Source organism: Balaenoptera ricei, chromosome 4 (genome assembly GCF_028023285.1).
Source record: "Balaenoptera ricei isolate mBalRic1 chromosome 4, mBalRic1.hap2, whole genome shotgun sequence".
Taxonomy (NCBI): Eukaryota; Metazoa; Chordata; class Mammalia; order Artiodactyla; family Balaenopteridae; genus Balaenoptera; species Balaenoptera ricei.
Genome location: NC_082642.1, coordinates 150,949,757 through 151,238,114, shown reverse-complemented (window position 1 = coordinate 151,238,114; position 288,358 = coordinate 150,949,757). Strand labels below are relative to the sequence as shown.

Here is a 288,358-nt window from a genome sequence, read left to right as displayed (position 1 = left end):
TGCCAATGCCTCGATTCAGATTTAAGCCTCCAGAACTGTGAGGGGATGAATTTCTGTTGTTTTCAGCCATCTCATCTGTGGCACTGTGGCACTGTAGTCTTAGCAAACTAGGGCAGCTGGTGACTGATTTGTCCCAGACTCCCCAAATTCAGACATGGGCCCTGGGGGAAATGCTGGGGTGGGTGTGGGTGCAGCCTGAGGTAGAGTGCAGGGAGCAGTGAGCCCTCAACGTGTCCCCTATGAAAGCCTCAGGGATGTAGCAGGTGGCAAGGCAACCTTGGGAATGAACCTAGCACTGGATGTTCTCTCTGGGGAACAAGCCAGCAGGGTAGGCTCTTTGGGTTTTTCCCTGAGCTACTTCCAGCATCCAACAGATCCAGCTGATGGTGACTCAGAGCTGGGCAAGGACCACCAGCCTGGGTTCGAATTCTTACTGTACCAACTCTGCTGTATCTCTGGGACAAGTCCTTTCTGGTTTCTTCCTCTGTAAGACGAGGATTCACATAGAGCCACCTCCATGGGTGTGGAGAGGACTAGAGGAGAGAAGACATGTGACTTGCAGAAGATGCTGGGTGAGCAGAAGTGTCCACAAGGTGCTCCCGTGTGTCAGTTCCAAGGGCTCGTCCCGGGCTGCGACGTGGGGCGGTGGCCTGATTGTCTTCTAGGCAAGGACCTAGGGAGGCGGAACCCTGGAATCCACTTTCACTGTGGGCTCCCTTTCATAGAGAGTTGCCCCTAACAACAGTCCACAGTCATAAAAATAATGAATGTGCGTAAGACTCTCAATAAATCACTTTCACAGAAACGACTTCCTGTAGTCGACATAACTACCCTGTGAAGTCCGTGTGATTGTGACCTTCACTTTTCGAATTAGAAAACTGAGTCTCTTGGAGAGAAAGTGACTTGCCGAGGTTTCGTAACAGATAATGACACCAGTAATCACCATGTTTTTGGAGGCTGGAGGATTGAGAGGGGAGACGATGGGGGAGCAGGGCAGCTGTATATGTCTCCAGGCTCCTGCAAGTGGGGATCGGGGCTCTAGGGTCGGCCAAGAGTCTGCTGCTCTGCCTGGCTCCCAACCCCATTCCTAAGTAAGGGGTGCAGTCCAGAACCTCCCCTGGGTCCGTGGGCTCATGCTGGGGCACACCCACTGCTGGAAAAAGCCACTGACACAAGAATGTTGGCGAGAGCCAGGACCTTGCTTGGCATCTGTCCACTGCAAATGTGCCAGAGGGCACAGCGTCTCTTTACAAGAGGGGTTGGGAGGAAGCGGTCGGGAGATGATGGGCAACATCATCTTGGCGTCTGCCTGTCCTGGTGGCCATGCTTTACAGCTATAGAGGAAACCTCGCGCACTCAGATGCTGTAGGAGTTGTCCTCAGAGCACACGATGGATGTTACCTGGTGATCAGCAGGTTTGCTGAAAGTGGAGAAAGCTGGGTCCCAGGCAGAGGAAGGCTCTTGCCTGAGCTCATGCAGCAGATCAAGGGCAAAGCTGGGGGGTGGGCCCAGCCCTCTCAACTCTCACCCCGGTTCCAACACATCCCCCCCACCCCACCCTGCAACATCCTGCCCCCAACCGAATGGCAGAAGAGAGTGATGATTATTTTAAGAGAAGCAGATTGACTGCCTGCTCCTCCTCTGGGACCCAGAGTTCCTACCCAGGACCTTTGCCTACTTTATCATTATCTTCAGCTCAGATATAAACATTCTGAGTCATGGATTCCAGGGAAAGAACTAGATTCCTCCCACCTGGGGGCTGGGGGAGCTGTGTGCACGCGTTGGTAATAAAGAAAGCAGTGAAAGATGGTGAACTCAAGCCACGTAGCCACGTTGTCTCTGTTTGCCCTCCATGCACAGCTGGAGCTGGGCCATAGTCAGCAAACACGCAAGGGCTCACCTTGATCTCTCTTCTCTGTTCCAAGCAAAATCAAGCAAAATTCACGGCTGCCACCAGCTCAGGGTCCCAAGATTTTTTCACCTTTCAACCACAGACTGGGACCTCTACAGACCTGAAATCAGAGGTGGCCCCAAAGTCCTGAAAGGTCTGGACCCCACAGCTTAGGGCAGGCAGGACCCTGAGGCACCAGCTCAACTTAGGGGCCGAATCTCACATGAACCACCCTGGGAAGTTTCCATGGCTGCTCATTCCTGCCTCTAAGGCAGAGCTTCTTAACCTGCGTCCTTGGTGACACTTTCAGGAGTCCATGTGTGCTTGAGTGCGTGTGCATATTTTTGAGGAGAAACTTTCACGGGGGTTGAAACCTGCAGAGGGGCTAAGCGTCACTGTTCTGGAAGCAGCTCATCCCCCAAAGACCATCACAACCAGGGAAGTACCGACTATATTCTGGCACGTGTGGGTGGTGGTGTTTGTGGCTGTGTGAGAACACGCCAAGTGGTGCCCCATGCCACCTTTACTGGTGATACCCATAACAAGTCTCCCTGTGTCCTACAGTACCCCTACACTGGGATGGCACAGGAATTGTTATTGATCCCTATTTTGCAGGTGAAATTCCTGACATTCAGAGATTTTTGTGACCTGTTCAAGACTGCTCAGCTGGTAACCTGGAGGCCAATTACTCAGAACCTGGCCTCGCCTCCAGATGACACTAGGATCATGAGCATGGGGAGGGGCTGCTGTGTGACAAGTCACTCTGCTGCTGGAGGTGGCAGAGGCGAGTCCTTGTCAAGTTGCTGCAGCCTCCCTCCACCACCCCGGCTGGGGGAGTACCTGGCCTCTTTCAGATGCTTCACTCTTTACTCTCTCTCTTGCCCTTCTCTTAGGCAAGATGCTGGCATCAGTGGCCTGTTTAAAAGCTGTTCTTTTTGAATGGACATTCCGGATCCCTGGCCAGAAGGCAGGCAGTGCAAGCTTGGTAAAGGCTCAAGTGCTTGCCATCCTCCCCCATTCCTGAGCCCCCCACACGACACATCAGAGCCTCTTCTTTACAAGCAGTGGTAACAGAAGGTAATGAATTTGCGCAAAGAAAGAAAGGGTCTCTGACATGAAGGGCAATGAGACAGGCAGGACCATAAAAGGAATCCATCTCTGGGTGGCCCCAAAGCTAATGTGCTTGAGGGGAGCAGGCTGGAGACAGGTGGGTTATCAGGACAATGTAGGGGAAGACAGAGAAGGGAGAAGAGTGGAGAGAAGCAGAGGTTTGAGAGTGCCCACTTTTTGAGAGAATGGGAGAGTCTGCCAAGTCTAGGGCTCCCTGCCCCCCGGATCCTGGACACAGGAGTGCCTTCCTCTAGAAGCAATGGGCAGGTGTGTATCGCTGACCTTGCTCTTCATGACCTGCATACCTACAACCAAAGTGTTGCTGATGAAATTTGAAAGGCTTCCACTGCAAGAGGCTAAATGATGGATGACACAGTAGGGCTATTTTAGAGACAAGGTTGAATTGAGGCCTTTTAAGAAACGAAATCTAGGGGGTGTTGGACTTAGTGAGTAGAGACAACATCTTAACCTTCTTTGTATTCTCAGGGCCTAGCCTTGATATGTGGGCGCGTGGATGGATGGATGGATGGATGGATGGATGGATGGATGGATGGGTGGGTGGGTGGATGGATGGATGGATGGATGGATGGATGGATGGATTAGCAGATGGATCAGTGGACTGACGGATGAATGGATAAATGGATGAATGGATGGACTGGTATGTGGATGGATGGGTGGATGGATGGATTGTTGGAAGTCAAGGGTGTATTCACTCCTTCTGTACCCCAGACCTTTTCCCTCACCTGTCAAATGATGTGGGTCAATTTAATGTTCTCTAAGTCCCTCCATGCTCTGTCATTCTATGTTTTTATGGTCTCATGACTCTGAGCTGCCCAGGACCCCTGTGCTGACTTGCAGGGGAAAAGGAATAAGTGTTAGAGGCTCCATCACCAGTATGGGCACCAAGGAGCTAAGATGCGTAGAAAAATCAAATGGAGCCAAGTCAGATAGAGGAAAGGAGTCCTGCCTGCTGAGACCACAGGAAGACTGGAGTCCCTCTGTGCACACAGCTGGAGGTCCTCCCATCCATCCCCTCTAACCCTCCTGGTGGGGAAAGACACTGATTTGGAGAGCACAGCACTTGCAGAGGTGGTAACACTGTTCTCTTATCCTCATGTAGGAAAAAGACACATTTTGCAATGCCTAGCCCTGACCAACAAGGGAAGATCCTGAGACTTTTGTCTGTATTAGAAGCAGCTCCCCCAAAATGTTGATGCTCCAAGAAGTCCCAGGATTCACAGTCTCAGAGGTACTTAAGGAATCTTCACAAGGTTGAGATAAAATAATGTAAAAATAAGTAACAAATCATTATTCCTTTAAATGATTTCTAGATTAGAAATACTTATACATAGCTTTTGGATGATGTATGTAGCAAAGAGGGAACTAAAATGCGTTGAGTGCTGTGTTGGTTTGGGGTCTCCAAGAAGCAGACAGAGGCCTTCCTTGGTGGCGCAGTGGCTGGGAATCCGCCTGCCAATGCAGGGGACATGGGTTTGAGCCCTGGCCCGGGGAAGATCCCACATGCCACGGAGCAACTAAGCCTGTGTGCCACAACTACTGAGCCTGCACTCTAGAGCCCATGAGCCACAACTACTGAGCCCTCGCGCCACAACTGCTGAAGCCCCTGCGCCTAGAGCCCGTGCTCCACAACAAGAGAGGCCACTGCAGTGAGAAGCCCGCGCACCGCAACGAAGACCCAATGCAGCCAAAAATAAAAAATAAAAAAATTTATTAAACAACAAAAAAAAAGAAGCAGACAGCAAGGTGGGATTAGACGCGTAAGAGATTTGCAGGGGGCACACCTGTGAGGGAGAAAGGGAAGGAGCCAGAGAGGGTGGGAGAGCCGTCAGACCATGTGCAGTTCTGACGCTGTGAGCGGGGAGGGCAGGACACTGCAGAGGCAAAGTCTCTCCCTTAGCACGGTTCGGAGAAAGTTGCAGCCATGCCCACAGGGAGTCCTGGAGCCAAAGCTGTCTGTCAGAGGAACCCACATCTCTCAGGACCCACCTGTCTTAGTGTCCCTGTCACGCTCGGTCACTGGGGAGTGTGGCTCTGTGCAGACTCACTGGTGGATGCCAAGTGCAGCCCTGTGGTCACTGTCAACCTTGAGGGACCCGTTTTCATGGCTGCCACCATGCTTCCTATGGGGCCAGGCACTTTCTAAATGCCTCTTTCAATGTTCAGCCATTGCTGTTGGACAGCAGTATTGTCAGCCCATTTTACAGATGAAAACACGATTTTGGAAACATTAAGGTACTGCCGGACTGTCAGTGACCAAGCCAGGACTTGACCCTCTGTTGTTCCCAAGGCCTCCCTGCCCTGAGAACCAGAGGCTGGGGTTAGCTTGGGGAGGATGGGGGAGAGAGGTTGGGGTATTGTATTTGGGGGAGAAGAGGCTGACGGAGTGAGGGGAAATGGGGCTCAGGGGACCGAGTTGACACACTTACCAGCAGATGCAGGGAGCCGAGGGCTCCACGCCTCACAGCCTTTTGGGGTAAAGCCTCCAGTCGGCTCCTGATTCAACACTTACGTAAGGAGCATCCAGCATCATGAGAAACGTGGCAGGGAGAAGTGCTCCCGGGCGGGGTATGTGGTGGGAAGGAATGCAGGCTCCACCAGAGAACGTGGCCTCGGTGAGGAGTCGCCCTTTGCTTGGGCCGAATTTATCTCCCTGCATTTGGAACGAAGGATGGAAGCAAACCGCCCCGCAGCTGTCCCCGCCCCCCGCGATGGGATGTAAACATGGTTGCAAGTCAGGGTCAGCGCGCCCTCCCAGACTTCGAGGAGGAAACGGGAAACACGCGCAGTAGGGAGTGAACGCTGTCAGCTTCCCCCATCCAAGCGGAGAGGCGTCCACCTGGAGGCCAGCAACTGTGCCAGCCATGCGTTCTCCGTGGACTCTCTGACTCCCAGTTCCGGAGAAATGACATTCTTCAGAGACTGAAACAACTTGAAAGTCCCCAGATACCTTTAAAATAATTTTAAGGAGCAATCAAAGGGTATGAGTGCAGTGATTCTTGCCATTCACTGTCACGTGGCCCCCAAGGGTTGAACTTGTGGCCTCCAGCCACCTCTCCCCACTCTACTGGGATGGAAAAGAGCCAAGAAGCGGCCCTTTCTTTCTTTTTTTTATTTTAATTAATTTTTATTGGAGTATTGTTGCTTTACAATGTTGTGTTCGTTTCAGGTGTACAGCAAAACGAATCAGCTATATATGTATACATATATCCCCTCTTGTTTGCATTTCCTTCCCATTTAGGTCGCCACAGTGCGTTAAGTAGAGTTCCCTGTGCCATACACTATGTTCTCATTAGTTATCTATTTTATGCATAGCATCGATAGTGTATATGTGTCTGTGCCAATCTCCCAGTTCATCCCCTCCCCACCCCCCCAAGAAGGGGGCTTTTCAACAGACCCCGGCTCTGCATCCCACACGGGCTCTGCATCCCACATGGCTTCCATCTCCATAATGAGCGTTCTCACCACGCCTTTAAATAAACTCCTGGAGCCCTGGCCTGGCCCTCAGAGAGCAGCTGACGTGCGGGGAGCACTCAGTAGTGAGAGGAGAGTGATGGCACAGGCTGGACCTCCCCCCGCAGCCTGTGGGCAGCACACTCAGCTGGAAATGGGAGCGATCTGTACTGAAAATACCCAATCACTTTGTAACAAAGATGGGCTCAGATGACCCATGGCCCAGGGAAGCAGAGACCTTCCCCAGGGCGGTTCTTTCCAGGTAGGGGAGGGGTCCGCAGGCTTGGGCTAGACGCTGCTTTGGTGGATCTAACTGGCGATGACAAACAGGCAACCAGGGAGGTGCCAAGTATATTATTTTCCTTTAAGAAGACAAAAACAGAATAATTGTTCTTTAAATCCTATTTCTTTTCTTTTTAATTGAAGTTTGCTTGATTTATGATATGATATTAGCTTTAGGTGTACAACATAGTAATTCAATATTTTGATAGATTTTACTCCATTTAAAGTGATTACAAGTTCATTGCAGCTCTATTTACACTAGCCAGGACATGGCAGCAACCTAAGTGTCCATCAACAGATGAATGGATAAAGAAGATGTGGCACATATATAAAATGGGATATTACTCAGCCATAAAAAGGAACGAAACTGAGTTATTTGTAGTGAGGTGGATGGACCTAGAGGCTGTCATACAGAGTTAAGTAGGTCAGAAAGAGGAAAATAAATACCATATGTTAACACATATATATGGAATCTAAAAAAAAAAAAAAATGGTTCTGAAGAACCTAGGGGCAGGACAGGAATAAAGACACAGATGTAGAGAATGGACTTGAGGACATGCGGAGGGGGAAGGGTAAGCTGGGACGAAGTGAGAGAGTGGCATGGACATGTATACACTACCAAATGTAAAATAGATAGCTAGTGGGAAGCAGCCGCATAGCACAGGGAGGTCAGCTCGGTGCTTTGTGACCACCTAGAGGGGTGGGATAGGGAGGGTGGGAGGGAGACGCAAGAGGGAGGAGATATGGAGATATATGAATATGTATAGCTGATTCACTTTGTTGTAAAGCAGAAACCAACACACCATTTTAAAGCAATTATACTCCAATGAAGATGTTAAGAAAACTAATAAAGTGATTACAAAATAATGGCTATATTTCCCTGTCCTGTACAATATATCATTGTTGCTTATTTCTTTTATACATAGTAGTTTGTATCTCTTAATACCATACCCTTATCTTGCCCTTCCTCTCTTCCCTCTTCCCACTGGTAACTGCTAGTTTGTTCTCTGTATCTGTGAATCTGCCTATGTTTTGTCATATACATTTGTTTCATTTTTTAGATTCCACATATAAGGGATAACAGAGTATTTGTTTTTCTCTGTCTGACTTATTTCACTAAGCATAATACTAGGTCCATCCACTTTGTTGCAAATGGCAGAATTCCATTCTTTTTTACGGCTGAGTAATATTCCATTTTATATATATATATATATATATATATATATATATATATATATACACACACGCAAACACAGATATACATATATATTCCATTGTGTATATATATATTCATTGTTATATATATATGTATATGTATATATGTGTGTGTGTGTGTGTATATATATATATATATATATATATATATATATATCACATCTTCTTTTATCCATTCATCTGTTGATGGATATTTGGGTTGCTTCTATATCTTGGCTCTTATAAATAGTGCTGCCATGAACATTGGGGTGCATGTATCTTTTCTAATTAGTGTTTTCACTTTCTTTGGATATATAGCCCGCAGTGGAATTGCTAGATTGTATGGTAGTTCTACTTTTAGTTTTTTGAGGAATAAACCCTATTTCTTATACATATGAATAGATACTCAAATGAAAATTTGACTGAGAATGAGAACATATAGAGGTCTGGTGACATTCAGTGGCGGGGGCTATGGAGCTCTCCTGTGTTGCCAGGGAGAGTGTAAATGGCACAACCCTACAGAAGGCAACTGGCTGATAGTGAACAGAAGTATAAATCGACATGCCCTTTCACCCAGCCTCACATCTTCTGAGAATTTGTGCTACAGAGACACTTTAGAGATGACATGTGTTCAAGATGATTCACTGCAGCTTCATGGGTGATGATAAACAACCAGAAACAAATCCAGAAGCCATCAGGAAAGGATTAGTTAAATAAAGTGTGGAACCTCAGAACAACAAACTATGCAGCTATGAAAAGGAACAAGGAAGCTCTCTGTGGACTGATATGGACCAAGTTCCAGGACGTTTTGTTAAGTGACTAAAAAACAAGGTACAGAATGTTACCTTTTGTGTGATAAAGCGTGAGGATAAAATATTGGCTTGTATAGGGATACACGTATTCCAGAAGAATAGATAAGAATCTACAAAGACGTAGAAGAGGGGCAGGGAGAGACGAGGGCTCCTGGGGGATGAGACACAAAAAAGGAAGATATTTTAGACTTCTATATTTTGAGTGTGAACGTATAGTATGTTAAAATTTTTTAATTAACAAACTCATCAGTCTTATATGAAAATATCCAAAATGGACATATCCCTAGGCATAGAAAGCAGGTTAGTGGTTCCCAGGGGCTGGGGGAGGGAGAAATGGATATGTCTGTTTAATGGGTACTGGGTCTCCTTTTGGGGTGATGAAAATGTTCTGGAATAAATAGAGGTGATGGTCGCACAACATTATGCATGTACTTAATGCCGTGGTAAATTTTATGTGATGTCTATTTTACCACAATTTTAAAAAAACCCTATCTATCATAACAGCTACCTTTCCAATTTCACAGGCCTTCATTTGGAGATCATACTTTACTTCAAGAAATATTTCCAAAGTACCACTCATTCTAGAAAGATGGAGTGCTGATATTTGTTTCTGTTCCAGGCATAAAGCTTTTTCATGAGCGCTTGAGAGACATGAGCTCACAAGAACATGTGTTTCACTAATTCATCAAAAGCTAAAATCCCGTGAGTGAAGAGCAGCAGTAGGTGAGAGGGAGGTCTGGGGTGGGTTGGGGGGAAGGTTAGTTAGCAGGTTCCTGAGGTACCGGGCAAGGGATAGAGTAGGGATGTAAAGGTCTATGTGCCACCGGGGGCTGCTGGGTGAAGCAAAGGAAAATGTGACTTCCCCAGAGTGGAAGAGTGCCTAGGCAACCGAACACACAGACCCGCAGACAAGACATCTTTATTTTTAGGGATGCCACCATCCATGCCATCCATCTGCCAGAGCGCTGAGCAGGTCCAAGTCTGTGTCAGCATCCCTGGCTCGCCAAAAAGCTCCGTGTTCAACCGGTGGTTAATTGACTCCTTAACAGGTCACCTGGCCAGACAGATGATTATGATGAACTAAACTGACTGACAGGTTAGGAACAGAATCAGCCCATTTGAGTTGAGATAAGGGAGTTGGATCAGGGCATCCTAAGGCTGCATCTACATCCATGACCTACCAGAGAAACCTAATTTGTGGACATGGTTGGCAAGGGAAAGGGGGAGGTAGTTTATAGAGCAGAACTTTTCCACGTATTTTCTCATTTTTTCCTCGCAACCAACCTGTGAGGAAGGGATTCTTTCCGTTATTGAATAGACAACCAACACTCTGAGTTTACAAGTGGCTTTCCCAAGGTTCTCCGCCTGTCAAAACTCAATTACCAGACCTTAGCTTGAAATCCTTACTTCTTTCCAAGATGCAATACCCTCTCCCACCAGGATTTGAATGGTGTGGGGCAGGGGCGTGTGTGATGCAGATTTCACAACTTGCTGCAGGATGCTAAAGATATCATATCCTCTCTGTGACTTAGTTTGCCCACTTGTAAGATGGAGACAGTAATGATGCTTACTTCATAGGATAATTGTGTGTATGAGACAAAGTAATGAATTTAAAGCAGCAGTCCAATGCCTGAGTCTACTAAATTAATGCTAGCTAGTGTTATTTTCAAAAATATCAGTAGTTTAAACTGCAATAAATAAATTTGGTTGATAACGATGTTTTCTGATTAATAAATTCTAAAAATAAAATAAAATAAAATAAAAATAAATAAATAAATACATTCTGATAACTAGATTTATCATTTAGATGACAAATGGATGATTAGGTTTCAAAAATTATAGCACAGGGACTTCCCTGGCGGTCCAGTGGTTTGGACTCTGCACTTCCACTGCAGGGGGCAAACGTTCAATCCCTGGTTGGGGAACTAAGTTTCCACATGCTGCACGGTGCGGCCAAAAAAAATTAAAAGTTAAAGCACAATAAAATTCCCTGAAGCTGGATACTCAACTAGATATTTTTCTTGGACAATCTAGCAGGTCTTTGGGAATCTAGTGGCACCTCATTATGAATACCAATTTTATTTTCATGCAGATATGCAGATATACAGGTATATAGAGTGATCCAGGTAAGAGAAATCACTCACAGAGAATTTACATTTACAATTTGAAAATGCAAATGATGGAAGAAGCCAATCCCACTTCAATCCCACTTCATGCTCAGAAGAAAAGACAGGCCTTGATGAAGTATGAACTCATGACTCAACCTTTTGTGTCCACTTGCTGTTTGCTGGACTCTCTTCCAAGTTCAGATTCAGCCAAAGGCTCTTTCTTTAAAAAATAAAAAAAGCAGCTCAGCCCAACGAGGCTGCTCAAGAGGCATGTGAGGCTACACAGCTGTTTCCCAATCACCTGAGTGATGCCAAATTGCTTAAGGCTTGTACTGTAGTGAAGTCTGAAAATATTTCTCCTTATACTCCCAGACAGAAGGTTGCAGAGTCCGTCACTGAGCCATGGACCTAAGGCCAACCACCCACTGCCCTCTGTTGTGGAGGCCAGCATCTCTAGGGTACTCAAAGGAATGGAGAAATTCAATCTTGAAACTTCCCAGAACAAGCAGTCTCCCCTAGCCTGACTGGTCTCAGGTTACTGTTGCTGTTTCTAGAACTCTCCAGGCCCAATTCCACCATCTGACTGCTAATTCTCTCCTCATCGACATTCCCAACCTTACATCTGCAGCCCAAAGTGTTCCCAAACTTGTACTGCCCTTGATGTCTCTATCATTCAAGGATTTAATCATATTCTGCCTTACATCTCAATATAAAAGTTCCCTTTGTCTATGCCATGTTCCCATCAGCTAACTGAAAAAAGAATCTTTGTCCAATGTCTTTCCAATCCACGTGGTGCCTAATATGGGAATGGGTGCTCAAGAATGATTGTACAAATAAATAAAAGAAAGTGTGAGAGAAATCGCTGCTCATCACTCAACCTGTGTACAAATAATGAAAACTATTGAATTGACCCCCAAAAGGTTTGACATGCATACCATAGAATAGTGCTTCTCCAACTTTAGCAGCAAGCATCAGAATCCCCTACAGGGCTTCTTTTTTTTTTTTTTTCTTTTTAATATTTATTTATTTGGCTGCACCAGGTCTTAGTTGCAGCATGCAGGATCTTCGTTGCTGCATGCAGGATCTTTAGTTGCGGCATACGGGATCTAGTTCCCTGACCAGGGATCGAACCCAGGCCGCCTGAACTGGGAGCATGGAATCTTAACTGCTGGGCCACCAGGGAAGTCACAGGGCTTCTTAAAATACAGGCTCCAGGGCTTCTGGTTTAGTAGGTTCAGGGTAGCACCCAAGAGTGCACGTTCCTGACAAGTTCACAGTGATGTTGCTGTTGCTGGTCTGAGGACCACACTTGAGAAGCATCTTCTTGGCTCATGGTCCTCAGCTATGAATCAAGAGATTTAGATACTAGCGCCAGCTCTACCATAGGTGGCTGAGGGACCTAGGGCAATAATTTAAGTTCTCTGGGATTCCTCAAAGGAAATTTTCCTTGTATGATTGCTAATGTTACTTCTAGCTCTAATGTTATCTGAGTACAAAAGGTATCAATTACCCTTCCTTGTGTCATCTACAATGCTATAATCTTCACGAAATTTTAGGCAATAAAGGCACTAGTCAAAACAACGATTGCTTATCAAATCTTGGACCCACGAGAGTTCAACCCCAAATGCTGCTGCGTTCCATTGAAAAGCTCAAAGAGGTGGAAACTAAGACCAGGCATCATGGAGACTTATGAATTTGACAGGGGCGGAGAAAGCCCCAAAGAAGCCAGACCAGATTCTCTTAAGGAATTAGAGCCTGATCTGAGTCTGGGTGCTCTCCACGGGCTCCAGGCCCCAAAGGAAGCTGGCTTTTCTTAGGAAGCTGGAGTGGCAGGCCCCACAGAGCCCAAAGTTGGCTCAATGGCCAGTGCCCTGAGAGAGGATGACCAGCTGTCATAGTCAACTGGTTCTTCCCTGCTTTTAGGATGGATCAAAACTTTCTCAGATAGGTGGCATCTATTTCAGTTTTTGGCATCACTAATTAGGGGGTCTCTCTCAAAAATAGGATTTCTACCTGTGATTGAGTATGTGAAGAGGTATCAGTCCTTGAGTGTCTTCAAGGGGAGAGAATTACCAAGACTTGTTCCATATCCTCAAAGGGAAGGGCAAGTATAAAATACTCACTTCATGAGAGAGTGGCATGGACATATATACACTACCAAATGTAAAATAGATAGCTAGTGGGAAGCAGCTGCGTAGCACAGGGAGATCAGCTCGGTGCTTTGTGACCACCTAGAGGGGTGGGTTAGGGAGGGTGGGAGGGAGATGCAAGAGGGAGGAGATATGGGGATATATGTATATGTATAGCTGATTCACTTTGTTATAAAGCAGAAACTAACACACCATTGTAAAGCAATTATACTCCAATAAAGAGGTTAAAAAAAAATATTCACTTCACTTTTGTGTTGAGTCAGAATTTCCAGCGTTTCAGCCACTTCCTGCCTTCCGGCTCTGCCAGCCTCTGACACTGAATCTCTGCTGTTTTGGGGACATTGGCCATTGAGGAGCTCGCCAAGCTTGCTTCATAAGTAAAGTCAACATCCTTCAGGCCTGGAGCTCCTGACGCACGCTTTTTGAAAAGCACGTCTTTGCAAAAAACCATCCCTGGGAGGTGAATGTGGTATGGCTCTCAAACATCAGTGAGCAAGTTAAAAGTAGGATGCTTGATCTTTGGTCTTCAGCATTTTCTCTTAGACCCTGTTCATCTCACCTCTGGCTCTGTAAAATTTTTCTCAGTTAAAGTGATTTAAAAATCAGTGGCTAACCAGAAAACTATCAATGTAATGAACATTTGCGTTGTACCTTGCAGTTTTCAAATGCTTTTCTATCAGTTATCTCATGGAATCCTAGCTGCTCTGCGGTGACTGATTTCTCTAAAGATCTGGGGTCATGTTGAACGGTGGCTCACAATCTAGATGACAAAATGGGAGCATCTAAAAGTGGGAAGGCAGAAATGTGATTGATACTGTGCAAGGCCCTTCACATGCCTCTTTGACTACAGGAAGTGATCAGACTTGATGTGGAGGCCCTGGGCTTGGTTATGGCTTCACAGGTGACCTGGACCCAGAGGGGACTTCCTTGCAGGATCCCAGGTCAAGGGGTCTTTTGGAGGAGTTTCTTCAAGGACAAAGGGCAGCTGGAACAGAGCTAAGCAGTTCACATTAAAAATGTTTTGGAGTGATATAGCTCCCCTTAACACACTGTCTTTTAGACAAAGTCAAAACGATTTCATTTCCATTTTTTCCTGTAATCTCAAAAGGACCAGTTTGATCCTTATTGGTCTTGGGGAGAACAAGTGGCTTGTTCAGGGCCTCCGAACCAGTGGAGTGATTTGATTCCCATCCCAGCTCCCTGCCTATGAGGTTGCCCTGCCCGATGAGGCCTACTCCATTTAACCAGGAAAAAAAGCATATTAATCTTTGCTTTTCCCTAACCTTTCATGTTTTTGTGCCTTTTCCTATACTTTCTCAGAACAGTTCCAGGAGCTGGGTAGGAAAAGTCTTTCCCAGATGAGCAAACCGTGATTCAGCAAAATTAAATGACTTGCCTAAGACCAGATAGCTCTTTGCCAAGTTATCTTAAGACCAGTTAAAGAAGGTGGAGGGGCCAGCATAGAAAGAGACTACAGACTGAGGGTGTGCTGATGGGGGATGAAAAAGGTAGGTGTGAGACTGGTCTTCAAGAAACATCTACCAGTGGTTGGTAGTCTCAGTACCCGAACTGGACACATTTATGCTCCTCACCCAAGTAAACTGAGTCCCTTCTGAAAGCATTTTAGAAAGGGAGAACTCTATGTCCCTGCACAGTCTTTCTATTATCTTAAAAGTTCATCAAAATCATTAAATACCGGGGCCTACTGCTTGTGAAAATCAGTGTCCAGATTAACCCGAAACTTCTTGCATTCACTACTGGGGCAACTTAAGACCATGCCAGAGGAGACCGACATTGACCATGACACCATAATTCACCTCTGCAGGGTTAAAGCAGTCACCGAGACAAGGTTCCCCTGAAAGGGCCCTACTGATCGGTCTGTTTACTAAATCTCTACTGGCTTCTGTTTTGCATTTGTATTTTCTGCCCAACAAAGGATATGCTGTTCTTTCCTAAAATCCCTTGATTAAAAATCCAAGTGTTGGGTAATCTTGCGGCTCCCACCCATTCTAAGCCCTCTCCCTGGTCCTTGATTCTCATCCACTCCAACGTCCCCCTCCATGCCCCTTATGAAGATGTGGCTCTGAAATCCACGTCTGCGTGATCTTGCCATGTACACATGTATCTACACCGATGGTAGCCCAGAAGTCCTCAGACGGAAGAGAGGGGAGGAGAATGCAGGGTAGTTAAGAGTTGCCTTTCTCCTCATATTACTTGGTTCCACAAAAATGAGCTTCAGGCATTAACCCTTAACCAGGCTTTGGGTTCTAGATCCAAACTTCCTTTATTAGGAGGTTACACAGTGTGCAAGAAGGCCAGGACCAGCCAGCCTCCATGGAGCAAACTGGGAGGGTTTCCTGTGATCATGGTAGGTAAAGATTGAATTTCCTGGGGTGTCAAATCAATACAGTGCCACCCAACTCCCAACCACCAGGCAAACACCACAGGGTTCTCGTGGCAGTCTTCCAGGTGCTAAAAACCCCTACACTGGTGTTGTTAAGGTAGTGGTCCCTGCAAGGCAGCACTTCAAATTTTACGTGTAAGTGTCATCATATTTTAAAAACGTTTCCTCTTTAAACATGGAAATGGATCTTCAGACTTCTCAGAAACACCAAGTAGAACCCCTTTTATAGAACAGTAATATCATTGACATTTGGGGTAACTTTGATAGGAGATCTAACCGTTCTCTGCTGCCAGACTGGGCCACCTAAGATGTCTCTGAGAGGTGAAATGTTTCCTTTGTCAAGATCTCCTGGGGGAGCTGTCACACCCCCTCCATCGCAGCCACTTCCATTTCTAGAGATTATTACTCCCCGGAAGCACTTTACAGACTGGAGGTAAATCCCTCCTGTGCTTATGGAGAGCATTTCCGGGATCTGGTCCTGAGGACACGGCGGGAACATGCGTCTCCCTAAAGACCACATTCTCAGGGAAGCCCAGAGCCCTCAGACAATGTGCTTATTAATAAAGATAGAAATCATTTTGTCTGTGAAGATACATTGTGGTTGAAACTGTATATTCATTTCTTACCAGGGAAACTGCTTTTATCTCATTCAACCTGACTGAATCAGATAGCTGCTGAGAACAAAATCAGCATGCTTTGATTGTTTGTATTTAATCTTTCTCAAAAGAAAAAATAAAATCACTTTGTTCCCAGAACATGAAAATGCAAGAATAAGAATAGTAAAAAAAAAAATTATTTTTTATTTATTTTTAAAAATTGTGACATTGTGTTATTCGACATCTCTCACGAGGAGGTGATCCCCCAGGGCAAACAAACAAACTAACCCAAACTTGAGAGCTGTCACCTTCCAGCTCTTCCCTGGGTGAGATAGTCATGATTTATTTGGAAGTGGCTTCTTATGAAAGTTGGACAGTCGTGTCATAGCTACACAGATTAAATGAAGATTGTGTGCTGTACACAATCAGAGCATTTTACTGCTAAAAGCACCTGGAGATGACGGAGGCCAAATTCCTCCCTAGGCAGTAAGTCTGAAGGCTGAGGACCAGGGTTCCAGCCACATGAGCTGTGGTCCGTGACCTTCCATTGGCCAGGGAGGTCTCCTTTGATTCTTGTGTGCACTCAAGCGTAGGGTTACACTTTTGCCTCCGCTCCCCAACCCAGCGTTCCTATTTTGACAGAGATTTCACTTTCCCGTGGTTTAAAGTCCACGGGCCTATGCCTCCCCAGTGTCTTACGACACAAGTAAGAGAAAGCAAATCCATTTCCCAGACAACTCTTTTCACTGGAAAGCCTGCCTGTCTTGGAGGGATAAACCAGGAGAATCCCTGAGACAAACAGACAATAAAACCTGCACCAAGACGTGAAACCATCCAGCAGGCATTGACATGTGATACAGAATGAAACTCAAAGGGAAGAGAGAAGAATTGGGATCTTTTGTTTTGTTTTTTCAAACTCCGTGTAAGCTCTCAGGCTCTTTACTTCTTTCTAAACATAGCTTTTCCTACCACAGGAGAAACAAGGGCCTTTTTTCCCTCCTTATTTTTAATCTTTACAACTGGCTTTTGGGCTGAATTCAGGGAAGGCCGGGGTGGAGCTGGAGAGGGGACCCATCTACCTTGTACGTGGGACACTTGGTCACCTGTACACCATGGAACAGAATCATAACAAAGCCCTGCATTGACCAACTGCAAAAGAATCCTTCCCCTGCTCCACCCTGCCTCCCCACCCTTTGGCAAGAGCCTCAGTAAATAGGTACATTTGGTGCCAGGACTGAAGGTCAACAAGCTCCTGCTTTGTCAGAGGAAGCTGGGACTCAAGTCAGAGGACTTCACGGAAATGCCATACCTCCTTGCTCCCCAGGTGATGGTTGGAGCCTAACGATTAGAAGTAAAAGAGTCTCAGGGCAGCTTGCCAAGAACACAGGCAGCAGACACTTAATGCTATGGTGTGGCAATCATACCAGGCATCTCAGCTGACCTCAACCCGTGGGTTTTGTGCAGCGAGGCAGACTTCCTTTGGAACAGCCATTACAGATCCTCAAACTCATCTGGGACAGGAGAATCCAAAGACGGCCCCCAAGATCCCCAGACCTTGGTGTACCTCCCCTTTATAACCCCCCTGCCCTCTAGGGTGGGGCAGAACCCTGAATATGATGAAATATGACCTCTGGGATTGGGTTACCTTATAAGGCAGAGATGAAGGGATCTTACATATTTCATCAGAGCCCTTGGTCAGCTGATTTTAACTAGAGACTTTACCCTATGTGGGCCTGAGTTCATCAGTTGACTTTAATTCCAAAGGAGAGTATTCTGGGTGGGCCTGACCTAATCAGATGAGCCACTTAAAAGAGGGAATGGAGGTCAGGGATGGGAGATGATGTATGAGAGATTTGAAGCAGCAGAGACAGTCTTCTGTTGGCCTTGAAGAAGCACACTGGTGCCTTAAGGAGAGGGCTGTGTGACTGAAGGCCTCAATCTTACAACTGGAAGGAACCAAGTTCTGCCATCAGCCAGTGAGCTAAGACGTGGACCCTGAGCCTTAGAGGAGAATCACAGCCCCAGCTGACACCTTGATTTCGGCCTGTGAGACCCTGAGCCAAGAACCCAGCTACGCCACGCCTGGACCCCTGACCTATGGAACCAGTGAAATGATAAATGTATGTTGTGTTAAGCCCCTAAGATTGTGCAAATTTGTTAGGCAGCAGAGAAGAGTAATACAGCTGGCCCTCCATATCTGTGGGTTCAGTCCATGGTTGGTTGAATCCACAGATGCAGGACCTTCGGATACGGAGGGCCAACTCTACAACGCCATTTTATATAAGGAACTTGAGCATCCAGGATTTTGGTATCTGTGGAGGTCCTGGAACCAATCCCCACCACGGATACCAAGGGATGACTGTACCTCATCCCAGGAATTGCAGAGAGAACATGTGCCCACGTTCTCTCCATCATTTCTCCATATCCATGTTTCCCGTTCCCACTTTCCCTGTCAAGGTGAATGTTCAAAGTCAGGGCTTATTTTAGATGAGGGCAAAGCAGACTGCTGCATGATGGGGGCGGGGTGAAGACTGGGGCAGGCTCCTAAGATCTCTACGCCTGGCTGTTTGGGTTACTGAAGGCCTGGTTGACCATGTAGAACGTGTTCTGAGAAAAGGTAGTTTCTTAGACCCATAGTGGGGGATTAATCTTTCCTTCATATTACAGGAGCATATGACTAGATATTGCTAATTCAGTCAGACTGAATTGATATCCTAAATTTGGGGAGTGGATCCATCAGAAAGCAAAACATCCACCAAAAATCCCTAAAGCAAGTAACTAAACAGATCTGAACTTGAAGCGCAGACCTGGGGCAAGGGCTGTAGGGAGCGTGATGCCGGTGTGTGCCAGGGGCCTGTCCCCAAGCATTAAGACTGGCACTTAATTGCCTCATTGGCTCAGTGTTTACAACTTAATAGCTGGGAAGGACATGGAAGATTATATCATCCAGTCCCTGCATTTGACAGACAAGGAAACCGAGGCCCTGGGAGGTTAAATGTCTTTCCCAAAGCTCTCCATCCAGACACAGCAGGGGCAGGACCAAAACTCAGGGCTTTCAACAATTTCCCATCTTGTCACCCTTCCTCTAGCGAAAAAGGACCCCGATGTTGCCTGTTGGTTAAATCGCCAACTCTCTCAAACAGACCCGGCTCAGACTCCACCTGGCTGTCTTTGCTCGGCCGGAAACGTGACACCAACTCTCCTGACGAGCCGACTTGCCTCTCTCCTTAGCTGTGCCACCAGCTCGAGTCACTTATAGCTAAGCAATGACAAAGTGACTCAGCCATTCTGAGATCCAAACCTCACCGGGTAGACAAGTTTCCTGCGGCTGCAGTCACAAAGGGGATGGCTTAAAAGAACAGACAGAAATTTACTGTCTTGCTGTTCTGGAGGCCAGAAGTCTGAAGTCAAGGGGTCGGCAGAACCAAGCTTCCTCTGAAGGTTCTAGGGGAGATCGCTCCTTGCCTCTTCTAGCTTCTGGTGGTTGCCGGCAATCCTTGGCATCTCTTGGCTTGTTGCTGCAGTCTCTTCCTCCATCTTCACATGGCCTCTTCCCTCTGTGTATGACTCTGCATCTTCTCTTCTTCTTATAAAAACATTAGTCACATTGGATTTAGGGCCCTTCCTAATCCAACATGACCTCATCTTAATTTAACTAATTACATCTGCAAAGAACCTATTTCCAAGTAAGGTCACATTCTGAGACCCCAAGTGGACCAGAGTTTTGGGGGGGGTCACTATTCAACCACTGGTTGACTAGTACACTGGTTTTATATGGCTAGCTCAGCCAACTGCCCTGAGAGTAGAGATAATGTGTATGGGCAATCCCTCCATCACTCTTCCCCCTCACCCACCCCCACCAGGACTGTGTAACCCAGGACCGAGAAATTAGAGAGTTAATGCTGGAAATAACTTCAGAGAGCATCTACCCAGTGGCTGTTAATCCCAGCTGCACAAGAGAATCTCCTGGGGAGACTTTAAAAACACCAATGTCCAAGCCCAAACCCAGAGATTGTGATTCAAGTTGATCTAAGGTGTGCCTTGGGCATTGGTAGCTATTAAGGCTACTCAGATGATTCTGATACACAGTCAATTGAACACAGGGATTGGTTGAAACCCACCAATCTAGCCCACCCCTTAGTTTTCAGATGGAAGACGAGGCAAACAAACCTTCAGCCAATATTCTACCCGCTCCTCTATTTATTGCCACCTCCAAGCCTGTAAGCTGCCGATTCTCTGACTGGAATGTCTCGCTCCCTCTAGATGGTACAAGGCCCCAGAGTTGACAGAACAAAGTCCCTTTGGTGGCCAGCACACCCCACTCATGAGAGAGAAGCCAGTAAGGCCCCTGCAGGACCATGAGGCAAGATGGCGGCCACCTCGCTGCTGTCACAATGTCCTCCTCAACTTCTGACACACACCCATGACCTATGGAACCACATACTTGTTACGGGCTTTGTAAAGTGCTACCCAAATGCGCTTGGTCACTCTATTACGTCATTTGGGGTAGCATCACCTCAGCTACAGGGTAGAAGTGTGCACTTTGCCCACTCACCCATTTGGTTTCCATTATACCAAATGTTCTTCCATTATACCAAATGTTCTTGGGCATCTTTCTAGCTGCTGTTCTATTTTGTCATTATCACCACACAGTCTTTAAAAGCAAGACACATTTTTTTTACTTCTTTTTAATTTTTGTGTGTTCTACTATCATACTCAATACAACAAATTCTTCTTTCCCTTGCCTGAGCTGGAAAAAAAATGCCAAAATATGCACCAAAATGGCCTGCCCAACACCTGAACCACCACCAAATAACCCTAAGATTTTCTTTAAAACAATATTCTCTTTTGGGACCAGTGAGCTGCAAAAAAATGAAATAAAATAAAAGTTGAACAATTATGATGGAGGCAGGACACATCCTGCTACTCGGTCTCCCTTAGAATTCCAGGTGCCTCTCTAATCCATTTCTCCTTCCTCTTGGCTCCAATCTTGGGAGAACCCAAGATCATGAAGAAAGGGAACCCTGCGAATAAGCCTCTCATCCTTGTTCCAGATTTAAAAACCAAGAGGCAAAGAACCTTGTTAGAATAATCTGTGTGTTTCTTATACTTTTTTGAGTGCAGTCCACACTGTTGGAAAATCATGCGCAAGTGTTTCAGACACGCCTACACACCTTTCAAATACTTCGGCACATGATATGACCAGCAAGGGCCAGGTCGGATGACACTGCCCAGGGCCCATGGGCAGGTCTGGGCCTCTGGTCTCCCCCCAAGTCACAAACCTCAACACTGGGCAGCTTGCAGCTGCAGCTAAACTCAGTTTTTGTGTCAGTTTCATGGGCTTCCTGAAAGGCCCGTGGGCACAAGAAAGTACTTGCATACCTGTGGTGTATGCTACCGCCCTCGCCCGCCCCTTTTTTCCTTGAGTCTCTTTCCAGGAACATCCAAGATCTGTCTCCATTTTCTGCTTTTTGTGGGTTGTGAGGAGCCGCCTTCTGGTTTGATGTAAGGCGGCCAGGTTCCTTCACTAAGGAACACACTCAAGACATCAGCCCACTCGGATGCCAGAAAGAGCCAGCAAAGAGGTGGGCTTTGGTGACAAACGAAGCTGAGCTCCGCGGCATAATAATACACTCACAAACGAGCCACAAGACATTCATTACTTTTATCTTCTTCTCGCGCAGCAAAATAGCTGAGGCCCAGTTTGGACAGCAGTCTGAGAACTGTGGACTGGGCAGAAAGATCAGATTTCCAGACTGCCCGGCTGCTTTTTAATGCAGTCCTACAGGGAAATCAAATGGACGGCTTTGTCCATTGCTTGGCCACTGATTCAGGAACGACCGAGTAGGCTGTCGTCCAGCGGTAACCCCAGGGCTCCCACCGGCAGCAGGACCCTCATTCCCCATCCTCTGATCCCGCAGTGTGCTGCCCCTCCTCCCCTCGGGGGCCGGCGAGGGGCCGGGAGGACGTCTGGGGATGCGGCCACAGGATGGAGGCAGGAGAGTGCATCCTCCTACCAGCCACGCAACCACCCGTTCAGGTGTCCTCACACCTTCCTCCAGGCCCGGGGCCATGAGGGCAAGTCTGCTGGGCAGGTGTGCCGGCTCCCGGAGCCCAGGCTTGTGAGCTGAGGAGGGGGACCCTCCACCACTGTAGGCCTCTCAGGATCCTGGGACTTGGCCCTTCCTTAAGATCCTCGTGCATCTCTGAGCCATCGGAGCATTGGGCTCATGCGCTGGGAGGGGAGGAAGCCAAGGAGGGACCCCAGGGCTCTTTTCAGCCCCTGAAGTCTACAAGGCAGGGCACGCCTCCACCCGCATCTGTTTTCACCAACAGGAAATGGGTGCGGGCCCATCAAGAGGGAGTTGTGCCTGAGGGAGGGTAGCAGGGAGCTTCCGGCCCTTGAGGACATTCCAAGGCAAGGCAGAACGCCACAGGACGGAGCGGGAGCTCCTCCACGACAGCCTTCGATACATCAGAACCCACAGCCTGCCGTGGGTGTGGACCTCCTGCAAGCCGGCCGAGACCAGCAGGATCCTTCTATGCTTTGCTTTTCTGGCCCGGAAAAGCCACCCTTTGACCCGTGGGCCACCCCAGGCTGACACCGAGAAGGCTGGACCGGGTTTGGATGAAGGTCTGAGGCTGAATCTGCCTCAAGCCAGCGTGGGTATCCCAACAGGTTCCCTACGGAAGCCCCGTTCCGGGGGAAAATGGGAGGAAGCGCCCCCTAGTGGTGAGAGGGGCATCCTGCCCAGGTGGGCTTTGGGCTCTGGCTTGCAGATCGCTCCCCTGGGTGCACCTGCCTTTCCACTTCTCAGGCCCTCGAGTAAATGCCATGCGGCTGAAAACTGTCTCCAAGCCAGATGGGAGGGGTCCCCGTAGAGCCAGCCGTCCACTGTGGAGCCCACCCAGTTCGCAGGGGCCTGAGAGAGGACTGGCCCAGCCCTGGACGGCCCACAGGGACTGACCTAAGGGGACAGCTGGGCAGTAAGCCACCACCATCCCCCAGGTGGTGCTTCACTGTAGGGAACCAGGAGGTCAGGGTGTAACTGTTTTCCTCCTCTGTAAGGAAGGTTCAAGGTCCTGTAAACTTGTCATCTCGTGCTCTGTCCCTTTTGACACAACCCGTATAAGAGCAAATACCACTTGTATACAGCCAGCTGCCTGGCAGTTTTCACAGAGAACTAAACGCACCAATTTCTACACGACTGTGAGATATTGTTCCCATTTTACAGTCGAGAAGAGCGAGGCTCAGAGAGATTCAATGATCATTCAGATGTGTCAGAGGTACTGAGGGCCAGTTTAGGACCCTATGTGTCCTCTTGTTTGTTTTTTGTCTTTTCTTTTTTAACATCACCACTGCTTCAAAGTGCCTTATGGGGACGAGGCTAGAAACATGTTTAACTTGTTAGCACTTAATGTCAGAGAAAAGCAAGCAAGCAAAAACCCTTCATGCTATTTCAACACCCCCTTTCACCCGAGCAAGGATGGTTCCCCTCCTTCTGGAGTGATTCTCCTGGACCCTGAGGGGATCTGAAAGATTGACCGGCTTCCCCGGGTTCTGGTAGGTGTTAGTTAAGTGTGTAGCAGTGGTAGAAGGCCTGGCTTTCAGGAAGGGGCCTGACTCAGATTCACATCAGCCACCTGGAGAGATGGCTTTGCAGGGGACAGAGCTCGGCAGGTCAGCTGAGCCGTGGGTGACCCCTGGCCAGTCACGGATGGCCACTGTCCTAATCCACTCACCCAGGGGTACGTCAGGGAGCCCCTTACAGAAGGGAAGTGAGGAAAAGATGGGAGTGGGTGTGTCATCAAGAAAACTGGCCTTGCTTCAAGAGGGTTGTTGGGATGGCTGCCAGGTCCAGGGGCTGCGGGAGAGAGGCAGGGGCAGGACAACATGGGCGGTGGTCCCTGACAGGGGAGAGATGAACAGCAGATGGTCTAAGGTCCACTGGTGACCCAGTACCAGGCCTTACTCCCTAAATAGATGTTTCCATCCCCAAATCTGTAACTCCCTGCTTTTGAACACAGATTCCCCTGGACTGTGGCCTGACACAAAAATGGCAGCTCAGGCCTTCTCCCTGACTAAGTGGCCTGTTCAAGGCAAGGGAGACATGGCTGGAACCCTCTGCCATGGGAGGGTGACTTTGCCCGAGCACAGGCCGTATGGCCGGCAGCTGCCCCTCTGGGTCCCTGAGCCCACGGGCAGGGGGCAGGGACTCCTGGAAGGCCCACCGCCTGCAGAGGCCCCAGCGAATCACGGGGAGACACCACACGCATCTGGTCTTCTGACACCCCAAAATGCCCTCACCTGTTAAAGCTCAAATCAAACATGTGAAGGGAAACTGGTCATATGGAAAAATTCAGAATTGTAACATAAACAAACATCCCTTAATTGATCCATTTTATGTATCCAGGGTTTTGTGAATCATATGTTCTTAGAAAGATACACATCTTGGTTCTCTAAACTGTAAAAGAAAGATTGGGTTTTCTTATTTAAAAAAAGCTATTCTTTAATTTTTTTTCCCAAAGCCTAATTATGAACCACTGGAAGTTGGGGTGGAGGCGTGGGTGGAATATTGCTAAGAGTGCGTTTCTGGTCAGTGATTGAAGGAGGGGTGGAAGGGAACCCAGACCTTGCCTTGCAGGCTGTGTGTGTGTGTGTGTGTGTACATATGTAGGTACATGAGTGTATGCCAATGTGTGAGTGTGTGTGTGAGTGTACTGCATGAATGTGTATGTTTGTGTGTGTGAATGTGGATGCGTTTGTGTATATGTGTGTGAATGTATATCTACATGTTTGAACATGTGTGAAAGTGCTGTGACCGTGTGGTCAGTGTGTGTATATGTGAATGTGTGTCTCTGTGACTGTGAGTGTATGAGAGTATGTCTGTGTGTATGTATGTGAATGTGCATGTATGTAGTATGTGCATTTGTGTCTGTCTGTCCGTCTGGACAGGAGGACTTGGGCATACATTGAATTCCTGGGGATGGTCCCGTAGATCACAGGAGACCTACTGAGAACTCTGGTCTCTGAAAGTTCTTTCCTGAGCTAAATTCTATCGTTCCATCACTACTGGCTGGACCGTGTCCAGAAAGTACAACTTTGTGACACATATTCTTTTTCAGCCTACATTTGGAGATTCTATGTTCAGAAGTAAAGCTATTTTTTTCTGAATTGTCCAGCCTCTTGGGCAACTATTTAGCAAGAACAGAATCCCCTCAGCCTGAGAACCTTCCCACGATCAGCCTCAGAGGAGGGCTGCACTCACAACTTGTCTGTATTTGCATCCTGCATGGTATGTTTGGAAGAACAAATGTATGTCGTTTCAAAAAAACCACACCTAATAAAGACTTTAAGCTAGCTGAACAGCCCTGGAATATTTCTCACCTTCCCACATATGAATAGCTTTCTAGGGGCCTATGAAGGGGGTGTGCAGGACAGGGCCCCCGGGAGGGGAAGGCTGCCAGCAACCAGCCGATTTCCTACAAATACACTTAAAAATGGAACAGTCCGCGGGGCCTCTATTTCAGCCACCTGGATAAGGACAGGTCACACGTGTTTTTTCAGACCTCTTTAAGGCTCCGTTAGAATGTCTTTGTGGGTCACAATTCAAATAACAGATAATCTCGAATTCAACTACTGATAACCTCTGGTTCAAAGTTGCTCTTGCCATTTTAAAGGAAGCTCATTCCCATTCATTTTATTTCTTTAAATCTCAGTGGGGTCCCCCTTCTAAAGTTCCTGTAAGTATTAACTCCTATCCCATCCTACCTTTTTAAAAGAGAATTATAGTATAGGACTATCCCTAGGATGATGTGGATCAGGGTCATTTTAGTGATGTGTGTCCTGGGGCAAATCATATCCTGTGACTTACTCCACACTTTTTCCCATCAGGCAAGGGATCAGGTGAAACGATACACACACACACACACACACATCTCAGTGGAGAATGCAAAGTAAAAAAAAGAAAAATCAAAGATATTGGTTCCATGTAAACATTTTTATAATTCATTTAATTGTTAAGGCATCACGGAGTTTATGTAGATCACTTTAACCTCTAAAAATACAAAGTTTGCACTAGTAACATCGGGTAGTCAATTCATTTACGAAGTTTAAATGTAACATGGTAAAACTCATCTTAATAATCTGACTCCTAAACAGATGTGAAACAGGAATCATGGCGGCACATGCTAGACACAACCTCCAAAAATACATGGCTAACAAAGCAAGTGGAGGGCTGGGGTCGGCCGCCCCTGGTAAAACCGTAGCATCCAGCAAGAGGGGAGAGAAAGTGGCCACCATCTCAAAGACTTTGTTTCTCTTACTAGACATCTTTCACTAAATCCCAGAAGGGTTACTGTTAATGCATTTTCCTCTCTTCCAAATGAATCACCCGGTGAGCAGGTGTATGTATATTTTTTCTAACGAGCATTTAACATCAACCACATGCTGTCACCAACTGGACAAGCAGGTCTTCTGGAAGGTGTGTACAAATGTCAAAGGGACACAGCCTGGCAGATAACACTCAAACCCAGTGAGTCTTGATGAGTATGGAAACAGCCTCCCATTCTGTCCTCCAAGGCTTGATTAGGAGCTGGGCCCCAGCCCACAGGGAGCTGCGCCTGAGGGGCTGGCTCACGGATGGGGCAGGGGAAGTCACAGATGAACCAGAAACTCTTTTGACTCAGTAGTTTCCACTCCCTCCCTAGCATGACTATTTGCCAGAACTGCCCAAGAGGAGTCACCATGAATCTAATCTCTCTGGATTTTCCTTGCTTGACCTCGAAATGACACTAGAGAGAGCAGAGAAGCAACAAGATCCGGGCTAGCCCTACACGGCATCATGGCCGAAGAGGCGCAGTGTTATGTCTTGGAGAGAGCGGCCATCAGAAGGGATCAAGGTGTGCTTGGTCCACATTTCAACACAGGGCAGGGAGATTCTGCAACACACAGCTGATGTCAGGAGTCCTCCTGAAGGCATGGTCTCTGTGAGAGGAGGGGAGCAAGAGAAGGCCCCCGAAAGGGAGCTGGGAAGGGACACAGACAGGCACCCTCCTCCACGCCCTCCTTGGAACCAGGGGCAGTGGCATCACGGAGGCAGGAACAAGGCAGGTGGGGACCCTCCACGGCTTCCGGTCCCCGCTTGTCCCTGCAAGTCCCTGTGGGTCTGTGACCCTACAGTTCTCCATCCCTGTGAAACTTGGCCACAAGCGCCCTCTTGAGCTCTGCGTTGCTGAATCTGTTGTTTTAGGTCCTCTATGGCTGACCATCAAGGCATTACCAAGGGGTCCCCTCACCAGTCCTTGAAAATAAACTAACACAATACCACAGAGGCATGAAATTATGTGCGGTGTGAATGTGTGTGTGAGAAAGAGAGAGTCTGAGGATTTGGAAGATGTTCACCAATAAGTTATCAGCAGTTATCTAAGTGTAGTGAAAGTTTAGGTGATTTTTTTCTTTCTTCTTTATGCCCTCTGACATTGTTTTAAAGTATTAAAATAAGCGTGTAATTTGTAATTATAAAAAGAGAATTTTTGTTCCGAAAAAAATTAAACTACTATTTTAGAGCAGAAAAAAATAGGCTATGCATGATTAAAAACTATCAGAGACAGATACAATTTTTTAAATAAAGGCGGAATTGAACCGAACCTTATTTGCTTTGAAACTTAAACTGCAAAACACGTGCCCTAAATATTGTGGATTACAGATATTTAGGGCATGTGTTGCAGGTCCCAGAATGTTAAAGACATAAATGAATATAAACTGGATAATTGGTGTGTATAACAACAGATACTGGTATTATTCAGATACACAAGTGAGTTGACAAATTACAAGACTATGTATCATTTGGTGTTGAGTGGATCACGCTATGGCCTGTGCACTGTTAAAATATAGGCATTATTTTGCAAAGGATGGTTATTGGGAGGGAAACACAAAGGACACACTCTTTTCATAGTCTAGCTCATACGACTGAGATGAGACAGAAAACACCCCGACTTCACTTCATCCTTTTTGCAACATCCGAATATGCGTGTTCTATCTCCTGGTTGGCTGGACACGTGTTTATGAACTCATCCCTAGCATACGCATTGTTCAAGTATCTCCAGATGCCAGTCATTTCAGAAGGAAATTCAAAATCTCTGTATCTCTTGGCCACGATCTGAAAATGAAGAGGAAATAGTCAGAAAGGGACAACCCACTAACATAGGCAGTTAGATCAGACAATCCATTCTTCTGAGGCGTGTAATATATTCTCCTTCTCAAGTTCCCATGTCGTCCTATAGCCGTTCGGGCTGCTCTGAGTTGCATTTTGAGTTTGCATGGGGCATACTGAGCGTGGGACTCAAAACAGAGGCTCTACACAACCGTGCCCACCGATTTATCACAGACGATCCTTGTGATCCACTGGCATGAATTTGCTCCGTACTCCAGTGGATTTCTCTTTGTGTTTCTGGCAGTTTTCTCTCCCTGTGTTCTGCTGCTGTGTTATTTGGTGCCTGAGGTTCATGTTGGATCTTCAGTTTAGATTGTGCCAGGATCACTGTGAAGTGCCCTCTCTTTTTCCTATTTGCTGAGCCTCACCTCCTGAAATCCCAAATACCTGTGTATGTTACTCCTGTGGATTTCCATCATTCTGCCCCTGACAGGATCATTTCACTGTGCGTCCACCATGTGCAGAGGATAGATTCGTGAACCAAAATATCCTTATTCTTATCCTCATGGCAATAGTGGATGTACAGACAGGGTAGCTGAGAATGAACATCATGAACACACAATGATGTGAGATGTTTCCTCTGGCTGGCAGGGTACCGTTGGGGAATTCATCACAAAGGAGGGTGTATACTGTTGGAGATAGTATGAGTTTCCTGGAGCTGCCTTAACAAAGCACTACAAGCTTGGGTGGCTTGGAATAACAGAAATTTATTCTCTCACAGTCCTGGAGGCCAGAAGTCCAAGATCAAGGTGTCAGGAGATCCGGGCTCTCTCTGAAGGCTCTGGGGAAGGATCTGTTCCAGGTCCCTCCCCCAGCTTCTGGCTTGTGGGAGCACAGCTCCAACCTTCACATGGCGTTTTCCCTGTGCTGGTGTGTCTGTGTCCAAATTCCCTTTTATAAGGACATCAGTCATGTTGGCTTAGGGGATCCACCCTACTCATCCTAACTAATTATATCTGCAAAGACCCTATTTCCAAATAAGGTCACGTTCTGAGGTACAGGGAGTTGGAACTTGAACACATATATTTGGGGGGGCATGATTCATCCCATAACAAGGACCCAAGGCTACAACGGCCCGTTCTGCTTTGTTCCTTTCCACTGTATTGGCTCCTGGGACGTTTGGATGGCGTGAGCATGGAATGTATCACCAATTAGAAGATCTTCGGGACTTATTTCTCAGATTTTGGAGGCCGGGAGCTATTGATGCAGTAAAACAAGACCATAGAACTTTCAGAGAGCCTCCTAAATTAACATCTTTTGCTTGAATTCAAACTTACTGACGTTAATGTCAAGAATTCTGCTTTCCTTTTGTTTGCATTTGCCTGGTTTAGCTTTGCCCCTCTTTTTATTTTAGCATTTCTGAGTAAGTTTGTTATCTATATGCCTTTCATAGACGTAAGCTTGTATTTGTATCATATCTTATGAATGTAATACTTTGTTTTCCAACTTTCTGTGAATATTTTTGTGTTCATGTGTGTTTGTGTGTTTCCCTTTCTGGTGGTTTAGAAGGTTTATGGTCTGTTTTAACTCTTCCAGTGGTTTCTTATATAACTTTAAATAATAAGAATTCTTTATTTCTTGATTTATCAACTTTAGATGATCTCTACTTACTCTGATAATGACAAATGAGGAAATTAGTATACCTACAGTTCTTTTCATTTCTGCTCCCTTATCCTCCTTCCAATGGTGTAAAACATCCAAGTTTACTATACTCTGTTTCTTTCCAGTAGTTATAATTCCCACTGCTGTTTAGGCTTAGTTCTGGTTTTAGATTTAAATAGGTTCTATGTTTATCACCAATCCTTATATACCACACACCTTCTCTGTTCCTGGATTCTTATTTTATTATCATTTTTTATTATTTCATCATATAGCAATTTTATTTTTAAAAATAGCTCAGGAGTGCTTATTTCATTGAGACCAGAAGTCTAGGTAAAAACAACAATTTACAAGGATATAAAATTCTTACATCACACATCCTTTCCTTTAATCCTTTAACTATTAAACCACTGTTTTCTGGGTTTTAATGTGGTCCTAGAGACATATGAGACTAGTCTGAATTCCCTCCTTGTGTAGGTGGCTTTATCTTTTATTATTATTATTACTATTATTATTATCATCATCACCATTATCATCATCAGCATCATCTAGACACCCAAAGGGTTCTTTTTTATCCTCAAAGTTCAATAATTTACCAAATATGTGATAGTGTGTTGATTGTTCTGGGCAATATTTTTCTAATCATGACATGTTAAACTAAAGATTCAGGTCATCTTTAGTTCAAAATAATTTACCTTTGAGCCTTCTTTTTCTCTCTTTTTTCTTTCCTGTTCTCTTTTTTCTGATTATGGGGTCTCGCTAATTACTCTTTACCTCGTGCTTCTTCTCCATTTGATTTGGGATAATTTTCTCAGGCCCATCCTCCGATGTCTGATGAATTTCTGCAATGTCTTTTTCCACTTCTTGCTACTTCTAACATCACTTTTGTTTCTGAAATTATTTTCTTTAAGGGTGTTTTTTAGTTCTACCAGCTTAATTCTCATCTTCCTTGTGATATTATATTTTTTGGTATCTTGTGACTTGTCTTTGAGCATTTTCACCAAAGGTTCTCTTTCATTTTTTTGAGGCCACAGAGAAGTATCTGTCTGAAAAATTCTTTGGTTTACTGGAGCAATCTTTATCAGGTACGTGTTTCTCATCTGTCTTTTCCTCTTTTGTTCTTTCTTTAACCTTTCCCCCCTCCTTTTGGATCATCTCTATCCACATAGAAATCCCACTTGGATTCTTTCTGCTTATTAACCATCTTTTAATGGGCGGCTCTATTGGACCTACCATTTGCTTAAAAACAGTGTGGCGGGCAAAGGGAGTGAGGCAGGGCAGCAGGTAGACCAATATGGATTTTACCCTCAAACACCCACTCATCAAACACTGCTCTATACTCTGTCCCAGGGACACATTAGGCTTAGGGCTAGAGTCAGGGTCAAAGTCAAGGTTAGTGCATCTTCCACTCTGACGCTCACAGATTAGGAAGCGGTCATCATGGCTAAAAGTGAAGCTCAGATAATTTACAGTCTCTCCTTTGACTCGTTCAGAGCTTGTTTCTTTTCTCTGCTCAGCAGTCACAAAGCAGAATGCCACTTGTCTTCTCTCCTCCTCTTTACCTCCCCTCCCTGTTCCTTTGCATTAGAGAACGGTGGTGAAGATACAGATGGCGCCTCTGAACAGTTCCGCCTTCAACTCTGCCCCCACAGAGATCTCAGCTCTGTAGGGATGGTCCCTGCCTCTCTCGTGGCCCGCTCCATGCCCTGTCCTCAAACAAAGAAGTCTGGATTGGGCATTTCAGGGCTGTAATATTTACTTTTAGAGACATCTGAACCTTGCTGAAGATCTAGAGAAGCATGCCTAGGCTCTGTGACCCCTCACACTGGCTGAAGTTTCTAAGTCTTTGAGTGGGTGATCCATCCTTTTCTAGTTTTATAAAAGGTGGAGATAATGCTTTAGTCCTTCATAATGTTTTTGCTGGGTTTCAGGAAGGGAATAAATGATAAATTTCCTCTATTCTCTCATCTTTTTACCATCAATTCCTTTACACTGATTCTCATTTCCTTTCAGAAGTGCTCCATCCTGGAAGATTAGTAAGCTGCTTGGTATTTTGAGTGCTAACTGGCTTTGAAGATTTTGCAGTTAGGTCTTATATTGGAGCCATGGACTGCTTTATTTTACTCTGAAGTTTACCCCCTCTACTGACATTTTAAACTATCTTTTTTTATAGGGGCTAAATAAGTGGCAATTGATGTGTGTGTGTGTGTGTGTGTGTGTGTGTGTGTATGTGTCTCTTGCCTTCCCTAACCTCCATGTGCTTCTGTGATGCCACACTGGTAATAGCAATGATTAGAATACATTCAGTAAAGGGACTAAACCAAACACAACTACATAAATAACTTGTTGGAAAATGGCTCCCAAATGTCCAATTTAGAATATCCCCAATGTAGCAGGTTTGAGGGGTTGAGATGCTTTCGCTAATTTTAAATGTCAGAGGACTGGCAGAGCTACGGAAACGAACGTTCACTTACAGGATCAACAGTGTCTTCAAGGCTGGAATTTCAAGTTGGTACCCTCTGAGCACAACAGGGAAGACAGAAGAAAGAAGAAAAATGTGGCAAGGACTGGGATGGAGTACGGAAGGAAGAGAAAGGCAAGGGAATGACTTTCAGTCACCAGGGGCGGCTAGTAGCCCACAGGACATCAATCCCACAGACTGTGTGAACCTAATTCGTAAATTTCTAAGTGCTAATTAAATGTGTTATTAGAACACAGGGTCCTTGGCTTGTATTTCCCTGTGTCTTCTCTCCCATCTCCCCTATCCTTATACCAAGGACCTAGCTCTGGACCTGGTAGGATTTGAATAATAAAGATGCCCCAGAACAAGGGTTGAGTTTCTTCCTGGGGCATCTGAGGTTACTGAGGACCAAGGACATAGCAACAGTGATAATGATAATAACAACTAACACCTGTAAGTGATAGACAGGCTGGGGCACTTCTGACAGCAGCCATAACTAAGGAGTCCAAGTGTGGGCTTGTCACAAGTCCAAGTCAACCACCTGGGAAGACAGGATGCCAAACCTGGCAGAGGTCCAGCCAAGGAGTTGTCAGCTGCTCCCCAGCTGTAGGGGGTCAGTGTTAGGAACCAACCGTCTCTTGTCCCTAGACAGGGCTAGGCTTACCCTGCCCATCACCAACAATTGACTGAATTCACATTTTTTTTTTTTCCAGGTTGGCTCAGATTTTTTTTGTTTTGTTTTGTTTGTTTGTTTATTTGTTTGTTGTGTTTTGGCCACTCGGCTTGCAGGATCTTAGTTCCCCAACCAGGGACTGAACCTGGGCCACTGCAGTGAGAGCACCACGTCCTAAACACTGGACAGCCAGGGAATTCCCCAAGTTCACATTTTAATGCTAGCAGATTCCACACACCATCTCCAAGCCTGGAGCATGAAACACCAGGTATAATCAATGTATTCCCTCAAGTTGCTTTCACATAGCTTTTCTTTAGGCTCTGGGGGTGAGACTCGAAAAGAGAAGCAGTGAGGATGGAGGGATGGGAGCCAAGTTCTCAGATGCTTCTTGAGAACCTCTGAGGAACACCTGAGAATATCATCCACAGATCTGAAACTTGGGGCTTGCCTGCCTCAAACAGTAACAAGCTAGATTTTTAAATTCAAGAGTCCGCGTTTTAGATTGTTTCGATGTCCGGCAAAAACACAAGTCAAAACACAATGAAACAAAGCCCCATTCATGTATTCAGCACCTGAGGTAAGAGGAAGGACAGACCTTAATAATGTGGAGCTTGGGTAAGAGGTTACAGTCGGCTAGCGTGAGTTCATCCCCATCCAGGAACTTCCTTCCAGAAACCGTAACTTCCTCGGTGCTGTAGGCATCTATTTCATCAGGCAGAGGACTATTTAGATAATTATCCAGCTTCTTCAGGGCCTTTAAGAGGTTCCTTTCATAAACTAAAACAGAAGGGCAAAAAATGACTAAGATGAACCATGGGAGTTAGGGTCACCTCTCTCTAGATACCGAAGAAGGAGTTTGTCCCTTCCTTCCCGAGACACGGCCAGTGAGCATTGGAGACTTGGGAAAGAGAGAGGTGGATTTACGAGTTCTGAATAAAAGACTCACTTCTCCCTGGAAAGTAATTCTGCCGTCTACACAACACTGCTACTTCTAGAACTCATTCATTTGTTCAAAACTCTTTATGGAAATCACATAATGAAGTAAGCAGAAGTAGAAGCTTCATTCACACTGAGTCCCATGGTGCGGCAAGGAATCCCTGGTGGTGATTATTTTCCCCTAAAAATGTGGTTTTCTGGGCTCCCCACCTCTAGAAGAAGCACTCAATCTCTTGAAACCCACGTGTCAATGTCAGAGGTACTTTTCCTCATTTCTACGTACAGGTCCCTCCCCACTGTGAAACGAGTCAGAATTCCCAAGATCTTATAAGAAGCCGCACCAGAGGCGGAGCGGGGGTCCAAGCAGAAAGCAGAAAACAGGAAGACGGGAGGGACTCACTCTCATTTGCATCTTTCTTGGTGTTTTTTATAAATGCTGAGAACTTGGCAAACACATCATTTCCAGCAGAGTTAGATTCAGCGTGTTGGGTCCCCAGCTTAGGGTACCTTGAAAAATTCAAAATGAGAGTTTCACAGATCAGCCACGTTCGAGTTAGGAAAATACGATGTGAGGGAGGAGGAGGAAGTGACTTTCTCTGAGTGGATATAAACATGAAAACTGCCCCTTGAATGTCTGCCTACTCTTTCCAGCTTCAAAGTTGAGAGCAACGCCGTCCAGGGGAAAAGCACCGGACAGACTGTTCTCATCCTGGGATGCGGGGCCCCACCTGGCCTTACTGGTCCAGTTCCCTCCCTCCTGAAATAGAGGTAATGGACTTGAAGGTTCCCTTCCAGGTCCAGCCCGCTGTGATGCTGCATGCTAACACACCTGCTCCTTACCTTCCAGCAGAAACGACCCACCCACGTGACATCGGCCTACTTCCTCCCCACTTCCTGCCATCAACCCCTAATTGCCAAACTGCAGGTGCGGAGCAAAGAAATCCGAGCCACCTAAGCTCAGGGTTTCCAATCTCGCTGTGTTTTCTGTGGCACATCACAGGTACAACTCGGGAAGTGAGTACCATGGGCAGAGAAAACCAACACACGGAATTGTCTGTGAATGGGGAGAACTGACAAGCGAGTTGTGAACACGGGTTTTGATGAGGCCCACCTTGGGGGGGCTAACTTCTCCTCTAGGAACTCCTCGATCTTATTCACATCCGTCTTGACCTCACCATCAAAAGTCATGAAAGGCGGGTTGGTGCCGGGAGCCAGGTTCTGCAGGTCCGCGGGTTTCCTGGGTGGGAGGGAAGGGCAGCGTTGGTAGCGCCAGTGTTTGGATCATTTCCAAGGCTGAATTGTGTCCTCCCCCGTTTAAGAGAAACCACCCTTGAGAATTTCAAAGGCGATTGTGGGTTTACAAACTGTCCTACTGGCGAGGAAAGCGTGGCCCTTTATCTGGAGACGGAGGTGAAATGTTAACTCTCCCCAGTGTTATCAGCCAGGAGTGGTGCTTGGACAGGCTTTTGAGAGGTTCACAGCTGACCGATAGCTGGGAGAGCAGGCTACGCACGGCGCACCCTCAACTCCTGCTCCTTCTGGATTACGTCTGATCCCGTTCTGTAATTACTGCGTGGCCCACACTACTCCCGCTTCAATCCAGGGTCCTGACCCAGGGTGGACGTGCCTGCGATATCGCCCACGGGTCCTAGAAGTGTGTGTGTGCTTGTGTGTGTGTGTCGGTGTGTGTGTGTGCCTCTGTGTCTGTGTCTCTGTGTGTCTGCGTGTGTGTCTGTTTGTATGCCTGTGTGGGTCTGTCTCTGTATGTGTGTGTGTGTGCTGTGTGTGTGTATAGGGAATTAGGTACAGTTATTTCAATACTGCAGAAACCCTGTCTTACCTTTTCAAGTCCACCGTTGTCACATTAAATATAACGCCCTTTAGCCAGAGAATCATAAAGAGACGCTGAGAAAATGGGCAATTTCCAATACTCTCACCATCACAACCAGCCTACAAATGGAAAAAGAAATCCTTATCAGAGCCAGTCTCACAATTATCAATGCCAGACTCTCCTATGCATGCACACAAAATCATGATGAATTTTCGTTAATGGTGATGATACTGTAAATAGCCCTCTGAGGCCCCCTCCCCCAGCCTCCAGGTGGGAGCTGGGGAGGGAAAGGGCGGACACACATGATGCACTCACTGAGCATTTTCTGTTCTCCTTCCCACCACCTCACCACTTCCTGCCACGCCGGGCCTCTGAATAGCAGTACACAGAGGGAAAGAGCGGCAAGAGGGAACCCCCTTTGCTACTAAAGGCAAAAAAGAAAAACATGTTCTTTCCCTCCCTCCATCTCTCCATTCTCTTTAGAAGAAACACACCTCTCTTTCCAGGACGATCATGCGTAAAAACAGACCAGCAGGTTCTCCCACGGAGACACCTTCCCCAAGATGCTCTACTATTTTCATCTCTAGAATGAAGGCTGGATTATACGAGTTCTTAGACCCCCGGACACTGTAAAATTTTTAGGTCCCCTCATCCGTTGGGGAGCATTTGTACTTAGATGGTAGGTTGTTGCACAGTTGGCACTGAGGGTGGAAGGATAGGAAACAGTGCCTCCCTGATGACCCAAGCAGGTCACATCCACACACAAATCCCTGAGACACAGGCACAGAAAAATACTGAACAGACATCCTCCTTCCTGTGGGCTCCTGGGAGAGGAGGAAGGCAGGCATTGGAGAAGAGAGGGGAGCCGTGGGGCTTCGCCCTCCTGGGGGAGTTCCCACACTCTTCTTTCTCTTCCCATCTTTCTCCACCCCATGCGTCTCTGGCAAGGTTACAGTGATAACAAAATGCTGCCGGAAAGACCAGGAGACTCAGCCAGACTCCGATGACAGAAACACAGCCATATTTAATCCAGGAAGTCCATTTCTGCCACATGCAGTTCAAGGCAAGTTGAGAGGAAAGCAGTGAATCTATAACCTGAATAACAGAAGGACACAAGGCAGAAAGTGAGCTGTGGTTTGGGAATTGAAGAAAGGAAAATGATGCCTTAAGAAAACTGGCAACGTAAAGAGAACTTCAGAGGTGGTTCTCTGGCATTAGGTTCCTAAGTCACCTGGAGAGGTTGTTAATAGCAAGATGTCCCTATAAAAAAAAAGAGTATAAGAGACCCCAGACCCAATGTTAAAAAGACTTGATCAGCCTCTTCACAAAAGACAAAACCCAAATGGCCAATAAGCACATGAAAACACCCTTAACGTCACTAGCCAGTAGGGCAATGCACGTTACAACCACAAATAGATTCCACTACACACCTACCAGAATGGCTAAAGTGAAAAGATCAGACAATATCAAGTGTGGACAGGAATGCAGAGCAACTGAATTCCCATCCATTGCCGGTGAGAGTGCAAATTGGTACAACTACTCTGGAAAACTGTTTGGCAATTATCTACACAAGATAAACATGCATTTATGCTATGACACAGCTATTCCATTCCCAACAGAAATGAGTGCTTAGGAGCACAAAAAGCATTTATATGAATGTTCTTAGCAGCTTTAGTGTAATAGCCAAAACCTGGAAACAACTCAGACACCATGAAGAATAGAATGAATAAATAAATGATAGTACATTCATATGGTAGGACACGATACCACAGTGGAAAAAATTAGCTATTACTACAAGCCACAATGTGGATGAATCTCACATACATAATGTGGAGGGAAACAAACCAGACTCAAAAGACTCCTGCATAATTCAATGTAGGTGAAGTTCAAACACAGGCAAACTTCTCTATGCGATGGGAATCAGAAGAGCAGTTGCCTTTGGAAGCTAGGTATTGTCTGGAAAGGATGGGAGGGAGGCGTCTGGGTGGTGGAAACATTCTATAGCTTGAGCTGTGTGGTGGCTACACTGAATTGACTAAGTCTTAGTTAAGATTTGTTTCCTTTACTGCATGTTTTATTTTAATACAAAAAAGAAGCAAAAATATTAATTTAAAAAATGCAGAGTCAGTTTCAGTGGGTCTTGGGTGATGTGATGCTTGTGGTCAGTGGCCTCAGCCCCGCCTTGGACAAGAGGAAAGGCTGGCCCAGTGTTATGATCAATGCATAGGACAGAACGGTTCAAACCCCCCAGTTGGATGATCTGTGGATAAGAAGACTTGTAAGACCTCCTAGTTGATAAATACAGCTGCATAAGTGTAAAGATAAAGGGTGAACTTTATACACATGAAGAGGCACCAACAGATTCAGATAAGTGACTTCAGAGACCCCTAAGCTCTGGGTACTTGCTTCACCCCCTCCAACCCTTCCAGCTCTCCCTTCCCCCCTAGTAGAGGGAAGGGCTGAGAATTCCCCCAGCTGGAGTCTGAAGTTGCTGGAGCTTGAGGGGTGGGGGAGGTGCATAGCTAGGACCCAAGCATCCAAGTAGTCATAACAACTGCCCTGCAGACGGCCCCTTGGCCGCCTGGTCCCATAGCCTTATGGCCATTTTGAAGGCTGCCCCGTCCCCTCCTCGCTCTGTCCTGGAAAAAGAAACAGCGCAGAGCTGAGTTACATAGAGCTCCCAGCGGCTTGCTGGTGGGGATCCCTCCTAAATCATGGTGCTTTTTTAACCGCTGTAGGTTTGGGCAGAGTCATGCCAAAAAAGGGGGCGAAGGGGGGATGAAAGCACTGGGACACAAAGGCACATATTTTGGCCAGTCCTGACTTGTTCTGCAGCTTTTAAACCTCTTATTTTTATAGTAGTTACACTAAGCTCAGCAAAGTCTGAGATAAGTTCTTCAGAGTGGGGCAACTGTTTTTCTCCTTCTCCCTTGTGTCTCTGACCTTGGAAATCGTGTAATAACTCGTTCTGAAGGCAGCAAGATCCCCGCCGAGCCCAGGCGTTCTCCGCCGGGCTTCTTGTTGAAACTCACCTTGACCAAGAACCCTGTGCCTGGGACAGCAGCCTCTGGAGAATAATTACTCTGCAAGGGGCTCTCTGCCTCACTCTGTCTCTTTCATGGTCTCAAACTCAAGCCAGTGTTTTCCCTTGAAATTGCTCTCACCTTTTCCTGAATCCTGGCAGCTATTTCTTTAGGAGAAATAAAAAGGGGTTAGGAGCAATTCATATTTTAAAATATTCCAATGGCCTGTGTCATCCACTCCATCAAAACTTAGCCTGCTTAACAGGTTCCTTCCCAGAACAGCAACTGGCACTTAACATGGGTGCCAGGAAGGTGGGACAACGGTCTGCACGGCCATAGCGCCCACAGCCCAGAAGATCGTGATGAAAGCCGTGATTGTACATTTCCCCCCGTGTGGCCTTCAAACAGAATTGTTCCAAGCCAGCGCAGCTGCTGGACTGAAGCCTGTTAGGCAGCTTAGAAGAATTAGCCAGCTGCCACGACTGCCCATAAAACAGGATTTACATATCCAGTGTTGCCTCATCTTAAATTGCTCTAAAATAAATTTTTTTTCTGTCTCAGCCTGTTGTACATGAGGGGGTTACGGGAACATGGTGGGAGTGACTCGGACGCCTTGCTGCTTAATTTTATTACTTTAATGTGCTTCAGTGCTGGGGTGTGCCAGCAAAAATAAAGGCAAAGACACACCGTCTCCACCACCCATGATTGGGCAACGCTGGGAGAGTATCGCTCTGGTCACAGTCATTACCAGACAAGATGATGGGGTAAACACACAGACACGAGGGGTGAACAACTGACACCGTTTCCATGATCGGGACGTTTTATCGTACGCGGTTTTATTTTCTGATGCTAATTCTCTCAGGCTAATTACACTCTGGGCTAAGATTTCTCAGCATAGTTCTCAGCCTACGGGGAAATTTTGTAGGTATACATTTCTGATAAAATCAAATTAGGCAGTTTAAGAGATCAGAGTGTCTTTTGTTTCCAGTGAAGACCCAGGCACTTGGGTAACCTGGATTTGGAGGTCTGCCTTTCAAATGCAACTTTGCTGAGCGTCTAGCACGACGGTCATTCTCAAAAGAAAAACATTGGTGCCTCTGACGCGTTCTGAGAAAGTTCTGAGAAATTGCGTTCGCCACTGAGCCCAGCAGCGGTGTTCAAGAACGTTGGTAATTCTGCTGGGTCCCCCCTCACAGCCTGAGGTGTAAAGGTCCAAAGGTCGCTACAAAGGTCAGCAGACCCTCTTCAGATCAGAGCCTCTCCCACCTACTCTTTGCATGCTTACTCCATTTAGAATCCGTGGGGAGCATTTTTTAAAATTTCCTCTCAGTGCTTTTGGCTTCCGCCAAACGACCCTTCCAGTGCTGGTCTGGAGTTACATGGAAGGGGACCCACCCACCCCACCTTCCACTAAAATGACTCCCACTCGCCACTCCCTTTGAGGGACCCGCCCACTCCCTGCCCACCCCCCGCCAGACCTGACCAAGGAGTGATGACCCCCTCAAGATATTTCCGGTGGCTCCCTAGTACCCCTCCCTGACCTTCCCACCAGAACAGGTCATGCACCCACCACCTGATTCCCCACCTTCTGGTCCCTACCTTCTCTCTAGAAAATTCCATGAGGGCCTAAATGGTAAACACATTCTGAGAAGGAAGCATTTGTCCCTACTCTATGTAAATGTCATGAAAAAGCGATTTGGGGGGTGGAGGGAAGATAAAGGAAGAGGCAATGCATTGGAAATATTCTAAGTGTCCCCTTTCTGAGAACTGGCTTTCAACCAAGGAGGTAGGATGTCCATCCTGTGTGCGGGAGAGTGTTCCTGTCCCTGCAGAAAAGCAGGAGGGATCTGGGGGCAAACAGCTAATTTGGTTGGCTCCATCCCAGGGACCCAGAGAAAACTGGTGAGTAACGATGGGCCGTGTGTTTCCAACGTTCTGGAGGGACTTGAGGCTGAATAAAATCAGTAGCTGATCTGAGGAGGCGAGAGTCAGAAGACAGTTTGATGTGGGAGGCCACGGGCGGCCACCAGAATCAGTTCTCCCCCAAGAAGAACAACGTGGTCCGAAGGGCCGGCCAGAACGCTCCTCTGTTGGCAGCTGGTGCAGCTGAAGGCTGGACACAGCACAGCCAGAGAGAAACAGCTGCAGCCAACCAGGTGGGAGCCGACTTCTCCCTCCAAGCCCCGCCTACACATTTCCCTGAATTCCTCCCGGCTCCTCTGCAGAAAGCACGACAGCCTCGCGTGCTTTGGGACCTGGCAATCGAACCTGCCCAGCACGGCCAAGCACAAAGAGCCGGCCTCCAAGCCGGGGAGTCAGCCCTCCCGGTCCACGGAGGCCGTCCTTCCCACGCACACGCCTCTTTACAGATGACGTCAGGGTTGCACGAGCACCTCTCGTGGAATGTGTGTGCTCTAAACTCAACCCCAGGAGGACGGGAGGGGGACCACCGTGAGCTCGGGGCACTGGAGTAGCTAGTGCTTGTAAAGAGAAATGTGGGTGCAGTGTCTGCACACGTACCCCCCAGCCTGCACCCACCATGTCCGCCTGCCTTTTGGAGCAGGTCAGGACCAGGGAAACTGTCCCAACCCAGTGACAAGGCCTGTGGGACAGGTGGGGGACACTCCTCCTGGGTCTCTTCTTGCTCCCACGTGGAAGCAGACAGGAGAGCCAGGACGTCCCTAACCCTCGACACGGGTCCGGAGTCCGGGACCCATCTTCCTTCATCCGGGCGGCTCCTGCCGGCCCTGGCGGAGTTCCTGGCACACAGTAAACACTCCAAACATGACTAAGGGCCTGAATCCCGTTCTCCCATGCGCCTGGAGCCTGGTCCACTTCAGAAAGTGCCTCCCTGGGCCTCTCTCCTCTTTCTTTGCCGGGCCAATGTCCATGCACTTTTCCCTTTTAGAAGCTCACAACTTCTCGCTACTAAGAGATCACCCAAGGAGAGTGGCATCCAACTGGAGGGAAAAGAAGAGAAGGTAGGCAGGAGGGAGGGGGAGGGGAAGAGGCAGAGGGAAGGGAGGGGGAGGGGAGGGGATGGAGATGGAGAAGGAGAGGAGAGGAGAGAGGGAGGGGGGGATGGTTTTAGAGAGCCCAAAGGTCCCAAGTCATGGGCAGCAAAATCTCCCCCAAGCCTCTTGGACTAGCAGTTTGGCTTAAAATGCAGTATATAAATCAGTCAGAGACTTCCTGATTTTGAATAATCTGTAAGTTGAAAAAAACGTATAATTCTTTCCATTTGCCGGACACACTGAAGTTTCCATTTTGAGCAACATGAGGTCTCTTGGAGACACATGGTCCAGGGGAATGGGTATGGGGCCAGGGAGAGCCAGTGTGAACTTGGGCCCCACTACTTACTAAACGAGTGGCCTCGGGCAATTCATTTGTTCTCCCTGAGCCTCAGTTTCTCCATTTAAAAAATAGGGATAAAAATCCCTATGCCTCGCAAGATCTCTGTGTGATACACTTGAGTCTCCTGGGCACCCAATAAAGGCAGCTATTCCATCATCATCATTACTCTTCCAAATCTGAGAGCCCCAGAACAGACAATTATGGAACTTAGGGTACTTTTTAACAAGGCTCAATTAGTGTGATTTTCATGCCAAACCGTATAGGCCTTAAAGAAGCACTGAATTTTTTCCCCCCCAAAACCTAACACCTCCTATATCTATTCCAAGTGAAAATTAACAACTGCAGTCGTTTTCTTAATTGCAAAAGCAAACAGATCTTTAGCCAGGAGGCAAAATAGCAGGGCCCTGGCCTGGCATTCGTGTCTGGGAGTTACACCAACCTCTTGGGGAAAAGTCCAGAAGAAAGAGCGTCAGGAGAACCGGGTGCACCTGACCGATGGCAGGGTTGACAAGCCCAGGGAAGCTGCTTACTTTTCAAGAAATGACACCAAAGGCCTCTGTCTTTTGTCCGTGATCACCTGGGGGAGAGTGGGTTCCGTGTAATGAGAGAAGAAAGCAACCACTCTTCCATCAGGACTTGGCGTTCAACACGCTGGAACTGCAGATCCACGTGGAGAAACGCTATGCTAACTAACTGGGGGAGAAACAAGCCATCCCATCTCGTCCTTGTCCAATAAGAATGTTTTTGAAGAAAATGTCCTCCCATATCAGCGATTTTGAAGGTGATTTTTAAAAACTAACACCTCTTGAAGACCAACTCTGATTTCAAGTATCCTTCCAAACTATTTATGGACGTGATCAGATTCAATCCTCTCAAACTCCTGTAAGATGTCCTATTTCAACTTCCATTTTACAGATGAGGAAACTGAGGTGCAGAGAGACTAATAAATAACCTGCCCAAAAACCCAAACAGGATTAGGTGAACAAAGATCACTCGAGTTCTTGTAAACTGGATCCAGTTAATGGTCCCAGCTTCTTTCCAGGTCCTCACGATGAAAACCAGATCTCTCACCCTTTTCCTGAACTTCACTCAGACCCCAGCACAGCCTTCCTCCTTTGAAATCCTTCTTGCCGGGGTCTCCGAGCCTCCCACTCAGATTCCTGCAGCAGCCTCCTGCCGGGTCTCTCTGCCTGGGCTTTCTAGCCCCTCCGATCTTTCCCGTATCCCGGATAAGGTTAACCCAGATGCCACTGTCCTTAGCTCATTCCGCTGGAATGCTGCTCAAGTGCAAATTCCAACTACATTGCTATCAAGCAGTGTGACCAGGGCAAAGTACCTAACCTTCCAGCGCAGCTCTTTGCTCATTTACAGCATAAGCTTAATTTTACCTGCCCCCCCATGTTGGGTGAGAACGAATTAGACATTAAGCAGAAAACACACAGAACGATGCCTAACAGGCGGAAACATTCTGTTACACCCTCTCTCCTTCCTCCCTCCCACCTGCCTCCCCTTTCCCTTCCTTTCTGACTCCCTCCTTCCCTCCTCTGCCTCCCCCCCCTCCCCCTCCCCTCCTCTCCACCATCTAATATATGCCGGCCAGTCAAGCCAGTTACCCCCCTTAAATGCTGTCCTAAAATATCCCACATCACCTTCCCGAAATCCCCCTTGTCTACCTGCTACCACCTCACTCCTACTCAGATCAGGTCAGTGAGTTTTTCCAGCTCTGTATCCTTTTCTATGACTCTCTGGTCGGCATTTCTTTTTGCTTTTACTGAAGTTCACTGACAATAGAGTCAGCTCTGCCTGGTTTAGTACCAAACTGTTTGCTAATTATTTTCTGTAGGTTCCATCCCTCCAGGGAGGACCGCATCGGCCTCTGTAGGGCCGGCGATTAACTGCCTTTTCCCTGGCAGTGCCCATGACACATTCATTTTCCTCCAGCTCCCCTGGCAGCGTCACAGAGCACAGTCAGCCCCACGGAAGTCACTCCAGGAAAACTCACCTTGTGGAGCCAAGGGTCACTGTCCTCAAAAGTTCTAAGAAGCTCCTGATCATGGGGAGTTCCTTTAAACACAGAGAAGCCACGCCTCACCCCCGGGGATGATATCAGCAAGCCCAGCCTTATCGGCCCCATCTCCTCCCCAGCCTGTCCATCCTGGGGCTGCTTTCTTCACCCGCCCAAAAGGACAATCGCTGGGTGACCCGGTTTGCCTGGGACCGTGATTTTTAAAGTCGGGAATCCCTCATCCCCCCTAGTAAGTCTCAGGCAAGGTGGGACGGCTGGTCACCCTATTGTCCACTCAGATGAGAGCTTTATTTTTTGTGAGGGTCAAAAACATTATTAACGACCTCCTAGTAACCTAGAAGTGGGGCTTTGTTCCTCCTTAATCAGGAGACCATCAGCACAGATGAACGTAACCCATTGATCAGACTAGGTAGTTGATCTCTTGAATGCTGAGGAGTTGGGATTATCAGCTCCCGGGGAGGGAGAACAGATGAACAGAGGCTGAGGCTTTCTGGGGTGAGGAAAGGAGGCGGGAGTTTAAGACAAGCCTGCCAAACTCCCCAAATTGCGCAGAACCAGCTAATACAGGAACGGCATCTCCCCTCCCAGCTGTCAGGCCACCTTCGGGAAAGAGAAGCAGTTAAAATCGGTGGTACAGTTCAGGTAGCAACTGTACCCCAGAATTGCCCAGCTCTGGGTGTGACAGACCCAAAAACACTAACTCGAAAAGATATATTCACCCCCATGTTCATTGCAGCATTATCAATAATAGCCAAGATATGGAAACAACCAAGGGTCCCATGTTCATTGCAGCATTATCCATAATAGCCAAGATATGGAAACAACCAAGTGTCTACCGATGGATGAATGGATAATGAAAATGTGGTGTATGTATACACAATGGAATATAATTAAGCTATTAAAAAAATTGAAATCCTGCCATTAGTGACAAGATGGATAGACTCTGAGGGCATTTGAGGACAGAAAAAGACAAATACCATTTGATCTCATTTATATGTGGAATCTAAAACAAAACAAAGCTCAGAGTTACAGAGACTAGATTGGTGGTTGCCAGCGGGGCAGGGGGAGGTGAAATGGGTGAAGGGGGTCAACAGGTACAAACTTCCATTTATAAAATAAATAAGTCCTGGGGATGTAAGGTACAGCATGGTGACTACAGTTAATAAAAGTGTATTTTATACTTGAAAGTTGCTAAGAGAGTAGATCTTAAAAGTTCTCACCACAAGAAAGAAGAAAATGTCATAACTATGTGTGGTGAGGCATGTTAGCTACACTTCTTGGGGTGATCATTTCAAAATACATACAAATATTGAATCTTTATGTTGTATACCTAAAGCTAATATAACGTATGTCAAGTATACCTCAATTAAACATTTTAAAAATAAATAAAAATAAAAACTAATTTAAATTAAATAAAGATAAATAAAGATAAATAAAGAAACTGTCCTCCCTTGTGGACACTGTGGATGCTGGGTACCAGCCCATGTCAAACCATAGCCACTGGAAGAATCGTTTAGTATTTCAGTCAAGATCTATTCTACACTGTTAGGTTCAGCCTCTGAAGCTCTAGGTAAGAAAGAAAATAAACAAACTGAAATGAAATCAGAACACATCCACATGGGGAGGCTGAGACTCACCTTTCCACACTTTCACATATTAATATGTGTCAATTTCCTGTTTCCCTCTAGTGGCACTTGGTTCAGAAAACTGAGGGAGCCCTGAGAAACTGGACACCAGCAGAAGGAAAGACCGACTAAGTGCCTTCCCCTTCCTCTTAAGTTAGAGGATGAAAACCTTGAATTCTTTTCGGTATTCTTGCTTGATTTGGGGTTTGTTTCTGTTTTTTTTCCTTATCAGATTACCTACCTTATTTGAGTATCGTCAATAAAGAGCTGAGATTTTAAAAAACTGTAATGCGGATATACGTATATTTGCATAGTACTTTCTTAAGATTAACAATCATAACCACGAGGTGCACAAAGAGAGGGAAGAGGGCAGAGTATCACTGAGAGCTAAGAAATAAAATAATGAAAAACTTAAAAATTGGTGGTGCAATTCAGGTGGCAAAGCCACCCCAGAATAGCCCATCTCTGGGTGTGACAGACACTCCAGACCAAAGGGCACCGCACTAGTGGGCCAGAAACCATGACCTGCTCACCCTTAAATCCTTAAATTGACCTCAACAAAGGCCATGATTTCTGTTTGATCCTCCATATTACCCTTTGGGTCAAAAAGAACAGCAAGAGCTTCTGTCCCAAATAGGAAAACCTTCCAGGTATCCCCTAGGTCATCGGCTGGGAGAAACCCTGGCAGACTTGAGTGTACACCTCCTCTGGGGAATTTAGGGCTGGAAAGATCAATGTGATTAGTAAGTATCAGCTTGGAATTCAGCTCCCACCTCTCATTCTGAAAAAGAAGACACATAAGTAGATTCATCTTCTCAAAATAGTTCACCCCAAGGCCTTAAGAAGCTCACAGATTCCAGATCTGTCACTTACAAACGTCATTAGAAACAAAATGGCTATTTTATGAAATGACGATGATGATGGTGATGATGAGATAGCAACTGACGCTTACATAGCCTTTACTCTTTGCAAGTCATAGTTCTAAACACTCTGCTTTTATTAACTCAGTGAATCCTGAGAGCAACCCTATTAGATGTAGGTACCATTACTATCTCATTATGCAGGTGAGAAGGTCTCACAGTCGGATTTGAGCCCAGGAATCAGCTAGAGGCTGTCCTCTTCATCCCACTCTGGACACTGGCCCATGTCCAAATGGAGAGGCTCCAGCTCCAGCAGGGCCGCTCCTCAGCACAAAGGGCGCTGGTTGGGTAGCCTGCTTGTTTGCTTTACCCCACCTCCTTTCAGTAAGGTGACTTGGAGGCGACTTGCAGGAATCCATGATAATAAAACACACAGCAGAAGCAAGTGAAAAGTGCAAAGGACAAAGAGTGCTTGGGACATTTCACAGTCCTGGGGGACAACTTTGGTAGCCAAGTGGGCTGGGGGCGTGGAGGGAGCCTCTGGCTGTGTGCTACATATTCTGTTCCCACCCTAGGAAACCTTCTTGCTAGAAGTCAAGACGACAGTGAGCTTGTCTTGCATCCCCTAGCCCCGCACTTGGAGGCAAACAGTCTTCCTGCCGGGTTAAAAACAGAGCACCCCCTTCCCGGACACACACAGCAGTGCAGGGCTGGCATCTACCTGTGAGAACTGGGGAGTCCAGCAAAGCTGTGCAGACAGCCCACTTCTTCTTCCAGCAGGGCAGGCAGCGTCAAGGTACTCCTTGGAAGATCCTGTCAAAACTACTCTAATCCAGTCCATCACAGCCCACATAGCCTGTTCCTTGTCATGTGGCCAAAAGAGTTTGGGTCTGGGATTTTTAAGGCAGGTAGAACCAAATGCCTCATCTTGGCCATAAACAGCTTTCAATAAAAACACCAGAGTGTTGAACACAAAGCAAGACCACTGCCTGCGGTAGAAAAAGGACTTTTTGGACTTGCCCTTCTCATTTCAGAGTCCGAGAAGGCATTGGTTAAGGACCGGTGGGCAATCTCAGAAGCAGCCAGGAAAATAACCACCAATTAACTTTCCAAGTAGGTCTATGCTTGACCGCAACTCATTCTAGCCATGGCCTGGGGTGACAATGACAGAATGTGAAAGAACAAGTTCAAAGTCTATTTGCCAGTGCAGTAGGCAGAATAATGGCCCCTCAGAGGCCCACATCCCAATACTCAGCACCCGTGAATATGTTACCTTCATGGCAAAAAAGGACTTTGCAAATGCGACGGAGGTCATGGATTTGAGATGGGGAGGTTACCCTGGGTTGTCAGGTGGGCCAAGTCTGACCACATGCATCCTCAAAAGTGAGAACCTTTCCCAGCTGTGGTCAGAGAAGATTTGACTAGAGAACAATGGTCAGAGAGATGAATGTTGCTGGCTTTGAAGATGGAGAAAAGGGGGCCCCAAGCCAAGGAATGCAGGTGCCCCGTAGAAGCTGGAAAAGGCAACGACATGGATCTCCCCTAGAGCCTCCAGAAAGAAACGGAGGACCACTGGTGCCTTAGTTTTAGCCCAGTGGAACTGTCAAATAATAAATCTGAGTTGGTTTAAGCCACCAAGTGTGTGGTAATTTGTGACAGCAGCAATAGAAAACTAATATAGCTAATGATTCCACATGGGAATCCTAAACCTTTCCCTAAGACGATTCAGTGGATCAACCACACATCAGTCACACAGAAGGATGAACCCTGAAGTAGGCAGCACTTGGCCTATTTCTAGAAACTTCCTGCATGAGCCTCTCCTCATCTGCCAGGGATCTGCAATGTTGTCATTTGAAGAAGCTCTGTATTGAGCCCACCAGTAGCCAAGCCAAGACCACAGCTCCTCTGTGTGGACTTGTGAATTACAATAGCCTTTTTGATCTGAATTATGGGGAGGCCTGCTCATTCCTCCACGTCACCTATGGGGCCACAGAGTCTGGCGGACAAGCCCCTAACACAGGGGGCTTGACTACTTGACTCAGCAGGCTGTATTTTTCCCCAAATTTTTTAATTTGGTAAAACCGATCTGAGGATACATCTGGCCAAAAATCTAACAAGGCACAGTTACAGATCATCCTCTCAAGATGAGGGATCCACCGTGACATTTTGCTCTTTTTAATCTTGGTTCCTTACTATGGTTTTTAGAACCTGCCTTCTCAAAAGGACTCTGGCGTTAGGTGTGCAAGGTCTTCAAGAGGTTATTAGCGCCTCCTAGTGGTCTTGAGATGCACTTCCCGACTTATCACCTTCCCTTTAAACACACACATTCCTCATTAGGGTCTGGTGGAAAATGTCACGAATAAGTTTTTAGGCCCGGTAGGAGGCTAAACCTTCCCAATTTGCCTGGGACTCAGGTTTCCTGCTACCCATGATTGTCAGTTTTAAAACCAGGAAAGTCCTGGAAAGACTAGAGTGCCTTGGTCTCCATACCCATGACCCCCTTGAGACCCCATAGGAAAACTACCCAAAGAGGGCACTGTCTTCCTGTCCTTGGCACTGCAATAACCGGGTACCAAACACAATTGGGACCCAAACGGTAATGCCTTTACTAATGCAACTCTCTGTGAGATCAGCAGCTGACTTGAGCACACTTTGCTCATGATAGGAAAATAACAACTGAAGATTTGCAAATTATTTCTGGACTCTCATTGAGGAACCATGGGGAGAGGAGGGAGGAAGCGTGGTAGGTGGGAGAGTAGGGTCACCCCATATGCTGGGCAGAGCAGACCATGAAAAAGAAATTCTGATTTTCTCTAAAAGTGTTCAGATTCAGTTTGTTCAGAATTCTCTAGCTCTTTTGCAAAATTCTTTTTTTTTAATTAATTAATTTATTTATTTATTTATTTATTTATGGCTGTGTTGGGTCTTCGTTTCTGTGCAAGGGCTTTCTCTCTAGTTGTGGCAAGCGGGGGCCACTCTTCATCGCGGTGCGTGGGCCTCTCACTATTGTGGCCTCTCTTGTTGCGGAGCACAGGCTCCAGACGCGCAGGCTCAGTAATTGTGGCTCATGGGCCTAGTTGCTCCGCGGCATGTGGAATCTTCCCGGACCAGGGCTCGAACCCGTGTCCCCTGCATTGGCAGGCAGATTCTCAACCACTGCGCCACCAGGGAAGCCCTGCAAAATTCTTTAGAAACATGTAGTTTCCTGAAAAATAAATGAACTCCCTCTCTATTTTTCTTTGTAATGTTCATAAGTTTTAAGGAGGCCAAAGGTCTGAAACTATCTATTTACAAAGATGAATGTCTAGTGCCTTAAAGACACTCATGTTGGTTTCGATGGCCAACTTATGAAAGTTGTATAGATCTGGGTCAGGGAAGGAGGAGACTGGGAATTTTATAATATTTTTTGTTCAATCTGAAACTAGTCAGTTAATCAGAAATATCTGAAAGGTTATTGAGGGAATTCTTACTGTGGATTTTAGAATGCTTTCCTTTTAACATTGAAAGATGGCAGAAATCAGAGGCTTTGTGATTAACTTTCCAGGTAGAAGGCAGGGATCACCTGTATGGTATGATATGTGAGTGCTGGGAGAATCCACCTGTCTAAAAATGCCCACATCAGCCTTCCACAAAAGCCTGAATCTCAGAGAATTGTCTAGAAAAAAAGCCACTGTCTGTTAAGAAGTGGTGCTGGTTACTCTTGTCTTCCCCAGGACCAACCCAGGGGAGGACACCAATCCCAGAAACCTCTAACCTTCCCACAAGCTGACACTGTTTGTCCATTTCCTCATACACAGCATGAAAAGGTCCATTGTGGCAACACTTTCTACACCTTCTTACAGGTGTTTGATGAAGTGGCAAAGTCATTAAAGTTCCTTTTGTAAAGGTATGCTTGTCAGATCTCATTCCAAAAAGTTCAAGGCACTTTTAAGAAGCCATATTAATTACTACAGCTGGTCACTATAGCTATGAAAGGTATTCAAAATATAAAATTAAATCCCAAAGACCTTGAATAACCAAAGCAATCTTCAGAACGAAGGCCAAAGCTGGAAGCTCACGCTTCCTGATTTCAAACTACATTACAAATCTATAGTAATCAAAATAATACGGTATTGGCATAAAACCAGGCACATAGATTAGTGGAAACAGAATTGAGAGCCCAGAAATAAACCCACGCATGTATAGTCAATTAACTTACAACAGAGGAGCCAAGAATATACAATGGGGAAAGGACAGTCTCTTCAATAAATGGTGTTAAGAAAACTGGACAGCAACATACAAAAGAATGAAACTGGACCACTGTGTTACAACATACACAAAAATTCATTCAAAATGGATTAAAGACTTGAATGCAAGACTTGAAACCACAAAACTCCTAGAAGAAAACATACGCAGAAACCTCCCTGACGTCAGTCTTGGTGACAATTTTTTGTATTTGACACCAAAAGAAAAGGCAACAAAAGCAAAAATAAACAAGTGGGACTACATCAAACTAAAAAGCTTCTGCACAGCAAAGGAAACCATCACCAAAATGAAAAGGCAATTTACTGAATGGCAGAAGATATTTTCAAATCATATATCCGATAAGAGGCTAATATCCAAAATATATAAAGAACTTGTACAACTCAATAGCAAAAAAACCTCAAACAATCCGATTTTAAAATGAGCAGAGGATCTGAACAGACATTTTTCCAAAGACATGCAGATGGCCAACAGTCACATGAAAAAGATGCTCAACATCACTCATCATCAGGGAAATGCAAATCAAAACCACAGTGAGATAGCACCTCACACCTGTTTTAGAATAGCTATTATCAAGAAGACAAAAAATAACAAGTGTTGCAGAGGGTGTGGAGAGAACGGAACCCTCACGCACTGTTGGTGGGAATGTAAATTGGTGCAGCCACTGTGGAAAACAGTATAGAAGTTCCTCAAAAAATTAAAAATAGAACTACCATTTGATTCAGCAGTTCCATTCCTGGGTATTTATCCAAAGAAAATGAAAACACTAACTCAAAAAGATACATGCACCCCCGTGTTCATTGCAGCATTATTTACAATAGCCAAGATATGGAAACTAAGTGTCCATCAACAGATGAATGGATAAAGAAAATGTGGTATATGTGTGTATATATATATACACACACATACACACACATACGTACATATATATACACACACACACACAAAGGAATATTATTCAGCTATTAAAAAAGATTGAAATATTGCCATTAGTGACAAGATGTATGGATTTTGAGGGCATTATGTTAAGTGAAATAAGTCAGACAGAGAAAGACAAATACCATATGATCTTATTTATATGTGGAATCTTAAAAAAAAAAGCAAAACAAGCAAACAAACAAGCTTATAGATACAGAGAATGGGTTGATGCCTGCCAGAGGTGGGGATGGGGGTGAAATGGGTTAAGAGGGCCAAAAGGTGTAAGTTTCCAATTATAAAGTAAATAAGTCATGAGGACGTAACGTACAGCATGGCGACTATAATTAATAATACCATATTGCAGACTTGAAAGTTGGTAAGAAAGTAGATCTTAAAAGTTCTCCTCCCAAGAAAGAAAAAATTCTGTAACTCTGTGTGATGATGGACGTTAACTACACTTATTGTGGTGATCATTTTGCAATACATACAAATAGCAAATCATTATGTATACCTGAAACTAATATAATGGAGTATGTCAATTATACCTCAATAAAAAATAATTAATTAATTAATTAATTAAATCAACTGGTATACTGAAAAGTAGCAACCTAGGGTACTAAATAGATTTGGTTTTCTAAACTAAAGTTTGTAGTAGATCTCATGGATGACATATTCACTGAAAATTTTTGCTTCATTTTAAAGAACAAACAGAAATGTCTAGCCAATCAGGTAATCAGTTTCTCCTGCCCTTGTCTTGTTTAATGGAATAATGGAATTATCCCTAAATGGTTTTTGCAACTTCAACAAGATGAGCAAACAAATGAACAGCTCCCAGCACAAACAAAACTTCTGGTAAAGGAGAGGGGCAATTATGTAATGCACAGTGGGAGATGCCAGATCAATGGTATAGTGGGAAGGCACTTTTTAATTTCAATGCAACTTTATTCAATTCAGACCTACGTCTTCATGTTTAAGAAACCTAAGCTACATCAACTTGCTAATTTTCCCCGCTGCTCCCTTTTCTCCTGGCCACTGAGAGTTGAAGGTAAGCCTGCATTACTAACCAGCAACCTCAGGTTTCACAAGTTTAGGTTCAAACCAGTCTGTCATCTTGTATCAGAGAAAAGAGACAAAAGAATCAACCAGGAGTACATAAAATCGCATTGTGTATAAAATAGGAAAAGTTGGCTTTTTGCTTCAAAAGCAGGAAAATCAGAGTCAGAATCCCCCCAAAAAACATATGGAGTTTAGGAAAATCACAAAATTGTCCTGGAACTGTGCTCGACAGGGTAACTACTCCCATTTTAACAATCAGATTTCATTTTGTATTTCCTTGTAATCTGAGAATTCTTACAAGGTCAGGGGTTCCTAGGTCACGGATAATTAACTTGCTGAACTTGAAAGCTCTTTGTCAGTGAGCAGAGGCACACAGTACCACCTTGCAGTGGTACTACAAGGTGCTAACCTTGATGTTAACCTTGATGTTAACCTTGATGTTAGCAATTTGAACGGAGAGATTTTAGAAGACTTCAGACATTACAGAATTATCTGGAAGCTTTACCTTCCCCCGTTTCCCACTGTTAAGTTATATGACTATATTCTCTGGCCTGGCTTGACCCACACAACAGGGAAGGTCTGTGGCCTCAGACCAAAAGGGATCAGCCAAGTTCCAAATTAGGAGAAACACCTAACTGGCTGACCAAGGCCAAGGCTAGTGCCCTGGCTTTATTATACAGAAGTCTTTTCTGTGCCACAAGCTTTTTCTGGTGAACTCTCTCCCCACCCTCACCCCTGAGGAAGAAAAAGGAGGGAGTGTTATCCTGTTTCAAGATTCCCTAACCCTGACCTATTAGGTCAGAAAAAGCAGTGACCCTGAGGCCAGCTTTGCAGTGGTTCACAAACCAGCCAGTGAGCAAACCGTTCAAAGGCTCCTGTTTTCAAAAACGACATTTATGCGAAGTGGCCAGGAACTGGTGTCCCTAATTTGTTGCACATCTTACTGTGGTCCCAGCAATCCAGTTCCAGGGCAATGGATCCCTTCATCTGCCTCGTGGAGAAGGACACACCGACACCACAGAAGGGGCTGGGGATTTCTCAAGATGTTCGTTTATTATCCTAAATGCAATCTCGGCAAGGCCAGTTTCTTACGGAAGTGTCTTATTTCAGTTTTGTAAGGCTTGGAAAACTGGGATTCAGAGATGAAGCAACAAAATATTACTTTTTATGTAGAATAACTTGAAAATATTGTACACTAGGGTGGCTGTAGGTAATCAACTAAATAGGAAAAGACATGTGCTCTGTATTTCAGGAAGAAAATAGAATGTGAAGATTTTGTGAGGGTTCTCGTTTATCTGTCGCCAAAATAAAGGCATCCACACAGATATGAAAATGAGAGAGTCAAGGGGATTTACAGGGCCAGGGAAAGGGCTTATTAGGTCTTAGGTATCCTAAATGGGCTACATGCCATGCTTGTCCAGTCTACCCTCGGGCACCATGTAAACCAGACCTGCTCTGGTTCCCTGGACCCCATCTCTGTTCAAATCCACACTAACTGATAATGATCTGCAAGACCCTGGTCATAGAGACCCTCCAACGACACCAGGAGAAGAGGCAGCTGAGAGGGCTTGGTTTGGCACTATCTCGTTTGGCACGAGGGTAAAAATGGCACAAAACATTGGGTGCCCCAAACCGGGAAACAAAACCTCGTTCTGAAAGACAAAATCGTGCAAAAATAATAAAAGAAAAGATTTTCTTTTATGGAATTTGGGATGTTTAAGAATGCTTGAGAATGTTTGCTGAATCGATGAATCCATGAGTCGATCAATCAATCAATGACCCCCTCAAAACACACTGACGGTCAGCACTCCACCACACTGTGAACAGAAATACTCAGTGTCTGATGTGCCAGCACATCCTCAAGGTGGGCAGGACGGCGACACTGTGGCAGAAGGAGAGACCCCACCCCCCAGAGAAGAGTCAGCTTCCAGAATTCCCGTGCTTTACTCTATTCCTGACCCAGTTTGGGGAACCCGTTGTGTTGAGAACATTCCAAAATCCCACCTACAGTGGATACAGTTTAAAGCCGTAAACTCACTTCACGTTACTATTCTCTGTGAATCGGTTTAATAATTTCAGGGGATTTTTAGCTCTTTCCATTTTTATTCTGACGTTATTGGTGCAGGAAGTAAGAACTTAATAAATCATACTCTACAAACCTTGAAAAGCCAATTCACCTAATTTGCCAGAATAAGGTATAGTTCTGAAAATCTGGACTGCAGATTAAAACATAATTCTGTTACTGAGATATCACCCGCTGCTACCTTTTAGTGGAAAGACGTGCTTAATAAGTGGCCCTGGGAAAGATGATGGAGTTGAACTGATATATTCACTGATTTTCCCACGGAAACAATGATACAACAGAAGATTATTTTCTTTGCCAAGAACGAAAGGAACAACTTTTGTAGAAATGCCCAATCAACTGCAAAATTGGGAGAGGAGTGTCCTATGAAAGACAAAGTGTTCTAAAGGGTATATAAACCCTTTAAGTGGATGACAGAGATGACATGAGGAGAAACCAATAGAAAAGTGATAGAGTCCCTTAAAGTACTAAATTCTTAACTAATTTCACAATTTCTGTTAGGGGCAAGGAATGCAGGAAAGCTGCTTTCTTTGGAGAGATTCTGACATGGCAGTCATTGGAATTTGATATCCTAGCTCAAATTCTGGAATTCCTACTTGCGAGTCTCCCTTAGAGACTGAAGGACACCCACATTCATGAGACACACCACTTACTGAGGTCCGATAACCTCTCTTCCGGCACCCTCTGCCCAGGCTTTTCTCAGCTCAGCACCATCATCTCCCTTCTTCCTCTACAGTCTGTGCCAGCAAAGTCTCCACTGGTCTTATCCCCACCTCTTGGTTAGGGCAGGAAGGAGCCATGTGGGGTGCTGCCAGAGGGCAGAACACTCTGCAGTTAGGAGGGACGAGGGTCCGTGGGCAGGTGAACAGAAAGCTGGACCACGCAGCTGGGCTCCCATATCACAACCCATTTTTCTGCCACGGTCAACAGGAAGGGCTGTAAGAGGCTGCTTGCAGGTAAAAGGCCAGCGGTTCCAGTTGTACCATCACCATGACTACTGTGTGGCACAGACCATCTGAAGGTCTTCTCGGTTCCTTTAACTTTTCTGCAAGGCAGAGGGAACGCTAACTGGAGAGGAAACTGCCCAGTTGGCCCCCTGGACTTGCGCCCCTTCTGGTTCCTCTTCTGCCCTCTGGTGGAGCAACAAAATAGCCAGCAAGAACAGCAACAACCGACAAAACCCAGCGCCAGAAACAAGGCTCCTTGCAGATAAGAATCGTGGCCCTCATTTTCTTATCTCTGTTGGTATTGTTTATTGTTATTATACTAGCTCATCCCATGACACAAACATTACGCATCACACTTCTTGTAAGCCTGTAAAGGAAAAACGTATCATAAGTGCAGCGAGTATTGAGTGTTTTTTTCTTAAAGAAATAAAAATGACTGCACAGTTGATATCATTTTCTAGACTGACTTCGCACACCCAAGGAGGGGAAAGCTTTGCTGCACTTTATCAGTAAAATGTGTTATTAGAGTCCTCGGTCCAGGCCACAAAGGGGATTATGCTCTGTCTTGAAACATGCTTCTCACTCCTCCATAACCTCAGAACTTAGGGACGATTTCATTCCTCATTACACCTAGATCCTAAGGAATATATTTTAGATCTTAAAACTTCGAAACAGATCTGAGCTTTTCAAAAAGCCTATGAAACCTAAATTCATTCCCAAGTATGTATAGTATTTATTCTTTTCGACTGTCGTAACAATGTCTTATTAGGTGGATTAGGTGGGTGACCACCCTTGACCCACAAACTTAATCACTGAACCCAATTGCTCTTAAATTCTGCTTTAAATTCTGGCCAAAGGCTTAGTTATGTCGCTGTTCCTTGTCACAGTGGGTGGAATCAACTCATAAGTACACAGACGAACAAAATGAAACTTGCTGTTTATCCTCCTATATGAATTATGCTTTAAAAACTCTCGGGCTATTTTTAATCCTTATTTAATAATATGGCCTGATACCAACTGAAGCTTTTACACAGAGATGAAAAGCTTATTTCCTTGTAAAATTCTCACAAGGAATTATCACAACAAAGGAACACCTTGTTCTGGAAGGCCAGCTTAATAACGCAGCCTGTTTCTCTATACCCTGGTGGTTTACGTTCTTGAATGACTGAGCGTATTCCATTTCTTAGAGTGACTCCAAAGGGGAAAACGCCTGCACCAAACAGAAGAACTGGCCACATGGAGCCCTCCTTTTTATCTGCACTGCCCCCCACCCCCCTTGGAACTGCTTTAACCCGCTCTGTACCTCTCACCTTGGCCATCTTTCCACCCACTCAGATTTCACCAGCTTAGAAGTGTCATAAGTCACATGTCTCAGTTCTCTTTTGCCCAGTAACAAATCACTCCACATTTAGCAGCCTAAGTTGTCTGCTTTATTATATCTCATGATTTGTGAGTTAGGAATTTGGGTAGGGTAAGGTTTGCCTAAATGATCTTTCTGTTCCATGTGACATTGACAAGGTCACTCAGTGGTGTTCAGCTGGTGAATGGGCTGGTCCCAGGGGTTCAAGACAGCTTCACACACTTGTCCGGTGTCTTGGCAGGTTGGCTGGAAGGCTGTGCAGCTGGGATGGTCAACTGGAGCACCTACAGGCAGTCCCTCCAGCATACTGGCCTCACGGGGGTCACTGAACAAGGCAGAAGCTGCACAGCCTTTTGTAATGAAAACCACACAGCATCACTCCCACCATATTCTACTGGTTACCAAGTAGTCACAGAGGTCAGGCCACATTCAGAGGGAGGAGAATCAGACCCCACTTCCCAATGGCAGGAGGGTCAAAGGATCTGTACCCTTCTTTAATCCACCACACTATCTGATTTCAGGGTGTGCTGAAATGCTCAAATCATTTATTTATAGATCCAGGTCTTGACTAACTTGAACTGGTTTAAACATTTTTTAGCAGTGTCTAAAAGCAATGGTGTTGTTTCGTATTACCCAGTGATGGGCAGAGCACTGCATCCGCAGTACTTACTAGAGCAAATCTCACTCGTTGGAGAGCGACAGAGTAATCTTACTTTATTGCTGTTGTTCATGATGCGAATAATCATAATATATTGGTTAAAATGGCATTAACAAAAAAAAGTCTCCCTCCATATCTGATGTGTCAATACCTCTGAGTCTTCTTAAGCATGCAATTCTCTGTTCAGAGAGTTAAATGACACCAAAAAGCCATTGAGTGCGACCCAAACTTCATCTCATCTGACCATTTATGGGAACAGAGTTGAAGGCATCCAGCCTGGATGGAGTTCAAACAAAAGGAACAAAGTTGTGGAGAGATTAAATCTCTCCAAGATTCTTTGAACTCACCGTGTCCAAGGCCCTGACACCAAAGGCACCAATAAAAAAGTGTTAATCATCCTCATTTAGGAAGAAAGCCTTAGGTCTCCGGATCTCCAATAACACCTTTATGCTGGGTGACCTTCACAGCACATGACAGCTGAGACGTGCTGCATGTCTTGGTCATGCTTGTGGCCACTGTCCTAAGGGCCCCATCAGAACCCCTCGTGCGCCCCCAGCCAGGGAAGAGAACATGTGCCCCCCTACCCTGATTCCTCGTCCCCACAGCCCACTGAGGCTGGAGGTGGGCCAGCGGCACCGTAGGAGGATGGATAGGGGTGCGTAATGAGGGTCTTCCTACTGGCCACCCTCACCAGCAAAGAGTCTCACTGGCCGGAAGGCAGAATCCCACAGGTTTAAAAGGGAAGCCAATCTCTCGCTTCTCGAAACAGCTCTAAACTTGCACACTCGAATCAAAAAGGGGGCACTGATACTAGTAGCTACCTAACCAGCGCATACTGCTTCTCCTTTATATCAATAAGGATAAGTGGCTGGCTCTTACACATGACGAAGAAATGACTGTGAAAAGGGCATATGGAGGGGCCCAGGTCGGGGCTCGATACCCTCTTTGCCTGTGCATTATAGTTATGGAGTTGAGGTTTGCTGTGGTAAGAACTATAGCTACATTGCTTTGCTCATCACTAAATATAAAAAATAAAATAGGGCTTCCCTGGTGGCGCAGTCGTTGAGAATCTGCCTGCCAATGCAGGGGACACGGGTTCGAGCCCTGGTCTGGGAAGATCCCACATGCCGCGGAGCAACTAGGCCCGTGAGCCACAATTACTGAGCCTGCGCGTCTGGAGCCTGTGCTCCGCAACAAGAGAGGTCGCGATAGTGAGAGGCCCGCGCACCGCGATGAAGAGCGGCCCCCGCTCGCCACAACTAGAGAAAGCCCTCGCACAGAAACGAAGACCCAACACAGCTAAAAATAAATAAATAATAAAAATAAAGGAATTCCTTTTAAAAAAAAAATAATAACTCCAGTGCTTTACACACTGCTAAAATTTTCTTAAAACAGTTCAAGTTAGCAAAGACCTGGATCTAAATAAATGATGTGTGCATTTCGGCATACCCTGAAATCAGATAATGTGATGGGTTAAAGAAGGCTACAAATCCTTTGACTCTTCTCGCATTGGGAAGGGGGGTCTGATTCTCCTCCCTCTGAATGTGGCCTGACCTCTGTTGACTACTTGGTAACCACTAGAATATGGTGGAAAAGGCCGTGCAGCTTCTGCCTTGTCCACTGACCCTCCCTGAGGCCAGCATACTGGAGGGGCTGCCTGTAGGTGCTCCAGTTGACCGTTCCAGCTGCACAGCCTTCCAGCCAACCTGCCAAGACACCGGACAAGTGTGTGAAGTTGTCTTGAACCCCTGGGACCAGCCCGTTCACCAGCTGAACACCGCCGAGTAACCTGCATCACTCCCCCATTTTGGTCGTCGACTGTATTCCTTACCGTTGTCTCCTGCCATGGAATTAGAAAGGTAAAAATGATTTTTAACAGGCCTAGTACTTTAATAGTTGGTCAGTTACCATGCTCAGACAAAAGCCAATGTCTGTAAACGCAATCTGACAGTTGAGGCATTGCTGGCTTAGATGGAAAGAATCTACGAAATCATAAAATTTACATTCTGCAAAATGTACCATTAAAAGCTGACCACCCCCTCACAGACATAGAAAACGAACTTATGGTTACCAAAGGGGAAAGCAGGGAGGAGGGATAAATTAGGTGCTTGGGATTAGCAGATACAAGCTACTACACATAAAATAGATAAACAACAAGGACCAAGGACCTACCGTATAGCACAGGGAACTATATTCAATATCCTGTAATAAACCACACTGGAAAAGAATGCAAAAAGTGTGTGTGTGTGTGTGTGTGTGTGTGTGTGTGTGTGTATAACTGAATCACCTTGCTGTACACCAGAAACTAACACAACATTGTAAATCAAAAACAAAAAATAAAAACCACAGCTGACCACCCAATTCAGTCCACCTGATATAGTAGCCACGTCTGTTCACTGCCATCATTCATTCATCCACGCACTGTGTACAGCACAATCTTCCAGGTAGAGGGGAGTACAGCAGAAGGGCAGAGCCCTTGCTGTCAGAGATCTAGAGGCCAAATCTCTCCTTTCTGTCCGTCGCCACCCAGGCTGCCATCCCGCTCTGCCCACCTGTCCCACCAACCCCTCCCCCACGCCACATTCTCCTCCCTCACACGGCATCGTAATTATTTCCTTCCGGATCACTCTCTAAGGCTGAGGCTCCAGAAAAGCAGGAGCTGTGTTCATCACTGTTTGTCACTGTAGTACCCCCAGCCCCATGCCCAGTGTCTGTTACATGGTGGGTACTCAATAAACATTCACTTTCAGTAGCCTACTTGGGTCCAAAATACCACTTGGTAGTTTGAAAGATTGAAAAGCAGCTTTTCTTCGCCCCATATCAAGACTCAACTTTCAGATGGATGACCAAGTAAAGAAGGAAAGAGAAAGAGTAAGTTGGGGTAGAGTCCATAAAAGTAGTAAAAATGGAGAATTTTTTTAATCTGATGATCTTGCATGCATATATAAAATCAGACTTTCCCTTGCAGACTGAATAAGTATATATCAACACGGTCTGTGTTTCTCCATAAAGCTACCCTTCCAGAAGCTTCAAAATTATCTTTCCAAACAATCTTTGATATTTGTATATTTCCATCCTCCTGCTCATCAAACATAAGCTATGGGTAGGCTTCCACAATTCACTGGTCCTCTACAGATAGGATTTGTGATCAATCTCTATACATTTTGGTCAATTCTTTCAACAGATGGAATCCAAAAAAGAACATCTGGCTAGGAGACACAACCTTGGAAACAATACTGTGATATCGCTTCGTCGCAGATGATTACTGATCACAAATCTATTTCGGAAGATGGCAAGCCAAGATCAAAGTGATATACCTTACATTTTCAGATGGAGCTGGGTGGGGTATGAAATGATGCTGCTATCTATACGTTTTAAACTTTGTTTTGAACAGGAATTCATACAATGTAAGAAAGAGTTTGATCCTGAAAGGGTGTGTGCTTGATAAAATGTAACCTGCTAATTAAAAACAAAGGTAGGGAGGCAAGATTTAAAATACCTAATCCCTCAGGATTTAAGAAGTTATAGGATAAAAAGTAAAAGAGAGCATTTAAAGATTCTAGGAAATGAAGCTGAAGTTTCTAAGAGTGCTATCACAGGCTACGCTTTGTTTTCCCAAGTATCAATTACAAGAAATTACTAAGACTAAAAGGATAAATTACTCCAGTACAAATAGTCAAAACGGTCCCATAAAAACATATGCAACATATGACAGACAGAGGTCTAATTTCCTTCATATAAAAATCGGGAAGAACAAGACCAAAAGGCAATTTGAAAATGGGCAAAGGACATAAGTGGCCAGATCACGGAAAAATAGATACTAACGGTTTTTAAATACATAAAATTAAACTCAATCTCACATATACTAAAAGAGATGTGAGTTAAATGACAATGGACATCATTTTTCACCTCTCCGATTCAAAAAAGTTGGGGAATACACTGAGTGGGAAAGCAAACACAGCACTCGTATGGTGTCAGGGGAGGATTATTTGATATAACCTCTTTGAAGAGGAAATTTGATAAAAGTTATCAAAATCTTAAATATGCATATCCTTCCTCCTAGCAATACCACTGCTAAGAATTTAGGTTCCATATATGATTGTACATCTGTGGAGGGATTTTCACTATAGCATTGCTTAACGTATCAAAAAGAGGTAACTACCTAAACATCCATCAGTGGGAAACTGATTGTAGAATACACCCATTACTAGAAAAATGCAAAATTTTTAACAAGAATGTGAGAGAGCTACAGGCACTGATAGGGAATGGTTTCTAAGATATGTTAAGTAAAGAATGTAAGATATAACTGAATGTATTTCCAGTGTACTACTTTTATGAAAAAAAAAAAAGTAGGTGTGGTTTTTTAAAAAATATGTCCACAAATTCTTTGACTTTCTCTTTAAAAGGTGGAATGGAATTCCAATCTCCCTGAAGGCTGGACTTAGTTAAGAGAATAAGACAGAAATGACTGTGTGACTTCTGAGACAAGGTCATAAAAGGCATTCTTCTCTCTTGGATCCCCCTGCTCTGGGGAAAGCCAGATGTCATGTTTGAGGACACTAAAGCAGCCCTGTGGGGAGGGTCCAAGTGATGAGCAATTGAACCTCTTGCCAACAGCCATGTGAGTCAACCATTGTGGAAGTGGATCCAACCACAATCAATCCTTCAGATGAGACCACAGCCCTGCAAATATCTTGGCTACAACTTCAGGAGCCAGAACTACCCAACTAAGCTGCTCCCAAATTCCTGATGCAGAGAAACTGTGAATAATAAACGTTTGTTGTTTTAAGATGCTAAGTCTCAGAGTAATTTGTTACACAGCAGTAAGTAACTAAAACAGTGAGGATACTTACATATATGTTTGAATATGCACAGAATATCTCTAGGGAGAAAACTGAGAGGCTGGGCCTCAGGCATGGAAGAAGATTTATTTTTCATCGCATTGTATTGTTTTATAAGTTTTTCTTATCCTAATATATTGTTTTTTCTTTAAAAAAAGTACATTTTACAAAAGAATCTCATGGATTACATGAATGACCAAACTGTGCATAAATATCTTTAACCTCTATTTTATTTCAACTTTTAAAAAATTTAATTTACTCAACTTTTGAAATAAAATAGAAGTAAATAGTAAAATAAAAGTTGAAATATTTTAGAAGATATCTCCCTCAACTTTGCCCAGATACCGAGCTCAGTTTACGAATCATCCCTCTGTCAGAAAAAGAGCAGAGAAAATCAATGATGGAAAAGGGGAAGCTTAGGAGATTTAAGCATCCACCTCCCCAACTCTCAGAGAAAACTTTTCTTTGCCGAATATCAAAGGAGCTCAGAGAATGGCTAGAGCAAAGCCAGCCTGTTTTAGAAAATCTTGAAGAATTTGTGCTAGGGATTATCAAAGGGTCCCCACTCTCTGTGTCTCCCCAAATACAACTGAATCAATAACTCTTTAGTGACCACCACTGTATGTGCAGGTCCTCCTATATATACTCTCCTAGCCTCCTACTCATCCTTGATCCCATCTTCTCTTCCTACTAGCATTACCAGGGTGCCCATTATGTACCAGACCCTGTGCCAGACTACGACATCTTCAGGGAGAAGTGTCTCTGGCCCTTCCACAAGGGACACTAGACTGGGGCAGTGGGGAACGGGGCTTGAGTCCAGCTTCTCACTAGCCAAGTCACTTTGAACCAATCATCCATCCATCTGGTTATTTACCTACCATTACCAAAAATCACTGATTGAGGACCTCCCACGAGCCCACCGCCATGCCAGGCAGTAAGGACACCCTGTGGATCTCACTCATGTGCATGCACTGTGTGCACACATGTGCATAAGAAGTTAGCAAAGCATGATGTTCCACCTTGGTTTCCACCCCAACTAACCTTGTATGATTTCATAGATGTAATTTGTAAGTAAGTGGCGTTGACACTCAGAAAACAAATGACCAAAAAATGTCATTTGGGGGGAAAAATTAAAGTCCCAGAAGTGCATTTTTGCTCATTTCCCTTCCAAACACATAATTCATACTTAGTTATGAAAATAACATCTCCCTTTCAAGCTCTTCGGAGACCAAACCCCACAGAGCAGGTCTCAGCTTGCTCACACCTGGCTAAAGATGCACAGACAGCCACAGCCTGCTGACCCACCAGGAGCCCATCAGATGCTGGTCCCAACAGACCCCCGCCCCACTCCCATCCCCCCATGTGATATGACAATGCTTGGGAGGCTTGATTTATTTACTTACTTATTTGGGGAGGGGAGGTATCTCCAGGTGACAATGCTCATTCAAAGGCTTGTCTTTTTTTTTTTAACTTTTTATTTTATATTAGAGTATAGTCGATTAACAACGCTGTGATAGTTTCAGGTGCACAGCAAAGCGACTCAGCCATATATATACATGTATTCATTCTCCCCCAGACTCCCTTCCCATCCAGGCTGCCACATAACATTGAGCAGAGTTCCCTGTGCTATACAGTAGGTCCTTGTTGGTTATCCTCAAAGGCCATGTCTTTCTCAAGTTCTACTTTGTTCCGTCCTCAGTTTCACCTCCCTGGAGAACCCAAATGTGATGGCAAATGCAAGTTTTCAAGCTCAGCATTAGCTGTGTATTAGTGGTTATATGAATGATCTCCGAAACGTAATTTAAGAAATTCTTAGACTCTGGTCCAGGATTATTCACTGGTCACGTTAAGGTTTTTTAAGTCATGTGAATTTGCCAGAAAATCCATATCTCACACTATCCCATCCCTAGACCCTGCCTCAAAGTATTAGACAAACTGAAACTGTAAGTGAGACTTCCTTAGCAACTAAACCGCCACAGCCGCTGAAGTCCTGACCTTACGCTATGGTGTTAGTATCTTGTTTGTCGTTTGTTGTTACTATGTTGGTGTGTTATTATGTTGTCATCCTTCCTTTTCACGAGCAAATAAGAAAAGAATCTTTCTTACTAAATATATTGCAGGGTTGCCCTATAATTTGATGGTAAATAATTAACACTTCTTTGAGAAAACAGAACTAAAAATTAGCATAATCAGCAATTCATTTACCATACAATAATTCAAGGAGGCTTTCCTGTGGCCTGTTCTATACATTCCTGGCTCTTTTACATCCAAGAATACATTCTTGCATACGTATAGAATAAAACAAAATGACAAATTAATAAAATGACAATTCTCACAAAGATGGGGAACATAAACCACCAGGTGGCTAAAATTAGAAGCAGATTTTATTATTACATTTTACTGGGTCGTATGTCATTACTTTCTGGTCACCAGTACATTTATTTGTAACCAATACATTTATTTTTTCTAACAGGAAGAAATGTAAAAGTTAAAAGTTCCCAAATAGAATGAGGGCTAATTAATTTTAAAAATTGTGTTTAGTAGGCTGTCATAGGAAGGCTAGGAGAATGTTTGGAGAAACACTGTAGTTCCCTCCTTAAAGAACAGTTCTGTGAATTTTCCACATCAATCATGGAATCGAAAACCCACCAAGACACACTTGCCCTGACATGTTTACAAAACCCAGGAGGTCAGACGTCCATTACGGAATACAGCGTCCAGATAAAGTGAAGCCCGAAGAAGGAACCTAGAGAAGGTGAAATCTGGCAAAGAAATCCTATTCTGAACTAATTTAAGGATTTTAAATCGAGTATTACAAACTCAAGAGCTAAAATAGCCTAAAGGGTTTTTGCTTGATTTGTGCTTTGGGATCTTTTGTTGTTCAAGAGAATGATTAGAAGGATAAGAAGAAAATGAAGACTTCCCTGGCAGTCCAGTGGTTAAGACCCCATGCTTCCAATGCAGGGGGCACGGGTTCGATCCCTGGTCGGGGAACTAAGATCCCGCATGCAGTGTGGCACGGCCAAAAAAAAAAAAAAGAAGAAGAAGAAAGTGAGATATGCCTTAACAATCCTGCGGTGCGCGTCCTAAGTGACCCTCAGAAGACGTATCAAGCAGTAGTTGCTTGAAAACCAATTTCACTGTTTGGAGATCCATTTGTTTCCTTAAAGAAAGGAAAACAACAACCGAGCACCAAGCCAATCATCAGAGTCAAACATTCTGGTTAAGCAGTCCATGACATGCCCCCTTGCCTCTGCCTTCACAAACTACTGAGCAGAGTCTGAGAAAACAACTTGTTTTTACCTTTCATAATATTCTTTTCTCCAGAAAATAGAGGTAATTAGGAAACTAGAGATATTTGCCAGAAATAAATAAATAAATAAATAAATAAATAAATAAATAAATAAAATGGCAGGGATGGAATGGGAAAGGGATTATTCCTGTGCAAAATCAATGAAAGTTTATCAGCGCTGAGCAGATGTAACAATAAGAAGTCACATTTATAGCAGGCTTATTTCAAATCAGGTACTGTTCTGAGTGTTTTATACAATCCTAATTTTAAATGCCCCACAAACTCATGAAGTAGGAACTATTATTGTTCCTGTTTTATCTATAAGCAACAAAGGCACAGAAAGATCAAGTAACTTGCCCAAGGTCACACAGCAAGAAAGGAGCAGAGCCAGGATTTGGTCCCAGACCCACTGGCTCTAAACTCTGTGCTATTGATCACTACAGTCTACTATCTCATACAGGCAGCGACCCGTTCACACACACCATCACGTTCCAGACCTGTGCTCCACGTTGGAGACAGCACGCAGAGGGTAGTGCCATGTGTGAGTGGAGCTTCGACAGAGGGATACCCAACCCAAATTGGGGTTGGAAAAGTCTCCCCAGAGGAGATGACGGCCATGTTGAATCTTGGACACATAGCAGATAGCCAGGCAGGGGAGGCTGAGAGGGGTGAAGAGGAGGAAACTCGATTCAGGTACAGCACATGGAAAATTTCAAGGCAGAAAAGAATGTGGTTCTCTCTAGGACCAGTAAGTAGTTTAACAAGGCTGGCATAGTGGTACCATGGGTAGCAAAGCTGGGATGGGGGGTACTCAGGCAGTGCCAAGGAGACAGGAATCACATCACGGATAGCCTCGTGACCTGGCTAAGGAGTGTGGATTTATCTGAAAGTCTGTAATAAACAACTGAAGATTATACTAGGAAACAAAGTGATCAGATCTTTTCTTTCTTAGCTCACTGGCTATGACAAAGGGACTAGATTGGAGAGAGCCGAGGATGGAAGCAGAAAGACTAGTTAGGAAGCTGTGTTCCCAAGCTGTAACAAGAGGCTGGAATTACGTAGTCAGGCGACCAGAACAAGGGGAAATTTCTTAAACCAAGGAGCAGATTTGGGGCACACACAGCAGCACTGTGCTCGGATTTCCCCCTCCCCTAACTTCCCTGAAGTCTTCTGGCTCCCAGCGACCCTTCTAGGGATTGTACCCTCAGGTTATTCCCAATACATAATCTTAAAATGTCTCAGCATCTTAAAAATTGCTCAGAACAGCACAGTGAAGAAACCCAAGCCTGTTCTTCCCAAACTCTCTTGCCACCCAAAGAATTCCTGAAATTCTGATCTTAATCACTTTGGGAACTGTTTTTTGTTCTTTTTTTTTTTTTTTTTTTTTTTGGCTTATTAAAATTTGCTTATATTTCTCCCAGGGAGGTTTAGGTCATAACCGGCCTCTATAAGCCTGAAAGTATTTTGGAAGGATTACGATTCAACATACAATGCACATTCTTGACCTTATTATCTGCTGTTTTCCCCATCTGGCCAAAGGTCTTTGGGAAGGGCTTTTCCAACAAAGATCCTCCTGTGAGCTGCCCCCGGAACCTCGTTCCTCATTTGTGATGTCTTGTAGGAATGACTATTTAAACTCAAAATTTCCTCACTTCTGTGTCTCTACAGAATCTTTGTCCTCTTTGAATCTTTGAAGTAAGGCTGAAAGTAGGACATAAAGGCAGACGATGTTCAAGTCGTCAGCATCTTGCATTCTTCCAAAGTAAGTGTTAAATGTTCAATAAATATTACAGTATTTAAATAAACTTCCACTTTCCTCCCAAACATACCTTATCGATTCTACAGAAATGGAAGACCTTTATGGAACTGAAAATTTGGGCCGGCTCTGGGTCTCTGAGGTTTGAGTCCGGAGACACTTCTCACTTTACAACCTACCTGTTTGCATTTTTTCACTTTAGGTATTAGCGTTTCCTTTGGCAGAAATTGCTTTGAACATCAGCAGGGCTTGGTGGGGTTTTGTTTTTGTTTTTTTAAGTGAATTCTTTAATAACCTCCTGACTAGAAGGGCCAGTTAGGATGTTCAGTACAGAGGGCAGGGGGACGCTGGACCCGCATCCCCATCTCCCACAACTCTCACCCCAACCTTTCGGCTTCCAAACCCTCAGTTCGTCTTCGTAACGCTCCTTTACCTCTTCTCCCTGAAACCCAAGCTGTCCCGCCTCTCCCCGCCCCCGCGGATAGAAGTGCTCGGTGACCATCAGGGCACAGAAAGCTTGATCCCTGCGCGTCCCTCTGGGATCAGATCTCAACAGACCAAGACTAAGGATGGAAGGGGCCGTCCTGGGAGTTGCAAGAAGCCAGATTTACCTTCACGAAGAGGGTGATGTCGTGCTCCTGCCCCGAGGCCCCCTCCTCGGACGCCTCGCCGTCCTCCTGGCCGCCGTTCACCGGCGCGGTCTCGTCGCCGCGCTCGGTGCTGCCCCCCTCCGCCAGGTGGTTGCTCAGCTCGGCCTCGGGCTCCCGGGCCTCCGTCGGCGGGGCCGCCTCCCCATCCGCGCTGCCGTCGGGGGGCTCCTCCTCGCCTGGCCCCTCCGGACCCCGCTCTCGCCTCTCCTCCTCTGCCTCCTCTTTCTGCCCCAGGGGCCCACCCTGGTCCGCGTACTCGCCAGCCTCTGCCCTCGCGCCCCCGGGGGCCGCTTCCTCCGAGTCCTCTCCCTCCCTGTCCCCTGTCTCTTCCGCGGCGCCCGCCGCTGCACCCCGAGGCTCCCCCGCAAGCTCCCCGGGGCTGCACTCCGCGCTCTCCGCCGCTGCGGCCTCAGTCGCCTCGGCCTGGGCCTCGGGGCTGCCGTCCCCTCCGTCCCGGGGCTCACCTTCGGCCCTGGACGCCCCTCCCGCCGGCGCCCCGACATCCGTGCTGTCCCCCGCCGGCCCCTCGGCGACCGTGCTGACCCCCGTCAGCTCCTCGGCGTCCACGCGGACCCCCGCCGGCCCCTCGGCGACTGTGCTGACCCCCCTCGGCTCCTCGGCGTCCACGCGGACCCCCGCCGGTCCCTCGGGGACCATGCTGTCCCCCGCCGGCCCCTCAGCGACCGTGCTGTCCCCCGCCGCCCCCTCGGTGACCGTGCTGTCCCCCGCCGGCCCCTCGGCGACCGCGCTGTCCCCCGTCAGCCCGTCGGCGTCCATGCGGGCCCCCGCCGCCCCAGGCGCGCTGCCCCCCGGCTCCTCCGGCCCGCTCTCCGCCTCTTCCTTCGCCCCGGGGGCCGCGGGATCCCCAGGCTCCACCTGAGCCTCGCCAGGGGCCTCGGCCTGCGCGCCGCACCCGGGGCTCGCTTCCTCCGCCAGCTCCGCGCCGCTCGCCCGCTCCTCTCCCTCCCGGGCGCCCTCCTCCGCCTCGGCCTCGCCCTGCTCTCCGCTCGCGCCCCGCGTCTCGGCCCCCGGGCCACCACCTGCGTCCGGCGCCAGCTCGCACGCGCGCCCTCCGTCCGACCCCGGACCTTCTCCTTCCGTCACCTCGGCCGTCGCGGCTGCGCCCGGGCCCCCGCCCCTCGGCGCCTCCGCGGCGCCCTCTCTCGCCTCCTCCCTCTGCGCCTCAGGGCCGGAAGCCCCCGGCTCGCCCCGTCTCTCCGCCTGAAGCGCCGAGCCCTCGGGCTGGCTCTGGGGACCCGGGGCGCCCCCCTCCGGCTCCGCGACCTCGGCCATGGCCGCAGATCCCTGTCTTTGACCAGAGACCCTTCCTGGACGCTGCTGAGGAGCCAGGTGGCGCTGGGCGAAGGGCGCGGTGCCAGGGGCCGCTGCGCCAGCTCCGAGAGGACCCCCTGCCCGGGACTCTGGAGGCGCCTGGGCGGTACGCTGGGCGCGCGGGGCGAAATCCTCCCGCCACAGAACGCTGCGCCCCTTCTCCCGGGCTTAAGCTCTCTGGGCTATTCCTCCACCGCTTGTGCTTCTCGCTGGTTCCGCGCCTGATTCCCACCTGGACCCTAATTCCGACCTTAGTTTCCTGGAAACGCGCTCGCGGAGGTGCAGTGCGCTGCTGGGGAGGGCGCTTAGCTCCTGCACGCTTTGAAATGCCTGGCCCTCTGTCCAGGGGTTGACCAGAAGTCCCCGGTGCCAACTCCATCCCCCCTGGGGCTTGGGCGGGGTTTGCATCCCCTCCTCTCCGCCTATTTGGGTGGCCTGAGAGCCTGGCCAATGACAGTCTTTCTTGTGACCCTTGTGGATTTCAGTGAAAAGATCCTGATTCTACTGACCGCTTAGGTGTTTTCTGGAACAGCTTCAAGTTCCAGAGCCATTAAAATCACCCCTAAACACACACGACACCCAAACACCTAATCCCCACCTTCCCAGGGGTCAAGCGTTAAGCTCAGCAGCTGCGCAACTGCAGATGCCCCTGTAGTGCCTCAGTGTCCTAGAGCAAGAGGGGTAAATCCTGAAAGAAAGAAGGGGAGGCCACACCGCCTCCTTCCAATTTCTGCAGGGCCCTCCTGAGAAGTTCCAGAGGCCCCGATATAGAAGCAAGTGGAGCCAGCTGATCTTCTTGGACCAGAGATGGGTCCTGTTGTGCACGAGCGGCTGGCTGTGCCCTCTCCATGACAAGTACTGGGGGTTCTGCCCTCCGGGGTTATATCCTGCATCTTCCTGGTCCCTGAAGGTGCCAAGAACCAGTTTATCTTTCTGATTCTCCTAGATTTTCTAAACCCATGTTCAAGGCTTTCGCCTTAAAGTTGTGTGTTAAGGGCTTGGGGAGCTGAAGGTGGGGAGATGAAAATGGAAGATTTGAAGAAAGGGAGCTATGGAAATCACTGGATTAGAAATCTCCCAAGATCACAGACCAGACACCTTTCTTCTTAGAAGAAGGAGAAGGAGAAGGAGAAGGAGAAGAAGAAAGAAGGAGGAGGAGGAGGAGAAGAAGAGAAGAAGAAGAAGAGGAAGAGGAAGAAGAAGGAGAAGAAGAAGGAGAAGAAAGAAGAAGAAGAAGAAGGGGAGGGGAGGGGGAGAAGGAGGCGGGGGAGGAGGGCGAGAAGGGGAACGAGAAGACGAAGAAGAAGAAGTTATGATGAAAATTATGTAGTCAGTTTGTTATGTGTCAGGCTGGATCATGTGGGTGACAGTCAGTAGCTGGTTGCCCAGGATGGCACAGCCTAAATGTGAGCTAGCAGGGTTCCCGAATCAAGACTGATTGAACTTGTCAGCCTCTTAAAAGCTTTAATACTGCCCTGAGACTCATTTGTCTATCATGTCCACAGAGGGTTCTATTATCACTAAAAAATCAGGGAGCATCTGTGATATGGCCAATCACAGTGTGTGAGTCACACATTTGGCCAATCACCAGGATGTCTCCTTCTAATTCCCATTGCCCATCACTGATGGGTGACAGGACAAGAGCCCAGTGTCACCCAGCTTCATGCCACCTTTCTCCAAGGTGGCCCCTATCTGGAAAGCAACGGGCCAGAAGATTTGTCACCACAAAGCAACATCTACTCAAAGCACGGCACTCATGCACGTGAGCTAGCAAACATGTCAGACACAGATCCAGCTCTGTAGACGCTCCAGTCACCTAGGAAAGGAATCCTGCTGCATTCACAAACCTTATTACTTGAGGAAGGGTGAAGTCAGCACATTCAGCCCCAAACAGCAAACAAGGTAAGGGATGACAGACCCTTATGCAAACCCCATGAGGCCTGATGTTTCAGAAAACAGAATTCTCAGAAAGATAAGAAAGATAACACCTGAGTGTTTATGGTGTATATTACATAGTACTGCATACCGCCCTGTGACCAAACACATTAATATTTCTGCAGTGACACTGATGAACTTTCACATTAGATGGATTATGTAAAAACCATACATAGCTTCAGGGCTCCCAGTTCAAGATCACCCCAAAAAGCTTGCATTTCAGAGCTTTTCAGCTTTCAGAATGTATATAAGGGATTGTTGTCCTGTGACTCATTGAAGGGCTATAGGCTTATTTGCCCTCCTTTGAAACATCCAAGATCAGTTACATCTGTAAGTTTGTTCTTAATAATGAACCAACTGTCTCCGGTGCCCTGCTTTCACAAAGAAACAAATTAAAGGCACAGACTTATGGGAGTAAGAATATTCCATAAACTTTAATTCAAGCAAAGTTGATAGAAATGTCCTAGTTATAGAAAGGTTGGTATCTCTAGAAAGACCTCTTTTTGAATTGAGCCAAGAGATTACCAACTAATGAAGTCAGACTCAGTAGAGTCGACTGGCTGGCTGAGAGCTAGCCCTGGGTGTTGTCTTTAAAGAAAAACAACACAAATAAAGTCTATTCTATCCTGGCAACTGGTCCTGCCTATCACACAACACCGTTCTATTCTATAGGATTTGGATTTATTCTTTTATACTGTTTAGATTCATTTACTCACATTGACATTGGATCTCAAAATAACATCGCTCCATCTGTAGAATGCAGACTCTTTCACTTTTTAACAATAGTCTTTATAAGCAATGTTTATATTTCTATCATATAATTCTGTGTATTTCTTTGATTTTTCTGTAATTACAAAATGTATTATTGTAAAATGAATACAGGCCAAAAATAAGGAAGAGTATACAACAGTGAACAAGACTGAGACGGTTCCTCCCATCGCAGAGTTTTGGGGTGGAACAAAAATAAATAAGTAAACAATTAAACTAGATACCTTTGGATAATGTTAAGCTTTATATAGACATACACGCGTGTGCATGCACACACACGTGTACATACTGAAAACCTTAGCTCCTTTCTCTCACATCCCACATTCAACCTGCCAGTGAATCCTGTTATCTCCACTTTTTAATGTATGTCCAGAATCCAACCTCTTCTCTCTACCCCCATTGCTACCAGACTGGTCCAAGCACGGCCATCACCTCCTAACTGGTTCCCCTGCTTTTCCCTCATCCTCCTACTGTCTGTTCTCCACCCCATGTTCAGATGATCCTCCATGAAATCAACAGTCCACCATGCCATTTTTAGGCTTGAAACCTTTCAAAGACTTCCTGTCTGACACCAAGAAAAAGCCAAATTCTTACACACAAGTATGAGATGCTATAAAATCAGACACCACAGTCTTCTCTGGCCTCATTGGTTTCTAACACACCAGCCTCTCTGCTATTCATAGAACTTGCTGGTGGGCCTTCCTCTGCCTGGGATGGTCCCTGTATCCTCAGAGATTACCCCTTACCTTTTGAGGTCTTTCATAAGCTCTTTTCTCTAAGCACCTATTTTCTTTTACTTTATTTTTTAATTTTATTTTTGTGGTGATAATTCTTAAGTTCTACCCTCTTAGCGGTATACGATATCGTTAAATGTTCCCAGACCAGGGATCGAACTTGTGCCCCCTGCAGTGGGCGCATGGAGTATTAACCACTGGACAGCCAGGGAAGTCCAATTTGACTATTTTGGATTCCACATATCAGTGAGCTTATGCAGTTTTTGTCTTTCTTCCTCTGGCTTGTCTCAAGAAGCATAATGCCTTCCAGGTTCATCCATGTTGTCACAAATGGCAGAATTTCCCTCTTTTTTTTTTTTAATTAATTTATTTATTTGGCTGCGTCAGGTCTTAGTTGCAGCATGCAGGCTCTTCGTTGAGGCACATGGTCTTCTCTCTAGCTGCGGTGCGCGGGCTTAGTTGCCCTGCATCATATGAAATCTTATTTTCCCAACCAGTGATTGAACATGCGCCCCCTACATTGGAAGGCGGATTCTTAACCACTGGACCACCAGGGAAGCCCCCCCTCTTTTTTAAGGCTGAATAATATTCCATTGTAAGTACTGGGTTGGCCAAAAAGATCGTTCGGGTTTTTCGTAAGATGTTATGGAAAAACCCGAACGAACTTTTTGGCCAACCCAGTACTTACAATGGAATATTATTCAGCCTTAAGCCAACCCAATACCTACCATGTTTGTTTCATCCACTCCTCCATGGAAGGACATTCAGGTTGTTTCCACGTCTTGACCTTTGTGAGTAAAGTTGCAATGAACATGGATAGCACTCTATTTTAAAACACAGCTTCTATTCTCAGTCACCGTTTTCTGCCTTATTTTTCTCCGTAGCAGGTATCTCCATCTGACATGTAATATGTTCTATGTACTCATTATCTGTCTCCCTCATCCCACCCCACTAGGATGGCAGTTCTGTGAAGCCAGGAGTTTTTGTGTGTTACTGCCTAGAACAGGACCAGGCACATAGTAGGCACTCAATAAATCTATGCTGGATGAATGAATGCATGTGTGCTTTCATATATGTATATATCAACCTGAACCAGTTTTCAAAAAGACTTTTCTCAGTTGGTTTTATACTTTGGGGGACAAGCTAATGTCACAAGACAGGCTGTTCCCAGAAATTCTTATCTACTGACGGTGGTGAATACTTCAGCAAATACTTTTAATAATTAGCAAAGGCCGGTCAATTGCTATAAAGGAACACAAAGGAAATACCAAATAAATCGAGTTGCGAAGGTCACTGTGAAGTCACTTGGAGATTTGCACAGTGTTGACTCGGCAGCCAGCACCAGATTAGCTATTTAAATACCAAGGAGGGTTAAACAGAGGTGACAAATTCAGGGATGGGAGTCAAAACTGCTGATAATTAAGTCGATTTTAGTAATTTTAGAGTTTTCCTACCATATTTTACAAGGAAGCATGAAGCAGGGTAACTCAGGGATTACAAAGAAAATCTCTCAAAGGCTTATAAATAAACGATTTAAAGGTTTGTTGTTTTTGCTGTTTTCCCAGAACAAACAGACTCATTTCCACAGAGATCCCCTCTTTCTCTAGCAGATCTCTGCTCCTTTCAGAAGAGCCCTTGGGATGATGATGTGTCTAGAACATTCAGATCACTGGCTGCACTTATGGCCAAACAGAAGTCCCCCTTGCACTGATTTCTCTTCAAGCTCTTCCTCCCCACCTAAGAATGGCCCCAAACCTGGCTTTGCTCTGTTATCTGTAAAGGTATAATTCAGTTAAGAGAAGGATATCGGCACAGAACAGTCCTCAACTAGGAGGCAGGGACTGAGCATGGATAGAGCATCTTGCAAGCCAATAAGAACATCACACAAACCAGCACGAATAATGCCATGTGAAACGGGTAGGTTCTCTGGTCACATTGCCTGACTTAAATCCCACTTTATCATGTATTAACTGTGTGATCTTGAGTAAGCTTTTCATCTAGAACAGTGAGTGTTATAATACGATCATTGTAATTGTGAGTTTTAAATCAGAGAATGTATGTGTCATACTCAGCACAGCGCCGCTTCTTGTTAACATTACAGCCTCATTGTTGTACTGGGCCCAGAGGACAGAGCGGTCACATATTGACAGAACGGTGTACTACAGGTCTGGAAGAGCCATGGAGACCTCGGGTGACACTTCGTCCCACTTAGCCTGGGGTGGTCCAGGTTATGCCTTCTGTCTCGGCAGCATGATCATAAGAGCATCCCCTGCCACTCTCGAAAGTGTCCTTAGCTTGGACAGTGAATTATATGGTGACTCCACCATGAACTCATCTAGCTAGTGAGAGTTTCTTCTGTTTTCTTTCCATGTGATTTTGCACTGTTCTCAAAACAAACTAGATTTTGAACAAATGCTTTTTGGATGATAGAAGAGATTTTAAAAAGCAAGAAAAAGAGGAGGAGGGAGGGGTGAAGGAGGAGGAGGGGGGGCAGAGGGACGAGTCCCCAAATTTGTATTACAAACCACCTGCTGAAAGCCTTTCTGGAAAGGTAGCCCATAATCTGGAAGGAGTGTTGATAGAACACTTTCAGCCCAGGGAGGAGGGCAGGGGAGGAAGGGTATGGAACCCTCCTGCCAAGCTGGTTTCTGGGTCCTGGAGACTGTAGTTTGAGCTTCTTATTCTGTTTCCTTTCCTTCTGACACCAGGAGCAGCAGTAACAATCCTGGTGGAGATGGAAACAATACCAGAAATTGAGACTGAAAGTCAATTTTAAACCTTTCACCGCTATCTGTAAAGTTTTTTCTTAGCATGTTGATGTTTTTCTAAAAATGTCCAATCTCCTGTATTTGCTCCCTACAAGTTTTAGAAATTTGAGTTTCTTTTAAGTCTTTTAAACCCTGAGTTTGTGATCTCCTCCCTCCAGTCCTCCAGAACCCTGTAATCTATGGTGACGGATGCTGGCCTGATGGAACAGAGCTTCATCTCGAACACTGGGTTTCGGCTAGGGGCAATTTTGTCGTGGGATATTTGATAATGTCTGGGACACATTTTCTGGTTGTCACGATGGGAGGGTGCTACTGGCGTCTAGTGGGTAGAGGTGAGGGTTGTTACTAAACCTCCTCCAACACGCAGGACAGTCTCCACAACAAAGAATTAACCAGCCCATAATGTCAATCGTTGTGTTAGAGGAAGTCCAGCCTCCCTCCAGCCCCCTAATTACAAGATCTGCCATAGAAAATGCCTTAATCCAATATGTTGACTCCACCAGGAACTCGGAGCAGTGGATGAGGGGGTCTATGTTGTGTTGGGGTGGGCGGCCACCCCTTCAAGCATCTCCTACATTTTACTAATGAGTCCTGATGAGAAGCTTTTTGAAATGATGGCGAGGTTATAAGATTTGTGTCTAGAAATCTAGTTTCAAATCCTAATTCTGCTGCTTACTGGCCATTGGTGATACAGTTACTGCACTGGATTCTTCTGAGCATTGAAAGAGATAATATGTAAAGTGTTTTGTAAGCCATGAAATTTCTGCACAATAGCCAACTAATATTATTAATTTGCCTTCAGGTAATGACTGGTCCTATTGTTTTGTACTGCCCAGATATTGGAATCCACCTCACTCTTCCATAACACAGGACATTTTTCTAAAATATTAACCCCTTGGCACTTGACAGAAAGCCAGCTTTCATGGCCCTTGGCATCCATTGATACATTGACTGAATTTAGGAAATTCAATTTCCTAAACTTCTATTCCTTACCAGAAACCCTGGAAAAAATTTATCAGAACGAAAAAGATACTCAGCCATAAAAAAGAAGGAAATAATGCCATTTGCAGCAACATGGATGGACCTAGAGATTATCATACTAAGTGAAGTAAGTCAGAAAGAGAAAGACAAATATCATATGATATCACATATGTGGAATCTAAAATATGGTGCAAATGAACTTATTTACAAAACAGAAACAGACTCACAGACATAGAAAACAAACTTATGGTTACCAAGGGGGGAAGGGGGGGGAGGGATAAATTAGGAGTTTGGGATTAGCAGATACAAACTACTGTATATAAAATAGATATAGATGAACAACAGTGTCCTACTGTATAGCACAGGGAACTATATTCAATATTCTATAACAAACCATAATGGAAAAGAATATGAAAAAGAATATATATATATATATATATATATATATATATATATAACTGAATCAACTCTGCTGTACACCAGAAACTGACACAACATTGCAAATCAGCTATACTTCAATTTTTAAAAAATGAAAATGATAGATGAAGCTAAAGAGAAAGGATGCACTGGGATATGTCTTGTTCCTAAATACCCAGAAAATACCTGTCACCTGCCAGGAGCTAGGTAAGTTCTAAGCAGCCAGGAGAAGCACAAGCTGGCCATTGTTAGACTTTCCAATCCTTGGCTGTTTTCCTTCTGCCTGTAACTACAGGTCCACAAAGAAAGCATGTACCACATCTCAAAATTAGGTTATCATCTCTATGTGATGTAGTCATGAAAACTGTCATCTAGAAAAGCTATCTCCATTTTACTGACAGAACTGAGAAAATCTACCCATCCATCCTTCTATCCATCACCAAACCTATCCATCCATCATCCTTCTATCCACCCACCCATCATTTATCCATTCATCCACCACCACACAAACTTTTTCTGAGGACATTTCTTGTGACACAGCCTCAGCTAGTGTTGTAAAAATAAACGTAAACAAAACAAGGTTCCTTCCCTGCTGTGTAATTCTGCAGAGTGGAAAAAGCTTACTAAACTCTAGAGTTTTTCATATTCACACTGGTTCATGCTGGTGTACCACTCCATGTTTCATCAATAACTTTGATTATACATTTGTTTACCCTGAAGATCCTTAACTACACCCTCTAAGCCCAAATATGTCAAGGCCATGCTTTGTAAAAATATTTTTGCTGCTCATATATTGAAATACATTTCTTAAAAACTTGGAGTCAAATGTTTGAAATTTGTTTATTTAACACAGTTTAAAAAAATCATCTAGCTCATGATTTTTACACTCCAAAATACTACTAACATCTGGATTTTCCTTTTTAATTTGGTTGGGTTTAATCTGATTGGATTGGAAGGAGATAAAGGCTGAAAAGGAGGGTCTGCCTGGGTGAGAGCCTCAGCCCTGTTGGCACATTCTCCCTGGGGACGCATATGTTTGATGGGTGAGTTATGAGTTCAGTGACCTTGGGAAATCCCTTTCATTTGATGGGCGTCATCTTGGATGAAATGATCTTGGGTTTCCTTCAGCATTCAAGCTCTGTAATCTATGATCTAACATCTCACGTATTTGGAAGTCACTAATCAGAGCAGAACAAAGCTCGGAATCAGGAATTGAGCAAAGAAGGTCTCCCAGAGCCAAAAACAATATAACTGAGTTTGCCTCTTAAAGTGTGAGTGTTTTCCTCAAGGATGAGCAACAGAACTCTCAATCAGAGGCCACGACTTTATTCTAAATTCAATCTAACCTATTTTCTGGCGTCTTAATCCAGAATACATTAGAAACAGCAAAATAGAAAGGCTGAAAGAGAACAAAATGCTTACACTAAAAGCAAAGAGGGAAGTCAAGCTTCAGTTATTGATAAGGTTTACTTCTTCATCTCAAATGAACCAAGAAAATGACTTATTGATTGAAAGAAAGAAAAAAGGAAGGAAGGAAGGAAGACAGAGAGAGGGAGGGAGGGAGGGGAGGAGGGAGGGAGGGGGGAAAGAAAGAAAGGAAGAAAGAAAGAAAATAAAGAGCCCTATATGCCTGGCAAACAAGGAACAAAAATCTTAAAAGCAGACTGATGACTATGCATGTTGGGGAAAAAAACAATAAAGATATTTGGCTTTATTATATTTACTTACTAGTTAGCACAATATTATTGAGGCAAAACCCCAAATGTAAATATTTCAGGTAGAGTAACCTAATGTAAACAAATTATACGTAACTATTTATTATATATTATAATAACCCATCTTGAAAAGAAGGCATAATTGCATAGATTAGAAATTTACGTGGCCCAGTAATTTATCCTCTTTATACTTTCTTTACTGCAGTCTAAATGAGGTTTCAAATTCTTCCATAAGTCTATTGCTGGTGTGGTTGCCAGAAATAAGATCAAAGTTCTTGTTCACTTAAAGTTGGTTTGTCAGGAATGGCAGGGATCAGAATCCTTGTCAATGGAGTCAAGCAGAAGAAAGGCAATGAATAGATCCCAACGCTGAGACAAAAGGGCACTGGAAGGGAAGAGATCCCCTGTCCCTGGGGATAGCACTTAAACTTTCACCTGCCACTTTCTAGGCAGGTGTGTTCTGCTGGACAAGCACATGTCATATCCACAACAAGTGCTCAGTAAAGATCTCATACTCTCTTAGAATATTCAATATTGAAAGGACCTTAAAGGTTGTTCTGTCCAGCTCCCTCTTGTAAATAGAATGTTTTGCATTTCGCCACTATAAAGAAAGCTCTCAACACATAGGTGTTATTTTTTAAATCATTTAACACTCTCAACAACCCTGGGGGGTGGTCACTGTCCTGCAGTAGAAACAGGGGATGCCACAGAGTGAAATAACATGGAATTGACCTGGATTAAATGAAGAGTTGTGAAAAACTGACTCTATAATATGGCTTTTTTCTGAAATATTTCCCATGAGGACAGCTTGATCACTTTTGGACCTCGTATAAAAATAACAGTCATGGGACTTCCCTGGTAGTCCAGTGGTTAGGACTCCGTGCTTCCACTGCAGGCGGCACTGGTTTGAGCCCTGGTCAGAGAACTTAGATCCCGCAAGCTGCCAGCACAGCCAAAAAAAAAAAAAAAAAGATAACAGTCCTGATAATAATCCCTGACAGTCATGACATAAGATTGTGTGCTCCACTTCTTTTCCCTGCTTTATTGAGATATCATTGACATATAACATTGTGTAAGTTTAAGGTGTACAATTACAATGATCTAATACACATCTGTATTGTGAAATGATTACCACAGCGAGGTGACTTAACCCTGCTATTCTCTCATATAATTACTGTTTTTTGGTATGGTGGGAACATTTAAGATCTACTCTTTTAGCAACTTTGAAGTATAACAATACGGTATTGTTAATTATAATCACCACGCTGTACATTAGCTCTGAAGAACATTTTCATCTTATAACTGAAAGCACCCTTTCACCAACACCCTCCCATTTCCCTCACCCCCAGCCCCGGACAGTCACCAACCTACTCTCTGTTTCTATGAGTTCGCTTTTCTAGATTCCGCATATAAGTGAGATTGGGCTCCACTTTTACCTAGAACTCTATCTTGGGAGCCTGCCTCCGTCTCTGTGCAGACGGCCGGCTTTGGGTCACAGCCATCACGCAGGTTGACCATGACGGCTGCCGCCCAAATCCCACCCCTGCCGCTGCCAGCCTTCCAAATACTGCTGCTAAATTTTGTTCTCTTTTCAATTGGCTCTCCTTTTATTGTTGTTTATTTATTTCTACTGGTAGCCCCAGAATCTGAGGTCCTGTTCTTCAGCTTGTTAACAACTGTCCCACCATGAGCAGTGATGAGAGGCCCCAGTGCCTTCCCCAGACCCTGCACTGGAGCCCTAAAAACAATAGAAAGATGTTCTGGAAAGATGCCAATGCTGCAGATATTCTTGGCAGGAGAATTTGAAGAACAAGTGATGGGGAGGTCTCCGTGGTGCCTGGCACTCTTAACGTGTCAAAAGAGCAGGTGGAGTGTTGGGGAGCACGGGGCACCTGAGCGTAATCTGGCTTCTTTCTTACGAGCTGCTGTGTAACTGGGGCAAGTTGCTTCACCCCTCTGTGCCTTGGACTCCTCTTTCCCAATAGCAGGGATGTTATGAGTCAATGGGTATAAAGCATAGTCAACCTTCATTCTTTGAAGATTCAAAGATTTGATAAAAATCTTTTTATTTGTATGCATTTGTAACCCCATTTACATTGTAAATATTGGTAACGCCAAAATCAATACTCCAGGGGGTTTTGTGGGCATCTGCAGAAATGTGCTGAGCAGCAAAAAAAAAAAAAAAAAAAAAAGAGTCGCCCAACATGTAGGTTCCCATGTCATGACAGTCATGACATAAGATTGTGTGCTCCACTTCTTTTCCCTGCTTTATTGAGATATCATTGACATATAACATTGTGGAAGTTTAAGGTGTACAATTACAATGATCTAATACACATCCATACACATCCATCTGAGGTTGAATAAGGCTGCACTCTGCCTTCTTATTTCAGCTTTCATGCTGTAAACAAGTGTCTTTTTCACCGTCTATTCAGTGCCAAGGTTTTTGCGCTTTTTTGCTGACTTCACTGTTTAAAATGGCCCCCAAGCACAGTGCTGACGTGCTGTCTAGTGTTCTTACTTGCAAGAAGGCTACAGATGTGCTGGAGAAAATATATGCGTTAAATAAGATTTGCTCAGGCACAATAATGTGTTTTAGAAAGAAACACACATTAAACAGATTATATATTGATCAGCTGATGAAAGAGCTGTGACCAAAGACTTGCAGGAACCTAACCCTGTATTTCTCCAGGATCAACGGTTCCGTATTTGCTAATTCAGTGTTCACAGCAACTTTATAGAACTACCGTGAATAACAAGAATCAACTGCACTTAGAAGGATGCCTGACACAGACTAAAGCCTTATGAACATCACCACTTAACCATTATTATTTGAAAATTAATATTTGCAAATTAATTTTAAATAATTAAAAATTAATTATTATTTGTAAATTCTTATAGTCAGTGTTTTGGTGTTAACAGAGTTTGTTAGCTGTAGGAGCCCCATGGAAATTTATTGTCTATATGTCAACGAAAGAATGAATTGGGTTCATCTTCATCACATGATAGTTCGGGCCACCTCCATCTCTAGCGTGGACCACTACAGTAGCCTCCTAACACTTCTCCCTGATTCCAGGCTTGTCCCTCAGGTGAGTTCTCAACTTGGCAATTTGAGTCACCCTTTAAGAATGTTAACTGGATAATACCACTTCCCTCAAATCCCTCCAATGGCTTCACTTTACACTTAGAACTAAATCTGAAGCTCTTCTAGAGGCTCTGAAGGTCTATGTAAACTGGTGTCATCTCCCAGTCTTTCTACGACCTCTGGCTCCTGCCTCACTGTGCTCCATCACTGTCCCACACGAATCTAAGCCAGGCCCCCTGCCTGAAACTCTCTACCCCCGTCTCTACATAGCTCACTCTCTGACTTCTTTTAGGTCCCTGCTGAAGTCACCTCCTCAAGGTCACCTTCCGTGATTGTCCTGTGCAAAACAGCTTCCCTCCCTTCTCTCCCTCTCTCATTCTCTTACTCAGCTCTATTCTATTTGTTGGACTTCTGTCTCCCCCCTAGACAGGAAGCTCCAGGAAGGCAGGGAGCCTACCTCTCATGTACTGGTGTCTCGTCAGCACCTAGAACAGCGCCTGGCATACAGGAGACTCTTGATAGTGGTGTGTTATATGAATGAATGCTATTTTGACTGAACTGACTTGACTTGCCATCCAAGTCCACCGAATGTTTTCAGATTGTTGGCACAGCCAGTGCTTTTTCTTAGGGAGCAAATGTCCTCCTCGGTCAGTCCGTCAGCCATCAAATATGTTTTAACTGGCAATGTTACTCTGTAGTTCCTGCCCAGGTGGATATGAACTAGTAACTTCACTTGTGAACTGTCTATAAAGTCAACATTGAAATGCAGCCACCTCTTTTTTCTTTTCACAGACTCACTTGCCTCATTAAAAGGAAGTCGGGTATCTTCCTCTTGGTCCTCTCTCCCTCGTTTGATTTGCCCGAGAACCCCAGAAGTTTCCTCATGCCAAAGGGGTGAGATACTCTCCTGGTTTCCCACCTTCACCAAATGCTGATGCGCAAGCCAGGGGCCCTTCTCCCTGCTTCAGGGACTCCTGATCCCACTCCCCACACAGCCCCAGGGGCTAAAGCTTCGTGGGTCAACAACCCCGTTCCTAGACTCCAAGTTCCCCCTAGGGGAGTTCCCACATCACAGGTCTCAGCAAGTCACCCCTTGGTTCCACCCCAAGCGGGTTTCACTCCCTTCCCCCACCTGGGGCCCAAGCTGGTCCCGAGAGCCTGAGGTTAGGGCGCAGTCCAGCACCACTCTGTATCCCCTAGGGTGGGCTAACTTCTTCTTTACCCTCAAAACAAAAGCAGCCCAACTCTACCCTTCCTCAGTAACCCAGGGCAACCCCACCTGCACCTGTCTTTCGGTGAGTCCAAGATAAGTGACCAGCCCTTCCTCTGCTGACGCGTAGATGGCAGCTTCTCTCACCAAGAAAAATAAAAGGAACACACCCTTAACATCCAGCACGGCACCCTGCTGGAAGGCTCCCAACTACATTTGTAAACGAAAGCTAGCTTTTTAAAAAACTCCATTTCATATTTAAGTCCCTGATTTCACAGATGCCACTCATGACATTTATGAATATATAGGATTGCCTTTAAACAAAATTTCAGAACAATCCAAAGGCAGACCCAGCCCTTCCTTCCCCCTCTTTTCCTTGCACTGGGCATCTGGGTGTCTTTGGATGCATCCCTTAACACCTTCAGTCCTTGGCTTCCCAACCTGTGCTTTTGGCAAGTGATCCCTGTCCTGCTCTTGCAAGGTTATTTGGGACTAAACAAGACATCTGTGTGAACAGAACCCATAAACTGTGGACACACAAAGGTAAGGCATCTTCATTAGACCCTCAGTCCAAGAAGGCAGTGGTGTCCAATCCCAGCTGTGCATCAGAATGACAGGGGAGTAGGTCAGAAAGAAAGACTCCCTAAGTCTCATCTCCAGAAATGATTTTTCCAATCGGTCAGACTTGAGTCCCTGGTGTCTGTCCCATAGATTCTGCAGGAATGTCTCATGCTCTTCCAGGTTTCGAAAGACTGCTCTAAGGATCAAACATCTATACCTTCAAGGGAACGTGGATCAATGAACTACCACTCCAAAGAATATTTGCACATTAAGTCCTATTTCTATTTGAGAAATAAAAGCTTTGCTCCCATTAAAATTTTACAGGTACCCAAGATCAAGTGAGAAAGCTATTTTTCAGGTGGAGAATCTTTGACAGTTCCTTGAAGTTAACCTAGGTGGGACTTTTGTCTAAAGAATATAATAAGGTATATTTGAACCATGTGAGTTTTTATAGTGAAGGAGTAAATAAGGAACTTGGTAGGCCTAAAAGTAATTTAGGCACATGGTAGCAAGGGGGAAAATTCCTAGATTTTTTTGGAGGAGTGAGGAAAAGACTTCAAAGCAAACTTATTTGGAGATTTTTTCATATATATTTATTTCTCCTTTTAAATGTAATTGGTTTTTTAAGGCATAACTGGTCTGTATGTCTCTGGTGCACTTATATTCATTACACTTGAAAAAAATCCTGTTGGGTGAGTGCAGAAGCATTTGATACATGTAAAACTTGAAAGCTGTTTTGTAAGCCCGTCTTCAAACCAGGAAGTTGAATTTTCCCAGAATCAAACTGGCTCATGTTTCAATAGAAACTAAGAGCTCACAAAATATGGGTTGTATTTTTCTACCCCGGCTAAACTTTTCTTGCCTTTTTTTCCCTGCTTTTACTCTAAGTGTGTGTACACGGCTATAAATTCAGGTGGCAGTTCTCCTAGGTCGAGATAAAGTTAGATGTTTCACCTACCTGAGGACTTTGGGGGCTTTGTTCAAGTTTCTGTCATGGGATTTGAAGGCATAATTGTTAGATGGCTGTTAGTAAGGGGAACAGTTTCTGAAGTCACAGAAAAGGCCAAGGGTCAAGTACCTGCTGGAAATAGGCACGTTATACACTAATCAACAGCTGTGAGTCAGCAGAGGGAAAGACCCGGCTCTATCTCTGTGGATGTGGAAGTTGGCAAAAAGGAGTTACCCTCCTCCCCTTTTTACGGTGGTAGCAGCAAAATGAGTTGGATGATCTAATTATAGCATGGTGCCATAATCCAAGTCCCCAAAGATACAATTCAGGAGGTTCCTAGGGAAAATTCCTATTGTCATATTCACGAAAATCAAATTGAAATTTAGCATTTCCTTCAATTATGAAGGAGAGGGAAATAGCAATAATTGTATCTGTGACTATGTCCCCAATTAAAATCACAGATATTTTTATATCTAATTCCAGACGTGACTTATGTCAAAGAGTCACATGTGCTCCTCACTACTTCAAAATTTCAGTAGTTATTAGATCTGCTTCTGGATTTTATTTGATGTGTTCATAAAGAAATACATATATTCCTTCATTGCTTCTTATATTTCTTCTTAAGCACACATTTCTTCTTAATAATTGATAGCTGAATTTCAGTGTAATTGGCTTTCTTTGATAATCCTATGCATTTTATTTTATACATTAAAAACATTAGTCTGAGAAGAGTTTGCCAGACTAGCAAAGGGATACATAGCTCAGAAATGGTTAAGAACCCTTGAACTAGAATTTGTGTCACAGTGGTATTTTAAATGAAACCTATATGTCTATCTTAAAATGTTCTTATTCTTGGCTTCTCCTCAAGAGGGATATGAGTTACACAGGTGTATTGATTTCTAAAAATTATACAGTTAATGAAAACAGCCTAAATGTCCTTGAACTGAGGAATGGATAAAGAAACCAGCACATCCATACCATGAAATACTTCTCAGTAATAAAAAGTCATAAGCTACTGAAATATGCAACAACATGGATGAATCTCAAATGCGTGACGAAAACTGGAAGAAGCCAGACTCAAAAGGCTATGAACTGCATGATTCCATTTGTACAACACTATTTCCAAGCCGAAAACAGACAGACAGAAAACAGATAGTGGTTGGCTAAGGGCAGGGAGTAGAGTCGGGAACTGCCGACAAAGGGCACAGGAGATTTTCGAGGGATGATAGAATTTTTGTATTTCAGTGTATGTTAATTTACCTAAAAATGCTGCAAAAGTAACCCATATGCTAGTTTCATGAATATCCCCTGTCTTCCAGCTCTCCCCAAAGAGGTAGGTGGCTAGAAGCCCCATCTGAGCAAGGAGGGCAACTCAGCATCTCTCCCTTTGCCTCTGCCCCATCTCACGTGGTCCCCTCTGGCTCGGAGCCCCTGTGTGTCTGCCCCACCCCCGTCCCATCTCTACCTGCTTCTCCCCCCCTCCTCCTCATCTCAGCCCAGGTGAGCCCAGCCTCTTTGCCTTGGTTTTTCAAACATACCTCCTCACAGAAGGTATTTAGTTGGTGTAATTGGGACATAACTGATAGTCCAAACTTGGACACTTTTGAAAGTGAAAGGATTATGCTGAGGCTACAAGTGTAAGCCACGAGATTGTCCTGGCAATCTAGAAAACACATGGCTCCAAGGTGTGGGAGGTGTCTACTTAAGATTTAGGGCTAACGATGGGTAGTGGATTGGGGGTTAGTCACATCAGAACCACGACAAGAAAAAGATGCCAAAAAATTGAACAGTAGATGTACAGATTCTTAAGGCCCTTAGTCCATTCCTGGCCCCAAGAATTTTCATTGGTTATACCTGTAACAGGGGTCCCACTCTCCCTCTCCACCTTAGCTGGCTTGCATTTAACTCCCAAATCCCCGTTAATCTATTATGCAAAGGGATTTAGCCATCTCTCTGTTTCATTCCTCACCCAATCTGCCTATTCCCTGAGAGCTATTATTCCAACCAAAATGGCTCATCAGGGGGCTTTTGCTAATCAGTTCTCTCCCCTGATAGGATCCTTCCGTCTGCTGGAGAACAAAACAGAGGCAGTAACATTAATAACTAATGCATGAATGTGCTCAACTCTGCAGGTGGCTTATCTCGCTCCATCCTTTCAGAGCTCTACAAGGTACCTGAAATTATCATCCCCATTTTAAAGATAAGCAGATTGAGATTCAGGGTATCAAATAACTCTGGAAAGCAGCAGAGCCAGTGGTCCAACCCAGGTCTCTCAGACAGCACAGGTGACCCTCGGAACCTCTACAACAGGCCACCTTCGCCCTTGCCTTGTCCCAGGTGCCTTGCACAGTTGTCAGGCAAATATTTCCTATCTGCCTGCCTAGCTGCCTGCCTGATGTAATTGTTTAAACAACCAAATTAACTCAACAGCTTCCAAATAATCTGGCTGTTTCCATTGCATTCCCAACTGCTTGAGCTCAAATAATCAGTAAATGTCAGTGTGAGCTGATGGACGCAGGATCAAGAATCAAGAAAATGTTCCTATTCTCGGCTTCTCCTCAAGTGGTGATAACCTTGTTCAGAAGTTTGAAGTCATTTCCCCTCTAGACACCAAAACCCAGACTTGACAGCACACCAGGTGATTTCTCTATGGCTCCAGACCTGTGAATGCAAAACTGAAAATGTGGATGAAGAATTTGGGTTTTGTAATATTGTACGTCAACTACATTTCAATTAAAAAAAAAAAAAGAAAAGATTTCAGATTTTGGTTAACTATCCAATGGCATAAATATGGAGAGTTAGAAATACCCCCAAGGCAGATTTAAATGTTCCATTTCAGCCAAATGCTTGATAACAAGAAACTACCCTGGTTTTATATAACCCGCAGCCCCCTCTTTTCTAATGGATGTGTTGACAAGTCAGAAGGCAGGCACTTGAGAGGCATTTTTCTCATGGAAACATTGTGATAAATGGTGATTAGGTATCCAGAGACGCTTCCTCATGTAGTCTGGGGGAGGGAGGGCCAAACAGGGGAGGAACCAGCAAAGAGAGTTTCAGTCTTCTTTCCTGGGCCCAAAATTAACAGACCATAAATTCTTGTAAAATGAGTGAGTTTCTGGAATCCTTCCCCCCTCTTCTCCCTCCTCTCCGAGGTCCTAATGTTATTCTTAAGAATTCCAGGCTCTTGGTTTCCTTCTTTTCTGACATGAGGACTCCGGAGCCTACCCTGTCTCTCTCCCCATCTTCCTCCCAATCACCTACCGTCTCCCTCGGATCAAAACTCTTATCCCCTTAGTGTGGGTGAGTTATAGTAAGTGTTCAGAAACTCTAACAGCAAACTCTTATTTAGCGCTGATGTTCTGCCAGACACTGTTTTAAGCATATAACTTATATTAACTCATATGGTGCTTATAATAATTCTTAAGGTAAACACTGTTATTACCACCCTACACGAAAGACGAAGACACTGTGGAATAGAGAGGGTAAGTACTTTGCCCAAGGGCACCCAGTTGGAAAGCAGTGCAGTCCAGCGGTGCACCTAGACAGGCTGGCTGCAGAGTCTGTAAACTTAATCCCATGAACTTAACCCTTCCTAATATTTGGGAGGCATGGACCTGGTGCCAGTCACCGTCCAGTGCATGCGCGCCCTAAGACCTGCTGCTGTGTCAGTCACTGTGCTGGGCACGGGGATACAGGGGTGACAAAGGCACATGGCCTTTGCCCTAATGGAGCCACACTCCCGGGAGGCCTCAAACAATTAGCCAAGCAATTACAACACGGGGACGGCAAATGTTCTGTTAGGAGAGGCCGCCTGCTAGGAACACATAGGAGCAGCGCCCTGCCCTGATACGGGGCTGGATAGATGTGGAGTGAGTCTTGGTCAGGTCTAAGGAACACCTGAAAAAAGAATAGAAGTTTGGCTGGCAAAAAGAAAAGGAAAGGAAAGGAGAGAAAAGAAGAGAAAAAAAAAAAGGAAAAAAGGTGGGAGATAGCATTCAGCAGAGGAAAGGGCATGGGAAAATCCCAGGGCAAGAACTATGTCAGGAAAAAATTGTCTGAAGGACGATGGAGCAAAGCGTGGACAGACACAGGGAGGCGGGCTGTAAAGGGGGATAGCACTTAAGATGCAGGCAAAGACCAAGCGTAGAAGAACCCCATGAGCCAGTCAGAAAGTCTGGGCTATCTGAAGAGCACTGGGGCTCCCCAAAGGGTTGTCCACTGAGGGGTGATAAGAACTGATATGCATCTGGAGCAAGCACTTGCAGGAGGTGAGTCAGGAGGACGCGGCTGTGGTCCAGGAGAGGGCACTGGCCACCACTCTCTCAGATCTCATGCAACTGCTTCCTGGAAAGTGGAGGCTCCAACCTCGAGGGGTAGGACGGTTGCACTGGGCTCCATAACAAAGGGTAGCGGGGTAGGGGTGTCTGGAAAGGAACAACCCGGTTGTGGGGCTGACTTTCCACCAGTAGTTCTCAGCTGAGGGGGACATTTGGTCAAATCTGGAGGCATTTTTGGTTGTCCCAGCTTGGGGGAGTACCACTGGCATCTAGTGGGTAGAGACCAGGGATGCTGCTAAACGTCCTACAAGGAACAGGAGCCCCTACATCAAAGACTGATGCAGCCCCAAATGCCAGTAGTGCCCACGATGAGAAACCACGTGCTAAACAGATGACCCAACAAAGCAACTTGTGAACAATCCACAACAAGTGTCCCGTGGGACGAAGATGGAGGAATATTGCTCTCTGAAGTGGCTACGTTCAAAAAGCAAAAGAAATAAAACAATGCTTTAAAAAACTTCCAAGCAGGGGGGCTTCCCTGGTGGCGCAGTGGTTGAGAATCTGCCTGCCAATGCAGGGGACACGGGTTCGAGCCCTGGTCTGGGAAGATCCCACATGCCGCGGAGCAACTGGGCCCGTGAGCCACAACTACTGAGCCTGCGCGTCTGGAGCCCATGCTCCGCAACAAGAGAGGCCGCGACAGTGAGAGGCCCGCGCACCGCAGTGAAGAGTGGCCCCCGCTCGCCACAACTAGAGAAAGCCCTCGCGCAGAAACGAAGACCCAACACATGCAAAAATTAATTAATTAATTAATTAATTAATTAAAAAAAAAAAAAAAAAGAGAACTTCCAAGCAGAAAAATAAACAAAATAAAATAAGTTAGCATGTCCCTGTGCTGGACTCTAAGTCCTGGTTTCAGCTTCCTGACTCCCTGGAGTAGGTCTGCACGGGGGTCGCACCCTGGTCCAGCCTGTGGAGGCTGCATGACACAGCACCCACCTGGGAGCCTCGTCTGATAAGTGAGACACTAATCCCTGGATCCAGGATAAAAATGAGTTGATAATGTGCTGACTCATGATAGACTGTCAATCAACACAGGCCCTCTCCCCCCTTCTCCCTCCTCCCTGTGAGTCTGGAACAGAGAGATGAAGTCGCGCGTCACCATCCCCCACCTCCGGGGTCAAGGGGTCCCAAAGGGGGTGGGGTGTCCACACCCTAGAGGCGAAGGAAGTAAATACAAGCACATATTGAGATTTTTTTGGGGTATTAACACTCTTCCGGCTTGCAGGGATCTTATTTCCCTGACCGGGGATTGAACCTGAGCCCTCCAAAATGAAAGCCCCAAGTCCGAACCACTGGACCACCAGGGAATTCCCTTAATGCTCTTAATACCTGCTTTTTGTGTATGTTTTATAATGTAACATTCTGTAACTAATATATAAAATCTATGAATAAAATAAATATGCAAATATGTGGTTAAAATTTTAAATTAATATATTTACATAAATTAGGGTATCCGGAGTACAGGCTCAAAATTTTTTTTTGTGCTAATGGGGGTTGTTCCATCAAAACCCGTTGGCTTTGGTGATAGACCATTTGTTAGCCTGAGCTCTGAAACGGGATGATTTGGGAGGTTGCTTTTTTTCTTCCGATGCATTGAAGTTTTTTTAGACCAAAGGTTTCTACCCTCCCCAAATTGAACTTCTTCCCTTAGGAACTTTTTCAGCAAATGTGGACTTGAAGCAAGTGTACAAATGAGGTTGGTTTTCAACAGTTGGCCCGGGTCTGGCTCCATCGCGGTCCCAGGGCCTCCCTCTGCTTTGCCTGGAGGCTCTGCTCTGCACTTAATTAAGGGGACCCCTCTGCCCCCTCAGGGGGAAAGGAGCCCAGATTAAAGGTGCCGCCTCCTGGCCAGAGCTGCAAAGGATTGTCTGTTTATCAGGCCCTTCTCTTCTTTCCTTTCCCACATTCCCAGGGCTGGCTGTAGTCTCAAGGCAGGAAAAATAACAATATATAGTTACTAGGGGAGGGAGTGAGGGTGGGAGTGAGTCGTTTCTCTGAATACTTTCTTAGTATGGCTTTGACTATTGATTCCCGTGCATTCAGTTTATTATGTTTAAAACTGATAATATTAAAAATTATTGTTGCCACTTCAAAACTAATATTTAATTAATTTTTTAAAAAAGAGGTTAGCAATTCAGATTTCCAAATTTCTATCCTTTCTGAACTTTATTTGCAAAGGCTGGATTTTTCTGATGACCTTTCTTCTTAATAAATCGGTGGCATCTTTCTCAAAACATCATACGGGCTGTTATTCCCTTCCTGTGAAATGTACACAGTGGATGCACACCCTATTTCTTTGAGAAGGCTCAACCTTCCCTTTAATCTTTCCTGAAGCCAAACAGTGGTCTGGTTTCAGTGAATCTTGTTTTGTTCCAGAACTGACCTGCGTTTATTTCTACAGGGAAGCTTTTGAATGACTCGATCACCTGATCCCTCCCTGGTACCCACAGGCTCTGAGAGCTCAAGGTTCCTGTTTTCTTCCACTGCTGCCACCCCATCCCTTCACAAGCCTTTTTAGAGGCCACTGGCTCATGAAGAAGGTGGATCATGTATCTGAGGTGTGCAAGCCCTCCTTTCGGGACACGTCCACTTGTAAGGGGATTTTTGGCAGGTGATCAATCTCCAAAGGAATCTGAAGCCTCGACTTGCTACCAAAAGCCCCAGATCATGGGGCCCAGGTTCCCCAAATTAGGGGGTCAGCCCATGAAATTTATGATGCACGTGTCCGTTATCAGACAGGCTGGCATGCCTCCACCACGCCCAGATAAATGGAATCAAAACCCTTCCCACATTTCCAGGGGCTGGACCTCGGTCGGCTCTCTTTGGAGGTGTTGTGAGGCAAAGAGGATCCAGAGTCCTAGCTGGACCCATGGGAGTAAACAAAAAGTGGACTTGATGCAGAAGGAGATTCAACGTCCAGTGCAAGAGGGAGTTTCCCTTTTCTAGAAGACCTGAGGGACATGTAACGCCATCAGGGGATACTCGTAACACCAGAATCCTTCCCCCTGCAGACAGCATGAACTTTTTTCATTGAAATAATTTCAAAGTGCGATAGTTTTAATGATGCTGAAATAGACAGCCATCAGTACTGAAAATAGGGCACTAGGGTACCTTTGTAAGTGCCTAATCACTAAGTAGCCAAATTGGCTTGTTTTCATGCTTAATAAAGACTCCAATTCACAGACACATTGAATAGAACCTGGAATGGGAACTAAAAGCTTAGTTCTGTCAATGTAATTTTTTTCTTAAGTGGGTGTGAGAGAATAGGGGAAAAAAATACCTATATATATATACATACTGGTCTCCCGGCTCAGAGCTCCTGAAACCCTTGTCATTTCCTGGGTGATAGGAGTGTCTTGTTCTAAGGACACAACTATAGGTGGGCTCCTGGACAGCTCCTGGGTGGGGGCTGGCCACCACAAAGAACAAGCCATGATGAGATGCTTGGAATTTTCAGCCCCGCCTTCCATTCTCTTCAGAAGGGAGAAGGGCTGAAAATGGAGTTAATGCTTAATCATGCCCACATGATGAAGCCTCCATAAAATCCCAGCAGTAAGGAGTTCGGAGAGCTTCCAAGCTGGCGAGCGTGTGGAGGTGCCGGGGAGAGGGGTGGAAGCTCTGCGCCCCTCCCCCGACACCTGGCCCTACACATCTCTTCCCTCTGGATGCTCATCTGTGTCCCTTACCATATCCTTTTATAATAAATCAGTAAACGTAAGTAAACTGGTTTCCTGAGTTCTGCGAGCTGCTCTAACAAATTAATTGAACCCAAGGAGGTGGTCGTGGGAACCTCTGATTCATAGCCGATAGTCAGTAGCGCAGGTGACAGCGTGGTCTCGCTATTGGCATCTGAAGTGGGTGGAGGGGAGTTTTGTGGGACTGAGCCCCTAATCTGTGGGATCTGACACTCTCTCCAGTAGTGTCAGGACTGAGTTCAATTGTAGGACACAGCTGGCGTCGCAGAAATGCTTGGTGTGGGAGAAAAAACCCACATACTTGGTGACCAGAAGTGTCAGAAGTGACGTGTTCTGTGTGAAAGTAAAGGAGACACATTGGGGGGGAAGGGGGCAGGGCAGGGAGGAGATGGGTTGTTTTGTTTTTCTAACTCAGTGGGACACTTTGACAATAAGTTCAACATAGAGCTTCAACATGGTTTAACAGCACGAGAGAGAGAGATATAAAACCATGTGATTCAAATGGTCTAACTCTACACAGGAGGATTTGGCATTACCTAGCAAATTTATATATGCAAATATATATATGCCCAGCAATCCCACTTCTAGGAATCTTTCCCAAAGGTATACTGACAAAATGCCACTGAGATACATGCACACAGCCATTCACAGAAGCATTGCTTTTAAGAGCAAAAGGCTGGAAACAACCTGAATGTCCATCAATAGGGAAATGGTTGAATAAGTTAGAAACTGGTTGAATAAACTGGGGCCCGGGTACACGATGTGGAAATGAAAGAGGAATAGTTCCTATACCACTATGGAATGATTTCCAGAAGATCATATTAAATGAAAAAAGCAAGAGGGAGAAAATAATAAAATACACTCATATTTATTAATAGATAACACCTGTTCCTCACGCTGGGCAAGACCTGCGAGTGAGGAGAGGACTTCTAGGATTCCCCAAGAGATTCCTCTTTTCCTAGTCTATTTCTAGACCCCTGAATTTCTCAGTGGTAGTGTGCTTTGACCATTATCTCTGGATTCCAACCCCTAGGGCAACCATCTAGTTACTTATATCACAGTAACATGATGCATTCCTTTGAGTATTATTAAACTATCACAGGAAGAGCTCTTCAGAGGAAAGGGTATGAGAGGCTGATTTGTCCTATCAACCAGCTTTGTTTGCGTGGGACATTTTATAAGATCCTACACGGAAATGGTCTTCGAGGATAAATAAATGAATGTATGCACAATTCTTTTGTAGTAGCATTTGCAACCTAAAATGGACCTGAACCCCCTGTCTTGCATCTGAAGGGAAGTCCAGTGTGCTCACCAACATCTCAATAAATTCCCAGGGGTAACAGTCAGGCTATGGTTATGGTGGCCTCCAGTCCAAGGCAGAGTCTCATTCATCTAAGCTGGTCATGGTGGTCCCATCCCCCCCATTAAAGTTGAATTCCGGAACTCAGGCACCAAAGATTAGTTCAGCGGTGGACCCATTAGACCCATTGAAAGAAGGTTTGCTGGGGGAGGGAGGGGTGCCTCTGGGGAAATCCCTTTGCTCTTAGAGAAAAACCACAGGAGGAAACACTCTTCTGGTCCTCCGAATGCTGTTGTGCCTGGAGGTGAGACCTAGAACATGGCATCCATCTCACAGAAGGGCAGAACCAAGAGAACCATGGGACATGGAGGTCTGACTTGCTGTTAGGTGAGCCAGTAAATAAGCCACTTGTCTAAGCCAGTCTGAGTTGGGCTTTCTGTTATTTACGGCCAACAGCATCCTGACACAGGGCACTCTGCTTCCTATTCCTGTTCCCCTTGAAGTCTTGAAATCATCCACGTGTCACCATTGGTGGCTCTTCTTTTCCACTGACCCATGTGGGGCAGGCACAGAACACACCTCCCACGTCTGCCACCCCGGACAAGTGAGCGCCCAGGGGCCGAAGGTTTGGGTGTGCCTGGCCAGGTATATGCTGGGATGATCAGCAAAAAGCCTAAAAGGAAGTCATCCTTTTCCTAGGATGTCCTTCAACTACACATGCCCCCACCTTCCCCAATGCTGTCCGGTCCCCACCCCTTGTCTATGCTTTGTGAATAGAGGTCACCTCTGGGGTAGGAGGTGGGTATACACAGGAGGGTGCCCTGGAGCTTCTAAGTTACTGGTAGCTTGGGTGGTAGCTACATGGATATTTGTTTGATTACTCATGAATCCAGACATAGATATTTTATGCTCTCTCATGTCTAAGATGCATCTCACAACAAAACAAATTCAAGACGCAGCTGGGAGAAGAGATGGGGAAGAAACAACCACAGCAGAGACCACGGTTCAGAGCTCGGGGAGCCACACTCAGCGGCTCCCCCTCGGAGACCTGCCCAGCTCCTCTCTGCGCCTGCAGAAGGAAATCCAAAGCCCTCAACCTCAGGTCTCCTGTTGTCCATCCATCTGCCTTTCCAGGCCTTCATCTTCCATTGCTGGAGTTTCTCCTGAAACTCCTCACTCACCACGGCCTTCAGCCTCCCCCTACTCCCCGCTGCCACTGCAGATCCCTGCCCAGAATGGGCCTGAGGGCTCTGGGCTCTCCGGACTACGGTTGGGGTGTCATTGCACCATTTGTGTTTCCTCGTGCAACCAGCCACGCCCATTTCCTGCAGCACAGGTGATGGGCTCTACCCCAGGGCTCCCTCCCAGCTGGGGACCAACCAGGGGGTCGATAAGTTTGGGGACCGATCTGGGTTGCCCAGGAAACTGCACTCACAGGCAAGGCAGCTGAGGGAAGACGGGAGTAAGGGGGTGAGGGCAGGGAAAGACCCAAGGCCAGTGGCTCTAGTGACTGCCTCTGACTCCCAGGACTTGCAACAGAGACAGAAAGATCGTTGATTCTGTGACTTTAATACCAAGTTCAGCTCTGTGGGTCTTTGGGTTCAATCCCAGTTCAGGCCGAGGCTTGGAGACCCTTGGACTTTGTGAGGAATCAGGACCAGATGCAGGGCAAGTGGGGACTCGAGTCACGCATCCAGGGAAAGATCGCCACGTGGGTGATACTGTGGCTGAGAAGGCAGGTGGCTGACGGCTTCGGGGTCACGTCAACGAGCTCTGCCCATCGTGGGCAGGGACCCCGCCCTGCTGCAAGTCCCACATCTGCTCTCCAGCCCTCGGAGTGCCTTTTTATCTCGAATCGTCATCTCAGCAGTGGACTTTTGTAGCAGCGTCCTGGGACACTCCAGGCTACCATCCAAGGCACCGCCTTTCTTCCATCCAGGTACTTGGGGTGCTGACTAGGAATCAGCAGGTTGCTTGGTGAACATGGACCAGAGCACAGACAGGCATTTGTCATGGGTCGTGAGGGACTTCTGATGACATGGCATTGGCTGCACAGCCCTGGGTGCCGAGACGCTTGCACCTTCCAATTCCTGACCACCTCCCTTTTCTCCCCTAGACTCCTTACTGGTCACAGTCTCTTTCTATGGCTGTTTTAAATATTACACAGCTTTCTCTTAAATTCTGAAGCCCCAAGGTTTACACAGGTCTCAAGAGGGAAGTGATCCTGTCCCCGTAGAGGACCTACAGACAGCCCCCTCATCTGTTACGTGGTGAGTTTACAATGTAGACCCCCAAGAGTGCAATGGCACCCCCAGCATTCAGGCTACCTATGGCAACCACCTTACACAGACTTAAATAATGAGTGCTCTCAGTGGGAAGGAATCAGACAAAGGAAGGATTGGCAGGACAGAGCAATGGATTGGATGTGACAGTCAAGGATTTGGGAGTAACAGGTACACACTACTGTATATAAAATAGATAAACAACAAAGACCTACTGTATAGCACAGGGAACTATATTTAGTATCTTGTAATAACTGATCATGGAAAAGAATATATGTGTATGTATATATAACTGAATCACTTTGCTGTACACCTGAAACATTGTAAATCAACTATACTTCAATTAAAAAAAATTTTTTTTAAGTGATGGAGAATTTGAGTCCTTGTGATGGTTAGTCTTATGTGTGGGTAGACTCGCCATGGGCTGCCCAGATTAAATGTTATTTCTGGGTGTGTCTGTGAGGGGGTTTCCAGATGATCAGCGTTTGAATTGGTGGACTTGGTAAAGAAAATGGCTCTCCCTGGTGCGGGCGGATGTCTCCCAACCCACTGAGGGCCTGAACAGAACAGAAGGTGGAGGAAGAAGGAATCGTGCCTGGTTGCTTCAGCTGGAAATATTGTGTGATTCCACTTATCTGAGGTACCTAGAATAGTCAAGTTCACAGAGACGGGAAGAACAATAGCGGTTATCAGGGGCTGGGGGAAGAGGGAGAGAGAGATTTATTGTTTAATGGATACAGAGTTTACGTTGGGGATGAGGGAAAAGACTTAGGTGTAGACGATGGTGATGATTGTGCAAGCACTTACTGCCAGTGGACTGTATACTTACCCATGGTTAAAATGATAAATATTAGGTATATGTGACTGCTGTTAAAAAAACACAGAAATTTATTCTCTCAGAATTCTGGAGCTAGAAATCCAAAATGAAGGTACTGGGAGAAAAAAGAAGGAAAGAAAAGTAGGTCAGAGATTTTATTCTTTTTAAATGAAGTTTATACAATCTACTGTGATAAACCCAACATCTTAAATCCCATGGGAATAAGGTGGGGTATAAGTACATGTGTATGTACTTCCCCTAAGATCTCTGATAGCGTAAGATGTACTGTTGCTCGGGGACAGGTGCGTGGCTGTAAGGACCCATGTGCTTCCTGTCCTACACAGCTGACCCACTGGAGACCCTGGAGGAAACAGTTAGTTAAGACTGCCCGGGCCCATTCCATCATTCCTCAGATCCCTTGGAAAACAGCTTGAGACAGGAATTAAAATATCTGGTCATCGTATTATTCTGATGACCTGAATGCCTAAGACTGGTGACTTCCAGATTTTAGTGTGATTCAAATCATCTTAGATTCTTATAAATGCATATCCCCAGAAATTCCGACTCAGTAAGTCTGGTTAAGCCCAGGAGTCAGAGTGTTTAGCATGTATGTCCAGTAAGTCAGGCATATGTGGTCACTGGATCCAATTCAATAAGTCCTGTCTTAGGTACTCATTTTCTGATGGGAAGAAATTGTGCTTTGTCAAAAGCTATTACTTCATTATTTTCAAACTTGCATCACAACACCAGTTTCATCAACGTTAACGCTATGATCACCATAGTCTTGGAAATCTCATGGTGGCCCCAGTAACTCAATAGAGTGTTGTAGGAGGTTACCTTCACCAATCACTGATACACCATAACCGGGGTCATCTCCCTTCTCACACTCAGGGTCATTTGAGTTCTGTTGCAGCTGCAACTGAGGTTTCCAGCCTAGGGCCATCAGAGGGTGACAAAACTCCTGAGTTTCCCCATCAGGGGAACAGTCAAGTACACCTGCCCTCAGGTGTTGTGACCTATTACATCAGCTCCCAGTTGGTGCTGGTGGTTTGAATGTTCTGCTTCAGAATCCATTCTCTATGTCCTTGAACCTGCAGGTAGAGCACCGTGAATTCTTCCAAGGTCTGGGTAGGGGTCGGTGCTCTTCAGCCCACAACTGCAGGCCTCTGGGAATTTCCAAGCTGTGTGTCTCTGAAAGAGGGCTGCCAGGCCCCAGGTTCCAGCAAGATCATACCACTCCCACCCACCAGCTCCTGGGGAAACTCAGAAACACAAAAAAACTTTGCATCAGTATTCCAACTGAAAGCCAGAGCAAATGTCACCAGGTCTCTCACTAAAACCCAAGGCCTCTGCCTGGCCCAGAGGGACGCTTCAGTCCAAGCCCTGGTGCCTGTGACACTGCAAGCCCTCACATTCCATCCCTACTAAGTCAGCTTGCTAACCTGAAAGGCCCTGTGGTCACTTATCCTCTGAAGGTTTCTCATCCCCATGCTGTTGTCTTCCCTTCACTGACTTATCCTCCCGTCTACTGTGTCTTCAGGGACCACAGCACTGTGTAAACATGCTCCCCTACACTGTCCTGCCTCTTCTTCACTGGGGTCATACCTGGGTTCAGACACCAGGGGAGGCCCTTACAACCTCTAAGCCTTGGATAGCTGTTCATCTTTCCAGGTCTCACCTGTGCAAGGGGTGTGAGTGTTCCCATCTCTTTCAGCATCCCCTTGCAGCTGTAGGAACCAGTCTAGTTGTTTTAAGCAGAAATAGGTTTAATATCGGATGTATGTGCTTACAAAACCTTCAGAAGGGCCGGAGAAGCAGGCGGCAGATGAGGCTCCCAGGAATGACTCAGAGAACTAACCCGCCAGGGGAGCTGCCTCTTCTGCATCCAGCAGGAAGCTCCGGAATCAGGAGGCCGCACAGCTCGGGAACCTCTGCCTGTGGCGACAGAACACCTGAAGTGGTCCCTCCACACCTATTAGATCTGCACGGGCAGATAAATAGATAAATAAATAGGTGCCCCCGACTGTGCCTCTCTGTGCATCTAATCCCATTCCAAATTCAAGTCTCTCCTGGCTGCAGCTCATCTGCAGCTCCTGAATCATGTCTGGAGCCTTGTTCACAAGGCAGGCTGGCAAATTCAGTCTTAGCCTCTCCAGCCTCTGCAGAAAAGGAAAACCCAGTGGAAGCAGGTTGGAATAGACGAATGAGATCTATCACAACAGCCACACAACCTCATAGAGGTGTTAGGAGGAATCTAGCCAGCATCTTCTGACATCCTCATCATTTCATTCACTCATTCATTCATTCAGTAAGTACGTCAGTCAGTATTTATTGCCATTTATTGTACCAGGAGCTCAGTGATGAATGAGGCAGAGTCCCAGCCCTCAAAAAGCTTACAGTCTATGCTGTGGACTGAACTGTGTCCCACCCCAAAATTCATATATTGAAGCCCTGACCCGCAAGGTGACTGCGTTTGAAGATAGGTCTTTTAGGAGATAATTAAAGTAAAATGAGGTCATAAGAGTAGAGTCGTAATCTTCTAGAGTCAGATAGGGTGAACCCAGCCTTTTCTTTTTTCCCCAGACTGAGGGGGATAACCATTCTGGTTATCAATGATGTATCAGGAAAGCTATAGAACAGGCTGCAGACAAGCAGACTTCCAACAGCTGGCCCTTTATTGGGGCAGAAACAGCCGAGCAGAGATCCCCCTTAACTAAAAGGAGCCCAAAGTCACAGACACACCAAACCAAACGCAGCTCTGGCACAAAGGGAGAGGATGTCGTTCCTGGTGGATTATTCTATAAAGCAACTCAGGCAGGGTGTTGTGGGTGACCCCCCCCCCCACAAAAAAAAAGCATGTTGAAGTCCTAACTCTCAGTCCCTGTGAATGTGACCCTATTTGGAAACAGGGTCTTTGCAGATGTAATCAAGTCAAGGTGAGGGAGTATTGGATTAGGTAGGCGTCCCTAATACAATGACTGGTGTTTTTGTAGCAGAGGGAGATTTAGAGACAGAGACACACAGAAGAGAAGACCATGTAAAGATGGAGACGGAGGTTGGAGTGATGCAGCCACAAGCCAAGGAACTCCTGGAGTCACCAGACGCTGGAAGAGGCCAGGAAGGATGTTCCCCTAGAGCTTTCAGAAGGAGCCTGGTCCCGCTGACCCCTTGATTTCTGGCCTCCAGAACTGTGAGAAAGCACATCTGTGACTTTGTAAGCCTACCAGTGTGTGGTATCTTATTTCAGCAGCCCTCGGACGCTGATAAACGGGATAATCTGGGAAAGAGCAACAGAGGCTGAAACACTGCTTGGAGTCCCTTCATAAAAGGAAGTTTCCTCCGTTACAGCCAAGGGGCCTAGAATGGGCCACCCATTCACCAGCTAAAGTGTTTCACCAGGGACTGCTGACTCTGCTGTCACTGCAGCCTGAAGCAAAGTCAGGGCGTGGCTAACTCTTGTCCTCGAAGCCTCCCTGCCTCTTACCCTGCGGGTCCCTCCTGCACCTGGTCATTGGCGTCCCTCTACACTTTCTCTCAGCCAGGAGCCCTGGGGTCCCCTCCTCCAGCTCCAGAACCTCCCACCAAAGTCTCCATTCCTGCTCCCCTTTTAAAGTCAAAGGGAAACATCTCTTGGTACCCAGGAAGGAGGGCTAGAAGGCTGCCTGTTTCCAGATGACACGGGAAGTCTCTGGGTATAACGTCCCCCCAAGCGCCCACAGGCGTGCCTGGCGCAGCATAGGTGCTCACTAGAGACCCACTGAATGAAGGGTAGCCGTGCCTTTTGGCTGTGCCTTTCGCATCCTGTGGGAATCAACACCAATAGGAGCATATGGGCAGTATTACGCGGCAGAGATGTTTTTAAGCAAACAGATTCTGCAGTGCCTTTGCAATCACTCTTCTCTGTGTAGGAGCCTTCTGGGTTCTCCAGATCTGATCATTCTGCCAATGTCGGTCTGTTTGATGGAAAATGCTAGGGACCTGACCACGTGGGCACCCCAGCCCTCCTCCTTCTCATTTTCTTTCGCCCTTCTCTCATTTCTTCTCTCTCCCAGCTTTTATAAAGGGATGTGGACCCTTTCCCAGTGTTAGTGATAACATCACAGAGTCTGACCAGTGCAAAGCCATAATCCAAGTTTTTGAAAGTCTGCCTTCTAGCACTAGGTGGCAGTGTTTCCACGGCTTGCTGCCCCTCCCTTACCCTGCAACTTGCTAAGAGCGGCCCCCATAGACAGAGGAATTTGTTCTCCCACTGTTTAAGGAGGGAGAAACCCCCTCACCATTAGCTACTCTAAAACCGAATCATTCCTTTGACGTATGTTCTCCAATATTATCCCAGAGAGGTACAATTTGCAACTTGTGTTCTGTCAAGTTTACTTGGCTTTCTTGCTTTAAATCAGGTGTTTTGTGGCCATATTATTAGGCATTTTTTTAATTGATATTTTTTCAGATGAGTTTTAGGTTTACAGAAAAGTTGAGCGGAAACTACAGACAGTTCCCTTTTATCACTTCATCACCCCACCCCCTCCAACAGCACAGTTTCCCCCCTTGCTAACATCTTGTGCTGGTGAGGTACATTTGTTACTATTGATGAGTCAATATTGATACATTATTATTAACTAAAGTTAATAATACTTCAATCATGTGGCATGACGATTCAGCAGAAGAGTGGACAGGACTTGGTGATTGGTGGTCTGGAGTGGGGGACAGGTCACTTGTGTGTGTGTGTGTGTGTGTGTGTGTGTGTGTAAGGCAGAGGGAGCAGTCTGCGGGATTCCTGGTTTCTTCCCTGGTGACCAGGCATACTGCAGGGTACAAATTAAAAGAGAGTAGGGAAGGATAAGTAGGTTCGTTGAGAAAGGTGAGGACTTCTATTTTGGCCTTTTGAATTTGAAGTGTTCTTTGGATACTAGCCTGTGTTTCTGACCCCAGTGATGAGCTGGGAGGGTGAAGGGGGCAGAACTCAGTAAAGCCCAGTAAGTTCCATGGTCAAAAGTCACAATCCTGGGTCAAAGGGAGAGAGTCCAGGTGGAGGGAGCTGTCCTTGGTGAGTCTTGTCCATTTCTGTTTATTTGCCCTACTGGTTCAAGGCACTCACTGGGGTGCGTGAAGAATATTAGAACTTCCGTTTTATTGGTTTCTATCAAGAAAGAAAGAGAGGAAGGAAAGAAGGAAGGAAGGAAAAGAGAAGAGAAGGAAGGAAGGAAGGAAAAAGGAAGGAAGGAAGGAAAAGAGAAGGGAAGGGGAGGGAAGGAATGAAGGAAAGAAGGAAAAGAGAAGAGAAGGAAGGAAGGAAGGAAAAGAGAAGGGAAGGGGAGGGAAGGAATGAAGGAAAGAAGGAAAAGAGAAGAGAAGGAAGGAAGGAAGGAAAAGAGAAGGGAAGGGGAGGGAAGGAATGAAGGAAAGAAGGAAAAGAGAAGGGAAGGAAGGAAGGAAGGGAAAGAGAAGGGAAGGAAGGAAGGAAGAAAGAAAGAAAATTATGGTCTGTCGATCTGCTATGGGGGTTGACCCAGGTGCTCGCCCTCACTGCAGGAGCCAGACTGGCAGGTGTCACGGGGGTGCACCAGGCATCCCGATGGGACATCTGGGGCTCCAGGTGGCATGGGTTGATGCCACTCCTCACACCTTCCTTGTTCCAGAATTTTGCTGTTATTGAAGATCCCAAATTCCCCTTAAGAGAATTTGCAGATTATCTCATCTAGTTTTTAACTAAACGAATCCTCATGAAAATGGACAAGGATGCCCGCTACACAATGGCATGAAGATGTTTCTAAGGAAATAAGCAGAGGTGGACCAGAAGGGTGTGGGCTGGCACTTCTGCACTCCAGGTATGAGCAACCGCCAGCCGATTTATGAAGTCTGAGCCTTGGCGGGAGTTTTAAATAAATAAATCAACAAACTTAACCTGCACCTTCAAGGTCAAGGCAACAACTAACAATGAGTGAGAAAGTAACCACTGTCAGGGATGTGTGCTAGGGAGAGAACATTTCGAAAACAGAAGTTTGGAAAGGTTTCTATCATTAAGTGACTTTATTGCCAAAAAATGATGTGCGAATCCAAAAAAGCTCTCATAGCTCACATTTTAAAACTTGGAAACACCATTTTCTAACCTGTTAAAAAGCTTCCAAGGGATTCTCTGGGGTTTAAAACCCATTTGTGAAACATATAAAAACAAATAACTTCCAATTAATTTGCAGGAACCACTCTCTGACATCAAGGAGCATGGAAATGTACTAACTGCACCTCAACAATAATAATAATAACTTATAATAAACCTTCGCATATTTGGCAGATGGGACTGAAAAATGAGTATTCTGATTTAATAAGCAGAGCGCACAATACCCACTATGATTTTTCCAAAAGGATGAAACAAGTTCAATCACATCACTCTAAGACATTGTTAAAAGTAATTGAGAGTAACAGAAGATTTTTGAGAAAACAGAATGTTTTTGATTGTTGATAAAGACTTTGCCTTCATTGATCTTCCAAGCTAGAGGAGATGAAGATAAAAACACAGTTGAATGGGGAAATTGGGATTGACATATAAACACTACTATGTATAAAACAGATAACTAAAGAGGACCTGCTGTATAGCGCAAGGAACTCTACATAGTGCTCTGGGGTGACCTAAATGGAAAGGAAATCCAAAAAAGAGGGGATATATGTAGACACATGGCTGATTCACTTCACTGTACAGTAGAAAGTAACACAACATTGTAAGACAACTATACCCCAATAAAAAAATTAAAAAATAAAAAATTTTTAAACACACAATAAACATTTAAATTTGTGTTTATTTCTCTTTCCTTACACTTTAAAATGTTCTATTTCTGTGTATGTTTTATAATAAGCATCACATGTATTCTGAATAGAGCTGGGAGACAGATAACTTCACAAATAAATGTTTTAATTGTATATAATATACACAGCTTAGTAATGTGCTATTACATACATTATCTGCATGTATTTCTATATGCACATATGATGGGTGAACATATATTCATATACTATATTAAATTCATACATATTAGATACTATTGATTATAATTATTTTGTAGTATGTGTTATACATATGTATAAATATTGTATTTGTTTATACCTATTAATATATATGTATATATTATATTATAATTATATACATGCATTTACATATTGTAATTTACATATGTTATACTACATTTGTGTGTATATGTAATCCTACATTTTCCTAGTCTATTCACCATTCACTCTCCTGCATTCTTGGAGGACTTCTTCACATTTTCTTAACATGCCTTAAACTCTCAATGCCCTGCTCTTCATCCTCACCCTCAGCTGACAGCGTTGCTTCCTATGTCACTGAGGAGATCGAAACAGCCACAGGCAACTGTCACTATCCCTGCCCCGCTATCCCATCACCCAGCCACCAGCACCTGTGCTGAACTTGCTACCTTCTTTCCATGACAGTGAATGGATGCCAGTCTTCTACCTGGGGCCCGCCTCTCCCCTCACGTACCAGGTGCCCTCCCCTCCTATCTGCAAAGAGATGGCTCCAGAAATCCCCCCCACCCCACCCAGTCATCAGGCTTTCCCTCTCTACTGGGTCATCCTCATCAGCGTACAAACCTGGTGTTTCTTCTCCCGTCTGTAAACACCAAAAAAAAAAAAAAAAAAACCTACAAAACTCCTCCCTTCCTCCCACTTCTTCCAGCTACTGTCCCATTTCTCTGTGCCCCTCTACAGCACAACTTCTTCAGTCACTTCAAGTCATCGACTCCAATTCTTCTTATCCCAGTGGCACATTCACCTCCCATTATTTCTCCAAAATTTCTCTTGCCGAGGTCAGTAATGACTTCCAAACTGTGAAATCCAAAACTCACTTTCCAGTGGTCCTCAAAGCCAGCCTTTCAGCAGCATTGGACACAGAGGACCTTTCTCTCCTCCGTGAAGCCCTCTCTGGCTTGGTTTCTAGGACACCCCACCTGCGAGTGGTTCCCAGCCTCTCTGACCCACCTCCCCAGGCACCTGCTGACTCAGCTTACACTCCTCACCTCACTCCAAGGGAATCCCTCTCGACAGGCTCATGCCTTTAAATCCCACCTAGAGCTGCATCCCCCAATGCGTGATCCCAGCCTTCTCCCCTGAACTCCAGATTCACTATCCAATGGCCTCCTTGACAACTCCTCTTTCAGGTCTAAGTGGTCTCTCAAGGCTAAGTTGCCCCTCTGTGAGCTCCTGATAAATGCTCCCTCCCCACGCGCTCCTCTCCAAGGTTAGAGGCAGCTTCTTCCTGGCAGCTGCACAGATCACAAGCCTTGCAGTTAACCTTGACCCCCATCTTTCTCTTAGTGTGACATATATAATAACGGTCCCCCCAGAAGATTCCCACGTGCAAAAACCTGGAACCTGTGACTATGCTACCTTTCAGGCAACAGGACTTTGTCGATGTGATTAAGGTAAGAATCCGGAGAATTGGGAGAGGATCTAGACCATCCAGGTGGACACCACAGTGTAATCACAAGGATCCTTATAAGAGAGAGACAAAAGGGTCAAGGTCAGAGCAGGAGATGTGATGGTGAGTTCAGAGGTTGGAGTGGTACATAGGACCACAGCTCTGCTGACCCATTTTAGACGTCTGACCTCCGGAACAATAAAATCATCTGGGGGTGTTGTTTTAACCACTAAATCTGTGGTGTTTTGTTGCAGCAACAATAGGAAAAGAATACACTAAGGAAATCCTGTTGGCTGACCTTCAAAATATAGAGAGACTCTTACCACTTCCTCACCACTTCAGGTCTTCCATCCTGATCCGAATCCCCATCACTTCTCACCTGGATTATTGCAGTAGCCTCCTGACTGGTCCCCAGCTTCCACCCTTGTCCCCACGCAGAGAACTGGGCACATAGCTCCTGAGTGAGCCCTCCTGATAGTCATAAAAAGTCAGAGCATGTTAGTTGTTTTCTGTTCAAACCTTCCTTTGGTTCCCCGTCTCAATGGGGGTGAAAGCTAAAGTGTTCACTGCACCCTACAAAGCCCTTTAAGATCAGATCCTACCAGCTCTCTGACCTCAACATCACTCATGCCCTGATCACTCACCCCAGCCATGCTGGCCTTCAAATGATCCCTTCAACAGGCTAAGCAGCTGCGGCCTCAGGGCCTTTGCACTTGCTCCTCTGCCTGGAATGCTCTTTCCTAGAAGTGGGCATGGTACCCTCTCCCTTCCTCAGGTCTTTACTCATGGTCTTCCCTGGCTGACCTAGCTGACATCCCTCTCCCACCCCACACACAATTTCCAATCACTCTTCCCTGCTTTATTTTTTGCTCCTCAGTACTTATCAATGTACATCTACATGTCATATTTATTTATAACCAACAACTACACGTTGTCTTTATTTACCTTCTTTATTGCCCCCCACCCGTCCACCCCCAGCAATCACCCAAGTATATTTCATGAGGGCAGGGGGTTTTGTCTGTTTTGTGTACCACCATATCCCTAGTATTCCAATGAGAATGGGAGTCCCCAGATTCAGAGTCAGGGTGGGTTTGGGCTTGAATGTGGCTGGCTTGGTGTTGTCACTTTAGCCCTGCTCCTGGTGAGTTCTCCAGCACCAAGTCGCATTATGCAAAACACCAGGCGCTGTTAGGTGTCACAGGCAAATGACATGTGGCTCCTACACTATAGGGTAAAATCAAAGAAGGAACCCATCGCAGTGGTTAAAACCATCCCTGAGGAAGGGCACTGGGAGAGGCACCAATGATGTCCTACCCTGACCCCTAAAACGAATAATGATGACATCAGCTAGATCTCAGGACAGGCTCGCCCAGCACACACAGGTGGCTTCCAAGGACAGACTGTCAATAGACTGGGTGTGAAGTAGGACAAATCATTAAAGTACCATCCATCTCACAGTCTAAAGAAGAACTCATAACAATCACAATAACTAACTGGTCCCTAGACCCAGCCCCTGCCCTGGTTTCATTCCCTAGAAGCTGGCCAGAGGGGAAGATAGATTTACCTGTTATTCCTATGTTAAAAGACTTTAACATAGAGGAGAAGGGGGTCCAAGTGGAAGACCATGGGTATAATTCCAATCCTTCCATTCTGAGCCCCTCCTCTGTGCCAGGAAGCGGCTGGACAAGGTATCTAACCCCGGCAACACTTCTGAAAGGAAGCTATATTTCCATCACCTATCTATACGAGAGCATCTGGAGACTCCGAAAGGTCAAGTGTTCCCCAAGGCCACAGAGATAATAAATAAAGGACAGAACTGGAATTTAGACCAGATCTACCTGGCTTCTGGAGCTATACAGGAGATTGCGTGATACTATTACAGGAGTGATCATTTTATGTCAAAACAAAGGGAGACATTTTGAACCATAAGCGCTCACTGAAAATGCACAGGCTACGAACTTTCAGAAATGGACATCCATTTGCATATGCACCCATCCCCCATCTCCAATGGCCTCAAGATGCTCCAAATGACAGCCTGGCTTCTGGACAGCCATTGAGGTCTGGTTTCTAGGACCTTCCCAAGGCCTGGCTGCATTCCTGCCTTTGGCTACCATGAGATGCCCGACATCTTTAATTTAAACCAGCTCCAGGGGTTTTGGTTACTTGCAACCAGAAGAATCCTAACTCAAGTAAAAGCCACACAAGTGTCAGCAATTTTGAAAGAGAACTTAGAGTAATGTAAAAGTCAGTGAATTTTCTTTCTAAACTTGGAAAGGCAAAGTAACCAAATTCCAATATTTCCCCCCAAACCTAATTTATAACTCTGGCTTTCTGATTTAAAAAGCACCAGAAGACCATTAAAAACAACAGGGATTTTTAGGGGATTGAGAGGTACAAACTCTTCTCTATAAAATAAGCTACAAGGATATATTGTACAACCCAAGGTATATAACCAATAATTTTAAAAATTACAGGGATTTTTAAGAGGGGATTTTAAGAATGAACCTTGAGTAGGGAAAAACATTCCTTTCTCTAAAACAAACAAAAACAGCAACAACATAGGACATATTTTCATTCATTTGACAGGAGGTAATAAAATGGAAATTTTCAGTTGGGTTATTTAAAGGGTTTACTGGTTGGAGCAGTCTTTGGAAAAGTTTATTCTTTGTAAAAGCAAACACTCAAAGGCAGCTATTTGCCTTCTATCTTAAGTTTTTAAATGTCTATAATTTCCCGGAATGTGCAGAAATGCCTTTGGTTCATTTAATAAGCATTCAGCGGGTGCCTCCTGCACACAGCCCCCTTCCATTTCCAGAACAAAATAGGAAGAGATTGAAAGTGTCCTACAGCGAAACTTTCCCACCTGGCAAATGAATAGACTGGTTTATCTTCACACAGGCATGTTTGCAAAACTGGGCTGTGTTAGATGCAAGAGACAGGTGCTGAGAACAGAAATAACCAAATGTGGCTTTCTCAGCACCTCTTCGCCTTCTGCATTCTGTAATTGTGATGGCTGACGCGAAGGAAGTGTGAGGGGAGAAACGTGAATGGGAGGTGGTAGTAGGATACACTAATTGAAATGTGCATCCCTTCCCCCATTTCAAAAAAAAAAAAGAATCACTGAGAGCAGCTCTTTACCTGTTGGGTTCCCTTCTTTTCTGGGTATCTAAAGATGTGGATCAAATCTGCTCCTTCAAGCCAGTGAGAGGAAAGGTTCGCTGGTTAGAGGCCAAAGCAGGAAGCAAGGACAAATCTTAGATTCCACTGCCACCGTTAGAAGAAGAGGGACAGCTAAGAATTCCCAAAGGATGCTTCAGGAATTTTGTATCAGTGTTATGGGGAAATAGCTCTTAAAAGATTACCCTCTCAAGTTTAATTGATTTCATCCTTAAAAATGTCTGCACTTGGGAATTTCCTGGAGGACCAGTGGTTAAGACTCCGAGCTCCCATTGCAGGGGGTGCAGGTTTGATCCCTGGTTGGGGAACTAAGATCCCCACACGCCAAGAGGTGTGGCCAAAAAGAAAAAAACTAAAAGAAAAAAAAGAAATGTCTACACTCATACTTAAGTAGCATGTTTTGATTCGTTTCTGCCTGTGCTGTTGACAGCTCATATTTTCTGTTTTTTCCTCCTTGGGAGAGACCACTGATTGCTGATGTTAATTGTTAGAGTCAGTGGGTGAGGGCATAAGACACAGCGTCTGCCTTTCTTAAAGACAGAAGTTACTATACAATTTTATTTTCTAGATGGAAAGGAGAATCTGACATTTTATTACTAAAGATGTCTTCTGCGGTAGGGCAAGAACCTTGGGCACCCAGATGTGGAAGGCATCATGCTAATCCTATTTATTGAGAGTGTCAGTGGAAAAATGTTGCCTGTCTTATCAGTAAACAAAGAATGTTGCAGCCATCAAGCCATCACATTACAGCCTCCCCAAAGGTGAGCCCTGAGGGAACGCGTAATAGAAACAGGATGCCCACCATCAAGCCATCAGGCTGCAGCCACGCCCAACAGTGCCCCCTGAGGAGACTCAGGATGAGAAAGCACAGTATACTGGCCCCAGATAGCTAAGGTGCATATCAAAGGAATGATCGCACTGAGCCCAGATTCTTGCATCTGCCCATACAGAGAAAAGTGATCAATTCTTTAACTTGACATATCTGGTTTTCTTGATTTAAGAGTAATCTTTTGATGTTCCAGCTACCTGGTCCTTTTTTGCAAAGACTCCTTTATATCCTGGATCCTCCCTTACCTCTTTGGAACTGTCCCTCAGAGCAAATCCTTGGCTTAAGTCCTCAGTATGTCCACCGAATAAAACACAATCCTCAACTTTTAGGTTGTGCGTTATTTTTTCAGTAGACAAGAGCGTCCATCATTTCGCTCTGATATTTTGAGAGCTCTCTCTGTCTCAAACAGCCCACCCAGCACTGGCCCTGCATGCGTGAGGGTGGGCCCTGCCTGGCCGGCTCTTCCTGTGGCATCACCACTGAACTGCCTGCACCTCTTACTTTCTGCTCTCAATCCCCTTCCCTCTCCCTTTCCCCTTCTTTGTCTCTGCTTCATTTTCCCTCTCCTCCACCATTTTGCTTTGGTTCCTTCCCCTTTTCTGTTTCCTATACTCCCAAAGGGCGGAGGCAGTGCTGGGATGAGAGAAAGCAAGCTGGTGTCCTGCTTTGCCATTTGCTGTGTGTTTGCTTATGGGGAGGTCACTCCATTTCTTGGAGCCTCAGTTCTAAGAATCTGGAGTAATATTAACTGTTTGTGAGAACGAGGTGAGCTAGTTTAGGTGTACCCCCATTAACTATTTAAGAGCCACTCAAATAAAATTGATGTTATTACTGCAGACATACAAACAACTACACAACGATACCCTCTTTACTTTGCTGCCTGCGGAGGGAGAGGAGAGAGAAAAGTGGGACTCCGAAGTCACTGAAGGAGTGTGCACATTTTGTGTCTTAGTGATGACTCACAGCATTCCAAAGCCAATTACAGGTAACTTTGCCTTGTCACTTGCCTGAAGTGGAACTTGCTCTTTCTTCTCTTAGCTCAGTTTCTTTCCTCTGTACTTTTTGTCCACAAGGCCCAGTCCGCTTGCGTCTGTGGTCTAGGGAAAGCCGGGGTTGAAAGAGCTTGCTGTCCTCAGGGTGATGACAGCACAGACCAACCCGGCCATGGCTTGGCTGGGTGTTACTTTTCAAAAGTGGTGCCTCATCCCCTTTGTTAGCTTTTTCAGAATGTCTGGCTGAGCTTTCAGAGAGTTTTATATTCTGTGATGTCACCCATTCTGCCACACTTCATCTAACTCCTGATGGCCTTTATTACATTCTCTTTTCCGTAAATATCAGCTTTATTGAGATACAGTTCACATACCATAAAATTCCGCCTTTAAAGTGCAATTCAGTGACGGGTAGTATATTCATGGAGTTGTACACACATCACCACAATCCAAGTTAAGGAATTTAGTGCTTTTCTATGTATGGGAAGATGCAAGAGTCTGGGCTCACTGAAATCTTTCCTTTGACATGCACCTCATCCTATCTGGGGGCCCGTATCCTCTGTTTTCACATCCTGAGTTTCCTCAGGGCTCACCGTAGGGAGTGGCTGCAGTCTGATGGCTGTCAGATGGCAGGTATTCTTTCCTTGCTGAGTTTCCTCAGGGTTTACCAGCTCACGTTGGAGGGCTGCAATCGCTGATGACGGTGCCATCCTTTGTTTACTGATACGGCAGGAAATATCCCATTTCTCACTCCCCCTTCTTTATTCCCCCAGTCCCTGGCAACCACTACCTACTTCCTGTCTCTTCATGTTGTAGCATGTATCAGTACTTCATTCCTTTTCATGGTTGAATAATATTCCATTGTATGGATCTATATCTGGTTTACCCATTCATCAGTTGATGAACTTTTGGGTTATTTCTACTTTTTTGGCTACTGTGAATAATGGGGCTATGAACCTTCCTACACAGACTTTTGTGTGGACATATGCTTTCATTTCTCTTGGGTAGATACCCAGGAGAGGAATTGCTGGGCCATGCGACAGCTCTCTATGTTTAACTTTTTGAGGAATGGCCAAACTGTTTTTCTGAAGTGGCTGCAGAGTTTTACATTCTCACCAGCAACATGTGATGGTTCCAATTTCTCAAGATCCTCGTAGCACATTCTCGTTCATGAGTTATCTCTGCATGCATACCACTACTCGCCTTGGATTTAAACTCCTGAAGTGCATGAACTGCACTGAGATTGGCAGAATAGCAACCACTGCACACGGCGGGTTCTGAGTAAATCTCAGCTGTTAGTTGGATAAACTTTTTATTATAATCACTACAGTTCCTAACTAGAGGCCTACTTTAGAAGAAAATACAGGTCTAATTTCACATCTTCCAAAGACACCTACACATAAACAGTACTGTTATTTATTGGGCCCTTACTGTATTCTTACCATATATGACCTAATTTTTCAGATGAGGAAACTGAGATTCAGCTTACTTGTCCAAGTAATTAACAGCAAAGCTGAAGTTTAGACTCAGATTTTCACTGAACCACATTGCCCTTCACAGTGAAGGAATTCTATTTTGCAGGAAAGGTGGGAGGAGGAGAGAGAGAGAGACACTTATTTGAGGACCTCCGTTTTCTATCTATAAACTCCCCAAAGGAGAGGACCAAGGTTTTACTTCTTTTGTTAGCTCATATTGTACACAGTACATAGTAGTAACTCAAAAAAAGTATTTCTGATTATATAAATTTTGAACAATGATATAATGACTAATAAGCTAAAATCTAAAAGTAAGGTATTGTCGCAGGGGGTGGGATGAATTGGGAGATCGGGATTGACATATATACACTACTATATATAAAATAGATAACTAATGAAAACCTACTGTATAGCACAGGGAACTTTACTCAATACTCCGTAATGACCTACATGGGAAAAGAATCTACAAAAGAATGGATATATGTATACATATAACTGATTCACTTTGCTATACAGCATAAACGAACACAACATTGTAAAGCAACTATACTCCAATAAGAATTAATTTTAAAAAATAAATTAAAAAAGTAAGCTATTGTTAATCACGGTCTAGTTCAATTCCAAATTGCGGCTATATCTGACAATATACGGTAAGAATCTAACCACTTGCCAAAGGCCATAGCCAGGACCATATCTCGTTTAAATCCCCCAAAGTTGGCCTATGTGCCTCAAAAACGTCACCCATGGGAACCACAGAAGCGCTGCCTCTCCAGCTATTAACCCTGCGCCCAAGACACTGCCTGGCGCCTTCAGCTGGCATCGGATGTCAGAAAAGCGGAACTGGCTAAAGAGACCTTTGCCCCTAACCAACATGGCCGCTCTGAGGCTTCAGGCTGAGGGCGGCAGAATGAGGATCACGTGAGAAGAATCCCGATCCTCTATTCGCTTTCTCTCCCGGACGGCGGGGGAAAATGACCCACGTGGGCCGGCCTTAAAGGGCCCACGGCTAAATCCGCCGGAGCTCCGCCCTCGTTGCCGGGCGGGCCGGGCGAGGAGCGGAACGGCGGCGGGCGGGGCCGGCACTCCGAGGCCGCGTCTCCGGGAGCCGTGGTGACCGCAGCCCGCTGCGACGCAAGCCCGAGCAGGTTAACCGCCCGGTCGGCGGACGGGAGAGCGCGAGGATCCCGCGCGAGCCCGGCACAGCCGGCGGGGGCGCACGGCCGCGGGGATGGAGGACGGCTTGGCCGGGCCCCGGCTCGGGGCGGCGGCCGAGGCGCGAGGGCGGCCCGGGATGACGCTGAGGCCCTTCGCGCCGTTCTCGGGGGCTGCCGAGGCAGACGAGGGCGGCGGCGACTGGAGCTTCATCGACTGCGAGATGGAGGAGGTGGACCTGCAGGACCTGCCCAGCGCCACCATCGCCTGCCACCTGGACCCGCGCGTGTTCGTGGACGGCCTGTGCCGGGTGAGGGCCGGGCGGGGCGGCCGTCGGGCGGAGGGCGGACACTTGTTGCCGGGAGAAGGCAGCGCCGAGGTCCGGGCCGGCCCGGGGCAGCCTCTCCAGCCGGGCCCTCGGCGGGGCGGGAGGCCACCCTCGGGGACACGGCGACGTCCCCGGCCGCCCTGCCGCGGTTCCCTCTGTCCCGGCTAGGGTGGGGGCGCGCTCCCCGAGGTCCCGGGTCCCGAGTACCTGCCGGGCCGCGCGCTGCGCGCCCAGGGGCTAGCCTTTCACCTGGGCCGGTAACCTCCTCCTAGTGCCGCTCCTGACCCCGGGTGTTAACTCGGGTGGGGAGGGGGGCGACGTAGTAGGAGACAATCGGAGGATGAATTAGCTCCCCGAGCGGCCGGGGAGCTTGTATCGTCACCTTGGGGCTTGGACCGTGCCGGGCACTTACTCCTTTGAGGAGGGGGTCGCCTCATTCATGGGGAGGAGGAAACAGACGTTGAGCGGCGACGTGACTCACTGTTACAAACAGGACAGCGTCTCGGCATTCTCAATCTGCACGCCTGGAAGGAAAGCCAATGTTTGGGTGAGGATCCGCGGTTGCTCATTATCCTGCGCTTGGCCAGTTTTGGTGGAATGGTGTTGGGGGGAAGGGGCCCATTTTCTAGGCCTTTAGGGTATTTAGTGTGGAATCTTGCTCCCTGAAGGGGTGACAGGAGACACTCAGTACAGGGAGAGTTGGATTTTTTTTTTTTTCCTCCAAATCCCCAGGGTTTGGACACGTTGGAGGGTGAGGGGGGCAGGTATGAGTAACCAAGGGTGGTGGGGAGGAGGCATTTGTTTGGAGTCTGCAATTAGTGTGCAGAATAAAATTTGGACAACGTAGGCGTTGCAGAATAAAGCCTGTCTTTGAGAGAGATGCCCCATTAGGAGAGCAGCTGTCAAAGAAAGTGCTGCTTTCAGTGCTTGGCTCTGAGTCTGCATTTACTGTCAATGAACTGTAGTCAAGGCGGCTGCCAAGAGGAACACCACTGTGGAACAGAGAATGGTGTGCTTAAGACCCATTTATTTATAATGTATAGGCTCATCTACTCTCAGGATTTACAGTGGCTGTGTGCTTAGATAAGGTTCCGTGCGTGCTTTCTAAAGGAACTCTTGGCGCAAATACAGGATCTCACTTATTTTACTCTCCAACCTTTTCTCTTCTTGAGGCTAAGGTCTAACAGCATATCAGGTCTCTTTCTTAAGGGTCCTAGGCTTTCATGCTAAAGAAACAAGATCAGATCATGTAAGATGCTTGTTTGCCTAGCAATTCATAGTTTTACGGTCTTCCCAGTGTTGGGGACCATCCTGAAATTGCTTTGTCTGAAATGTTGCCCCCTTTGGTAGCTCTTCATTTTAACAAATGTGTGTTGAGATTCTGTTGTGAGCCAGGCACTGTTCTAGGCTCTGAGGGCACAGCAGTGAATAAAATAGCATTCCTGCTTTCAGGGCTGGCATTTTTGTTGGGGGAAACAGACAGTAAACAAATACATATCAAATTTGTCAAGAGGTGTTGGTGCTATAGGAAAAAGTTGGCCTTGGAAGATGGGGGGGGAGGGGAGGATTGCTGTTTTACATAAAATGATCAGGGAGAGGCTTACTCACAAGGTGCTGTTTTGAGCAGAGGCAATGGGCTAGCGTTCATTCATTCATTCACTCATTCATTTATTCTTCTGCTGTTTATCGAATGCTTACTATGTTCCAGGTACTGTCTTAGGCCCAGTGGATAGAGTGGTGAACACAGTGAGCTCCCTGCTTATGTACTAGCAGTTGAGGAAGAGATAAGACTGTCAAAAAAAGTAAGTGAACAAGGTGATTTCAGATGGTGGTCAGTGCAATGCAGAACATACCCAGGATGATGTGATCGGGAGTGACCAAGGAGAGGAGAGGGACCGGGTAGTATCAGTCAGGGCCTAACAGGGACCCTATGGTGGTTCAAGAGGTTTTGATGAAGAACTGGTTAATTGGGGCAGGACTGAGGGAGTCAGAGGGAGTGCTGGGAGGAAGTCGTATTGCTGGAACCCTAGGAGAGTAGCCTCCTGGCAGGAGCTACAGACGTGGAGGGATGGAATTGAGATGCTGAAGCCGCGAGTTGCAGGTAAGAAATACCCCAGCTTGCCCCAGCTTTCTGATCTCGTTGGCAGAGCCCAGCTGGCAGCCAGGAGGCCAGGGAGTTCCAACCAATGCAGTCCGTAGGTGGGGTCAGCCTTCCAGGGCCCAGCGAAGGGTGGAGAGAGCAGAGAATGGCTCTGGGATCAGTGCAGGTAAAGAGGACGTGCAGAGAGGGTCAGCATGCGGCCACTTTAGACTGAGTGGCCCCAGAAGGCCACTCGGCACGGCTTGGACTTGGCTGGCAGGAAGAAGCTCCTCGTGTAGATTTTGTGTGGCCGGCGTCCAGGCAGAGGGAATAGCGAATACAGAAGTTCCAGTGCAGGGATGAACGAGTGTGTGCAGAGGGCCCAGTGAGGGCAGTGGTGGTGGCCGAGGTTGGCGCAGCCGGGGAACGGTTCCACGGGAGCCTGGAGGCCCGGGGAGGGATTCGGATCCTGTTCTAATTGCAGAGCTAGGTGGAGAATGTCTTTTGGGGAAGGAGGTTGGGTGGGCAGGAGAGGAAGCAAAGAGGCCCCTTAGGAGGCTCTTGACTTTGGTTGTCAGGGGAGCTGTGAAGGTGTCTGGACTAGGGTGGAGACGTGGGAGACAGTGCCTGTCCTCTCCTTTCGGGGGTCAGGAGCCTCAGAATGCGGGCAGGGGGAGCTCTGTGCCTTGGTTGCCCATCTGCAGGGTCCTGCAGAGACCGTTGGTAAGCCTTCCAGTAGAAAGATAAATTTCTCATTTAGCTAAAACCACTCCTCCAGGTGGGAAGATGTGGCTTCTGAGATTTCAGTCTGACGGCCTTATTATTTTGAAGGCCATTCTTATTAAAGCTGGAGTGTCCCCTTTGGGTGGTGTAATGAAAACATGATTCTACTTCAGGTCAGTGGTATCTGACCCTTGAGTAGGCGGACCATTGACTGCATTGCCAACAAAAGTCCGTGTGCTGGTGGTGTGGCCATACCCTCTCTTTAACCAGTCTGTTGGAGGATCATCTGGGTGAGTGATGGTGTCTTAACCTGTTAGGGCTACTGTAACAAAATGCCCCAGATTGGGTGGCTTATAAACAATAGAAATTTATTTCTCACAGTTCTGGTGGCCAGCATGGGTGGGTGAGGGCCCTCTTCTGGGTTGCAGACTTCTCGCTGTGTCCTGCCATGGTGGAAGGGATGAGAGAGCTCTGTGGAGTCTCATTTATAAGTGCACTAATCCCATCGTGAGGGCTTCATCCTCATGGCCCCTAATCACCTCCCAACAGCTAATACCATCACCTTTGGGGGTGAGGACATCAATATATGAACTTGGGGGAAACACAAACATCCAGATGGTGGCAGATGGTGTGAAGGAAAAAGGCTACGTCAGTGTTCTTTACGTGTGTTCATATCAGTCTCTAACCTTAATTTTAAAGTAAAGAAAGAAATTGACCTGAACTGCCAGTTCATTCGGGAGTTTATATAGGAAGCCCGTTTTCTAACTATAACAGTTGGATCTGATATGTAAAATTTGTTTTTGTTAGCTGGATCATCAAATTATTATAAATAATTTATAATTAACATGTTCATTAAATGTTTATCCAAAAAATAACTGAAACTGTATCGTCATTCATTTCAAGCAATATTATTAGAGAGATTCACACCATTACAAATGAATGAAAACTTTTATTAAAATAAGATTATTTTTTGTTGTACAGATATTTGCTTAGCATATTCCATTACTGTACTTTTTGTGAACCTTTTTTTCTTTTTACTGAGAAAGCAAAGCAGTGCTTTGAACCGGTAATTACATGTGCTTTGGATTGTTGGCAGTGGTTCGTTGGTTCCCTAGAATAAAGGTTCATTCAGTTGCCACCAAGCTAACCAGAAATTTAGAGTTCTCAAATAATATTGTTAGTTTCCAGGCAGTAGATATAATTTCATAGAGTAATGGAAGCGAATGCCATTTTTCTGTTGTCTGAGACATGAATGTATATTTGATTGGCAGAGCTCTGCCTGTGACTAGCTCTGCTAGCGACTCACCTTTCTTAAAACAAATGCCCACATAAGATTTATGATACTGGCGTGACTTTCTTTTCAAAACATGAAATAGTCTAATAAGACACGAAAGGTGGTTGAGGGGTGTCCTTAAATTCTTTGTATCAGTGAAGACCCCTGAGAAGCTCCCATGCCCAGGCCTCTGCAGACCAATTCCAGTCTCGGGGGCTGGGAACCACCTGGAAAGCTCCCCAAGGTGATTCTGATTGGGAGCCAAGGTTGCGGACCATCGTCTAGCCAGAAGGGGTCTAGCCTGACCAGAGTCATTGTTGTATCGTGAAAAGATTATTGAGTAATTGATCATTGGTTCCACTTTCAGCCCAGATCTGTGCCTTGATTTCCTCTAGACCAAAATGGGAGTCAGGCCCCTAGTCGGGAGCCTCCCTTCTCCTAAGCGCTGTTTGACCTTGCGGCCGGAAAGCAGAATGGCTGGCCGTCAGCCTGAGAGCCCAGCCTTTGGGCGGGTGACACATGAGATAAGAACACCGACCTGAACGTGGGGTTGCCTCGTGGCCTTTGTACACGTCCTCTCGTGCTGCCGCTTGCTCTCCACCAGACGTCAGATCCCGGACTCGTCCTCCCAAAGCTTGTATTTCGGTAGACAAGATATCACTCAGTAGTAATTTGATGATTGAAATGTTTGAAGCTCCAAGGTGGCACAGCTGAGATGCATAGTTTCCGCCCGTGTGGTTGTATATGCTTGGCCGTGTATCTGCTTGTTCCCATCACAGTGTGTTGTAAAATGTGACATTCCAGCAGGATAGTAACAGTTGGGGGTTCTATTACGGTGTAACATCCCCGCCTTCCTAGGCCATTTTCACTTTTCATCCTAGTGTCACAGGCATGTGGTTTCTGAGGCTTAAATTAAGCATAAAATTTCCCCTTAAACCTCCTCAAGTGTGGAGAGATATTAAACCCAATATGGTATGGTTTCATTTATTTGGGAAAGTTCAGAATGTTGTAAGTTTAAAAAAAACAAAAACCTGCATATTATATATGTGCGAAGTTTACTTTAGAAGTTATCCACTATTTCCCTAATTTTAGAATTTCTGACTCTTAAATAAATCTATCTATCTACATATGTATATATATATTTTTAACGTCCGTGAGGGTCTTTTGATCTCTCCTCTCCACTTCCCTCCCTAACAAGGGTTTGGTCCCCTTTTCAGCACCATCCGTTGCTCAAAGCATTTCTTCTTCAGTAGCAATAGCTTTCAACATTATTGCCAGCAACTCTCAAGACAATTACATAAGGGAGCCAAAAAAAGAAAAAGAAAAAAAAAATAGGCTTTGTGATAGAATAGCTAAAGCAGAGGCTGTTTGATTCCAGTGTTTATATTTCAGGCTCTATTCTTTCCTTCTTTCCTTTCTAAAAATGTCATCAGATGACACAGTCTACTCTTTTGCATACCTGCCACTGAGGGGCCTATTTGCCCTGTTCTGTGAATGCATCACTCCCGTTACAGTGATGGCAGTTGTGCACTCATCAGTGTGTGTGTTGGGGGTAGGAGCGGGGAAGGGCCTCCTCTGTGTGCATTTTCTGTGCACAATTGTTAGGACCCATTTCAAGGGCCGAGGGGGAGTGCCGGTCGTTTGAAATACAATTCAGTTGTGACAGAATTTTTTCCTTTGTAAATATGAATCACTGTCCAAACATGGGGACGCTGACAGTTAATGAGACAGTAAGTGACTCTGCTCTGCTCTCTGAGCAGTGATGGGCTATACTATGGCCGTAGGAAGTAAAAATAGCTCTTCTACCCTTCTTGGGCAGAACAGAAGCATTTTTAAAATTGAACATCAGGAAAATATTAATGCCCTTAATTCAAACTTTGACGTGGAAGAAAGTGTTAGCTTCATGTTATGTAGATTTCAGCCACTGTAGAAATCCTTTATTTGATTTAGTTGGTGTAGAGTGTTTTTGTTTATATTTCTAACCTCTAAAGATTTTATTGGGTTTAATATGCTCACATTCCCCTTTGAAGTGTGTCCGTGAGGAGGCAATGCAGCATGATAGTTAAGGGTATGAATCTGAAGCATACCTTTACCGCTAACACAGTGTGACCCTGGGGAAGCTATTTACCCTACCGTGCCTTCACTTCCCTACCTGTAAAATGGAGGTGCCAGTAGTACTAACACCTTATGATGTACATAAAATGCTTGTCCCAGGGACTAGGACATAGTAAACACATAATGTAAGTTGTGTATTATCTACTGCTGTGTAACAAACTAACTCAAGACTTAGTAGTTCAAAACAATAAACATTTATTATCTCACAGTTTCTGTGGGTCAGGAATCCAGGGATGGCTTATCTTGGTGCTTCTGCCTCAACATCTGCAGTAAAGTACCAGCTGCAGTCTCATCTGACGGCTCAACTGAAGGAACATCTGCTCCTAGATACACTCACGTGGTCTTTGGCAGGATTGCATTTCTGGTGGGTTGTTGGACTGAGAGCCCCAGTTTCTCAGTGGCTTTTGGCTAGACGCCCCCCTCAATTCATAGCCACACAGGCCTCTTTGTAAGGCAGCTTATAGCCTGGCCACTGGCTTCCCTCAGAGCAAGGGAGAAAGGGCATGCAAGATGGAATGCAATTCACAGTCTTCTTGTGACCTAATAATCTCAGAGTGATATCCCACCACTTTTACTGGATTCTCTTCATTAGAAGTGAGTCAGTAAGTGCAGCTCCCACTCAGCGGGGTGGGGGGCTTACACCAGGGCGTGAGTCCTGGTAAGTGGAGATCGCTGAGCCCATCTTACAGGCTCCTGACCACAGTTGCTATTTATTAGTACATTTTCTTCCTTGTAAACTTTTTTGACTTCTTGGAGCAGTTAATGTTCAGAAATGTTTATGAAGGTGTTTTCTCATCTGATTTTTTAAGCTTCAGCTCTATAAAGAATACAGTTTTAGACTCTACTACTTAACATAAAATACCTCATTGATAGGTTTATAGCTAGGTTCATAGCAAAAGCTGTCAGCCACTACACTTCTGAACCAAGAGCTCAGGACACTAAAGCTTTTTTATGTTGAGAAGGTTCAGTACTTTTCCTTTCATTACTAATTTCAGCAGGTGCAATGTGAAGTTCCCACGTGTAATCATAATTAACACCATAGGAAGAGGTGTTTGAGGTTGGCCTGAATTCAGAATTAAAAGACAAAAATGTTATTTGATTCAGAAAGCTAATTTTGGATTTTTTTCATGCAACATAACAATAGCTTGTTTTACTTTATTACCTTTATAATTTTTGTTAATTTTTCTGCTTTACTTTACAGATAATAAAATAGTTTCTATTCATTAATGTGAAGTGCTTTATGTGTAATATATATCATTTCATCTTTTTATAAGAACTCTATGAAATAGGTACTGTTATTCCCATTCTGTGGACATGGAAACTGAGGCCAGAGGAGGCCAAGTAACCTGTCCCAGATCACATAGCCAGTAAGTGCTGGCCCTATGATTCAAACCTGGTTTTAACCAACTACAAAACCTGTGCTGGAATCATCTTGTATGCAGTAATGCACATGAATTTTTCATATCTTTCACATCTTATTTAAACCCTAGGATATCTCTATGAAGAAAGTGCTTTTATCTACAGGAAACTGAGGTTCATATGAGTTACAACTCTATTATTCTCTAAGCCATTTATTTATATTTAACAGATCTATTTGAGTGCTTTTTGTACATCAGTGGCAGCCCTGATGATATTCTCGTATTCAAGCGGAAGGCAGTGCCTGGGCACTGGAGTCAGGCAGACCTGGATTTGAATCCTAGCTCCATCACTTCACTCATTCATTCATTCATTCATTCAACAAGTATTTCTGAGGGCCTCCTGTGTTCTGAGGACTGTGCTCGTTGCAAGGCCAGCTGTGGGACCCCAGGTGAGTCAGTCAACCTCCCCAGGCTTGGTCTCCCCCGTCGCAGAAGGAGGACAGTAACCCCTCCCCCACAGTCACGGTGAGGTCAGGGTGAGGGGGCCGCAGCCCTTGGTGAATGACAGACACCCTCTCTCCCTTTGTGAGGCTCACAGGCCAGCAGGGAGGACACACACTTTTTAAATTGTGTGTGTTACGTAAATATAACCAAAGAGCTTAACAGATCCATAACAAACCACACACGTCCTTGGGCAAGATATTCACCCAGACCTCAGTTGCTTCATCTATGAAGTGACCGGGTTGAGCTGGGTCATCTCAGTGAGGTCACTTCCAGCTCTTCTGTCAGGGGAGCGCTTGCTCCCCTACAGACCTTTCCCAGTAGGAATTGACTCAAGAAGAGAATTTTTCCTAGTGTGACTCTAGTTCTCTTCCATCCAGCTTCCCAGCCTTCTACCTGCAGAGGAGACAGAACTTTACCTCTGTCCATTCTAGGTTTTCAGCTGTGGCTCTTTAACAAAAAGATGGATCACAGGAGAAAAACAGAAGTCATTAATGCGTGCAGCACATGTCAGGTGGGAGAACCCTCATCGTGACGTGGAGGCTTAGAACTTGGCTTACGTAGCCTCTTCAGCAAAGAATAAATTGATAGAGAAATGGCAGGAGGGAGGAAAGCAGTTTCAGGCTTCCACGTGGCAGCACACTGCGGGGAAGTAAATACGTGGGAGGGAACTGATGGGTGCGTTTGCAGATTCCTCTGTAAGAGTCTGGAGTCATCTCCATTAAAAGGGGCATTTATATCCCACCTATAAGCAGAAAAGAGGGACAAGATAGAGCTTTCTTGCATATGTGCTTCATAATTGCATTCAGCTCCAAATACCTTTTATGTCAGAGAGGCATATTTGGGGGGTGACATTCTGGTTTCCTCCATCCCCACTCTTGTGGCTTATCCTGCACTGGTCCGTGGGAGGCCTGTCTGCTGGTTTGTGGGAGAGAGGAGGTAAATTCCAGTCACTTACACTTGTGTCTGCAATTGGTCTTGGAAATTTCACCGATCCGAGAGGAACCTGTGTCAGAGACGATCTGACGCCAGTGCCGATTCTGTCCAGTTGCCATTTGAGGGTTTGCCAAATATATGACCTCACAAAGCCGGAACAATTGAGTGAAACTTTTTTTTTTTTTTTTTTAGTTTTTCCATTATTGGGAACTTTTCCCAATCGCCCGACAGCTATTTCTTATTGATACGGTGACAGTATGTCCCAGTTTGTCCATCTGGTTCATGCCTGTTGTCCCGGGAAGGTTACTAGAAGTCCCCTCCTTCACTCTTTAAGTTTGGGTGATCAATTATATATGTAGTTAGTAATTAAACAATTCAGGGACTTCCCTGGTGGTGCAGTGGTTAAGAATCCGCCTGCCAATGCAGGGGACATGGGTTCGAGCCCTGGTCAGGGAAGATCCCCACATGCTGTGGAGCAACTAAGCCCGTGTGCCACAACTACTGAGCCTGCGCTCTAGAGCCCGGGAGGCACAACTACAGAGTCCGCGTGCCACAACTACTGAAGCCCGTGCGCCTGGAGCCCGTGCTCCGCAACAAGAGAAGCCACCGCCATGAGAAGCCCGTGCACCGCAACGAAGAGTAGCCCCCGCTCGCCACAACTAGAGAAAGCCCGCGCGCAGCAACGAAGACCCAAGGCAGCCAAAAATTAATTAATTAATTAATTAATTAAAAAAAGAAAACAATTCATGAGAAGCACCCTGTTTACTTAGCACATACTGTTCGCCAAATATTTTATGTACATCGTTTCATTTCATCCTTCTTTCAACCTTCCAAGATAAATACTATATTTGCCCATTTTATAGATGTGGAAGGCTTCTGCTCCCTTTGCAAAACTAATCAGCACACAGAATCCCATGGCAGCTGGGCGTCAGACTCTGGGCGCAGCTACAGAACCGTGGCAGAGAGGACCTCAGGCTCAAGCCTTCAGCTTCTCCAAGGAGGAATCTCAGAGCAGTGGCCACATTTCCTCAGGGGAGCTCACTAGATATTGGCAGAACTAGAATTTTCTCCCGGCCCGCTGGTTACGCTGCTCATCTAATTTCCTGTGAAATGATGTCCTCACCTGTCCCACGTCCCACCCCATGCAAAGAATCCGGAGCATGAGACAATGAGGAGGACAGCTAGAGTCCCGTCAGCTGAAACAGGCAGCACTGTCTCCTGTGCCACCGTTAGGGGGCTGCTGAAGAGCAGGGTACCTATGGCCCTTCCTGGTGGGAGGGCAGAGGAGGCTGTGTGAGAGCTAGTCCGGGGCTGTGCAGACACCAGCGCCTGCCACCAGGGGGAGGTCCCCTCACATGAGTTCTGCGATGGAGTCTGGTGGTTGCCTTCGCCTTTATTTCAGGCATCAAGGACAGAGCGTGCGTTTTCGGAGGGAGAAGTCACTCCCTGTGCTGCAGAAGAAGCTATTATAATGATAAGTGTGTAGCTGGAACTTTAAACTGGAGAGACACCCCCTCTCTTCCATTCTCCCAGCAGAAAGCCAAGGGAGGGGACTCTCCCTGCTGCTGGGCAGTGGGACCCCCTGTGGTTAGAGCAGGAAACAGGGATGCTGTGCTCGCCTCAAAGAGTGACCCTCTTTCACTGTGCCTAGTACACATCTGTGACATTCTCTGCCCCGTGCTCTGATTTTCTGTGACTTATTCGGACTGTGACACAAATGATCAGCATAAAGAAATATAAAGAGGGAATTCCCTGGCAGTCCAGTGGTTAGGAGTCAGTGCTTCCACTGCCGGGGGGCCCGGGTTCAATCCCTGGTCGGGGAACTAAGATCCCACAAGCCAAGAGGTGTGGGAAAGAAAAAAAGGAAGAAAGAGGAAGAGAGAGCTCACTCAGATGAAACAAACACTTCATTTCAGAGACAAGGGGAATTTTCCGAGCTGTCTTCAGCTATTAGGTTGCTATGGAGATTACTTTTAAAAGGCAAAGCTTGTGCTGGGACATAGGTTGTCAGCCCCGTGTGGTGGACCCCTGTCCTCGGATGAATTACCTACTGCCCAAGCCATGTAGTGACAGTATCCTTCTGGGCTGGAGTCAGGATTTGGGGGGATTCGGGTAGATCTCAGCTCTGCTCTCAGAACCACCTTTGCGCCTAAGCTGCAGATCTTGGATAGTGATGGAGAACCCTCAGGTCTGGGTCAGCAGTCTATAAACTACTAAAAACAGACCACTCATCAGCAAAACTCACTGGGTTACAAACAGTTCATGAACTGGCCTGGAGACCCTTGCAAACGTTTGGCAACATCAGGGTTGGTTTGTATCTATATCTCTCTTTCCGGAACAGCCCAGTCCAAGATATATCTTTCAAACTCAACCACCTGTTTGACCCTGACACAGCATTTCCAGAGTGGTTTTCATTTTTAAAATCAGTTCTGAATTTGTGTATTTCTTCAAAGTGATTCATAAATTCTCAGGGGGCACTTTGACCCTAATGTGCTCTGTTATTCAGTTATCTCCTTGACATGTATTTGGGAAATACCATTAACGGATCTTCAGATACTTTGTAACCTCCACATTCGGAGTATTTCAGTTATTTACAACATGTTCAGGATAATGACCTGGTCCTTAGCACCATGAGCCTGCCTGAGACGGTGGCACAGGTGAGGTGGATGGGGATAGAGAGGTTGTATGCTGAGGGGATGACTTCCTGCATTTATTGGGAGGTAGTTGTGCAGAGGACAGAATGGAGACTTGTGCTTCAATTCGTGGCCTGGAATGAAGCAGTAGCAGCTGGGCCATGGCTGAGATTCTGAGCACATTCTTTATCTTATATCATAAAACAAGGGCTGGGTGGTGCTTCACCTTACTAGGATGCCTGTGATAATTAAATACAGCAGGACAGTGTTTGTGATAGAGGCTGAAGGCAGGAGATGCCCTGAAATGATTTATTTAGTCTTTATCAAGGACTTCGTTTTAATGTCATTGTCTATACGGCTAGAGATTTTATATTGAGTAGCCATTTAATTTTTGTTTGTTCATTTCCTTTTCATTTCCTTTCTTTTCCTCCTTTGTTTTCTCTGCACAGGGACTACATTGGCAAGATCACCTACTTGTAGGTTTTCTTCTTGCTTGCTACTTATCTTATTTTTATGGCTTAGCTGAGAGTGAAAATGTATAAGAGAATATGCATATATTACCTGTGAGTGCCCACCTTCTTTGTGGACAAAGACCTACCTTTCTTTGGAGTTGTGCATGTTAAAAAGTCAGTAAGATGCAGTAGTTAGGAGGGTGAACCCCTGAGCCAAGTCAGTCTGAATTCAAATCCCAGCTCTGCCAGCAACTAGCTGTGTGACCTTGGGCAAGTAACTTAACTTCTCTGTGTTTTAGTCTCTTTGTAAAATGGGGTAATAAAAGTACCTACCTCTTGGGGTTGGGAATATGAAAAGAGAGCATATAAATAAAGGGCTAAGAATAATACCAGGCTTGTAGTAAGTGTTTTGTAACTGTTAGCAATTTTATTTACATGATTATTAAAATGCAAAGACTACGGTATCTGTATTGCTTACTGCTATAATCCTGTGCCTAGGACAGTGCCTGCCACATAGTAGGCACTTAAATATTTGTGCAGCAGTGGAAGTAAAACACTAACATAAAAATAAAAGTCTTGCTCTTTTAAGTTCATTAAATATTAAGCCTTATTTTCCCAGGAGTAGTTTTAGGCACTTCCAGAAGTTGCATAAATTATCTCAGGCCAGAAGGCTCTGCAGCTTTAAAATCATGGCAGTGATTGTGTGTGTGTATGTGTGTGCACGTATGTGTGCACACACACGTGTGTATGAAACTAACAGGCTGAGATGTTGCTGAACATTTAGAATGCATTTAGAGCTGTATTATACCAGAAGACTAGCATGGCTTGTTATCACCTGTAATGCTTAGAACATCATGTTTTAACGTGAATGAGCGTTGCTACAAAGTTGAAAACAAATTAAAAACCTAAACCCTTTAAAAAAGAAATCTCGGGCTTCCCTGTGGCGCAGTGGTTAAGAACCGCCTGCCAATGCTGGGGACACGGGTTTGAGCCCTGGTCCGGGAAGATCCCACATGCTGCGGAGCAACTAAGCCCGTGTGCCACAGCTACTGAGCCTGTGCTCTAGAGCCTGCGAGCCACAACTACTGAGCCCGCGTGCCATGACTACTGAAGCCTGCGTGCCTAGAGTCCGTGCTCCGCAACAAGAGAAGCCACTGCAATGAGAAGCCTGTGCACCGCGACGAAGAGTAGCCCCCGCTCGCCACAACTAGAGAAAGCCCGTGCGCAACAACGAAGACTCAACGCAGCCAAGAATAAATAAATAAAATAAATAAATTTTAAAAAATAAAAATAAATCTCAATAAGATAATGGTTTTTACATAAAGTTTCTCTGAAGCATAAAATCATTATTTATAGCAGTAAGAAATCCTAGGCTTCCCAAGCACAACTTTTTTTTAAAAAATCTGTAATTGATAAATAAATGTCATATTTGCTGGTGAGGTTTTCCCCTCCCTGCCTCCCTATTCTCTCTCTCTCTTTGCTTTCCCTCTTTCCATTCTCTCTTGTTGTTCTTAGAATGCCTTTTAGGGAATACACAGATCTTTTCAGAAATTCATCGTCATCTGCTAAATCCCATCTACCAGCCAGCCTCTAGCACCCTTGATAGAAGGAGGCTGGTCATTCTTTGCCAAATCTCGTCCTAAGAGGGCAAAATCAACCTGTGATCTTCTTATCTCTGAATGCTGCCCTGTTTTCCACTACATTGTACCAGGAGAGGTGACCTTCCTGAATGAAATGCATGCTGTCTGCTTAGTACTCAGCGGCCTGCTGTGCTTTTAATTAAATGAACCAATCTTTAAAAACCCGAGTCTTATCCCCAAAGCAGCATGGCACTCACAGTCTGTCCCCAGGTCAGACATTCCAAATGGTTACATCATAGGGTGGCACCAGTGGGGACTGAAGATTGGATCACGGGGCTTTAGCGTGGTGTGATCTGGGCTCATAGTTCTTCGAGCCATTTCTCTGTGCTTTTGGTCCAGGATAACTCAGCCCTTATCCAGCCTTCTAGCCAGAGAGTACAGCCATGACATGCTGACTTTAGCAAGAAGTTACCCACCATTGTATTACGTCTACACTGTGCTGGGGTAAGGGTATATTATGTCACTGGGGAAAACTTTCTGAAGATCACAACTCATAATGAGTATTATTTGCTGAGTACCAACTATGGGTTATTACATTTGTCTAGATTGCTGTGTGCTTTGAAGAGTAATTCATTATAAAATTTTTATTTGATTGTTAAAGTGTTAACTAAAAATTCCTCATCCTTTTCTCTCAACCTGTTTCTTAAAAATAACCTCTAAGTTTTATGTGTACTCTTTCACGCATATTCTATATATGCCATGTGTATATATTTATAAATATCATACTACATATACTCTTTTGCTACTTGCATTCTTTTATTTATTTATTTATGGCTGTGTTGGGTCTTCGTTTCTGTGCGAGGGCTTTCTCTAGTTGCGGCAACTGGGGGCCACTCTTCATCACGGTGCACAGGCCTCTCACTGTCGCGGCCTCTCTTGTTGCGGAGCACAGGCTCCAGACGCGCAGGCTCAGTAGTTGTGGCTCACGGGCCTAGCTGCTCCGCGGCATGTGGGATCTTCCCAGACCAGGGCTCGAACCCGTGTCCCCTGCATTGGCAGGCAGATTCTCAACCACTGCGCCACCAGGGAAGCCCTGCTACTTGCCTTCTTAAAATATTGTGGACATCTTCCAACAGACTCAATGGAATCTGTTCTTTTGATGACCGCCTGGCATTTCATTATAAGAATGTAACATAATTGAACCAGCAATTCCTACTGATAGACATTTAGTTTGTTTCTAGGTTGTTGTTGTTTTTTTCCTGTTGTAAACAATGTCACAAGCAGCATCCTTATACACGCCTCCCCGGGTATCCATGGGGGAGCAGTTCCATGACCTGTGGATACCAAAATCTGCAGGTGCTCAAGTCCCTTATAGTAAATGACATAATATTTGCATATAACCTATGCATTGTAAATGCTCTGTAAATAGCTGTAAATGCTATGTAAGTAGTTGCTGGAGAACAGCAAATTCAAGTTTTGCTTTTCAGAACTTTCTGGAATTTTTTTCTTCCAAATGTTTTTGATCCATTGTTAGTTGAATCTGCAGGTGTGGAACCCGAGGATCCAGAGGGCCCACTCTACATGTATCTTTGTTTACTTGTGTAAAAATGCTTGCAAAATACATTTCTAGAAGTGAAATATCTGTGTCACGGGTATGGCTGTTTTGCATTTTGATAGATACTGTGAATTTGCTCTCCTGAATGTTTTTTCCAATTTATATTACCACCTGCACTGCATGACAGTTCCTCTTTCCCCACATTCTTGCCAATACAGGGGATCATAAATCATTTGGGATCATTGCCACAATCTTTGATAAGTGAAAAATAGTATCTCTTTGTTTTAATTTGCTTAAGGTTGACCATCTTTTATTCATATTGGTCATTTGTTGTTGTTTTTGTTTTCCTGTAAATTGATTGTTTATATCTTTTGCTATTTTTGTGGTAAGTTTTCATCTGTATTTGTGAATTTTTCAGAGTTTTGTTGTATATTAAGGAAATTGTTACTTAATCACATATATTACCAATATTTCCCCCAGTTTGCCATTTGACTATGGTGTTTTTACCCCACAGACATTTTTATCCTTTTTATTTGTAGTTCTGGTGTAGAAATTTTGCCTTCCTGTTTTCTGGGCTCTTAGACCTAGAGAGTCCTTTCCTGGGCCAAGATATGTAGGCATATGTTTTCTTCTAGTACTTTTACATTTTTATTTGTGATGTTTGCCTTTAATTCCCTGGATATTTTGGTGTAAGGAGTAAATTCGGTTTCTGATTTGCTTTTTTGCGTGTTACTTGCAAGTTCCAAATCCTGCATATTTGAAATACCACCTAAATGGTCAAGTGTTCTTGAATCAGGGCTCTTCTGTTCATCTTTTTGTCCATTTCTGAGCCAGTTTCATATTATTTACAGTGGGGCTGATTCTCCCCCATTCTCTCTTTCAGAATTTATTTTCCTGGACAGTTTCCTTTCCTTATCTCCTTCGCAAACTTTAAGAATCATTCTGTCATTTCAAAGTATCCTCTACCCCCCACGAAGAACGAAAACAAAATGCAACAACCAAACCTGTTGGTATTTTGAGTGAGATTGCTTTGGGTTTATAGTTACTTCAGGGGAATTGACATCTTTAAATATTATGCTCTTATAATGTTGTTCTACTTATTTAAGCCATCTTTTATGCCATCTGTACAGGTTTGACGCTTTCCATATACATATATATATATATATTCTTCACATAGATCACCTATATATTTTAGTTTGTTTTAGATATTTCAGTATAAATATTTTTATGTAAGCTTAAGAAATGTATTAAAATATGAGATGTCTTTTCCATTATACTTACTTTTACTTTCATATAAAGGAAATTGTTTCCTGCATATTAACTTTGTAAGCATCTGCCATACTAAAGCCTCTTACTGTTTCTAATGTTACAGTTCATTCTTCTGCATTTTGCAGGTATTAAATCATATTGTCTGCAAAGAGTGATGATTTTGCCATCTTCTTCACAATACCTGTTTTATTCTCTAATCCACGTGGCACTTTGACAGTAGATCATAGCATTGGCATATGGCATCCTTGTCTTATACCCTGCTTTTACGGGAAATGTGCTAGTGTTCTACCATTCACCTTAACCTTGGCGTGGCAGTGTGGCATTTTAACTCACCTTTTTTCCGGTGTCTTTGACAAATACTTTCCTGTCCTAGACCTGGTTACACACAACAGACACATCCAGCTCTCTCATTGCTTTTTTGTAGGCTCTTACCTAGCACTCAATTCTCCTTTTAAAGAAGTGACTTCAGCCTTTCGGTCAGAACCGTCATCTTCCAGTAATTCATCAAAATGACCAACACAAAGGGAAAGAGGAGAGGCACCTGCTTTAGGTTCTCTAGGCCTCCTAGAAAACATGGAGCTGTTCCTTTGGCCACATACATGCGAATCTACAAGAAAGGTGATATTGTAGACATCAAGGGAATGGGCACCGTTCAAAGTGGAATGCGCCCCCAGCGTTCCCATGGCAAGACTGGAAGAGTCTACAGTGTGACCTGGCATGCTGTTGGCATTGTCATAAACAAACAAGGGCATGATCCTTGCCAAGACAATTAATGTCCACATTGAGCGTATGAAGCACTCTAAGAGCCGAGATAGCTTCCTGAACCTCGGGAAGGAAAATGATCAGAAAAAGAAGGAAGCCAAAGAGAAAGGTACTTGGGTTCAACTGAAGCACCGGCCTGTTCCATCCAGAGAAACATACTTCGTATAACAGAAACCAAGGGAAAGGAGCCTGAGCTGCTGGAACCCATTCCCTGTGAATTCATGGCATGATAGGTGTAAAAAAAATAAAAGACCTCTGGACTATAAAAAAACAAAGAAAAAGAAGTGACTTCAAGAACACGAAAATGATGTTTAAATTAAAGTATAGTTGATGTACAGTATTATTATATGTTACAGGTGTACAATGTAGTGATGCACAATTTTTAAAGGTTATATTCCAGTTATAGTTATTATAAAATATTGGCTGTATTCCCTGTGTTGTACAATATATCCTTGTAGCTTATTTATTTTATACATAATAGTTTGTACCTCTTAATCCCCTACACTTTCTTGCTCCTGCCCCTTTTCCCTCTCCCCACTGGTAAGCATTAGTTTGTCCTCTATATCTGTGATGTTTCCTTTCTGTTATATTCACTCATTTGTTGTAACTTTTAGGTTCCACATATAAGTGATATCATACAGTATTTCTCCCTCTGACTTATTTCACTTAGCATCATGCCCTCCAGGTCCATCCACGTTGTTGCAAATGGCAAAATTTCATTCTTTTTTATGGCTGAGTAGTATTCCATTGTGAAGCGGAATTTTTAATTTTATTTCACTTTAATTAATTTAAATCTTGACCAGCTATTGAGCACTTAAAATGCGGCTAGTGCTACTGAGGAACTGAGTTTTTAATTTTGTTTAAGCTTAATTTAATTGAAATAGCCACACGTGACTCTTAGCTCCAGAATCAGGCAGCACCAGTTCCTCAATCATATCAATAAAGGATAGGACGTGAGCATAGAAGGGACCTACACAGTGGCTGCTCACTGTGCCCAGAGAGGTTGAGATTGGCCCCAGATCACACAGCAAGCTCATGATTAAACTGAAGTAAGAAGCCAGGCTCCTTGTTCTTGTCTCGGGCTCTTCCCACATTCCTTCTTTAAATGACAACCAAAGTCCAGGTGTGTACGGACCTATACACCTTCAGTAAACATGTCTCACCTCACTGACTTCTCCACCGTATCTGGGTTGACCCCTGGGCTGGTTCAGATGTAGAGTTTTCAGCTGCGTCTTCTCGCTCTGCAGGGCAAAGGCTCGCTCGCGAGAAGGGCAGGTGCAGCGGGCCTGGGAGGCCAAGCCCTACGGCTGTTGGTCCAGGTTCTGCGTCTGGACTCTCTGCTGGTGGGATTAAAGCATCGTTAGGCACCGTATTCCAGCATCCTCAGGAATATTAGTTCTGTGCCCTTTCAGTTCAAATGTATTTTCTAGTCTTTTTCTTCAAAGATTGCAAGCATCCGTGCTTCCAGCAAGACAGCGGGGTGTTGCACCTCGCCCCTGTGACTAATCTAAACCTTAAGAGAATGCATGTCCAGCGAGTTAGGGAGTCAGAGAGGAGGATAAAGAAAGGAGAGCCTTTGAGAAGGCCCTCAGACGGGGGCCGCAGCGGAGAAGGAGGGCCTCTCAGTAACGAAGCACCCACGGCCTTGCTCTCGAAGCATTTAGAATCTTCCTGCCTCCGCCAGCCCTTTCTTTTCCTCGGGGGGTCCCTGGTCAGTCACTCAGGGTCACTGCTGGTGTCCTCCTTAGCTGTCCTTTCCAGCCACTAGTTCAAGGGAAGCAGGAGTGACCCACCCTGGAAGGAACTCTTCCCGTTTTCCGGCCGATAGGAAGACCCTACCTTCGTGTCTGAAGGTCATTGGTCAGCGCTTAGCGGTGAAGATCGCTGGATCCCCCGGGGTCCAGCCCGGCTCTGCTGCTCCTTCCACGCGGCTGGGCGACTCACCACCCACTCTGTGCCTCAGCTTGCCTGCCTGGAAGTTGGGGGGTCATAATCACGCCCCCCGCCCAGGGCTCCGGTGAAGAGTACGTGAGTCCGTAGGTGGAGAGCACCCAGAGGGCCCTGCTCGCCAGGATGCCCTCCACAGAGGGTCATTCTTCACGCGGGAGAGGTGATGGCTCTCCCCGCCCTGAGGGCCGGTGACCTCCAGGCTCCGTCTCCCTCTGGCCCTCCGTGGGAGCTCTCGATGCAGGCGGATTTGGGGAGCCCTGCCTGGGGGTGTGCAGATGGCTATCCCCATGGCCCCAGAGAGTCCCTTTTCCTGGCTGCATCCCACGAATGTCCTGGCTCGGCAGAATGGCAGCTGGTGTATCTGACAGCAGGGTCCCAGGCCCCTTGGGGCAGCTGGTCCAGCCCCAGGGACCCCGTTGGAGCGGTCGGGATGCTGGCTCGAGGCTCATCAGGTAGCATGCTCGTGTCGGCAGCCATGCCCGTGAAACGGCCAGCGGAGGCGCACGCGTGTCTGAACCTGTTTGCCAGTGAGGAAGTCAGCTCCACAGGTGGACAGGACCTGCCTCCCGGGAGCCTGATCTCAGCCCCCGTGTTTCTCTTTCTCAGCCCGGGCTTCCACGGTGGCTCCGACGACAGCACCCACCTGCAGAGCCTGGCCCCCGGATGCTGGAATTTGTGATGAATACGTGGGTTGTGTAATTTGCTAAAAGGTCAAACTCGGCTTGATCAGAACACAGCGTTTCTAGGATTCCATTCCTTCTTGCGGGTGTTGCTCCAGTTTCTTTTATCTTGGTCAGGGAAAAGTCTTGGAGAACTTTCTTTAAAACTGGGTAATTTTTCCTCCCTCTCTGATGATCCTCTTTCCCTGTCTCCCAGCACACCCAGAGAAGGGAAATGGCTATGGTGACTTTCCCCCAGCACCTACTATGTGCCGGTCCCCAGGGCACGGGGCTCATGTGCATGAGTGAAGTAAACGCTTGTATGGTGTTTGTTCTGTGCCAGGCGCTGTCGTATGTGCTTAGGAACGTGGACGGATTCAATCCTCACGCGAACCCTGGGAGGGAGAGGCTGCTATTGTCCCCATTTGATGGCTGGAGTAACTGAGGCAAAGGGATCTGCTCACTGTTGCACAGCTGAGTTGTGGGAGCAGGATGTGAACCCCGGCTGTCTTATCCCAGAGTCTGTGTGCTTAACCACTCACCGCCGCCACCCCACTGCCTCTCCACTCTGGTCCCTCACTTTGTTTGAAGCCAGCATCCCTGGGAGGTACACACTTGGTGCATGAAGACGCGGAGGCCTGGAGAGTTCGTGGCCTGTAGCCTGCCTGGGGTTCAGATGGCACACCCGGGGCCCTGACGTCAAACCCTGCTCCTCCCCAGGTGCCTGGCACCCTATCTGGCATTAGCGTCCCAGCCCCTGGACTTTGCCTCACCGCCTGCCTCTCCCATTGCCTGTCAAGTACAACCAACTGACTTCAGGGGGCTCCAGGCTCCCCTAAAGGGGGCACCTCTCTGCTCCTCCTCTATGGAACATTCTCGTATTCTTTTTTTTTCTGCTGTGTCTCTGACTACAAAATTGTTCTGCCTTCCCACATGCGTGTTGACTGATTCTGTTTCCTCTAGCTTATTTCCTCTGGACAGTTCATATCCTTTGCCTATTCAGCTGCTGGACTGTTTATTTTAGGCAGCTCCACTGTCCAGCTCAAGGGTCAGGACAGAAATTCCTCTGAGTTCATCAGTCGATATATAACATCTTTGTCCCTCTTCTGTCCTGTGACGACTCTGAAAATAATCACATGCCCCTAATGGTGAATAAGGGAATGAGAATGTAGACCTTGTTCATCCCCCAGCTCTCCATCCAGCCTCACAATAAAAACCAAGTGTAGGGGCTTCCCTGGTGGCTCGGTGGTTAAGAATCCGCCTGCCAGTGCAGGGGACACGGATTTGAGCCCTGGTCCGGGAAGATCCCACATGCCGTGGAGCAACTAAGCCTGTGCGCCACAACTACTGAGCCTGCGCTCTAGAGCCCGCGAGCCACAACTACTGAGCCCACGTGCCACAACTACTGAAGCCCGTGCACCTAAAGCCCATGCTCCCCAACAGGAGAAGCCACCGCAATGAGAAGCCCGCGCACGCAACGAAGAGTAGCCCCCGCTCGCCGCAACTAGAGAAAGCCTGCACGCAGCAACGAAGACCCAACGCAGCCAAAAATAAAATAAATTAGTTAATTAATGAAAAATAAAATAAACCAAGTGTAAACTGGCAGTTTTTTCCCTGCATATATTATAGATGCGTATGTCTGTCTGGGGCAGTGGTCGCCCAGGGCACAAGCCAGTCCTCTAATCTGTACACCCATTCCTTGAGGGCGGGGCTGTGCTTAGTTCACCCTGCACCCCAACCTGGGGCCTGAAGTGCAGGAAACTTCCACAAGTGTCTGTCAAAAGGAATGACTGTGGGCAGCTCACATGTATTCAATGGGAAGACTCAGGAAAACAGAAGCTGGCCCAGAACTTCCCATGCCCACAGCAGTTTTCTTCTCAGTTTTCCAGACATTTCCCCATATGTGTATTTCCTGAACCTATTTCCTGATCTGAAAACCATGCATACCTTTTCTCCATGTACCAGTTGGCTCCGCAGCCAGAGGGCCCCTTAGCCCATCATATAACTCACTGAGGCCCAGTTCCCCAATCTCTGGGAGGCTCTGTGCCCGTGTCTATAAAACCCACACAGTTACTCCAATTCAGGCTGCATCTCGCTCCCCTACCCTGCCTAAGAGAGAAACTGAGTGGGTTCATGCATGGGAATGCTTCATATTCTTAGTAAATCCAAGAGACAAGACAGCGGAGATACTAGCTAACTTAGCATCCCTTCGTAACTTCCCTAAAAGGAAGCTTGTGATTCGGGGTGGGGTGAGCTTGTGACCTCAGCCCATGTCACAAGCCAAATCTAATTCATAACAGTTTAATTTTTTTACAATTTGTGATGATACATCTGGGGATCGGCCCAGCAAGGCTGAGCTTTGCATGTGGTAAAAATAGGCTGTGCCTTGTCCAACGGCGATAGGCGCTCTGTAAGTACCTGGTTGTTGGGTGGGAGGGCTGATTAGTATTATATCGAAACACATGAAATTGCCAAGATCTGAGCATTTTTGACCTAAAAATATTGGCACTTCACTCTTAGGCCTCCCTCTGTGATCAGGTTTCTCGTATAAAACCATCTCACAGTGAACTTCTCCACAACTAGAGCAGGATTGAGGTCATCATGTGAAGTCCCAGTCTATATACACTCAGGTTAAGTTTTATTGTAATCTAGGTGAGGGAAGATTTAGCTCATTTTGGGGAGAAGGCCAAGCAACATGTGTTTGGGATCCTGTCCAGTGCTAGCGCATGATGGGGCTCGTGGGCCCTCGGTGTATCGAAGCCCCCGTGACTGCTTAGAGCCCAGGGCCCGATCCTGTCTTCATGCTCCCAGATGCGCTTAAAATGATCAGCACCGTGTCCCCTTCCCAGGTCCTCCTGGCTCTCCAAATTAAGTCAGGCCATTGAGGTTTTCCTGTGATTGTAGTTTGACGTCTCCTATAAATCACTAAGTGCGTAGAAGTCATAGGAAAATCTGGTCAGGGACAAGACGACCTGAGCCAAGAAATGTTTCTTCTTGGAATCAGAAATCACAAGGAACAGACGACTGGCTCCTGTTTGCTTTTGTAGGCCACACAAATCAACGTGGTCCTTGATACGTGGTTGTGCCCCTGTAGGCTGTGTGTTCCGGTGTAGAACAATGACACGCCCCTCGATGGCCCCAGAAAGGTGGCTCGGATAGAAAAGGAGGTCTGGGCTTTGATGGGTGTGTGTGGGAACAAACTGTCCCATTGAGTTGACTTGCCAGCTAATCCTGGTGCTGGGAAAATGGGACTCCCCCTCTCCCACCCCGAACTTTAATCACCTGATGGGTGTTGTATTCAGAGCAGCAGCCTAAATACTGATCCTTGGGTTTTATCAAATCTTTTTTTAGCCAGTCAATCAGGGACAGGGCCAGCTGGGTGTGGCCATGTGCTTGGGTGCTGTCACCCTGAAATAATGAAGGCAGGGCTATTTGGGGAGTAGACCCCAGCCCGGCAGGGGGGTCCTGGCTCCTCTTGACCCCCAAGTGTGCTGCGAGGCTGGGCGTTCCCCGCTTCCCCCCGCCACAAGCAGACCTTCTCTCCGGAATGAAAGTTCAGACATTTGGGTGAATTGGGTTTGTTTTCTCAGGTTTTCTGGCTCCCCGTCATTTTTTTTCATCTATCTAGAAAGGAAGATTTGGTACAGACGGTGGACTCTGAAAGCCTAGCAGGGTGTAGGGGGGTGGGAGAACACCACTTTTCACCACTTTTGATGGCATTTTTACAGCTCAAATCCTGGTCTTGCTGCAGCTTGCTATGTAAGCAGCTGTGTTGCACTGTAGGTGGGGAGAGGAGATGGGTCGGATTAGATGACGGCTCTTCTGGCCACCTCGTGTAAACTGATGGCCCTTCGGGTATTAGCCTGACAATCATAAGATCCAGCTTGTGGGGATCGCGAACCTTTAGGTAGATCAATTAACCGAATTGGGGTTCAGTGGCATTTAAATGACTTAAACTCTGTTTAGTCTCAAAGTAGCTGTGTTTGAAGCTCAGCTTTAATTTCCACCTCTTTATTCGTACCCTCCAGGGTTTCCCTTGTCCCCGGAGTCCAGCGGCGTCCCTGCAGTGGCCGGTCCCTCTCCACTGCCTCCATGTGTCCCCAGGCCTTTGTGCTTGCTCTTCCCTCCTCCTGGAGTAGTTTTCTTCCAGAAGGCCATAGCTGGCTCTCTCACCTCCTCTGGATCTTGGCTCATATGTCACCATCTCAGGGAGCAGGTCCCTGGCCATCCTATTTCAACTGTACCCCCTTCCCCTGCACCTTCTGTCCACCCCCCGCTTTGTTTTCCTTTGTGCCACTTCTCCCCACATGACATGCCACTTGTCTTACTTATTTTTAATTTATTTCACTTATTTATTTTTGGGTGCGTTGGGTCTTCGCTGCTGCACGCGGGCTTTCTCTAGTTGTGGCGAGCGGGGTCTACTCTTCGTTGCGGTGAGCGGGCTTGTCATTGCGGTAGCTTCCCTTGTTGCGGAGCACGGGCTCTAGTCATGCAGGCTTCAGTAGTTGTGGCACGTGGGCTCAGTAGTTGTGGCTCGCGGGCTCTAAAGCACAGGCTCAGTAGTTGTGGCGCACAGGCTTATGCTTCGCGGCATGTGGGATCTTCCCGGACCAGGGATCGAACCTGTGTCCCCTGCATTGGCAGGCGGATTCTTAACCACTGCGCCACCGGGGAAGTCCCTGTCTTACTTATTATTTATCGTCCACCTCTTCCTACCTGCCTGTGAACTGCGCACGGGTGGGGGTTTGTTTCATTTTGTTCACTGCTATGTCTACATCCCCAGCTCCTAGAGTTGCACCTGGTACATAGTAGGTGCCTAATGAAATACATATCAAATGAGGGAAGGAATCCTCCCAACAGATTTCCCCTGGTGTCGGCTGGGCGGCGTCCTGGAGGTGAGCACTGGGCCAGGTTCTCTCTTGATTCTCTGCTCTTCATAGGGAAGTAGCTTTTTTTTTTCCTTCTAATTTTTGTTTTACAACTTTTAAATTTTATTTATTTATTTATTTATTTATTTATTTATTTATGGCTGTGTTGGGTCTTCCTTTCTGTGTGAGGGCTTTCTCTAGTTGCGGCGAGCGGGGGCCACTCTTCATCGCGGTGCGCCGGCCTCTCACTGTCGCGTCCTCTCTTGTTGCGGAGCACAGGCTCCAGACGCGCAGGCTCAGTAGTTGTGGCTCACGGGCCCAGTTGCTCCGCGGAATGTGGGATCTTCCCAGACCAGGGCTCGAACCCGCGTCCCCTGCATTGGCAGGCAGATTCTCAACCACTGCGCCATCAGGGAAGCCCGGGAAGTAGCTTTTGCGTGCCCTGATTTCTTCTTCTGAGCACGGCACAGGTATCACCTGGACACACATAACGGTGCAGCTTGATGGGTTTTTACTAAATAAACAAATCCTTCTCATCGCCCCCCAGACCAGAACAGAATATTATTGTGCCCAGAAATTTCTGGACCATCCAAATCCAATCATTCTGATCACTTTATTATACAGCTGTAATTGGCTAGATAGACTTGATGTTTTAACAAGGACACAGTTTTTCTCATCCAGGAGATTTCTAGCTTCTCAAGTGTGGGAAACGTGTGTTCTAGTCCTTTTGTAACGTTCCCTGCGGCCTTGCACACAGGGACAGATCAGCCCTTGGCTAAAATCACGTGGCCTGGACTATTGGAACCCTGTAGGGTGCTAGGTGCCGATCAGTTGCCGAGAGGGGGAGGTTCGTTAACCTGAAAGAATGTGTGTCAGGATAATGCGGAGAAAAGACTCAGTTGCAGAATGCAATTTAGAAAGGGAATTCAGAACGTTTTTCCATAGGTTTCCGTTCTCATCCCCTTTTAGATCAGAGTCCTGAGGTTGATATCCTGTGAGGCGTGTTCATCAGACATTCATTTATTCATTCACTTGTTCGTCCAACCAATATTTACTGAACTCTTCTGGCAATGTCCTGAGACCCAGGGGAAAACCGAGCCATGCCTATGCCATCAGGGAATGTACATTTTCATGGCAGAGACAGGTAATTTTTTAAAATAGATTACGATTACTGCTACAAGTAAAGCAAATGGGGAGCTGTGAGGAGCAGCAACAGGACGGATTTCATGGGGGCCCGGGAGCTTCTCTGAGGAGGTGACATTTCAACTGAGGTCTGAGGGGTGCAAAGAGGCAGGTAAGGTCCAGGCAGGGGGATGGCTGGTGTGGAGCCCTCAGCAGAAGGAGTGCGGGGCATTCACACAAGAAGCCAGTGTGAGCAGGAAGTAGGGAACAAAGGGAAAATGGGTAAGTATTGGAAAGTGTTTGCTGGACTTCTGTATTAGTCAGCGTTCTCCAGAGAAGCGGAACTCAGAGGAGAGATCTGTATCTACAGGCAGACCTCAGACACAGTGTGGGTCCAGTTCCAGAGCCCGCTCTAAAGCAAATGATCGCCATAAAGCAAGTCACACGAATTTTTTGGTTTCCCAGAGCACATAAAAGTAATGTTCACACTACACTGTAGTCCATTAAGTGTGCAATAGCATTGTGTCTGAAAAAACAACGTACATACCTTAATTAAAGAATACTTTATTGCTAAAAAATGCCAACCATCATCTGAGCCTTCAGTGAGTCATAGCTGTTACATCAAAGATCACCAATCACAGATACCGTAACAAATGTAATCATAATGAAAATGTTGCCACAAACCTTCGATTCGTGAAAAAACGCAGCATCTTCGAAGTGCAATAAAACGAGGTCTGCCTGTACCTGTATGTATCTATGTGCCTATATACGTATAGAAGCGAAACTAATTTGCATATTTATAGATATCGGTATAGATAGCCTTACTCAGATGTCAGTTCCTCAGAGAGCTTCCTTGAATCTCTAGCTAAAGCACCGCGCTGTCCCCCTATCCCTTCCCATCTGTCCTCACAGTTGTCTTCAAACAACTATATAAAACTTTAAACCATTGCCCCTTCAGCTTGCGGAACTGGTATCCACTAAATGCATATCAAAGCATGACCCTCAGATAACAGATAATTCTTGCCTTTAGTACCTAATGTCACACATTTCCATGAGGCTGGAGGGAGTAGTGCTTAGTGTGCATTTAATTTTTGTCATTTGCATTCAGGATGCTCTTATGAATCCTCTGGTGAAAGTCAGACTTAGAAAACATAGAGGTTTCTTTTCAAAGAGACTATCCCCAGGCAAGCCGTTACTTGCTTCTGCGGTGGTTTGAAGAAGTCTGGCCTGTGAGCATTTTTTAAAATTTATAAGCACATGATCCAAAGTTAAAAACAACTTAAGATCTTCTCAGTATTTACCTCCTTTGGAGTGATGTCCTCTGCATCCTTTGTAATTTTCCCCCTGGCTGTCCCTAATTATGCCAGCTCACTTAGCAATTTGATGAAAATCTTAGTAGGTGTTAATATCAACAGGATTATATTTCGTAGGGGAATGTAATTTTCCACTGCAGTCAGCGATGAAAGAAGAGGAGGTCGGTAAAAGAAAACCTTTTGCAAGAAGGATGTATTTGAGGAGTTTTTCACAAGAACACACTATAATTATGAAGTTTTATTTTTACCGAGTCCAATTTTTTTTTTTTTTCACCATGGTAATGTCTGTTTTCTTAGATTTGGTAGAAACACTAGGAAATAGAAATACTTTTGATGTTGGAAGGCTTGTTTTTCATCATTATTTTGCTGTGAGGTTGTTTGGTACATTCATCCTGAATGAGAGAGACATTTTGGATATTTCGGGCTAACTGAGTTTCTGATTTCCCTCGGGTTCTTAATGTCCTCTGAGGGCCGGGATGGGATATGAATAGAGATTTCTTGAAATAGGTGTGACTTTTCTGCATCTAGAATTCAGGCAAAGGTGAAACTCAACAAATTGTTGCCTGATGGCGGGCAGTGGGCTGGGCATTCCAGAGGGCTCTTGTAAGCTGTCTCTGGCCAGCCCTGTCCTTGGGAATCCGTACAGGAGCCAGAGCCACTGTGCCCTTCAGCAGGAAGTTCAAAGAAAAGTTGTTCTAAGGTAGTTGGGAATAAACAGGTAGCTCTTGGTTAAACTTCTTAACCTGTTTAACTTCGCGTGCCTGTGCGTGCGTGTGTGTGTGCGTGTGTGTGTAGTTTGGTTTTTTAATGGTCAGCCTTCAGGTCTCTGCAGTGGCTGATCTGGTCACGGGATCTCTATAAAGTGTGGTTAAGTCTATCAACCTACAGATATTCAAAACAACATAGAGGCTCTTGGTATTAATTTGCCAGGGCTGCCATATCCAAGTACCACAGACTGGGCAGCTTAAACAACATACATTTATTTTCTCACAGTTCTGGAGGCTGTAAGTCCAAGATCAAGGTGTCGGCAGGTGTGGTTTCTCCTGAGGCTTTTCTCCTCGGCCTTGTAGACGGCTGCTTCTTGCTGTGCCTTTGCCCTGTGCATGTCTGTGTCCTAATTTCCTCTTCTTGTAAGGACACAAGTCAGATTGGATTAGGGCCCACCCCAAAGGCCTCATTTTACCGTAATCACCTCTTTAAAGGCCCTATCTCCAAGTATAGTCATACTCTGAGGTACTGGGGGTTAGGGTTTCAACATATGAATTTTGGGGGGTATATCACAATTCAGCCCACGACACTGTTAGTGTGATCTTAGCTTTCCAGCTGAAACAGAGTGTAGAATGGTGGTCATCAGGACTTGGGAATTGTGGGGGAAATGGGGAGATGTTGGTCAACATCTTATCAGTTATAAGTTGGTCTTATAACTTATGGCAGTTACAAGATGTAGAAGTTCTGGGGACCTAGTGTACAGCACAGTGGCTGTAGCTGATACTCCTGTACTGTATACTTTAAATGTGCTAAGAAAGTAGATCTCACCACGCACACAAAAAAGGGGGGTAACTATGTGAAGTGATGGATGTGTTAATTAGCTTAATGATAGTAATCATTTCACACTGTATGTGTATATCAGTTCATCACGTTGTACACCTTAAATACATACGGTTTTTATTGTCAATCAGACCTCAATAAAGCTGGAGAAAAAAAAAAAAGTATCCGCAGGAATTTATTAGCACTGTTATTCCTAAAACAAGCAGTAGGTGTTCTGTCTTTGATGCTTAGCTGCTTTCCCCACACCTCACATCCAGCCCACGTGCAAGGTCTTCGGGTGCCTCGTCAGAAGATGTTCTGAGTTCACCAACTTTTCAGCTCCGCCTCGCTCTCCCCCTTCTAAGCCAGCATCGTGGATTGCCTGCATTACTGCAATGGCCTCCTAATCCTCGCCTCCACCCTTGTCCCTGCTGGAACTCTGGCTCTCCACGTAGCAGCCAGTGGTGTTTTTAAAACAGAAATCAAATCCGGTCACGCTCTTGCTCAGAATTCTCCAGCTGCATCCCAGCACATTTAGTGCAAACTCCAGAATGCTCTCCTGGACCTATAAAGTTGTCCATGAACTGGCCCCTGTCTGCCTCTCCTCCTGGTCTCTGCTTCGGTCACGCACCCACCACACTGGCGTGTTATTTCTCCAGTGCGCCAAGTGTGGTCCCTGCCCCAGAGGCCTGGAATCCTGGAATGTTCTTCCCAATCTGCACACATGGTTTACTTCCTCTCTTCTAGGTCTCTGCCCAGGTGTAACCTCCTCCGAGATCTTCGTTGAGCCCGCGGCTAAACTAGCGCACTGTCCCGTAGCCCTCCCGTCTGTCCTCTCAGTTGTCTTCAGAGCCCTTGTGGCTCCCCGTCCCCCCACCGCCGCCACATCTGGGTACATAATGGCTTATTTGTTGTCTGTGCTGGACTGTAAACCTCCCGGAGGCTTCCGTCCTGTTGACCCCTAGATCCCAGCACCCAGAACAGCACCTGCTAATGAATGGGCGGGAAACCACAACTGAAATTCTGGGGCTCACGGGAAACTTTGGTCAAAGGCCGAGAAGGCAGAGTGCCTTTGCCCGTGAGCAGACCGCCCCTCTGGTCCAAAGTGGTCACAGGGAGAAACGTTCCACCCAGACTCCACCAGGCCTGGGCTAATTCGTTGAGAAATTACCTGCAAGAGTAATGACTCCTCTGGCTTGAAGGAGAGGAGGCCTGTTGGCATTTTGATAACAAATTCAGAGCTGGGAGGTCACAGACAGTCTGGTGCCTAATTCTGGGGCTCAGTGGAGAGGCACCTGCTTTGCAGGAATGAAGCAAGACCCCCCGGGAGCCGCCCAGAACGCACGCTCAGCTGGCATGCAGGCCACTTCCCCATCTTCCTAACTTTTTTTTTTTTTTTATTAATACCCTATTGGAACTGTCATGCAAGGTATTCTGATTGGGTTTAAATTTTTTAGGTCCTGTAAGCAATAGGGACTTTTCATTTTCAGTGAGTTTTGTCACAGATGATGGGATTGCCATCTGGGAATAACCACTCTTTTTCTTTGGGGCTCTTGGCTTCCAGGATCAGAATTTAGCAAGTGGCGCCGGGAGAGTTGGGGGCTTGCAGGGGAGGGAATTTCCTGAATTTCCTCTTCCTGCTCCTCCTCCCCGTTCTTCCTCTTATTTTTCTTCTTCTGTTCAAGGGAACTTTTCATGTAAGAGGAAAGAGGGGGTATGAATAAGACTTTCTCAGATTGAGAAGATCTTTAAGGGGCAATATCAATTCATCTTTTGACTCTTGGAGGTATTCATTTTTGTTCTGTTCTGTGTTTAAGAAGGCTTTACACCTCGCCTTCCTTGCTCTGCCTAGTTCCGAGCTATCTGAACAGAGGCAGTCAGGACCCTAGAAACAGCGTCTTGATTTGACTGGGATGTTAGAAACGGCATCTTTCAATTCTAAGACACCCTGACAAAATGATGAGGGAGGCTCAAACACATTGGTTACCTAAACTCTCCAGCTTGGAGGCATGTCCGGTTGCTCTTTCCCACAAGACGAAGACAAATCTGGGGCGACTCTGGGCCCGGCTCTAGAAGGGCCTAGAACCCCAGACTCACTGCTCAGTGCTTTTGTTTTTTGTGGTTCTTCTTGTGCTTGTATAAGGGCCATATTTGGGGAGGGTGGGATGAATTGGGAGGTTGGGATTGGTATATATACACTATTATGTATAAAATAGATAACTAATGAGGACCTACTGTATAGCACAGGGAACTCTCCTCAATACTCTGTGGTCACCTAAAGGAGAAGGAAATCCAAACAAGAGGGGATATACGTATACGTATAGCTGATTCACTTTGCTGTACAGTAGAAACTAACACAACATTGTAAAGCAACTCCAATAAAAATTTTTTAAAAATAAAGGCCACATTTGAAGTTTTGGCCTAATACCCCGCTCTGTCCTCCTTACCTGTCCTGTTCCCAAGCGTCCCCTGTGTCGCTGGCCTTTCTCTGCTTTGCCTTGACTTACAATGATCTTTTATACCCACGTGAACGGGACACGAGCAGAGTGGTGGGAAGCTCCCAGGTCTCAGGCTTCAGACCCAAAGGGCCCGGGCTTGGAACCCCCGCTCTCTGCAACATCAGTCAAGTCCTTTCATCTCTGTGGGGTTGGATTCCATCATCCATAGAGTAGGGCGAATACTGCACACCTCTTAGGATCACGATGAGGCTCCCACCAACGCGAGCGGCCTTGGAGAAGCTTCCAGAGACCTGCCGGGCACTTGGGAGGTGAGGAGCACAGGCGGCCAACCCCCACCCCCACCCCGCCGCCCCGTCACCTCCCCACCTCGGTTGTCAGGAGCCCATCCCCCTCCTGCTTTTGCAAGTGCTGTCCCTCCAGTTGCCTCGAGTCACAGCCCATAATTCCTGCAGCCCCAAAGGACGTGCCTGGATGATAGCTTGGCAAGTGAGCTGCACTGATATTTGAACACGAGCCCCGATCTGATTATTCTTCAGTCATTCAACCCCAGGCAAGAATGGATTCATACTTTCCACTGCTGCCTGCGCCAGCCGGTTTCCATATCAGCTGGAGCCTCAAGAAGATGCAAGGACACACTGTCATTCTTTCCATCCCCGCTGACCCTGCTTGCTATCGGGGTGAATGCCAGCACGTTTGGCCAAAGGAAGTTGCAACTGCTGACCGGGCCATGCAGACCAGCCTCCCTTTCCAGCACACTTGGGGAGAGATAAGCTGCCTCTCGTTGTTCTAAAGCTGGACTCGCCTTGCCTGGGAAAGCAACACGAATTCTCCTTGGGAATTCTTCGTCGGGTTCTCTTATTTTGAGCTGTCGATGTAATTGCAGTGCAGACGCTTTGAGTCTGAAAGTAATGCAGTATGACATTCTCCCCTGTGTTCCCTGGTGTTAGTTGTAAAGAGTGAGATTGATAGCAAATTCCATATGGATTCTTCCCAAGAGCCCTGGGAGACAGATTGGAGGTTGTTATTTCTATTTTACAGAGTAGAAAGGCAATTTTAAAAAAAGAGAAAGAAAGAAAAATTCTTCTGCTCGGGTTCATCACTGCAAACCAGTGGCCCAGGTGGAATCAGAGTTCACAGCACTGGACCTGCTAACCCTGCACCTCCCTCCTCTGAGCTCAGGGACGTTGGTTGCTGATTCTGTTTCAGTTTTAGAAAATTTATTCAAGGGAAATGAGAGACGGGTCTATTTTAGGACCCCTGACTAACTTCGTTTTATTCTGTTTTCTGTAAAGCAAAGAGTTATTCATCAGCAAGCATAAGTGATGTATGAGTGATGCAAGCACACTGTGTTAGGTTTGGGGGTCACGGTTATTGAATTGGTCATGAGCATTTATTAAATACATGCATTGAATCATATGGTGTAAGAGCTGGGAGGAACTTAGTAATCATTTAACCCAGTGGCTCCCAAATTGGGCTGTTTATCAGAATCACCTAGAGAGCTTATCTAAAATACAGGTGCCCCAGAACTACTTCAGGCCCCGGGTCAATGACCTGGCCTCTGTCTTTAGCATTGCATTTCTAACGAGCTCCCCAAGTGGTTCCTAAATAGCCAGCCTAAAAGTCTCTAAAGGACCCCCATTTGAGAATCACTAAATACAAATCTTTCTTTTTCTCATCTGCTTGTTTTTTTATTTGTTTGTTTGCTTATTGCTTTTGTTGTTCTTGGGGTGAGGAACCCAGGGCCCAAAGGCTCAGTGACCTTGCCTGGGGTCACACGACTAGTCAAGTGTCAGAGTTGGGTCTGGAAACCCAGTTCTGCTCTTCCCAGGGCATCAGTGTGAACATAGCTCGACAGCGTGGCCAGCAGAGGCTGGTGGCCAAGACGCTGTCTGCACTCCTGGTGACGGGTGCCCAGGCTCCTGCAAAGCCGCTCTGGCCGGATGGACCTCTCAGAGGACCTACTAAGTTCAGGAGATTCTACCCCGACGCTTTGGAAGCATTGCTTGTGGGACTGTCTAGAAAGCCTTCTCCCTCTCTGCGCAAGCCCACCTCCCCAGGGCACAGATTGGACCCACCAAGACCAGAGCAGATGCCAGGGCTCGGCCCTGGAGTAGAGCTGGTCTGTCCAATCTACCGTCTGCCCTGTGACAGCAACCTGCCTGGGAATCCTGCTGTTACACAACCGGTTCAGTTGTTGTAGACAATGAACTTCACTTGTCAGTGTCTTCAGTTATATGGCCCATTTAATTTTATTAAAAACTTTTATTCTAAAAAAGAAAAAAAAACCCAAACCACTTTTTTCCCCAGTTTTGTTGAGATATAATTGACATACAGCAGTGTCTAAGTTTCAGGTGTACAGCATAATGATTTGACTTACATACATCATGAAATGATCACCACAGGAAGTTTGGTGACCATCCATCTTCTCATATAGATACAAAATCAAAGAAAAAAAATTTTTTCCTTGTGATGAGAACTCCTAGGATTTACTCTCTTAATAACTTTCATAGATAACATACACCAGTGTTAATTATGTTAATCATGTTGTACATTACATCCCTAGTACTTGAAATGGCCCATTTAAAAATGATTGTCCAATAGGCTTCAGACGGGGCACCGGCTATCTAATTACTTATTTGGCTCAGTGGAGAGGTGATAAGAGTATGTAGTTTGGTCTGTCTCAGGTTTCCAGGGGGTCTGGCTAATTGCTCCTCAGAGCAGGAGACCTACTAACCTATGATGTAGGTTACCATTTCTTAATTTCCTCCTGCAAGATAGTCCTGATGTTTTTCTTCCATCCCTCCCCCTTCCTGGAGTTTCTCAATCTAATATTCTAACTTATTTCCGGATCAAATAGGTAGAAATTTTCCATATTGTACCCACCCTTGGTACTCATGTAACATGGATTCCAGTATGATGTCCTCATTGGCTTACCTAAATTATGCATATTGGTGTGTGTCGGGGGATCATGAGGTAAGTAATCAGAGAGATACAGAGGCAAGGGCAATGTAAAATCATCTATTTCCACTGCACACGTCTTTGTGTGTGTGTGTGTGTGTCTCTATTTCTTTATTCCCATTCAGATATAAATACAAACTTTTCTGTTCAGTTAAGAGCAAACATGTCAGTATATGTTAATAACTAAAGATTCCAAGGTCTAGGAACCATATGACCTGAATTCCATCCTTACCATGGTGTGAACTTACTGCCGACTCTGAGCTAGCCTTTGCCCCTGCCTCTCTGGATCTTGTATCTCCATCCGCAGAATGAACGGCTGACTGAATAGCTGCTAAGGTTTCCTCCTACTCTAACATTTGAGAGTGCATCTCTCTAATGATGTAAACAACCCTACCAAAAAGCCACACTTTTAACTCCCATTCGATTGTAAAAACATTGCCCATTCAAGTAATAAGAGTAGGAAATCAAAAGCAGAGAAATGTGTTTACAGTTGTCTTTTAGAAATTGCAAATTCAAAAGTCTACAGGTGACAGGCTTGCATACAAATGGGTGAAGCCAACCATGAGCATGTATTTTGGGAACCAAGGAGCACGTGCCCCGTCTGCAGAGGGGAGCAACTTGTCAGCTCCAGTCTACTGTCGCCATGCAGGAATGCAAGTCACCATATCATCAAGAGAAGTCAGACACCCAGCCTTTTCTGTTACATTTCCTGATAGTTAAATCTCCACCACGCACGTCTTACCCTTCTGCCTTTTTGAATCATCACCTCCACGTTGGTTTGTCCTCAGGACTCTAACCTTAGCTGCCTCAGCCTCCTCCTCCTATTTACCACTCCCGGTAGTCTGCTGGCTGACACATCCGGACCCCTCTGCAGGGCTGTGGACCCAGCCAGCCACCTTCCTAGGGGACCCTCCACTCGGACGCTGGCCGGCGTTTCAAGCTCTGTGTGCCCGAACCCTGGCCGTTGTCTTTACTCCTGAACTTGCCGTCCCTCTCTTGTTCCCTCCCATCCACTCAGTTGTTTGTGCCAGAAACAGGGAAAATGCTGCCACCTTCTCTCCCGTCCTCATTTAATCAGCAAAAAGTTTTGTAGATTTCACATCTGAACATGCTTTCCATCTGTTTCCACTTTCCCATCTTCTCTGTCACTGCCTCAGTCCTCACAATACCTCTTGCCTTAGTTACTGCATCGGCCTCCCGTTCTGGTCCGGTGACCTCCAGGCCACCTCTAGCCTGCTCCTGAGGGATCTTCCCTCATCACTACGCTGCTTTGAACAACCCTTCCACACTTGTCCCTGGTCTCTAAGGTAAAGTTCAAAATCCTTACTTTGCAAATACGGCCTTTTGTCTGCTCCTGCTCGTGTCTCTGCCCTGTTCTTGCAGTTCCCTAACACATCTCATCAAGGCAGGGGTGCAGAACCACTAGGGGTCCCCAGAACACAGCCTGCTGTGTGATGGAAACTGACGTTGACTCCCCCTGGGATGCCTCACTCCCCTTCCGCATCGAGCAGACCCTTTCCAGTCCTTCTGATAGCCTTTAATTTAAAAAAAAAAACAGACTTTCTGTTTTAGAACAGTTTTATGTTCACAGCAAAATTGAGTGGAAGGTAGAGGGGTTTCCCATGTACCCCATCTCCACACGTGCATAAGCTCCCCCATTATCAGCATCCCGCACCAGAATGGTGCATTTCTTATACCCGATGAACCGACATTGACACATCATAATCACCCAGAGTCCACAGTTCACATTAGGGTTCACTCTTTTTTTTTTTTAATTTTTATTTTATATTGGAGTATAGTTGATCTACAGTGCTGTGTTAGTTTCAGGTGTACGGCAAAGTGCTTCAGTTATACATATATCTATTCCTTTTCAGATTCTATTTCCCATATAGGTTATTACAGAGTATCGAGTAGGGTTCCCTGTTCTGTACAATAGGTCCTTGTTGATGATCTATTTTATATATAGTCGTGTGTGTTAATCCCAACCTCCTAGTTTATCACTCCCCTGCACCTTTCCCCTTTGGTAACCATGAGTTTGTTTTCTAAGTCTGTGAGTCCATTTCTATTTTGTGAATTAGTTCATTTGTATCCTTTTTTTAGATTTCACATAAAAGAGATATCATGGGATATTTGTCTTTCTCTGTCTGACTTAAGGGTTCACTCTTGGTGTTGTACATTCCATAAGTTTGGACAAATGGATGAGGACATGTATCCACCATGATAGTATCATACAAAGTAGTTTCACTGCCCTAAAAAACCTCTGTGCTCTGCCTATTCCTCCCAAGTAGCCTTTCTCCTCCCAATTAACCTCTGATCTTCTCAAATGAAGAAACAAAGAAACTGTCTAGTATTGCCAGTGCCTAGTACAGTTGCTTGCCGTGTCGTATATTATTAACAAGTGTTTGGTGAATGAATGAATGAGTTAGCAAGTCATTTAAAAACCAAGTCACAGAACTGACCCAAAGGGGAAAGCATGATTCATTAAGTATCTTTGCGTCTTCTCCCACCTGCTTCCTCATGTGTATGATAAAATTCATCTGACTGCAGTAGATTTCCTGCCGAGCAGCAATTAGACCCGCTGGAAATCTGCCCAGTTTAAACTTTAAAACATTCACACGCATTTACCAAAATGTGCAGATTTCTCCAGTGTGTGTGCATTATTCTCAACCCGCTGTAATTCGTTTTTCTAAAGACGATACTTGCTGGCTGGTTTGGATTTTGTTTTTAATAAAATTCATCATTCCTCCTTAAAAAGGAAGGCTGAGTTTAAGAGCACACAAGACAATCAGGGAGTGATTTAAAGTAAAAAGCCTGAACCCCTAACAGCTGCCCACCCGCTGCTCGCTTGTTCTGAGTTGGATGGTGGCCCAGGGGCTCTTGTCTCCTTGTCACAGACTTGTCTGGAAGGCAGCCAGAGCCCTGCCCTTGGAGAGGCCGCAGTTCTCATTGCTGGAAAGAACAGGTCAGGGAGAGGTCTCGGCTGAGGCTGGGGGTGCAGGTGTGAGGCTGCAGAGCTCGTGGAATTGGTAATTGTCCTGCTCTGACAAAGACGGTGCAGAGCGATCCTGAGGTGGGCAATGGAAGGAGGAACCCCGGGGCCACGTGTATTGATAGAATCATGGAGTTTTGTCTTTGAGTGGTTCCCAGAGACCATTTACATTGCTGAGTTGTCGGATGCAAATCAAAATCTTCCTCAAGCTTCCCCACACGTTGTCTTTTTTTCTCCTCTAGCCGTCCCTGAGGGGATGCAGCATTTTGGAAACATCTGGAGGGCCCTGGTCCACTCACTCACGCACTCTCTCACTCACTCAGAGTAAGCGAGACTTAACCATCCCAGACAGCGTGGTGGAAAGAACCCCAGCTCTGGTGCTATACAGGCCTGGCTGGGGCCCTACTCAAGTCCTTTGAGTTCGTTTCCTCATCAGTAAAATATACCTCAGAGTTGTCCCAGGGATTAATGAGCTGGTGTGTCTTTGTTTTTGTTAAAATTTATTTATTAATCTATTTAGTTTTGGCTGCGTTGGGTCTTCATTGCAGTGCGCGGGCTTCTCATTGCAGTGGCTTCTCTTGTTGCAGAGCCCGGGCTCTAGGTGAGTGGGCTTCAGTAGCTGTGGCTTGCAAGCTCAGCAGTTGTGGCGCATGGGTTTAGTTGCTCCACGGCATGTGGGATCTTCCCGGACCAGGGCTCGAACCCATGTCCCCTGCATTGGCAGGCGGATTCTCAACCACTGTGCCACCAGGGAAGCCCTGAGCTGGTGTGTTTGAGGGTCACAAAGTGGCTGCCGTTTCATCTACTCTTCTGGGTTTCAGCTGGTGAATTTTTATGCATGTCTTTGGTTAGTGGAATTATGCTTAGGAAGTCCTAACACTGCTCTTTCTATGCTCAATGCCTTTTAGAAAATACTTCTACTTTACATCTTCCTCTCTGTCACCTCCAGGCATAGAGTCTTCAGGCTCTAGGTGTGACCTTATTTAAGATGAACTCACCTTGAGAGCAAGACCATCTCGGCCACAATGTTTGGCAGACAAAAGAAGCTCCATGATCAGAGAGGAGAAGGGGAGGGAGGGAGAGGAGAGCAAAGGAGGGAAGAAGGGAAGTATGTCACTAGCAAGTTGAGTGGGTGGTTCCAGGCGGGGACGAGGTGCAGAGCTCGTGTTTGCTTTCCTGTGGAGTATTGCCATCCGTGCTGAGGTGGGCCTAGGCCATTTGGAGCCACCCAGGCATGGTGGCAATGAGGGGCCAGGTACGTGTTACAGAGAGTGGCTCACACTGACCGCATCTCTGCAAAGCCCCACCACCGATTTTGGTAACAATTGATCCATGCTGCTGTTGGAAAACTCATTTGATAGGAATTGGCCAGTTTTAGCAGATTCCTTCAAATTCTGGAATCACGAGTTTCCACCTTCCTTTTCCCATGATTTCTTCTCAATTCTCTCTGCCTGTCTATTTCCACCTTCTAGCAGTCATAATTTTACTTTTAGGTGGTTAACATTTGCCCGTGTTTTAGTCATAACTTGATTCTAAAACCTGTATATCAGTAAGTAGGGTTTACGCTATTATAGCTATAAAAATATTCTTCAGTGCTGGGCCCAGCAGTTGGTTAGGGTTACATTTCCTTCTAAGCAGGTCCAACTTCATGACCCGGAGGCACTTGAAGAGAATGTATTTAGTGTCAAAGTCAAATGCAAACTCCTTTTATACACTCAAAAAGCTGCCAATTTAAAATCATGTCATGCTATGCTTTACTTCATATTTGGACCTGACTTTCTTGATAGACTTTTATTTTTCTTAGAGTTTCTGTTACGTTTGTTTTTTCGTTTTTAAGTGTCACGGTGCTTTATCACAGTCTTGAGTTTGCAAGAGTCTTGCATTTGCATCTGCACAATGATGACAAACATTCTGTTTTTCTCGTTTTGCCTTCTGGACTGACTCTTCTCAAGATCTGAGGTTTACCTGCCACCCCCAGGGAGTTTTCTTCACTCCTTCCCTGCTTTCTCTTGTGTGGTTTATGCCTTCCTTTTGCTGGACTTCAGTCACATTAACTTCTCCCCTTCCCTAAAGAGACAATAAAAAGTAAGTTGTCTGATATCTTGAAAATATCTTGAAATATGTGTATTTTTTTTTAAACATTGCACCTGAGTGCTAGTTTCTCTGCATGTAGAATTCTTTAGTGAACATTGTTTTCTTCAGAACTTTTAGGGAAAGTTCAGTGTCTCCTAGGGTCTAGTTTGGCTGATGTCACTCTGACTTGTACACCTTTGTAGGTAACTGCTTTCTTTTTTCTCTTCAAACATCTCTCTTCGTCTTTGATACTCTGATACTCACTCTGATACTCATGTTTCCGTGTGTAGGTCTTTGTTCGTGGTAGTCTTCATTTGGTGAGTTCTTTCCATCTGAAGACTCATCTCCTTGAGACCTGAGGAATTTTTTTTTTTTTTTTTTTAAGCATTCCTCATCTCTTCCCTTTCATTTATTTCTCTTCTTTCTGGAATCCTAGGAATTGAATGTTGGGTCTCCTAAATTGTTCATCTATATCTCATAATTTCTGTCTTTGTGTTTTTATGACATGGGTAATTCTGGCATTTTTCTGCTAATTAGAGAAGCTTGTATATTGTATAATGTATATTGTAACAGCAACAACAAACATTACAAGTAGGAGTAATTACAAGATGGAGTCAGGCCTTGGGGGAGGCAGGAGGGAACAGAATTGAGGGAGCAAATGAAGGCTTTATCTTTGGGAAGGAGGAGGGATGCTTCTTACTGACAAGATAGTCAAGGGGCCGAGTTAAGATACGGAAAATTGTTATAGTACAGAGGGGAGACGTTGACTCAAGTTTCGTGGCCTTGATAATCTTATAAAGTAGAAGTTGAGGTCATCTACTTAGACTGAAGACTGGAGGGTATGAAAAGGGATGAAACATCTGCTGAAGCAACAGATGGTGAAAGGAAGTTTGACCCAGAAGCCCTGAAGACCCATCTGACATACACAAGATGTATTTGTAGTGGGACCGGTTGGCCAGGTTTTGAAACGTCCAATATTTAGGGGCTGTGAGCAGAAGGGGGATTGAAATTTGGCGGCAAGCATGGTAACAAGACACGGATGAGAGGGCTCAACCGAGGCAAAATATTTTCATCAGTGATGTTAATACGAGAGATGAGCTCAATAATCTTGACTTTATCCAAGTCGGTGACCCAGTGTTCTCTGTGTCCTTCCCCTCTCCCTTGATCACCGTCACCATGCCAAAGGGTGTCCCAGGAAGAACTGAGACCAAGAGGAAGCTGGGAACTTTCGGTCCCCAAATTTGAGGGTCTCTGCTACAATCTTTCCATTTACATCAAGTCCGTGTCCAAACATTATCCTTGGATCACCATCATAAAACCAGTCATTTCTGCTTGCTCACAGAATTTCCAGCTTGGATCTAGGGGTGCAGTTCAGATAAGCCAAATTCACCCACTTTCAGGGACTTTAGAATGTTGAAGCTGTTTAGAGGTCCAGCTCAGTGGTTTTGAAATGGTCTCATTTTGGGGTGGTGGTGTTGTTAATGAAATACCTTTTTTAAATGAACTCTTCCATGGAACCCAACCCACAGAGAGAAGTGCAGCTGCCCCCTTGTGGAGCAGGGGTCTGCCCTGCTCCATCACCACAGACCCACAGGATTTCCCCTTACTTTATAATCGATGAAACTGAGCCCAAAAGAGGGCAGGAGAGGTCAGAACTGCACCCAGGCCCCCTGTGTTCTGTTCTCTTGTGCTGTCTCCCTGCCACCGAGAAGCAGTGGGTTCTGGACCCGAAAGAGCTGTGGGTAAATCCAGACCTTTGACATTCTAGCCTCGTCGGGATGAAAGGGGATATCTCAGGAGAGTTTTAATCCGAGGCTTTTTTACCTTAGCCTCTTATGAAATCTCTCGGTCATAGGGGAGTTAACTGCTCGTGTTCTGGTCCCACAGATGCATATGTGCCCTTCAGATAAACTGCAAGTTCATTATGAAGATTTTCCAGCCTACTGTCCTTAGCGCTGCTGGGTACCATGTTTCCTTCATGATAAATAGGGCCCTTCCTGCAATATGGTGATCGTTCTCTGCCTTTTCCTGGTCACCAATTATGTTAGTGATCATTAAATTAGGAATGGTCTTTGACAGGCATGCAAGTAAAAGCAGTTTGTTGTAATTTACCAAATTAAATAAAGTGTCTTAATAATTAATTGTAAAGTCATTTTAAAATTGTATCTGTATCCTCTGTATAGTTTTAATTTAAAATGAATTGATTGGCATTATTAGGGAAATGTGATTTCATTAATTAAAAGTGCATTTGTGTTTTGGCATAATACTTATTTTTAAGAGGTAGATATTAGCTTAATTTTTAAGTGGTGATTTTTTTTTTTTTCCCAAGAGAATTTTGTCAGAAAATCAAACTACGTTTTGGCATATTTAAACATGTTCCAGTCATTTAGAAAGCAACTTCCCTCTGAGAACTCTTGAAAATCATGATTAGTTTTTGTGGGTCTTTGTTAAAGTTTGCAACGTGCTTGAGTCTGTGATTGGGGAAAGGGTTTTTGAAAATATATATATTTTTATACAAAATCATGTAAATCTCTAAAAACGAGCGTTTTCTTGCGCTGTACTGAAAGTAATTTGTAGGTCTTCTTTTCAAATTGTGTTTGGAGCAAGTTCACTAAGTACCTGAGAAAATTAGATGGGGGTTATGATCACATGCTATTTTTGGCTTATAATAGTGTTACTAGGTTGACAATGTACTTCATGTACCAAAATTTTGGTTTCAAGTTTTCAAAAAAAAATAAAAAGGAAAGAAAGAGAAACCAAATCCGCCATCATCAAAGGACAGAGATGTATCATCAGAAAGATGTGCTATAGATAATACAGAAAATGTGTCATAGGTGATATAGGCAATATGGAACGTGACTTCCAAAAGACTTTTGAGCCATGAAGCACGAAGTACTTGGACAACATGCTTTATATGTGTCAGTGGTGGAGTGCTAATTCAAGACTCCAGCCATGCTGCTCTATAGCCTAAACTCTTATTGTTACCAAGCCCAAGCTCCCTCTGCTTGCCTCACGACAGGCCGGTAAATCGGAGACGGAGGTGTTGAGGCAGGGAGTACGAGTTTGTTCGGAAAGCCAGCCGGCAGACCGAGAAGATGGCAGACTAATACCTCCGAAAAACATCTTCTTGGGGTTTGGGTGCCAGTTTCTTTTATAGCACAGAGAGTGGGAGGAGATGAGGAAGTAAAGTAAAAAGGCCATAAGATTTGTAAGTGTCCCCTGGGGATGTGTTAATTTCTTCTTTCTTGCAGCCATCCACACGTGGACAGGGTCAGGATGTTTCCCTGAACAAAGGCACTTTGGTGTAACATTCAGGCAGAAGGGCAGGGTTCCCTGAGGCAAGCCATCTTGTATAGACAGTATCCTTTTAGTGTACAGACAGTATCCTTTCAGTGAACAAAAGCAATGGGAAGCAAAGGTTAAAGTAAAAGAAACAGATCCAGCATGTAGTCAGATTTGGCTCTTCCCTGTTACCTTCTTGCCTAAGAAGTTGTCATTTACATCCTGTTCCTGGGATTTTTTTCCATATTCACGAGGCCTCTTAACACCACCGGTACTTAAATTAATGGAAGTTAAATGCAGAAGCAAATCAGCTCGTCTTCTGGAGAACTCTTGAGGCAAAAAAGCTTGCTCGATTTCCTTCCCTCCCTCCCCTACCTCTTTCTTTCCTCCTTTCTTCTTTTTTTCTTTCTTCTTTCCTCTTTCTTGTTTCTTTTTTCAGTTATTATTCATTTACTTGATTTGTTCTTTTTTATTTCCTCCAGAGCATATTTTACCTATACCAATTTTTTTTTTTTTAAACTCTTCATTTTTAGAAAGGAAAAGGCCTTTTTCATTGTCTGGGATCTTCTAGAGTAATGGGTTTTCTTTACAATCTCTACAGGCAGCATACTTACTGAAGACTCAGTTCATACGAGGGCCTGGGGTTCTCATGCGGGGCCTGGCGGCTGTAGTCACAGGCCCTCCCCTTCCCTGTCCCCTGTTCCTCAGCTTCAGTCTGTGGTTGGACAATGCCGCAGGCTTCCAGGAGAAACAATGGGAACCCCCCCTTTCCCCCTGCTGCCTCCCACCTCCTCCAAGGCCTCTCCCCTCCGTTAGATAACTTGCCCTGAGCCCAATGATCTTTGGCTCCAGAAAGGAATTAACTGATGAACTCAGACAAGGCCTTAACCTCTTTGAGATTGCTTCCTCCTCTGTAAATGGAAATAACACGTATCAAGATGAGAAATTTTTAAAGATAATATATATGAGCACCTACGCACAGTTGCCGGCACGTAGGATGTGCTTAAATTGTTAGTTGCTTTCCCTTCCTTTTCTCTCCTTTTCTCTCCAGCTATCCCTCCACTTCCACCCCCTCACTTGTTCCATCCTAGAAGCTCTGCCTTGGGACATCACCCCCAGCCCAAGCAGTGCCCGGAGAGCTCACACAGCAGGAAGCGCTCCACTTCTCAGGGTGGAGGGAAGGAGAGGCACCTGCCTTCTGTCTGCATCTCTGGAAGTTCTTTCCCACCAGATCATAGTCAGGTTGGGTTTCTAGTCTAAGATATGCTAACGTGCAAAGACTCACCACAAAATAAAGGTAGCATTCGTTTTTTAGTATTTGTATTAAATTATTTTAAACTGACTGAAGGGAAATGGGCTCTTTTTTGAGTTTCAGTCTTTCAGGATTTATGGCAATTCCTATACAGCAATTCTCCCAACTTCAACACAGAAGTTATTTATTTGTTTATTTGGCTGCGCCGGGTCTTAGTTGCCGCATGCGGGATCTAGTTCCCCGACCAGGGATCGAACCCGGGCCCCCTGCATTGGGAGCGCAGAGTTTTAACACTGGATCACCAGGAAAGTCCCCCCAAATAAGTTTTATTTCAAAAACTTCTCTTGTGAATCTGCCATTTGGGACTTGGAAGGCATTTTCCCATGTGCCCCTGGAAAGGCAGGTCCAAACATGTGTATTCCGTGGGTTCCACCTCAGCAGTCCATGAGCACAGCAACTTAGAGAAGCAAAGCTCCCTTCTGCTTAGAGCCTCTCACCCTTAAGCAGTCAACATGGGATTCCTCCCACTGATGTAAGGAGACCCATCTAAGGAGCCCCACGTACTGTAGACGTCAAGGAACTAAGGTGGCACCAACACACCTTCTATCCCTGGCATCGCTGCCATTCCCCACGAGCAAATGCACATTTTAGACTCAGTTGCAACTTCACATCATTGTGAAGATGGAAAACAGAACTCTCAAAGTTAATCGAAAAGTTAAAACATACTCTGCTCAAGGTCAGGCTCTTAACAGCCAATCTGATTATGTTAAAAAGGTCTTTCGATGGATTTGGTGAGGGAGGAATTGCATCAGATATAGAATGCCTTTATTCGCCCTTTCTCCTGCCTAATGGGAGCACAGAAAAGTGTCTACCTTTCAAGACGGAATTCTGACTTCGGGGGTGGAGGGCGATGAGGCGTTAGCTAAGCGTCAGCAGCCAGCGGAAGTGCTGAAGTAGGAGTCAGCTTTCAGTGTGCATATCAAACTTCCGTTAATAGGACCATGGTCTGCTTTCAACGCTGGAGCTCAGGTCCTGAGTGGAAGGCTCACGTCCCCGTGGACGCTGCTTTAAGTGCATTGCCACACAGATCTGCCAACACCTCCCCCATTCTCAGGGCTAAGACGCTTTTAGGCAATTATCCATCATGTGGAATTTGGTCCTGATCCTGAGAACCACCCAAATGCACAAGAGACATTGGACAGTATCTATTTTCACCCTGATTATCTTCTGTCCACGAAGCAGACAGAACTCTGGAATATAAATGGCAAGAGAGAGAGACACATGTTTCCTCCCCCCTTTTTCCTGTTATGTTACTATTTCATTACACCAGCAACAGCAAGAAGTAGGAAATTCCAATGAAGACTGTACTTGCGAGAGATGTCTTTGTTGTAGGTTTAAGCCTCACAAAGATTTCCCTAAACATTTTCCTTGTCAGTAACTGGGCTGAGGTTTTCAGTTTCAGAGTTGATTTGAGATTAGTCTGAATGGCTGGTTACCTTTATCTAACAGAGGGATACTCTTAGAGCTTGTGTTCTCAATCTTTTAAGTATTCAGGGTTTCCTTTTACTTGAAAGCATTTGGTTTGTGGCTACACCGCCTCAAATTGTAGAAACACGCAGAATCGTAATGGGGTTTGGGGGCGGCGTGGGGTGGGAGGAAGGCAAAGCGATACCATCTAACAGATTTGTAGTTTAAAGCCTTCAGGTCAAAGAACGCTCAAGTAAGGGTGCTTGGTGTGATTCTGACCTCTCCTTGGCCCCCTCTGCAGGCGAGGATGAGGCTCACTGGCCCTGCGCGTCGGAGGCGCTCTGACCCCATCCTGCTCCACCCGGGGAGCAGTGATTGGTCCAGACCTGCGTGCGAGCGCTCATGCGCGTGCGCACCCGGGATGCGCACGTGTGCAGGTGTCCGTGTGTGCCCTGTGCACATGTGTGCGCGCATTGGGAAGAGAGAAAGGAAAAGGATCAGGGAAGAAGAGGCAAGGAGAGTTTGGTTCCTTGTAACCGAGAAGTTAGAGGACAAAGGAACTGTGTACTTTTGGGGGTGGGGCGGGGAGGGAACCTGGCGGTGCTTGTCTTGTAATCAGGAGCTCAGTAGACCCTGGCAATGGGCACCGGCCCAGGACCCAGTGCTTCCCCACAGTAGCCCTCCTGTGTCCACACCCGCATGGCCCCAAGGAGACATGTCACTCAGACCCTGCACCCCTCCATTAACGCCACATTCAGGGTACAGGACCTTGCAGTTCCCTCCCCAAATGACCCAAATCCACTTCCAAGGTCTGTATGGACCTCTTCCCCAGACCTGAGTCCTCGCCATCCCAACCACCATGTAAATGGTGCAGCAGCCCAGATTTGGGGGCAGGGGCTAAGAGGCACTGCTAGCGGCCAATTGGAGCAGGCAGCCCTGTGTGGACCGGGCCAGCCTCTGAGAGCCCCCAGCTGTGCAGTCTGTTTCAATCAGCATTTCTCAAACTATCTGCGAGGATGACCTGCTTTGTTTCAATTTCCAATCACTTGCCAACTGATAAATACAATGTAATAAAAATAAATTACTAGATGAATGAAGTGGAACAGGAAGACGTACAAAACACAAGCCTTGTTTTATGATTAGATGCAACAGACATGCAATTTTTCTGATAAACTGCTTTGAAAGTTTCTAAACACTCCCAGTTTCTGTTCTGACCTCATTGCAAACTGGCCGCTGTCCACAGACCACACTCGGGTAGCATTACCCTAAATGACAGTAGGGGTCAAAGCTTGGACATAAAATTATAAATATGTGTATGTATCATTGCAAGGTTTTCATAAACTTTCTAGAAAAAAGAAAATCAATGAACATCATATTCAATTTGCATTACTTTAAAATTCATGTTTAAATCTTTTTCAGTGAACAAACACACGTGTTACATAGTTGTGATCCTTAACTGGGTGTTTATTCTGCTTTTTTATTTTGAAATATTTATTTATTTATTTAGGCTGCACTGCACAGGGTCTTATTTGCAGCATGCGGGACCTAGCTCCCCGACCAGGGATCGAACCCGGGCCCCCTGCATTGGGAGTTCGGAGTCTTAACCACTGGACCACCAGGGAGGTCCCTATTCTGCTTTCGTTCACTGGCCCTTTTCTCAGGTGTGCATCCCCGGCGCCGCTGCCTGGGTCCTAGCCCTCCTCACCTCCCGCCTGGTCACTGCTCCAACCTCCACGCTGTTCTCCCCTCTCCCCTCTGTTCTGCGTTCAAGTCAAGCTCTACAAGGTGCCCAGAGCGGTCTTCCCAAGTCACAAACCCCATCTCGTTCCTTCCAGTGGGCTCACAGTTCTCATAGTACGGTGCCTACATCCTTCTAAGGTCTGATCTGGACCCTGCTTGCCCCTCCGACTTCCTTTCTTATTTCCCACGCTACCATCCTTCCCACCACACCACGTGTGCCCAGCCACGCTGAGTTCCTGGAAGGTCCCTGGAAGGTCCCTGCCTTTTCACACTTCCCGGGCTGTGGCCCTAATAAACCAGCTCTCTGCACCCAGCGCTCAGTGAATGCTAGCGGTTAGTTCTTGCAGATAACAAGCTTCCCGTTTTGCTGAATTTCCCCAGATATTTTTCTATCATAAACAGCACTGACTTAAACATCTTTAGACTATTTGTCTTTTTTTTGATATAGGAATTAATTCTCCCAAATGGAATCATAGAGTCCAAGATTATGGACCTTATAAACATGGCTGCATGTTGCCGACTTGTTTTCCAGAAAGGCTGAGCCGCTTTCCAGTGTCAACAGCAATAAATCATGAATTTCAACTCAGAAATATGGTGCCAATATTGGCTCCAAGATAAGTTTTACACTAGAGTGTACAGTGAGTTCTTAGGTTTGTAACAGCTAATGTCAAACGAATTGGCTTTCTGCTTTGGATGTTAGTTCTGCAAAGGCAAGGGCCTGTCTTCCAACATTCTTTTTCCCTGAAAACAGTGGACACCTAATCAGTACATGATGGCGACGGTGGTGATGACACCCAGCCTGACGCTGAGGTGAGTAGAAGATAAGATAAAAGGTTTGTTGAAGGAAGATGTCCCTCCTGATGTACCCAGCAAAGGTGGAGCTAAAGAGTAACAAGGATAGCCAGGCACGCTGGTGGCAGAAGGTTGATGCAGATGCGCCATCAACAGCATCTTTGATTATCTGGGGTAAGGATGTCTAATTAACACATGTGCTTGTTTTAATAGGTCCAGCATTGTGAGCACTTTACACATTTCCTGTTGAATCCCCTCGAGACAACTGTATGAGCTAATACCCGGGTGTTCTTATCCCTTTTTACGGATGAGAAACTAAAGCCCACAGAGATGAGATAACTTGCCCGAAGTGACGAGTACACAGGGCACAGAGTGAAGCTGGGGTTCAATCCTGGGCGGCCCAGAGCCCTGACACCACCCTGTGACAGCACCGTGCTGAACTTCTGCATTTGCCTCACTTATAGTTCTCTTTTTGCGGTGGTTGGTATAGAAAAGTCGCAAGTTCAATACAAGTAACTTTTTTTCTGAGCCATTTGAAGGTAGTTGCCAACCATGCCCATCACCCCTGAATACAGTAGCACATCCCCTAAAACAAGGACACGCTGCCGAATAATCACAATACAGCTATCGGGATCAGGACATAAGCACTGATACGTTACGGCCGTGTAGTCCTGAGACTTCATTCAGAGTTCTCCATTTGCCCCAGTGGCACCCTTTGGAGTAAAAGGATCCCTCTGAGGCTCATGAGTGGTGAGTGGCTGCCTGATCCCTTGGGTCTCCTTCCATTTAGTACAGCTCTTCTGTCTTCCCTGAACTCTCAGGACCCGGACACTTTTGAAGGGTACCAGACCTGTCATTTCATAGAATGGCCATCAGTCTGGGTTTTGCGGATGTTCCCTCGTGATTAGATTTAGTTCTCATATCTTCGGTTTTGTTTTTTTTTTTTAAGTACAGTTCAGCAGTGTTAAGTATATTGACATTGCTGTGCAAAGACGCTGCTGTCCTAGACATTTCAGGTGTAAGAAGGCAGTGGGAGGATTCCGGCTCCCTGGCACCGCCTTCCCTCCCTCCTGTTCTCCCACTGGTGTAATCCCTCTGCCCTTTGCGGGGCCTCCCCAGGGCATTGCCACGTGCCTTTCTTCCTGTGCCGCCCGTGTGTCTGCCCCCCCCCACCCCCCAGAAAATACGCTTTCCTGGGAGTGCCTGGCACGTAGTAGGTATTCAACCAGTGACGACCAAATATTCAGAATATTCGGGGATCATTATGGAATATAGAGTAATTTGATTTTTCAGGAGCATGAGAATATGTTCCCAAACTGATCGCTGCAGATGAAATCAGGGCTCCAGGAAGTCTTTATTGACTTACAGCCAAAATGTGACCTTCGGAGATTACCCCTGAGGGAAATAGAGCAAGGTGATTATTTTATGTGCCCTCATAATGGAATTCACAGAGCACTCGGTCAGATTTTCTTGAAGCGCTTGTTCTGCCTGACATCACAGAAAATATGAGGCCGATTTGGGAGTGGCCTGCTTTAGTTAATGCAGTCACATCTGAGAGAACGTAATGGAGTGTAACGCTGGTGCACTGGCGTCGTCATGCACGATGTGGAATTTTCTGGGTAGTTCCCTGAATTGGAAAAGATAGGATCTTGAGCCTTTGAAGGAGCCAAATCCCGAATCCTGTGCGCCTGTGGAAAATTCGGTGGGCCAGGAGCCAGCCCAGGGTGCATCAGCTATTTGAACAGCAGGATCATTGCGGTGCCCTGACATGGGCCAATATTGACAGAACAGTTCTGAGTTAAAACTCAGGTTTTTTTGCTGTTGACACCGTGTATGAATTCCTTTTTAGCTTCTTTTCATAAACAGATGACTCAGGTAACTAACTTTTATGTAATCTAATCCAGAAAGAGGTAAACATTTTCCAGAGAGAGCTCGTTCTTGCAGTTCTGCTGTCAAATATTCAAACAAGCCAAGCAGAACTAACAATATTTTTAACTCTTGGAGGAAAAGAAAACTATTCAAATGTATTTTTGTTTACATAGAGAGCATCAGAATGGTATTTAAAGTAAATAGGATATGCAGGCAGGTCACTATTTTCTTTTCCTATTTTTTTTTTTTTTTTTACTTTTCGTTGTTGTTGTTGTTGATATTTTTTTTGGCCGGGTGGCATGTGGGATCTTAGTTCCCCCGCCAGGGATCGAACCCTCGCCCCCCTGCAGTGGAAGTGCAGAGTCTTAACCACTGGACCGCCAGGGCCCTCCCTAGATCACTATTTTCACACATCAAAAATCGTCCAACCACGGCTTACAAATATACTTTGGGGAGTTTTTTTGTACTAAAAATAAAAGTTTTAAAGTAACCACTTAACAAAAAGTTTTTTGGTGCATAGAAAGTGGCGTAGATTGGGAACTTTTATCTTGTGTTTACACCGATCATGATTTCAGCACAGCACTAGTTTTGAAGTATTCTCAGAGAGTCTTTGCTGGATATTACTCTTTTTTTGTTTCTTTATTTCGCCATTAATTCTCCATGTAGCTTCCCCCAGGCTCTCATTGTGCTCCTTAAACAGATGTATCATTCTCCTGATGTCTTTGTGAAATCATGTCAATGTTTACAATTTTTGACACTCTGTTTTTGTTGTCACTTCAACCAAATTTTCTTCTGGTACATTTCAAATTATCGTATTAAGTATTAAAATTATTAAAGAATTGCAAAATAGTTTCCATTATAAAACCCTATTTTCATTATTTAAAATTGTATAACAACCCTCCTTTTGGAAAGATATTTTCCAGTAAATGGCTGCCCCACAAAAAACCAACAACCTTGAGATGAATATCAATATGGACCTTCATTGTCTGTGGCTGTTCTTTTTCAGCAGTTTTTATTCTTATGCTATTACCTGTCTCTTCTAAGTGTAAAAGATGGAAAAATAGTAAAGGAAGATCCTGTTTGTTAAGTTCTTACAGAAGTCTAGGTTGATATTCTTATATGGAGCAATTCACAGAGGAGTTTTTAAAAGATTTTTATTCACAGAGGAGTTTTTAAAAGAAATATCATTGATTTACAGTATTGTGTAGTTTCCGGTATACAGCAAAGTGATTCATATATATATATACACACACATATACATATATATATATATGTTCTTTTTTAGATTCTTTTCCATTATAGGTTATTACAAGATACTGAGTATAGTTCCCTGTGCTATACAGTAGGTCCTTGTTGGTTATCTTTTTTTTTTTAATTTTATATTGGAGTATAGTTGATTAACAATGATGTGTTAGTTTCAGGTGTACAGCAAAGTGATTCAGTTATACACATACGTGTGTCCATTCTTTTTCAAATTCTTTTTCCAGTTAGGTTATTACAGAGTATTGAGTAGAGTTCCCTGTGCTGCACAGTAGGTCCTTGTTGGTTATCTATTTTATATATAGTAGTGTGTATATTTTAATCGCAAACTCCTAATTTATCCCTCCCCCCCTTTCCCCTTTGGTAACCATAAGTTTGTTTTCTATGTCTATGAGTCAATTTATGTTTTGCAAATAAGTTCATTTGTATCATTTTTTAAGATTCCAAGTTTAAGTGATATCATATGATATTTGTCTTTGTCTGACTTACCTCACTTAGTATGATAATCTCTAGGTCCATCTTTGTTGCTGCAAATGGCATTATTTCATTATTTTTTATGACCGAGTAATATTCCATTGTATATATGTACCACATCTTCTTTATCCATTCCTCTGTTGATGGACATTTAGGTTGTTTCCATATCCTGGCTATTGTAAATAGTGCTGCTATGAACGTTGGGGTGAATTTATCTCTTCGAATTAGAGTTTTCTCCAGATATATGCCCAGGAGTGGGATCACTGGATCATATGGTAACACTATTTTTAGTTTTTTTTAAGGAACCTCCATACTGTTCTCCATAGTGGCTGCACCAATTTACATTCCCACCAGCAGCGTAGGAGGGTTCCCTTTTCTCCACACCCTCTCCAGCATTTATTATTTGTAGACTTTTTGATGATAGCCATTCTGACCAGTGTGAGGTTATACCTCATGGTAGTTTTGATTTGCATTTCTCCACAGAGGAGTTCTAAAACTAGGCTTCTCGCAGAAACTTCCAGCCCCTTCCAGGGTGGGTGCTTCCTTCCTAGCCCCTTCATGGGTTGCTTGCATCTGTGCCAGCATGTGCCTTTGATCAGCCCACACCTTCAGACTAAAGCATGCTTGTCAGAGTCATAAATCACGCACCTCTGTTAATAGTTTAGGCAGATTTGGGGTTTGTGCTACAGTGCTCAAGAATGCCTAGAACCTTACTTCTTGGATTAAAAGATAAATTGGGGGAAAAAAATTTGTACTGGTCAGTTAACCCTATCTCAGTTCAGAGCCTAAGACGTGAGTGAGCTCACAAATCAACGTTCCCTTTAAGTCATGTTTACTGACTCACCACAGAAAGCTGAGGGCATGTGCGTATACCTCAACTATGCCTTTTTTGGTACTGTCTTAAGGATTTACAAGAAGGTGCATTTGGGTGCAGCCATTCTGGGTAATAAACAGTCAGAGGGCATGAACATGCATGTAGATGTTGCCAGTAGGATCTGCATGACCTTGGGCAAGTGATCTGAGCTCACCGAGCCTCATTTCTGCAAAGGTAAGGATAAGAATGCCTTCCCTACCTATATCCTCCAGAGAATTTCCGGAAACTCAAATGAGTTAGTACATGTGAAAAGACTTGTAAACTGCAAAGTGTAGGTTGAATGTAACTTAAAAATATTATTATTCAGAGCCTGCATAATAAACTGGAAAATGGGAGGTACGTTCTCAGAAGATCGTCAGTACCTTCTATGGGACCCGGTTCTGGATATTTTGACTGACTTAATCCATGGAACAAGGGGATATTTGAGAGCACGGCGTCTAAAGCATTAGGCTGATTAGACCATTGCCGGCAGGACGTTTGTTCACCTTACAAACAAGTTCTTTATCTTCTCCCTTGCCTATGAAAGTTATAGAAACGCCTACATAATAGGATTCTTCATGGAGCTTATTAACTTGAACTTGTCTGAACTCATCATTCACAAGCATACCAGCCACTATCCAGAACAAACAGGGTTAGATAAGAGTTCTTACAGAAATCATCCTGTGCTGTGAATCAAACACAGATTATATTAAACTTCCTGACACTACTTAATTTTTCAGGCAAGTTTTCTTTCTTTCCCCCCCCCCCCTTATCCTGACCTTGTATGAATTTTCCAACGATTCCTGGAATAAGCACGCTACATTTATCCATCTTTGCATTCTCACGATTTCCAGTGATTCTAATAGAAATTTCATGCAGCTAGGATGACAGTAATTTATGGTTTTTTAAAAAAAATTATTATGATTACTCGGAAGCCTATTTTTAGTACTCAGGTGAAATGGGTTTATAGTGCTCCGTTAGCATAGATATTAATACACGAGTGTTAATATCTCTGCCTTGCTTTCCCACAATTTGTTCCATTATATAAGCTGAATTATGTTATAGGTGAGTATCATCTTTCCTGTCCCTGCTATCATCCTTTTGGAGCTCCTTTACCATTGATTTTGCAACAGATGAGACAGATCCAGGGAGGTGAAATGTTCAGCCCAGCACAGTACAACTTGTTTTTGCCAAAGCTGGGGCTAAAGGCCAAAACTGACTCCTGAACCAGTGTCCTAAGATGCCACAGCTCCTTGGGAAACCAGAGTGAAACCTCTGCTCTTCAAAATCCTTAGATAGGGACTTCCCTGGCGGTCCAGTGGTTAAGACTCTGTGCTTCCAATGCAGCAGGCGCAGGTTCGATCCCTGGTCGGGGAACAAAGATCCCACATGCCAGACCAAAAAAACAAAACAAAACAAAAAATCCTTAGATAGCCAGGTTTTCTGTAGAAAAAGGATATAATGTTCTGATCATTAGAAGTTTAATGTTTAACTATTTGGGGATCAGTGTCTAAAATGGACAGTCCAACCCTGCCTTAATCTTAAACAGGGCTGAAAGGATTTTTCTTGAGAATTTCCTTTCTTGGTAATTCTTGATACTGCCTTTCCTAGATTCCAGCTCATCCATCAATCTGAGCCTCAGTCACTGTGTTTTGCTGTAAGTGGAGGTGGTGTGGTATATAAGGTAAAGAACAGGGCCTGAGCCTGAGGCCTGCTTTCTTGCAGAAGGTTGCTGGCCTTGCAAACCTTTTGATCTTTGTCTTTCTCAAGCGTGTTCCTCTGTTCGCCTGTCAGTGCAGGATGCCCGCGTGGGGTGGCATCTTCCCTGGAGTGGCCAAATGTCCCGTGAACCGTCAGCGGCATTAAGGGAATTAAGCTTGGGGCTTCCCTGGTGGCACAGTGGTTGAGAATCTGCCTGCTAATGCAGAGGACACGGGTTCGAGCCCTGGTCTGGGAAGATCCCACATGCCACGGAGCAACTAGGCCCGTGAGCCACAACTACTGAGCCTGCGCGTCTGGAGCCTGTGCTCCGCAACAAGAGAGGCCGCGATAGTGAGAGGCCCGCGCACCGCGATGAAGAGTGGCCCCCGCTCGCCGCAACTAGAGAAAGCCCTCGCACAGAAACGAAGACCCAACACAGCCAAAAATAAATAAATAATAAAGAAATGTTCTAGGACTAAAAAAAAAAAGGAAGGATATCATCTCAGAATATAAGGTATTCCTTTAAAAAAAAAAAAAAAAAGGGAATTAAGCTTTTTCCGTTAGTAGTTCATGGGACCACAGGCATCTCCTCGGCGGCTTGATCTTGTCACCATTGTTGGCCACCAGGTATGATGGGTCATTCTTCACCATTTTAGGAATTTGTGTTCGTCCGGGTACAGTTTCATTGTCACTTTGCTTCAGATTCTGATTCCAAGTCAAACATCCAAGAGAATTCGGCATGACGTGTAGCCTAATTCAGTTAGCCTAATTCGCAGACAGTTCCTCATCTGTGAAAAAGCAATAGCGCCTCTCTCACATAGAAGTTTGAGGAGGAAGAGAGAGAACAGATGCCGAGTACCCGCCCCCGAACCTGGTAGGTGCCAATTTGAGAGCTACTGCTTCCCCTCCTCTTCATCGTTACCATTGTTGGCTGCCAAGGCTATTAACGTCATCTTCTCCTGTGAAAAATGGACACCACCTTTCTCATCTTCTAAGTGGGTTCGATGTGAAAGTTGTTGTAATGTTTCTTCTTTTAAAAAATTATCTGGAAATTTAAAAACCCACCACCTGGTACGTGCTAATATGCATCTTAATACGTCACTCAGTTCAGCATCTTCCCCAGGCTTGGAACAGAGTAGATCGTGATGGTTAACAGTACATGCTGGGCTTTCCAAGTGTTGGGCTGGGTTTTATTTCCGGCCCTCCTCTTGAGTCTTTCTCTGACTTGGGCGATCATGTGATCTGCATCAGTCTTTTCATAGATGAAATAGAAACAGACAGTTGCCACCTCCACACCTCAGTGGATTGTCGTGGGAGTTATGAGTTAGTGCCTCTGCAATAGGTGGCTGGAGTGAGCCACGCGGGCTTGAGGTGTCCCCGTGGTGTATCCGGTCGAGTGGACATTACCCTTACCCATGGCTCCGGTGTGGTCCTCACAGCTTCAAAGTACCATAAAGCATCCAGTGTTTCATCAACCGTGTAGTTAGAGCACCCTTCTCAGCATGGTCCTTAGACCTTAGTCATGTGACTGACCTGACCCAGGTCTGTTACACAGTAAGAAACAAAACCTTCAGTACTACTGGGTCCTCATCCGAAAGGTGGGCTGAGATGTTTCTTTGCACCTATTTTCCAGCATTTTGAAAATTGTTCTAAATATTTTCCCTGTTGTCTGTATGACAATACTTGCAAAAAAATAAGCCATGTCCAAGAGAGTTCTGTTGTATACTTTGTGTCAGAGTATGAAATTTTTCATCAGAGACCTCGCTCTCTTGAAAAATTGCTAAATCTTAAAAATTACGTACTTTCAGCTTGTGTGAATTATACATTTTATTAGGAAAGCTATCTTATACCATGTCTGTTTAACATTAGTACAGGTAGTGCTGACCTTATCTTAAATCCCCTATCAATTCTTCACTACTTTTTAAAAATAACTTTATTTATGGAGGTTTTCAAACACTTACAAAAGTAGAGTGAATAGTCTAATGAAACCCATGGACTCAACTCATCACCTAGTTTCAGCATTGATCACCACATAGAATTTCCCCTTCCCATCCTCACACCATGGGGTAATTTTAACCATACCCCCCAGACATCATATCATTTCAAAGGTATGCATCTCTAACAGATGAGGACTCTTTTCTTTAAAAAAAAGAGATAAAAGTACTTTCTTAATATCAAATATCAATTCTGTGTTCCAATTTCCAAAATTGACTTATGAATCTATTTTTGTACTTAGCATGTTTGGATCAGAGTTCAAATAAGATGCACCAATTGCACTTGGTTGATATATCTCTTCTGTCTGTTAATATCTGGGTTCCCCATCCATAGTCATTTGTATTTGAAGACTGGGTCATTTGTCTGGTAGAAAGTCCCTTTTTAGACATTTTCTGGCAATTGCACCCTGTTAGCACATTCCTTTATCCCTCTATTTATTGTAAACTCATAGGTCTGGGAAAGTGGTCAAATCAGTGTGTTTCGTTAGTTTTGTTTTTGTTTACGTGAGATGTCCTTTTACTGCTGTCCATCGAGAGGTGCACAATGTCTGGTTGTCTCCCCTTTTGTGTGTCAGATCAGTCCATCTCTGAGTTGAACTGTGGTCAATCTGATCCAGCTTATAAAATTCCCCATCTGCTTTTCACCTGATGGTTTTAGTTGCTATTCTTGACCCTGGCCTCCAGAATCATCATTTCATTAGGGTTTCAGCACCCAATGCATAACTCATTTTGAAAGATTTTCCAGAAATGTTCCTTAGCGGGTATTAGAAATGCTGAGTGATTCTGATAAAATAATGATTGCATGATTCAAAATGCTTTCACATTTTTATTATATCGAAACACATACTTTTCAGGATGTTAACTAGAAAAATAAAAATAATTCTAAGTCTCAAAGATAGAAGATGAGTATGAGACATAATTAGTAAAGAGTTGGCTTGTTTACTCTTTTCCCAGAAACTCTGACTAAAGAGTTGCAATGTGCGTTGTTTCTAAGGGATTTTTTTTTTTTAGAGAACAAAAGTAATTTTAAAGCATTTATCTTTCTTAAAACACGGGCAAATCAAGGCAATTTAAAGTACTCCATGTTAAAAGAATAAAAAATAAAATAAAGTACTCCATGCTCCTTTTGGTAATAATGTAAAAAAATTGGGGATGAAATAGTGAAATGTTCTTTTAAATAAAGCATGATGATGATCCCATCTTATAAAACAGAAGGGTCTATACTGCTTCTAATCCCTTTTGCTTCCTCATCGTACTTCAGCCTGACTTCAGACCTCTTTTTGGTCTGAAAATATTTTTGCTTTATAGCCTATTTGTTTCATTAAAAGTAGATCTGATTCCGAATTGAATTCAGTAATTTTGATCGTGAGCCCAGTACCGTGTTACAGCCTCATCTACTGGAGTGTGTGATGTCCTTGTGAAACCCAGAAACATGGGTCCATCTGATGAATTTATGACAAAAGTTTATTTGGGACTTAGAGTTAAGACTTTAAAATTGTACCTAGGTTTCTGGATTTTATATATCATTCCACTTTTTATGTGGAATAACCTTCATCGGAATCATTTCAGGAAATGAGAAAAGTAGGATATGGTTATGAGTCAGCCTTGGAAAACTACAGCATGGAATGAATTAGTCAGAAGAAGGGTTTCAGTGGCCAACATGAGCTGTGCGCTATCAGGAAATGGTGTGACTTTCCATGATTTTATGTACTGCAAATCATGTGGCATAATGCTCCAGACACCTGGAGTCTTTTTTTTTTTTTTTTTTCAATCGTAAGTTTTGAGATAAAATTGAGAAGTACCATGGAGTGAAAGCACAGCCCTTTCAGTACTTGTGTATCCCTGCTGTCAACTTGAATGCATTTCCACTCCACTCCCACTCCATGGGGGATACGGACATTCACCCAAAAGCCCATTGAGGCTGCTAGGTCAAGTCAGAAAAGCAGCTGGACTTGACAGAGGTGCTGCTGCAAAGGGGTGGCATCTGTCCTTTTGTTTCTAATACCTTTTTCCATGCTCCTGGTGTTGCTGCTTATAAAGCAATGTCATTTACGGTCTGCAAGAGAGTTGCTTCTCCCTGTGTTGTGCTGTGTTTTAGAAGGGTGCTCTGAAGTTCAGAAGGAGGCAGTGTGATCTGGCCTTCTATCATCCTGTTAAAGAGAAAAGAGAACCTTGGGGAAATGGAGTGGATTAAAAGTTTGGATCATATAAGTTTCATAAAGCTACATCGCTAGAGGAAAATGTTGAAAATATAATCAACCACTAAAACTAAACATGGAGGGAAATAAGTTTGTTGTTTTATTGGCAATAGAAGTCGGTTAAAGATAATCAAGCACTCAAGTCACCTCTTCCCTGTTTGTTAGGCTTGATAGGTACACATAGCATTCACTAATTACAGCTTGGGAGATGGATGTATATAGAGATATATACATATAGATATATAGAGAGAGATATATGTATAGAAATATAGCATGTATATTTTAACCAGCATATCTAATGGAACAATTCAATTAAGAATGAAGCCTGCATGTGAATTCCCAACTTCCCATTGAACATCACTGAAAGTCCAGTTGACTCTGATGCCCTTGGCAACCTGGTAAACATCCCTCTGGAAGAATCCTGCCAACCAGGTTTGCCTTGTTTGCCACGTGTGGCCTTCTGGCAAGGTGTAGAGAATCATCTGTCCCCAAGTTAACCCAGGATGGTTTCATGTCCTTGTCACATGGTATCACTGAGCAATCAGATGGTAACAATGGGCATGTTCTTTCTCCCCTTCCAGCCTAGACCTCACTGTATGCCACAGATGAATGCTGGTCTCTCCTGAAATTCACACATTAAAATCCTAACCCCCAGTGTGATGATATTAGGAGGTGGGGCCTTTGGGAGGTGATTAGGTCAGACAGCAGAGCCCTCACGAATGGGATTAGTGCCCTTATAAAAGAGACCCCAGAGAGCTCCCTGCCCCTTCTGCCATGTGAAGACACCATGAGAAGTTAGCCCTCCATGAACCAAGAATTGGGCCCTCACCAGACACCAAACCTGCTGGCACCTTGATCTTGGACTTCCCAGCCCCCAGAATCGTCAGAAATAAACATCTGTTGTTTATAAGCTGCCCAGTCTTCGTCTGTTTTAGCACCCGAACAGACTGATAACATGTGTGGGCATCACCTGGGAATCGTGTGAAAATGCAGACTCTGCTTCAGTGGATCTCAGGTGGGGCCCGATGTTCTGCGTTTCTCACGAGTTCGCAGGTGAGGCCAGGACTACTGGCTCAGGGCTGCCCTGTGAGTATCTAGACCATCCAGGTCAGCGCTGCATAAACAAACTATATCTGCAGAGTTAGCAAAAATCCCAACCCTAAAGGGTGTCACCACCTGATGCTAATACCTGCAGAGCTCTGTGTGTCCACAACCTCGAGTCTCTTTACATGACATTCATACCTCTCCCCAGCAGGACTGGGAAACACCCCAGGGTGGAGGGACCCTCACCGGCACCTGGAAGTTGTCCCCTGCTGGCCTCTTCACCTAGCATCTCTTACTGTACTTCATCCTCTGAGCACATGCACAGTTGTCTGCCCCGGACTCTGCCTTGTAAAGATCTGATAATTCCGTCCTTTTCTCCACTGACTGGACTGTTTCTTAGTATGAAGAAAATTTCTAGAACTGTTGGTCATCTAAGTCTTCTCGTGGGACCCACGAGCCCTACTTTTAATCTTCATTCTAAGATTTTTATCACAGCCCACTTGTCCTCAACCTCCAATGCGCTGGGCTCAGAAAGTTCAGAAGGACAGGAAAGGATTTCAACTTTAGTGGCCAAATGCTAGAAGTTCTACAAGTGAAGATTTGAGAGGTTTAAGAATTCCTTAAGGCTGATTTAATGAAAGAAAGAGGAAAGAATGGTCTTCAGGGAGGAATCCCAGCCTAGGCACTTCCAGCAATTGCTGTATTTCAGAACCACCCATTGTCAGAACGTGGGTTTTGGACTCGCCGAAAAATCGTTAAGCCGAAGTGTCAGAGCTGCTTTCTGCCGCCTCCTTTTCCCTTGACTGCTCCGATGGAAATAGGTTAAATCTTTAATTGGCTATTTTATTTTATTACCATGGAGTTTTCAAATAAACCAGCAAATCAACATCATTATTTTAAGATCCTAGGGAATATGATTCAGGGCTTGTCATTATTTTTTCCAAGGAAGAAACAGTTATAGATATTTTCTGCAAGGGTAAATTTCTGTGACTTTTCCAGTTAGAAGCCAGCCAGCAACCTTTCACACAGCCCGTTTGAAAAGAAACAGTGTTCAGAATGTAGGATGCACTCTTGGCATGCATGCATCCTCGTGGATGGCTTCCCTTGGTGTAATGGGTGCCTTTTGAAAGCCTTTCTGCTATTTTCCTTGGGTCTTTGTTTAGTTAAAAAAAAAAAAAGCTCCATTCCAAATGATTGCCAAAAACGTGGCGTTTGCAAAGGAGAGTTTAATCATTGTCATAGAGTTGCCTGTCTTACTTTATCAACATCAGAGAGTTCTGTGGTTTTGCATACATGAATGACTTACTTACAGCTTGATACTGGATGATGACAGGATGTGAATTCCATCAGATACATGGCAAAGCTCTGCGCGCGCCACTAATCGTGTCTGGGGGTAGCTGGGTGCGTGTTCCAGTGGTGACATCTCTGTCTAATTGTTTTCTTCCAGACACTTTTCCTTGAAAACATTCAGGCAAACCATAGATAGGAATTCGTGCTTCTGCAGAGACCTTATACGAGGACTTTTAGTAAGAGTGGTAGTTCAAGATGGGCATCGTTTATATGGTTATATACTCTTAAGTTGGAGGTGGTATTAGTTTGCTAGGCTATAGCTGCTGTAACAAAATACCACAAACTGCGTGGCTTGTCCAACAGAAATTCATTTTCTTACAGCTCTGGAGGCTGGAAGTCCAAGATCAAGGTGTCAGCAGGGTTGATTTTTCCCGAGGCCTCTCACCTTGGCTTACTGGTGGCTGCTTTCTCACTTTGTTCTCACATGGTCCTTCCTCTGTCTTGTGCACCCTGGTGTCCCGCTGTGTGTCCACATTTCCTCTTCTTATAAGGATACAGTCTTATAGGATGAGAGCCCACCCTAACAGCCTTATTTAACCTTCATCACCTCTTTGAAGGCCCCATCTCCAAATACAGTCACATTCTGAGGTTCTAGGGGGTTTTAGGGCTTCAACATAGGAATTTGGGAGGGGACGCAGTTCAGCCCATAACTAAGGTCATAGAAACCACTTTGAAATTGCAGAATTATTTCTTAGGCTTGGATTATTTTGCCGTCCTTCCATTTCTTTTCAAGAATGGTTCTGTCACCGTCTTAGCAGAGAGATGCCAGATCTGGAATTTTACTGTGGAAGTAAGGATCACAACGGCAACATCATTCTCTAAGTGGTATTTCCGGCCACTGGAGAGGCTTTCACTCTGGGAGAAGACGCATTTGGGAAGACATCCAGGATACTCTAAAGGTAACAGAGTGGACCCCTGCCACTTGGGAGTCTTGGCCATGCTTCTCCTGTTCTCACTTGCCGACCTCGCCACTCAGGGGCAGTCGTGTACCTGCAGGGCATCTGGGGGCAGGCCCTCAGAAGTACACTTGGATTCTGTGTTCCGTAGCTCCTGGGGTCAGTTTGGGTGGCCAGGTCTGCCCTGTGGGCCTCCCGGCTCCTCAAGGAACCACAGTAGAGTCATATCTGGACCCCAGCACCTGGCCTAGGCCATGCCTGGCCTGTGGTAGATATTCAACGAATGGATGAATTTCAGAAGCATGTCAGCCATCAAGGCTACTGACCTCCCATCCCCTGTCATTTTCTCCACCTTGTGCAGCCCCTTTAGGGGCTGCTGCTATAGATCCCACTAGTAAAGTTAACCCTCATCTTTTTGCTCTTAGGTATATTGGAAGCAAGACGGTATTGTGCAGTGAGGGTTTAACCTGGACCGGAGGGGCACCAACACCACCTTGGCCGGGAGAGAGTATTAATTTTCCAAGTTTACCTCCATAATTGGTCCTTTTGGGGTCTTAGGTGCCCACCACTAATACTGATTTTGAGCAACCACAGCACGTCCTGTAGTAGCTGCATCTTCAAACTCACCTAAACCACCAGGTGCAAAAATGACCACTGCTATGAAGAAATAAAAATAATAATTATACAGAGTTATAGGCTGTCCTAGAAAGTGCCTTCGGGCAGATTTCACCTTTTTTGAACGCAGGCTGCCGTAACCATGGCTGCTGGCCATCTGACTCTCGACTTTCCCCCCCCGGTACCTTTGAGAGCCACCGACAGCCTGAGTCAGAAGACGCCAGGACCCAAACAGAGCAGGCATGGACACGGCGCCTTAGTCATTGGCCAAAGACACACGGCTTCCTTTCATCATGTAGGAGGGAGACAGGAAAGAGCCTGGGCAGCAGAAGGCACATGAAGGGGAGCTTCAGGCATGACTGTTTGGTCACATCCCGGCATCCAGCAAACGAAATCTCACAGCCCCTCCCCTGGTTGTTGACCACAAGGCAGTTTGTTGGCAGCGCAAGTCAGCAAAATCATGGAACCTACACAAAATAGGAAACAAGCATACAGAATAAGCGCAGAGAGGGAAAGCATGCCTCTCTTTGTAATTGCTTTGTACCGTGATAGTCTTTTGCTTGAATTTACAATAAAAACTTGGAAGAAAGTTTTCTTTAGGTGGCACCAAAACAGAATTTAACATTCTTCTGCCAGCCCATTTTGCACTAGACATGAGTAGATTTACTGAGAGATGTAGACATTCATAACAGCCTTTTAAATTATCATGAATAATGTTTTTCAGTTAAAACATTATTTCTCATGATGTTAAGCAAAATATCAGTTTTATCACAATATAAAGACAAAGATATAAAAAATACCGTAATGGTGGGCTTCCCTGGTGATGCAGTGGTTAAGAATCCAATGCAGGGGACACGGGTTCGATCTGTGGTCCAGGAAGATCCCACATGCCGCAGAGCAACTAAGCCCGTGCGCCACAACTACTGAGCCCGTGTGCCTGCCTAGAGCCCGTGCTCTGCAACAAGAGAAGCTACGACAATGAGAAGCCTGTGCACCTCAGTGAAGAGTAGCCCCCGCTCGCCGCAACTAGAGAAAGCCCGCGCACAGCAACGAAGACCCAACACAGCCAAAAATTAAAAAAATAAGTTAATTAATTAAAAAAAAATACCGTAATGATATATTAATTATATCTCCATAAAGCTGTTTAAAAAGTACTATGCTCAACTTGCAGATATAGAGAACAAACGAGTGGTTACCAGTGGGGAGAGGGAAGGGGGGGAGGGGCAACATAGGGGTAGGGGATTAAAAGGTACAAACTATTAGTATAAAATAAGCTATAAGGATATATTGTAAAACACAGGGAATACAAGCAATATTTTATAATAACTATAAATGGAGTATAATCTTTAAAATTGTGAATCACTATATATACACCTGTAACTTATATAATATTTTATAGCAACTATACTTCAATTTTTTTAAAAAAGTTCTATGCTCCTATTTCACACATTTCAATATTGCAGAGAATTTAAATCCTGAGCAGGTACTGACTTAACCTTTTTGATCACTTTTGCCCTTTTGAAACCTGCACTTTCCCAAGTTTAAATTTGAAAACTCAGCTTTCCCAGTTTAAGAGGTCATTAAAGAGCTTTTGCAGAAATCAGAGAGATGTCATTTTATTAAGAAAACTGATTCGACTGTTGTATGTTAGTTTCCGAATCATCCAGCACATATCTAACCATGCAAAACAAATTTCATAGGGAAGAGATATGGGAATATATGTATATGTATAACTGATTCACTTTGTTATAAAGCAGAAACTAACACACCATTGTAAAGCAATTATACTCCAATAAAATGTTAAAAAAAATTTCATATATAGCTTTGAAAGCAAACAGCACCCTGTAATTAAAACACATTGAATGTCTGAATTCAGTGTTTCTCACAAAGTGATAAAGTGCAGTTCTTAAGAACATGAGCTTAGAATCCATAGACTTTGGTTCACAGTCCTGTTCCAAAGCTAAGTGATAGTGAGTCTTCTTAGTTCGGGCTGCCGTAATGAAATTCCATAGTCTGGGTGGCTTGAACAATAGACGTGTATTTCTCACAGTTCTGGACTCTGGAAAGTCTGGGATCAGGTACACGCACGACACAGGTTCTGGTGAGAACTCTCTTCACCTTGCTGGTGAGGCTTGAAGATGGCTATCATCTTCTTGCTGTGTGTCCTCATGTGGCAAAGAGAGAGTGAACTCTGGTCTTTCTCCCTCTTCTTGTGAGGATCCTAGTCCCATCGTGGAGTCTCTACCCTCATGACCTCATCTAAACCTAATCACCCCCTGAAGGCCCCACTTCCTAGTACCATCACGTTGGGAGTTTGGGCTTCAACATATGAACTTGGGGGGACACAATTCAATCCATAGCAGTGGGAGAGGTACTTAGTTTCTCTCATTCTCCTGGCCCCTTCATGACAGGTTTTTACTTTTTCTGCTGGGACCATTGTTTCCAAATTTTCTATCTCCTAGAGGGTATTTGCCTACATGGCAGGGAGCAGGTGAGAAGTGTGGAGATAATAGATCACCCATGAAAGCTCTTCTCTTGGCTCCACTGGAAATACCCCGATCTCTCAGGTGTGCTGGGAGAGTCCCCATGCCTGGGCTCAGGTCCTGAGATGCCCAGGTGCTGGGGACCCTCGTCCTTCCCTGACACCACTGCCCCTTGGTTCTGGGGGTGGCATGGCTGCAGCCTGGTGGAAATCTTTCCGTGACCCTTTGGGTTCCAAACAAAACACCGCCACCAAAATCCACTGTCTTGCTCACTACGTAAACCTTTCAAAAGCAAGGATCCCAATATAGAGGTTGTGGCAAATGTTCATTCATGCAGGTATGTCCCTGTTATCCAGAAAGTCATTTTTAACAAGTCATGCACTTATGACTAATCATTTCTCCACCTTTTAAATTTTCCAGATAGGACATAGTAATGGGACAAGCTACTTATACCCTTCCTGTTTCCCCTTTTAGTGGGAAAAACACACTGTGTCCATATCTAAAATGGAATTGAACATTTCTTGTAAAATATACATCTCAGGGAAAAACCCACTGCTATTTTGAACATGCTTCCTCCTATTCTTCAGTTCCTGGTACGGTGAATGTTGCTTATGCCCTCTGACTTCTACTTTCTGAGCTGGAGAGTTATAATAACTTAGTATTTGAGAACACTGTATTTATCTTCAAACTACAAAGACAGTTTTAAGCTACGGCGATTTTTCTTTCATGTTCATATGTGTAGCACCTTCTTTGTATCTGCTTCTAAAATAAATAGTAGTTACACACCTGTTGACAATATAATAGCAGCATTATTGGGATTTTTCAAATAATTTAATGCTCAATTATCCCAGTAAATGATTTTAAGTTAAAGCCTACTTAGTTTGAAACAAAGAAAATGTTTTTTTACATTTAAAACAAAACAAAACCTAACAGAAAGGAAGAAACTGTGAACAAGTAATCGAGTCAGTATTTTTACGTCATTTCCTCTTAGAGTCAAAATATAGTAAGTTCTCAGCCTGCTGGCAAATGTTTGGAGCGGGAGGTTGTTGTCAGGCAGAGTTTGGGGTTGTTTTAATGGAAAAGGTGAACTTTTGCCTGATGTGATTTCTAGGCATTTTCTGAGTCACCAAAATGTTCGTTATCTATTTTATTTCTGTAAATCACTTTCTTTTACCATCCTTCTAATGATCAAAGAGCACGTCATATCTCTGAGGGATTTCATCTTATTCAAGATGCACTGAAATCTCCCAACATTTTTCCATGTGTTCAACTGAGCAGTTGAGACTCGGACAATATCTCCTTTGGACCCAGTTGAAATGACACGTTTCAAAGGAGCTCTATATTAAAAGAGGTCATTCCTTCCTGTTGAACAAGACATTAAGTGAATGTGTTTGGCGCGCTGGGGCTGTTCTTAGGACATTAGAACAAACCTGCTTGATTTTAGATCCCAGAGTTCTAAAATCCTCCTCCCAGGGACGTTTGCAGATCCGTGGGTGACGCTGGGGTTGCAGCAGCGACTGGGGGAGAGCTGCTGGCATCTGGGAGGGGGTCACTGAAACAGTCTAGAATGCAAAGGACAGGACCCCACAGGAAAATCTGTTTTGTCTAAAACGTCGTGAGTGTAAGCGTTGAGAAACGCTGAGACAAGCCATAGGCTCACAGACTCTTAGGACATAAAGGATCTTCCCATTCATTCATCTCCCCCGTTCTTCACAGGGACAGGCTGAGCGAACTCATCTCTTTTCTCAATGTTCTTTCACCCATGTCCCACATTGCAGCAGCTTTCATCAGAAACCACAAGGAGCCCAAGATACACTTCCTCATTTCCAAAATGACCTTCTTAGTCATGGCTCAGATCAGTTTTCGGTGGGGATTCACCGTACGTCACTGGTACAAACTTTTGTTGGAAAATGTCAAGCCGGGGTTCAGATTGTCCTCCGGCCGGGTTTTGGAAGGGTGAGTGGCACGTGCTGACCAGCCCACACTGCCCATTGTGTGATGCTGTAGTCTCCCGACCAGAGCGAGAAGCAAACTTGAAGTGACATGACATGGAAACAAGGCCGGGGTACAGAGGGGCTACTCTTGTGACTCTGCTTTGCTCTCGCCTCCTGGTTTTGCTCACATCCCACTGAGAAGTCGCCGGGGCTGCTGACCCAGACGGCCTGTCAGCCCGCCCCCAACTGCAGCACAGAGCACCGGAAAGGTGGTCCCAGTGGCTCTCACACGGCTGACAGCGCCAGAGAAGAAGCTTCGTCCACATATCAAATGCCTCCATCTATCGAACTGCCCACTGGCCTTCAGGGATGGATCTTGGAGTTCGTGTAGCACAGCCTTACGAGGCTTCCCGACCTGCACCCAGTGGTACCCTGGGCTCCCTTTCTTCCGCACGCATCACTCATACTGCTGTTTGCTAAGACTTAAAGGATAGTTCCGAGTACCGGCCTTTTACTCTGACCTAAAGTGGGTGCTTCCCGAGAGCAAGGCGGTGCCCCTTCACCTGCCCTCTCTCGGAGACCAGCTTGGCTCCTCGGACAGGGAAGATGCTCAGAAAGATGCTTGTTGAATGACTAAGGAAAGGAATCCCCAAACCAGATTCTCCCACTCACTCATTTACAAGTCTTCAAAGCTACCAGGGGCTTCCCTGGTGGCGCAGTGGTTGAGAATCTGCCTGCCGCTGCAGGGGACACCGGTTCGAGTCCTGGTCCGGGAGGATCCCACATGCCGCGGAGCAGCGGGGCCCGTGCGCCACAACTGCTGGGCCTGCGCGTCTGGAGCCCGCGAGCCACAACTGCTGGAGCCCGTGTGCCGCGGCCGCCGGGGCGCGCGCGCCTGGACCCCGTGCTCCGCCGCAAGAGGGGCCAACGCGGGGGGGAGTGGCCCCTGCTCGCCGCGATTGGAGGGAACCCGCGCACAGCCCGGGCACAGTAGGAAGACCCAACGCAGCCAAAAATAAATAATTTTTTTTAAAAAAGCGCTACCAGATAGCTTTTTCTTTTTCTTTTCTTTTTTTTCTAAATTCCTCTTTTTTTTTTTTTTTTAATTATTATTTATTTATTTATTTTTTTGGGCTGTGTTGGGTCTTCGTTTCTGTGCGAGGGCTTCCTCTAGTTGCGGCGAGCGGGGGCCACTCTTCATCGCGGTGCGCGGCCCTCTCACTATCGTGGCCTCTCGTTGCGGAGCACAGGCTCCAGACGCGCAGGCTCAGCAGTTGTGGCTCACGGGCCCAGCCGCTCCGCGGCACGTGGGATCCTCCCAGACCAGGACTCGAAGCCGCGTCCCCTGCATTAGCAGGCAGACTCTCAACCACTGCGCCACCCGGGAAGCCCACTAAATTCCTCTTTTTAGATCAGTATTTTGGAGTTGACAGAGAGCGTGGTCGTTAATTCATTCGGTCACTCAGTCAACAGAGAGTCGCTGAGCCGGGACCCGGGCACGATGTGGCAGTGTGGCCGGCAGCAGGAAGGTCATTTTCCAGCCCTAAACCCCAGACCAATTCCCGTTGTCATATGTGCCAGGAAGGAAAAGGAGTACTTAATCGAGGGCTTCCCCGTGTCTGGGGGGCCAGGGGCAGCTTCTCTGAGGAGTGATGTTTATACTGTTATTCAAGTAGGACTCAGCCCAGAGCAGATGCGGGGGATGCCCCAGGCAGACGGCAGCCCGGATAAAGGTTCTGAGACCTGAAGACCGGCCTGGGCAGCATCGATGAACCAGGACCGTGGCCGGAGCTGGACTGTGTCGAGGGCGGGACCTGCACCAAGAGGCAGCAAGAGCCACTCGTGGTCATGATGCCGGGTTTTCTCCTGAAAGCAAATGGAGGCCATAGAAGGGCTGACGGAGAGAAGGACAGGCCATTTCTAACACCCAAGTTGGGGACGTCTCAGAGAAGGGGGCGTGGCAGTGCGTGTTCTGAGGCTCACTTGCCAGCATCCTTCCCAAGACGCGTCCTCCTCCCTGTGCTCCAGGTCCTGTCTGCGGACCATCCTGCAGAGAATTGGGCAGAGCTTCCAGCCACGCCTTCAGATAAACAGGCTGCCCTAAGCTCACGCAAAAGCGTCCTTGGCCATCCACACGTTACCCTGCACCAGGACCCTCAGGAGAGCCCACTGTGAAGGAGTCCGCACAGGAGTGGAGGGGGTGGGGGGAGGGGGATGACTCAGGAACCAACCAGAGAGATGGACAGAATGATGCAGGGTAAGAAACGGGCAAGGATTTTAAAAGGAGTGAGAAATCATAACAAATATGTCAGATACGAATCCAGCTAAATCAGTAAGCACTTTGAACGTCAATAGTCAAATGCACCAATTAAAAGACAGAGATTGTGACAGTGGATCAAAAAACAAGGCCAACCATATATTGTCTATAAGAAACCCACTTTAAATATAAAGATACATATAGATTAAAAATAAATGGGTGGAAAAAATAAACCATGCCAACACTAATCAAAAAAAGAGTCAAAAAAAAAAAAAAAAGCTGGCAGAAGTGAGAAGGATGCAGAAGGATGAAATGGAGGAAGATGATAAAGGGGACAAAGGCAGGACCAGTTTCCCCGACTCCCCATCCCTGTGCCAGGCCCTGTGCTGAGTCCCGGGCATGGCTTTACAGCCTCATAACCACCCAAGGAGGTAGGTCTTGCTTTTATAGTTTCAGAGACTCTGGTCAACCTGCCCCTGCTTGCAGCTTCTCAGTAGATGGGATGTGGTCCTGCCTTCCCTGGCCCACTTCCCTTAGAACTTTCCTTCTGCTGCTGCTTTATGGCTATTAGCTCCAGCTGCCCTGGACTCTTAGGTTGAAGGGGAAAAGGGAAGTTTGCATGGACCCCTTGTCTGGTGTTTGCAGAATGTCCAGGGATCAGTCTGATCTTAACACCTGAAAAGGGCACATCTGGAAGATTTTGTGCGTTCGTGCTTTTTAAAACTTTTTCCAATGCAACAAAGGAGCAGAAAGATCCTTAGAATATATGATAGGACAACCGCAGCTGCACACCCCACCTAATGGCTCCAGGCTCGGCTGTGTGGGCCCTTTATGGACACCAGAGGTGCTCAAACTTGAGCGTGCCTCCCAGTCACCTGGAGGGCTTATTAAAACACAGAGCTGCTGATTCAGTAAATAAATTCTTAGCTGCATAATGAAATACCACAAACTGAGTGGCTTAACACAACGCCCGCTTATTAGCTATTAGCCGACAGGTCTGCAGTCAGGAGTCAGGGTGTGGTGTGGTTGGCTTCTCTGCTCTAGGTCATACAAGGCTAGAATTGAGCCATAGGCTGGGCTGCCTTCCTTTCCGGAGGTCTGGGGAAGAATCTGCTTCTGGGAACAGATCCCTGTTTCCTTCCAGGGCTACCCTCCCTCCGAGAGGAAGGCCACTCACATCCTTGCCACTTGGCCCCCTCCTCCTTCAAGCCAGCGACAAGGGATCTTTCCTCTCACACGTCAAATCTCTGCCTTCAGAAGGAGCCTGGTAGCTTTTAAGGGCTCAGCCTAGCTAATCTCCCTTTCACAAACTGTGCTGTGTGGGATTTCCCTGGCAGTCCAGTGGTTAAGACTCCTTGCTCCCAATGCAGGGGGCATGGGTTCGATCCCTGGTCGGGGAACAAAGATCCCGCACGATGCAGCACCCCCCCCCCAAAAAAAAAGTTAAAAAACAAAACAAAACACTGTGCTATGTAACATAACCTAATCATGGGTAAAATCCATCATGGCCATGGTCCTGCCCGCCGTGTCCCCCGGGGAAGGGGGGGGGGGAATGGGCCATTTTAGAATTCTACCAGCTACAGTAGATGAGGCAAAATTTTGCACTTCTAACACATTCCCGGGTAATGAGATACTGCTGCTTTGGAAATCACATTGTGAGAACTACTTACCTACGCTAATTCCACCACCTTTGACTTAGATTGCGCCTAATTTACAGAAGAAGAAACTCAGAGTTTTAAGTCTAGAGGTAATATTTGAAATTCATAGCAACTAGTAGCTTGTGGGCACCAACCAATCAGAAGGGATGTCAAGCCAATCAGGCCAGATTCTGGCCATGTATAACCACTGTGGTCTTGCTGGCTGGCACCCATTGATGGATGGTCCCCAGCAAGCAAGGGCTGGAGTCAGGGCTCATACCAGAGCCGGGGCTTCGGCTACTCCACAAGCTAAGATTAAAGAGAAAATGTCCCACCGATGCTAAGTCAGGAGACGAGGAATAAAGAGATGTTTTATTGATTCCAAAACCCATCTTCTTTTCATCCTATCTGCTCCATGTCCTATAAAGCCACCTTTCTCAAGGTTAAAATCTGGATTAGTTTCCTATTGCTGCTGTAGCAAAGTACCACAGATTTAGTGCCTGAAACCACAAAGGTTTATTATCTTACAGTGCTGGAGGTCAGAACTCCAAAATCAGTCTCAGTGGGCTAAAATCAAGAATCTGTTTCCTTGCCTTTTTCCAGGTTCTAGAGGCTACAGCGTTGGTTCACATCACCATGATCTCTGCTTCCAACATCATGTGTGGGTCCAAGCCTGATGACCCTCCTGCCTCCTTCTTATAAGGACCTGCCCCCAGACAATCCAGGATCGTCTCCCATCTCAGGGTCCTTAAGGACCCTGTGCCTGCCAAGTCCCCTCTGCCATGTGAGGTCACGTGTTCAAAGTTCCAGGGATTAGGACGTGGATGTCTTTGAGAGGCCGTTCTTCACCCCACCTCACTATGTAAGTCCGTTCTTCAGCCCACATTTCTGCGGATCACAACGGCAGACACTTTCCTAGAACTTCCTCTGTGCCAAGCCCTTTTTAGACATTAGGTCATTCATGTCACAACCAGCCTATGAGGTAGGTTCTGTTATTGTGATCCTCCTTTTACAGACAAAGAAACTGAAGCACGTGGGAGTTAAGAACCTTGCCCAAGGTCACACAGCTAAGAAATGGCAATGCCAGGGCTCCAACCCAGACAGGCTGCCTCCAGAGTCTACACTCTTCCCCACGATGTTATGTACCTCTCGTCGATGGACAGGTGAAAAGCAGGCCACTTTATATAAATGGCAAGAAGCCAAAGTCACCATCCCAGCCTCAACCCCTCACCTACCCTTCCTCTAACTCCCACTCTGCCTGTTAAGGATCCTTCTCTGGGTGGGAAAGCAGTCAGTCACTTTGGTCTTTCCTTCCTTGCTTTCCAAGTCTAATCAGTTACAAAGGCCTTGTCACTTGTGCCATCTCTGAAATGTTGTTCCAGTTACTATTGCTGGGAAACAAACCACCCAGAACTTAGAGGTTTAAAACAGCAACAATCCTTTATTTTGGTCATGAATCTGCAATTCGTGCGGAGATGGGTCTTCCCTCCTCCATGTGGCGTCTGCTGGGTTTGCTTAGCTGGACGCCAGGGAACCCACTCTCAGGATGTCACAGTCACATGGCTGGCAAGTTGTGCCGGCTGTCGGTTGGGAGCTCAGCCAGGGCTCTGGGCCAGGGGCCTCAGTTCCTCTCCACGTGGGCCCTTCCACGGGCTGCCTGGTCTTCCCACAAACATGGTGACCAGGTTCCAAGAGAACAAGGCGGAAGTGCATGGCTTTTTATGACCTAGCCTCGGAAGTCATATGGTGTCATTTCCACCATACAGTGTCTGTTGAGACACTCACAAATGCCCTCCCACATTCAAGGGTGGAAGATACACACCCCTCCCCTTGATGGGGGGGGGGGGAATGGCAAGGTTCTACAAGAGCATGTGGGATAGGAGGTTTGTGGCAGCTGTCTTCAGAAAATGCCATCTGCCAGAATTGCCTTTAGAGTAGCTCCCTGCGTCCTCCTCTGCCCACACACTGATGGACACATTATTCCCCAAGCCCCAGTTTGGCTATGTGAACTAACAGAAGAGTTTTGTCTAATATGTTCATTTATTTTGATATTTTTACCAAAATATTAAAAAAAATGTAGCCACATGTATTGCGCGAATCGTTTGTATTTTAGGAATAAATCAAAGTAGCAAAAGTAGGATTTCCCAAGAAATCCAGGACATGAGATTAACAAACACCAACACTTAACCAGTGCCGCGCCAAAATGCAGGCACTCAAAGAAATTTGTTCAAAATGGACAAACTGTATATGTCTTTTAATGAAAGCAGCTCCTTATTTGATTCTGCACGGTAGTGAATGAAGAAAATGTTAACTTTCCTAATACCTTTTATTCAAGTAGTAATGAGAAAATACAGGGATATATCCTTTCCCCACCTATTTAAAATCTAACCCTATTCTCAAGGCCTTAACCCACAGGACTTTGTGTAACTGGACTAATGGGGTATTGAGATAGGATCATCACTGATCACCACCCTCCACCTCCAGTATCCTGAGCTCTTACTGCCTGCAACACAGATGGGACTCATGCATGTTATCATGTCACTGGAGTGGCAGTCTTATCTCCCAAGCTTCAATCTTAAGCCCCTGTAAGGTCAGGCACTGTGACTTAGGCTTTTGAACCCCCTCGTAGAGTACTGGACACCTGGTAATGGCTCAGTAAGAATTTCACGATTGACTTGACTGTGAGTTCTTGAAGGAAGAGTCATGCCCTACTCTTCTCTGTGTCTGCAGTGAAGAGTCAGGTACTTAGCTGCATGCTTTATTCAACAAATATTTATGGAGGGTCCCAAGTGTTCCAGGGTCCATGACTTGGTCTGCCCTTAGTTTAGTGGAGGAAACCAGTTAAAATATGATAAATACTAAGAACTAGAGGTCCCCAGTGTTATGAGAATATGTAATAGGTATAATTTGACCCAGCGGTGGAGTTCGAGAAGGCACGGAGTAGATCCTTGTTAAATGGTGGTTGAACAAGAAACAAATGAGTTATTTTCTTTAGGCGTGGACGTCTGTTCTTAACTCCAAACAGCCCAGACAAGAATCTGCTCGATGTAGATGCTCGAAAAATGTGTGTCTCATCTCCAGGTAGGCAACACCCGGCCCCAGAAGAGCCCACCTGTCCAAGGAATTTTTCCCTATAATTGACCTGCTGCGTGGAACTTGCCCCTTAGTGATTCCTTCCTTTGGGGCTGAGACTTTGATCTCCAGAAATTGCTGATTAAATACAAATTCTCTGGGAGGTCTTATACTTTAAATAGCTGTCATCATTAACGCAGTCATGGTAAAAAGTTCATTAGGTACGTTCCAGTCTTGTTAGAAGGGAGATGCAGAGGGCAGGACTGTGCCAGGGAGAAAAAAAAAAATACCTGGATGTGATTCTAGGACAGAAGAAGAGAGGAAAAACACACAGATGAGGAAGCAGTAGATGTGGTGACATGGCAGTGACAGGAAAGAACTTGATAGTTTTGCTCTGAGACGGCATCACCCTTGGGAACCTTTGAAAGACCCGGATGGGAGATTTTCCCCCCAAGATCAGATATTCTCTGATGACCACACTCTGGAGCCTGCAGAATGTGCTTTGTGAGGTCTGCTTACACTAAGGCAGTGCTCAGCCTAGCGACCCACACTGTGGAGTCGGACAGAATCACAGGACCCTGTGCTGGCCAGTGCACGACCTCAACTCCATGGAGACTGGTTCAGCCCATACAGCTGATGAGTCGGGCGTTTCACCAGATAAAGATGGCTGCCAGGAGAGCTTATCAAAGAAAAGCAAAATAAATATTTTCTGGTGAAATCCCTGTCTTTAAAGGTATTTAAGTAAGACATGGGATGCTTCCAACAGTTGGCACTCCAAAATATTAATGAGTTAAAAATACCGGGTTTGGGAATGGTGCATAACGAATTAAAATTCATGACACCAGACTGCTATGCAAAGAAAGGAGTAGATTTCCTCTCTGACTAACCTTCCACCTTACTTAGTGTATCTGTTAACCATGGTTTCCTTGACCATTGATATAGAACATATAGTAGGGGGAGGGGAAAGAGAAAAGCCGTTTTCTTATTGCAAAAGTAATAAATGTGCATTGTAGAAATTCTAGTAAGTCCAAAGAAGCGAAAAAGGAAAACACTGCAATCTTCTTTAATACTAACATGCATGTTTTTTCTTTTCACCAAAATGGAGTCACAACAGTAAACACTGCTTTGAAACCTGCTTTTTTTTTTCTTAACAGCAGGTTGTGAACATCTTTTTATGTTGTTAAGTAGTTTTCACTTCCTTCCTGTGAGGTGTGAGTGGCTTTATAGTCTATTGATTCAGCATATTTATTAGCTGGTCACTGATAGGATGGTTAGCTTGTTCTTATGTGTTATTTGCATAAAGAACGTTGCAGGGAATGTATTTGCATCTGAATCTTTGCCCACAGCCCTGAGGATTTCCTTAGAATAAACTCCTAGGAGGGAAACGGAAGTTGAGTCAATATTGAGTCAATATTCAAGGTTTTAGTTGAGCTGGTTTACACTGAAAGTTTAAACTATCGAGTGTACCACAGTTCACTACCATATTCCTTTAGAAGTTCCTTACCTGGGGAGATGAGCTAATGATTTGGAGTGGAATCAGTCGTATTTTCATGGTGTCCAGTTTAAAGTCTGTCATATTTGTGAGAAATTTCAGATGATTAACTTAGGGTGCAGATCTTTGAATTTGGGTCTTGTTGGTTCGTTGACTTTGGGTCTGTTTCATTGGTTCATTGGTTGGTTGGTTGAGGGACATAATGACACACCCAGGTCCCTTCAAGAATAATGGATTTGTCCCCCAGCTGCCCTGTCACTTGCCCCCTTTGGGGATGACTTCAGCTGAGAGCCACTCCCCTAAGTCCCCTCCTTCTCAAGGACCGCCCCCATCCCAGAGCTGACCAATGTGGGGTATCAAGGCCCAGCCCTTCTGCTCCAACGAGGGTCATCCCGTATTCAGAACACCCCACAGGACCAGCGAGGCTGCCAGTGGGACCACATGGTAGCCCTACTGTCCCTCTGCCCAGCCTCTTTTTCTCCCCTCCCCTCCCTCCCCTCTGCTTTCCTCTCCTTCCCTGGGTGTTGATCCCAGAAGAACCCCCTAATAAACCTCATGCACAAGAAACTCTGTCTCAGGGGATAACTGTTGGGTTTTTGGTTGGTTGGGGAGTTTACGAGAGCAGAAGTGGGGCTCAGCAGACCCTGGCAGTTGATCACTGTATGTGCCACGTAATTTCTCCTCCACAGGGCCAGTAGTGCCACCACGACCTCCCTCGGGATGGAAGCGCGAGGGCAGCTCAGACTCAGGGCTGAAGTCAGCCTCTGTCTTCCTGAGAGTTAGTTCAACCTAAGAAGATTGATCAGACTGTATCCTAGAATCTTACAAGAGCAGTTTAAAATGCTGTCTTCTCAAAATGATCTTTTGAAAAACTATCTTAAAAGCCACACCCTGAGAATACCTGGATCTCAGTCTACTTTTAGATCATCTTTCCAACCGTGTCATTGAATATTGGTCGTAACAAAACCCTTCTGTCTTCATTCATCGTAAGCCAGTTCTGTAGAAATCCGTAAGTTCTGATTCTCAGTCGTGCTGTGTGCCTCCCTGGTATGGCCCAATCATGTCACCCTAACGATTGCTAAAGAAACCAACTGTGGTTTGTAAACGTTTGAGCGGAATCTAGGTCAGCCTTATAATAACGTCCCCACCATTCACTTGCATGAGAGTATAATTTCAGGAGTATAGAGAACGTCCTGCAAATGCCCGGGTAGTCACCCGTAGAAATGTGTTGAGCCAGAAAAAAAAATAAATAATTGCTGTGTAAGGAGCGAGGGACACACTCTCTCAATGTATTATTTGGAGTAGATTATTTGACACAGAACATTTTGAGCCACGGGGATATGGATGGGTAAGCTGCTTTGTGCGTATCCCTACCTCTCAGTATCTGGCTCAAAGCAGGTGACTAATCTATTTTCGATGACTTACTAAATTAAGCCAGAGGCCAAAAACTCAGATGCTTTTGGGGTCGGGAGCGACGGGGCCATTGGTATTCGAAAAGCAGGGGCTTAGCCAAGGGTTCAACCGTTGCGAATGGGCCTCTGGGCCCATTATTGTCACATCTTCCTTTTTTTTTTTTTTTAATCCCAAAGAAACCAGAAATTCTATTTCTTTGTGAAACCTCCCAATTTTTAAATGTTGACAACTAATATTTTTATTTGGGGGAAGGGGGGCTGCCAATTCACAACCAGTAAACTAACCTGGCCATTCTAGAATTGATGGAAAGGAGGCAGCTCTCACTTCTCAGATGCTCTGGTGCAAAGATAGGTGTGCAAATTTTAAGTCACTTGCTATAAACACCCCAATTTTCCTAGTGAACAAAGTTGGCATGATCGTTCTTGCTTTTCATGGTGACTGCTAATATCCAAGTTGTGGCGGTGCCTTGTTTGTCCTGTGTTTATAGTTTATTGTTTGTTAAGTATGTTTTGAATCACTGTGTTACCCGCATGGGGTGACAGGAGATAGTTCCTCAGGCGACTTATCAGACTTTTAAATAATCCTCAAAGAAGGCAATGTCAGTGTGAAAAGACAGCATACGCAGTGGTGCCGGTCGGTAACTTCCCAACAACAGACACGGAAGTGGGGCCTGGGGGTGGTAATGGAAAGAGTAGGTAAGAACACATAATACTTTTCTCTTCTCCCAAACTTGGCAAGACAATGATTTCTGAGCTGAGATCCTGAGATTGAAAACTGGGTGCGGACACAAAATCTTCGTAGCCAAGTTATTGAAAACTGGGTTTCATATCTGGTGCTAAAGATTTCCAGAGTTCGGTTTGACCTCATTCTTTTCCCCTTCCTCTTTTTTGACCTTCGACTCTGGTTTGGCCGGTCACTCACCTGGTATTGAGGGAGTGTCTGCGTGCCCCCAGCGCTGTGCCAGGTTCCCTGGGAGAACCTACCAGAACCAGAACAGGATCCGGGCCTGCCTCAAGGCAGCACACGTGCCACCCAGGGTTTTAGTTGTGTCAGTTCTTCTGAGATGAGTATGGAACGTAGAATGAGAGGAACAGGGCTTTTCCGGCAGCGTTCACACAGCAGCGTCGAACTCATCCTTTGAATGTAAAGGGATTTACTGGCGGGAATGAATCAGTCTGGGGTTGTGAAAGCTCTTTGGAGCTGGAATTGAAGGTAACCAGGTCCTGGTGATTGATGAACACAAGAGCAGCCTGTCACCAGCCCACCCCTGCACGAGTGTTCTTTTTTTTTCAAAGTTGAGTTTTATTAGACCATGGTCTCCCCCAACATTCTGTTTCTTTAGCATTACTGTGGGGTTTTTTTCTTTTTCTTTTTTAAATTTATTTATTTTACTTATTTATTTTTGACTGCGTTGGGTCTTCGTTGCTGTGCGCAGGCTTTCTCTAGTTGCAGCGAGCGGGGGTTACTCTTCGTTGCTGTGAGCGGGCTTCTCATTGCAGGGGCTTCTCTTGTTGCAGAGCACAAGCTCTAGGCGTACGGGCTTCAGTAGTTGTGGCACACGGGCTCAGTAGTTGTGGGTCGCGGGCTCAGTAGTTGTGGCTCGCAGGCTCTAGAGCGCAGGCTCAGTAGTTGTGGCGCATGGGCTCAGTTGCTCCGTGACATGCGGGATCTTCCCGGACCAGGGCTCGAACCCGTGTCCCCTGCACTGGCAGGCGGATTCTTAACCATTGCACCACCAGGGAAACCCCTGTACCAGTGTTCTTGTCCAGGTTTTTGTCACTGCAGGATTGTGCCCTGGCTTCAGAATAGCTTCAAAGCAGAAGTGAAAATCAATCATTAAAGCAAAGTGGGTCTGGAAAGGAATAGAGTAAAAAGAACAACTGAGGAAGGATTTTTAGGGGGGCTTTGGCCCCAGCTGGCTTTAAATAAATGTTACCTCCCTTAATCCGCGGCTGCTGGTCTCCAAGTCATTAAGTATAGCTTTGATTTGCCTATGGCTATTTCTCCATCTTAAGCATCGCAAATAGTGCGTTTCCAAGAAGTGACAGAGGGGGGGTTAACGTCACGTACTAGGGAAAGATTGAGGTAATAAGGAAAAAAGAGTTAATGGGATTTCAAGTGCACATGGAATTTAACAAACAAGATGAAATCTTGGATGAACTGTGACCTCTCTTTTAAGGTATCTATTTGAACATGCTTTCCTCCCTACTTTTCCCCAATCAGTTGGTTATTTTATTTTACTTTATGTTTTTTCTTTCTTTCCTTTTTTTTTTTTTGAGGGTGATTGCATTTTTCCTTCATTTCCACCATAAGCTTTAACAGAGCATGATTGCCATTCTGCTAAAACATGCGTTTAGCATTTTCACCACTGCCTCCATCATTTGTGGCACTGGTGTCAATAAGCCACTTTTTTAAAAAATTAAGTAATAGGAAGTTCCACGTTATCTCAGAAATACAAATTATTTGTATACTATCTTGTACTAATCTGTGTAAAGTATCAAATGATATTTCAGGCTTTTCCATTTTTTTTTCCAAGTATCAAAAATGATCCAGGCTGAAATTTAGTATTAATATCATTTCTTCTGTGTTATCCTACAGATTCAGAAGATTAATGGTTATTAAACATAAAGGTGATTTTCATTAAAGATGTTTTTCTCAGCTCAGATTTAGAATTCATAGGCATCACCCCTGTAGTGGGAGACAAGGGCACTCTCTTGTCTAAGGAGTTCTGGTTAGAACCTTCCAAGCCCCACAAAAAATGGTTATCAGCTTTGTTTTACATTTTCTTTCATACAAGGCCCCTCCCTGTGGCCGCGAGCAGATCTTACCAGTAATAAAGCAATTCTATGAGCAGTAAATTCCTGAGCCCACATCTGGCTCTGCCCCGCTCCCCAGCCCATTCCCTGATTACCCTTCAGAGAGAACAAAAATGGAAACGCCTTTAGAAATCAGAAAGAAGAATATTTTCCGGTTCTCCTTCTTACACGTGATCGTCACAAAGAAGCAGAAAATTGGGAATTTAATCACCCTACTGCTGAGACAATAGGCCTTCAAACACTTCTGATCATGAACCTCATGGATGAAAGATTTTTGGTACATCTGCCAATAAAAGCATTTTATTAGTAACTTCTATACAAATTCTACTCTCTACTGTGCACCTTATAAAACACACCCTAAAAAATAGGCATTTGAAAAAGACAAGCGAACATACATTAAATTGAACACGTTCTGCCCAAACGACAAAGGGCTGTCGAGACCCCAGCCGTAGACCCCTAAGGAGAGTCACAAGGCCTCTGGGAGTGCCCGGGGGGTGGGGCCTCAGAGGCTGGAGCTGGTGGTACAGTCCCGTGCCTGGACATCCTGCGAGCCACCATGCAGCAAGCACAGAGGAAGTGCACCCTGGAATGTGACCAGCACCCGCTGAGCAAACTTGTACCTTTACCACCCCCTGCAACGAAAAGGAGGTCTTTGTTCAAACCAGAGACACTGGAAACCCTCCAGGTAGGAACACAGATGGCCTTGGCCCTCTGATGGCTGGTGGATGCTGGCTCTTTGCCCGTCTCAGATGGACCCTTCCTGGTGTAGTCCCTGAACTTCCCAAGCATTTATCCGCATCTCCAGGGAGTGGCAGGATGAGCGGTGGTGCCCTCAAGCAGCTCTCACTGTAGTAGGGAGATTGCCAGGTAAGAACATAACTAGGATGCCAGAGAGACTGCACTGAGAGCTGGGGGGGGGGGGTGGGGGTGGGGGTGGGGGTGGGGGGAGGTCCCAGGGGTTAAAGGAGGGAGAGAACATAAAGTCCAGAGGGGTGCCTCCTGGAGAATGGATGTTCGGTGATGGGCTTTGAAGGATGAATAGAAGTTTGGCAGGCAGAGAAGAAACTAGGGAGGAGCTGGCTGATGGAACCGAGGAAAGCAGGCAGAGCTGAGGGCTGCCTAGAGGATTCATGGGCTCCGTAGTCAGAGAAGGTCTCGTGCCTTAGGGGTGCCTTGCCCCCAGCCTGTCCCTTCCCTCTTTTCTGAACCCAGACACTGGAGTGGTTCTGTTGCATGGAAGTTAGTCCATGCCTCTCCTCTGCTCAAAACCCTCTGATATCAGCATGCAAGCCAGAGACCTTCCAATGGCTAAAGGTCTCACGTGGCCCTGCTCCCAACCACTTTCTCCACGTCCTTCCTCTACAGCCATCCTGAGCCTCCTGCTGGGCCTGGAACATGCCAGGGGCCTTTGTGCCTTCTGTTCCCTGGCCTGAAATGCTGTTCCGAGCATCTCACAGTTCACTCCGCCACTTCCTTCAGGTCTTGATGTACCCACCTGTCATCTTCTCAGGGACGCCTTCCCTGGCTAGTCTTCCTTCCTCCCTTCCTTCCTTCCTCCCTTCATCTTCTCAGGGATGCCTTCCCTGGCTAGTCTTCCTTCCTCCCTTCCTTCCTTCCTTCCTTCATGTTCTCAGGGATGCCTTCCCTGGCTAGTCTTCCTTCCTCCCTTCCTTCCTTCCTTCATCTTCTCAGGGATGCCTTCCCTGGCTAGTCTTCCTTCCTTCCTTTTTCTTTCTTTCTCTCTCTCTGTCTTTCTTTCTCTCTTTCTTTCTCCTTTTCCCAGCTTTTCCTATCCCTCATCTCTGCCTTATTCCCAGCACTTACCACTATCTAAACACACTGTATATTTTACCCATTTATCTCATTTCTTTTCTTTTTCTTTTTTCCCATCCAGAATGTAAGCTCCATGAGGGCAGAGAGTTTTGTCTGTCTTCATCTCTGAACCCCCAAGACCTGGAACTGTGCTTGGGTGAAAGAACAAATGGGTAGATAGATGCATGGATTGACAAATGGATGAATACCAAGTGAAAATCTTCCCCTTTAACCTACAGAGCAATGGGAAGTCACTGAAATCGTTACAGTAGGAGAGAAATGTGATCAAGCTCAGCTTCGGGAAGTTTCATGTTGTGGGAATTACGCACTGTTTTGGAGCAGTAAGAAACTGGCCACAGCGAGGCCACTTAGAAAGGTACTGTGGCCACCTGAAATACTGTGCAGGAGTGCCTGGTGGAAGATGCTACAGAGAACCTAGAGACCCCTCCATTGACCAGTGGGGCACGTGGGAGAGGAAGCCATCCAGGATGCCAGAGGGACTGAGAGAATGGAGATGGGGAAGTACCAAAGGGCACTGCTGCGAGGCAAGCGTAGTTCCATGGAATCTGCAATCAAAGGATCAGGGTGAGTCCTGACTCTCCTCAACACAGTGAGGCGTCCTGAACCTCAGTATCCCTACCGATGAAATGGGAACTAGAAACACAACTCACATGCATCAACCACTGATTGTGTTTCAAGCACTATACTGGGCACTCCGCCTGTGTCAGATTGTTCAATCTTCACTGCAACTCGGAAGTTGATATTAACCTGGTTTCCAAGTGAGGGCAAGAACTGTCCCCTTGGTTAATAACACCTTTTAGACTGGGAAGTGATAAAGATGACTCCGAGGCCCCTGTGTTTTTCCTGTGTGCAGTGCCTTAGGTTGGGGGAACAATGCTCCACATTATAAAGGGAAGGGTTACGAATATTAAGTAACAGTAAAGCTATCCCATTATCTCAGAAGCTAAAAGCGCCATTAAAACGCAAGTTTAATTGGCATTCAAGAGAAACTCTCTGATACCTTTGATCTCAATCAGGTGTGCCATTTTCCCTCCCAGGAGATCTTTTGCAGATTTCTTCTTCGCTCAGCTCTGATTTGCACAGCAAAGTCAGAACTCGGTTTCTCTCTGTGGTCATTCTGTAGAAGGCTTCACTGGTGGCACATTCTTGGCGTAGTTGTAAACTCCTTGGGGTTTATAATGGGTGTGCTGAGGTCATCCTCACTATGCTTTAAGAGTGCTGTAATGGGAATGATGGATTTCGACATAAACTACAATTGTTCCTCACTGAAAATAGAAACTTCTTAATGAAAATATGCTCTCACTGCTTGGAGCCAGAGGAGGCAAATGCAGGTTGAAGAGATTCATTTAAGATTTTTAACGGCGCGAATGGAAGAAATGCAAAACATCTAAAGCTTTCAGCGGACTAAAGCATTTCATTTCTTCTCTAACTTCTGCTTTCTGTTTTACTATTTTAAGTGCAATTTTTAGTATGCTTTTCAAGAGTTCTAATGAGACGTTGCTGTGGGCCCTGCTTTCTTCAAATCACTTACATCCATCTTGCAAACAAGAATCAAAAAGGTACTTGCCTTTCAAACCACAAGGAATAGACAAATACCATAGGATGTTTAGAAGTGCAGGTTCATGTCTAATAGACGTGCAGTCGAAGAGTGGACATTCCTAGCAAGAACTGTCAGGTGAGCCGATAAAGGGAAGGCCCTCTGAGTTCAGGGACAGGTGTCTGTCCCCTTGGCCAGCCGGGGCTTTGGAGCACCATGAACGGTCCATGCTCCATACCTCTCACGCCGTGGGAAGCCTGTGTTATTGGACCCTAGGTGCCATCTCCCTCAGGTATACTTTGTGACCCAGTGGTTTTTGCCGGCCTCCCTACAGTCGGCCACCACTTTGAGCCCCTTTCTCTGATCTAGAAATGGAAGCACTCAAGTTCCCTAAATATGATTCAGATGGAGCTTACCATCAATTCAAAGGCAGGTACAGAATTGCATGTTTTGGGAGGCTTTCTGGACAGCCTAATGAAAGATCTATCATTTATCATTTATTTCTAGGAGCAAAGACAGTTGAACCATCTTCAGATACCTCACTATTCCTTTTTTTTTTTATCCCATCCGTATTCATGAAACCACAATTGTAAATTTGGGTGAGTTCAGTGCTGTTGTCTCAGATGAACAGAAATGTTGCAGATTTGCCCACACGACTGAGTTGGAGCTTCATGTCATGAGTTTTAAAAGGAGGAGGAGGAAAGGGAGGAGGAGATGGTGAAATTAACCTCCTCTTCCTCCTCTGATATCCTTTTAACCCTTATTCGCCAAGGTGGACTCCAGGAGAAAGAGAAAAGGAGGGACAGCCGCTCTGGAGGAGTGGAATGCACTTCCGTGACTTCTACCTCCCGTGCCTTTCCCCTTGGCCTCCCATACCCCCGCTGCCACCACCAAAGCCTGCATGTGCCTCCAGGGTACGCTGCAGGCTCTGCACCGGAATTTAGCCAATCCCAGGGCACAGTTCCCGGAACCAAGCACCACCCAGTGGACCATTTCCTCTTGGCGTTTGATGCATGCCATACTATTTCACAGTTCGAAACTCTTCTAGAACATATGCACTTAGATCTCTTGGGTTGGCAGTTACGGGTAATTTGGCAAAGCAAACGCCATAACTGGTCTCTTGCATAACCCTACAGCTGGCAGCAGGGCACCATGCACGGAGATTAAGCAGTGCTCACTCATCCAAGAAGACTTCGCATTTCCTTTTATGGAGGGATAAATGCTCTGGTTTGTTCTTTCCCATTGCATATATTCTTTTTATTATTGGCTGACTTTAATGGTTCTTTGAAGTTAATTTTTAAATGTGAATAGCAGGATTCCACTTAACTTTTGGAAGCTTAAGAGGTGTCTGCCTCTAGACTAGAGAATGCTTTTATAAATAATGAGACTGCATTTAGGTGATAATGAGTAGGAAGGACCTAGGATTCTGCCATAGGGAGCTAAATGAGCAAAGTACTTGGAAGTTCAAAGAGTTGCAGCCTTTTAATGGGATTAACAAATACATACGACTATATATAAGAGAGATAATCAACAAGGACCTACTGTTTAGCGCAGGGAACTATAGTCAATATCTTGTAATAACCAATAAGGGAAAAGAATCTGAAGAAGAATAGATATAGATATGTATAACTGAATCACTGTGCTGTACACCTGAAACTAACACAACATTGTAAATCAACTATACTTCAATTTAAAAAGTAATAAAATAAAAAGTTGGAAAAAAAGAGTTGCAGCCTTTTCAAAGAACTGGCATCCTGACATCCAGTGTGCTTCTCCAAGACCAGACATCTTACCTGAAAAAAGGCCAACTGAACTAACTTTTCAATTGTAGTGTACGTTCTTTCTATTTCTTCTTCCTTTCCTAATTAAAGCAAAAACAAAAACTTTCAGTCTATGAGTCTCTAAGACAACCTCTGAATGTTTCTTTTCTCAGCTTCAGAGGCTAGATCCTCTAAAATATTTTTGTATCTTTTCCCGAATTTAGCAGCTGTTAGAAAATGATCAAAGTGCTGCATATTCCTGGTTCTCAAATTACAATAATAAAGTTTTCCAATGAAAATCCTAGGATCTCTTCTCACATTCTCACTGTGAAATACAAGTGGGAATTAGGACATTCCTCCAATAAAGTTTAATCAGAAAAAAAAAAAAGGCCGTATTTCAAAATGAAGTCCACTTTTTCTTTAAAAGCAGAGTTCATTGACCAAGACCGATTTCAAAATGTTTTCTCTAATACCCCAACATATGAAACTTTGATTTAAGTGTTCAGGAAATTACAGGGATCAAACAACTGGCCAAGACTTCGGTTTCCAGGTTTCTCCAAGCCTTGAGAGTTCCCTGGAGGCTAATTACTGTTTACTGCTGTAGACCTTCCTCCTGTTCTTCTGTAACATTTTCCATCTTAAGAAGGGTCGTCCCATTCAGCCGAGGAGCCTGGTGACTGAGTGGCTGAATGGAATTACTACCAGTGGAAACTATGCTGCAAGAGGGGTAGATAAAGCAGCTGCAAAGCAAACCTCGGCAGTTTTTTCCATCCTCCCCAAGCAAAGTTAATTAGCATAGGGAAAATGACTAAGGTGTTGACGTCACCTCTTTCCAGTAGAAACTTACACTGTGTCTCTGCCTGCCTGCGAGCAAGTAGGACTTGACTCAGGAATTTGGTGTCCAAACAGGATGCTCTGGAAGCGGTGCTTTTTTTTCCCGGTGGGGGCCGGACCTCGGTGCTTTATAAGTGAGGGCTCGAGAAAGAACTTACAGCCTCTGGTAAAGGAACCTTACTTGGGGCTTGACCGCGGGAATTGCTGTGGCTTTCACTGTAAGAAAGCAAGATGCACTTCAGAAACTTTAACTACAGTTTTAGCTCCCTGATTGCCTGTGTGGCAAACAGTGAGATCTTCAGCGAAAGTGAAACCAGGGTAAGGTTTCTGATATAATGTGATTTTTGAGAGTTTTCAAACTATTATGTTAATTGGGACTATTAGCTGAAATACTTGGTGGGGTATGTGGCTGTCTTGTGCGTTTGGGGGTTTTGAAATACATCCAGAATGCTTTGAGCCTTAAAAATCAAAAGGTGTTGCCTGAGGAATTAACTGTGAAGGAATTTTTAAAGCTCTCAATATTTAAAAACGTCTGCGTCCCTTGACCAGGTAGTAAGGGAGGGTTTGGCGTGGTGTTTTTTCATTCTGTGTGGGTTGTATCAATAAGTAAACTTTTGGAGGGAGGACTTTTCTGACAGTGAACAGAATGTTTCACTTTGACATTTAGAGTTCAGGATACTTTGATTTTTATCTCAGGAAATCAATATTGGAAAGATATTTGAATGTTTGCAGTAATTATAAGGGCCTGTCTTCAAGTTTCCAGATTTCTCTAGCTGGAGAAAATGCAGCCATAGCAAATAAATAATAAAACTGGATACATAACTTAAGTGTAGGATGAGTATACCTCCTGGGAAGCAGCTCTCATTGATGGTTATTAACATAACTAGTAATTTTAATTACTATGCTTTTCTTCTTCATTTGATTAAAATGTAAGATTTTCATCAGTAGCTACGAAGCTATCTAATTGATCTCTAACAATATTATATATGAATGAATTCTGTATGTTCTGTTTGGGGGGCGGTGATCGTGTTATACCTTTATACCCAAAGCCCTACTGAGACATCGGAAGGTTTCTTTTTTTTTTTTTTTAAATCAAATTTAACTCCATAACTGTGTACAATGCTTGCAGGCCGGGGCTATAGTTTTTGAACTAGATATTAGAGCATGTTCTATGTGTAAAAGTACTACAAAGTCTATGTATTTAATGTTAGCCTTATATGAGTAAAATCACTGATTTACTTAATTAAGTAGAGATGCCATCCACTAACTATAATCACTAGGTATCGGTTATTAGAACAAATAAGATTATTTTATAAGAGAATACTAATAGCATAATAGCAATACGAAATTAACAAGATAGTGTGGGTTCTCTTGGGTTCTGGTCCTAAGCCCTGACTTGTATTCTAAAAATATTCAGCAAAGTCATCTCCCTTAAATTATGAACGATAACTTTAAAACTAAGCAGTTGGTCACAGTGCCTATGGATGAGGTCGTGTGAAATTCCAGATCTGCGCAGACACCCTTATGCCCCAGACTTGCCCGTGCTCGGGACGGGTGGAGAACAAGTCACGTGCAGCCAGATGAAATCGCAGCTTAAACATCTGCCGTGCATTCTTTCTCATTCTTTGCCTCTGCAACACCCCTCGTAGGAAAGTCACAGACATTTCCATCAACTAAAGAGAAGCCGGGGAATTTGAAGAGAGAACGTTTGTGAGCTGTTCCCCACTCCCCCCCGAGCCACCTGCCCCGTGGAGACATCAGCCAGAAGGGAATGCGGGACCTGCCCACAGCCCTGCCCTGTGGACCAGGCACTGAGCGACAGGGAGGCCCGTCCCCTCCCCGGCTTTCTAGCACTGAATATCCTCGAAGATGTTCTCCCTTCTTGCTGGGAACCCTCTCTCCCCTCTGCAGAAGCACCGTGCTCTGCATACGTCTCCAGGGTACTTGTGGGCTCCAGGGCCTTCTCTTCTCACCAGTCATCTGGGTGGAGGGCACGCTGCCCCATCTGGGCTCTCACCATCTGCCATCCCACCCCCATCTGCCTCTCACCCCCATCTGCCTCTCACCATCCTCACAGTTTAGTCTGAAAAAGGATTCAGAAAGCTCGGTGACTAAAAGTCCCTGCATAATCTTCCTGGAAGTTTCAAGACTGTCCATCACCTCCCTCTCTTGTCAGAAAGGTTGCAGTGGCCTCCCAGGTCCCCCCAAGGGCACCACCACTCAGGACCCGGCCCGGGGTTGCTCCCTAGAGCTTTTCCCAGGAGCTGATGAACGCTGTCCTGAATCTAGGCTTTTAGTCCTTGAACTTGGGCATTTCAATTCTAAGAACTCATGCTGTTTCAAAGTGTTCACTAGTGCTTTTAACACTAGAGCTGGATCTGTACATGTATTAAAGCCAGCGTGCAGAAATGGGTTCATTGGCAGAATGTTAATTTTTGAAACCAGTACTATTTTAGAGAGTTAAAGAGTAACAGATTGAATGGGAACATAATAATGGGAATTTTTTAAAAACTGCTTCCTTTACATTAAGAAATGCAAGGCTTTTCATTAACTTCATTGGTTACCAATTCAATAATAATTTTTTTTTTTTGAAATTAGCTCCAATGCTTTTAAGTCCAAAAGCCATATTTGATGGACAAAGCAATGCCCTGAGCTGAGTGGTGGGATTGGAGTTCACTAGATTGGGGAAGGTCACAGGACAATAGGGTCTGGCAGGCCAGAAGGGTGACAAATGACCAAACGAAAATGTTCCTTCTACTTTAAAAAGAATGTTTCCGTGACTGTAAGAAGTGTTGAAGTATTGGTAATTGTCCAGCTGATTAAATGAATTTAGTAAATCGTACATTCTTACTTTTGTATAAAATCACGTATATTAAATTAAAAGGGCAGAATCTCCCCAGAGGAGAAAGGTGGGTTCTCTGTCTTCTCTAAGAAAAAAGTTGGAAGTTCTTGACATGATTAATAATTTGGTTCCTCCATAAGAAATGTAATGAAGTCATCCAGTCAAAGGTCATATGCAGGTAAATTTCAACTCCTTTTATTTTTATTTTTCAGGCCAAATTTGAATCCCTCTTTAGGACATATGACAAAGATATCACCTTTCAGTATTTTAAGAGCTTCAAACGAGTCAGAATAAACTTCAGCAACCCATTATCTGCAGCAGATGCCAGACTCCAGCTACATAAGACTGAATTTCTTGGAAAGGAAATGAAATTATATTTCGCTCAGGTGAATCGAGTTCATTGATACCCATCCTTCTCCCTCCTCCCTCCCATCCTTAAAAGTAGCTTAGACATCCATTCCGTATAGGTTGATTTAAAACTCCAAGAAATCATCTTGAGAAGGGCAAAATTCATGCTCGAAATTTTTCATGTCACCTATTTTAAGAAGACATCGGGGTGTATTTGAAAGTGCCCTCAGAGATGACCTTCTTGGGTTGAGTGATGAGGGGAGAAAGAGAGCCTTTCCTGACTCAGGAAGGTGGAGAACCGCAGAGTCGTGGGCGTGGCTACCCTTGACCCCCCGGACCAGAGCGGTTCGGCTCTGTGCTGGGTCCCCACATCCCGCTCACTCCTGGCGAGCTGGTATCTGCAAGCTGGTCCTGCACATCAGCACGGGGCTGCCAGACCCGGCCTGCAAGGAAAAAAATGGGTTCACCAGGCAGGTAGTAAGTGCTAAGAAATACTCGCGGTAAGCGGGGGTCCCGGCCCCAGGGCACTCCCGGGAGCTGTGCGGCGGCTTTGCTTTTTCTCCTGCATCACCCTTCCTGCCTCCCCCAGCAACTGCCTTCTAGGCAGCTCACAAAGTTCCATTTGATGATGTTACCGGAGTCCAACAGCTTGGCAGGGGGAGGGGCAGGGGCTCTTCGGATGCTGCTCCCTGGTGAAAGAGACCCCCCACTGGGGCCCTGCGTTCCCCTTGCCAGTACGGGAGCAGATCCTGTAGAGGGGCTTCCTGACCTGGCGGGAAGGTGAACTTGCCCTTCCAGGGTAGATGAGAGTCGGGATGCCCTGCCCCCTGGTGGTAAGTGCGAGGCGCAGGCTTCAACCTTGGATCCTTAGGAGCAAATTCCCTTCTGTGTTTGGTGGGGTTCCATATAAGTAATTACTTGGTCTCTCCACGACTTTTTCTGGTTTATTAAAGTAAATGCATGTTCATTGTGAATTTTTTTTTTGGGGGGGTGATACTAAAGAACAAAGAAAGTCCAAGCTGGTAAGATTTTGTTGTAAGATCTCTCCAAACAGCCCTCTAATCACTGGTATAATTTTTAAGCCAAAACTAGGATCTTGGTCATTGTTTCTTATCATTATTCTTTTAAATAGGTATCCTGGAAGGTAGATGTATTTTTCCTTCCTCACTTTTGGCGTCTGATTCAGAGCCCCAGAGGGAGGGAAGCCTGAGAGCGTGATGGGCAGGGGTCCGGGGTCATCTTAGAGATGTCGCTTAGCCTTTGGAGCTTCTGTGATAGGATGTGATGCCACCGTAATATGAGGAGCTGGAAGCAATTGATGCTGAGATCCCTCCTGACCTCAGGGACAGTGCTTTCCTTTTCCCGTGTATACTAAAATTATCTCCGTATATTTTCTGTCAGTCTAGTTCAAGCATAATTACTTGCAGTCCCGGGGCCTGTGAGTCCCCGTCCTGCGAGAGACTTCTAATCATGTTTGCACCATAATCCAAGTTCCCTTCCCCACCCTTAGAAACCGTATTGCGATTCATCCTTGGGCTGCACCTGTTCAGCTGTCTGGACGTGGGTTTGTCCTTCACACCTGTCTTCCGTAGGCTGCCATTAAGTGCTATTGCTGCTTCAGTTCTTCCCCCGAGAACAACCACCTGCATTTATCTCTCTCCTCAGACTTTACACATAGGAAGTTCACACCTGGCTCCACCAAACCCAGACAAGCAGTTTCTGATCTCTCCTCCTGCCTCGCCGCCGGTCGGTTGGAAACAAGTGGAAGACGCTACTCCCGTCATAAATTATGACCTTTTATATGCTATCTCCAAGCTGGGGCCAGGTAAGCAGTGCCCTCGGGTGGAGAAGGGGCAAGGAGACGTGGAGAGATTGTGGTTAAGGCACAGAGGCTCGCCTGCAGCAGGAGTGGCCACGACCCCATTGCTCTTTCCACTTCTCACGTGATCAGTGCCAGTGTGTGTTGTGAATTGTCTCTATTTGCTTTCTTCTGAATCGAAGTAACCCATGCCCTGGGGTGGGAGCATGCACGCCTGCCTCTGACTTCATCCCTTAGGAAAGCGTGCAAGCTGGTCCAGGGGACCAAGTACCATGATCCCTCTGGGCCGCATCACGTGACTCCATCCCCTTACCCACTGAGCACAGCCGGTGTGAGGGACTCAAGACCCGGCCTCACGTCCTGTTGCTCCAAGTGGGGATGAGTGATTGGATTCTGGAAAGGGAAAACAGGCTTTCCCCACTTTTAGACATTTCATTTTTAGTCAAGGTAATTTCATCTGTTGATCTGATTCTCCCCTGACCTTTTGAATGTGTGAGGGAGCAGAGACCCATAGATCATAGTGGAGAAAGAGCCCCAGTCACAAAGCCCAGTAGGGAGGGGTGCTCCCCTACTGAGCTTGCCAGGGAAAGAAGAGGTTCCGGTCCTCAGAAGGGGCAAAGGTGTGAGCATTTAGGAAGAAAGGTACTCTGGCCTCAGGCTTCTCATCCAGAAAATGGGCATTACCGAGTGGAGTAGTAAATGAGATCATCGTGTAAAAAGCACTTCATATAGTGCCTAGCTTATCGGCAGTGCTCAAAACATGTTTTCTGGAAACAGTAAAATGTTGGAGGTTCCTGTCCTATCTGATAGGGTTTGGGTGAGCTGGCAGGTGCAAGCGGGGGTCTTGGGGTAGAGAGGTTTGAGCCCCCCTTCTGCCCTATTCGTGGAGCAAATGCAATAAATGCTGAGGCCATCAGCTTTCTCCTTGACCAGCAATCTGATGTTCCTTTGAGTGGATGGTTTTATTTTCTTGGACCATCAGCAGTTCCACATGGAAAAGATTACATCTCTGTTAACATCGCTCTGACGGAAATTCCCCCTGTGGTAGAAAGCAAGACTCACATTACTTACTGCTCACTGTGGCATGAAGGTCAAGATGGAAGTGGCCAGTGCCCCTCCTGGCAGCTCCAGGCCAAGGTGTATTAGGGAGCAGAGGGTTGGAACCTTCTGGAATGTTAGAGAAGGGAGGAAGGGGATGTCCACCTGGGGAGAGGTGTCAGACTGCTCCAGAGGCAGGAAGTGCTGCTAGTGAACATTCTTCACACTCTAGAACCTACCACTTCTTTACAGACGGCTTGTTTGAGAAACCCTTCTGGAAAATAGCCATAATAGGATCAATTTGCCCTTAGTTTACTTAGGGCTTATGACCTTGAATAGTCTTTCTTTCAACAGTTGAAAGATTGCAAAGATTTTGCCAATATGATCCTGTCCCCATGCTTTCTGGATTGTGACTCCTCGGCAGGTAGATAGGGATTTGCAAAGGGGATCGTGACCAACATTTTGAGCGATCTCTCTGACCCTCCACCTTAATTCCCCCCTACCCCGAGAATGCTGAGGCTCTTTCCCCCTTTCAGACTCAGTTACAATAGCATTCCAGTCTCACGTGTGGGGTAGAGAAGAGGCAACACCTTTTTTTATGAGTAAAAGCGTCTTGACTGAACCTGATAAAATTCAGGCTGACATAGAACAGCAGGACACGCCTGGTTCAAGGGGTTGATAGTTGTGTGAAAAAGGATATGGTGTGGTCAAAAATGTTTTCAGAGCACCCGTTTCAAACAGCACACCTGTGTCTTTGCGCAGGGCCTCCCCGTGCTTCCTGCCCCTATCGTGGGCTAGCAGGAGGCTCAAGAGGTCCTTTCCTAACGCCTTTATTCATGCACCGTCTTTTCCTGAATGGGCGCTCCTTGCACCACACCGGGGAAGGGGAAGTCCTCTGGGGAGCCTAGAGGGCCTGGTGAACATGCTAAGTGTAATTAAAAAATACACTCCTTCCATACCTTCCATATGCCTGGACTCAGAGGGTTTGATTGAAAGCTGAGTCATTTACGGTGGTGAGATACAGAATGAGCCACCAGAGAAACACCAATCCAGAGTGCGGCTGCCTGTGGCCCTCAGTCCCCATTGGATGCCCGCGGAAGCTTGGCCGAGCGGACCCCTACGTGCGCATCCGTTTGCTCTTTGACCCTCGGGTCCTTGCCTGAGTTACCCTGCACTTATTTTCCTTCCCTAGGGGAAAAGTATGAATTGCACGCAGCGACCGACACCACTCCCAGCGTGGTGGTCCACGTGTGTGAGAGCGACCAGGAGAACGAGGAAGAAGACGAGATGGAAAGAATGAAGAGACCCAAACCCAAAATTATCCAGACCAGGAGGCCGGAGTACTCGCCCGTCCACTTAAGCTGAACTGGCACCCGGACGAAGAAGTGTTCTGAATCATACTCACGAGAAGGGATCTTTTACTGTGGAAGTGGCCAGTCACAACTTTGGAGGTGGCAGCCTGTGATCGCTGTGGCAGAAATTCCATGTTGCTCAGAAGAGAATCGAGGCTTTGTCTTCTGGTTCTAACGACGCTGCGCATCAGTCAATGCTCCTGGCTCCTGGGAATGTCCTGAGCCAATCACTGAGTGTGGGGTGATCGCACAAGGACTTCTGGGAACGTCTCGAGAAAACCAATAACGATAGTGTTTTGTACTTGTTCTTTTCTGGTAGGTTCTGTTTTTGCCAGGGGTAGGTTGATCAGTGGGTCCAGGGAGAGCCTTCTGTTTCCAACCAGCCTACAAGGTAGACTCTCTCTCCCAATAGGAAAAGGCACCACGTGAAGCCATAAGGTGTCTGGTGCAGAAAGGTTGTGAAGACAACAGTGCAATGTGGAAATTGTAGTGTCTCATTTTTCCCCCTCACGTTCTAATGTTTGTGCATGTGTATTACTGATTTTCAGAACTAACCTTTGGTCGTATATAGAGTTACGCCATTGTTGTTTTACATCTTTGGGGAAGATAGGAAAGCATTTGCAAAATCTGTCACCTTTCCAGATTCAATGCCTGTCTTTGCAACAGCACACACGGTGGGGGATTCTACCGGTAATACACCCACTCAGCATCCTATTTGATGCAACCTAGAACTTGTGCTTTTGCAAAACAAGTCGATCTGAAATTCCTACGTAGCGTTTCGCTTATAAAACTCAGAAAATAGCAGTTTCACTGCCAACTCTTAGTGGGTGAGAAATTTTAGTTGTTTTAGATCAGACCATAAATGGGTTTCATTTATTTCTTTTACGTGGTGGTTTATATACATGAATCATAGCCAAAACCCTTTTTTGGGGGAACTGTCAGTTGAGATGATTGATTTTTTTTTTTTAACCCCACTGAAACATCAAGATAAACTTGTAAATAAAGCTGATAGCATATATTCATACCTGTTGTGCCCTTGGGTGAGAAATACGGCCGTGGAAGACTAGTGTAAGATGTATTAACCTCCCTGTGAATTGTATGTTATAGAAAACGCCTTTCAACCATTTGACAGGACCTGAATTCAAAGCATGTGAAGTGGACAGTAGATGTGTGGTGGTACGAGAAGGATGCTGTGCCTTTCCCCATTCGTTCCTGACGGAATTGTCACACTAGGTTAAATGTTTGTAATTGTTTTCTAGTTGTCATGTGTGTGTCTGGTCCATAGGTATTCTGTTTTGGCCTTACAATACCATATAACAAGGTTTGTCCTTTTGAGATACCTAATGCCAAGTAACAATGCATGCTTTGGAAATGTGGAAGATGGTTTTCTTTAAGAAGCAAAGGTATGGGGCTGTCCATATCAAGACATTGACTGAATGTTCTCAAAACCCTGTTTACAGTACTTGGTGGGGGGTCGGGGCAGATGAGGGAGAGACCATTGCATAGCTGTTCAAGTGTCCCTAGTTAAGTGCTTTTAAACTGGAGGGGCTAACCTCAAGATATTTTTTTTAACTGCATTCTATAATAAATCGACACAATATGCTCTTTACGGAAAAGTTACCTGTTTGTCATTTTATTTCTAATTGTCAACCTGTGCGCCCTTTGAATTCTGCAGTCTCAGAAGGACGCATCCCTTCATCAGGTTGAGTCTGGAAACTCCCAGATCCTTGCTGCGATTCACAGAGGGTCATCCACACTAATGGTGCGTCACCTAGGAAAGGGGAAAATGGAGAAAACTGAAACCAGAAGTCTGAGTATTTCCTTTGTCCAGGGAGAGGATACTCTGATGAAAACCCTTTTCGCCAGCAGATCCACTAAAGGACAATCCTTCTGATTGTTAACTTAAGGAGTTTTCTTTCCTGTTAGAAAACATGCCAATGGAAGATACTAAGTTACAAAGGCCAGTTATGTTCAGAAAATCTGTCTGTTAAGCCTCCTCTTTGAATCTCACCTGGAACTCTTATTACAAATGGTGGTGAGCTCCTGGCCAGCCCTCAAAGGCCTAAACAACCCCATGTTTATTTGCCAAACTAGAGCAAATGGTGTTCATCTTCATCGAGATGAGCATCAGGCATTTTTCCATGAAAATTCACTTGCTTCTCTGTTTTTCTTGTACAAGCGGCCTCATTCTGTCATTCCCCAACGGCACTTGCATATTTTAAATTCATATACGTTTGAGGTTTAAACATGTTGGAAAATCCACATTTCTACCAGATTGGTTGAATCTCATTGTTGAGGAGATTCACTAATTAACCACAGGGGTCGGGGGGAAGGGCTGTTATTTGTCATCATGTTGAATAACTAGGAGCCCCTGCAGAGCAGAACTGAATTGGGAAGTGTGCTGGTCCAGGATCCTGTTTCATAAATAACCCTGGAGGGAGTTCCCTGGTGGCCTGGTGGTTAGGATTCCGGGCTTTCACTGCCGGGGCCCAGGTTCAATCCCTGGTGGGGGAACTGAGATCCCACAAGCCACACGATGTGGCAAAACAAAACATAACATTAATAACCCTGGAATAAAGTCGAATTGTGTTGTCAGTTAATGCAGATTTCCAACAGTTCCCCTTACACAACTGGGGAAATACAGATGGCTGGTCCCACTGCCCGGGGAAGCCGTCAGACCCTAGAGTAGAAATCACAAGTCAACAAACAGCCTCACTCCTGATGGACGATGTCTGATAAGTGGTTCTGTGGCAGGTACAGCCTCACCTGAAATTCCAAAGCCAATAATGCTCACAGTCTGGTTACCTGGCAGATGATTATGAAGGGCCCCAAATCACGCACGTGCCCAGGACTCAAGCATCTCTCTAGCCCTGCTAGCGAGAGGGCTCAGTAAAATACAAAACGACAGACACAAAACAGGCAGAATCACGCGGGATGCATCCTTTGCCATTGATTGGATGTGTTCCTTTAAGAGATTTTCATAGAATATATTTCTCATCTGTTGATAAGTAGCTTGGAGCCATCCATCCAAGAAAAGAAAATCAGCCCCTCAATGTATGCTAAATCCAAGCAAAGGGCGGTAAATGATGAGAGAAGTATAACATTTCGTGCGGCTATTAATACTCGGGCTATAAACATTGACTTGCAGTCAGCAAGCATTTAGGATTTTTCATGTCCAGAATGTTGTGAGAATTAGTGCCCGCAGGAGATTTGGGTTTTTGGAGAGCTCTAATTTTAGGTGAAATTGTACAGAACTCACTACCAACTAAATAGATTTTCTCAAATATTCATTGCAAAGGATTAAATATACTATACAGACATGTTATGACCAACAGTGAATCGGCAGTTGGGGTATGTCATATTTTACAGCATTTAAAGAATCCTGTGGAGTATTTGCATTAAGTGCCTATCAAGTAAATTTCATCTAAAGGTCAACAATTCAGATGGAAATTACATAAATAATTTACCTTAAAATTATCTGAGAAGAAGTTAGAATATAATAAGAAATACATTTTTTTCTTCTCCAATTCTCGTGTCTTCTGATTCTAAACCAGGACATGTAGGGAATTTTTTTTCAAGTATGCCGCCACACTTGGCAATCTTTAATTCACATCTGAAATTCTCACTCTCGTGACTCACCAAAAGTTACATGGCAATCAGGTAGACGGATTTTATTCTCACATACCTCACTTTCTTCAGCACTCCCTCCCGCTGTTCGTGAAAGGTCATTTTAATCATGACTACGTTTATGAAAGCCAGAGAAGATTATTTGGAAGTGACTGAGATGTGGTGCCTACATGCACCGTTTCTCCTTCTTTCAAGATTCTGATTAGGGATCCGATGACCATTCTATACAGCGACTGACAGCCAAGCTGCTCACTGCTTGCTGTAGCCCCTGCTCACAGTTGTATCTTTCAAGGCTATCAAGAACGCCCCTCCTGGCTGACATTCATACTCTGGTCATGTGGAATCTGCAGTGTTTCTAACTCACTCTGTTCTCTCTTCCCTGTGCTCCATTGAGCATGTTCCCTAAAACATTATCCCACTGCCCCAGCCTTGCCTGGGCTAACTCCACAGTGATGTGTATACCGTGAGAACCATCCCATGTCTGCCCTACTCACCTCTGTCTGAATCACTAGCAGTTACCACTGTGCCCAGCCTGCAGTGCTCAATAAATATTCCTGAAATAATTAGCCGACTCATTGATATTTGTCCTACGTCTCCACCATTAATGTCTCTTCTCCTGAGAATCCCTCCCAGCTACTCCTGCTGTGTCAACCATTGTGTCCCATACTTCCCTGTTGTAGTATGTATTGCCTTTTTAGCATAATTGTTAAATTGTCTGTCTTCCCTGTTAGAACATAAATCAAGTGGAGATGGGATTCCCGGTGGCCTTTGGCTCAGAGCAGACATTCAACAAAAGTTGGAAAAAAAAAAAAAGTTGGATGGATGGACAGGTGGGTGGGTGAATTGGTAGATGAATGGAATGGATGGATGGATGGATGGAAGGATGGTTGAATAGGTGGGTGGTGAATGGATGGACGAATGGATGGATGGATGGACAGATGGATGGATGGATGAATAGGTGGGTGGTGAATGGATGGACAAATGGATGGATGGATGGACAGATGGATGGATGGATGGATGGATGTGTGGGCAAATGGGTGGATGGATGGATGGATGGATGGATGGGTGTGTGGGTGAATGGGTGGATGGATGGATAGATGGATGGATGGATGGATGGATGGATGGATGGATGGATGGATAGGTGGGTTGGTGGGTGGATGGATGGATGGATGGATGGATGAATAGGTGGGTGGGTGGGATGGATGGATGGATGCAGATTTCAGAGGATGAAGAGTGAAAAGTTCACTGAGAAAAAATAGAAAAATAATAAGGCATGTTTCTCTCTCCTTAGTCAGTAGAGCCAATAATCAGCTCAGTGCTTTAATTCAACAAAATGCCAGGCTGCTAGAGCAACAAGAATGAAAGAAAAAGAAAAGGAGACATAATTGTGTTGGAGTAAAGCAAAAGATGAGAAAAGAAAAAAAACTTTGTTTTTAAAATTTTCTTTTCAGAACAGATTGATTGGCTAGAGGATGAGTGACTGGAAAGGAGCATCATGGAACTTTTCAGAATGATGGAAATGTTCTATATCTTGATAGAGCAACACAGTAATAACAGCAGTAATAACAACACATTAGTAGTAAAACAAGTTTATACATTTGTCCAAAACTGATCAATCTGCATACTTAAAATGTGTGCATTTTGTTTTATGTAAAGTATGCCTCAATAAAGTTAATTTATTTTTAAAATCAGGATAAAGGAAAAGAATTTAAATCTTAGACAATGGACAAAAGTTGGGGGAAGGTCTTACTTCTCACTCTATCTTTGTAAAAACATTTTTCAAGTGTATAATGCTTTCATAACATTCTTAGAACACAGTATTATACACCAAGGCAAAGCAGCTTCCCAAATTAGAGTGTGAGCATTCTGATTAAGCTCTTCTAGAAGACCTTGATATGTCCATGACAATCTGTTAACTTTAAAAAATAACTTAGGTCATATTTCTTTCCCTAAAGTTTAATATATGACTAATTTTTCATATGCTCAGAACCAACCAATTACTACTTCAAGAATATATTCATCCATGGGACTTTGCTGGGGGCACAGTGGTTAAGAATCCACCTGCCAATGCAGGGTACACGGGTTCAATCCCTGGTCCGGGAAGGTCCCACATGCCGTGGAGCAACTAAGCCCATGTGCCACAACTACTGAGCCTGTGCTCTAGAGCCAGTGAGCCACAACTACTGAGCCCATGTGCCACAACTACTGGAGCCCGTGTGCCTAGAGCCCATGCTCCACAACGAGAAGCCACCGCAATGAGAAGCCCACGCGCCACAATGAAGAGTGGCCCCCGCTCGCCACAACTAGAGAAAGCCCACGAGCAGCAACGAAGACCCAACACAGCCAAAAATAAATAAATAAATAAATAAATAAGAATATATACATCCATATGTAATCAGAGGTAAACGAAATTCATTTTATCACCTCTTTAATGTCAATCCACACTCTCACCAGACCTCGGTCAGCAGTGACATACTATACCAGGAAAATACATCTGCAATGATGCATTTGAAATTAATGAATTATTAGAAAAAGAAAAAAAGAAACAAACAAAACTGCACTACGTTTCTGCAAGGTCAATTTTATTTCTGAAGCTTCTAAAACATTTTTCCTGCAAATTATACAAAATGTGCATCATTCTTTTTCTTATAGAAATAAAAATTTAAGCACCATGAATACTGGGGAAATAACTTACAGAAGCTATAGAAGATCCTCAACAACCATTATAAATAGTGGCTTATATCATATCTGCATGTTTATGCCTTTCAAATCTAATATTTGTATGTGGTTTTATTATAGGATAAGTTGCCAAATAACTTCTTTTAACTGAGTTAACTTGAATTCATGCTTTTTATAAGGTAAAATTAGTCCCAGCTTTAGTTTTTGGTATTTGTGGCAGATTTTTGGTGAGTAGAGGTACTAATAAGTAGGTATGTAGCAGATTACACACAGTCCTGCCAGATCCAGGAGACAGACAGACAGGAAAAAGGGGCTTAAAAACCACAACAAGATGTGACTTCTTTTCATTTGGTATCTGGCTGCCAATCTACTGTTTCCCTAAACCTAACTGTGCAATGTTCAGACCCCGAGCTGCTTCCACTTCAAATCAGTTACTTCAAGTTTTCTCTGCTGAATTTCATAAATGATTTGTCTTCCTGTTTTGTTGAGAGCTGCTCTGTTCCAGATTCTTGATGGATTTAACCCTCACAGTGCTTGTGGCTTCACCAAAACAGGTGTCACTCTTCTCCCTGAAGTTACTCAATATCTCTGACCGAGTCTACTGTCATAACCTATTGAGAAGTTATCCTCTGCACCGATGTTTTTCTTTTCTTTTTTCCTCTTTTTACCCCTGTAGGCTCATCAGGAAAACAATGGGAAGAGTTTCCCCTTCCAAAGTGTTGAACCAGGATACTGTACTTCTGAGACTGGGCTTCATTAGCCTCCAGATGAGGTCAGCAAGATCTCCTTGGATCCTGGTGTCTGGGGCTCCCCTCTCTGAAAGATCAAGGTCTTCCTGGTGAGTAGTCAAGCTTCCAATGTCTAAGAAAAGAGACAGAGTGAAGAATCTGTGCTCAGAGCTGGGAGGTTCAGGTTGGGGTGGGAGAAACAGAAGGCGGGGCTATAAAAGGAGAGAGCTGACCTTGGAAGAGATTGACTCATCCTTGTGAGGGTTTCAGGACCAAGTGTGAAGCCAAACTTGGCATGGCTCGAGTCAATGGCATCTCCCACTAAGGATCCTCTTCTTGGCCTGGGTCTTGCAGGCCTGAGTAAGGACCAGAGGCAGTCCCCGTCAGTCAAGGACCAGGCCCTCCATGGTGGGGGGCTCAGGAGGTAGAGCCCCAGGCTCCCTGTGTTCACAGAAAGAGCCCCCTCCATTGACCTCCACTGAACTGCCGGCCAATCTCAGGAGGTGAGTTCCTGAGCAAACTTCATTTTATCCTGTGCTCGGGAAGTTTGGTTTTTTGTTTGTTTTTATTTTGCTTTTCATTTAGACAAAATGTGCCCAAGTCCAAAATCTCTTTTTTATCTTAATTTCCACACAGGACCCTTAGGCCTGTCCCTCCTCCCATGTTCCTTGTTCCCATCAGTGGCAACACCATTCACCCAGCTCAACCGAGAAACCCTTTGTCTCACACTCCTCTCCAACCCATTAGCAAATGTTCTCACCTCTGTCTTCAAAATACATCCAGAATCTCCCTCCTTCAGGTCACCTGGCCTTCCAAGGTCTCTGCCCTGGGGTGCTGAAGAGCTTCCTGTGTGGTCACCTGCTCTGCTACCGGTGACCGGTTCTGTCCACAGAACCAGAGGGACCCTTGTTACAGTACATCAGATCCCGCCACGCCCTTGCTCACTGCCCCCCGCCTCCGCACCATGACTTTCTGTGTGATGGGCTGGATGGTGGACCCCAAAGATATCCAGGTTCTAATCCCTGGGACCTGTGGATGTGACCTTACAGGGCAACAGGAACTTTGCAGGTGTGATGAAGATAAAGATTTCGAGATGGGGAGATTATCCTGGTGGGCCCCACGTGTTATCACAAGAGTCCTTATAAGAGAGAAGCAGAGACAGATTTGATGACAGAAAAGAGATTTGAAGTTGCTACACTGTTGGCTTTGAAGATGGAGGAAGGGACCATGAGCCAAGGGATGCAAGAAATACAGCTCTTGAAGCTGGAATAGGCAAGAAAAAGGATTCTCCCCCAGAGCCTCCGGGGCCACATGGCTCTGCCCACACCTTGGCTTCAGCCCAATGAAAGTGATTTTTGATCTCGGCCCCCAGAACTTAAGGAGAGTAAATGCTATATTAAGCTATAGTGTGTGTGGTAATTGGTTATAGCAGGAGTAGGAAGCTAAAACATCCCCCCGCTCCCCAACTTAGAATTTAAAATCCTTCCCGGGCTTTGAGACCCTCTTCCCCCAGGCCTTTGTCCTTCTTCTCCGACCTCCCTGTCTACACGCTCTCCCTGGCTCAGCACTGGCTAGTTACACCAACATGCTAAACACAGTCCCCTGTATTCAAGTTTGCCAAAGATACTAATTCCCATGAAGTTCCCAGGACAAGACTGAAAGGAGCTGGATGGTGATTCTCAGGCCTTTGCCTCGGGCCCCGAATACCAGAAACTACTGGATTTCTTACCCGGAAGAAAATTACACCCTAGACCAATGTTGCCGGACACCCAGGGCAGGAGATGACCCATTCTGCCCCCGCCTGGTTGTGCCACATGGGCTAGGCAGCAGGTGGGCCCCCGAGCCAGCGACGGAAATCACGAATTACCAAAAATTCAGAGTACTTTCTGGAAATGAAGTTTCCTCCCCAGGAAGCAAGGTGTTTGGATCTTGACTGGGATACACTATTGGCATGCTCCAAGGATGGTGGTCGCAGGAAGGTGCTGACCGACAGATGTCCTTAAGGGCTCAGGCTTAAGGGGACATTAATGGGGACATTCCCAGTCCTAATGCCCAGTGTTGGGTGATTGCAGCAAAGATCTCAAAGCCTCCAAAGTAAGGGTTTGGGCGGCCAAGAACAGGAGCTGTACAAGGCCATGTATGGTGATGGGCTGCCCCCCTGATCCCGAGGGTCCGAGACTCAGGCCACGTGGCAAGGGCACCTAGAGGGACGTGCTTTGTTCTGAGCCCAGCCCAAGTGAGTCTGAGCCCCACTCACTGCCTCTTCCAACTACAGAAGCTGATGGAGACCTGGAGGAGGGAAAGGGAAGGGGACGGTGGGGTAGAATACAGGATGGCCACGGCGCCTGGCAGGGCCTGCACGCAGCGGCACATTGCGGGCCCAGCGGGTCACAGCTCATATGCTGGCCCGCAGATCTCAGGGCCTTACCTGCAGGCCTGTGGAAGCTGGCGGCCAGGGCCCGGGGACCCTGTTCTACCACCAAACAGACAAGCCCCTCGGCCTGTCGTGAAGGACCCAGGAAACTGTGACCTGGAGCTCACCCAGTGGAGCTGTGCTCAGGCGGAAGAGACTAGAAAGAGTGCCTGAGACGGCGCCAATGAGAAGAACCTACCGCCGACGATGCGAACACTGCAGGGTGGCTGGGAGGGGGCCTCCAGACACAAAACAGGGACAGGAGGAGGAGGCAGCGCGGGCCCCTCTTCAATCAGGGACCGCCCCGCTCCTCTCTCCATCCTCGCCGCCACCGCCAGACCACGGGCAGAGGCGGAGGCGTGCTCATCCGCCAGCAGGGACCCGGCCGTGGAAGCCCCCTACCCTTGCACTGCCACTCCCCTGCGGCAGGGCTAACTCCCCTGCAGAGACGCAGGCTGGGACGGAGGAGACCTCAGGCATCGGCACGGCCCGCCTCCTCCTGGGAGAGAGCCGGGAATCCAGGAAGAGGCGCATGGGCTTCGGATGCGGCTGAGCTCCCGCCTTCTGGGACGGCCGGCCAGCCAAGGCCGGCAGCGCCCCCTGCTGCCCGTATTGAGCTGTACACGCTCAGGGAGTACGGAGGAGAGAGATACAGCAGCGAGCGGGGAGCGGAGGTTCCGAGGCGGAGGCCGACAAGGAGGATGGGAGGTGAGGCAGAGAGGTGACCTGGGCAGGCAAGGGGGCTCAGCAGGAGGCCATCCCTGGTCTGATGAGAGAGTTCCATTGTCCCCAGTCGTAAGAGAGTTCCCAGAGCTTAGCAGAAGTCCGGCTGAGGCCGTGCTCCCTGGGGTTAGAAAGGATGGGATTGGTGAGAATGCAGTTGTGAATTGGGGTCGAGGGGTGGTGGTTGGTGGACTGGCGAGGTTGACCCCCAAGATTCCCACCGCCACCCCTGGGGAACAAGCCTCTCCCTTGAGTGTGGGCAGGCCCTGTGACTGTGACAGGCTATCACCCCCATGGTGATATCACCTTATATGGGAAAAGGGATTTCACAGTTAGAACGCAGTACCCGACTCAGTTGACTTTGAGTTAATCCAAAGGAAGATGCTCCCGGGTGGGCCTGACCTCATCAGGCGAGTCCTTAAAGGAGAGCAGAGCCGTAGCAGGGTTCTCCTGCCGGCCGGGAAGAGGCAAGCTGTGAGAGGAGGGCCGTGTGCCAGGCACCTGGGGGCAGCTTCTAGAAGCTGAGGGCAGTCCCTGGCCAGCAGCCAGCTAGAAAAGGGGATGTCAGTTCTACAGCTGCAAGGAAATGACTTCTGCTAACAACCGCGTGAGTTTGGAAGAGGACTCGGAGCCTCCGGTGAGATCGCAGCCCTGGCTAACACCTTGACTCCAAGGGGGTCTCACCTGGGGAGAGACCCTGAGCAGAAGATGCAGCCATCACAGACCTGGATCCTGACCCACCGAAACTGTGAGATGCTAAATGTGTTCTTTGAAACTTCCAAGTTGCTGGTAATTCGTTGAGCAGTGATAGAAAACTAATACAGAGGTGTAAGGTGTAACCTCACAGGGGAGGTGTGGCATCTTCATCGGGCCAGACTCACAGCGCCGCACGGCCTGTCCAAGGCCAGCTCCTCTGGGGCAGCCTGTGTGGCCCTGTGAGCTGTCAGCCCCCAATGAACGTGATCTCTCCTCAGGCCGTCCCTTTACTGCACGCTGCAGGCCATGTGGACTCAAACACTGATCTCTCCTCTCCCCTTTAATGAGGCGTTTATAAATATAGTTTAATAGTTACATTAAGCTCTTTCCTAAGCAATTTTGCAACAAAATACAGCTTTGAATTTGGGTGGGTTTTTTTTTTTTCAAGGATACAATACTCTTAGTACAAAGCATTGTTGTAAAATGTGCAAAGTAAGGTTACTATGATTTTTAAAATCAGGCTCCCCATGATTATCAGAACCAGTGGAAGAGTAGAAGCGCAGATAATGCCACATATAGGCCACTGCACTATTGTCATATTTCACTCAAGGCTCACTCAGTAAGTGTTTATTCAGCATCCAGATGTGCCAGGCACTGTTGGCAGAGCTGGAGATGAGGTGATGGAGACCAACACAGAGCCCACTCTCACAGAGCTTAGTAAGAGGAACTAGACAATAAACATACAAATAAATAAATTAAATAACTTCAGATAGTGAGAGATGCCATGAAGAAGATAAACAAGATGCATTCATTTCCTATGGCTGCTGGTAGCAAATTACCACAAACGCGGGGCCTTGAAACCACATAAATTTATTATCTTACAGTTCTAGAAATCAGATTTCTAAAATCAAGGTGTCCTCAGGACTGCATTCATTCCGGAGGCTCTAGGGGAGAATCCTCGCCTTTTTTAGCTTCCAGAAGCCACCTGTGTTCCTTGGCTCATGACCCCTTCCTTGCACACCAAGCATTTGCTTCTGTCATCTGTTTTAATCACCTCCCCTTCACCCTGTTCATGAAGGAGGGATTCCTACCCCAGGGTTATGGGGATGGATGAACACACAACACCTAACACAGGACAGATGAGATAAAAAGCAGTTTATTGGTCACACACACTCACAGCCCGGGAGAGGGGGGTACTGCATACCATACAGGGGCACATGGGGGTTACAGTCAGAACAGAGTGAACAAGCAGGGCGGTGGAAGGCAGGCTCTGTAGTAACAAGGGGGTGGGGTGGCCCCTGGTTCCCCTGGGAGGATGTGACGGGCTTGTCTGAGCAATTCTACCAGCCGAGAGGGGACGGAAACCCACTACTCAGGGGTAAGCAGGAACTGAGCCTGATCTATTTGATAAGGGGTGGGGGGGCTAGGTGTTTAGCTGGGGGACCTTATCCACAGGAACAGAGTGGGGAGGGAAACTTGCTGTTGGGCCATAAGAGGGCCACCAATTTCACCAGATGTCAAGACCACATGATCTCGAGTCTCATTTTATGTCTTACACCACATGGTCACATCTATTGTCAGGAAGTGGTTGAGTCAAAATTTCAACCTGTATTAATCTGACTCCAGAGCTGTGGTTCTGACCACCTCACTGCTCATCCCTCTTGCCCTGTGAACCGTGGCAGCCAGTGTGCAAAGACGGCCCCCAAGGAGCCACACCCGCCGGCATCAGTGCCCTGGTGACGTCTGCTCCCACACTGAGTCTGCATCGCCGCTAAGACTTGACTAAACCAACAGAACATGCTGAAAGTGACACTGTGCCTGCTCTGATCCTAAGTGGCCTTGGCAGCCTCTGCTTCTGCCCTCTTGGCGGCCAGCTGCTGTGTAAGAAGTCCAACTACCTCTTGTGGAGAGAGGCCACACGGAGAGACCCTAGAGGGTAAGATCCCTCCGTGGAGACAAAGGCCACAGGGAGGAGCACCAAGATGGCAGAGATGTCATCTTGGAATGTTCTAGCAAAATAGAGCCCTCAGAGACTGTACTGCTAGCCAACCTCATGGAGCAGAAGAGCTGCCAACTCACACCAGCCAATCCACAGCCCAGCGTGAGAGAATACAGTGGTGGTTGTTTTAAGTCACTAAGTTTTGGGGTGATTTTTTTTACTCCTACAGAATTAAAATTCCAGTTTATATCTTCTCTTAGCTAACTTTATATCAGTACCATTAGTGAAGCATAAATACTTCAAACCAGTGCTGTAGTAAGGAATACGACCTAATTCTCTCTGGGTGAGAAGAACACCTGGGTGAATATACTCGTATATCAATAAAAAAGGGTGAAGAAGGACCTCTAGCTGTATTGCATTTTTCATCATATATATTCACTTCTATGGATATTTTTATAAAGGTGTCCAGCGACTGCTTGCTCACTCTTTGCATATTTCCCATGTTTTAAAAAATATATTCTGTCCTAATGTTTGGTTATTCTGAAGCCTTTCAAGAGAGAGTTATCTCATAGATGTCCTTCCAGAAAACACCAAATGATGAGTTAAACCGATTAGCTAACCTAGACCTGAGGCGATGTGTTAGGCCTGTGATTCTAGATGGTGCTGTCGTTGTGCAGTCCCTGGTCTAAAAACATTCTAAAAGCCAGAGTAAGTGTCTCTAAATTTTTTCAGATGCTAAAGCTGCTGGTCATCAGTGGTCCTCTCACCTCTTACATGGTTTGCGATGCAGTTTTAAGGCCAAGCATTGTATTAAACTGAATAGGACCTGCTCACAGTTTCCTCTCATCACCGACTCAGGTCCTCTCATGGGCAAGGGAGAGCCTGGAATACGTCACCCCTGCCCCATCATTTAATCCCCCCAAGAAAGATATTCGAGGCTGGCCCGCTGATGTGTGTTTATGTCTCGCACCATCAGAGATGTGCTTTCCTTCTTTCAGAAAGAAGTCTTGACGTGCTTATGTGGATCAGGCCCTTGTTCCCTGCACACGTTTTCACCTCAGCCCTCTCTCAGGAACTCCAGAATTGCCTATCCGGCAGGGCTCATTGATTTCCCACCCGCACTTCCAGATCTCAGCCCTGTCTACCCAGTGACTCAAGCTAGGGCCATGGAAGGCGGCCTCTGTCTCCTTATCCCCGACTTCAGTCACTTCTGCAAGTCCCGATCCCTCTCTGTTCTATCTTTAGGATGTGCCCCCTGTGTTCCCACCCCATCAGACGCTCACCCTTTCTCACTTTATTATAGGCCAAGCCTCGCGCATCCATTCTCCACACAACAAACAGCTCGAGTGAGCTTTCTAACACGTATGTCTGATCTTCATACCTCCTTCCTCTTCATCCTAAAGTCCAAACTCAGTCTCCTAAGGTGCATCCATTTACACTGGGAATTCTTTCTCACCTCCCGCAGAGACAGCAAGCACAGTGGGCATCTGCGCTTCTCTGGACGTGCGTGCCATACTTCCACCTCTGTCTTCACCTGCGATGCCTTTCTCTGACTTTCCAGCTTCTAGTTGTTCTCAGGGAACTTCTCAGGCATCATGTCCTTTGGGATGACTTGCCTGCCGCTTGCCTGTCCCATCAAATGGAACTGTGTGTCCCTGGGACTTGCCTGGCGGTCCAGTGGTTAAGACTCCGAGCTCCCACTGCAGGGGTGGGGCATGGGTTTGACCCCTGGTCGGGGAACTACATGTCCCTGCTCCGGCTCCTGCAGACCCATTGAGCTCCCAGCACAGCTCTCACCCCACTGATCGAGACCCCGGTGGTTGGCCTCCCTTCCAACCTCCAGCCAGTTCGCCAGCTCTTTTGATTTATTTGTCTCTGGTTTCTCAGCACCTAGCAGAGGCTTGGAATGAAATCATCACTCAATAGCTATTTGTTGAATGAATTGCTTACAACCCAGCTCGAACCCTTTTTCTTTAACTCTGTATGGATGTAGTTCCCTCAAGCACTATTGAGTGGGCCGTGTCTGTGTGGGAGGCTAGAACCTAAGGCAGGTAATGCACACGAATATTTCACCGGGCTGTTTTCTGGGTGCAGACTCTGTGTACCAACATGGAAACGCGGGCCTGCCTTTCCCCAGATGCATCCGAGAGAGGCTGGTTCTTATCTCCACGCCCCCAGCTGTGTTCACACTGTGATCTGCCCCATCTATCCAACCAGCGGAGTTAAGCTAAAGAAAGAAATCACTGAGTGATGAGAAAACATTTCAAGGATATGATTAATCTAGACACCTAGCAGTTTTCTGAAAGTTGTCCCCTTGGGATCTGCAGGGCCCACCTTAAGGAGCTGGGACAGAAGGGAGATTCCTGAGTTTTTGACCTGGACCTGCAATATGCAACCACTGCAGACACATAATGCTTTTATTTATTTTTTTAAGAAGAAAATATTTATGTATTTATTTTAAATAGATAAGGGTTTATTTGTTCACATATACGCAGAAGCCCAAAGACTGGCAGATCAGATCTGGCACAGTGGCTCAAAAATCAACAGGGGACCCAAACACCTTCCCATTTTGCTTGTTGCAAGGCAGTCTCTATCGTGTCTGCTCTTGTACTGTCTTCCACGTGAAGAGCATGAGTTTGGAGGCTTAGTTTGATTATGATGTTTATTTCAGTTTTTAATAAATTGAATACGTAGCATCACATATATGGAATTCAACTGATGTGGCTTATCTTTGTTTCTTATAAAGTAAGGCACAGTCCTTCGGTCCTAGGTAAGTAACGTACTCTTAATATATTAAAACTCAGGAGAAGTACGACCTTCTGCATCACCATTTGATGGGTAGGAATAGTAGTTGTAAAACTTGGTTTCTGAACTGAGGTGTTCTTTTGTAAGCATCAAAATGGTAGCATAGGGAAAGAGTACAGGTTGGGGGGTGGGATATGCATTAAGAATCTTGTTATTGTTGCTGTCTAAATAGAATGGAATAAACAGGTTTTGAAGACTTGTATTTATAAAGATAAAAAGCAATGCAGCCACAGAATTCTGAATGCACAATAGTGATTCATTCCTGAGGAATTCCCTGTTGGGTCTGAAAACAAAATAATCTCCGAATGTGAGGCATTTAACATACAAGTGCTATACAACTCAACTGACAAAGAGTGTATGTTGAAATTACTTTTAAACAATGTTCCATAAAAAAAAAAAAATACTGCCGTTAAAAAGTTTTTGTTTTTGTTTTTGTTTTTTTCCCAGAAACTTCTGTCTTGTCTCACTAAGCTCAACACACGGGAATTTTTACCAACTTCGAGGTGGACGCTAGGTGTCTTGGGGGTGGGAGTGACTAGGAGACACCCCAAGCCAAGGTGTTTTCAGGGGGGTAGTCTGGCCTCTTTTGAGCTGGAGTAAACAGTGGGAGTCTTTGCATGCACTTATTTTACTTTTTCTCAGACAAGAGGGGAGAAGGAGAAATCTGCAAGATGATAGTCAGTGGTACTCAGGACACATTGACAAAGCGAGTACAGAGGAACCAGCACATTCCCAGCTCCTAGGGATTGCAGTGTGGATTAGAGGACATGTTTGCACCCTGATGTCAACTGGTCCTGCTCGGGTCTCTAAGACCTGGGTGAGTTCAAACCCCAACTCCATAGCTTAGGAAGCCCTGAGCCTTGTATGGTGCCTGTTGCTTCCCACCTCACTCCCTCCCCACCTGCCTCTGCCTCTATTGGGACCCACACCTCCCAGGTCACAAAGTGTGCCTCAGTCACCAGCTGCCACAAGAAATCAAAAGGACAGAAAGAAGGTCTTTGATTTTGTTTGTTTGTTTTAAACGTCTTTATAGAGATGTAATTCACAGACATACAATTCACCCATTTAATGTGTACAATGCAATGGTTTTTGATATATTCACAGATATGGGCAACCATCACCACAGTCAATTTTAGAACATTTTCATCACCTCAGAAAGAAACCCCAAACCCTTTATTATCACCTCCCTTATCTCCTCGTCCTTCCCCTGCCCCCGCCCCCAGCCCAGCCCTAAGCAACCAGCCATCTACTTCCTGTTTCTATAGATTTCCCTATTCAGGAACTTCATACAGACAGAATCATATAATATGTGATCTTTTGTGACTGGCTTCTTTCACTTAGCGTAACATTTATTAGGTTCATCCACATTGTAACCTGTATCAGTACTCCATTCCTTTTTATGGTTGAATAATATTTCATTGTATAGATATACAGAATTCTGTGTATCCATTCATCAGTTGATGGACATTTGGGCTGTTTCCATTTTTTGGCTTTTATGAGTAATGCTGCTACAAACGTTCATGTGCAGTTTCTATGTGGAAAAATGAAGTTTTGTTTCCCTTGGGTAGATACCAAGAGTAGAATGGCTGGGTCATACGGTAACTCTATGTTTAAGCATTTGAGAAACTGCCTTTCTGGTTTCCAAAGCAGTTGAACCCTTTTATACACCCACGGGGAGTGTATGAAGGTCCTGATTTCTCCACATCCTTGCCCAAACTTATTGTTTATTGTTATCTGATTTTTTTCATGCTGGTCATCCTAGTGGCAGAAGTGATATCTCATCGTGGTGTGTGTTTGCATTTCCCTGATGACTAGTGATGTTGAGCATCTTTTCCTCTACTTAATTGGCCATTCATTTTGATTTGAGAGAAGGGGGTCTCATCTTGCAGAACATTCTACCATCTCCCTCTCCCTCTCCCTCTTCCTCACCCTGTATCCTCCTGAATCCCACCCACCCACAAACGCTCACCTAGGGCCAAACTACATAGGGTGGCTTCCTCTTCCTCTGAAGGCCCTGCGCCAGTCAACACAAGTTCCAGGGCTCAGGGTCTGCCACCCGTGGGCTCACCTGATAAAGGCTGGACTTCTGACACCAGCTGCTTAGATGAAAATTTCTCTATCTTGTTGCATCTGTGTAACTGGAATATGGGAGGGGCTTACTAGGAAATAACTCTTGGTATTTACATGTGTTTGAATGTGTGCGTTTCCTGCTTTGGAGTGTTACAAATTCACAAGGTGAAGAGCTACTCCAAAATTTCAGAGCGAAGGAAAGAGTTTGGTGGCATATGTTGAAATTCTGGACCCTCAAAGAGCTCACTTTTTGTAAGGATGTACTTCTCTTAAAGTAAAGCAGGTGGTTTTCTAAAGAAGGAGACTTTGGAAGATGAGAACCTCACCCATGCCTGACAGTAGCCATGGTGAGATTGTATGGAAAACTCAGAAATTCTGCAGCCACCTTTCTTAAGGCAAACTGCCTGGCTTAATAAGGAGTATTGTGACCTCTGATCATGTGGTCATCTGACCAGCCTTGGCTGAGTTCCAGTCTCAGGCCAGTGCCCTTAACAACTCTTTGCACTTCACTTGTCTCGGTAGAGAATAGTCGACAGTATGTCCTCAATGTACTCTTGTTGATTGATGGAGGGACCAAGTCATCGGGTGGGGTCAGGTGAGTGAGTACAGGGGACGGGATTGGGTGGGGCATGGGTTTTCCTCATTGTCGCACAATGTGAGCTCCACCCAGGTAGCCACTAGGGATTATTAGGAGTGACCAACAACAAAAACTCTATGGTAATTCTACACCTGTATGAAGGACAGGACATGCCCTGAAATGAAAAGGCCAATCTGAGTTTTGGTCTCTATTCCTGGTTGGTTCAAAGAGATGAGAAACTAACAAGCTGGGTGACTTTGTCAAATGGGCAAACCATCCTCAGACTAGTTTCTGCACCTGAATTCCTTCATTCATCTCTGAACAGTTATTGAGTACCTGCTAGGTGCCCAATACAGGGCAAAATGATGGAGCTAGAGATGAGTCAAAATCCTTATAATCCAGACAGGATGAAACCCAGCAGGACCCTGTGGGACCCTCCCGAGTACAAAAGCCTTTCTGTGTCCCCCATTTCTTGTGTGTAGGAAAATGGTTTCAGCCTCTTAGACCTTCCCTGAGTTCCAAAGGGCAGATTCAAACAGTCACTAATCAGAGGAATGAGGCAATGCAGAAACAAAGGAAAAGCAGTCAAGAAACAGTAGTGCAGGGATGGGGCAGGGTCCTGGTTCCTCCTGGGGCATATACATGGCAATATGCCTCTGAGTTCTTCTGTTGGAACCAAGGCCTCCACCCATGAGGACCCCAGACTGGTTGGAAACAGAAGGCTGAACACCAGCCTGTTACCTCACCACCAGCCAATCAGAGGAAGGTCACATACGCTGCAGCCCACCCCCAAATTTTGCCATTAAAAACTCTTCCCCCCAGATCATTGGGGACTTTGGGCTTTTTTAACATGAGCTGCCTGTTCTCCTTGCTTGGACTTCCAATAAACTTTTCTCTGCTCCAAACTCTGATGTTTTGGTTTGTTTGGCCTCACTGTGCATCGGACACACAAACTTGGGTTCATCAACAAGGACTGAATGCAAGAGGAAGGATTGGGCCATTCGACCTAAAGGGACCCAGGAAAGGTTCCTTCAGCAACGTGATGCTAATGTTGACTCTTGGCAGACAGGAAGGACTCTGCCACATGGATCAAAAAAGGAAAGGTGTTTTAGATGGTTGGCACAAAAGCAAACTCATAGAAATGGAGTGCTTATCTCGTCTGTCCCCAGTTCCCAGGGCATCAACATTCCCACTCTTACCGAGGTATGGGACTTCCAGGTCCACACCCACTGGTTGGTGATAACACCAAGTTCAAAGCCCACCTTGGGATCTAGTGCTCCCCAAGGCTTACAGAGGTTCCAGATTATTATTGAGCTCACTCCTCCTGGAGTCCAGAGTGTAGCTGAGGTGTACCTTGACTGGAGAGTAACAGATGCTGCCCATGATTAGCTTGCAGAAGTCATGGACACTCTGACTGCAGAGTGGGGGCCTGCGGGGATGAGGTCATAGTTCAGGGGTGGGTTCTCTGTCTGGGCTTGATCCTGGAGCACTAGCGTGGAGCCCATGGACCTAGAGCTTTCTTCTGTGTACCCACCCGTACGGTCCCAGGCTCTAATGGCTCTTTAAGACTCCCCTGTTCTCACCAACCACACCTCTTGGACCCAAAGACTGTAACCCTTCTCATCCACCTCCACCCGGCCCTCGGGGTCTTGAAACCTATTTTGCAGGCCCTGAAACCTGCAAGATCTCATGATCTCATCTTCTTTCTCAGACAGTTAAGTATCAACCTCTAGGACAATAACAAGAGTGGAGTCCAGGAGATGGGCATTTCCTCCCAGACCAGTGGGGGCCTGTCCACACTTCCATGCTAAGAAAACCCTTTCCCATTCCCAGTAGAGCTGTGAGCAGCAGTCCTCAAGTTCTACCTGGGAAGTTGCTCTCATCTTCTCCTGAAGCAGATGACTTTTGTGTTTAAGAATGTGGGGGACCTTTTTCCATTGCTTTTCCTTTGGGCAGTAACTTACTATAGCGGGTAACCCTGACTCGCCTGGTCCTACTCTCTGCTGTGATATGTATATGAGTTCCTGATCCCCCTTCCATGAGATTTGGCATGGCCTCCACTGGTCAGCTCATGTGTGCTTATTGGGCAATCCAACTTCCATGGCAGTGTGGCTCCTACCTGGCATTTACACATGCTTATCCCACTTCGCTAGAGCAGGAGACAGCAGTGGCAGACCAGAACCAGTCCTGTAGCTTTGGGTCGAGGGTGCCTGAGTCTGGAGTGATGCCCCCAAAGTCTCACCTCCTTCCTCCACTCCCAAGCAGAATTTGGCAGGCAACACCTAATGTTAAGAAAAATTAAAATTCTCATGCCTTTGTCAAAGCAGGAAGTTACAACTTGGAGCCAGAGAGACAGGGAGTCAGGGTACCATCCTCCTTGACGTTCACATTTCAAAGAGACGGCTCCAAGGCCCCCAAGAAAGACGTCTCTGGGGAGTCAAACTGGTAAAGGGTTATTAGGTTTTTGGAAAGGCTTACACACATCTCAAAGAGACAGAGAAAGGATTGTAAAGGAAACACCCTAAGAAAGGGAGGGAGGGAGTTCTCTTTCCCTTTTGGCACCAGGGAAAATCTTTTCTTTCCATTTGTAGTTACCCTTACACTGCCTAGGGAAAAAGGAGCAGGCGAAGATCTGCTGAGGGGCCGAGCTGCCTGGGAGGATGGTCCCCCAAGCGGAAGTGCCCCTGTAGTCCAGGAGGACTGGCCCTCCTTTTCCTGTTCGCTGGCTGCTTCACTTCTCGGGCCACTGGTCAGTCCGGGGGCTGCTGTCTATCGAGGTCTCACAAGCACCCTCCCAGATCCGGGTTCCCACATTTCCCTTCCTCATCCCCATCCCCATTTCTCTGTCTGAAACCTGCCGTATGCTGCATGGAGTGACCTTGGAAACACAAAAGTCTTTCTTCTTTTTGAGCTGCTGGAATATGCAAATAGTTCAAGAAGGTGTCACCAGGTCTTGGAGAAGTGAACTAAAACTCTGGATACCTGGGACCCTCCCCAGACTGATTAAATCAGAACCACTGGGCAGATTTAGTTTTTGGTTTTTTAAAAATATTTATTTATTTGGCTGTGCCGGGTCTTAGTTGCGGCATGCGGGATCTAGTTCCCTGACCAGGGATCGAACCCAGGCCCCCTGCATTGGGAGTGCAGAGTCTTAACCACTGGACCAGGAGGGAAGTCCCAACTGGACAGGTTTTAAAGCTCTCAAATCTTTAAAGGATTCTAAAATGTAGCCAAGGTTGAAAACTGCTGGCAGGGGCAGAACGTGGAGGGATCTTTTGTGTATTATTAGGGAGTCCAGACTGGAACCTCTTGAGAAAGGGAAGACCTTTGAATTTTCGTAGGGAGAAGGATAGTACTGATAGATGGGGGATTTCGAAAGATGCTCTGGCAACCGTGTGAAGGGTGCACAGGAGAGGAACAAGCCCAGGGGACCAGGTAGGAGACTGCTGGGTGATCCAGATGAGAGCCTGGGCTGGAGTGAAGGCAGCAGGACAAAGAAGAAGAACCTCAAGGTCGTCCTTTCCCTGTCTCTCTGCTCTTAGGTTTCCGCAGCCTCTAAGTCAGTTTCCAGAAGAACAGGAGTTAGCGTTCACATCTAGAAGTGAGGCAAATGTCCCCTCATGGAGGGGCAGAAACATCTGCTTATGTCATCCATCAAATTCAAGTGTAAGGTAATTCTAACAGAGCAATGCTAAGGGAGAGAGATTCTGGATAATTTTATCTGTTCTCAATTGTACGTGTTTTTGTAACATGGTTACATCACGTAGGTATAGGAAAACCAAATTCATGATAGTGAAAAGCATCATTAAACAATTTCTTCTCGTGGTTAACATTCTTGTGGCAGATTTGAAGTTCCTGGGATGGAATGCTGGAGATTAAACCCGGGACTGCTGTCTTCAGTTTTCTTTGCCTTGTTTCTAACAGTCTGTGAAGGAGAATGACCAGCTTCCCAATCTACTTGGCAGTAGAATTCCCTAAAATGGAATAATAGAGCCTTTAGTGTGGGGCTTAAGTCCTGGGAGGGGGCTGAGGTTCACGGAAATATCAGGTGTGATCTAATCAGCCAGTATTTCTTCCCAGTAGGGGGCAGTGTTTGCTGCTCGGTCCTCCACAGTGATGTAAGGTGCCACCTGCAGGGACTGACTGGTATCTTTTCTTCCTAATTCATCCTGTTAGTTCCTGTTTCCAACCATTGCCACAGGAAAATGTTTCTCCTGTGTGAGAATTCAGCAAGAATGATGGTTGCATCTCTTTTTCATCTGGAAAACCTCGATCTACTTTTGCATTTTCCTCTTATCAGACGTTTCGGCGACCCTTGCCAGTTAACCACTCCCTCCTTCTGGAGACGCTTTATTTTCCTGACTCCCAGGATGGTGTTTTTCCTTGCTCTTCCTCCCACCTCTTGCTGTTCCCTCTTAGTCTCCTCTTCTGCTTTACTCTCCGGAGAGGCTGAATATACAAATGGACAATAGTCAGATCACACATATAAAGAGAACTCTGACCCACAATCAGCAGCAAACTGTCCAGGAAACCAACCCCTTGACTACAGTAACCAGCCCAGGAAACCAACCTGCTGTCAGTACGACGTGTAGGCAGCTAGACTGCCATCTCCAGCAACGATACAGGAAGTTCATCAATAACTTCTGCAACAACTGACCCCAAATGGCCAGGACTTAATAACTGACAGCTTTCCAATTTTTGTCCCCGCTTCCAACTTAAGGCCAACAGAGAAAGCCAAATATGCACCCTAAGCATTCACATAGGATGCCCTGCTCTAATTACCCCACCTCCAGCTTCCCCAGGCCCACAGCCTCAAATCAGGGATACTGAAGCCGTCCCTTTCTTCCACTACGAGGTTTTCCCGCTCTTCTGCCTGCCTTTGGGTCTCTGCCAAAATGCAAGTGATGGTGGCCAATTCCCTCGCTGCAGAAAGCTCTGGAATAGCCTTTGTTTTTCTCATTTGGTTCCACACTCCTCTGTGAAGCTCGAATCCCTGGAGTGTCTCCAGACTTGAACCTCAGACCTCTCTTCCCTAGCTACCCTTTCTCCATGGGGGTCTCATCACGTCCCCTGGCATGAAGTACCATCAGTATACGGATGACAACCAAGTGTATATCTCCTGCCTGATTCCTCTCTGAGCTCCAAATTCAATATACAAGCGCCCACTTCTAGACTTGGACTTTGAAAGGCATCCCAAATTTCCCATGTTCAAAAGACGAACTTCCTAAATTTCTCCCTCATCTTTACCATCTCAGTTCATGACACCAACCTCCACGCAGCCACTCAAACTTTGCTGTCAACCCTAGCTGACGTCCTAGATGCCTCTTCTCATCTGTTGGAGTCCTAGGCTCTGCCACATTATTCAGAGCCATTCAGTGACTTCTGACAGCTCAGCCTCAAAACGTTTCTCTCTATTTGTTTGTTGTTCTCCCCTCCCCCACTCCTCTGCTACCAGCCGAGTTCAGACCCCATCATATCTCACATGGTCCGTGCTACAGAGTGAATGAACAAGCAGCTGGGTTGCTTTCTCATCGACCTCCAATATCTGTCTGTTCCCAGTGGTTCTAAAGAGGCTTGTCAGCAGATGTAATTTATCTTCCAGGAAAATTTGAGATTACATTTCATGAAAGATTTGTTATTAACAAGGGGGTGGTGAAATGTAAAGGTAATTAATCTTTGAGTTAGGCTCTTCATAAAAAAAAAAGGCCAAAAGTTTCCATATTGCAAAAGATTTACGCATCCATTCATCCTCAGAAACGCTGAGGCCAAGTATTGATCACAAAATACTTATTAATTCTCCTATTATTAGGAGATATTATTAATATCTCCTGTTATTATTAGGAGATATTATTAATATCTCCTGTTATTGTTCTATATGGTATTGGTTGCATGTTCTTATACACCTTTCTCTCTCTCTCTCTCTCTCTCTCTGTATATATATGTACAAATATATGCAAGTGTACTAGGAAAAAGAATAGAGGTTAAAATCATGATTACCCACGTAGCTGAACCCAGCTATATCACAACTTTACATCTTGCAACATGTATTCCAGATATTTCATATTTATAAAACATTATAAAGACCCTCCACACCCCACTCCTTCATTCTATTTCCATTCTTCCCTCTGCAGAGGCAACTGCTATCATGAGTTTACTATTTTTGTTTGTTTTTGTACTTAGACTAAATTTTATAAGTCTGTAAGTAAGATATAGTTTGTTTTACTGATGTTATGTTTTTTAAATTGGTATATTTTAGGTATTATTTGGCAAATTACTTTTAAAATTCAACATTGTTTTTTACGTTTACCCATGTGGAAACATATTCTGATTCATTCTTCATGCATCCTTGTTTTCTTTCCATCACTGAGGTTTATTGAGTTGTACAGAAAAGTAGACAAATAATGAGCATCAGCTCAATCAATTTTCATGAAGTGAACATATCCATGTGACCACAAACTGGATTAAGATATTGAATATTAATTACACCCTAGAAGCCCTCACATGACATCCCCTGGCCATCATCCGCTCCACTTCCCCAGAGAAAACATCTTCCTAACTTCTCACGCCATAGTTGCCAGTTTAAGAACTCTGTATGGAAGGAATCAGAGTTTGTAGATTTGTGTCTGACTTCCTTTGCTCAACTTTATATTCGAGAGATTCATCTATGTTTTTTGCATAGAGGTAGTTTGTTCATTTAAAATTTTCCCTTTAACAGACTTTACTTTTAGAACCATTGTAGACTGTCAGAAAAATTGGGAAGATAGTACAGAGAGTTCCTATATACCTCATCCAGTTTCCCCTATTCCTAACCTCTTACGTTAGTATGGTACATACTAATGTAACTAATATCGATACCTTATTATCAAAAGTTCATAATTCATTTTGATTTTCCTAATCTTTACCTAATGTTCTTTTTTTCTGTTCCAGGATCCCACATGACATTAGTTGTCAGGCCTCTTTAGGCTCCTGGTGGCTGTAGCAGCTTCTCAGACTTTCCCTCTTTTGATGCCCTTGAGAGTTTCTATAAGGTCTGGTCAGGTATTTTGTACGGTGCCCCAATATTGGGATTTGCCTGGTGTTTTTCTCATGATAAGACTGGGGTTTGGGTTGGTGGGAGCCAGATCACAAAGGTGAAGTGCTATTTTCATGACACCACAGCAAGCATATGTACTGCCAACATTATTGATGACTGTTGATGGTGGCCTTAGTCACCTGCCTGAGGTAGCATTTGTCCGGTTTATCCCCTGTAAAGTGACTCTTTTTCTCTCCCTTTCTATGTTGTACAGTTTGGAAGGAGGTCATTCTGCACAGCCCTCACTTACAGAGTAAGGAGTTTTACTCCCTCTCCTTGGAGGCAGAGTATCTACATAAATTCCTTGGAATTCTTCTGTATGGGAGATTTGTCTCTTCTTCCTCATTTACTAATTTATTCAATCATTTATTTACATCCGTATGGACTTGTGAATATTTACTTTATTTCCTGGGTTATAATCCTTTGACCCCTGGAACTCTTTCAATGGGCTACTGTGGTCCTTTGTCCTTTGACATACCGGTCGATGTTTTATTTTGTTTTGTGTTGAGCTCTTCCTCACTTTCAGGGACTACCAAGTTATCCAGGCTCATCTTGTATATGTCCTGCCTAGTCTTAGAATCAGCCATTTCTCCAAGGAGCCCTGGTTCATCTTATTGGAGAACGGTGTTAGAAACCAAAATTTGGGTATTAAGCCATGCTTGTTGATACTGGGGTGTCATTTCTTGTTAGACTTCTCCGATGACAGAGCAAAAAATATATGTGTACTAAGTGGTGTACATATAGTATAACTATAAACCCTTGTATATGTAACCATCTGTATCTACATTAAGCAAAGCATGAGTTCGTATTGATATCTCAAATCCATTACTACATGGATCCTACCCTTGTTTATCCATAAACTCCCATTCTAATACTGAGAAACCTGGCTCCACCATCGGCCATACGTTGATGTGATTGTTCCAGTCTAGTATACATATATAGCTGTATCAGAATTGTTAACCAGTACCCAGAGGGAAACAGCTTTATCCATTAGTGTACAGAGCTCATATGCAGTTCCTTTTGCCTTTAGTCTTAGAGATCTCATTCATTTCCAAAGACACTTAGGTCAACACCTCTCCCCACCCCACCTACCCATCCCTTTCAGTGAGGTTGTTTCATGTTTGTAATAGTTAACTTGAGAACTGCAATAGTTAACAAGTTAGGGCTTCCCTGGTGGTGCAGTGGTTAAGAATCCGCCTGCCAATGCAGGGGACACGGGTTTGAGCCCTGGTCCGGGTAGATCCCACATGCCGCGGAGCACCTAAGCCCGTGCGCCACAACTACTGAGCCTGCGCTCTAGAGCCCGCGAGCCACAACCACTGAAGCCTGCGCGCCTAGAGCCCGTGCTCTGCAACAAGAGAAGCCACCTCAATGAGAAGCCCACGCACCGCAATGAAGAGTAGCCCCCGGTCGCCACAACTAGAGAAAGCCTGCGTGCAGCAACGAACACCCGATGCAGCCAAATATAAAATTAAAAAAAAAAAAAGTTCACTAGTTAACTTCTCTTGTCACAGTCTGCATTCCTTCCTGAGTTCCCCCCAATTTCTTAAATGATTTGTAAAAAAATTTGCAGTCATCAAATTTCACTCTTTGTTCTATAGATTTTGACAGATGCATAGTATCTTGCATCCACCATTACTGTAATTTTACTGCCCTAAAAACTTACATTACAACAATTTTACTGCCCTAAAAATCCCCTGTGTTATTCATCCTTCCCCCCTTCCTCCTGAATCCTGGAAACCACTGATCACTTTACTGTGTCTACAGTTTTACATTTTCCAGAGTGTCATATGAGTGGAATCATACTATATGTACCCTTTTCATACAGACTTCCTTTACTTGGCAATATGCATTTAAGTTTCCTTCATGTCTTTTCATGGTTTGATAGTCATTCTTTTTATTGCTGAGTAATATTCCATTGTATGGAGGCACCACAGTTGGTTTATTTGTTTGTTTAATCAGTTCCTGATAAAAGTGTGTTAAAATTCCACCCTGTTCATAGATTTGTCTTTTTCTTCTTTTTTTTCCTACAATTTTTGCTTTATAAACTGATGATACATTTAGTACATACAAATATAGAATTTTTATATCTCTCTGATGAATTGAGTCTTGTCATTATGAAATGCTCCTCCTTATCTCTAATATGCTTCTTAGTCTATTTTGTCAGTTATTAACATACTTATGCCAACTTTATTTTGTTTAGTGTTTGCATGGCATATTGTTTTCTGTTCTTTTGCTTTTAGCATTTCTGTACCCTTATATTTAAAAGATGTCTCTCATAAAGCACATATAGCAGGCTTTATGTTTTTATCCTGCCTGATAATCCTTGTCTTTTAATTGAAGTATTCTGTCTTTTATATATAATATAATTACTGATGAATCTGGGTTTAAATCTACCATCTAAATAATTATTTTCTGTTAGTTTCACTTGTCAAATGTTCCTTTTCTTTCTTTCCTTTTTTGGATTACTGAAGTTTTTATTTCATATTTCCCCATAATTAATTTATTATCTATGCATTCTTTCATTATTATTTTAGTGACAACACCAGAGAGTACAACACGCTCCCCATAATTTATTATCTATGCATTCTTTCATTATTATTTTAGTGACAACACCAGAGATTACAACATGCTCCTTGAATTATTAAAATCTTTATTTTGCTTTCAATTTTAAAGGATATTTTCACTGGGTATAGAATTCTAGGTTGGCAGTTATTTTCTTTCAGCACTTTGAAAATGTCATTTCTTTTTTTTTGGAGGGGGAGATTCTATCATTCCTTTTGAGAAATAAGGCATATATTTTATTGGTGATTCTTTAAGTTATGTATCTTTTTCTTCCCCCATCTCATTTTAAGATGTTCTCTTTGTCTTTTGTTTGCTGCATTTGTATTATGATGTGCCTACAGGTGACTTTCTTTGAAGTAATTCTGCCTGACGTTTTTAATATTTCTTTAATCCGTGGCTTGATTTTTTGAAATCAGTTTGGGGAAATTCTCAATCTCTACCTCTCCAAATATTTCTTCTGCTCCATTTACTTTCGTCTCTACTTCTAGGACGCCAGCTGCACTTGTGTTAGTCCTTTTCCCTATATTTCTTATACTGCTTTTTTGTACTTTCCATTATTTTTTTTTCCTTGTGCTTCACTCTAGATATTTTTAACCTACTTCTTCTAATTCATGAACTCTTTCTTTAGCTGTGTCTAATCTACTACTAAATCTATTCACTGAATTGATATTTTTTTATAGATTCTAGCTTTCTGCTGAAATTGTATTTATTTATGAATTAACTTCGGGAATTTATTTTTTGCTGGAGAAATATTTCATCTAAATATTCAAATTATGTTTCTCGAGTGGCTTTTCATTTAGTTGATCCTTTCTATTTTTCTTTGTTCTCTTGTTTTGTTAATTTCTGTTCTTGGCTTAAATTTTAATTTATTCTACTTCCTTTAGTGTATCTCATAGTTTTTTTTTGTTTTTTTTTTGTTTTTTTTTTGCCACTCTGTGCAGCATGCGGGATGCTGACCAGGGATCAAGCCTGTGCCCCAGGTTAATTCCCTGACTAGGGATCAAACCCATGCCCCGCTGGCATTGGGAGCATGGAGTCTTAACCACTGGATCACCAGGGAAGTCCCTCCTCTTTTGCTTTTGAGTTAAGTTTCATTTATTCATATTATTTTTCTTTTTAAAAATGTATTTAATGCTATAAATTTACCTCTAAGAACCACTTTATTAACCCAGAGGTTTTCATATATAGCACTCTCTACGTCATTTAATATCTTATTGTTTCTACTGTGTTTACTTCTTCAACCAATGAGTTAAGTAGACATATGTCGGTTTTTTGGTTCTCAGATATAAGGTTTATTGACTATGTATTTATTATGGATGCATAACTTTTTTAAAAAATAAGAAACAGGATTTATTTTTCTATCAAATCTCTAATCCATGTTCCAGCCAATGCATGGAGTGTAAATCAAGCCCCATGTAGACTCTTGGTAAAAACAATTGTAACTTTCTACAGGGCAAAAAAAAATCAGCATTTTTTTCTTTTTTTTAACTGGAAAAAAATTATATTTTGGAAGAACTCACTACATAAGGTGACAGAATTCCAAAATCAAATTACATGAAAATACACATCACAATTTCTTTGTACAACAGGTGAGAAAAATCTGCAGTATAGAGAATAGAGGCAAAGAAATATGAAGGGTTGAGGAAAAGGGTATGTGGGTAAACAGCATTTTAAATAGCAAACCCAGAAGTTAAGTAGAAAGCCTGTAGCTGTGCATGGTTTATTCATCCAATATTCACATTAGGTAACTGAGGGCAAAAATAAAACCAAATCAGAATTGTTTACTGTTTGGGGTACATTTCAATAATTTTAAATCTGAATTGAATTCAGAACCAACTCTTTTTAGTTCTTGGGGATAATGACTGAATTCAAGAGCTCTCAACAACGAAAACATGTTATTGAACTATCCAATCCAAGAGATGGATGCGAGTAGAATACAAAAGGGACAAAGCACCTAGTGACAACCATTCCTCTGAAGTCATCATTAAAAATCAAGTAGTTGCATATTGAGTGTTTCAGTATTTGCACTAAATGATTTGAAAACTTCCTGGTAGACAGAAGAGATAAAAGCAAAGGGAAGTGTGTCAAAATGAAGAAGATACAAAGTTTAGTAAGTGAAAAGAGTTTAATGAAGCCGCAATAGTTTAAAGGAAATTAAATGGAAACTTTTAATCCTAATTGCTTTTTATCTGACATGCTTTAAGGAGTCTTTTAAAACTGGTAAGAAACAATGAATAGGGAAAGAAAACCTGCTAAAATCTTTTTAGAATTTACATGATTCTTATTTTACTACAAGAAAGCATTATTGGGTACAAGGTGTGTTTGTGGATGTACATGAACAGTATATATATTTTCCGGATCATGTTGTGCTATGTACAGGTCTTTACAATTCTTCCTGAAGGTTAAAACAGTTCTTTAGAATTCAAAATGCGTAATCATCTGTAAGTTGACACTTGTTAGGCTCTTGTCAGCATTGATACTGACATGTTTTACTGCAGCCCAGTTCCAGCCAGTGTTTGCCAAATTGTTACAACAGAAGTCCAGCAATAGGTGGGTGGAGTGCAGGAAAAACAGTGCCATGTTTCTCAATCGGAGACCCTGAAATGAGTGAAGTTACAGCTGTTGAATAAATGTCACTCAAAAGCAGTCTCTTGCTTTTTCTAACACAGCGGGTAACCTTCCTTTTGAATTCTCCATTTCTGTCTTCCCTCCGTTCTTTCGCAGCATCAACATTAGCAGGTGAGTCTCCATTAGGGTCTGGCAGCATAGAAATGACACTAATCATGATGGTTTCCACGGTGTGAATAGGCAGCCAGTGTTCCTCTGGCTTTTCATAGCCATAGTTATCTTCCCCCGGCTCATGAAAAATAGAAATGCATGCATCACCATTTTTATCAACATTTGGGCGCCAGATTTCTGTAACGAATTTCATTTTAGGAGGCCTAAGGGGATAATCTTTTGGGAAAGTGAGATGAGCCTGAAAAACACCACCTTCATAAAGTGTATCTGGAGGACCAATAATGACTTTCCATCGATAGAGATCATTGTCATCTATTCAACCTGCTGAAAAGCCTTCCACTGGATTTCTGTTGAGTTCTGCCAGCTGTCTTTGCAGTAGCAGTGCAGACTGCAGCTCCGTCATCCTCCCCGCCAAGGGCCCGGGCTGGCGCCGGGGCTTCCGAAGGACTGGGGACAGGCTCTGGGGCTGCTGGAGCTGGGTGTTTTGAGGAACCCAGGCCCACACGACGGGGGCGCCGAAGCCCGTGGAGTCCGCTTGCTTCTGCTTTCCTCCCAGAGCCTCACGCCCGCAAGGGGAGGGTGCCCGTGCCGCCGCGGTGCGCACAGGGCAGCATTTTTTTCTTTTAAAGAATATTCTAGATGTTTTTGTGCAGATGAAAAAGTTCACATATTACATGGGTCTGTGCTCTCTTCGTTTATGTACTCAGATGTTCCCTCCCTGCTGTCACTTCTGCACAGAGGAGGCATGGATCATTGCTCTGCAGCTGCACTAACGCTCCCGTCTCCACGTCGCCGCGCTAACGCTCCCGTCTCCACGTCGCCGCGCTAACGCTCCCGTCTCCACGTTGCTGCACTAACGCTCCTATCTCCATGTCGCTCCATAGTTTGGTAGCCTGGAACCGTGGTATGATTTCACTTTATAATGCCCCAAGAGCAACTGGAAAGTTCTGAATTAAAGTCTTCAAACCTTGAATTGCTAGATTCAGTTTGCTAATACTGTATCTAGCATTTCTGCATCTATTTTCAGAAGTGATATTGGCTTGTGATTTTCCTTTTTTGTCCTTTTTTATCCGGTTTGGTATGAGTGTTCTAGCTTCATAAAATGAGTCAAGGATTTTTGACTGTCCTTCATATTATATTTCTTCACATGTTTCAGAGTTTTGATTTTTAGGCTCATTTTGAGTGGGGTTTTGTTTTTACTCTTTTCATTTTTCTGCTCACCTGCCTCCACCCCACCCAATGAGCTTTTCCCTGATGGTCATTTTGTGATAGCTTTCACCTGGACTCTGTGACTTCATCCTGGACCAGATTTTATAAAGGCAGTTTGGGGTTTCCGTCCCATAGTGATTGTGGGGACATCCATGCCGTCATGAGGCCAGCATGTGACTAGGCTCTGTTTTTGGCTGGGGTTTGGGTCTCCAGCCCCACATTCCTAGACTCTCATTCTTCTAAAATATTGGTCTCCAGGCAATGGAAAGCCATGGGGCTCCCACCCCAGTTCTTGACTTAAGCAATGTACTTAGTTCCTGTCTGCCATCTTGGGTGTTTGTGTCTTGGGTTTATCCCATAGGAGCCAAACTCCCTGCTGATTTTAGACAAAAAGCCCCCTGGGTCAGAGGCTTCCAGGAGTTTTCTTCTGCCTCTGTTGAGCCAGATATCTCTTTTTAGCTTTCTATTTTTATACCTTATCTGTCATGGCTTTGTGTTCGGGCTAAAGGATGAATCAAAGCAAGAACTCATTGAGCTGCCTTGTTCAAAACACTCTTCCCTATCTTTCTTATTTTCAATTTACTGCCTTGTCTCACAAGGATTTAAAGAAACTATTTTACTTCATGATGCCAATGCAATGAGTCAGATAGAGCAGGTATTCCTATCACCCCGAGTGACAAATGAGCAAAACAAGAACAGAGAGTTCAAGTGCTTTAGTTCAGGTTTAGGGAATAGCTGGTTACCTGCAGAGCCTGTTCCCCCAGAGCCCATCCCAATTTTACTTTTTACTCATTCTTGCCGCCAAGAGAAATAGAACACTGAACAATCATGGCATTCATTAAAGACAATTCCCTTGATCAATTTTTCAATGCTTTTGATACCTTGAGCATTTTGTAATTTCAAGAATAGTATCAGAGGAGAAAATGTCTGATCTGCTGTCACGGCACTGGATTTTAATTTAGATAGTGTCATTCCCACTTATTCCTCCCATTTACCTTTCTAGTACAAATTTCCATGCTCCAAAATTCAATTCAATTCAGTTCAATTCAGCAAATGTTCATTGAGGCTCTGTCGTGCTCAGACACCACCAGGTGGTATGGTCTGTTCCATGACTGGTCCGGAAAGGGGCATCCCCCAAATCACACATAGATGAGCAACTAGTTTTCCACTCAAGAAATATCTAGGAATCTCTTTCCACATGCCAAGCTCCTTGCTGGTCATAGTAGATGACTGAAGGGCAAGTCCCTTGGTAGAGCCTGTCCCTTGGTAGAGCTTACTGCTGGAGGACAGCCGACATGGTCATTGATTACTGACATGTGAGGCAGAAAATGAAGAGTGGTGAAGTGGACCATGCAAGGATGGATGAAGAGGGTTGGACTGGGCCAGGAGATCAACCCAGAAACTCTTGTGAGATTCCTGGTAAAAGTCGATACAGACTGGCCTTTGGTAGGGGCTTCAGAAATGAAAAGAAGTCCTGAGATCACTGTTGGGGGTGGAGGGCGTAGTCATAGGTGACACCCTGGTGCTGTTGGAACCTGCACAGCGGTCCCCAGCAGAGAGAGAAGATCACTTCTGCCAGAAAGTCTTTCTGTGTGTTTGTGGGGACATGGGGGAGGTTAGCAAGAGAAAGGATATTTTAGCTCTAATCTGCAAGATGGGTGAATTTGGACATATATTTGATTGGGTGCTCTACAACCTACCCATAGAGGAACTCAATAAATACTGAATTGAACTGACTAGTCTTCCACGGAAAAGATTTATTTATTGGGAAAAATTGTAAGGGAAGGGATCCGAGTTTAAACTAGGACACTACTTAGAATAAGGATTCAGTTTGAAAATCAAGATTGTTACCAACCAACAAGGACCTACTGTCTAGCACAGGGGACTATACTCAGTATTTTGTAATAACCTATAAGGGAAAAGAATCTGAAAAAGAATATATAAATATAACTGAATCAGTGTGCTGTACACCTGAAACTAACACGATATTATAAATCAACTTTACTTCAATAAAAAATTTTTAAATAAAATAAACGACAGTTTTAAAAATTAACAAACAAAAGACTTATCAAAATCTTTTCACTCTTTACAAATTTTGCACTTAAAAACGAACTTTTTGGCCAACCCAGTATTTTGGAATTTGCTTTTCTAAAGATTTCCTTCGAATATCTTTCCTCTCATCCCCTTTTGAGTCATGCCAGACACCACCCCTGATTTCTTCACTTTTTCCTTCAATCCCCGTGGAGGACCTGCAGAAACCCACATGAATCCAGACTTCCAGGCTGAGGTCCTGGTTGAAATAACACAGAAACCATGACAATGGCTGTGGACAGTCCGTTTCTAAAAAAAAGTGACCTTCACACACATTCCCAGAAAGGCTGCCTGCACTGGTTTTAAATTCAGGCTTGCCAATGCATTTCCATTTCAGGCACATTGGCCACAAGAGTGCTTCTGTGTTATCAGGAATTGGAGGTACACTGAAATAATCTCAGACATGCAAAGAACTGAATAGATGCTAATCTCACTCCTGCGTCTCCTTGTTCTTTGGCTGAGTAGAACAGCCAGCATATTGTTACCTCCGTGATTTTTAAATCCACAACATTTAAAAGGATTAGACATATGTCAGTGTAAACTGGACGGATTGAGGGTTTTTTTTAAAACATAAGGACCATGCTTGTATTCAAATGTTAAACACTGTATGTGTAGATTTAGTGTTCTTTCTTAGCCATAAATAACATTCCAGGCAGTAATTAATTTATCCATGTTCCTATCAGCACAGCATTATTCCAGGACATAAAGGGGTGGAGAGAGGCGGGGGGCGGGGGCAGAAATCAACACTGTTATTTCTTTTGGAAAAGCTTTCTTAATTGGATTTGTGCTCTTTTCATAACAAGGTGAAGGCTGTGGTTATTTGTCAAATGCAAGGGCAGCTGGGATGCCTGAAGCCATGGGTCTACGTCGTCTTCTTTGAATGACTGGAGGGTGACAAAAATTAGTGCAAGTGCCCCCGAGACCTGGGCAGAGGCAGCTTAAGTGACTATTTTAATGGACAATCTTGCCGTCCACCCACCAGGCAACACTCAGTGGCACCGTGCACTGTAGAGCCCCATAGAATTGATGCCATAGAGTTGAATTTGTTTTATGGGAAAGACAGTCCTTACCCTAAATCAGCAGCTCCTAACACAGCAGCCAAGAATCATCTAGCACATCAGGGGTCCATAAGTCTGTGGAATTGTAGCTAAAATGTTGCACACGTGTGCATTTGGGGTAAGGGTTGGGGAGAGCCATAGCTTTTCTCAGATTCCCAAAGGAATCCTGAAAAATCCAGAACCATTGCTCTAAAAGGACAAACAGAACATACACACCTGAAACAGCCAAAAAGCACGTGCAACACGACATCTGAGCAAGGCCAAAACAAGTCAATGAGGAAGTGAGTGCCCAGGTGTGCAAAGTGAAGGAACAGCCAGAGAAAGGGCATTGCAGGAACTTTTTCCTGGAAGGGAAGGGCCTAGAATAAAAGTGACAAACTCAATATCTACAGAACCGGGCAGGACATTCCATAAGCGGGGCCTGCTGAGTGTCCTTGTCAGGGAGAGTGTGGAGTTTGCATTTTTCTGGAAAGGGGCTGGTGCCCTCAGCTCCTGCCGCTTTTTCTTATGCCAAATATGGGGATAAGTTTCTAAATCCACTGGGTTTTGTGAGAGAAGCCAAAGTCTAGGTATTTAGTATAAGAGCTCTCAATTTTTTAAATCTAAAAAACCAATTCAAAATTAAAGCAAACAGGGACTTCTCTGGCAGTCCAGTGGTTAAGCCTCCGCACTTCCACTGCAGGGGGCACGGGTTTGATCTCTGGTCAGGGAGCGAAGATCCCACATGCCGTGCGGTGCAGCTAGTCTAAGACCAGCATTCGCTAGTCTTAGACCTTTGCTGAAGATCTGGGATTTGAAAAAGTCCTGAGCTCTAGCTGGAGGACGATCATCAACCTCTGGTTTGTTAAGCTGGAAGCAGAGGGTCGACCCCATGAACAAGGGCCTGGAGCAGGGGGAAGAGATGGGTAGTGCACAGAGGATGGAGGTGCCTCGTTCGCTGGCCCGGGAGCTCAGAGGAGCAGAGCACCTGGAAGTGAGGTTGGGGAGCTGGATTGGCCTGTAGGGCCCCAAGCAGGCTGGGAGTGGTTTCTTTCTGGAACAGGATCGGCCCTCGAGAGGGTTTTAGGAGAGTGTCAGGAGATGCCGCGTTTGGGAAGGATGTACCTTGTGTGCAGGGCTCCCACCTAAAGAGGAGTCCTGGGAGGAAACTGAAGCTGGCCTCCTGTGACCAGATGAATCAGGCGCGAGATGTGGGCTAAGGAAGGGGGACAGAAAAGACGCGAGCATTGAGTGGCCAGTAGAGAAGACGCAAACACGTCCAGCCATCTGCGTGGGATGGTGATGGAGCTGGGGCGGCACTGGGGGGGCCACGCCCCAGGCAGCAGGGCCGGGCTCTCTTCCATCATTGTGTACCTCCTCACCCGTCACCGGGGGCAGGACGGGGACTTCAGTGACCTTCCTCCTCCTTGTCTTTCTCGTGAGGAGGAAGTATTGCAATTTTCGCGTACTACGGCACCCAGGTTATGCTCTGTGGCTGCTCAAGAAAAGTTGCTGGCTTTCCAGGTGTTTCTCACTGACAGGTGAGAGCTGCCCTCGAGGATACTAGAAGCTGTGCAGTAAGGGTCAAAAACAAAGACGGAAGGGGTCCTAAGGGAAAGGAATGTTCCCCAGGCTAACACAGGGGCATCTGGGTGCCAATGGAACAGCAGCCAGAGAAAACGGCAAAGAGCTATCGGCATGATCCTGGGCTCCGTATGTACATCCTGGGTGGGTTACAATGAAGACAGTCCTCTCTGGTGACGGGGCCTTTATTTCTCTGGCAGCATGTGGAAAGGGTTAGGAACATGAGCAGGAATTCCAAGCTGCGAGTTGAGATTTGAGGTCTTCCTAAGAAAGAACGAGAAGCGGCTGGAGCTCTGGCTTTGGATGTCACCTGCAATGAGGTGGGAGCTCATGGAAGATGACGATAAACCCACCAAGAGGAGCAGAGCCCACATTTGCCATCCCCTCTCCCAAGGGACAGTTCCCAGTGAGGGGACCAAGAGGAATGCAGAAGGTGGAGGAGCCAGAGAAAAAAGGGAAATGACCCAAGGACTTTGTTGCTCTGTTGTTATGTTTGTTTAAGACCAATCACACCTGTACGACGGGAAGAGGCGAGAATGAAAGAGTAAAAGGAGAAGGAAGAAGAGAAAAGAAGCCATTTCAAGTTCGCCAAAGGCAACAGAATACACTCTCTTATCCGTAATTGTGTTTTATCATTACGAATAGGGAATGACAACAACGGTATCACTGCAATAAAATAATTCATCACACGTGGGATGGAGAGAACCAGGGAGAGAAATAAGAATATCACCACTCATTAGGACTCTGTGCTTGCTTCCACTGCAGGGGGCACGGGTTTGATCCCCAGTGGGGGAACTAAGATCCCGCATGCCGCAAAAAAAAATCACCACTCACAGAATACTTTACTTTTTTTTTTTGGGCTGCGTTGGGTCTTCTTTGCTGCGCATGGGCTTTCTCTAGTTGCGGTAAGCAGGGGCTTCTCTTGTTGCAGAGCATGGGCTCTAGGTGCGTGGGCTTCAGTAGTTGTGGCACACGGGCTCAGTAGTTGTGGCTCGCGGGCTCTGGAGCGCAGGCTCAGTAGTTGTGGTGCATGGGTTTAGGTGCTCCACGGCTTGTGGGATCTTCCCGGACCAGGGCTCGAACCGGTGTCCCCTGCCTTGGCAGGCAGATTCTTAACCACTGCGCCACCAGGGAAGTCCCTACTTTACCTTTTTGAAGACACTTCCAAACACACAGTCTGCACAGTAACTGGGAGACAGGTGGGCAGACATCGACCGCCCCGTCCCCTGACAGGGGGGGTCTCTGCAGCTGGTCTGGAGCACGCTGTCCATGCATGTTGGGTTATTACTGAAAGGGTAGCACATAAATTCTACAGGACAAATGTTTTTGCTTCAATAATCCATTTTTTCCTTCCTGGTGGAGTCCTTTTGTGGAAAGGTGAGCAAAAAGATACTAAATACATCCAGCATGACCTTGAAGGGGTAGAGTCCAGAGAATTTTCAGATAAAGTTTATGTATTTTTTCCTAAATATTAAAGAATATAGTTATTGCAAAAAAAAAGGAAAGGAAAACATAGAATGTATAAATAAGAAAATAAATACCATGTAAGCCCATCACTAGCACACAGTATTAACATCATGATGTGTTTTCTTACGGTCTTTTGAAATAATGCATAGCATCTTGTATGTACAATTTAGGGTTTTGTATTTTTCACTTAACATTACAAACTATTTGTAAACATTATCTTAATGACCACATAAAACATTCCAGTATGTAGAATAATATTCTATCATACGTACCATAATATAACCACTTTTCTATTTTGAGACGTTTAGATTCTAGTTATTTTAAGTAAAACTACAAAGAACTTTTCTATGCATAAAGCTTTTCTACAGTTCAGATCCCCTCCATAGAATAGATTTCACAAAGTATAAGTACACATCAAGGCTATGGACATTTTAGAAATTTCCAGAGTGGCTGTGTGGGTTTACACTACCACCCGTGGTGCAGGGGAGTGCCAGCTCTGCCTGTGCTAGCTGGGCTGCGTCCTAAAGTGCCACATCCAATGGACCCCTTCCCAGAGCCTTCAGTGGTCTCCTCCCCAAGAGAACCCCCAGGTGGAGGCCCAAGCGGAAGTGACTGGCCCAGGAAGACTAGGGGGGTCCGAGAAAATGTCTTCTATCTCTAGGTCAGGAATCTAATTTCTCTGTTCCCTGCCTGCAGACCGCAAGCCTGGACCTTATTCCCCAGCGCTTTCACAGGACTGTCGTTTGGGAATTGCCCGTCTCACGCTCGCCACCCCCCTACCCACCCCCAAGCTGGTAGGCAGCTGCTGTGAAATTTGTCTGGAGGTTCCTGGGGCCAAGGCTCAGTTTGCTCCTGGCGGCCTGAAAGGCTGTTCCCACTGCCCCAGGAACTTCGGAGCTGGGGTGCCAACGCATGGGTGGCTCCAGCCACCGACACCTGCGCACTGGGACACCTGTCTGTCTGGTCCACAGCTGCACCCCCAGCTCAGGACGGGACACGTGTCAGTAGGTGCTCAATAAATGCTTGCCGAATAGATGCATGGCCACTGCTGGGGTTCAGGACGCAGCTAAAAGGAGTCTGCTGGGGCTTTGAGCTTGTTTGAAGTTCTTGTTTGGAGATGTGTGAAGGAGTGTTTGGCGAGTGCTTGGCCGACAGTGGGGGTCTCCGGGACGGACTTCTTTTGGCCACTGCGGCTTCTTCCTCAGGAAGGTGTATCTGGCTGGCTGGCAGTTCTTATACAGACTCTCTGCCGGCTCTGCGCTTACCCCGCGTGCAGAGCGCTTGCTGGAGACGCAGGGTGCGGAGGGTCCGGGGGGCCCCGGGATGCCTTGGTGGGGGGGCCGGGGGCCGCGGGCTCGGCGGGGACGCGCGGGGACGCGCGGGGACGGGGCGGGGCGCCCTCTGGCTCCGGAGGCCCCGCCCGCCCCGCCGCGCACTTGCCCGCGGAGCGCGCCGCCTGGGGCGCGGCCGTCGGTGCCCTGCGCTTGGCTGCCGTGGACCCCGCTGCGCTCCCGGCTCTCTCCGCGCCCCAGACCTGGTAAGTCAAGAGCTCCGGCCTCCCGGCTCCTCGCCCGGCGAGCGATGCCCCAGGCCGGCGACCCTGAGCGGGCTCCAGGCACCCAGTCTCAGCCCCCGGGCCACAGCGGGCGCCCCCAGGCAGGAGGCGCCGCGACCCCCTTTAGTGGGAGACAGAATAGGTGGCTCGGCCTCACGCCTCCTTTCCCTCTGCCTTCTACACGTCTAGAACGTATGCCTAGAAAATCATCTCACCACCGAACAACGACAACATTTTCCCATTATTATTAAATTACAGTCGTTCCTGGAGAAAATTGGAAAAATACTTAAAAGCATCCAGAGAAAACTAAAACCGCCCATGATCCCAGTCCCCCGCTTGGTTTCAAAGACCTCCAGATGGGGCAATATTTGCAAACACACCCGGCCTCAAACGGAATCTTTTGTGGGGTTTTTTTTGGACCAGAAAAGTTTCTTGGGCCTTGGCATCTCCCCAGGGAAAAGGCGTGGGACACGCAGAACGTTACTGGTATCTGATCTTGATTGAAGTAACTGGGGAAAATGTGGAACTTTTAGAAGAAGGTGGACCCAGTAGCAGTCACGTGTTATGTGCTGAGTATATCACATGTTAATCCACCCCACCCCATCCCCGGCCCCTGCCCCCGCCCGACCCTCGATTTTTCAGACTGCTATATGTGAACTGTTTGAGTCCACTTTTAGGTTGAGAAGGAGCTTCCAGCTCCATTGAGGAAGGGCCTTGTCAATAACCACAGGTGTCACTTACGGTCACCATGGTGGGGAACTTTGCTGTGATCACACCGTTGCTTTAATTCATGTGATGAGTGAATTGCCAGAAGGCACTGTTGACTCTGATCTATGGGTTCCTAACCAGGGGGCGAAACCCCTCTGCACGCTCTGCTCTGTTTCATGCTGCTCAACAGAGATGAACTGAGGATGGGTCTGAGGAAGGCATTCTCAGTTTCCAGAATATTCAGGTATGTCTTGCTTTTGACAGGTTATTCCAAAGTGGATTGTTTTGAAAATAAAGTACCCTGTGAAGACATCAGAGGGATTCACTCCTGTCATCTTAAGTCTCTGAAGGCAGAGCTGGTGAGCCAGTTTCTGTGTGGTTCGGGCTTTCCGGTGGTCGAGTGGGACATTTACTCACTCATACATCCATGCATGCCTGCCTGCATCTGTGAATATTTACTGTGCTCCTGCCACATGCCAGACACTGTTCTAGTCTTCGGGATACGTGGGGACAACACAGGCAAAGATCCCTGCCCTCAAAAGCTTACATTTTGATAGGGAAGACAAACAATAGACAATGAACAGAATAAATAAGAAAAACTATACTAGGTGCAGGTGATCAAGTACTATGGATAAAAAGGAGAGCAAGATAAGAGTTACGGGAATTGGGGAGGATGGGTGAAAATTATGCTGTATTATTGACAATTACTGATGGCTTTAAACCTTTTTAGGAATAAGGTGGGTTGCAGATATATATAGTTATTAATATAGTTATACGTAACTATATTAAAAATATAAATTTTAATATACAAAATAAATAATGCTAATAAAATAAATATACATAAAAATAATTTAAATTTTATTATATCAAAACAGACTACATTGAAAGAGGTTTTCTTTTGGTTACACCAAGCTCTTTCCAGAGTGTATTCTATTTTGTTGATTATTTGCTCTCACATTCACATTGTAGTTGTATTAAATTTAATACTTTGCATGACCATTTAATTCAGCAAACCCATATGGACTCATTCTGGGGGCTGGAGTGAGGACAAGGTGAACGAGACAGTCTCTGATCTTCCTGAGCTCCTGGAAATGCATACACAAGCCTACAAATGATTACAACACAACTTAGAATCTGAGCGGTACAGACTGGGCACTATGAGGGCTCAAAGCAGGGGACGGGACATCTGGAAGGGGCTTCACAGGTTGGCATAGGAGTGTGCCTTTGGAGGACCAGTAGAATTTTGGCAGGCAGACATGGTGGTCATGACTCTCTTGCAGAGAGAGCAGCAAAAGCAAGAGATAGGAAAGTTGTGGGCTTGTTTCATGCCTCCCCAGTCGTCCCATCATCCCCAGTTTTCAGATGAGGAAACTGGGGCTCCCCAGATTCATTTAATTTGCTGAGGGTGAGATTCTTCCTTCTATGTGACTTCAGCTCCCTTCCCAGAATCTGGGAATCCTGCTGCCATCCATTCTCCATGCCAAAATGCTCATCCTTTTTCCCATATTGAGTTTGACCAGGTCCCTCTCATCAGCTCCCTGGTTCACATTTCCACCCTTCACACCCCAGAGCTCCTCTCTGTCACCCACAGAGAGGTCTGGGACGCTCTTAGTCCTGGGACCAGACTCAAGAACCACACCGCACATCCAGCAGGGAGGTGGCAGAAAGCCCTTTTCAGATCTTTGAGGACAGTCAAATGCGGTGCCTCTGTATAGGTTTAATCCTGACTTTTTGAGACCTTGGCCACCTTAGTGGTTCCTCTCCCGGGAGAGAGGAAGGTGAGAAGCCCAAGACAAAGCCAGCTGACTGCCTGGAAGAGTCTGGGCCCCTCTTTGCTTCTTTGCTGCTAGGAGGTAAATGTATCTCCAGAATTTGGACATCGCGTTTCGATAAAGATGAAGACAGCTGACAGTTATTTCCAAGGAAAATTGGCTCAGAGAATTCTTGACTCAGTGAGATCCTATTCCCCCAAATTAAGCTTATCCATAATTGTTTCTACCCTAATTCTGCTTCCTGAAACAAAAAAATGATGATTTCCAAACTGGATGCTCTTTCGAAGAAACGCTGCCAAGAATGGCGGGAATGTCATCCCCATCCCACCTGGGTAAGCAAGCTACGGTACCGTCTGGGAGCCGCGAGGAGTAGCTAGGACGGAGCCAGGGCTGGAACTCGGATCCCTGACATTCCTCTTTCCCTGACTTGCCCCCAGAATCTGTCCCTCTCAGTAGAGAGCTTGGAGTCAGCCACGAAAGCCTTGCCCTTTCAGTAAATGCGTAAGAAAGAATGAGAGGTGCGGTCCTAGGAAATCTGTTCTAAAAGCCTGTTATCGGTGCTGATATGAGACGGATCTGGAACTCCTGGGAGAAAGGCAGAAGGGGCGGTGTGTGCCTGGAACAGCGTGACATCACCTACTTCCCCCTCTCCCCTGGGTGCAGTTGGAGCGTTTGCAGGAGCCCGGGGTGCTGGAGGCCCATTTGCTGTCCTTTTGCAGCTCAGCTCGGCTGCCCACAGTTCCGAATCCTGAGTGATTCTCACTAGACCAGCAGCTCTGGGACCAAGCTTTGACAGAAAAAAATTGCACTAACCTTTGTTGGGGGCAGTGTCTATGCCTCCTGAAGAGGCTCAAACCCAGGCAGAAGCAGAAACTTCTAGACCCCCTCCCCACTTCCTTCTTTCTGGGCCCAATAAGGCCAGTTTGAGAATGTTTAGCACAGGCTGAGCGTCAAACTGGTTGTGATCGGAGCTGGACCTCCCTGGTTCCTGCTGCTTCTTCCTCCTCCAGCCCCCTATTCCCTGTGCGAGCTACAAAAAGCTGTGGTTCTCGCCGGTGGGGCAGAGGGGTCTCCTGATGGCATATGTAGGTCAGAAGCCAGTTCCCAATTAGGTAGACTCAGTTTTACCTGATACAAGTAGCCGGCTCCTTGGTTCCTTTGAGCTTAAATACAGATCTGCCTTCTCTCTGCAAGGTCCTGAGAACTCCTTTTTCTATGCTAATAAAATGTGAGTCCATGGCTAAAAGATTAAAGTTTAGATGTATTTTTGATCGGAGACGTGACCTTGGGCAAGTCAGCTCACCTCTGTGGAAACCAGTTTTCTATGAAGTTAAGACTGTTGGATCAGCTGGTCTCCAAATCCATTTGAGTCCAACAGTCTTAACTGTGGCCACTAGGCAGCGCTTTGGCATTATAATGGATGTGAACTTGGAGAATGGGACATAAACCCACAGCTGCTGTGCGGATTGGGTTCTGTGTCGTTCACACCATGCTGATTATTAGAGGACGTTGCCAAGCTCATTTTGTGACTCATTACGCAAAAACACCATGTGACCCAGCATGCAGGCCTTGGGGGCACACAAGGCATTTAGCAAAAGTGATACAATAAATTAAGTGTAAAGTCAGCAAAAGATTTTTCGTTAGAAATGCAGAGTTGTTATTTGAAAGGCAGTTAAGTAACTTGGCTTTTCTGGTCCAGCATAAAGTTACGACAGGCTTATCATAATTTGAGGTGCCAACGTGAGTTAGGACGGGGACAGCTAAGGTCATGGTAATGACTTGAGAATTTCTTTCCGCAACTCCTGTTCAGATTTTCTCAGGGACATGCAAGACCGAAAAAGAAAATCTGAAAAACAAACAAGATTGGGAAATTATGCTATGAAGTTATTATTTCTCTTCTTATATAATTCTTCCGGGTACTCTGCAGCACAAAAGACTGATTGGTTAATTTCCTAAGGGCCCACATCATAGCTCAGTGGTTCTCAATCTTGACTGCAAAGTAGGATCACCTGAGAAGCTTTGAAAAGTCCCAATGCCAGACAGGAACCCAGACCAAGGTCTGTCTTCCTCTTCTTATAAGGCCACCGTCCTATCAGATTAGGACCTTACATTTATGACCTCATCTAACTTAATTGCCTCTGAAAGACCCTACCTCCAGGTTCAACTGCATTAGGGGTTAGGGCTTGAACGTATGACTTGGTGGAGAGCACAATTTGGCCCATAGCATATAAATTAAAAGGCACACGTACGACGCAATGTGTGTATTAAGGGAACTCGTTCTGGTGATCACCTATGGAGGTAGGGACTGGGAGTGGTGAATAGAAATAAAAGTGAATCAATTTATCATTTGATCAGTCAAGAGAGGGCATTATGCAGATCCCAGGTGGCACACACCATGACAGAGTACTCCTCCGTCATACTCTGGTAGGGCACCCCTCTTACTGAGATTTTTAAAAACTGTGTGGGGGGTGTGTGTGGCGGGGGGTGGGGGGTTTGGGCCAATATATATTTTTTGATTTCAGGTTGCACTTTTCTTTTAGAAAGTTTTCCTGGGAAGTTTACTCTCCCGCAGTGAAACCTTGACTCTCAGGATGATCCTGTCTAACGCCACGGCTGTGACACCCTTGCTGACCAAGCTGTGGCAGGGGACAGTTCAACCGGGCAACAACACATCCAACCTGGCCCGCAGGTCCCTGGGCCACGATGATGGCAAGCTGGCGGCACTCTACATCCTCATGGTGCTTGGCTTTTTCGGCTTCTTCACCCTGGGCATCATGCTAAGTTACATCCGCTCCAAGAAACTGGAGCACTCCCATGACCCGTACAATGTGTACATCGAGTCTGACACCTGGCAGGAGCAGGACAAGGCGTACTTCCAGGCCCGGATTCTGGAGAGCTGCAGGGCATGTTATGTCATTGAAAACCAGCTGGCTGTAGAACGACCCAATGCATACCTTCCTGAGATGAAGCTGTCATCCTGACCCCGAGACTGGTCGGAATTGGACAAAGCCTCCCTGATGATCTGATTTTTCCAATTATATGTTCCTTATATTCTTTATTGCATGAGTATAATTCGTTTGTTTTGTTTTTTTTTTTCTATCATAAGGGGTGAAAGGTGGGTTAGTAACACTATATTTCTAAGATCACTTTCCTTCTATAATAGGCTGTGAGCCGTTCCCCAGTATGTGTGCCTGCCTTGTTAATTTCAGCAACATCCCTGAGATCATGGCCTCTGAGAATAAGAGCTGTATTTCCCTGACCCCCTTGCAGCTAGCAAGGTCCTGTGTATGAAGTTATGGCCAGTAGAAGTGGGAATGATGAGTGCAATTTCCCAGTGAGCCTTGAAGAAGAAAGGATGTGTCCTCCACTCTCCTTTCCTCCTTCCCCGTGGCTGGGACATGGATGAGGTGGTGAGCCAGCTTTGACTCTGGAAAAGGACAGTGTATTCACAGATGACAGAGCAATAAGAGTCTGGGTCCCTGGGCCATGGCATGGGGCAGGGTCTGGTCAATCACCAGCTCAGACTTTCGAGGGAAGGGAAACTAACTCCGATCTTCCTTGGGCCAGTGTTATTTTCGTTTTTGTTAAAGTAACAGAATCAATATCCTAACGAATACGCCTTCTTTATGGGACTGAGACCAAAGGCATAATGTTTCCATATTTGTTGCAAGCACACTTCCCCACTTGCTACGGGACAAGACTTACTCTGCCCTTTTCACTCGTACCCTCACCATGGTGGCTCTATCCTCCCCTTCCTCTCCTGCCTCCTATTCCCCCCCATGCCCACCCTTCACACACACACACACACCCCCAACACACGCTCATACCCACAGGCACACACATGCACACAGAAACACACAGAGAAACACACACAGATACACAAGGACACACACACACACTACCTACTCACATAGCGCAGTTGAGATGCAGAAGGAAAAAAATCCTGCTTCAGAATGTGTACCAAGGGGCAGGTACTCAGTTTTCATGGCAGGAGGGAGGGTTGCATCCACCACTTCAAGAGCTCAGGGGAAGGCGTGGGTGTGGGCAAGGGGCAACACACAGGACTGAGGTGGCAGGGCCTTTTGAGGTAACGTGCCCATCGTAGTTGAATTGTGACCCCCCCAAAACATCCTCTTAGCCCTTCAAGTCCTAACCTGTGAATGCAACCTTATCTGGAAATAAGGTCTTTGCAGATGTGATCAAGGAAGGTAAGGTCATTGGGGTGGGCCCTAATCCAATGTGACTGACATCCTTATAAGAAGAGGGAAATTTGGGCAGAGATAGGAGTGATGCAGCTGCAAACCAAGGACCACCAAGGATTGAGGGCCACCACTGGAAGCTGGGAGAGGAAAGCAAGGATTCTCCCGGACAGCTTTCAGAGGAAGCAGGGCCCCAAGACCCCGTGATTTCAGACTTCTGGCCTCCAGAACGGTAAGACAAGGGGTTTCTCTTGCTCAAAGCCACTCAGGCGGGGCTAGTTTGTTCCAGCAGTCATGGGAAGCTCATGCAGTGCCTCTCCCCTGACCACGCCTCCAGAGACAGCTCTTTCCTCCTGGCCCTTCTCACAAGAGAGAGATTCCCTTGGAAACTTCCCTCCCAACTGAGAGGTGGGAAAGGGATTCAGGGGTGGAGGCAGACGGTACCAGGGACTTGCTCACGGCAGTGGAAGGAACCTCGTGAGCATGGCCTGGCCTGAGGGACTCAGAGGACGTGTGACCTGGGTCTCAGCCTTCTTCCCCGGCTGCCCTCTGTCACCTGCGCCGTCCTGGACGCTCGCCTGCCTAGGCATTCCTTAAGAGGGTGGAATACTTAAATAAAACATACTTGTTAGAAACCTGCACATAATATAAATTAGAAGCAACACGGAAACATCGCTGGCCATCCTCCAGTAGACGAATGGGGCCCAGTCCTTGCTTCATGTAATAGACAGCGATTCCTTTGTGGGCTTGGGGGCAGGGCTCCCAATGGGACATCTCTTGGGCAGAAGCCTGGCAGAGCTACTACTGTCCTCGAGACCAGTGGTTATCTGCGTCAGAGTCCTTTGAAAATCTAATGAAAGCTATGATCCCCCCAAATTGCACACAGACACATTTTACCCACAATCTCGGGGGTTCTTGGGCCCCTGGAAGCCCACCTATGACTGCTGGCATCTCCTGGCCGCGTGTGACTTCCCTGCTGTGACAGCCACAGTTGGCCCCTAGTGAAGGAAAGCAGGCTGGGCGCGAGAGTTTGGAGAGGGACCCAGAGCGCACGTGGTCCACAGCGTGATTCACGGCGGCAGGCAGACTTGGGTGTTCCAGGCGCACAGACTAGTTCTTTATCACCGCTTCACTTTCCCCCTGAGATTCCTGCCCCTTGTAAGGCAGAGGGAGATCCCATGAGCTTCAGTCCTCCCCGTCCTTGAAGGATCAGGCATTCAGCTCACTTCCCCACACCCCTCAAACCTCTTATAAGCCACACATGTTCAAATGCTTGTTACCATATTTAAAATTTTGGGTGAGCATTCGTAGAATGCTTGCTATGAGCCAGGCACTGTTGTAAGGCCTTTCAAACTAGAATCTCAGTGCTCTGTGCGCAATATTTTATGTGTTCATTGAATAGGGCAACACGCCTTTTGAGGTATTAAAAACATCTTTTAAAAAAATTAGAGTCTTTTATCATGATGTGTAGTGTGTGTTTTGTTAATACCACTATGATCCTTTTAGAAAGTGGATGTGGGTTCTTGGGGGGCTCCGGAATAAGGAAGTATGATTGCCCGTGGATAAACTCTGCCGTAGACACCCCTGATCCTACAAGTAGAAAGCAAGGGAGCAAAGCCCCAGGTGGAGCTGCAGGCAGACTGCCGAGGGCCCCCTCCCCTATCACCCAAGCCTCCTGCTAAGGGGGTGAGAGGCCGCCACTGGTGCTGAATCCCAGACGTGCTCAGCCAGCCAGCAGCTTGGGCAGACTCTTGATGGACTTGTGAGTTTTTACGAGAAGTTGGAAATGTGGATATTTATTTGAAATCTCCTGATTTTTGAATGTGGGCAACTAATTCAATTTTATCTTTTTAAATGTGTGGGCCAAACAAGCTATGACCTTGAACTGAATTCTGCTCAAAGACCACTGATTTACAACCTCTGCTTTAAGGAGAAAGAATAGCTCTGGGCCAGCCCCAGGCCACACTTGATAGAAACCAGAGTCAGGGAGGGGAACCTGCATCTGAAGGACTGCCCACCACGGTGGCAGAGGCAGGCGGAATCAGTGGCAGCAACCCCCGAGGTGTGGGCCTGGCCAGTGGACCCTCAGATCCCAGCCCTCTGATAGGATGCTGCATCGGGCTGTCTTTACCTGGCACCTCCCATTCAGATGCCAGGCCCCTCACCCTCTGTCAGTATAGAAGAGGGCATTACGGCTCCAATTTTGCTCTGCAGATTCTTGAATCCAGTTGTGGAGTCCGCCCTGGAGAGGTGGATCCACTCTATGAGCAGACAAACCAGGCTTGTCTACAAGACTGAGGGCTGACCGTGGACTGGGGTACACTAGCCCATACGAAGAATGGCATGGCACCTCACCTCTCCTGGGGGCACGCAGCCCGGCTAGGCGAATGGCTCCAGATTAGATAGGCCCCACGTGCAATTCACCAGACAGTTGGCCTTGGAGAGCAAGCTCCCTGAGGTTTAACTAGACCACGGCTGTCGCTTAACTGCTGAGGAAACTGAGGCTCAGCGAGGTTCAAGGACACACCCAAGGTCATGGCTTGCCTGAAGGAGGAAGCCAGCAGGAGGTGTGCTTCCCTAACTTCTGCCCTCGCTGACAAGCCAGGGGCTCCTGGGGGTCTGTGAGGTGGGGAAGGAATGACGGGGCTCTGATTTTATTCTTTTATGCACACTAACTCGACTTGATCATTCTTTATGGGATATCATTTAGTAATATCAGACAATTTACTCTCCAAAAGGATCCTCCTGGTTCCCTCCCTTTCTAGGCCCTTTAATGGCTATTATTGTTCTCCTTTTTAGCCCTTGTTTGTTTAACCTTTTGGTTTAGTTTGTGTCTTTTAGGCTCCAACAGTTTGAAGTAAGGCTCATGATGGCTCAAGGAATTCAGCCAATTCCAGAGGAGAGTGGCCCAAGTCCCTACAGGTCCTTGGAACAGTCAGTGAGGGATTTCTATACCTCTAGGATAGGCTAGGGTCTGTGGCCCCCATCCAGCAGGAAGAAGTTTCAGAAGAAGAGACCTTCGGCCCCTTACCCCTTAAGAATAAGGGTGTAGGGTCTCTCAGGGGGGAATGAGACAGGCTGGGACCTGGGACCCTTTGCTGCAGTGTTGCATGCAGTGCTTGCACCTGGACACACCTCTCCTCGGGCAATAAAATACAAAGAAACCGTATGGGCTAAGTATAACTGCATGCATGCACAGTTAGGGCAAATTCTGGACAAAAGATACAAAGAGACCAAAAAACTCAGCTGTCAATTTTGAAGAGCCCACAAGCAGGGGGTCCAGGGCACTGTGCATGCCTCCTGCCCACAACACCATCTCAGGGGTGGGCAACGCACCTAAGCCACCACTCCGCCCCGATCCCTGGACACACCCTTATTCTCTCCCCATACATGGAACAAGCTCGCCCCCCCTCAGCGAGCAAGCAAGCAAGGGAACCTATTGTTTGTTTTCGCTCCCCCTTGCTGCAGCAGGGGCCCCATAAAGCGTTGCCTGAAAAGAAAAGTATCCTAATACCGTCTGCACCATATACCTGGAGGTCTGCTTAGAGAGACAAAAGGTAGTCCAGCATCTGAGTGGGGCCATTTAAAAAAAAAGGCAAACTGAGCCAAAAAGAAGCCAATTGCAAATTCTGATAATATGGCTTGAAATATTGTCTTTGCCCTGGCTCTGAACTTCAGTTTTCCCTCAGGATACTATGGTAATTCGATAGTAGCCATAACAAGAATTAGAAATAAGCTGACAGGCAGAGAAAACTGTTATGGATTCCACAATCCCTGAATCTCCAGACAAGCCTGTGTGTGACTTGTGTGTTAATGCGTGTGACTCGCTCCAGAGGATGCCCGATCTTAAATCCACATCAGTAGATGGCTTCTCTATGGGCACATAAATACTAAAAAAAAATGAGAAGTAAATACTAAATCAGATTAAGGGAGATAGCCAAAGGCTATGAGAGCTTGAGGACAAAAGAAATGTACAGAAAGCTAAGGATGGATTGAGAAGGGGTGGTAAATTCTTTAACTGATTCATTGGATACACAAACAAATCTAAATACAAATACAAAAAGGAGTCAGGGACTTAGAGCAATTGGCCCCTCAGTTTCCTCGGTGTGTCTACTTAAGGTCAATAAAGCCAGGTGTCTTAGATATTTCCAGAAATACGGGGTTTTGTCTGCCAGTCTCCACGGGCGGAGGAAGGCGCCCTGGGTGTGGCTGCCCCCTGGTGGTCAGGTTGAGAATTTCCAATGCACATGGAGCCCTGAGCACCGGGAGCCAGGTGGGTGCCTGCTTGGGGCCGGTGAGGTTCTCCGCGTGGGCTTCAGACCTTCTCTGGAGGCTAAACTTCTACTCACTCATCAAGTTCAGCAGGACAGAGCCCACCATGGTCATTATTACGAAACAGGAGGGAGAGAGAGAAGCAGGCCTCTGGAAGGGCCTTGGGAGGTACCTCCTCCGAGCAGGGGCCCTGGGGGCTCAGAGTTCTCAGGAAGTTGCTAGGACCCCTTCTCCTTTCCTTTGTGCTGGAACCTGTTCACCCCCAACCCCCTTTCTAGGAATCTCCTCATCATCCTTTCCAGCCTTTGGGAAACCATCTCTCACCCAGACCTCAGCCCCTTTCCATTCCAGGCCTGTGACCACTCATGCTGTCACGGAAGAGGCTCAGCAAATTTGGGGTGACAGTAACCTCAGTGACCCCGTTCAGATATTGTCACAGGGAGGAGGAATGGGGAAAGTGGTCGCTTGTCTAGGGCCCCCCATGGGTGTATTTTTTTTTAAATTTATTTATTTCATTTATTTATTTTTGGCTGCACTGGGTCTTCATTGCTGCGTGCGGGCTTCTTCTAGTTGTGGTGAGTGGGGGCTACTCTTCGTTGCGGTGCAAGGGCTTCTCATTGCAGTGGCTTCTCTTGTTGTGGAGCACGGGCTCCAGGTGCGCGGGCTTCAGTAGTTGTGGCACGCGGGCTCAGTAGTTGTGGCTCACGGGCTCTAGAGCGCAGGCTCAGTAGTTGTGGCATGTGGGCTCAGTAGCTGTGGCTCACAGGCTTAGTTGCTCCGTGGCATGTGGGATCTTCCCGGACCAGGGCTTGAACCCGTGTCCCCTGCATTGGCAGGCAGATTCTCAACCACTGCGCCACCAGGGAAGCCCCGCCCCCCCCAACTGGGTGTTGTCCCTCTCACACCAGACAGTCCCCAGAAGCAGGCTCCTCTCAGACTACAGTGATCCAGTGCAGTGGGAGGGAGTGTGAGGAGGGAGGATGGGGGCTGGGCTCAGCCCCGGGGGCAGGAAGTCTTCCCCCAGGACGAGGAGGGGGCTCTGGGCTAACTTGGCAATGAAAGACCTTAAGGTAGCATGAGGAATGGAGAATGTGGCTTCTTTGCAGAAAACCCGGGAGATCCATAGAAAAGAGCCCAGGTTTCCTAACTGCATTTTTTTTTTTTAATTTATTTTTGGCTACATCGGCTCTTAGTTGCGGTACGCAGAATCTTTGTTGAGGCATGTGGGATCTTTCGTTGCAGTGTGTGGGTTTTCTCTTCACTAGTTGTGGCATGTGGACTCCAGAGTGCGTGGGCTCTGTAGTTTGCGGCACGTGGGCTCTCCCACTGAGGCTCGACAGCTCAGCAGTTGTGGCACGCGGGCTTAGTGGCCCCATGGCACGTGGGATCTTAGTTCTCTGACCAGGGATCGAACCCGCATCCCGCGCATCGCAAGGCGGACTCTCCACCACTGGACCACCAGGGAAGTCCCCTAACTGCTTTTTAAACATAGCTTTTCTGTGAGAATTCAGTGAGCGATCATATTCACTTCCTGTGGCTGCCATAAACAATAACCACAAAATTGGTGGCTTGAAACAACAGAAAGGTATCCTCTCATGGTTCTGGAGGCCAGAGTCCAAAGTCTGGGTGTCAGCAGGGCCTCGCTCCCTCTGGGGCTCTGGGGGAGGACGCTTCCCACCTTTTGCAGCTTCTGGTGGCTCCTTGGCTTGTGGTCACATCACTCCAACCGCTGTCTCTGTCTCACTTGGTCTTCTGCTCTGTGTGTGTGTCTTCTCCTCTTCTTATAAGGACATCAGCCATCAGATTTAGGACACCACCCCAGCTGCTACTGTAAACCCAGTTGTGATTTTTCTCAAGTGATGTTTTTACTGCATATTCTCATCCTTCAACCACGGACTTTTTCATTTATTTTGTGGCTGATCAGTCAGGGTCCAATCAGGAAAAGAGAAACCTCACTGTTTTGGCAGAGAAATTAATAGGAAGAATTGCTTAAGCAGGTGTTAAAGAACTGAAAAGGCGAAAATGGGAAAACAGGCAGAGAAAACTAGGAGGTCCTAACGGCAGACAGCAGCCAGCAAACAGAAAGATAGGAAAAGGTTGAGGGTCTTGTTACTCTGTCTCTTCTTTGAAGCCTATTGCCCTGCAAATCCTCCCACAGGCTGCCTGAAGCAGGGAACTGGAGGGAAGATTGTTTATTTGGGGCTAAAATGTAAACTAACCCATGGGGGCCTTGCATGTCAGAAGCTGCCTTCCAAGGTTCCATGTTGGACACATGCTAGGTCAAAGCTTCTTGCCTGTTTTACTTTAAAGGGTGGCCTTTCTGATATTTATGGCAAAAAGAAAAGAAAAGGAAAACTCCAAAGTTTCAGCTATTAAGCAAGTCCTCAAGAGCTGGCAAGACTGAACCCCTCCTGGTCAGGGATGTGTGAATTCAGGGAGCAGCTGAGGGCACGCACACGTGGGCTAACGCTGCATCAAAGGAGGAAAAGAAAGAGAGAAAGCAAAACATCACTACATAGTCAAGTCAAAGGGCAGGAGGGAGGCCCACGCAGTGCCAAGGAGGACACGAGGGAGAGGGTGCATTTTCCCTGTGCCCACGTGTTCACAGGACCTTTGGGAGAAATTGAAACAGGTGTGGAAATTTTGTTTTTTGATGCAGCCAGAGGAGGATGAGAACATTTGATGGCTGCATTTTTCAAGCTGATTTCTTGGATCAAAGACTTTGGGACCTTATAGAGCACTGAGACATTCAGGGTGTCACTTCCCCCAGCTCATAAAGGTCACAAGATGTCAGGACGCACTGAACTTGGGAAAGACTCAAAGTGGATGTACTAACAGGGCAAACCACAGCCATTGACCCTGTGCATGTCCCACTACCGGACAGTGCTCAACTCCGTCGGACAGCAGACCACAAAACGCACATCACCAATAAGGTACAGAATCATTGGGTTTTGGAGACAGGAGGAACGTTCTAGACTAGGGTTTGGCCAACTATGGCCCACAGACCAAATCTGGCCAGCCACCTATTTTTTGTTGTTTGTTTTGGTTTTGGCTTGGGGTTTTTTTGGTTTGTTTTTTTGGCCATGCCGCAGGGCTTGCTGGATCTTAGTTCCTCAACCAGGGATTGAAGCCGGGCCACGGCAGTGAAAGCGCTGAGTCCTAACCGCTGGACTGTCAGGGAATTCCCCTGTTTTTGTAAATAAAGTTTTATTGTAACACAATCACACATTTATTTACATATTGTGTAAGGTTGCATTCCTGCTACAGAGGCAGAGTTGTGTTCTTGTGACAGAGATCATATTGAATCACAAATCCAAAAATATTGACTATTTAGCCCTTTATGGAAAAAAAGGAGGCTGACCCCTGTTCTAGAACGATCCTGAATTTTTTGATGACTTGGCCATACTTTGTAACGTTGGCACCATAGGGCTCAGGGGATGCACAGGGAATGCTCCACATTCTGGAGCATGCAAGTACAGGCGCCACAGGTGAGAGGCAGGTAGGCACTCTCTGGGGTCAAACTGAGGCAGGCCCAGTTCTTCCAAGTTTTGTCTGTTAAGCATGGAATAGCAGAATTGGATTTTTTAAAAAAAATCAATGACTATTGAGTTACGTACTTTACAATTTTTTTTTAATGCTTTTGTGTGCATTATGTGTGAAATCCACGTATCTAACTATTGTTCTAGAAAACACGAGCAGCTCCCGCGTGGCTGTCTCATCAGCGCCCTCTACTGAAAACCCTTGAGCTGGTCACCCAGGGAATCCGTCTGGGGCAGCTCCCTGGGGATGGCCTGCTTGTTATAGCAGCCTCTCGCCACAGGGCGGCAGAGCATCCATGGGTACCTCGGAGCCCTGCCCCGCAAGAATCCCGGAGTCCAGAGTCTTCAGGGGCCTCTTGAGCCCCTTGGAGAGAGAACGTCTAGTGGTGGTAACATCAGGACAGCCTACACTGAACTACTGAATCAGTAATTACCGGGGGCACAGAATCAGAGGGAGAATGAATTACTGAATTTCAAAGGGCTTTTGCAATGAAGTCAGGGCAAGCTGCACATAACATAGTTTTCACACCTCTTGTGATTCTCTCTTGTGAGGCAGGCTATTTCTCTTACACAAGGGAACATTTCTACAAGAAGATGCAAATCAGGGACAGAGATGGACGTCTAGGGGATTGGATTTAAAATGTTTGGAAGCAAGACTTTCAAACATACTAGCATAGAAACCGCTGATTCCATGTAAAGAGTTGATGTGTTCATTGCAAACTCCTCACTCTTAAAAAAACAGATTTGCCTTTTCAATAGGTAACAGACACATAGTAAAAAACAAACAAACAAATCATTTGAAAGGAAACTGCCCAGAGGACGATAAAAGGATTCTTAGGTCTCTTTTTAGAAATATTCTTTGCATATACAAGAATATACAGCTTTTATATACAAATGGTGGACAACACACCAATCTATATCACGCTTATTTTTTTCCTACTTATCAAGATTTTGAAGATTGTTCCTCTTCAGCACACAGACATCTGCCTCATTCCTTTTAATGCTTGACTAGGATCCCATCGCGTGGATTTCCGTACTGTCCTTACCAGTCCTCTCTTGATGGACATTTAGATGGTTTCAAATCTCTTGCTTGCAATGACCAGACCTGTACATATGTCCTGGAAATATGCTCACATCACACCTAAGTCCCTCAAATTCCCAGAAGATGACTGAGTGGTCAGAAGGTATGTGTGCTATTAGATTTTAATAATGCCAGTTATCCTCAATAATAATAATAAAAACTGACTTCTATGAGCCGTCACTGCGTGTCAGACACTGTTCAGACTGTTTTGTATACCATGGCGAACACACTGTGGATAGACCCACTTTGCAAATGATCTTTACTTGTCTACCAGTAGTAAATGAGGTCTCTTTATAATTCTGATTTGCATCTATATTGTTATGGGTGAGAATGAGTATACTTTTTCTGTTTAAAAGACACTGTTACTTCTTTTTCTTTTCTTTTTTTAAATTTTTTTTTTTTTTGGACTTCTTTTTCTGTGACTAGCTGTCCATGTGCTTTGACCATCTTTCTGTTGAATGGCTGACGTGTTTTATTTAATGTTAAAAAACTTTTAAATATTAGCAAATTTGACACTTTACCATATGTGTTGCTAATGCTTCCCCCAAGTTTATCATTTACTTATATCTTGTCTTGATTGACAGTATTTTGCTTTTGCCACGAAGGCTTTTTTTTTTTAAATAAATTTATTTATTTATTTATTTATTGGCTGTGTTGGGTCTTCGTTGCTATGCGCGCGCTTTCTCTAGTTGCGGCGAGTGGGGGCTACTCTTTGTTGCGGAGCACAGGCTCTAGGCACGCGGACTGCAGTAGTTGCGGCACGTGGGCTCAGTAGTTGTGGCACGTGGGCTCTAGAGTGCAGGCTCACTAGTTGTGGCACACGGCCTTAGTTGCTCCTCGGCATGTGGGATCTTCCCGGTCCAGGGCTCGAACCCGTGTCCCCTGAATTGGCAGGCGGATTCTTAACCACTGTGCCACCAGGGAAGTCCCCATGAAGGCATTTTTAATTCTTATGTAGTTGTATTTATCAGTCTTGTCTTTTGTGACTTCTGACTTCTGTGTCATGCTTGGAAAGACTGCCACAATCTGAGATTATAAAAATAACTCTCCCATGTTTGTTCTAGTTCTTTTATAGCTTTATTTTTAAAAATTATAATTTAGCTCCATCTGGAATTTATTTTGGTATAGCAGAGATCCAATTTTCCTCTTTCCCAGATGTTTACCCAGTTGTCCCATGCATTTATTAGATAACCAATCTTTTCTACACTGATTTGAAACATTCTCTTTATTTTATACTATTTTCCTGAATGTTTTTGAATCTATTTCTGGAATTTATTCTGTTCTACTGGTCTGTCTGCCTGTTTATATACTGGAATCAAGCCCTTTTAATTTCTGTGGCTTTACAATATGTTTTAACGTCTTGCAGGGATATTTCATTACTATTTTTTTCCTATAATTTTCTTGGTTATTCTTGCATGTTCAATTTTACATATAAATTTTAGACTCAACTTGTCTGTGTGAATTTGAATGGAGCAAGGCTCTCAAAGTCTTTGTCTAAATAAGAAATTTAGCAAATTTATTTACCTCACGCTTCTGGTGAAGGAGGAGGGAAGCCAAACAAAGAAAGTTAACAAAGATATTTCCTTTGAGGAAACAGTTATCAATTTATATCTCTGCCAGGGTCAACATAATTAAGTAAAACGACCAGTTCAAATGATAGCTTTGGCGGAAGTCAAGTTTACTTTTCTCCGAGGCAACCTTGAAAATCCTGGGGATTGGCCTATTCGTTTGTTGGAATAATACCTGCAAGGATGGGTGTTTATGATGAAGGATGCTGTCTGTCTGCTGCTCTCTGCAGCTGCAGGGGAAGAAGGACCATTTTCTCCTTTTGATTTTGCTGTGATTTTTCAAGCCTAAAAGTTGGAAATCTATTCGTTGAAACTGAAAGAAAGATGGGCCTGAAAACACGAAATATATCATTGGAAAGGAAAAGACAAGAATAAGATCATTAACAAATGGAGTAAGGGCTCTGAAAACTTGGCATTCAGTGTAGTTTGGAAAACAAAACAAAATGAGAACAACAAAAAACCAAAAACCTCTGTTGATCTTTTGCTGGGATTGTACTAAATCTATAGATGAATTTGGAAAGAATTACCATCTTTACACAAGTGAGTCTTTCTAAGAATATGAAATATTTGCATTTAGTCAAATCTTCCTTTTTGTCCCTCTTTTTAAAGATTTTCTCTGTATGAATCTTATGCATTTATTGTACTCGTAGGTGTCTTATCTTCTTTGGTTCCAATTGTAAGTAGAATCTTGTCTTCAATTATATTTACAAAGTTATTGCTGTTAATATAGATTCTTGGATATTGATTTTTTTTAGTATTTATGTTGTACCCACTCAGCTTACTGAATTATCCTACTAATAGTTTGCTAATAGTTGCTAATAGTTTTGTAGTTGATTCTCTTTATTTTTCTAATCATACAGTCAATGACAATTTTTGCCTTCTCTTTTCCAGTTTTAGTACCTCTTGTCTAATTGAATCAAATAATTCCTCCAGTATAATATTAAATGACAGTGGTGATAATGGGTGATTGTGTCTTTTCTTTCTTTTTTTTCCTTCCAGTTTTATTTAGCTATAATTGACATACAGCACCATACAAGTTTAAGCTGTACAGAATAATGAATGATTTGCCTTACTTACATCATGAAATGATGACCACAATAAGGTTACGGAACATCCATCATCTTACATAGATACAAAATAAAAGAAAAAAATGTTTTTTCCTCGTGATGAGAACTCTTAGGATTTACTCTCTTAACTTTTATATATAACATGTATCAGTGTTAATTACATTTATCATGTTGTACATTACCTTCCTAGTACTTATTTCTCTTATAACTGGAATTTTGTACCTTTTGACTGCCTTCATCCAATTTGCCTGTCCCCCACCTCTGGTAATCACAAATCTGATCTCCTTTTCTATGAGTCTGTTTGTTGTTGAAGTATAATTGGCCTATAACTATGTTAGTTCTTGGTCTACAACATTGTGATTCAATATCTCTATATATTTCAAAATGATCACCAGGATAAGTCTAGTTACAATCTATCAACATACAAAGATATTACTTATTATTGACTGTATTCCCCACACTGTGTATTTCATACCCAGGATTCATTTATTTTTTAACAGTAAATTTGGACCTCTTAATCTCCCTCACCTATTTCTCTCATCCTGTCACCTTCCTCCCCTCTGGCAACCACTTGTTTATTCTCTGTATCTATGACTCTGATTCTGTTTTGTTATGTTTGTTCATTTGTTTTGTTTTTTAGATTCCACATATATCATACAGTAATATTTTAATATTAATATTTGATTTAATATTTGATTTATTTTCTACATAAATCATACAGTATTTTACTTTCTCTGACTTATTTTACTTAACATAATAGCCTCTAGGTCCATCCATGTTGTCACAAATAGAAAGATTTGGTCCTTTTTTATGGCACAGTAATATTCCTCTGTGTGTGTGTGTGTGTGTGTGTGTGTGTGTGTGTGTATCACATCTTCTTTATCCATTCACCTATTAATGGGCACTTAGGTTGCTTCCATATCTTGGCTATTGTAAACAATGCTACCATGAACACAGAAGTGTATATATCTTTTCAAATTAATGTTTTTGTTTTCTTTGGATAAATATCCAGGAGTGGAATTGCTGGATTGTATGGTAGTTCTATTTTTAAGTTTTTGAGGAACCTCCATACTGTTTTCCACAGTGGCTGCACCAATTTCCTTCCCATCAGCAGTGTACAAGGGTTTCCTTTTCTCCACGCCCTTGCCAACAATTATCTGTTGTCTTTTTGTTAACAACCATTCTGACAGGTGTGGGGTGATTGTGTCTTATTCCTGACTGTATTGATGTCCTTCTAGTGTCTTACCATTAAGCATAAGTCCAGTTTCTGACTTTAGATATATTTAACTTAGCATATTAGAGAAATATCTATCTTCTTATTTATCAAGATTTTAAAAATCAGGATGGAATTAAAGTTGAACAAATACCTATCTATCATCTATAAAGATGAACACATTTTATTTGACTATTCTTGTGGTAAATCACATTAATGGATTCCTAATATTAAACAATTCATTCATAATTGGCATGTCTGCATTTGTTTGTGGTGTATTATTCTTTTAGTGTACTATTGGGGTCTACTGACTAATATTGTATTTAGAATACTTACATCTTTATCCAGAAGTGAAGCTGGTCTGTGGTTACCTTTTATCATGGTGGTTTTATAGGGCTAGGTTATCACCAATGTAGTGGCTTCATCAGAAAAATTGGGAGGATTTTTCCTTTCTCCATGCTCTAGAGCTGATTAAAAGCAGCCTTCTTTATCAGTAAAGGTTTAGTAGGATTCACCTGTGAAATCAGCAGAACCAGATTCTTTTCTGGGTGGATGACTCTTTCACAAGTTTTTCAGCAGCTTCTATGGTAACCGATGTTTTCTGATTTTTAAAATCTCTTTTGGGATCAGTTTTGGTCATCTATATTTTCCTAGAAAATCATTAGTTTGGTCAAAGTGTTCAAATTTATTTGCACAGAATTGAGCAGATGAATTGAGGAATCATTTCTTTGATTTTCTCTATATCTATTGCTATTCCATTCACAATTCTTATTTTGTATATTTGTTCTTTGTCCTTTATTTCTTTATTAGGGTAGCTAATGGTTTATCCGTTTCCTTCCTCCCTTCCCTCCCTCCCTCTCTCTCTCTTTCTCCCCCGCTTCCTTCCTTCCTTCCTTCCTTCCTCTCTCCCTCCCTCTTTCCCTCTCTCTTTCTTTCTTCCTTCCTTCCTTCCTTCCTCCCTCCCTCCCTCCCTCCCTCCATCTCTCCCTCTCTTTCTTTCTTTCTTTCTTTCTTTCTTTCTTTCTTTCTTTCTTTCTTTCTTTCTTTCTTTCTTCAAGCAAGCAGGTCTTAGATGTATTATTAGCATTATCAATTTTCTGGCTTCTAAATTCTGCTCTTATCCTTTTTAATAAACCACTCCCCACCCCCGCTTTCTTTAGGATTATTTTGTTTTCCTTTTTCTAATATCTGGAATTAGGTGTTTAATTTACAACTTTAAAGCAGCCTTATTGAGATATAATTTACATACCATAAAATCTACCTATTGTAAGGGTACAGTTTGATGATGTTTAGTAAATTTATACAATTGTGAACCCTTACCACAATCCAGTTTCAGAATATTTCCATCAGCCTAAAAAGTTCCCTTGTTCCTGTGTGAATCAATTCCTATTCCCACCTCTGGCCCCAGGTAACCACTGATCTGCTTTCTGTCTCTGTAATTTTGCCTTTTCTAGAAATTTCATATAGATGGAACATTACAATGTGTGGTCCTATGGGTCTTGTTTCTTTCACTCAGAATACTTTTGAGGTTCATGCATGTTTATTGCTGAACAGTGTTCCTTCATAAGGATATACCACATTTTGGTTTTCCATTCACCTGATGATGGACGTTTGGACTATTTCCAATTTGGAGCTATTATGAAAGGTACTGATATGAATATTTATGTATATTGTGTTTATGTATAAATATTTATGAACATTTAGTCTTTGTGTGGACATATATTTTTGTTTGCCTTGTGTAGATACCTAGGAGTGAAACTGCAAAATCATGTAGTAGGTATATATTTAGTTTTTTAAGAAATTGTCAAACTGTTTTCCAGAGTAGTTGTACCATTATGATTCTCACCAGCAATGTATGAGAGTTCCTGTTGCTCCACATCCTTGCCAACATTCAGTATGGTCCACTTTTTAAATTATAGCCATTTTAGTGGGTGTATAGTGATACATCATTGTGGTTTTGATTTTCATGTCCCTAACAACTAATGGCGTTGAGCATCTTTTCATGTGCCTATCATCCATTTGTGTACCTTCTGTGGTGAAATGTCTGTTCAAATCTCTTTCTGACTTTTTATTGAGTTGTTTGTCCTCTTATTATTAAACTGTAAGAGTTTTTCATATATTCTGGATGCAAGTCCTTTATCAGACACTTGACTTGCAAATATCGCCTACCAGTCTGTTGTCTTTTCATTTTCTTAATAGTGTTTTTTGAATATCAAAATTTTGCATTTTGATGAAGTCCATTTTATCAGTTTTTTTCTTTCATGAATAGTGCTTTTAAAGTTATATCTAAGAAATCTTTGCTTAATTCAACATCAACATGATTTTCTTCTATGTATTTGTCTAGAAGTTTTATAGTTTTAGCTCTTACATTAAGGTTAAGCTAAATGATCCATCCTGAGTTAATGTTTGTGTATAGTGTAAGGTAAGGGTCTTAGTTCGCTTTTAAAATATGAATATCTGATCATTCCACTGCCATTTGTTGAAAAGACTGGACTTTCCCCATTTTATGGTAAATCTACTTTTATTTTTTCTTCTTTACTAATGTTAGCCATATTGTATAGATTCAGATATGCACTGTTTTTAATTAATTTTCTAGATATCATTTTACTTTTAGTCTTGATTTTCATTTTAACTAAGAATTTCCTGAGCCTTAATTTCCAGTAGCAAGACTGATATTTTTCAATTTTTTAAATTAATTTCTGTTCTTAATAATTGTTAGTAGAGAATATTTCTACTTAAAAAAAATGTCCTTAAGTGTCCTTTACAGACAAATATATGATTTTTGTGTATGTGAAAATTTAATGGTTCTTGGAAAAAAACCTGTATTCTGTATTTTCAGGACATAGAGTTCAATATATATATATATATATCAAATTAGTTCTGCCTTATTAAATATATCAATTATGTATTTTGATTTCCATAACTTTACTTAAAATATCCTGTTTATTTTTTCTATTATGGACCAAGAGGTAAATTTAAATTGCCTGCTTCTATATTTTTTGTCATCTTTTATTTTCAGTAAGTTTTGCTTTATGACTTTTGATGCTGTATTATCTGGTGCATAGATACTCATGATGTTAGATGATCAGAGTAGATTATTAAGTGCCTCCTTTTACTTTATTTAATGCTTTATGTATTGAGTTCAATGTACATGATATTAACATGGATATTTCTGCTTTCTTTATGTTTGTATTTACTTTGTGTGTCTGTGCCCATTCTTTTTCTTTTGATATAATTAAGTGATTTAGATTAATTAATAATTGTAAGCTGACTTAGAACATGCCTGGCACGTAGTAAGTGTTAATTAAGAGTTTGCTGAAGATAAAAACAAACAAAGCCCTTTTGCATTTCCTGAATGCAAAGTATAATTAGCTATTGTTTGTGTTGATTTTTTTCATCTGCAATATATAGATAGGACAAATTTATTTAGTCTTGGTTTATTATATGGTTTTAGATCATGCTTTTTGTTTTTTGTTTTTTCTTTTTTATAAATTTTATTTATTTATTTATTTATTTTTTGCTGCACTGGGTCTTCGTTGCTGCGTGTGGGCTTTCTCTAGTTGCAGCGAGCGGGGGCTCCTCTTTGTTGCGTTGTGTGGGCTTCTCATCACGGTGACTTCTCTTGTTGCAGAGCACAGGCTCTAGGTGTGCGGGCTTCAGTAGTTGCAGCACGTGGGCTCAGTAGTTCTGGCTCGCAGGCTCTAGAGTACAGCCTCAGTAGCTGTGGCACATGGACTTAGTTGCTCCATGGCATGCAGGATCTTCCCGGACCAGGGCTTGAACCCGTGTCCCCTGCATTGGCAGGCGGATTCTTAACCACTGTGCCACCAGGGAAGCCCGCTTTTTGTTTTCAATGCTTTTTTATTTTTCATTTTTCTTATTGTTGTATTTTCTTTGCTTTGCATGTGTGCACCTTCTGACAATTTGAAATCTTTATAATCTGCTTCTTCCAGTAGGCTTTTTTTAATTAATGTGAAATTCACAAAACATAAAATTAACCTTTTAAAGTGTACAATTCAGTGGCATCTAGTACATTCACAATATTGTGCAACCATCACCTCTATCTAGTTTCAAGGCATTTTCATCATCCCAAAGAAAATTTCATACCTGTTAAACAGTATTCCCCATTCCTCCTTCTCCTAGCCACTGGCAACCACTAATCTGCTTTCTATCTTTATGAATTTACCTTTTCTGGACATGGAATCATACAATATGTGACCTTTTATATGTCTGACTTATTTCCCTTAGCATAATGTTTCCGAGATTTTTCCATGTTCTAGCATGTACCAGTACTTTATTTTTTTTTAACATCTTTATTGGAGTATAATTGCTTTACAATGTTGTGTTAGTTTCTGCTGTATAACAAAGTGAATCAGCTACATGCATACGTATATCCCCATATCTCCTCCCTCCCACCGTCCCTATCCCACCCCTCTAGGTGGTTGCAAAGCACCCGGGTGATCTCCCTGTGCTAAGCGGCTGCTTCCCACTAGCTATCTATTTTACATTTGGTAGTGTATGTATGTCAAAGTTACTTTCTCACTTCGTCCCAGCTTATCCTTCCTCCTCCCCGTGTCCTCAAGTCCATTCTCTACATCTGTGTCTTTATTCCTGTCCTGCCCTTAGGTTCATCAGAACCATTTTTTTTTAGATTCCATATATATGCGTTAGCATACGGTATTTGTCTTTCTCTCTCTGACTTACTTCACTCTGTATGACAGACTGTAGGTCCATCCACCTCACTACAAATAACTGAGCTTCATTTCTTTCTATGGCTGAGTAATATTCCATTGTATATATGTGCCACATCTTCTTTATCCATTCATCTGTCGACGGACACTTAGGTTGCTTCCATGTCCTGGCTATTGTAAATAGTGCTGCAATGAACATTTTAGTACATGACTCTTCGAATTATGGTTTTCTCAGGGTATGTGCCCAGTAGTGGGATTGCTGGGTCATATGGTAGTTCTATTTTTAGTTTTTTAAGGAACCTCCATACTGTTCTCCATAGTGGCTGTATCAATTTACATTCCCACAAACAGCTCAAGTGGGTTCCTTTTTCTCCACACCCTCTCCAACATTTCTTGTTTTTTTTTTTTTCATTTTGCACTGATTTTTTTTAACATCTTTATTGAAGTATAATTGCTTTACAATGGTGTGTTAGTTTCTGCTTTATAACAAAGTGAATCAGTTATACATATACATATGTTCCCATATCTCTTCCCTCTTGCATTTCTTGTTTGTAGATTTTTTGATGATGGCCATTCTGATGGGTGTGAGGTGATACCTCATTGTAGTTTTGATTTGCATTTCTCTAATGATTAGTGATGCTGAGCATCTTTTCATGTGTTTGTTGGCAATCTCTATATCTTCTTTGGAGAAATGTCTTTTTAGTTCTTCTGCCCATTTTTGGATTGGTTTTTTTTTTTTAACATCTTTATTGGAGTATAATTGCTTTACACTGGTGTGTTAGTTTCTGCTTTATAACAAAGTGAATCAGCTATACATATACATATATCCCCATATCTCCTCTCTCTTGCATCTCCCTCCCACCCTCCTTATCCCACCCCTCTTTGTTTGTTTTTTTTTGATATTGAGCTGCATGAGCTGTTTGTATACTTTGGAGATTAATCCTTTGTCAGTTGCTTCGCTTGCAAATATTTTCTCCCATTCTGAGGGTTGTCTTTTCGTCTTCTTTATGGTTTCCTTTGCTGTGCAAAAGTTTTTAAGTTCCATTAGGTCCCATTTGTTTATTTTTGTTTTTATTTCCTTTTCTCTAGGAGGTTGGTCAAAAAGGATCTTGCTGTGATTTATGTCATAGGGTGTTCTGCTTATGTTTTCCTCTCAGAGTTTGATAGTGTCTGGCCTTACATTTAGGTCTTTAATCCATTTTGAGTTTATTTTTGTGAATGGTGTTAGGAAGTGTTCTAATTTCATTCTTTTACATGTAGCTGTCCAGTTTTCCCAGCACCACTTATTGAAGAGGCTGTCTTTTCTCCACTGTATATTCTTGCCTCCTTTATCAAAGATGAGTTGACCATATGTGCGTGGGTTTATCGCTGGGCTTTCTATCCTGTCCCATTGATCCATATTTCTGTTTTTGTGACAGTACCAAACTGTCTTGATTACTGTAGCTTTGTAGTATAGTCTACCAGTGTTTTATTCCTCTTTAAGGCTAAATAATATTACATTGTATGTAGAGACCACATTTTGTTTATCCATTCATCCAGTGGTGGACATATGGGTTGTTTCCACCTTTTGGCTATTTGAGTAGTGCTGCTATATGCATTCATGTATGAGTGTTTGTTATATACATAGGAGTGGAGTTGGTGGATAGCATGGTAATTTTATGATTAACTTTTTGAGGAACCAACACACTCTTTTCTACAGTGGATGTGGATGCAGCATTTCACATTCTTACTAGCAGTGTTTAAGGGTTCCAATTTCTCCATATTCTCACCAACACATGATCATTTCCTTTTTTTTTTTCTTTCTTGTGAAGTTATATCTCATTGTGGCTTCGATTTGCATTTCTTTAATTACTAATGCTGTTGAGCATCTTTTCATGTGCCTGTTGGCCATTTGTTCCACTGGTTATTTTTAAACATACTTTGTATAATGTGGTTAATCCTGTTTCTTGAACAATATCCATTAATTAGCTAATATGGATGAAAATAAAATTAGAATACTACTAACTGTCCTGTCTATCCTGACCACCTTTTCTGATGATTTTTTCTAAAGAAGTTTCTCCTTCTCTACCTCTTTGTTCCCTATTTCAGCATCTTATTTCTTTCCTTTATGGCTTGAAGTCCAGTTTTTATTAGTTTATTGTTTGCTTATTTGTTTTTTTCTTTCTTCCCACTAGATATAAGCTCCTTGAGGGCCGGGAATCTGTCTTGTCATCATTGTACCTCCAGCATTTACCTAGTACAGTGTCTGACTGGCATATAGTAGGTCCTTAATAAATATTTTTTGAATGTATGTTTGAATGAATGGAACAAAACTAGTCCAGTTTTATAAACAATGATTCCCTATATGATAATCATGATAATGATAGATACAAGTACTTATATTTATATCCAACTATATTAGTGTCCAAGCACCATGTCAATAAATTGCCACTGACTTTGTGGCAGAAATTAATCTCTCACAATTCTGGGGGCGAGAAATCCAAAATCAAGGTATCAGCAGGGCCACACACGCTTTGGAGGCTCAAGAGAGGAATTCTTTCTCCTTGTTTCCAGCTTCTAGTGGCTACAAGCATTCCTTGGCTTGTGGCAGCATCACTCCAATCTCTGCTCTGCCCTCACACAGCCTTCTTCCCTGTGTCTTTGTGTGTCTTCTCCTTTCCTGTCTCTTATCAGGATTTGATAAGAATCTCTTATTGGATTTGCAATCTACTTTAATCCAGGATGATTGAGATCCTTACCTAAATTTCATCCACAAAGGCCATTATTCCAAATAAGGTCACATTCTGAAATTCCAGGTGAACCTATCTTTTGAGGGAAGACTGTCTTAGTCTGTTTGGGCTGCCATAACAAAATACCATAGTCTGGGTGGTTTAAACAACAGAAATGTATTTGTCAAAGTTGGGGGCTGGTAAGTCTAAGATCAAGGTGCCAGCAGATTCAGTGTCTGGTAAGAGCTCTCTTCCTGGCTTGCAGGTGTCTGCCTTCCTGATGTGTCCTCACATGGTGGAGAGAAAAGGAGGAAGCAAGCTCTCTGGTGTCTTTTCTTATAAGGGCACTCATCCCATCATGAGGGCCCCACCCTCATGACATCATCTAGACCAAATTACCTCCCAAAGCCCCACCTCCAAAAACTATCACACTGGGGGCTAAGGGCTTCAACAAATGAATTTTGAGCAGACACAATTCAGTTCATAGCAGACATCATTCAACCTGCTGCATGAGCTAATCAAGCTCTGTTCTTTCTGAATGTCTCTTGAATCCATGACTTCTCTCCAGCATTACTCCCACTACCCTCTTGCCTGGATTAAGCCCACAGCTGCCTGACTGGTTTCTCTGCCTCCAGTCCTGTCCCTCTTCAACCCATGCTCTACAATGCAGTCTGTGTGATCTAGGACAGGTGACTTTTGTCTTTTTCTGAGCATGTGCTATAGACTGGTTTAATTACTGGACCCCATCCCAATTGTGACTGCCCACAGTAGATGCTTGACTCAGTCTGGCCAATCAGAGCCATTCCCTGGGATATCCCTGGCTAAACAGGGAGAAAAGTACCCCCTTTCCCATCTGGTGGTGAAACTATGGGTGTACGTCTGAGTGCCACATGCCACAATACATGGAGAGAGGCTGAGAAGGAAGACAGAAATGGACCTTCCTCCCTGCATTAGCCTTGTAAGCCAGCTCTATCCCGCCCTCTCTCTTGCTTGCTTGAACCCATAAAATCTCCCTTTCTGCTAACTCTTATTTAAATTTGGCTCTGCATCCCAGAGCATGGGATCCATCATTACAGACAAGACTCGTGGAACATGATAGTAATACACTTTTGTGCTCCCACTTCTTTAATTCTGCTCTGTGGGCTCTACAAAGTGTGGGGTTTGACCTCCCCTGCCCTATAGTCACGTTGGGGAACCTTAATTCGGTAATTAAGATCATGCAGTCTCATGTCATAATCAAAATTCTGAGCTCGATCTCAGGTTGAAGCTCCCCCGTCTCCAGCTCAGGCTGCAGGGGCAGGAGAACTGCAGGGGGGCAGTGGGGGCCGCCTTCTTCCTTCCATCACTGCTCTTCTGTTTCTGCTCCCGCCTTGTTACTGTGGTGTCTGACCTCCCCAGGGCTGAAGCAAGGGAACCAGAGAGGGAGCAGAACAGTCTTCTGTGTCAGTTCTGTGGTGTGAACTAGCAACAGGCAGCTGTTTAGAGCTAATGCCTTCTCTTGTGGGTTCATTTTTTCAGTCTTTGAAGACTTGTTCATCCTCATCTGACAGACTGTGCAAGGTCAGTGTTCAACAGCGGCCCCATGTGGCAGCTGGAGGCAACAGCGGCAGAGGATTATTCAGACTCTAGTCCTCTGGGCTTGGCTGAGGGCGTCAGGCTGCCCTCCTTCCCTACTCTGGACAAAGTTCCTGGGAGTCCTGGTCAACCTGGGAGGCCTTAAGAGGGAAATAAATATAAGATTTCCTATGAATCAGACAACCAAGGGCTCAAGTAATTAATTGGGAGAAGAAATGAGGTGTGACTCTATTTGCCCCTTGGAGTCCTTCATGTCATCACAATTTATTATCCTTTGTTTACAGCAGAAGTTCAGGTCAGGGAAGTGACTTGACCACAGTCCCTCAATTAAGCCCCAACTAGAACCTGGGTCCTCCAATTCCAAAGGCTCTGAGCTTTCCTCTGTAACTCCCTGGAGACAGCAGAGAAGAGTAATGTCTGTAAGTGCTAGAAGACGACAATGAAGGTGAAAGGAAGGGCAGGAGTGACATATAAGTTAGAGACTTTTTAAAATATGCAAAACATCTTTTAAAAGTCCTCTGGGAGGTTGTACCCCCTGCAAAGGCAGACACACCTGGAATCTGTGTTCTTGGCCGTACGACTCTTGGAATCTGTGTTCTTGGCCGTACGACTCCCGAACATCAGCTTTAATGTCCTTTCACAGTGCAGGGTGTCAGACTTGGTTGGTGGGGTCTTCCTCCCACACCCAGAAAATACTTCTTAGAAAGAAGGTCAAGTGTAGATATAGGCATTTATTTATTGACATTTTAAAAATACCATTTCTGTCCCCATGAAATGCAAAAGCACTTGTTTCTTTTCTTTTTTTCTCTGTTTTGGAATGTCAAATCCATATCACTGCCACCTTGGTTCCCAATTTAGCCATTCTCTAAGCTGACTGGCTCTTCAGTAACAAAAAAAGCCATGGCCCCCTGGGAGAGTTCAGGTTCTAACGTCAAAGGAGCCAGAGGGTATTGGGGTCCTTCCTCCCAGAGGAAGGAGGATATTTGTCCCAGCTCAGTCAAATATTTACTGAGTGAGTGGCTTTCCTTGACTGCCTTGAGGTTGGTATTTGTCTAGACTGAACCAGAAGGCCAGAGGAGACATACATAAGTGGGAAGGAAATTCTTGGCGCACGTGGTGGTACATTTCGCTGTTATGTAAGCGTTCGGGAATGACAAATAGTTGGCATCACCCACACTGCATAAGAAGGCAGGCAGCTGCCCAGGCCCTGTGGCCATGATCTTGACCATCCCCACCCCAGGCACAGGGCACTTTTCCTTAGATGGTATCATGTGGCCACAGCCATGACAGAATATAGAACCCTTTTTAAAAACAGCATTTGTATTTTTCTAGATAAGCCTTCAACTTTATTTTCCCGTCGCCTATCAGGGCTTTCCATGTTAAACAGCAAGGTGAGGTTTGAAATGAAGTAGGACATACATGCAGAAAAGTGAACACAATTCTAGGATGTGCCCCAAGTTGAACAAACCCCTGAAACAGGACATGACCAGCACCCTAGAGCCCCCCTCCTGCCCCCTCTAGACACCCTCAACTGTAAGGTACCTATTACCTTGACTTTTAACATAACAGTTTAATTTCAGCCAACAGGGAGGGTTTCAAGGTCATGGATATGTCTCAGCAATGACAGTCTACAAGTCAACCTGTAGGACAAGCAGTCAGGAGAATTCATGGGACTCTGGGTCGAGCTTGAATGTGACATTCGCGGTGTGGAAGGAGAAGGCCTTTGGCACCTACAAGCTGTATGACTTTGGGTAAGTCTCTTCTCTGAGCCTGAAAGAGCGTTCCCCTCTTTAACTGGGAATGATACTCCCGCCTTGCAGGAATTCTAAGAGGCGGAATCCAGGAAGAAAACGCCTGGCACAGAGCTATCTCCTAATGTCAGTGCTCCCTTGGTGGTACGGATGAGACCAAAGGCCACCTCTCCTTACATCTCCCCTATTTTTCTGGAGCTTATCCCTCCCAGCGTCCCACACTGACATCCTGTAGAGCTGAATGCCGAAAACTTCTGACTTCACGGATGAAATACGCTCCAAAGCCTGCACCTCTTGGGCGCCAGCTGCCCAGACGTGTTCTCCCTCTCCCGAGGCGGCCAGTGCTGGCAGCCTTCCTGTTCAGACACCCTCACAAGGAGCAGCTCTTCCCTACACCCCAGGCTTCCTCCCTGTCTCCCTGGGACCCGAGGATATTGACCTTGCTGCTCCTCCACCTTGCAGGGAGGAAACTGCAGGAGGGGTGGGGACTTGCCCAGGGTTACACAACAAGGACAAATTGGGAACTAGAACCCTGACTCCCAGCCCTCCTCACTGCCATTTGCCCCTCTTTTAAAAAATTTTTTAATTTATTGGCTGCGTTGGGTCTTCGTTGCAGTGCGCGGGCTTCTCACTGCGGTGGCCTCTCCTAGTTGCAGAGCACGGGCTCTAGGTGCGCAGGCTCAGTAGTTGTGGTGCACGAGCTTAGTTGCTCCGCGGCATGTGGGATCTTCCCGGACCAGGGCTCGAACCCGTGTCCCCTGCATTGGCGGGTGGATTCTTAACCACTGCGCCACCAGGGAAGTTCCCATTTGCCCTTTATCATGAAGGATCTCCAATCTGCCCCTTCTCACCTCTCACGGTGGGTGTTGGGAATCCCTGTCTCTGTGGCAGAGCCAGAGGTACCAGGGTCCAACCATCCCACAGCAAGAGACAGCAAGAGCCTAGATAGAGCTTTGACAAAGATTTACATTTAATGAATGGGTGTGTTTAACACTGTTAAACTTCTTTATATTCATAAAGAATATACAGTGAGCATTCTCCCTCCCACACCTGCCCTCCATCTACCCAGTTCTCACCTCCCCAGGTTCCTCTTGCTCTTACTTTCTCGGGCATCCTTTAAGGGGCTCTTCAATGCCTATACGAGCAAAATCAGATCTGGATGATTTTTCCCCCTACCTTCTTACATAGATGGTAACATACTCTCTTCTTTGCTGTTTCCATTTAACAAAACATCTTGGAGATCTTTACACGTCAGTACACAAATAGCTTCCTCATTGTTTCATAGCCGGGTAGTGTTCCATTGTGTACGTATATTATATTATTGAAATACAATCCACATCCTATGAATGAGACATTCATTTTTACCTCGTGGATGCTAGTGCTATAGAGTTCACTGTTGTACACAGTCTGTTTTCTATTTGTTAAGAAAACTACAGCATCATTGCATAATTCTTGACAGTAATAAATTTGAATAATCAGATTTCTTACAAAAAAATTCACCCACTAAAAGTCTATGATTCAATGGATTTTAGTATGTTCACAAATATCACCAAATCAATTGCAGAACACTTTAATCATTCCCCAAATAAGCCCTGTATCCCTTAGTTATCACCTCTTAGTCCCCCACCCCAACCTTAGGCAAACACTAATCTACTTTCTGCCTTTATAGACTTGTCTATTCTTGACCTTTCATATACATGGAATCATACAACATGTTGTCCTTTGTAACTGGCTTCTTTCACTTAGCATAATGCTTCCAAGGTTCATCTATGTTGTAACATGTATCAGTACTTTATTCCTTTTCATTCCCAAATAATATTCCATTATATGGATAGACCACATTTTACTTATCTGTTCATCAGTTGATGGACATTTGGATAGTTTCCATTTTTTTGCTATTATGAATCACGTTGCTATGAACATTCATACACAAGTCTTTGTCTAGATATTCGATTGCATTTCTCCTGGGTATATATATACCTAGGAGTGGAATTCCTGAATCATATGGCCTATTTTCAAATTTACTTATCTAGTCCCTCATTGATGGAAATTTGATCAAACTACATCTTAAAAGCCAGCGAGCCTCATGAGTTAGTCAGGTCAGGGCCACATTAGTGAGGATTCAGAGAACAATGGCTGCATCACAGACCCGGCCCAAGTCTTCCGACCTTTTCTCCCGGACTCTTCTTCTCACCCGTTCTAGTTAAATCTGCTTTGATTCCAATGTGGCCCGTGATTCAGGGGTGTGGAAAGAGAAGCCCCGTTCCTCACAGCCTGACCCATGAGCCCATCACCCACCTATCCCTGAGGGGGACCCAACACCCTCAGCTGTGTCCTCCTGCACGGGCTCGTTCCTGTCTGGGTTTCCTCATCCGGGACAGTCCTAGAGGAAGCTGGTGACTCTTGACCAGGGAGTTTCCTGGCCCTATGACAATGGGTTTCTGCCACACCTGACAATCAGCCACACCTGCAACAGGTGCAGAACAGGGAATTTCAGGAACCCTCCAGGCTGTAAGCCAGCCTCGGAGAGCTTCCTGCCACCGCTGTCCTGGATGGGACCTGCAAGAGCTGGAGGCTCCTTGGTACCAGCATGTTTTTAAACAACTCTTGTGCTTTGGATCTTCTCAGCAAGCCAAAGCCAGGAAGTGCTTTCTATTCTGAGCCAACAGATGACAGATCGACTTCGATCCTCTGATTAACTGAAGGAGAGAAAATGAGTCCAATTTCTCTCTGCTGAGTTTCTATTTGGTGCTGCCCTAAGATTCTTTGGGCGTCTTGTTGCTATCTTCTCTTGAACCTCAGTGCAGCCTGACTTCAGTAGGAATGTGATCATTTGCAAAAAGAAGTTATTCTCTTTCAATGGCAGCTGCTTATACTTGCCTCCTTAAGAGTCAAGGAAAAGACCACCTCATGGAACGTGAGTATTCTGCTCTGACGCAAGGATGAGCAGAATTTCTTATATATGTCACATTATTAATTTATAAGTGCAAAGCAGCACAGATGAAAAGCTTTGTCTCTTCTATAGGATACAGAAGATACCATCTAACTTATACATTTAAAAAGAAAGGTAAAGAACAATGTACTGCAATAATTAAAATACTGAGTTTCTTTCATGTGGAAAATGGACTGGCTTTCAAATAATTTAATGTTCTGTAGTTCTTAGTTGGGTATATTTTATATGTATTTGAACATATTACATCATTCTATAACAATCCACAGAAAGGTCTATAAGTTTATACATGCGTTCCAGGTTTAAACAAGTTCTCTTGCCCTAATTAAAGTTTGTGATGTTCTTGTTGGGTTGATTTGTTTTTCAATAATTATGGGAACATTTTCCCTTTCCTTATTTAAGTTCTCAAACCGTTCTATCAACAGCGGTAAAAAATTCCTTATCACTGTACTGTTTCTTATGAGTGACAAATTTTATATAATGAAATCTGTTAATTTGGGCTGTGTCACATGTGGTTTGTGCAGTTATTTTTAAATGGTTTCTCCCTTAATCTCAAAGTAATAGATTATTCATTCATTCGACAATTAACTATAGTAAAACTACTGGTCTCTCTGAGCCTTGCATTAGCAAAATGAATTAACAACAAGTGAATATCAAATAGAAAGCACTTATGGAGCACCTTTGGTCTACCCAGCAGGTGATGGGATTTATCCTATGACATGTCTGGATACATCTGTGTTTACATAGAGCAAGAAATGAGAATTTGAACCTATAAAACAGCTGGAAAATGTCTCACAGTACTACTTCTCTGACTTTAATCATTTCATTTTCACTGGCTCTCCTGGTAGAGAAAACAGTTTTGAATTAAACAGCAGTTAAGATCTTAATCTTCTGGTCTTGGAAGGGCACACAGTGTCTTTACCCAGGGGCACTTCACCAAGGAGACCAGGAAAGTGCCCACTTGTACTCTTCCATTTTTAAATTAATTTCTTTTTGAAAATAAATACACAGGGTACAAAATGTACAAAAGGGCATCTGTGAAAAGTACGTCCCCTGCTCCAGTTCTCTTCCCCATGGGCAACCTCAGGTACCAATTTCTGTATATTCTCCCAGAGATATTTTACACGTATATAAGCTTCAAGCAAATAACATACCCTCCTTTATGCATAGGATCATATCAGCTGTATCACTATACACTTTTTTATTTGTTAAGATTTAGTACCAAGAAAATTCTTTGTTACTTTTTATGGCTGCATAGTATTCCACTGCATGGATGTTCCAAATGGATTAAACCATCTCCTAATTGATGCTATTCAGGCTGTTCTTAAGCATTAGTCATCACAAGCAATGCTGCAATGACTAACCTTACACATGCATTGTTTTGGACATGTTCCAGCATATTTTTAGGATAAATTCCTACAGGTAGACTCGCTATGTCAAAGGTAAATGCGTTTGTAATGTCAATAGAACTTGTCAATCTGCCTTCCATATTGGTTGTATAAATTTACACTCTCACCAGCAATTAAGCAAGGGCCTGACAACCCTGCAGACATATCCAGTGTATTCTGAGACATCATGAGTTTGCAAACCTGATAGATAACAAAATGTTATCTTGCTGCAGTTTTAATTTGCATCTCTGCTATTATGAGTGATACTGAGAAGCTTTTCTTATGTTCAAGGTCCATTTCTTTTTCCAACCTAATTGCCCATATCCTTTGCATATTTTCTACTGGGGTTTTGGACTTTTTCTTATAGAACTGAAGCTTATTAAGAAGTTTAGTGGCATAAATTGCCATTTTTCTCTGGTTTGTCATTTGTCTTCTGGTTTTATAGTATGCAATCACTTTAAAATTTTCTATGTAGTTGAATTTAGCATTTCCTTTCTTTCTTCTTTTTTTTTGCACCTCTGAATTTTTGTGTTTTGCTTAGAAAGGGATATCCCACTCTGAGATGATAAGGGGGAAAAAAATCTACCATGCTATTTTCTAGTACTTTAAATTGTTTCTTTTTTTAATGTTAAAATCTTTGATTTATCTGGACTGTTTTGGGGCATGAGGTGAGAGACGTGAACTCATTGCTATCTTGTTTTAATGCTACTTATTGAATAATCCATCTTTTCCTTCCTGATTACAAATACCCCTTTATTATCTACCAAATTCCAATTCCAACTCTACTGATGTTGTTACTCTATTCCATTGGTCTTCCTGTCTATGTATTATGTCACACTGTTTTAGCTATTGTAGTTTTATAGGGAGACTTTTTAGGGAAAGCTGTACTTGGTTCTGAACAGCCCCTCATGCCCTTTGCAAAGCCCAGTAAGCCCCAGCTGGGCTGTGGACAAATAAAGCACTCATTCATTCAAAAAATAGTAAACATTTTTCTGGCTGGCTAGGTTTAAATTTCTGGCTAAACTAATTTCCACTCATCACTCTTTCAGAGTTTTCCTAATTAGGAAAACTTTTTCAGTATGCAGAGTTTGTCTATTTCACAAAAAAATCCTACTGATCTTTTAATTGCAATTATGTTAGTTTTACAGATGATCTTAGGGACAATTGACATCTTTATGATGCTGCATTTCCTATTCAAGAATTTGGTGTTTTGAACTCTCTTGATTGTTAAAAATATATTGACATGGGAGTTATTCAGTTTTCCTGGGTCTCCCCCATGTATACATGTTATTAAACTTTTGTGTGATTTTCTCCTGTCTAAAAAGAATATATTGACATGTATGTTGTTAGGCTTCTGCCCATTGAACAGAGAAAGCCTCTTTCAGCAGTCCCATTTTCCCACTGATGTAAAGACACTGCTATTGGCCTGGCCAGGCAAACTTCAGCCCAGAATGCTGGGTCTCATCTGGACCTCTCTGTTTCTCAGGAGACCAGGGAGCCCCCAACCAGACCCAGGCCAGCCCTGTCCTGGGGCACCTGCTGAGGGACCACTTGGAGGGAAGGAACAGCACCAACTCCACCAGGGCCCTGCAGCTTCCAGATGGGACCAGTGCCGCCTGGTATATCCTCACCATCATTGGCATCTACGGAGTGATTTTTCTCTTCCGACTGGCCAGCAACGTCCTCAGAAAGAATGATAAATCCTTGGAAGATATTTATTACTCAAATTTGACCTCTGAACTTAAGAAGAAAGGGCTCCAGAGCAAGGCAGCCAAATGCTCTTCACTGCCCATTACCAACAGAGCTGTCCTGCAGCCCAACCAGGCCAGCCTGGGGATAATGTGTGGAAACAGCAGCCCCACACCAAAATCCAAGGAATCCCTTGAAAGTCGAGGCAAGCAGGCCTCCGTAGAAGAGGCCCAAACTTCTTGCTTTGGGGAGCAGCTTTGGGTTTAACTGGAACCTTGAGAGAGGAGTCGAGCCCTTTAGTGGGGCTGGAAGAGCATCACTGAGCCACTGGTGGATGGGGATGTAATCAAAAGCCAGCATGCTGTTTCCTTCTCAGGCTTTCTGGTGCTTTGAGATGAGCAGGGGTAGTGGCTTCCAGCACAACTCAACCTTCACTGGAAAAGCTTGTGTTCCAGGAAAGGGCATGGAACATCCAGTGTTCTTAGAGTAGTCTGGGAAACTCTTGGTGTATACGTGAAGGTGGCCTCTTGTCATGGAAAGAAGGCTGAATTTGGAGTCAAATCCCTTGGATGAAAATTCAACTTCTAGAGGGTCACATGAACTTTGAGTGGCTAGTGGCTCATCTGGAACATGTGAGGGTTGGGATATATGGTCCCAGAGGGCCATTCATTCTGAAAACTCTGACTGGAATATCGAACCGAAGTTGTCAATATCAACATCTTCATTTTCAGAAGTTCTTCATTTTCATTGAGAGGGTGGGGACCATTAAAAAAAGCATTAGTTTTGGAGTCAGAAGAACCAGACTCTAGTCTGAGTTTGACTATTGACCACTTTGTTGTCCTTGCACACATCACTTCACCCCTCTGGACCTTAGTTTCCTTACAGATAAAATGAGGATAGTGATGCCAGTTTTCTGCCAATCTTACAAAGTAGGTAAGAGCTAATGAGATCATGCATACGAATGTATTTTGGAAAGTAAAATAAATATGTAAATATAAGCCCTGTTGTGGTGGTGGTGATAATGGTTGATGTTGGTGGTGGTGGTGGTGGTGGTTGATGTTGATGGTGGTGATGGTAGTATTGGTAGTGGTTGATGGTTGGTGTTGATGATGGTGGTGTCGGTGGTTGATGTTGATGGTGTTGGTGTTGGTTGATGTTGATGGTGGTGGTGGTGGTGGTTGATGCCTGATGTTGATGGTGGTTGATGTTGATGGTGTTGGTGGTGGTTGATGTTGATGGTGGTGGTGGTTGATGTTGATGTTGGTGGTGGTTGATGTTGATGGTGTTGGTGGTTGTTGATGTTGATGGTGGTGGTGGTGGTTGATGTTGACGGTGGTGGTGGTGGTTGATGTTGACGGTGGTGGTGGTGGTTGATGTTGACGGTGGTGGTGGTGGTTGATGTTGACGGTGGTGGTGGTGGTTGATGTTGATGGTTGTGGTGGTGGTTGATGTTGATGGTGGTGGTGGTGGTTGATGTTGATGGTTGTGGTGGTGGTTGATGTTGATGTTGATGGTTGTGGTGGTGGTTGATGTTGATGGTGGTGCTGGTGATGCTACTGTGGATCAGGAAATGACTAGTCTACTGGTAATAGCTATAAGTAATGGCTGTATTACCTTATTCTACAGGAGAACCCATCTGCATAACAGTTGATGGCCTGTGCTCTGAATCAAGTCCATGAAATTCAAGTTGTACTTGTAGACAAAACAGTCATTTTTAGTTTTTGTTATCTTAGACATCAAACGATTCATTCAAATGTTTTACATATATCTGTTACTTATATTGTTGTCTCTGCTTCAAAGAGAAATAAGATCTTGGGCTTCCCTGGTGGCACAGTGGTTAAGAATCCCCCTCCCAGTGCAGGGGACATGGGTTCGAGCCCTGGTCTGGGAAGATCCCACATGCCATGGAGCAACTAAGCCTGTGTGCCACAACTACTGAGACTGTGCCCTAGAGCCCATGTGCCACGACTACTGAAGCCCGCATGGCTAGAGCCCATGTTCCGCAACAAGAGAAGCCACTGCAATGAGAAGCCCGTGCACTGCAACTAAGAGTAGCCCCTGCTCGCCCCAACTAGAGAAACTAGAGAAAGTCTGTGTGCAGCAACAAAGACCCAACGCAGCAAAAAAAAAAAAAAAAAAAAGTATGTGGTGTGTGTTTGTGTGTGTGTAAAAAAAGAGAGAAATAGGATCTTGCCTACCAGACTGATTAATTTAGAGAGATTGTGATTAGCTGAATTTCTACAAGTGGCTTTCAGTAGGCAAAGAGAAAAATATATTTTGTATCAACTTCTGTGAAGTTTATCTAGTTTGGCTTTTGGAGGGGTCCCCTGGACTACAATAAAATGTTTTTCCCTGTCTTCAGACAGTGGTCTACAACCAGCCCCATGATTTAATAAAGGTTAGAATTAAATGCCAAGCCTTTTTTTTTTTTTTTGAGAGGATGAGATAGACTTCCAACTATTTTTCTTTTTTTCATATTTTCCGCATCATCATCTCACAGGCTCTCCAGCAAAAGTGTTGGTTTGTTTATATAGTTAGGGCTGGGCTTCATCCATATATTTGAGATGCTTACAGGGCAGGATAAAACAGTAGACACAAAGATAGATAAAAATGTAATCCACGGTGACTAGGAATACAGAATGCACTAAAATGGGAGCAAAACGTCAGAACTTAAGTGAATTTGAAGATAAAATACATACTCTCTTGTTGGTTGCTTCCTCATTATGCATTTTTCTCTTCCTTAATCCAACACCCCCTAATTTGCATTTTGGAATCCATATGGCTCTAAGAAAGCTGAAACTACTCCCAGTGCAAGGCTGAAATAAGAGACCTAGGTTAATCTAATCAGTGCATCCTATCTCCAGCTTCACTCACTGGGGCCAAGCTGGACCCATGACCTAAGTAAGCCTTAGAGTGACAGGAAGGACTTCCATGGGGAATTCTGGAACACAGATGCCCTCTCTTGTGCTGGATGGTGTTAAACACAGATCTGAGTCTGGAATTGCTGGAGCCATTTTTTCACCATGAGAAAAGCCAATCTGAGGGCAAAAGCCAACATAAAGAGGAGAACTGAGAAAATTACAGAGGCTAGAGTCCTGAGCAGACTGTGCCTAAAGCCTTAATTTCCCACTGGACTGTTTTAGTTTATGGGCCAATAAATTCCCTTTATTAAGTCCTTTGGAGGTAGGCTTTCTGTCCCCCTCAACCAAAAATATCCTCAATGATACCCCTGGAGAAATAATTTCCTGAAGGAAGTGGGCCTTGGAGTGGAATTTGATAAAAAAGCAATGTGATGTGGTAAGGTGGGATCATTTCTTTCACAAAGATTTTTATATTTATAGGATTTTGGGTTTATAGGAAAAACACAGATTTGGTATGCTTATGTCAGCTCAATAGTCACTTGCAAGATTTCTCGTAACTTGACCTCTCAAAGAGCATTCAGTGAGATTTTGTTCCATTTAATCCCTAACCCCTGACTCTTGTTGTGGAAACTCCTTAGAGGGCTTCTCATGTTAGACATGAGGTCAGGACTAGCTCCAAAGGTATTTCCTAAGGAGCAAAAGCCACTGTCTTCCCACTGACACCCAGACACAGTTAGTTACATGGGATCCAAGGACATTTTCCCTGCTTGATCCAACTTTACCCACTTTCTGGGGAGCTGGGCCGAGAGTTTGCCAGGGAGATGTGTTCTTGGGTGGGAATTAGATCCGTGTAGGCTCCATTATAAGCTAGACTGGTGGGAAAGAACTTCAGGTATTAACAATATTTTGTGCAAAATCCCTTAAATCTAAAATGTTTAGGCTCACAGCAATTAATCACTGTCTGGGCAAAACCTATGTAGCTGGACTAGGAGGGAGAGGTTCCAGCACCACAGTGTGTGTTCAAGTCAGTGACTGGGGAAGAGATTTGCATGTTTCACCAACCCTAGTGGAGACAGGAACAGAGTAAACTGAGTCCCGGATTCAGACACCTTTTCTTTCTTTGTCCTATAGTAAGTTTTCTCCAAGATTAGCAGATCAGGTCAGATGAAGGCCTTCCTCTGAAATGGGAATTATTTAAAATCAACGTACAGGGAATTCCCTGGTGGCGCAGTGGTTAAGAATCCGCCTGCCAATGCAGGGGGCACAGGTTCGATCCCTAGTCCTGGAAGATCCCACATGCCGCGGAGCAACTAAGCCCGTGCCGCAACTACTGAGCCTGTGCTCTAGAGCCCGCGAGCCACAACTATTGAGCCCGCATGCCACAACTACTGAAGCCCACATGGCTAGAGCCCATGATCCGCAACAAGAGAAGCCACTGCAATGAGAAGCCCACGCACCGCAACGAAGAGTAGCTCCCGCTCGCTGCAACTAGAGAAAGCCTGTGTGCAGCAACAAAGACCCAACCCAGACAAAAATTAAAATTAAAATCAATGTAGAATGGATTTGGTTCACTGTCTCCAAGAATGGCTTCCTCTGGGATTTGTGGCTGACGGTACCAGGGTTTGTACCAAATCAAATCAAGGTTACCACAGCTTTCTTGGGTGATCAGAACACATCTCTTCTAAATAAAAGTCTAATCAGCTCTGCTGCATTATGATTTGTCTGGTGTGATATAATTACCACAAGATTTTAAAAGAGGATTTTAAAAAAGAATTTAGAGGGTAAACATTTGTTAGTATTTACCCAGCTTTTTGTAGAATGGCAGGTGGCTCTGATTCTCAGAACTGATTCTGATTGTCTAGACTTCCACCAGAGCAGAAGAATGTCAAATCATCCTTCAATTAAAGTTAGACTTTCTTCTCTTGGTAAAATTGAAACCAACTCTAGCTAACTCATGAAAAAAATTGGGGGCGCCGGGGGGAGGATCTGGGAGAAGGCAACTGAGCTAGCTCACAGAATCTAAAGGGCAGCAGCTTATCCAGGCCTCAGGAAGGAGAGAGGTCAGTTTGCTCAAGGCCTTCACTCAGTGCCCTCAGCTGGAGAACCTACTCTCTAGGGTCCTACCAGAAGATGTCTCAGCTCCCATGCTGTCTCTTTGTGCCTCTACTCACGTTTCAGATGTCAGAGGAGAGCATTGCATTGGATCAGGTATAGCAGGTGCCCACCCCTTGGACCAATCACCCTGAGGGTGGGCCCAGGGAGTGGAGAGCTCTGACTGGCTGAGGCTGGGTCATGTGCTCCCTTATGTGACCTGAGGGCACTAAGTCTAGGAAGAAAATGCCAATAAAAAGAACTGTTGCTCAGATATCACCCTCTGTGGAACTTTCTTGACTCCTAAGGCAGACTTGTTTGCTCCTCCAGGGCTGCCAGAGCACTTGGTAAACACTTGGATGGGTCAAAGAGAAAATTTTGTTTAACAGAATTTCTCCAAGGATGAGAACTGCATTTGTTTACCAAGTATTTGGTACAGGAAGTGAGACCCCAGAGGCTCCTGAATATGGGTGAAACTATTCTACAGGAGACCAGGAGAAGAATTTGTTTCTCAAGAGAGGTGGAGGGAGGAAAAGACAGAGGGGTGATTAAGGGATCTAGCTTGATGGCAGAACACACTGAGGAATGTCTCCAATGACTCGCCCACCACCAGTCCCACCAGCTCTGATCTACAATGTTAGGAAACTCATGAAACAAACGCTTGAAGTGAGTGGTCTGGGAGACCGTGAAGGGACTGGGTGACGTGTCAAGTCTGTGGCAGGTAGAGTTGAAGCAGCAGGCGGACATGGGATGCTGGGGGCAGAAACGCTTTAGTTCCAGTTTAGTTTTAGCTAAACTATCAAGAAGTAACAAAAGTCATGGGGAAGCTGGTACCAAATTTAACCAAATCCCTGTAGAGTGGGTATGGGGAAGAGGGAGGGTGGGGTGAGTGCTTGAGGGGGACACCTGAAAACTTGGTCCATCTATTAGAGCACTTATCACATAAGACTACAAAGACTGGTCTGCAGTCTGTGTCCCCCACCGACGCATGAGAATATGATTTTAAGAATAAGGATAACATCTTATTAATTTTGACATCACTCACTCCTTGCAAACACACAATAAGTATTTGCTGAACGAGTGAATGTTGCAAGTGTGTCAACTTAGTTATTTACAATGGGAGCTATTCCATCTGGGACGGTAGGTACTAACAATTTTCTCTAGGCACTTTCTCCTGGTGGAAATGTCCAGTCCTCAGACAAAATATAATGAGCATGGAATTTGCACAGGGGACTGGTTGTCCTTAAGGTCTGCTTCCAGCAAGCAAAGGGAGTTGGATTATTACTGTTTATAATCTCTCTCTATGTTTACAAAGTACACTTATCTTTCTATCTCATTTCAGTCCTTATAACAACCATGGGAGGTGGGCCAGTTCCTGGTTTTGGCCCTGATGGCTCCCTTTCCACCCATAGGCCTGACTCACTAGTCTGTCTTCAAGCCAGCTCAGATATCCTCTCCTCCAGAAAGCCTTCTCCCCTTGCCCAGTCTCGTACAGATGTGCCAAAAAAATAGCAATACTCATTTAAAAATAATAACAGCTAAAATAAAAGGACTTGGTGTGT

General features: G+C 45.1%; 5 protein-coding genes and 1 pseudogene across 8 annotated transcripts; 3 read left to right on the top strand and 3 right to left on the bottom strand.

Moving 5' to 3' along the window:
- Nucleotides 1–26,006: 26,006 nt before the first annotated feature.
- On the bottom strand, nt 26,007–69,538 carry LOC132364965 (chloride intracellular channel protein 6). 2 transcript variants are annotated; one of them, XM_059921497.1, is made up of 6 exons: nt 69,465–69,538; nt 35,743–35,852; nt 35,014–35,139; nt 34,303–34,409; nt 33,562–33,743; nt 26,007–28,179 (listed from the first exon to the last, which is right to left on the bottom strand). In XM_059921497.1, exons 2-6 carry the CDS (start codon nt 35,796–35,798, stop codon nt 28,018–28,020), a joined length of 633 nt encoding a protein of 210 aa, XP_059777480.1. In that variant the 5' UTR covers nt 35,799–35,852; nt 69,465–69,538; the 3' UTR covers nt 26,007–28,017. The 2 variants fall into 2 exon arrangements, with proteins under 2 accessions (XP_059777480.1, XP_059777479.1); XM_059921496.1 differs by lacking the exon at nt 69,465–69,538 and adding an exon at nt 68,386–69,094.
- On the bottom strand, nt 69,101–70,081 carry LOC132364457 (chloride intracellular channel protein 6-like). The gene is made up of 2 exons (XM_059920020.1): nt 69,169–70,081; nt 69,101–69,112 (listed from the first exon to the last, which is right to left on the bottom strand). The coding sequence occupies exons 1-2, from the start codon at nt 69,715–69,717 to the stop codon at nt 69,101–69,103; spliced, it is 561 nt and encodes a 186-aa protein (XP_059776003.1). The 5' UTR covers nt 69,718–70,081.
- Nucleotides 70,082–113,328: 43,247 nt separating this feature from the next.
- RCAN1 (regulator of calcineurin 1) lies at nt 113,329–207,717 on the top strand. Of its 2 annotated transcripts, none has more exons than XM_059921493.1 (4): nt 113,329–113,670; nt 201,753–201,926; nt 203,554–203,713; nt 205,938–207,717. In XM_059921493.1, the coding sequence occupies exons 1-4, from the start codon at nt 113,437–113,439 to the stop codon at nt 206,108–206,110; spliced, it is 741 nt and encodes a 246-aa protein (XP_059777476.1). In that variant the 5' UTR covers nt 113,329–113,436; the 3' UTR covers nt 206,111–207,717. The 2 variants fall into 2 exon arrangements, with proteins under 2 accessions (XP_059777476.1, XP_059777477.1); XM_059921494.1 differs by lacking the exon at nt 113,329–113,670 and adding an exon at nt 198,672–199,016.
- A 28,801-nt stretch (nt 207,718–236,518) lies between these two features.
- Nucleotides 236,519–237,225, bottom strand: LOC132364456 (ubiquitin-conjugating enzyme E2 G1-like; annotated as a pseudogene).
- An 8,347-nt stretch (nt 237,226–245,572) lies between these two features.
- KCNE1 (potassium voltage-gated channel subfamily E regulatory subunit 1) lies at nt 245,573–251,209 on the top strand. Of its 2 annotated transcripts, none has more exons than XM_059922286.1 (3): nt 245,573–245,655; nt 246,646–246,740; nt 250,676–251,209. In XM_059922286.1, the coding sequence occupies exon 3, from the start codon at nt 250,745–250,747 to the stop codon at nt 251,132–251,134; it is 390 nt and encodes a 129-aa protein (XP_059778269.1). In that variant the 5' UTR covers nt 245,573–245,655; nt 246,646–246,740; nt 250,676–250,744; the 3' UTR covers nt 251,135–251,209. The 2 variants fall into 2 exon arrangements, with proteins under 2 accessions (XP_059778269.1, XP_059778268.1); XM_059922285.1 differs by having other exon boundaries at nt 245,579–245,655; nt 250,694–251,209.
- Nucleotides 251,210–281,063: 29,854 nt separating this feature from the next.
- Nucleotides 281,064–282,111, top strand: SMIM34 (small integral membrane protein 34). Its single transcript, XM_059920019.1, has 2 exons — nt 281,064–281,082; nt 281,642–282,111. Exons 1-2 carry the CDS (start codon nt 281,064–281,066, stop codon nt 282,109–282,111), a joined length of 489 nt encoding a protein of 162 aa, XP_059776002.1.
- Nucleotides 282,112–288,358: the final 6,247 nt, after the last annotated feature.

Coding starts and splice junctions, on each gene's coding strand:
- LOC132364965 (XM_059921496.1), bottom strand. CDS start 69,081: ATGGTCCCCGAGGGACCGGCGGGGGTCCGCGTGGACGCCGAGGAGCCG. Junction 35,853..68,385: donor ACATCACCCTCTTCGTGAAG/GTAAATCTGGCT, acceptor TTCCATTTGTAG/GCTGGTTGTGATGGTGAGAG. Junction 35,140..35,742: donor ACAACGGTGGACTTGAAAAG/GTAAGACAGGGT, acceptor CCTCCCACCCAG/GAAACCCGCGGACCTGCAGA.
- LOC132364457 (XM_059920020.1), bottom strand. CDS start 69,717: ATGGCCGAGGTCGCGGAGCCGGAGGGGGGCGCCCCGGGTCCCCAGAGC.
- RCAN1 (XM_059921493.1), top strand. CDS start 113,437: ATGGAGGACGGCTTGGCCGGGCCCCGGCTCGGGGCGGCGGCCGAGGCG. Junction 113,671..201,752: donor TCGTGGACGGCCTGTGCCGG/GTGAGGGCCGGG, acceptor TTTATTTTTCAG/GCCAAATTTGAATCCCTCTT. Junction 203,714..205,937: donor TATCTCCAAGCTGGGGCCAG/GTAAGCAGTGCC, acceptor TTCCTTCCCTAG/GGGAAAAGTATGAATTGCAC.
- KCNE1 (XM_059922286.1), top strand. CDS start 250,745: ATGATCCTGTCTAACGCCACGGCTGTGACACCCTTGCTGACCAAGCTG.